The sequence below is a fragment of the Ahaetulla prasina genome, chromosome 16 (assembly GCF_028640845.1).
Source record: "Ahaetulla prasina isolate Xishuangbanna chromosome 16, ASM2864084v1, whole genome shotgun sequence".
In the NCBI taxonomy this organism is placed as follows: Eukaryota; Metazoa; Chordata; class Lepidosauria; order Squamata; family Colubridae; genus Ahaetulla; species Ahaetulla prasina.
In genome coordinates, this window is record NC_080554.1 from 13810963 (window position 1) to 14097867 (window position 286905).

Sequence of the window (286905 nt, forward strand, 5' to 3'; positions counted from 1 at the left end):
AATGTTCAAGTCTGTCAAGATCCTTCTGTAACTTGAGCCTATCTTCTGGAGTGTTGGCTATTCCTGCCAGCTTGGTGTCATCTGCAAAATTGATGAGTTCCCCATCTATCCCCTCGTCCAAGTCATTGATGAAGATGTTGAAGAGTACTGGGCCTAAAACAGAGCCTTGGGGTACTCCACTGCATACTTTCCTCCATGTGGATGTAGTTCCATTGAGGACTACACGTTGAGTGCGATTGGTCAGCCAGTTACGAATCCATCTGGTGGTGGTGCTGTCTAACCCACATTTTTCTACTTTATCTAGTAGTAGGTTATGGTCTCCTTTAGCAAATGCTTTACTGAAGTCCAAGTAAATTATATCGACAGCATTCCTCTGGTCTACTAATTTTGTCATTTTGTCAAAGAATGCGATAAGATTAGTCTGGCATGATCTGTTTTTGACAAACCCATGTTGGCTTTTGGTCATTACTTTGTTTGCTTCTAGGTGTTCGGTGATTCGTTGCTTGATTATCTTTTCCAGAATCTTCCCTGGTATTGAGGTCAGGCTGATAGGTCTGTAGTTTCCTGGATCTATTTTTTTTTCTTTTTTGGGGGACAAAGTAGACCAGAACCTATTTCTTGATAGAAAAATGTAGGATGTACAGCATCACCACCACATGGACTTGTACCTGGCCGAGTAACCACACTCAATGTGTAGTCCTCAGTAGAACTACATCGACACGGAGGGAAGCAGGCAGTCAGGAACTCCAAGGTTCTGTCTTAGGCCAAATACTTTTCAACATTTTCATAAATCATTTGGATGAAGGGAAACTCATCAAAATTGCGGATGACACTAAATTGGTGGGAATAGCTAACACTTAAGAAGACAAGACTCAAGATACAGAAAGATCTTGACAGACCTGGACACTTGAACGCCGTATCTCAACAAAATGAAATTCAGTGGTGAGAAAAGTAAGGTCCTAAACTTAGGCAGGAAACACCAAACGCACAGGTATAGAACAATGGAGTAAGGATCTGCGTCAACTATCTCCTCAGGAAAGCATGACTCTTAAAACAAGTAGTTATCAAAAGGAACTTCTACTGAGAGCAAGTGATTGCAGAATAATCAGGCGGAATCTGAAGTTCCCACGCAAAGCCTTAAGCTATTCTTCCCCATTCAAAACCCCACCCTGCCTTCACCAGTATCCAATCCACAAAGGTGTTTTGAGATTCTCCCCAAGGCACAGCAACCTTGGTGTCAGGCTAAAATGGACTGGAAGGAAGTCCATCATGTCCCCCAGATCAGGGGTCACCAACCTTTCAAACCTCAGGGACCACTAAATTTCTAATTTTAAATCCCGCGGACCACTAATATGAATTTTTTTAAAAGATAAATAGTATTTAGTGCAGTATAAAAAATGCAAATAATTTTTCGGTGGACCACCAAAATTTTCTCACAGACCACCAATGGTCCACGGACCACTGGTTGGTGACCACTGCCCCAGATAATCCCCCTCCCTAAATCCCACGTCAGAATGCAACCCTGATAGCCTTCTCCCCACCCCCAGGAGACCTGGTTAAATAATAGTAACTGGGAGAGGGATCTAGGAGTCTTAGTGGACAATCACTGAGGTATGAGCCAACAGTGTGCTGTGGCTTTCAAAGAAGCTAACACAGTCCTAAATGCATCAACAGAAGTATAGCATCAAGAACATGAGAAGGGATAATACCGCTTTATGCTGCATCAGTGAGGCCAAACTTGGAATATTGCATACAGTTTTGGTCACATTGATAAAAAAAGAAGCTAAGACCGTAGAAAATATACAGAGCAGAGCAACAAAGATGATAAAGGGTCTGAAAGCTAAATCTCATGATGAATGGTTGAGGGAGCTAGGTATGTCTAGCAGGTGGTATTCACCTGGTTTGCACCGATTCTCACGAACAGTTGGTAGAAATTTAGCCAAGGTCGCCGAACCGGTAGTGATGGCCGGCTGGCCATGCCCCTGAACCGGTCCACTGGTCACCACTCACCCCGCCCGCCATATTCGTCGCCGACATGTTCTTCGCACACGTGCATCCCATTGCCTTGCAAGTCCAATGGGATGCGTATAGATGTAGAACATGCTGACGGCAGCAGCTTTTTCCGCAACCTCCAGTACTGTTCGGTGGCCTGGGGTGAAGGGTGGCTTCTTTGCCAGCCGCTTTCCAGCAGCAGTGCCTGGCTGGGGGCCACCAAAAACTCTGGTCAGCTTGCCTTCTGGACTCTGGACCAGCCGCCCTGAAAGTTCAGCAGCCCAAACAAAGAGGTGGGGGGGGGAGGAAGCGGGGCTGCCGGGGCTGCTAAAGGAGGGGAAACGGGTGACTGGCGAAGGGAGGGGGGGGGGTAGATAGGTGGAAATTCCAAAAAAATTCCTACCTTTTCCTGTGGGCGTGGCTAGGTGGGGTCATGTGACTGAGTGGGTGTGGGCGTGAGTGACGTCAAGTTGGCTACCCCACTCAGTCACATGCCTCCCCATCTGGCCACGCCCACTGAACCAGTAGCGAAAATTTTGGAAATCCACCCCTGACATCTAACCTATCAAAGGAAAGATTGAAGGGCCATGATCGGGTTTCCCAATACTTGAGGGGCTATCACAGAGAATACGGCATGGACTATATTCTCCAAAGCACCTGAGGGCAGGATATGAAGTAATGGATGGAAGGTTTCAGTTTCCAAAACTGAAGAAGTTTCTTGAATGAGAAACAAAATGTCTTTAAGGAAAAAGCGAGAAAGTCCAGTTGCCTTTTGAAAAAGCACCTTTGGGTTAACAGACAGAAACTGATCTAAGAGAAGAAGTTCGTTCTATCCAGAACGAAGCCATTTTCTGACAACGCAAAGCATCAGTGGGCCAGTTTGCCTCTCCGAGTTGTTGCTGCTCCATCCCGGGAGGGCCAGGAAAAGCTCAGAGGGCTACGCGACCGGGCTGGCATCGGATCTGCTGCTTCAGCAGGGGGTGGGAGGCAGACCTGCCGGAGGGCCCTTCCAACTCTGCCCTTCTTTACTGGTTCGGAGCCGAGGCCTCGCGGGAGCCCTTTGGCTGCCTCGAGAAGCAGCTGGAGCGAGGCGTCCGCGGCGCTGCGTCCGTCGCAGTCTCGAAACGGGGGCGGGCAACGGCCCATCGGGCAGAGGCGGCGGCGGCGGCAGCTGAGCCAGCCACAGGCGAGCCGGGGCCGCCTCCGCAGCATCCCGCCCGCCCTCCCGGCCAATGAGCGAGCGGTCAAGCCGCCGCGCCCCCCGCCCCGCCCCCGCCCCCCCCCGCCCTCCCGGGGCCCTCGGCCCCTTGGCGGCTCCTGGGCTGCCTCTGCCCGCCCGGCGCTCCCCTCCGCCCCGGCCCGCCCCTGCTCCGGCCCGGCTGGGGCTTTCGGCGCGGGCTCCTCCTGCACGGCGGCTCCGGGCGCGTCTGAGCGGCGTCCGCGGGGCAGGCAGGTGGGCGCGGAGGAAAAGCTGCCCGAGGCGGCGGCGGCCTGAGCGGAGAGGTAAGAGAGCGGCGGGGAGCCGCTGGTGGCGCCCGAGGTCCGTCTGCTCTCGCGGGCGGCGGCGGGAGGCTGGTTCCCCGGCTGCGGGGCGCGTCAGAGGCGGCCACCTGCTCGAAGCCTGCAACGTGGCTCTGGCGCTTCCCGGGTTCTTGCCCCGCGGCCCCTTCGCGGAGGGCCTGGGAAAGCGCCCGGGAGGCTTCGGGGGGGGGGGGCTGGGCGGCATTCGGGACCCTGCGGGGCTGGCAGCTGGGGAGCCTTTCCGAGCCGCCAAGCGGAGCCGGAGCCGGAGCCGGAGCCGCACTTCTGCGGCTGAGCCGGAGCTGCTTGTCAAGACCCGCGGAGCCCAGGGTCCACGTTGCGGGGGTGGGGGGGCTGCCTCTATACCCTCCCCCCGCCCGAGCCAATCTGAGCCGTTTCTGCTGCTCCTCCTGCCCGTCTCGGGCTTTTCCCCTTTAGTGACAGACGGGCCGGAACGGGGCAGCAGAGAGTGGGGAAGGCTGCATCTGGCAAGGGTCCCTGCTCTGGTCCTCAGGTGGGGCCGCCCCTTCTCAGTTTAAGGAGGTTAAGCAGCTCTGCTCCCCAGAAGTCTGCAGGCAGATCCAGGGCTCCCCCTGCAGCCTCTTCCTTCCTTGGGCAGCCTTTTGCCTGGAAGGGGGAGCATCGGGCTGGGTAAAACCCCCATTCCTCGGGCTACTTTGTGAAGGCGAAGGGCGGCATAGCAGCATTTTGGCAGCTTCTCAGCAGCTGCACCCATGGTTATAATTGCCACCTGCAGCCCCGGGTGTGGGTGTGGGTATGTGTGCATCAACTCTTGGCTTCTTTAGAATAACTACAATTCTATGAAAAATCATTCAGGCCCTTCTAGATTTTTCTGAACTTAGATAATGTTCTTGGAGTTTCATGTGCAGAAAGAGAGATGAGAATCTGAATAAGCAGCTAGCAACAAACACAGAACATAGAATCGTAGGGCTGGAAGGGACCTTGGAGGTCTTCTAGTCCAACCCTTTACTCAAGGCAGGAGATTTTATATCATCTCGGTCAAGTCCAATTTCATGTTGAAAACCTCCAGTGACGGAGCACCCACAACTCCAGGAGGCCAGCTCTTCCACTGATTACTTGTCCTCACTGTCAGAACATTTCTCCTTACTTCTAGGTTGGATCTCATTTTAACAACCCTCCACCCAATGTCTACTGCCCCCTTGTGCTTTGGAGAATAAGTCAATCTCTGTGACAGTCCTTCAAGTACTGGAGGGCAGTTATCATACCCGCCCTCCCCAGTTCTTTTCAATAGGCCTGACATACTTAGCTCTTTCCACTGTTCATCATACGGCTTTCGCCTCAAGTCCTTATCATGTTGCTGTACTTCTCTGCGCACTTTCCAGGGTCTCAGCATCTTGTTTGTACTTTGGTGACCAGACGCGGAGGGAAAGGGGACCCTGATATCAACTGGGAGACTAATTTTGCAGCTAGTGGGAGATCAAAGGTGTTCCTGATGTGCCTAGGAGACCAATTTTTCATCCAAAAAATAGAGCAGAAAACTAGAGGTTCAGCTATACTAGATTAGTACTAATACAGATGAAATTGTAGAAAGGTGGATGTTGAAGAACTTAGGGGGAAAGTAACTATGTCATACTAGAATTCAACAATGGAGGCATAGGTAATTGAATAAAGTCAAACTAGTGTTTGAGCCTTCAAAGGCGTGATTTCAACATCCGAAGTGAGAGACTAGGAAAGATTCCACGGGTAGAAATCCTGAAGGGAGAAACAACTCAAGATGCTTGGGAGATGCTGAAAAATGAGATTATAAAAACCCTGGAGGTTTTTAAGAAGAAACTAGACTTAGTGCTCCTGGGGGCTGGGACCCAGAGCTGAGCAGGAACATAACAGGGCAACTTTGTCAGGCCGAGGCTGAGAGCTCCTATGTGGGGAAGAAGAAATCCCCTGGCAAAGACGGTGTCCAGCTCTCATGGGGGCAGCGTGGCTGCTTGGTTCCCCAGGGGTCTTCTTTGTCTCCTGGGTGCCTGGCGTGAATGTCCTCCTCTCTCTCCAGATGGCCATGGCCCACCTGAGGTGTCTGTGCCAAGCAGCAGCAGCGGCTCGACAGTTACCCCACTCTGGACGAAGGCTCCGGTTCTTCACTAGCGGTGCTGGCCTGACTACGGAGAAGAATGTCCCGTACCAGAAGACGCTGAAGGAAAAGGGCCTCTCCTCCCCTGAAGGGCCTACAAAGCCCCTTCCTGCCTCCGCAGATGTGGTGGTGGTGGGCGGGGGCAGCCTCGGATGCCAGACAATCTACCACCTTGCCAAGATGGGCATGACCAACGTGGTCTTGCTCGAAAGGGATCGTTTGACCTCAGGGACCACCTGGCATACCGCAGGTAAAGAAGGGAGCTGCTGGTGGGAGGGTCCTGTTTGGCCGATGGTGCTGGTGGCCATCGTGGTGTGTTCATCATCACTTGTGTATGTCAGGTGGGGGCCAGAATAGGCTTCTCTTCTCTCAGCAGCTCATCAGCTCCTCAAGTTTAAATGTTGTCCTTACGGCTATTAAACTGATGGTTCATCCGTGCAGCTGCTGCCTTTGATCTGGTACCTGTGTAAATGCAGCTTACAAAATTGCCAGGATAGGGAATGTCCATATCAGAAATAAGGACATGGATCCCCAGAGGGACTGCTCCCAGTCTTCTCAAAGAAAAAATTGAATAAAAACATTACTCCTTAAAAAAAACACTATTAAATAATATGAGATCCATTTCAACGGGACCTAGTTGTGTTATAAAATACAGTCTTTTCAAAAATGGATAAATTGTACATTTCTTAAACAGACCTTGATGTCCAGAGCAGTATTATACTTCAAATTTCTCTGTATTATTCCCTTTGCTATTCCCATGTCCTGCATAGGTAGAGATCTATTTATTTATTATTTATTTATTTATTTTATTAGATTTCTAGACCACCCTTCTCCCGAAGGACTCAGGGCGGTGTACAGCCAAGGTAAAAAGAAACAATGTACAATTAAAAAAAATAATTAAATTAAATAATTAAATTAAAAAAACTTATTATACAATTTGGCCGAAAATTAAAATAGTTAAAAAACTAAAAACCCCAGTTTAAAACTTAAATAAAATTTAAAATTCAAAATTTAGACAATTTAAGAAAGCCCCACGCGAACAAACAGATATGTTTTCAGTTCGCGGCGAAAGGTCCAAAGGTCAGGTATTTGGCGTAAACCAGGGGGAAGTTCATTCCAAAGAGTAGGAGCCCCCACAGAGAAGGATCTTCCCCTGGGGGCCGCCAGCTGACACTGCCTGGCGGACGGCACCCTGAGAAGTCCCTCTCTGTGTGAGCATACGGGTCGGTGGGAGGCATAAGGTAACAGCAGGCGGTCCCGTAAGTACCCAGGCCCCAAGCCATGGAGCGCTTTAAAGGTGGTAACCAAAACCTTGAAATGCACCCGGAAGGCAACAGGAAGCCAGTGCAGTCTGCACAGGAGAGGTGTTACATGGGAGCTACGTGAGACTCCCTCTATCACCCGCGCAGCTGCATTCTGGACCAACTGAAGCCTCCGGATGCATCTCAAGGAGAGCCCCATGTAGAGAGCATTGCAATAATCCAGGCGAGAGGTAACGAGAGCATGAATGACTGTGCATAGGGCATCCCGATCAAGGAAGGGGCGCAACTGGCGAACCAGGTGAACCTGGTGAAAGGCTCTCCTGGAGAAGGCCGCCAAATGGTCTTCAAACGACAGCCGTGCATCCAGGAGAACACCCAAGTTGCGCACTCCCTCCTTTGGGGCCAATAACTCGCCCCCAACAGTCAGCTGCGGCTGCAGCTGACTGTATCGGGGTGCCGGCATCCACAGCCACTCCGTCTTGGAGGGATTGAGCTTGAGCCTGTTTCTCCCCATCCAGACCCGTACGGCTTCCAAACACTGGGACAGCACTTCGACAGCTTCGTTGGGGTGGCCCGGGGTGGAAAAGTACAGCTGAGTATCATCAGCGTACAGCTGATATCTCACCCCGAAGCCACTGATGATCTCGCCCAACGGCTTCATATAGATGTTGAACAGGAGGGGCGAGAGAATCGACCCCTATGGCACCCCACAAGTAAGGTGCCTCGCGGTCGACCTCTGCCCCCCTGTCAACACCGTCTGCAACCGGTCGGAGAGATAGGAGGAGAACCACCGATAAACGGTGCCTCCCACTCCCAGCCCCCCCAACCGGCGCAGCAGGATACCATGGTCGATGGTATCAAAAGCCGCTGAGAGATCTAATAGGACCAGGGCAGAGAAATGACCCCTGTCTCTGGCCCTCCAGAGATCATCCACCAACGCGACCAAAGCTGTCTCCGTGCTATATCTGGGTTGGAAGCCGGACTGGAACGGGTCCAGATAGACAGTTTCATCCAGGTACTGGGGTAGCTGCCGTGCCAGAGCACTCTCTACAACCTTCGCAATAAAGCGAAGGTTGGAGACCGGACGGTAGTTACCTAGAATAGCTGGGTCCAGGGAAGGCTTCTTGAGGAGGGGTCTCACCACCTCCTCCTTCAAGGCGGCAGGGAAAACTCCCTCCAACAAAGAAGCATTGATAATCCCCTGGAGCCAGCCTCGTGTAACTTAGTCCAGAATGCGGCTGCGCGAGTAGTAACGGGACCCGCTCGTGGCTCCCACGTGGCTCCCACGTGACATCACTGCTCCGTAGTCTGCACTGGCTTCCTGTGGTTTTTCAGGTGCGCTTCAAGATTTTGGTTACCATCTTTAAAGCGCTCCATGGCTTAGGACCCGGGTACTTACGAGACCGCCTGCTGTTACCCTTTGCCTCCCACCAACCCGTACGCTCTCACAGAGAGGGTCTCCTCAGGGTGCCGTCCGCCAAACAGTGTCGGCTGGCGGCCCCCAGGAGTAGGGCCTTCTCTCTGGGGGCAGTGACACTCTGGAATGAACTTCCCCCTGGCCTGCGTCAAGTGCCCGATCTTCGGACCTTCCGTCATGAGCTTAAAACATATTTATTCATTCAAGTGGGACTGGCATAATAGCATTAAATTTTAATTGGGTTTTCTTAATATTTTAAAATTTAAAATTTAAATTTTTAACTATCAGTCTTTACAATTTGCTATGTTTTAAATGTTGTTTTAATTGTATATATTCTGTTTTTATTTTGGCTGTACACCGCCCTGAGTCCTTTGGGAGAAGGGCGGTATAAAAATTTAATAAATAAATAAATGAAATAAACTTCCCGGGAGGCCAGCACCAACCAGGAAGGACACGGGTCCAGTAAACATGTCGTGGTGTGCAGCCTCCCCAGCAACCTGTCCACGTCCTCGGGAGTCACAGGATCAAACTCATCCCAAACAATCTCCACAAGACGCGATTCCGCCCTCTCACCTGGATCATCCCAATTTCGGTCCAAGCCATCCCGGAGCTGAACGATTTTGTCGTATAGATAACCACTAAACTCCTCGGCACGGCCCTGCAACGGGTCATCCCGCACCTCCTGATGCAGGAGGGAGCGGGTCACCCGAAACAAGGCGGCCGGGCGGTTATCTGCCGATGCAATGAGGGTGGAAGCGTAGGAATGCTTCGCCTCCCTCATTGCCACTAGGTAGGTCCTAGAATAAGACCTAACTAGTGTTCGGTCAGCTTCGGAACGGCTGGACCTCCAAACACTCTCTAGGCGTCTTCTCCGGCGTTTCATTTCCCTCAGCCCCTCGGAGAACCAAGGGGCCAGCCGAGATCTATGCTGGGTCAGAGGCCGCAAGGGCACGACACGATCCAAAGTTCCAGCCGCGGCCCGTTCCCAGGCCGCAACTAGCTCTTCAGCTGTGCCGTTGGCCAGGTCCTCAGGAAACAGCCCAAGCTCCATCAGGAACCTCTCCGGGTCCATCAGGCGCCTGGGACGGAACCAACGCATTGGTTCCGTCTCCCTGCAGTGGTGGGTAGCGGTCCAAAAATCTAGGCGAAGGAGAAAATGATCTGACCATGACACCGGTTCTGTTTCTAACTTATCTAATTCCAGATCATTTAGCCACTGACCAGAGATATAAATTAAGTCCAGTGTACCTCCCCCTGTGTGCGTAGGGCCATCAATTACTTGAATCAGGTCCAAGGCCGTCATGGAAGCCTGGAACTCCCGAGCCATTGTCAATGACAAGCCCATCGATGGCAGGTTAAAGTCCCCCATGACTATAAGTCTGGGGGTCTCAACCGCCACCCCGGCGAGCACCTCCAACAACTCGGGTAGGGCTGTAGTCATGCAGCAAGGAGCCAGGTACATGATCAACAAGCCCAACTGATTCCGATGGCCCCACTTCACAAAGAGGGATTCACAACCGGCAATCTGAGGTACAGTGGCCTCCCTCGGCTCTAGACTTTCCCTAATAACAACCGCTACCCCCCCCCATCCCTACCTTGGGCTCTCGGTTGATGAAATGCTCGGAAACCTGGCGGGCATAACTCCACAAGGGGAACCCCCCCCTCCGGACCCAACCAGGTCTCCATAATGCCCATAAGGTCCGCGGCTTCCCCCTGAATAAGATCGCAGATCAGGGGGGCCTTATTGACCACGGACCGAGCATTACATAACATCAACCGGAGACCCAGGCTCTGAGGACCATGATCGCCTGGGGAACGGGTAAAGACTGAGGGGCTGGAGCACGTGATCGCTTTGAGACAGCAAGCACGTGCTCCCAACACTTGATATGGCCCCCCACTTCCGCCATATCTGCCTCTCCCACTTACCGTACAGATTGAACAATTCTCTACTCCTGGAACGAACCCGTCCCCCTCTGCCTTCGGACCAGATGGTGTAGTGCCGCGAACAAGCACGGGGGTAAGATCCCTCCCCGATGGGTTATTCCCCCCACCCGTCATATCCCTCCCCCCCTTAAAAGACCCCTCTTTAAAAACCTATTTAAAAAACCCCAAAAATTCTTCTTGGCCGCATGCCACCTCTCTGGGTCCCAAGACCCTTCGTTAAGGTAGGCTCTCGATAACCTAGAGGCCATTCCTGCGAGGCGGGGGAACCTCGCAGTCGTAATAGATCGGTGGACGAATATCTCATGAAAGAATAACAGTTTACGACAGCAAAAGTGGACATCCCAAGCCGGCATAGATGTTAAACGGCTTCTAGACCAACCGAGTTGTCTACTTCGCCCAAGTCCAGATGATCCCAAAGCCGGCCAAGTCCAAATGATCCAGGAGACAACCAAGGGATCTAAAACAAAGTCCACAATTTGGGGATATAAATCAAAATAATATTAGCATTTTTAACATGATAACGTCCAGGAATCTATTTATCTGTGAAATAATTTTATTCCAAAAAGAAACAGACAAAACCAAATCCTATTGGTTTAATGTATCTCCAGATTTCATACATCACCAACTAAGAAAATCTTTCAGATATGCATTTTTGGGGTTACAATAAAGCCCAAATAAAATCTTTTGATGCATTAATTTCAAGTCCAAACAAATTTAACAATGTTAAAGACAGTTCCATTATCAAAAATTACAATATTCATTATCCCATTCATTGTAAATGTCAGTAATTTCAACTTTAAACATACCGTTAAGTTTGTGGTGCAAACTAAGGTTCCAAACAATGTAACCATATGTCCATATTCTGCTTCTGTCCATATTGAATTATGAAACAGGGCTTGAATTTCTTATATTCCATTGTTGTGCAAAAGAGTCTATCGTTAGGGTTGTTCTAATCTCTTAGAATAATTATTGCAGAGTAACTGATTCAAAATCCTAGGGCTGGAAGGGACCTTGGAGGTCTTCTAGTCCAACCCCCTGCCCAAGGCAGGAGACCTCATGGCATCCAACACAAACGACTGTCCAATTTTTTCTTGAAAAACTCAAAGTGATGGAGCACCGACAACTCCGGGAAGCAAGCGTTCCCATTGATCCGTTGTTCTCACTGTCAGAAAATTTCTCCTTAATTCCAGGCTGCATCTCCCTCTGATGAGCTTCCACCCTCGGCTTCTTCTCCTGCCCTCGGGTGCTTTGGAGAATAATTCCTTCCTGTGACACCCCTCAAGTACTGGAAGACTTCTGTTAGTTGGACTAGACATCTCTTAGCTCCTGCAACTCTTCATCATAGGTTGTAGCCTCCAGCCCAGGAATCCTCTTTGTTGCTCTTTTCCCTTTTCTAGGGTTTCAGCATCTTTTCTGAATTGGAGTGGCCAGAACTAGATGCTGTATTCCAAGAGGAGCAATATCAGTTCTTGTGATCTTGAGGCTATCCCTGTGTGGAGGCTGCCTAGGACTGCATTGGCTTTTCTGGGAGCCTCAGCATAAGACTGAAGGACTTGTGAAGCATCTTTGGGACAGCGTAAGACTGGCTCCTACGCCCGTCATCGTCCTCTGGGGCAGGGCCTTCCAGGGTCTTCACAGACTCTACCACTTTTAGGATATCGTAATATTCAAGTACCACCAATCAAGGTGTCAAAAACATGATGTCCAAACAAAAAGGAAAAAAAAAGTGATAAAGTACAGGTACAACAGTTCGCTTAGTGAGTGTTAGACGTTACAGTGGCATTGAAAAAAGTGACTTATGATCATTTTTCACACCTATGACTGTTGCAGCATCCCCAGGGTTGCGTGATTTACATTTGGATGCCTGGCAACCCATTCATATTTATGATAGCAATAGCACTTAAAACTTATATGCCGCTTCACAGTGCTTCACCATGGAAGGAAGGAAGGAAGGAAGGAAGGGCAACAGCAATAGATCTTAGACTTATACACCACTTTACAGTGCTTTACAGCCCTCTCTAAGCCGTTTATAGAGCCAACCTCTTGGCCTCAACAATCTGGGTCCTCTTTTAATGACCTCGGAAGGATGGAAGGCAGTATTTCAGAATCATATGATCCCCTTTTGTGACCGTCTGGCAAGCAAAGTCGATGGGGAGACCAGATTCACTTTACAACCGTGTTACTAATTTAACAACTGCAGTAATTCACGTAACAAATGTGTCAAGAAAAGTTGTAAAATGGAACAAAACTCAATTAACTAATTTCTCACTTAGTAACATACATTTTGGGCTCAGTTGTGGTTGTAGGTTGAGGACTATTGCCACACCTTTAGTGGGAAGCTTCTCTGGCGTTCATCTTTGCCCTGTTCTACCCCCTTCTCTCCCTCTGCTCGTCTCAAAGAAAGCTGTCCCATTCTCTTTCCCTGCTGTCTTTTCTCTCTTGCTCCCTTTCCCCCCAAAACCTCCTCCTTTTATATTCTCTCCTCTCTCTCCCCTCCTCCAGCCAATCAGCTGGCATGCATCAATCCTGGGCGCTCAGCAGAGCCCCGTGTCAGGCCTGGAAGCCATACTGCCTTGGTGCCTTCAGGATCCAGGCCTGCCACAATCCTACCATGGGAAGTTGGGAGGGGGGATTGCATGAGTGAAGTAGAATTAGCCATAATAAAACTTTGCAGAGGAGTTCAAGGCCATGGTGTCCAACAGCTGTGCTGAGAAGAAAGTGGAGGTTGTCTTCTGTATGTGAAGGAACTGATTGGAGCAGTGGTGGACACGTGGGAGAAGTGGGCAAGGTCTTGAACTTTCTTTTGGGTGAGGAAAACCCGGAAGTTCTCAGATTCAGATTTTCCCAGATGTGCCAATATGACATCTCTAATACAAGTTAGCTTTCAGGAATTGCAAGCCTTGGACTTTGATTTCATTGGGGGTGTTATTTGGAACCCTGATACCCTGGCAACACTGCAGCTCCAGATGACTCTCCCACACCCCTGTTATACTTTTACACATTTTTTTACACTTTTTAAAAATGCTTTTCAATCCGTTGTACCCGTACCACCTGCCAGGTGCCAAAGTACCACCAGTGGTACATGTACCGCGGCTTGAAAAGCACTGCATTGGGACACCTAAATCCCTCTTATACTTGTGTTGAACCAAATATCTCTTGTTCTATTCCTGTGCATTTAGTTTTTTCTTACTTAACTGCAGAAGACCATACTTTTCTCACCAATGAACTGCATTTTATTGGATCGGTCCAATATCTAAGTCTTTTTGAATCTTGAGTCTGTATTCCGAAATGTTAGCCGTTGTCCCCAACTTGGTGTTGTCTGCAAATTTCATGAGTTCCTCTTCTATCCTGTAGTCTAAATCATTTACAACAATGTTGAAGAGCATTGTGCCTAAGACAGAAGCTTGGGTTATCTATCTCACTGTGTGCTTCCCTCCAGATGTTGAGGACTACAGATGGCATACTGGGTGCGGTTGGCCAGCCAGTTGCAAATGTATCTGGTAGTGAAGCTGTCTATCCCATATCTTACCAAGTAGCCAAGTAGGCTATGGTCTACTTTGTCAAATGTCTTACTAATATCCAAGTAAATTATTTTCACTGGTCCACTAATCACTTTGTCAAAGAAATGCAATAAGGTTTTCCTTGCATGATCAGTTTTTAACAAAGCCATGTTGGCTTCTACTAATAGCTTTGCTCATTTATAGGTGCTTACAATACGCTGCTTGATTATCTTTGGAAAAGATGATACAAAAAAGATGCTGAAGGTTTCCTCCTTTTTTGAATGGGAACCACATCAGCTCTTTTCCTGTCCTCTGGTAGTTCCTCAGTGTTACGGTTCAATGGTTCCAAGATCATGTCTGCCAGTGTCAGATCCTCTGTCATGTCCTGCCATTCTGTTGGAAGGGGAGGGAGCAAGGATGGCTTGCTGGCATTCTTTTCATGCTTTTGCTGCAACTGCTTAGGAATTAGGGAGGGGGGGGGTCTTTGGAAACGGAGCAGACTCTCTCCTAGCTAGTTCCAGCCTGGTTTCAAGGCCGTTAACGCCCTGAGTGAACCGTTATCTGCCCATCACCTCAGAGTTCTCAAAACAACCTTGTGGCATCACATTGGCTGTCAGTGGACTGTGGTCAGGGGCTTGGGGATGAAAGAATTGCTTTTATTATTCCTTTTATTATTAATTTTTTGGCATTATTTGCAAGTCTGAGTTCATTCCGAGCCTTAACTTTCCTGACTTTATCTTTCAGATTCTGGCTGGTCTTCTGCCTTAGTTATGTGTCCCCTCTTTCCACTTTTTTATACTTGTTCTTTTTGTCTTTCAGTTTATTGGAGAGTTCTTTATGCATCCATGCGGGATTCATCTGAGGTCTCTTGTTTTTCTTTTTCAGTGGTGTGGTAGACTGGGCTTTTACAATCTCATTTTTCAGAGTTTCCCATGTGTCTTGAGTCCCCTTTAAGTTTTCCATCCATGGATTTAAGATTTCCATCCATGGAATCCTTTGTAAAGTCATCTAAGTTTGTTGACATCAGCTCTCTTAAAATCTAGTTTGACTTTGTGTGATTACTTATGCCTACATTATACTGAATTCTAGTATATATATGGTCTCTCTCCACCAAATTCCCTGCAACTCTGTCCTTTCATCCCTATTAGTAAGAATTAGGCCCAGTATAGCATTCTTTTAGTTCCTTCCTCTACTTTTCAGATGACAAAGTTGTCAGCTAGGACACTCAAAAACCTGTTCAATCTCCCACTTGATGCAGAGCTGGTCTCCTAGTTGATGTCAGGGTTTCCTGCGTACCTCATTTAACTGCTTAGCAAGGAGTTCATCTATTTCCTCTGCTTGGTTGGGTGAACTGTACTACACCTATGGCAATGTCATTTTAGTTATTATTTTAGGCTTTGTCCATCCTTTCTAATAGAACATCTCAAACTATTTTTAAAATAGTATTTTTCATGAATATTCATGAGAGTCAGCATCAAACTCCAATCTATGTCTCAGGATGCCCCAAATATGCCTAGCTGTTCCTCAACTGGAAAATGAAAGACCATTTTTGTTATTTGGGTTTGTCAGGGCCTTAATGGGAATAAATAATAATTTTCTGGTAAGGCCCCTCAAAGTCAGTGCTTTCCTTCCACATAAATACAGTGTCAGGGTTTCAAGTAATAGATCCATAGCAAGCAAAACTCCAAGGCAGGTAGATTCCTCAAAAATAACTTTATTGGGAATATCCTATTGGCACATATCGGGTGAAAACCGACTCTGAAGTCTCCGGCGGTTTACACCCAATTAAAAGTAAAAGTTTTTCTACTTTCTCAAAACAATCAAGTCACATGGTCCAATCACAGAACGGGCTGGCAGCCAGGTAGCATCACTCTGCCTTCTTCCGACCAGGTGTGAGAATGTCCTTGGTTCCCAAGAGAAAATATGTTGTTTTGGCTATGGGTTGCCCCCTCTGTCGATTCCCCTCCTCCCTCCCTGTCCCTCAGCTCCAGTCTGGCAACACTGAAGCGATCAAAACTGGTTTCGGTCAGGTCAGCTTCAGGGCCGACATACAGCAGATCAAAGAAGTGTCCAGGCTTTCAGTCTGATTGTTCTGGGTGCCACCAGATCTGAAGGGAAGGATCCTCAGGTTAAGGGTGGGAATAACTAGTCCAAGAGGGTGGCAGACAAGTCAAACGAACAAACAATCCTGAGGGTGTTCTTGGCAGGGAGCCTTTTGCAAAGGTGGAAGTCAGAGAATGGATGTTGGGTATTTCATCCTTTGCAATTCTTTCTACCCGCTGCTGAATCCACCGCCCATTACTTGCTGTTCACTTGGAATTTATAGCACCTCACTGTATGTGTTGCGTTTTCAGCGTTTACATTTTTGGGTACTGTTTTTAAGTTAATACGTATAAACTTTTCACTGGGCCCATAAAGTGTATATCATTCCTCTAGGACAGGGGTCTCCAACCTTGGCAACTTTAAGCCTGGTGGACTGGGGAATTCTGGGAGTTGAAATCCACCAGGCTTAAAGTTGCCAAGGTTGGAGACCCCTGCTTTAGGACAACCACTTTATGGACTCAGTGAAAAGGTATTTTTGCTCTAGAGAGGGAGCAGTGCCTGGTTTGGCTCTTGGTCCCACTTCGTCTTTCCCAAATTCCTCCCTTAGTCCCTGGGAGCAATAAATGGAGGCAAAGGAATTTCAAGGAGATGCGTCTCTCTTGGGACCCCCTCAGAAAACCCTGTGGGCTTGTGGCCCAGTTGTGTCCTCATGGCCTTCCGTCCTTGCCTTCCCCAGGACTCTTGTGGCAGTTGCGCCCGAGTGATGTGGAGGTGGAGCTCTTGACTCACACCCGCAATGTGGTCAGCTGGCAGCTGGAGGAAGAGACGGGCCTTCACACGGGCTGGATCCAAAATGGAGGACTCTTCATTGCTTCCAACAAGCAGAGATTGGATGAGTACAAGAGGCTCATGTCAGTAAGTAGGAAGCCGCCAGCCTGCTCCTTGAGTGTCGGCATCATCTCTCTGGTCCTTTCTGGAGATCCTCCTCAACAGCCACCTCTTCCTTTTATGTTGGCCTTTCTTAAACGTTCTGAGCAGCTTTGGCCATCTGTCCCTTTGCTTCTTTCTGACTTTTTGCCGGCTCTTTGCTTTTTTCCCTTGTGTCCCTCTTAAAATAGGTTCCTGTGGGCAGATGGAGGTGCCCGTAGTTCAGGCCACCAATTCACCTCTGAATTCTGTGGAATGCATGTCTTCATGGGGATTTGGAGAAAGTGATAGGATTCAGATCTGCTTGGCTAACTTGGAGGGTCCCATTTCTGAACGCACACAGGCCCAGCAAGGGGGGAGGTAGGGCTGGTTTATATATCACAGGGACCAGAATGGTGCTTACAGAAAAGGAGCAGTGCGATTCCAATACGCATTTTTCCTAGTACGTATCAGTTTTACTAGGTAAAAAGTCCAGGAATCAACTCCACAGAAAGGCTGAAACTCAGTTGATGGGTTAACCAGTTTGTGATGGGCTTCCTCCCCTTCTTAAGGAGAAACTTCTTGACAGAACAATTCAGAACAATTCAAAGAGTGAACGGCTTCCCTCCAGAAGTTGTGGGTGCTCCATCACTGGAGGTTTTTAAGAAGAGATTGGACAGCCATTTGTGAGGAGGGGGTTGGACTGGAAGACCTCCACTGTCCCTTCCAACTCTGTCAAGTCGGCTATTTTTGAATAGTGTTGGGATGTTCTGGATTTAAAAAAAATTTGAGCCCCTTTTGTCTAGAAAAGGGTTCCCTGCGTGTCTCGTATTGAGGTCATCTTGCTTACTCCCTACAGTATGTCTGGCCACCAGATTCTGGATCCTTTTGCAGGAGCTGGCTGAGATGTTCCCAGAGCATCAGTGCTGACTCCTCGACAAATAGGCCCGTCTGATGTGCCACAGTCATTCTGCATCCAATTTCTCCAGCAGCAGGCACTCAGCATGGGCCAGGGTCCCATCCAGCTCATCCTTCATGGATGGATAGCCAGGCACGTTTGGAAGTTCCTACAGGAAGGAGACAATATACTGTAGCCTGCGATTCCAGAATGGCCTCATCCTCTGTGCCTCATGTGTCAAGCTTCTTTGCCTGCCAGGAAATCCCAGAGTTTGCTTCTGAGGAGTGTAGAGATTCATCCCCCCCCCCACACTCAGTTTCTCTTCTCTTTCTGGGAAAGGAGCTGTTGCCAGCTTGGTTGACCTGCTTGGCACCTCTTGCAGCCTGCAGCTCCCTTGCCAGTCTCAGCCAGGACTTGGAGCTCCTGCAGGCCCTCTCTGAGTCTGCTGGGAGATGGCAGCCCTAGAGAGGAAGGGATGCGGCCCCATTTCTACCAGGGCCTCCCCTGGCTGGGAAACTTTGCCTGCAGCCAGTAGTAGCCCATCCGACTGTGCACCACTGGAGCAGACTTTATCCTGAAGGGCTTTCAGGGTTGCCTGCCCTGTGCTGGGCAAGGCCTCTGTAGCTTTCCTGCCGTTTATGTGGGTCCTTTGATTATTCCTTTTGGAGGCTGCTCTGGAAATTAACAGAGTTAGAAGGGACCTTGTAGGTCATCTAGTCCAACCCCCCCACCCAAGCAGAGACCCTACACCATTTCTGACAGATGGCAGCCCAGTCTCTTCTTGAAAGCCTCTGGTGATGAAGCTCCCACAACTTCCAAAGGCAACTTCTGTTCTATGAGCTGATTGTTCTCACTGTCAGGAAATTTCTCCTTATTTCTAGGTTGAATCGCTCCTTCTTCAGTTTCCATCCATTCTTCCCTGTCTGGCCTTCAGGTGCTTTGGAAAATAGCTTGACCCCCTTCCTCCTCTCTGTGGCAGCCCTTCAAATATTGGAACAACATTTGAAATTATTGAAAACAATATTGGAAATTCTGGTTCTTCTTTTGCAGCTGGGCAAAGTTTTCGGCATTGAATCGCACGTCCTGTCTCCGGAGGAAACCAAGGAGCTCTACCCCTTGATGAATGTGGATGACCTCTATGGAACCCTCTACGTCCCGGAGGATGGCACAATGGATCCTGCTGGGACCTGCACCTGCCTCACTCGGGCAGCCAGCAACCGAGGGGCTCTGGTAGGGTCCTTGAGCCATTTGAAACGTTTAAGTGGCCTTAGAGAAAGAGTGGAGATAAAGCCATTTGCCTGATACCGATGAGATCATCTGAGTTCCTTAGAGAGAGATGATAGCAATAACAACAGCACTTAGACTTATATTCCGCTTCACAGTGCTCTACAGCCCTCTCTAAGTGGTTTGCAGAGTCAGCCTCTTGCCCCCAACAATCTGGGTCTTCATTTTACCCACCCCGGAAGGACGGAAGGCTGAGTCAAACTTGAGCCTGGTGAGATTCAAACTGCCAAACTGCAGGCAGCTGGCAGTCAGCAGAAGCAGCCTGCAGTACTGCAGTCTAACCACTGCGCCACCGTGGCTCTTATGTGAGAAGGTCCTCTTCTGCCCTTTTGCAACCCGACCTCATGGGGGGGACATCCCTGGGGCCCCCTCATCCACACCTAAACTATGAGCTCCTGCATGTGCAGCTTTTCTAGGAAATGCGAGAACCCTGAAGTGCTGACAGGGACCTAATTTGGCCAGCAAAGCATTTGGAGAAGCGGCAGAGGGCAACAATAACAGACAGCCTCTCCCTCCCCCCATTTTCTTCCATTTATTTAATTTATTTATTTATTTAATCAAATTTTTATACCGCCCTATCTCCCGAAGGACTCAGGGCGGTTTACAGCCTGATAAACTTGAACAAGAATAAATACAGGATAAAACAATATTTTAAAAACTTATTAAATTAGGCCAAATTAAAATTATAATTAAAACAGTAAAAACCCCATTTAAAACTAAAATCCTAGGCCAGTCCTGCGCAAATAAATAGATGTGTTTTCAGCTCGCGGCAAAAGGTTCGAAGGTCAGGAAGTTGGCGGAGTCCTGGGGGAAGTTCATTCCAGAGGGTGGGAGCCCCCACAGAGAAGGCCCTTCCCCTGGGTGTCGCCAGTCGACACTGCCTGACGGACGACACCCTAAGGAGTCCCTCTCTGTGAGAACGTACGGGTCGGTGGGAGGCAATTGGTGGCAGTAGGCGGTCCCGTAAGTAACCCGGCCCTATGCCATGGAGCACTTTAAAGATAGTAACCAAAACCTTGAAGCGCACCTGAAAGACCACAGGTAGCCAGTGCAGCCTGCGCAGGAGTGGTATCACATGGGAGCCACGAGCGGTTCCCTCTATCACCCGCGCAGCTGCATTCTGAACTAACTGGAGCTTCCGGATGCTCTTCAAGGGGAGCCCCATGTAGAGAGCATTGCAGTAATCCAAGCAAGAGGTCACGAGAGCATGAGTGACCGTGCATAGGGCATCCCGGTCAAGGAAGGGGCACAACTGGCGAATCAGGCGAACCTGATAAAAAGCTCTCCTGGAGACGGCCGTCAAATGATCTTCAAATGACAGCCGCCCATCCAGGAGAACGCCCAAGTTGCGCACCCTTTCCATCGGGGCCAATAACTCGCCCCCAACAGTCAGCCGCGGCTGCAGCTGACTGTACCGGGGTGCCGGCATCCACTGCCACTCCGTCTTGGAGGGATTGAGCTTGAATCTGTTTCTCCCCATCCAGACCCGTACGGCTTCCAGACACCGGGACAGCACTTCAATAGCTTCGTTGGGGTGGCCCGGGGTGCAGAAGTACAGCTGAGTGTCATCAGCGTACAGTTGGTACCTCACCCCAAAACCACTGATGATCTCACCCAGCGGCTTCATATAGATGTTGAACAGGAGAGGCGAGAGAATCGACCCTTGCAGCACCCCACAAGTGAGACACCTCGGGGTCGACCTCTGCCCCCCTGCCAATACCGTCTGCGACCGGTCAGAGAGATAGGAGGAGAACCACCGATAAACGGTGCCTCCCACTCCCACTCCCAAACCCTCCAACCGGTGCAGCAGGATACCATGGTCGATGGTATCAAAAACCGCTGAGAGGTCTAATAGGACCAAGGCAGAGGAATAACCCCTATCCCTGGCCCTCCAGAGATCATCAACCAACGCGACCAAAGCCGTCTCCGTGCTGTATCCGGGCCGAAAGCCGGACTGGAACGGGTGCAGATAGACAGTTTCATCCAGGTACCGGGGTAATTGACATGCCACCACACTCTCTACAACCTTTGCCACAAAGCGAAGGTTGGAGACCGGACGATAATGTCCTAAAATAGCTGGGTCCAGAGAAGGCTTCTTGAGGAGGGGTCTCACTTCCGCCTCTTTCAAGGCGGCAGGGACAACCCCTTCCAACAAAGAAGCATTGATAATCCCCCAGAGCCAGCTTCGTGTCACCTCCTGTGTGGCCAGCACCAACCAGGAGGGGCACGGGTCCAGCAAACATGTGGTGGCATTCAACCTTCCCAGCAACCTGTCCATGTCCTCAGGAGCTACAGGATCAAATCCATCCCAAACAGTCTCAACAAGACGGGTCTCCGACCTCTCACCTGGATCCACCCAATTTTGATCCAGACCATGAGTGATTTTATCGTATAGATAACCACTAAACTCCTCGGCATGCCCTTGTAACGGGTCATCCCGCACCCCCTGTTGAAGAAGAGAGCGGGTGACCCGAAACAGGGCGGCCGGGCGGTTATCTGCCGACGCAATGAGGGAGGAGACGTAAAAACGCCTCGCTTCCCTCAGTGCCACTAGGTAGATCCTACTATAAGACCTAACTAGTGTCCGATCAGCCTCCGAACGGCTGGATCTCCAGACACTCTCTAGGCGTCTTCTCCGGCGTTTCATCTCCCTCAGCTCCTCAGAAAACCAAGGAGCTGGTTGAGACCTACACCGGGTCAGAGGCCGCAAAGGCATGACACGGTCTAGAGCCCCAGCTGCGGCCAGTTCCCAAGCCGCGACTAGTTCTTCAGCCGTGCTGTGGGCAAGACCCTCAGGGAACGGCCCAAGCTCCGTCAGGAACCTCTCTAGGTCCATCAGGTGCCTGGGACGGAACCAACGCATTGGTCCCGTCTCCCTACGGTGTTGAGTGGCGGTCCGAAAGTCCAGATGAAGGAGAGAATGATCTGACCATGACAACGGCTCAGTAACTACATCTCCCAAAACCAGATCATTCGACCACTGTCCAGAGATAAAAATCAAATCCAGTGTGCCTCCCCCAATGTGGGTAGGGCCATCAACTACTTGTATCAGGTCCAAGGCCGTCATGGAGGCCATGAACTCCCGAGCCGTCGTCGATGACATGCCGGTAGATGACAGGTTAAAATCCCCCATGACCATAAGTCTAGGGATCTCAGCCGCCACCCCAGCAAGCACCTCCAACAGCTCGGGCAGGGCTGTTGTCACGCAGCAAGGAGCCAGGTACGTGACCAACAAGCCCAACTGACCTCTATGGCCCCACTTCACAAAGAGGGATTCACAACCGGCAATCTGAGGAACAGTGGTCTCCCTCGGTTCTAGACTCTCTTTTATAACAACCGCCACCCCCCCACCCCTACCTTGGGCCCTCGGTTGATGGAATGCTCGGAAACCCGGTGGGCACATTTCAACAAGGGGCACCCCCCCTTCCGTGCCCAACCAGGTTTCCGTAATGCCCATAAGGTCCTCGGAGCCCCCCTGTATAAGATCACAAATTAGGGGGGCTTTGTTAACCACGGACCGTGCATTGCACAACATCACCCAAAGGCCCAAGCTCTGAGGATCCTGACCATCTGGGGAACAGGAGAAGTCTGAGGAGTCGGGGCGCGTGATCTCTTTCAAACAGTGAGCATGCGCCCCAAAAATCGATACAACCCCCCACTTCCGCCATATCTGCCCCTCCCACTTACCGTATCAATAGCACCACCCTCACAAATAGGAACACAATCATCCCCCATTACCTTCGAACCTAGTAAAGAACCGCCCGAGCACACATAGGAACTGGCCCCCCACCCGCCGGGTTACCCCCGATACCCGCTCTTTCCCTCCCTCCCCGTAAAAGTTCCCTATCTAAAATACCCCACAAGTTCTTTTTAGCCGCATGCCACCTCTGTGGGTCCCAAAACCCGTCATTGAGGCCGGCCCTCGATAATGTGGAGGGCCATTCCTGCGAGGCAGGGGCACCTTGCAGGCGCAAGAGTTCACAAGAAGAGTAACGCATAATGCATAAAGATAGAAGTCGGCGATAAAAAAACTCCATCTCCAGATTGGCAAGAATATTCAAATACGATGGTTATCCAGATTAAGGACGGGCATAGGATGAAAACAGAAGGGACAGTCTAGATGGTAATCGGTCCAAAGCCCAGTCCAAAGATCATGGAACAGGGGGTGGGGGTGCTTCAGTCGCGAACAGTGTCCTCCTCTGTCCCCAAGCGAGTCTCCCATCTACTCCCAAATAGTCCAAAGAGGACCAATAACGGGACCATAAGAGTCCCAAAAGGCCGGGGAGAGGCTTAGATGACATTGCAACAATCGAGGGATGACTGGCCGAGAACAAGTCGGGAATACCTCTGTCGCCTCCCCGCAGTCCTCCAACATCCACCTCCAGGTATGGCCAGGAGATACCATCCAGGGAGTCACCTCCATCTCCACCACCATCACCCCCCTAGTAAATCCAAGCCATTCCGGGGGCCAGATCTCTCTCTCTCTCCAAGAGGCCAGGCCTGTCCAAAGGGCTGAGCCTCTCCGAGAGGCCAGAGGGTTTGAAGGACGCCAAGTTCGTAATCTGGCAGCAGGAGAAAGGCCGGAAAAGCCAAAACTTCGTGGCAGATGAAACATCTCCGCTAGAGTCCAAATCGTAGCAGAGAAAAGCCCAAGACACCGCAGTTAAGAAGCGGACCGAAGACCAGGCTGAGAAACTGGCCGGAAAAAAAGCTGACTCATCGCCCCACCTCCGCGCCTGAAAAAAACACGGCCGCCGCAGTCCGCTGCTCACTCTCCCGGCCCCGTTCTCAACAGCTGTGGGTACAAAAAGGTCCAGAGACCTCTCCCACGACTGCCGAAAAGATGATCAAACAGACCGGGGGGCGCAGGCGGCTAGGCGAACGGTCCAGGCGCCGCCATCCTTAGAGAGCCCCGAGATCGCCGAAGCCGAATCTTCAGCGTGGCGCCATCTTGCGCATGCGTAGAACTTGAAGCGTCGCTCTGACAGGCAGGGATTGTGCCAGGCACCCCTGAAGTGGAACAAGCAATGATGGCTCTTATTGCCCAGGGAAAAGAATTGAGTTTGGGGGTGGCAGGGGGGAGTTTCCTTGTTGCCCTTCCAGGTGAGTCACATGTTCTGCAAGGCCTGGCTTCTCAGACACCCTTCCCCCCCCCAAGTCCCCTCCACCTGTCTTTTGAATTGCTGCTTCTTGCCCCTTCTACATCTTTCTGGGAATATCTGCTTTTCCCCTGTAGAACGATACACCTCCCTTGATTGGTCCTTGACTTATGACCATAATTGAGTCTGGAAGTACAGTTGTAAATTCTGCTGGTCATTAAGCTGCTCACCATATGACCATGCCATGGTTTTGTGACCTTTGTGCTGTGGTTATTAAGCCAACAACAACCAAATGCTGTGGTTGTTAAGCCAACCCATAATAAGTGATTTTTGGTGGAAACACTAGTTTCCAGTAAAAAAACAAAAAAGTCACAAGTTGTGGTCAGGTGACCCTGTGAGCCACTCGCCAAGCACCCAAAATGCATTTATTTTATTTTATATATATATCTATTGTATACTGTGTTTTTATTGCTTGTAAGCCAACCAGAGTTGCTGTGAGCAAGTAAGGCGACTATATCCATTTTCTAAATAAATAAAATCATGTCACCGGAGGGGTAGGACAGACATCAGAACTTTGAAACCGGGTCATACTTGGGGTGGGGAGATCTCCATTGTAACTTCTAATGGTCACTGAGCAACCGGTCATAAGTCAAGGACCACCTGTAGCCATAGGAGTTATTGGAGGTTCCTGAGATTGTGAAGCCCTTTCTCTTACCTTTTAGCAGCAGGGATGCTCCTCAGTGCAGGAGGAGAACCTTGCCAGACTGTGGATGGTAAAACATCTGCAAGAGTCTGGTAGAGCCACAGAAGCCATGGGAAGGCCTTGGGAGCGTTTGTGAGCCGCCACAAATCCTGTGCCAGATATTTGAGGAAAACCCCAGATTCCCTCTGAACCATGCAGGGGTCATCCCAGAATCGGGATTACCTGGTTACTTGTTTTGAAATTGACTCCAGACCAGACAAGCAGGACCTGCTTAAGGCTTTTGTCCGGTTGTTTTTCTAGATCATTGAAAACTGTCCCGTGACTGGCATTGAAGTCAGGACAGATGACTTTGGGGTCCCACGGGTGGCAGCTGTGCTGACGAAACAAGGAGCCATCCAGACGTCCTGTGTGGTCAACTGCTGTGGTAAGGAAGGCACCCAGTTGGCTCCCGCGAAAGATGGGCTGGGACTCCTGTGGTCTGAATGCAGGTTTAGCCAGTTTAGAACTGCGATACGTTGGGTTCCGTGTCAGGAGAAGCAAAGCTGGCTTAAAGTCTGAAAGTTGCCAAGGTTGGAGAGCCCTGCTCTAGAGCCTGCCCCCCTGGATTTTGCAGCTGAAGCTTCCAGATACTCTCCCGTCTTCCAATATTTGAGGGGCTGCCACAGAGAAGAGGGCGTCAGCCTATTCTCCAAAGCACCTGAAGACAGGGCAAGAAGTAATGGATGGAGGATCATTTAAAAAAAGAGATTCAACATAGAACTCAAGAGAAATTTCCTAACAGTGAGAACAATTAATCAGTGGAAGGCCTTCCCTCCGGAAGTGGTGGGGGCTCCATCTCTGGAGGTTTTCAAGAGGAGATTGGACAGGGTGTCAATAAAGCAAACACAGTTGAGGATGCCAAGGGTAGTCCAAGGAGGGTTTTCATGGGTAATGGGAAGTGGCTCACCAGGCTAATGCAGCCTGTTATTAACACACAGCTGCCTGCAATTACAATTACTGCAGGTTCTAGTCCCACCAGGCCCAAGGTTGACTCAGCCTTCCATCCTTTATAAGGTAGGTAAAATGAGGACCCAGATTGTTGGGGGGGCAATAAGTTGACTTTGTATATAAATATACAAATAGGATGAGACTATTGCCTTACACAGTGTAAGCCGCCCTGAGTCTTCGGAGAAGAGCGGGATATAAATTCAAATAAAAATAAAATAAATAAATAAATAAAAATAATGGACATGGGCGGTCCATGATGTGACTGGCCAGGCAGTTGCAGCTTGTTTTTCTCCTCCAGCACTCCTTACCACCACCACCACCCCCGTTACCATGACAGCCATAGCAAGCAAAGTAGAAAATGCATAAATCAGGAGACAGAGCACTCAAAGCAATAAAACAATAAATTTGTAGAGAGCGGAGGCTGACATTCGGTTTGCAGTACCAACCAAGTCCCATCAGAGCAGCAGGAACTTTTGCTTATCCAGCTTCAGCATTGCCGATTTGCTTGCAAGCTTATGTGGGAGAGCTCGCTCCCCCTTTTCTAATCAGGCAAAGAACCCATTTTTTTCTCCAGACTTTTGTTTCTTATGCAAGAAATCCATCCAGAACTGAGGCTAACAGAGGCGTGTTTCTTGCATCTATACCCTTCTGTGCTGATCATTACTATGGAAACTAATCAAGAAGAGGAGCAACCTAGAACTAAGGCGAAATTTCCTGATGGTTAGAACAATTCATCAGTGCAACAACTTGCCTCCAGAGGTTGTGAATTCTCCAACACTGGAAGTTTTTACAAAGAGACTGGATAACTTTTTTTTTTTTTTTAATTGAAAGAGTTTTAAAAAAACAAAAACATTTTTCCCCCTTTTTTCCCCCTCCCTCCCAAAAACAAAACAAAACACCCCCCTCCCTCCCCCACCCCCCGGCTTCCCGGGTCAATCACAAGGTAAAGTCCAATCCAAATAACCACATCCAAAGCTTTTCGCCTCCCAACCCCTCCCATTACATAAAATAACTTTCTAATTATTCAAAGGCAATCTGATATTTCTTAATCTGATATCTGTTTTGTAGATAATCAATCCATTTTTCCATTCAATTAAATATCTTTCCTGCGTATTGTCTTTTAAAACGCTGAGATTTTAGCCATCTCAGCCAAATTAATAACTTTCAATATCCATTCTTCTATTGTAGGTATCTCTTCTTTCTTCCAGTATTGTCCAATCAACAGTCTTGCTGCTGTTATTAAGTTCAAAATCAATTTAGTCTCAATCCCTGTACAATCCATTATAATTCCCAAAAGGAAAAATTGTGGCAGGAACTTTATCTTCTTCTTCAGTACATTTTGAATAATCCACCAAATTCTTATCCAAAAGACCTTAATTTTCTTGCAAGTCCACCAAATATGAAAATATGTAGCATCATCACAATCACACCTCCAACATTTCGCTTGGATATTAGGATACATACATGATAATTTTTTGGGATCTAAATGCCATCTATAAAACATCTTATAAAAATTTTCCCTTAAATTCTGTGCTTGTGTAAACTTAACATTTCTAACCCAGATTTTCTCCCATGTTTCCAACATTATTGGTTCCTGAATATGCTGTGCCCATTTTATCATACAATCCTTTACCAAATCCTTTTCCAAATCTATTTCAAGCAACACATTATACAATCTCTTTATATGCTCCTGGGTCTGATTTCTAATTTGCTTTATTAAATTTTCCTCCCTTTGCATTATACCAATTTTTTGATCTTCTTTCCATCTAGCACTTATTTGCCCATATTGAAACCAAGTATAATTCCTCCCTTCTTCATTTTAATACCTGTAATGATTTTAATTGCAATCTACCTCCTTCAGCATACAAAAGTTCTTTATATGTAATCATTTCCTGTTTCTGTTCTATATTTATATTCTCTATTGCATGTCTAGGGCTCGCCCATATAGGAATCTTGTAATCTAATTTATAGGAATATTTATTCCAGACCATAAAGAGCACTTCTCAACACATGATTCTTAAAAGCCCTATCCACTTTTTCCATAAAATAAGTACGCATGCCATCCATATAACAAGTCATATCCTTCTATATTCAAAATTCTTTCCTCTGTTAAGTTAAACCAGTCACTTATTACTGAAAGGGTTACTGCTTCATAATATAGTTTAAAGTTAGGCATTCTTAAACCACCTCTTTCCCGTGAATCCTGTATTATTTTCATTTTAACCTCGCCTTTTACCCTGCCATATAAATTTATTAATCCCACTCTGCCAATCTTCCAAATTTTATCCTTTTTAATTATAGGTATCATCTGGAACAGAAACAAAATCTAGGTAACACATTCATTTTAATAGCCGCAATCCTTCCCAATAGGGATAACTGCAATTTCTTCCAGCCACTCATATCATTCTGAACTTTTGCCATAGCAAGTCATAATTATTCTTATAAAGTTTCTTGTTCGATGAGCTAATATAGACCCTAAATATTTAACCTTTTTACTACCTCAAATCCTGTCATTTCCTCTAGTTTTTGTTTCTGTTGTATAGACATATTTTTAATTATCACTTTTGTTTTATTCTGATTTATTTTAAATCCTGATACCTTTCCATATTTATCAATTACTTCCAACAAAATCTACTTGAATTTATAGGATTCGTTAACGTAACCACTACATCATCTGCAAAAGCTCTAACTTTGTACTCATATTGTCTAATCTTAATTCCTCTATTTTCATTAATTCTCGTATTTTATCTAATAATGGTTCCAGAGTCAAAACAAACAATAATGGTGATAAGGGACATCCCTGTCTTGTTCCTTCGCAATCTTAATAACTTCTGTCAAACTACCATTTACTATAATCTGTGCTGTTTGCTCTCCATAAATCGCTTTAATTATTCTAATAAAACAGTCTCCAAATTGCATTTTCTCTATTAATTTAAATAAAAAATCCCAATGCAATCGATCAAAGGCTTTCTCTGCATCCACCAAAAATAACTGCCGCTGAAGTATTCTTCTTTTCCAAATATTCCAATATATTAATAATCTGTCTAACATTATTCCTCATCTGCCTCCCTTTTATAAAACCAGATTGATCAGTATGAATTCTTTGTTGTAAAACTAACATTAATCTATTTGCTATTATTTTTACAAAAATCTTATAATCATTATTTAAAAGTGAAATCGGCCTATAGTTACCAGGTTTAGAGCAGTCTTGCTCCTCTTCGTATCAGTGAAATAAAAGATGTTTTCCATGACGGGGTATTCCCACCCTAATTGTATCTGATTAAATAATTCTTTAAGTGGGCCTAATATTTCATCCTGTGTTTTTATAATAAGTTGCTGTAAGACCATCTGTACCAGGGTTTTCCCATTTTAATTGTTTAATTGCCTCCACTATTTCTCCAGTAACTATCGGCCGGTTCAGCTCCTCCTCTGTTCTAATGTTAGAATATTCACCTTATAATCTTTCAAATAATCATAAATGTCCCTATCCAATATTTTGTCTTTTGCATATAGTGCAGTATAAAATTCTGAGAATGCCTTTTTAATTTTATCCTGTTGGTATATCTCTTTACCTTTATATTCTATTTTTTGTATGACACGTGCTTTCTGTTTCTTCCTTAAATTACATGCCAACCATCTCCCAGGTTTATTTGCATTACAAAAGGTATTATGTTTAGCATATTGTATATTCGTTGCCACCTGGTCTGCCATTAACATATTAAATTGACTCTGTAATATTTTTATAGCCTCTTTAAGTTTATGATCTTGTGGGTTTTGAATTAATAACTGTTGCTTCCTTTGAATTTCTTCTTCCAAATATCTACGCTGCCTTTGTTTATTATTCCTTTGCCTATTGTCCAAATAAAATCAATATCCTCTAATAAACGCTTTGCTCGCTTCCCACACAGTTCCTATAGGTGTCCCTTTGTACATATTAAAATCAAAAAATTCTTTTAACTGTTTCTTACAATAAGTTACATTATCCTCATATCTAAACAGATTTTCATTCAACCTCCATGTTCTACCACCTTTTTTCCCTTGTAATAATTCCATCCATACTGGGCTATGGTCAGTTAAACACCTCGGAAATATCTTCGTTTTCTTCACCCTAGAAAGCAAGTCATTAGAAATTAAAATAAAATCAATGCGTGAAAAAGATTGATGCCTATCAGAAAAAAGTAAAATCTCTCTCATCTGGATTCCGTAACCTCCATATATCTCTAAACTCAAAGTCTTCCATCATTTCAAAAAGGATTTTGGTAATTTTGCATGTATAGGTATCTTCTTGGAGGAGGTTCTCTTATCCTTCTTGTATCAATTACTCCATTCCAGTCTCCTAATAAAATAAACGAACTATAATCCCAGAGGGTCAACCTCTCATGTAACATTTTGTAAAACTTTTCTTGTTGCTGATTAGGTGCATAAATACCTATCAACAAAGTCTTTTGCATCTATCACCAGTTCAATAGCAATAAATCTTCCTTGAATATCTGCCTCAATTAGCTTAGCTGGTATATCCTTCCTGATATATACAACAATTCCATGCTTCTTTTCCAAAGCTGATGCAACAAAATGGTTACCCAATTTTGAATTAATTAAATATTTTTGGTCTGATAATTTTATATGTGTCTCTTGCAAACAAATCACATCATTTTAAATTGTTTCAAGTAGTGAAATATTTTCCTTCTTTTCTGAGCTGAATTCAAGCCATTAACATTCCATGACAAGATTCTATTTGCCATTACTGGCCTCCTGAAGCTTTGAAGCAGACAACGGAAGCTCCTCCTCCGGTATCTTCCGTCTAGCTCCTCCCACAGCTTCCATAATGGGATCCTGACTTTTACTTTGAGACTGTTGCTCTTCTTTACGCTTAAGGGCTCCTCTTGTCACCCTTTGCTCTTGTGGTTCCTCTAATACTGGCAGCAATAAAGGCTCTTGGGTCATCACGCCTTCTTGAGTCTCTTGAAGTTTTTCTATCACTTCTATTTCGACTTTCAAAACTGTAGAAAGAAAATCCTTTGCCTTTAAAACCGTGTCAATTCTATATCTCCTTCCTTGATAGAATAGTGTCAGTCCAACTGGCACCTCCCATCTGAATTGAATCTGATGTTTTTTAAGTTCTTGTGTAAAAAAAGCAAATTCCTTCCTGTCTCTTAACATCTTTGAAGGAATCTCTTTCAACACCTTCAACTCCTGTTCTCCAATTTTTAAAGTTGTCTGATATGAAACTTGCAGAATTTGATTTCTCATAGTCCTTTTCACAAAATAAACCACAATGTCCCGAGGAAGCTTTCTCTGTCTTGCAATCCAAGAATTAACTCTATATATTTTATCAATTTGGTAAGCTACCTCTTGCGGGTCCGCTTCAATAAATTCAGCCAATGCTTCTGATATAATTTTTCTTAAGTCTTCTCCACGCTCTTCTCGCATACCATCAATTCTGAGAGCTCCTTCGATAAGTTTATAATGTAATATCATAACCTGATCTTCATTTTGATCCACTTTTTTCTGGACACCTTTCATTTCATCTTCTAAATACTTATTTGACTGGGATATCTGTTGCATTTCCACTTCCAATCCTTCAATTTTTTTACTCAGTCCTTGAACTGCCATAAGAATATCTTCTCTTATTTTTGCATTAAAATTCTCCATCATCTCTTTTTGCCTATCTTCAGAAAGTTTTAATTGTTCTTTCAATATTTCCTCAAGACTTGGTTCAGATCCCTTCTTCCAGAAGGCTTTAAAGGTTTAGCTGCCATTCTGTCTTCAAAAGAATCAGGAATTCAAACTTAATAACTCTCCTTCCCTCCTTTCAGTATAAAAACTCCGCTTGTAACAATCCACAAGTCACTCTGCTTCATCGTACTAAAAATTTTTACTTTCACTTTTAGACGCCATTTTAAAAGTCAATTAATCAAAGACAAAGAAAGGTTTCAAATTTCAAAAAGGGAGTCGGTACTTGCCATGCTGATTCTGCATCAAAGATTGAACGCTTGTGAAATTCCCGTCTGCTTGGAATATCAATCAATTTAATAAGTCCTCTGGAGCAGAAGCGACATTCCTCTCCTTTTCCCTGATAAAAACAGGGGCGTGCTGAAGTTGGAAGGAGTGGAATTCGGTGGGGTCATAAATCCAGGAAAATTCGCTCTTGAGAGCAAACCCCCTGTCAGACCTGCCACTCTTCCACAATTCTGATAACCTCTTTCACCCAGAGATTATGCTAAGCTCAGTGAACAGTGATTTATTTTCTGTTTCACTGACTTTTACAATCTTCTAACACGGAGTGCTCTGTTTGAGCACCCAGCAGGAGGGTGACGTCACTGGAGCCTCCAGACTGGATAACTTTTTGTCTGAAGTGGTGGAGGGTTTCCTGCCTGAGCAGGGGGTTGGACTAGAAGACCTCCAAGGTCCCTTCTAACTCTGTTATTCTATTCTATTCTATTCTATTCTATTCTATTCTATTCTATTCTATTCTATTCTATTCTATTCTCCCATATCAATTTATGAAATTAAGTGCCAGTTACCCCTCACAATCCATATAGTTGGCAAGTAACTTTGGGTTGGCTACTGATCCTTGGAGAGAGAAATTCTTGAGCTTCTGCACCTCCGTGTGTCTTCTGGCCTTTTGGACAGGCTTTCTGGATGCTCTCCTAGGCATTCTTCTTCTTCTGGATTGTCCTTTGAATGCTCCTCTGAATTTTCTTCAGTTTCACTCAGCAGATCATAAATCCTTTTAAGGTTAAACTATTCCATTTGAGGTTTAACACTAACTTTACTCTGTATAGAAACCAAATGGCAACTATCTTCAATAGCCATTGGAGCTATTTAATCCATGCTAACCTTTACAGCCCCTTTAGCTACCAGTCAGATCCTTCATTGGTCTTCATCTTTTCCCCAAAATCAATTCTTTTTTTGCTGGAGATGGAGATCTGAAAATCTCCTATGAAAATCTAAACTTAACCCCCCATCTTTGAGCTCTTTATCAAAAAAAGTGAGAACCAACTCTTTCGTTTGGGTTTGCTGCATGGAAGGCTTGGTCCGTGAAGAACCAGGGAGAATCTGTGGTGGAGGCGGAATTGATCACGGTTGTCTTTAAATTTATACAAAATGAAACGGGACAGAAGGAAGCTTCACACCTGTTTGGTGACGATGGCAAGATGCCAAGAAGTTGTGAAGGACATAGAACAGAGCATAACAGGGTTGGAAGGGGCCCTGGAGGTCTTCTGCTTCACCTCCTGCTCAAGCAGGAGACCCCAGTCTAGACCATTCTGGGCAAATGGCTGTCCAGTCTCTTCTGGAAAACCTCCTCCTGTGATGGAGCACCAACCACTTGGAAAGACAAGCCATTCCACTGATTTCTGGTTCTCACTGACAGGACATTTCTCCTGAACAATCTTGCACCTTCTACTTCTTGTCCTGCTCTCAGGGACTTTGGAGAACAGGCCAATCCCCTTTTTTTTCGCTGACAGCCCTCAAATACGGGAATATTGCTATCATGTCACCTCTAGCACTTCCCTTGATTAGACCAGACGTATCCAGTTCCTGCAACCGTTCATTGTACGTTTAACCTCCAGTCTCCTAGTCATCTTTGTTCTTGTTCTCTACCCTCTTTCTACAGTCTTAGCATTTTTGTGTGTGTGCTGTGACCAGAACTGGACGCATTACTGTATTCCAAGTGTGGTTTTACTAGTGTTGTATAAGGTGTTACTCCACCTGGACATTTTTTCTTCTTCCCTGAGGCTTTTCAAGTGGAGCAACTCTTTTCTCAAGTGCCTTTACTTTCTCTTCCAATTGGGAGATGAGTTTGCACCTGCGGCAGGTGTAAAATCCTTATCTGTTCCCCTTGTTTACTGACTCGGTGTAGATGTGGCTCTCTTCAGCATCCATCCCTGAGTTCATGGCAAAGGAGACAAGGTGACAGGTTTGACCTCCCTCTTCTGTGCTCTCATCAGAATATGGACCAAAGTACTTTTCCCTAATCCAGCAGCAGCCATGTCTCAGGGTTCTGAGGGATGCCCTAATTAAATCATGAGCCTTGAACCAAGCTTCAAAAGGAATCCAGTGATTTATTAGGAGCTTCATGTTGGCAACGTTCCAAGTGAAAGTAACTCTGACCTCACGTAATTTACACCCCAGTCATGACCTTGTTTCCACCCTCCCCCCAGGGTGTGTCATCAATCACATTCGCCAATGAAGCAATTTTGTGGGCTATAGCGATCAGCCCCGTCCGGCCGCTGTGGGTAACCCTGCGAGACAGCCTTGAAAGAGATATGTCTGGAATGTACTTCTGTTTTTGGCTGCCATGCTGCTTCATCAGTTTCCCATCCCCCTTGCCTATAGCAGCTGAAGAGCAGGCCAGGGATGCTTTGCGAGTTGACATTATGAGCTTGCAAGGGTTACCTGGGCAGGTTCGTTCTGCTTTGGCTTCCCCTTCTCTGCTTCCTCTTCAAAGCCAAGCCGTCTCCTCCCCACAGGCCCTTCGGATGATGCAGTTGTTTTCCTTCTCCCACAGGTGTGTGGGCCCAAGCCCTGGGGGAAATGGCTGGCGTCCAGGTGCCCCTGGTGGCCATGCACCATGCCTATGTGGTGACAGAGAAGATCGAGGGAATCCAGGTCAGTCCTGGGGGTGGGGTGTCTCGAGGGAGTTTCTGTCCTGGTGGGGCAGATACAGATGGTAGTAGCAACAAGTGCTGTGAGCAATTCAGGTACTTCCCTTGATTCTAAGCATCTTTGCACAGTGGGAGAACACCCTCCCCCCTCTTGTCAGTTCAGAGGGTCTCCCCTCCTTCTCAGGGTAGGCTTGCCCCCCTCCCTGAACTATAAATGTGACTCCATGAGGCTTCCGGGTGGGCAATGTGGGGACTCGAATTTTCCTGTCTATTCATCTGGCTTCCTGTCTGCTTCCCACTATTTACTGGACAGGAAAAGTTTTCATACTTAACCTTGCTTGCAGGAATATTTTTTTTTTCAAATGTAAAGCATACCATAGCTTTAGCATTTACACGGAATTTTGGAAGCATAGAAAATCAGAAAGTTTTCCATCAAAATTCTGTGAAATAGAATTTTATTCTATGAATAAAAAATTCTATGAATAAAATTCTATGCAGTATTCCAGATGTGGTCTTATTAAGGCTTTATAAAGCACTACTAATTCTTCATGTGAACTTGACTCTACTGAAATGGTGTAGGGTCTCCTGCTTGAGCAGGGGGGTTGGACTAAAAGGCTCCAAGGTCCCTTCCAACTCTATTATTCTGTATTCTGAGAACCTTACATCTTTTTCTTCCGCGCCCTTTTGTCACCTGGGCTGTTTTCCTTTGGACACATGTCAGTTTGTTAGCATCAAGCCTAAAATGATGTGGTATGAGCAATACAGAAGACAGAGATGGAGGTTCTGCCACTAGAGGTCCCTCCAAGGCTGGTTAAGGATACCCACAAAAAGGCACGTGGTGATATGTGTTTGTGTGTGTGTGTGTGTGTGTGAGAAGAGTGGAGAAGGGAGCATTCCTGGCCCTGCAGAGCTTCTGCCTGTGGCCTCAGGGGATGGGCAGCACGTTGACCTGGGACTGGGAGAGCCAGATTCCCCCCCCCCCCTCTGTTTACCCTCCACTGGGGAAACTCTGCAAGGCCCCAGACTGGGAGGATTAGATGAAGGAGAGTTTCCTGTAATGAGGGCTGCGTGCAGTGAGATTTTACACTCGGGCAAGATAAACCCAATGCAGGAATTGGGTATGTACTCTAGTGAAAAGAAGGACTAGGGGTGACATGAGAGCAGTGTTCCAATATTTGAGGAGCTGCCAGAAAGCATCTGAAGGCAGGACAAAAAGCAATGGAGGGAAACTAATCAAGGAGAGAAGCAACCTGGAATTAAGGAGGATCTTACTGACAGTGAGGACAATTAATCAGTGGCACGGCTTGTCTCCAGAAGTTACGGGTGCTCCAACACTGGAGATTTTTAAAAAGAGATTGGATAACTGGTACAGGGTTTCCTGCTTGAGCAGTGGGTTGGACTAGAAGACCTTCAAGGTCCCTTCCAACTCTTGTTATTCAGTATTCTATTTTTCTTGTCCATTCTCATGCATTAGGTCTCACTTCCTGCCAGCAGTTTTAGGTAGATGCGCCCTAAAACATCCTCCTGGCAGCAGCCCCGGGGGACAAAATTTGGCACGATGGGCCTTCCTCATTACCCAAGGTTGCATGGCCAAGGCAGGACTCCTGGGCTCCTCGCTTGGGCCGCTGTTTAAACTTGCCAGACCTATTTTGGGAGATACATGGAAAAGCAATCATCTTGCCCAGTGCTGAAAAAAGGGAGACCCAGAAACAGGTTCTCACTTGAAGGTCAGGAATGGCAGCTTCCCCAGGCTGGCCCTTCAGGGCTCCCAGAGTCCCCAGTTAGAATCCTGGCAGCCACCCTGAGGAGAGAGGGGGGCTGGCCCAGCCCTGCTCGCTGGTCCTGGGGAGGGGAGCCTCTTGGGCCATAGGAACAACCCGTCTTTAGCAGGGGCTCCTTTGGAAGGCAACAGCGTTGGTGCTTGGGGAGAGGGGTCCCAGGACCCTTTGCCCTTCTTTCCCAGGGGGGAGGGCAGAGAGGAAGAAGCCTCAGTGGAGGCCACAGGATGGGAGACAGTGAAGGGATCCTCCGGGCGACCTGAGAGGTCTACAGCCAGCATGGGAACGCCCTGCCTTTGCCCCCCAGGCGCCCTTCACCTCTGGCTTCCCGGGTGTGAGGGGTGGGACAGGAGGGAGGGAAAATGCTGACCGGGGAGCCTTTCTGAGGCTGAGCACTGATTTTTCTCTGGGTATTTTTAGAACATGCCAAATGTTCGAGACCACGATGCCTCCGTGTATTTGCGTCTCCAAGGTGATGCCCTTTCTGTGGGTGGCTATGAGTCAAACCCCATCTTTTGTGAGGAGGTGAGTTGTGTTTTTAAGGAATCGCAAGGAGGAAGTGCTAACGCTGCAGAAGCTGGCTGGGGGGGGTCCGTGTTGGTGGGGCTGAGTGCTAAAGCAGGGGTTCAAAAGGAGGTTTCACTGCATGTACAAAAATCACAAAGACAGTAAATCTGATTTTGAAAGCTTTGGCAAGCAGGGGGAAGCTCCTGCGGAAGGAGAGGGTCTCATCTGGATACCCCTGGGTCCCCTTTGCCTCTCACCTCTGCTTTTTTATTTATTCATTTGCAGCATATAAAATTACAATGTAAGAATTAAAATTATATTCTTTTGGAGGGAGGCAAAAATAAGTAAGCCCTGTTAAAACTCCACTGAAAAGGCAAAGGGAGGGCTCTCAGGGGTCTAACCGGCCCCAAGCCAGGCCGCAGAGCCAGCCTTTCACTCCTTCACTGAAGGCCAAGGGGGCGCGGGGGGGGCGGGTATCCACCTCACCTCGGGGGAGGGAACATTCCACAGGACTGGGGGGGGAGGGGGGTTAACGGCAGAGAAGTCTCTCTTCCGGGACCTTCATAACATTCCCTTCCCTGCCTGACTGTGTGGGATGGGCTGATGTAATGGGAGGAAACTGGTTCCGTGGGTAGCCTGGCCCTGTTGGGCTTCATAACCAACACCTGGAATTGGACCCCCAAGCAGACTGACACCCAGTGCAACTCATGCAGCAGAGGTGTTACGGGTGCTGTTCTTTGGATGCCAAAAATTGCTCACCTGACCCCCCCTTTTTTTGCCAGCTGATGCTTCTGGGTACTTTTCAAGGGAAGCCCCAGGTAGAGCATGTAGCAGTAGTCCAAACAGGAGATGGCCAGAGCAGAAGTTACCGAAAAGAGAGCCTTCTTATGCAGGAAAGGACGTAACTGGCACGCAAGGCAGAGGCTTTGCTCCTCCACCTTCTCCTCTCCCCCAAAGCTTTGGAAGAGCTCAGGTTGGGGAACATGGACTGCATTGGGCCTGGGAACAGAGTAGCCAGAGCCCCGGCTATTGTGCATGTCACGGTGGTTCTCTGCGTGTTCCTGTCATGTGCCAGAAAGGACATGGGTTGCACAACAATAGCAATAGCCCTTAGAGTTATAAACCGCTTCACAATGCTTTCCAGCCCTCTCTTAAGTGGTTTAAAGAGTCAGTCTTTTGCCCCCAATAATCTGAGTCCTCATTTTACCGACCTCGGAAAGACAGAAGGCTGAGTCAACCTTGAGCCCGGTGAGATTCGAACTGCCAAATTGCAGGCAGCTGGCAGTCAGCAGAAGTAGCCTGCAGTATTGCCCTCTGACCACTGGGCCACCCTGGCTCAACCTACCTTTGCTTGCAGTCCTGGCTCACCTTTCCTGCCTCCCTTCCTTAAGGTGATGAGCGGCCTTGGCCCCTGGCCTGCCATTCAGTGACAATGAAGTGTGGTAACTTGGCACTGATTGAGAAGATGTAGGATGACTTGCACGAATATTAATGGTGAAGGGTTGATTTAATCACAGATGAACGGGCCACTTGCTTTATCGGACTGATCGGATGAGCCAGGTTTAATCAGGGAAGCAGAGGCTCAAGCGGCCTCTCCTCTCCTGTCTCTGGGCTGACGCCGGAGGGCAAAGGCTCCCTTTGAGGGCAAACTGACAAAGGCAGAGCAAGTGAGGAAATCTGCATTGGTCGCCTAAGAAGTGTTCTCTGTCCAGAGCCTTTTCCCAATCCAGGAAACACACCTCGAGTCCCAGGATCTGGGTCTCCAAAGAGTCTGGGAGAATGGTGGACATTCAGGATCCTAGGAAGAGCTGATATGGGGCCATACGAGGAATCCTACAGCATCCAGTTCTGGTCACCATGATACCACAAAATGCTGAGACCCTGGAGAGACTTGCTCAAGGAGAGCAAGAAAGATGATTAAGGGGGCTGGAGGCGAAATGATACGACGAATGGTTGAGGGAACTAGGCGTGTCTAGCATATTGAAGAGAAGGATTGGGGGGACATCATAACCGTCTTCCAATATTGAGGGGTTGTCACAGAGATGAGGAGGTTGACTTGTTCCCCAAAGCCCCTGAGGGTAGGACAAGAAGTAATGGGTGGGAGCTTCTTAAAGGAGATCCAACCTAGAACTAAGGAAAAATTTCTGACATTGAGAGCAATTAATCAATGGAACACTTTGCCTCTGAAAGTTGTGGGAGCTCCATCCCTGGAGGTTTTTAAGAAGAGGCTGGAGAGCCATTTGTCTGGGATAGTACAAGGACTCCTACCTTTGGCAGGGGGTTGGACTAGAAGACCTCCAAGGTCCCTTCCAGTAACATACCCATAACAAGTTCCAAGTAACATACCCTTAGCAAACAAAGCTCTGAGGCAGGTATATTCCTCAAAGAATAAGTTTATTGGATATGTCATATTGGCACAGGCTGGTGAAAAACAACTCTGATTATTCCCACAGTTTTCATCTAATTAAAAGTAAAAGTTTTTCACTTTCTCAAAACAATCAGTCATACGGTCCAATCAAGATACTGTCCAGTTGCTAGGTGACTCCAGTCCCCTCCTTCCGAGCACCTGCAGGAATGTCCTTGGTTCCCAGGAGAAATTATTTTGTTTTTACTACAACACCCCAACTATTCTGCCCCCTCCCCTGTCCCTCTTCTCCTCTTGTCAGCGCTGAAGTCTCAAAATGACCTCAGTCAGGCCACTTCAGGGTAGACATTGTGATTCTATTCCATCAGCAAAGTTCTTGGTGGGAACAGGTGGTCTCAATAAGGATGCTGAGTTCAGGCAGCAAGAAACAGTTTGGAAAAAAAAGTGTGTCTCAAAAGCCGGGAGGGAGCAGGGTGGAGTCTGATCTGTGATTTGCCACCGTGTCTATGGTGTCCGTCTTCTGGCAGCTGACATGTTGTAATCGGTGCCTAATGTCCGCAATGCATGTTTTGATCTTCCAGGTGTTGGACGATTTTGCTTTTGGTCTCTTCAATCTGGACTGGGATGTATTTACACAGCATATTGACGGTGCCATCAACCGAGTCCCAGCCCTGGAGCAAACTGGAATTAAATCAACTGTCTGTGGACCAGGTGAGGATCCCCAGACTTCATAAAAGTATCCACAATATTAAGAACTTCCTTGAAAGAGGAGGGGAAACATAGCAAACATCTCCTTCAATGTGATTTTTTTTTTTTTACTCTTCACAATCACATTTATGGCTGGGGGCTTTGGTAAACACAGGTTGTTTGGGTAAATCTTCACCGCCGACCGAGAGTTAGGGAATTAAGCTACACAGAAGGTTGGGCACTCTACCTTTCGGCTCAGTTTCCAATAGCCCACCTCTTAGGAAACCATCTACTTGCTAATGTTGCTGGTGGACTTTCAGTTCTCATCCATGTATCTCTACATTGGAAGAAGAGAGAATGAAAGAAGAGAAGGAAGCTCTCGGCTGTTAGCTACTGAGCTGCTTCTGTGTTGATCAGTGGGAAACCCAAGAATTGGCTGTCCAGCTAGCAACCTTCCTCTTGTCCTCCGGGCATTTGTTTTTGAAGTCCACTCGGCACCAGAGAGGCAGAGGCCCCGATACCTTTTTTTTTTGTTTTTGTTTACATTTATACCCCGCCCTTCTCCGAAGACTCAGGGCGGCTTACAGTGTATAAGGCAATAGTCTCATTCTATTTGTATATTTTTACAAAGTCAACTTATTGCCCCCCCAACAATCTGGGTCCTCATTTTACCTACCTTATAAAGGATGGAAGGCTGAGTCAACCTTGGGCCGGGCTCGAACCTGCAGTAATTGCAGGCTACTGTGTTCTTAATAACAGGCTTTACCAGCGTGAGCTAAACCGGCCCTTGAAGAAAGGAAGGACGGGCATAGGAGAAGCCCGGGGGAGACAAGGAGGAGCCCACTAGTGGGATGCTCCCCCCACCCCGTAGTGCTCCTTTTGCAGTCCTTGCATTTTCTGTGGGGCAACAGCTGAAACGGACATTAAGCAACCGAGTTGCAGGAACCCCCCAAGCCCAGGCATCCCAACTCAACCCAGCCAGGAGTGCGGGAGGGGTCTCAATGGCTCTCGCAGGCCCAGAAACTGCTGAGGCAAACCTTTTTCCTCACCAGCTGAACATCCTTAGCGGAGTTTGCTGCTTCTTCATTCATAATTCCACTTTATATGCTAAATGATGGGATCCAACCCACCATTCATCAGAAGAGGATGTCAGGAGGCCTGTGGTTGTTCGGTGATATTGGCTGAAAGAAATTCTCTCCAGGTCTCCAGTGAGAGCAATCTCTGCTCCTCTGGCTGGTAATTGAAGCAATTAACCTATTTTGTCAGCATGTTGATTGTTTTTGCTTCCCTCTTGTAAATCCCGCGGAGGGTCTCTTGAAGAGCCGAGGGCCTCAGCAGGAGATGCAGCTGATGGGATGAGGGATGTGGGGTTCGACAGGAGCCCTGAAAGATGGCTTGGTAAAAGGACGGGGGGGGGGGGGGGGAAGGAGAGGTGGGAATTGCCTCCCTGGATTCAGACTCGGCAGATTCCAGCACAGATCTGACGTTTGTCCTCAACTTACAACAGCACTCAAAGTTGCAACAGCACTGAAAAAAGTGATTTATGACTGTTTTTCACACTTTCGATGTTGCAGCATCCCCATAGTCACATGATCAAAATTCAGATAACAACAGCACTTAGACTTTATATACCGTTTTACTGTGCTTTACAGTCCTCTCTAAGCAGTTTACAGAGTCAGCATATTTCCCCCAACAATCTGGCTCCTCATTTTAGGTCCTGAACCTTCAGCTGGTCAGAATTGAACTCTTGGCTGTGGGCAGAGTTAGCCTGCAACACTGCATTCTAACCACTGGGAAGGAAGGAGGGAAGGAAGATAGCAATAGCCCTTAGACCTCTATATCGCTTCACAGGGCTTTCCAGCCCTCTCTAAGCAGTTTACAGAGTCAGCCTCTGGCCCCCAACAATTTGGGTCCTCATTTTACCCACCTAGGAAGGACAGAGGCTGAGTCGACCTTTAGCCGGTGAGAATCGAACTACTGGCAGTCGGCTGAATTAGCCTGCACTGCCCCACTGTGGCTCTTGTCATGTCTTGTCTTGGCTGTCACATTAGTTGCCTCATACCGTTCTTCAGATTGGTCCCTTGGGCATCAACCAGACGCTGGCATTGCCTTTACAAGAAGTGTCACTTTTTCATTGTCAGGTGTTGTCTTTTGCCCTGGTGCTTCTTCAGGGCAGGCCTCACGTCTGAGCTTCGGCCCAGCATGTTCCAAAGGTGCTATTTCAGGAGGCAACTGGACTTTCTTGTTTTTTTCCTTGAAGACGTTTCGCTTCTCATCCAAGAGGTTTCTTCAGCTCTGACAGGATAGTGGAGAATGGAAGGATTGTATATTCCTTGCAAACAGCTGGTCCTTTGCATCCTTTTAGAGGGTCCTTGAAGCACCTGGAGGATTACCTGTGTCCTCAGGGTCACCTGAGTGGGGCTCCTGGTTCCTGTAGTCTGCAATTTTTTCCCCCTGGAAATCCATTCCTACTCCCACCCAATTCCAAGGGTCTTCATCCCAAATTGCATAGCTCAAAGTCTGTAGAGATTCTCAGTCACCCAGGTCATGGTTCTCCCAAAAGTGCTTTTTCAGGAGGCAACTGGACTTTCTGGTTTTTTCTTTTGAAAAGGATGCAAATGTCTGCAAGGAATATAAATCCTTCCAGTCCCCAGTCAGAGCTGAAGAAGCTTCTTGGATGAAAAGGAAAACATCTTCAAAGAAAAAACAAGAAAGTCCAGTTGCCTCCTGAAAAAAAAGGCACCTTTGGGACAACCGGGACCTGGATGACGGAGGATCTCTACAGACTTTCAGCCCAGCCTGGTTGCTCTCAGAGGTCTCCGTTCACTGGGTTCTGCTGCCACCACCGCTCAAGTTTTGCCTGTCGACCTTTTGCCCAAGACTCCTCATTCCTCCTCTGGCAGAACTCAGGATGGTCTTCCTCAGCTGCTTCCAATGCTGTTCCCCAACCTCTCCTCCCGCTTGCCCAGTGGGGCCCAGAGCTCCCCTTTGGTCCAAGATCTACCACTTCACCAGTTCTCACCTGATGCTTCCTCCCTCACTGAAGACATCTGGCTGGTCTGAGTCAGTTTCTGTGCCATCGACTTCTTTCTGCATTGAGCCTTTCAGTTGGGCTCTCTTCTTACTTGAGGAATTCTGCACCCGACAATGGCACAGAAAACCGATGGGTCTGGGACAGGAACTGCATCTTTGTGGGCCTTTGCCTTCTGCCTTGCCAACTCTTATATTTGTACGATGATTTGCCATCATTATTTTTGTGGGAGAAGATATCTCAGTTCCTGTCACATATGCCAGAGGACAAACGGTCCAAGTTCTTCAGATGGAAGCATCTTGTTTTGCTAAGCAGGAACCAAAGATGGCTCCCTCCACAGCTGATTCATTGGTCTCTTGATATGCTCCATGCTAGTCTTGGCTGCATAGCTTGTGTGGGAGGCAAGATGGAGGCACCTGGATTCTGGTTGTGCAATACAGCTTGGACAATTACGCGCATGCAGGCAACATGTCAGTGTGCTATATGTGGTGATGCAGCGTGTAACTTGTTTACTACCACAAAGGCAACAACACATCTAACGCATAAAAGGAGCAGATGGACCAGAGCTGCTACAATAATAACTGGATCGGTGCAATAATATTATTGGGCCTCTTATATTTAACTCCTGATGGGCATTTATTGGAAAAATTAGTATTTTCCAGACTCTCTGGGAAGAAGGGCCAGAGATCAGGACCCTGGGATCTTGGAATAGTAATTGGGATTTAGAGGGCAAAAGGCCTGGGAATGTGAGCCTCTCAAAGGTCTGGACCGAGGGGCTGCTTTGAACGTTTTGAGCTGCCCAATCTGGCTCGGTCCCAGTTCATGCTTGTCTCAGCTATCATCCATCTTACAGGAAAGCTCTTCAAGGGCATGAAAAGACAGAAGAAATCTCTTAACTGCAGCAATAAGTCTAGCAATAAGTCTAAGCCAAGGCAGCCTTTGCCCGGTCATCCCTACTGGGCTTAGCCTGCCAGCAAAGAGCCATGCTGGTACAGTGGTTAGAGTGCAGTACTGCAGGCTACTTCTGCTGACTGCCGGCTGCCTGCAATTTGGCAGTTGGAATCTCACTGGGCTCAAGGTTGATTCAGCCTTCTGTCCTTCTGAAATGCGTCAAATGAGGACCCAGATTGTTGGGGGCAAGAGGCTGACTCTGCAAACCGCTTAGAGAGGGCTGTAAAGCACTGTGAAGCGGTATATAAGTCTAAATGCTATTGCTAGGTGGGAAGGGAGGGAAGGAGGGAGGCAGATGAAGGAAGGAAGGAGGGAGGAAGGGGGGAGGGAGGGAGGAAGGGAGGGAGGGCCATAGTGTCACAGTGGTTGGAATGCAGTATTGCAGGCTAATTCTGCTCACTGCCAGGAGTTTGATCCTAACTGGCTCAAGGTTGACTCAGCCTTCCATCCTTCCAAGGTGGATAAAATGAGGACCCAGATTGTTGGGGGCAAGAGGCTGACTCTGTAAACCAGTTAGAGAGGGCTGTAAGGCACTGCAAAGCGGTATATCAGTCTTGGTGCTGTTGCTATTACTGACTGGATCGTCACTGCCCGAGACGAGGGTCCTCGGTCACCTGGTGGGGATGAGGCCATCCTCTGGTTGTAGATCTCTATGGGTCACCAGGAGGAAGAAGAGGAACCATCACTTGGACCCGGCTCAAGCCAAATGGTATTCCTGGGGAGGGTCTCCCGCCTTGAGCTGTTCTGGAATTCTAGAAGGTTCTGAAGGGAGGTATGAAATCCACCCAAGTGAAGACCTTTCCCAGATCTCTGGAGACCTTCCTCTGCATCAGCCAGGAGCTTCCTCTCCTTCCTTTCCCTGGCAAAGTGGAGAAGCTGCTGAAGAAGAGGCAGAAAATCAGCCAGAGAGCAATTCATCAGGAGGCAGAAGAGGGTGGTCTTCTTCCCTGCCTAGAAGTCCCCGGCACTGGGCAGAAGGACGAGGCGGGGCAGTTTTCCCATGGTGGAAAGTGATCCCCCGGGGGAGGGAGGAGGGAAGCCCCCCCCCACTCGCCTGGGTTCATGCTCCGTCTCCCCGCTGTCTGCCTGCCTGCCTGCCTGCGTCTTCCAAGTTGCTGCTTTTGGTAACCTGACAGCTGCCCTTCCAGATGTCAACAAGGAGGAAGAAAGTCTCCTGCGCTGAACTGAGCTGAGCTTCAGCCAGAGAAGTTGAATGTAGTTAGAATATTTATAGCTCACCTTTTTTCATAGTTCAATCCCCAAACTAATACAAATAGACTTTACTGGCAGAAACTGAATCAGCTCTTTTAAGCCTCTTACTTTCCTCTATTAGTCATAATGAAATAAATATTAAGCTGAAGGGGAAAAATGCAAATCGGTACTTTCTTGGAATGTGTGGGTTAAGTAAGAAAAAGATGATGGTTTTGGAGACAGTTTTTAAAAATATGAACTTAACTCTGTCAAGTATTTTTCAGCTCAATTAGGGCAGGTTTTTGCCAAGGATTCTTGAGGAGACTTATTTTTTTTGAGCTCTAAAACGACTTTTCCTGAGGAAGAGGCAGAGACCAGGGTGAGGTCCAGGACATTTGGGGTAGATGAAGTGGCCACCAACTTTTATCGGCAACCCCCACGGTCAGCAGTGGGAGCTGCAGGTGGGCTGGTGTGTCTCTCTTTTCTGTCTCCCCCCTCTCTCCTATCTCCTCTCTCTCTCTCCCCCCTTCTTTTGCTCTCCTATCTCCCTCTCCTCTCCTTCCTCTCTGTCTTCTCTTTCCCTCCCTCTCTCCCTCCCTCCCTCTCTCTCCTCTCTCTGTTCTTTCTCTAACTTCTCTCTCTCTCCCCCGCTTCTCTCCTATCTCTCTCTCCTCTCCTTCTCTGTCTTCTTTCTCTTCTCCTTCCCTCCCTTCCTCTCCCTCCCCCTCTCTCTGTTTTCTCTCCTCTCTCTCCTCCTTCTCTTGCTCTCCTATCTCTCTCTCCTCTCCTTCCTCTCTGTCTTCTTTCTTTTCTCCTTCCCTTCCTCCCTCTCTCTCTGTGTTCTCTCTCTGTCCTCTCTCTCTTCTCTCTCTCACTCCTCTTTCTTCTTTCTCTAACTTCTCTCTCTCTCCTCTCCCTTTCCTCTCACTCCTCTCCTTTCTCTCTCTCTCTCTCTCTCTCTCACGCATACACACACACCTTCCCCCACTCCCTTTCCTCTTCTGCACTTCCTTTGTGCTCTGGTCTATGGTGATTCAAGCATGATCTTTCCACAGAGAAATCCATACTGTATGTGCTGTGTGTGTGTGTGTGTGAGAGAGAGAGAGAGTGTTTTTTTATTCCCAGGAATTAGAGAACTCTGCACTTCTTGACGTGGATCTGACTCTTGGTGAGCATACCATATCTAAACTTGCAGCATTAGTGCACAGGAGTAAAGCCAGAATTGCTACGCCACATTTAATCCTCCTCTCTCCCTCTCCCTCCCTCCCTCCCTCTCTCTCTCTCTCTCTCTCCTTCCCTGCCCCAGAATCCTTCACTGCAGATCATAAACCTCTCCTAGGGGAAGCTCCAGAAGTCCGTGGCTTTTTCCTGGGATGTGGCTTCAACAGTGCCGGTAAGGCGCAAGACCTAACAGCTTTCCCAGGCAGGATGGTTGGAGAAATCCGCACCTGCCTGGCTCTTGGCGTGGAAAGTGCTCAGCCCAAGTCCATAAGAAGAGGGGGGGTGGCCAGGGGATGCCCTTGGACCGAGCCATGGCCCAGGACACTCTGGTTGGGGAAAGAGTAGACGGAGACGGGAACAGTGTTTCAAAGGCTCCCCAAAAGCACAACCCCAACTTCATCCAGGGGAGTGCTGTTGAGTCCTAGTGAGGTGTGTGTATGTGTGTGTGTGTGGAGAAGAGGTGGAAGAGTGTTTTGCTCGTGGTTTTCACATCCTAGAAGAGGTGAGAGCACCATAAACACAGCAGCAGAAAAACACCCCAGTTAAATAAATGCTCTTGGCATAGTGAGCCACCCCACCCGCTCCACAGCCAGAGGCCAGAGCTGCTCCTGATGCAAAAATCTTGCCCACCCCAGCACCCTCACCCTGCCAGAGAATTTGGGAGAAACCCCCAACCCCCCCCCCTGCCATTTGCAGAGGCCTCGCTGTGCAGAAGCAGCATCTGCCCTTGACCGTTCGCTTTGCCTCTCCAAGTTGCTTCTACCATCATTGCTTCCCGCCCCACCCTCGGAGTGGGTGAAGGGCTGAGTTCAAGATGGGTTTTCCCGGACATTGAGGAGCAACTTTTGGTGTTTATCCACGGGAGTCTCCTCCGCATTCTTCAGCCCTTATTTGAGCTTCTGGTTAATTTTATCTCTCGCAGTTTCTAGTTCTTCAGATCGCCATGTAGCCTGGAGTGAATAGCTGCCTCCTGTAAAGGTCACATTTAAATAAATTTGCAAGCTGGAAGGGCCATTCCGAGCCAATAAGCGAGTGAGGACCCTGCAAGATTTGTCAGAAAATAGCTTTCTTCCACGTGCAGGAAAGTAGAAATCCGGTTGTCTATGGCAACCAGAGTTGTCCAGCAAAAGAAGCAGCCCTGATTTAACAGCAAAGAATCGGTAGATGGTGCATTTTATAAAGGAGCATCTTTGTGCCCTCTGACCTCTGCCCCCCCCCCCTTTCCACAGGAATGATGCTTGGAGGAGGCTGTGGGAAGGAACTGGCCCACTGGATTGTCCACGGACATCCGGAGAAGGACATGTTCAGCTATGACATTAGGTGAGCAGCAGCTCCTTGCTGTTCTCCTGCCAAGCCAATTCAGGATTGGTCCCTAATCCGGTGGAGAGGGGAAGGTGGGTGGATAAATGCTCTGCTGCACTGGGGGCCGGGAGGGCTGTTCCTTACGGTTTGGGTGCAGCCCCCCCCCCCAGCCCTTGAGTGGACCGCATCACTTCCGCTGCTGCCCCAGCAGCCGGTGGAAGGAAGCAGCGAACCCTGGATATGTGGGGTGGAGGGGGGCCCGGAGACAGGCACTTTAGCCACATGCCCAGTTGCAGAAATCCCAGGGTGTCGCCCTGAGGTGCTGCTTGCCTGTAATCTGCCCTTCTGAGCACGGGATCCGCTGTCTTCTGGGAGATTGGTTGGCAGGATGAACCCCAAGTGGCTTTTCCTCCGTTTCTTCTCAGAGACGCAATGCGCCAAGAGGGTGATGGGAGCTGAGCAAAATCCGGATCTGGTTTTCCAAAGGCCGCCAGATTTCACGGAGCAGCCCCAACCTTTCCAAAAGCATTGGGGATAAAGGAGAGAGCGGGATCCTGGCTTAGTGGGGTCTTCCTTGAACTTTCCCAGGTCCCTTTGTGGTGGTACCAAAAGCCATTTGTTCTTCCAGCTCAGCAGGGGCAGTTAATGGACATTAAGCCATTCAAATCTGTCCCTGTCAGATCACAGCCCTCTTCACTCTCCCTGATAAGCCCCCTCCTCCCCAGAGATCCAGCTGCCAGAGGCTCCTGCTGTTCTGTCCTCCCTCGCCTCCGTCCGAATGATGGCTTAATTAGCCGTCACTATCAGCTCTGGCAGCAGAATAGCCAGCGTCTGCCAAGAGCCTCCGTTATCTTCCACGACGCTGGTGAGTCACAAACTTCAGCTCTTAATCAGTGGATTTGCCTGTTACAAAGAGACACAGCAGCTCTGGCTGCCTTTATATCCTGTGGAGTGTGGCTCCATGGCTCAGCACTTCCTAGGCCTGCCCCACCCCTGCTTCTGTTGTTCCCTCCTCTACTGCCTACGAAACCAAGCCTGATTGCCGTCAGCTGGGTCTGCAGGCGTGGCCTGGGGTGGGGGGAAGAGTCAGGGGATGGAGGCCTCGTTATCTCTTCCACTTGGCCTGTTTCTGGCTCCTGGAGCTGAGCCAGGGAAGCCGGTGCTCCAGAGATAAGTCCTGATGGCCCTTCCCCCTCACTGTCCAAGTCACTTTCTGGCAGCAGGCCCAGCTCGGGGGGCGCAGACACAACACCTGCATCCTGGATCTATGGATGCCATTCTTGATCCCAAGGCATCTGTCTGGACTCCTTGTCCGCTGCTTCCCCTGGAGGGTCCCAGGCATTGGCTGTCCCAGGCGATGCCTCCTCCCCCCGCAACCGTGGTGTTGAGGTCCACCTCACTTTTCAGGAGGTTTCACCGCTTCCTCACGGGCAACAGCCGCTGGATCCGAGAGAGGAGCCATGAGTCCTACGCCAAGAACTACTCCATCGTGTTCCCCTACGACGAGCCACTGGCTGGGCGTAACTTGAGGAAGGACCCTCTGTATGAGGTGAGGCCAGAGCTGCTGGGTGCATTGCAGACATTTTGCCCCCCATCACATGCCTCAGGCAAAGATATAGTGGCCAGTTGGCCTGATATTGCTGCTAGCCACAGAGCCCTGAGGCACTCTTCCCATGCCCAGAGACACTCTTGTCCGGCAGCCCAGGCCCTTAGACCTCTTTTCCCCACTGGTCCTGGCAGTTGATCTGAAGATCCTGGGTTAATTGAAGCCAAGTGGCATTAGGGGGAAGGCTCTGTTCTTGGGGCGCCAGAGCAAAATGTGGGGCAGCAGAAGAACGAAGAGCTCTTCTGGAGAGGATCAGCTGAGCCACAGCAAGGAGACCCAGCCCTCCATAAGCATTTCTACCCCTAGGTTTTTGCAAAAGGGGGAAATCCCATTGCCAAGGCAACTGCCCCGGGTGCCCACCGCTTACTGTTTATGGGAGGTTGGCGGATGAACGACACGGCATTTGGGTCCCCTCCATGATGCCCGCCTGCATCCCAGTTCATTTTCTTTACCCCTTTGTTTCTCTTGCACATCCCTCAAATTTTGCAGAAACCGTGCCAGAGTTTGTTCCCCTCTGTCTATGGCTCAGTTCTGGGCAGAGGAATTGGGCATTTCTGCTTTTACCAGCCGAGGAGGGCCTTGCAGAGGGAGCCATTTTGCTTCGGTCTTTGGGAGACACCGATGCGGCCTCATCTTCCCCAGCCACACTCTAGGCACAGCCCTCGGGTTTCCCTGGGAATGAAGCAGCGAAGAGACGGGAGATGGCAAGGGGAGGGTATGGAGAGACCCACATGGCCCACCACCTGGTCCTTCTGCCGTGGCCTGAATCACCCAGGAGACCGTCTGTGTGGGCAGCCTTGGGTACGAGAGGCAGCCTGGCAGTTTCTCCGCAGAGAATCCTCCCCTGCAGACTGGGGGGACCAGTGGCTGAGGCCAAGGATGCCCCCACGAGGGCTGGAGGGATGGGGGAGCAGAGCCACCCCAAGTCCTAGAGAATCCTCCTTTGGGGAAGAAGTCCCTGGCTCTGTCTTGGGGCCAGACCTCCAACCGGCTGCAACCAAAGTGTGGGATGCAGCAAAGAATTGAACCCAGGGCCAGGGAGAGGTGCTGTTTGTGGGGCAGATGATGGAGGCTGGTCCCATAAGAGGCTTCGGGCGTGACTTTTCCCAGCTCCCTTCTCGGAGGAGTGTGGATGCTTCCCCAGGTGCTCACCCGCTTTCCTCTCTGCCCGCAGGAGCTGCTGCGTCAGGGCTGCGTCTTCCAGGAGCGACACGGGTGGGAGAGGCCAGGCTGGTTCAACCCAGAGGGCAAAGCGCCGGTAAGCCTCGGGCGAGTCTCTTGCAAGGCTGGGGAGGGGACCTGCTTTCCCTTCAGGATCATTCGAGGCCTCAGAAGCCTCCATTCAAGTCTCCCCTGGAATGGCTCAAGGATGGAGACGGCGGGGCTGCTCTGGCCAAGGAACAGGAGGCGGCTGCAGCAGCGGGGAGAACCGGATGCCTCTGGAAGGCAGGTGGTCCACCAAGATAGCTTCCCTGGGGGCCTGGCAAGGCCTCTTATCTGCTCAAGCCTTCTGGGGCAAGCAGCAGGGACGGTTGTCCTCTTCTCTACTGGACCTTGTTGGACCATTTTGGATGAACCCACCCAGCAGTTGGTAGCCCTTCTTCCTGTGTTTCCGCTGTGGTGTCTTATAAACCCAGAGGAAGAAAGGGCCACGACTCAGGGGTGAAATGCTCCCGGTTTGGACCGGATCGCCCGATCCTGTAGCGATGGCTGCGGGTGATTCGGAGAACCGGTAGCAAAAATCCCTCCCCCCCCCAATGCCCAGCTGAGCCGCACGATCGTCAGAGGGTTGTTTTTTTTTTTACTTTTAAAAGCATTTTTTCTTCGGCCGAAAAAACGTTTTTAAAAGTAAAAAAAAAGCCTCTGATGATCGTGCGGCTCAGCTGGGATCGTCAGAACCCTTTAAAAGCATTTTTTCTACAACCTCTTTGGCCGAAGAGGTTCTAGAAAAAATGCTTTTAAAGGGTTCTAGTGATCAGGCAACTCAGCTGGGATCATCAGAACCCTTTAAAAGCTTTTTTTCCTCTGGTGGTCCCAGCTCAGTTGCCTTATCATCCCAGGCTTTTAAAAGCATTTTTTTACAACCTCTTCAGCCAAACAGGTTGTAGAAAAAATGCTTTTAAAGGTAAAAAAAGAAAGTTGGCCACGCCCACCCAGTCACATTACACACACACCCCACCAAGCCACGCCCACAGAACCGGTAGTAACAAAGTTTACATTTCACCCCTGCCAGGGCTCCTCCAGTTGAAATGACCTTCCCTCATCTCAGCCTTAGCCAACTAATGGCACCTTAGCCAATCTCGGTACACCCGAGCTGAGCCAGGCCAGATTAGAACTTGGATGGGAGACCACGTGGAAATCCCAGGAGTGCAGTCTTGAGGGGAAGCTGTGTGGTCAGGCTAGATCCCACCCAGGGTGTCCTGGACATGGCCACCTGTCCACTCCAAGGGCACCAGCTCCTCCCTCCCTCCATGGCTCAGTCAGGCCAAGACCCCCCACTTGATTTCCCTACCCCCATCCACAGCTTTCAGCTCTGAGCACCCGTCTCCTCAGGGCTCTGCGGGCGGGAGGGGGGCTGAGGCCTGCTGTTCATGTGCCAATCCAGGTGCTGGACTACAACTATTACGGGGCTTATGGCCACCTGTCCTGTGAGGACGACGCCTACCGCCGGCTGCTCTCTAAGGAGTACACCTTCGACTTCCCTCCTCATCATAGCACTGTGAGTAGAAGGAGACCGAAGGGATTCACTCAGGGGATTCACCAGGTGGGCAAGGCAGACTCAAGGAGATGAAGGCCCTCCCTGCGCTGCCCCCCCTCCCCCCGCCCAAGATACCAGTCAGGGTCCCAGTTGGCTGCTGCCAAAGAGAGGGTCCTCTCGGGGAACCCGCCTTGCCCAGCTGTTTTCACCCTGGGCTGGACGTGGTTTCCTGTGGAGGCTCTGAACGGGAAACATTCTGCCAAAGGAGCTGGCTCTCAGGGAGGAGCTGCGGGTTCAGGGAGGGTTGCAAGAGCAGAGAAGCCTCGGGAGAGATTTTGGAAAGGAAACACAAAGAGGCCCCTCGCCCACCCTGCTGGTGTCTGCATTTTCAGATCAGGAAGGAATGCCTGAGCTGCCGAAATGCTCTCGCTGTCTTTGACATGTCTTACTTTGGCAAATTCTACCTGGTGGGTCCGGATGCCAGGAAGGCAGCTGACTGGCTCTTCACGGCTGATGTTCGCAAGCCCCCAGGTAGGTTCTCTTCCTCCTGGGATCCTGAACCCAGGCCTTGGGCTGAGTATTCCACGGAAGAGGCTCCTGGTTATTATCCTGGAAATCCACCTTGGGGCCACTCTCCGTGCAGGAGGCCAGACCCCCCCCCAACCCCCAGCCACTGTGCAGGACTCCAGCGCGAGTCTCCCCGACAGCTCTCTGTCTCCTTTGGCCTCTGCTTCAGCTCAGCCAGCCAGGAGATACCAGCCCCAGCAGGGCGCTTGAGCTGCCCATTTTCGAAGGGGCCCTGGACACAGACCAAGGATTGTTTGGGGCCAGCTCAGGGGTGAGATCCAGGTTCTGATAGGTTCTGGAGAACCGGCAAACACCACCTCTGGCTGGCCCCAGAGTGGGGAGGGAATGAGGATTTTGCAGTATCCTTCCCCCGCCACGCCCACCAAGCCACACTCACAGAACCGGTAGTAAAAAAATTGGATTTCACCACTGGGCCAGCTGGATCTGCAGTTTGACCCCTAAGGAATTGGCTCCTCCAGTCCTCCTGGGAAGGGGTGCAGACTCACCACCAAGTCCCAGATAAGGGGAGGGGGGGATTGGCAGCCTCTGCAAAACCTTTTCCAGTAGGAGGAAGGAGTGGCCAGGCTACTTCCGTGCTCTCAGGTGGACTTGGACCCAGCCTTTTCCGGTCCTAAGGTGACCCCTTCGCCATGGCACACATGGGCCCCACCCTCTTGGGTGACAGCTTTTCAAAATGGGCATCTTCACAGGTGTTTCCAACAGATTGGCACAGTTTTGAAAGAGGGCCGGTCTCTGCTGAACAGGCCAAAGGGTCGGGCATCTCCAGGGGGCTTCTAAATGGAGCCGGTGCGTCTGGCCTGCAGGAGGGGCCGGCTTTTTGCTTCTTCCTGGGAGGTGGGGAGGATGAGACGGCCTCCGAGCCTGGCGCCAGGGACCCGAGAGGCCAGATTGCTTGCCACCTAACTGTGCCTCCGATGGCACGCCTGGCCAAGAGGGCTAAATTTGATGGACCTCGAGATCGCCATGGTTGCTGCTGGCAGGAAGAGCAGGCAAGACTTTAATCCCGGCATGACAGACTTAAATGCTGCCTATCGGGTGACACCAACGCCAAGGACCTGGTGCTGTAAGGAAGTCGTTGGGGAAGGTTGCAGCCTGATGAGATGCCTGGAGGGATCCGGGCAGTTTCCTTCCCCTCCATCCCCAAAGGTTGATGTGGGCCTGATTCTCTTTCCCCAGGAACCACCGTTTACACCTGCATGCTGAACAAAGACGGGGGAGTGGAAAGTGATTTGACGGTTAGTCCGATCGACCCGGGGCCCCCAGACTCAGCCCTGGCACCTGACTTTGAAGGTGATGGACCCTCCCCATTTCCTCTGAATTGGAATGTATTTTCTGGGCCGACAGAGTTTGTAGAACAGATGTCCTGGGTTTCTTCCCCTGGTGAAGTTTCTGGGATGGGCCTCATCCTCAGGGTGTCTCCTCAGACAGGCAGCTCTGGAGGTGCTAAGGGGCCCTGCCCCGGCTCCTCTCTGGCCCAGATCAAGGAGGGTGGCTCCCTTTGTGCTTGGCGTCTCTGGGGCCAGAATCCTCCCTGGTCTGGTAGCCATTTCATTTACCTCCCCACAGACAGCCTCACCACCACATGCTCCATCTATACACACACCTAGAATAAGAAAAACAAAGTAGCAGGAAAGGAAAAAGTAATGAAGACAAACCACAGAATTACCGTTCTTCTTCAGCTGGGCAAAAAGGCCTTCTGCTATTTTGAGAGATCAACTCGTTGTGGACCTTTGAGTGGTTCAGTGGCCTAGAGTTGGAGCTCTCGCCTTACAATCAGGAGGCTGTGATTTCGATCCTCGATAGAGGCTGATATTTCTCTCTCTAGCCACATTGAGAATATCTCCATTACAAAAACTCCGCATTGGTGACAGGAAGGGCATCCGTCCAGTAAACACTCAGCTCCATTCAGTTGCCCCAACTCCATCCTGTAAAGGATTACAGGGTCATTAAATGACGAACAACAACTACAACAACAACTCGTTGTGGAACTTTGAAGCTGCTAAAAATGCTTTTGATGCGCTGAGCTTATGACGGAGCTTGGAGATGTGGAAGGGAATAGAGACCCTTTGCAGGAAGGGCAACAGAGTCTTGGGAAAGGAGGGAGCCTGGTGCTGCTCGGTGTGAGTTGAAGGACTCCAGAGAGGGGCTCCAACAGGCTCTCAAGATTCGGTTACAGTTTCTGCTGCCCCAAAGCGCTTTTGCAGGCTCCTAGGGACCCCTGACCTTGCCTACCTCACAGGGCTGACCATCCACAATCCTATGGGAAGTTCTTCCTGAGTATTGGAGGAGAGGATTGGAGGCTACAGCCCCAGGGCAGGAGGACAAGGGAGGACAAGGCAGGTTGGAAGAAGAAGGGAAGTTCTCTTATCCTTTTCCTGGAGCCCCCAGTTTGCCCTGACAGAGACTTCCAGCTGTTTTCTCTTTTTTTTTTTGCAGCATCTGCCTCGTCTGCTCCTAGCAGGTTCTGCAAGGTTTGAACCAGGGAATCTGACAATCTCCGCCTGAGATTGATGTGTCGAAGAAAGGGAGCTGATTAGCGCTCCAGAGCCAGATCCTGCCAAGCCATTATTTTGGGCGCAGGAGCTGCCAGCTCAGAGAGGCTTCCCCTTGACAGGCAATTAGAGCAGCGCCTATGTTTTTGGCTCCTGGAGGCCACCTGAGTTTTATTAGGGCCAATTATCGGGTGAAGCACAAGAGAAGAGATGCTGGCTGAGTTCCCTCCTTCCAGCATTTCTGGGGGTTGTGGGGGGGGGGCAGGTGAGAAGCAGCATTTGGGCCGTCAACTGATGCTGGCCAGGTGAGGAAGAGACGGAGAGGGCCAGGCCACGAACTGCCTTGAGGGCCCCGGCCTGTGTTTCCCCCTTGTGCCCCTGCTCAAACAGCTCCTCGAGGGAGGAGCCGCATAACATCTGGCTTCCATTTCTGGTTTTGTACGTATTGTCCTGTTTTGTGGCAACACCGAGTCACTTTGGGCTGATTGGAAAAGCTGAAGGGCTTGGAGTGGCTACTCAGTTATTTATTTTTCAATTCAATTGATATAACAATGGCACTTAGACTCCCTGGTCCCTACACTTAGACTTATATACTGCTTTACAGTGCTTTACAGCCCTCAGCAGTTTACAGAGTCAGCCTATTGCCCCCAAGAATCTGGATCCTTATTTACCGACCTCAGAAGGACGGAAGGCTGAGTCAACCTCGAGCCAGTCAGGATCAAACTCCTGGCAGTGAGCAGAATTAGGCTGCAATACTGCATTCCAACCAACACTATGGCCCTTCCTTCCTTCCGTCCGTCTGTCTTGATCCGGTGAGAATCGAACTGCTGGCAGTCAGCAGTTAGCTTGCAGTACTGCATTCTAAACCACTGCTACACCACAGCTGATGATGGATGGATGGATGGATGATAGACCAACAGACAGACATAGAGATAGATAAATACAGTAGCAATAGCAGACTTATATACTGCTTCACTATGCTTTACAGCCCCCTCTAAGCGGTTTATAGAATCGGCCTCTTGCCCCCAACCATCTGGGTCCTCATTTTACCCACCTCAGAAGGATGGAAGGCTGAGTCAACCTTGAACCTGCTGAGGTTCAAAGTGCCAAATTGCAGTCAGCTGGCAGTCAACAGGAGGAGCCTGCAGTACTGCACTCTAAGCACTGCACCACCGCAGTGGTGATATAGTCACCAAAGACAACTCTGGGTGGCGAACAAGAATCGGTAACATTACTAGATAGGAAAAAAAAAGTGAAAACTTTATAAATAGATATCACAAAAGCAAAAATGCAAACCCCAGGATAAAAAATGGCCCCTCAACAAGGTAGCCCCAGGCCTGACAACATAGCCAGAACCTGATATACCGAAAAAGAGCAGAGCCAGTCTGAGGAAAGGAGGTTCCATGTGGGGAGCAGCAGATCAAAGAAGGGCCCCGGCATCTGCAGCTCTAGTTTCTGGGTTTTCTTCAAGGGCAACCCCATGTAGAGTGCATTGCAGTAGTCCACTTTCTGGCAGGTGGAAGGTCAGCCAGATGCCATCTTGGTCAAAGGAAGGTGACCTTATAACACATTGTCATTAGATGCAAAATTTGGATTGTCTGGTCCCAGGAAAGGGTTGGTTTTGCTTTTGGCAGAGATTCAGCTCTGCTTCTGGGGTCTTGGGACACTTGGAGGCAGCAGAGGGTCTGCCAGCCCCCCCCCTCTAAAAGTGGGTAGCCAGGAGGCATTGTGGGCATCCAGGATTTAAGGATGTTGTGCAGTTGTCAGCAGAGCATCAGTTCACTTGTAAACTGTGAAGTCTCCTGAGTTGTGGGGATGAATTCAGCCAATCAATCAATCAATCAATCAGCAACAGAGCTGGAGCAGCAATGTGAACATCCTCTGCCTGCAGAGCTCTGGGAGCCCCCTTTCCCTTTGGCTAGCTGGCACTGCAACCCACAGCTTCATTTGCTGCTGCACTTGCCAATGGGACTTTCATCCTTTTTAGGGGATGGCTACTACCTGGCTATTGGGGGCGCTGCTGCCCAGTACAACTGGTCACACATTGGGACGGTGCTGCAAGAGAAGCACTTTCAGTGCCAGTTGATTGACCGGTCGGAAGAGCTGGGCATGATCAGCATTCAAGGCCCTGCCAGGTGAGTCTCGTGTTTGATCCAATGCAGAAGGGGTCACCTTTTTCCCCTGCAAGAGCTCAGTCTCTCGGTCGTAGCGTTCAATGGGGCTGAGGCCCAGGGGTGCCAAAGGGGCAGCCTTTCCTCCTCCTCCTCCTCCCTGCCCACCTGGCAGAGTGCCTAAGCTGGCCATGCCAGTATGAGCGTTGTTTGCTACAGAAGGGCACTGAAGGTAGCAGCTTCCTTCTTCTGCCAGTTGACCTCCAGTCCCTCCCAGATAGGCCCAGTTGTGGTGAGCAGAGAAGCTCCTTCTCAGTCCAGATTGGCTACTCCTGGTAGACTCTGCTTCCTGGCTTTGAAAGCTGCCCTTGGAGGGCTCCGCTTGGGTACCTTTGCTTGTCAATCTGGAGGGGATTTGCACAGCTGCCTCCCAGACCGTTGTGCAAATGCTCCTTGTGCAAAAGGGAAGAGCCGGTTGTGCTCACCAATTCACCAGGTTTGTGTCTTTGCAGGTGGGATGATGTTTGGGGCCAGTATCTGAGTCCCGGGAACACAAGCAGCAAATCCCCAGTTTCTCTTCCATTCTGTGCTGGCCTCTTCATAATATCAAATATTTTGCTTTCACAGCCATCTTAAACTTAAATGGAATGTCAACCTATCCCCAAGACAATCTTAGCTCACAGTCTATCCATGTTTTCATCTGGCACTGTTTGCTACACATTTATTAGAAGTGTGGGAGGCTTTGAAATGTAATGTGTGATTGTCAAATCAGCTTTGTCTTCCAATGCTCCCCCCCCCCCCACAACTAGATATTCTGGGTCTATTTTGACGGGTGTAGGTGTGGAAGAGGGAGAGCCGAGATTTTTAGACAACTGCTCAAAGCCGGAGAATTTCCTCCTAAGGTTAACCTCATGCAGGATCTGACAGCTGCCTCAGGAGGTCAATTTCATTTCTTTCTTTTTCTTTTTAAATAAGAAAGATGTTAGCCCCCTGGAAGTTAATAGATTGATCAAAGTTTGTAGCAATGCATCTATGAAGGCAGAACGGATACAATTTCAAAGGCAAATATTGGAAGACATTATGCAGTTGGGGCAGAGGTGAAATTCAATTTTTTTCCCTACCGGTTCTGTGGGCGTGGCAGGGGAAGGATACTGCAAAATCTCCATTCCCACCCCACTCTGGGACCAGCCAGAGTATTTGCCGGTTCTCCAAACTACTCAAAATTTCCGCTACCAGTTCTCCAGAACCTGTTAGAACCGGTTGGATTTCACCCCTGAGTTGGGGCGCATGATTTGTCCAGCTTAAAACTAAGGTTTCGGGATACAAAATCAGGACACAGAATATTCCGCTTTCAGACGCTTCTGCTTTCTGTCTGCAGTTGTTTCTGATAACTGTGCCCAGCCTGATATAAAATTTGTTAGCCATCTAACCTTCTACCAAACCTCAAGCAGGAGGAGAGAACCGAGCTCCCTATGCTTAAGGCTGTTGTGGGTCCAGGCAAAGAATCCCACTGCTGCCTTAGCCCAGATCTGAGGGCTGTGACTGGGGTCCAGGATGTGTGAATTGTCTGTGGCTGGCCGAGCCGAGCCGGCCTGACGCTTTGCGGGACTAAGGTGGGCGCAGGTGTTGGTGCAACGGCTGCTTTGGTGACTGGAGACTCTTGGTACGCTGGCCGAGGGGGGCCTCTGGCACGGGGCAGCTGCAATGCTCTTTCTTTCTGAGGGAGCTGCCGGACCTCCTTTGGAGGCTCGAGGCTGGCAGTGAGGAGTGGGGTTGTTCATTGGGTTCTTCTTCTTCTCTGTGTAGCCGGACCGCCCTACAGGAAGTTCTCGATGTGGACCTGAGCAACGAGGCCTTCCCATTCTCCACCCACCAGCTGGCCAAGGCTGCTGGCTGTACGGTAGGGCCTTCACCTGTCTTCCCAAGGCTGGGGCAGGGCCTGGGGAGGAGGAGATGCTTTCCTTGGGGCTCCTTCTGGGTGGGGGGAGCAGGACAGGAAAGGGGGTGAAAGCAAGAAAGTGCCATTTCTCTTTTCTATCCTCTGCTGGAGGATCAAGGATGCTGCAAAACCTGGGCTCCTTTTGCTGAACTTTGGCCTGTGAGGAGCGAGGGAAGGAGCCACCTTTGGTCCCAAAACAGGCAGGTCACGAGAGGAACCAAATAAGGGATGAGCTTCTCCTCTAGTAACAGGCACAGGTCCAGACTGCCATTAAGTCACACACTCCAAAGGAATAAAAACCAGAGTAAAATTACTGGTTGGCAGGAGCAGTGGAAAAGTACAGGGATAAGTATGTGTGTGTGTGTGTGTGTGTAAGTGTAATTCAATGCATGGTATTGGATGTTTCTGCCTAGTGCAGAAAAGGATGGGAAATGAACGAGGAGAACAAGGAGCAGAGCAGGGCCCAGGATGCTCTTACATTTAGCACCCCTGCAAGGGGACTCTGCCAGCAGGGCACAAGGGAAGGCAAGGGGCCCATCGGCCAGGGCAAATGGCTGGGGGGGGGGGGCAGCGGAGGAGGAAAGCTGGAGGAGAAGGAGGTGTGGCCTGAAGGTCCCATTCCGACCATCAAAAATGAAGGGGACTGAAAAGTCCAGTTGGGCAAGTCAGACTGTTCATTGAGTGGGGCAGAGCAGGTTAAGGGGAGAAATTCTCCGTGGGTGGTCTTTGGAAGAGCCGGATGAAACGGAGGGGGGGGGGAATCTTTGGGCAACTTTACATTGCCTGGAAGGCACTTCGGAAGGCTGGATTTTAAACATCACCGTCACTTTATGTTCAGCAACCGAAGCCCCTCCCTTTTCTGAAATAGCCCCTGTGTTTCCTGGGGGTCACCAAAGCAGGCTCCTCCATGGAGCTTTCAATGCACGGAGCCTCCTGGGAGCCACCGAGACTCCAGGGCCGGTGCTGGTAGAGGAATAGATGGAGGACCAGGCAAGTCGTGGCCAGTAGGCCCACCAGGCTGAGCTCTGCTGCTGGAGCGGCGCTTTGTGCTCACTGGCAGCATTCACAAGGACAGATTTAGTCGTATCGCACCAAACACAGCCCAGAATTACCATGTTTCCCTGAAAATAGGACATGTCCTGAAAATAAGGCCAAGCCTGATTCTTGGGGTGGGTGTAAATATAAGCCCTCCCCTGAAAATAAGCCCTAGTGATGGGGTGGGCGTGGCCAGCACTGGAGGCAGCCCTTCCCCTCCCCGGTCACTTCAACGGCGTCTCGGCCTCTTAATTGCATCAGCTGAGCCATTCAGGCTGCCATTCACAACTGATTTGCGGATGCCACTCCAGCAAATGTCGCACAGTAGTGGTTCTGGACTTGTACAGAAGGGCCCTTAAAAGGACATTTATGGGCCTGGGAAGGAGAGAGGGAGGCTGCAGAGAAGTGACTGCAAGGCCTTGAGTGACTCGGTACCAGAAGATGGGGCAGACCCACGGCATGGACCTCTGTTTGTGCCATTCCTGGACCAGGAGTGAGAGCAGCTGAGATTGTCAGGGCTTTGATGTTCTGCCTACAAATGGAGCCCTAAAGATGCCACCGAGGCTGGCAATAGGAGCTCCTGGCATCTAGGGACAGGGGGGACTCTTGACGAGCCCTGCCAGACTTTACCTCTGTTCCTTCAGAGGGAAGAACCTCCATGAGGGGTGGGGGGGGTCTCCGTTCAGGAAGCCCTCACCAACAAGGCCTCCATCTTGCCATGTTCAGTTTACTGGGTCTCATTGGCCCAACACAGCTTAGACAATAGTTCAGGTGAGGCAGAAGTCTTGTTCCTCCTGCATCAGCTGAAGGTTGGCAGGCGTCTCAGGTCTCCAGAGGCAGGGGAAATGGGGACTTGCACGGGGAGTGGGAGGGGGAGGGGTCTGTGAAACTTGCAAGTAATTTTGTCAGGAGCAAGCCTGATGGATTTCCTGGCCCGGCCCTCTTGTTAAAGCATGGCTCCAACATGGCATGGGTGGCCCCTGGTCGAAACAAGGTTTATTAACCCCTCATTGAAGGAGGAGGGTGATACTTGTCATGCTCAGAAAGATCTGACGTCAGCAGAGGGGACCAGTCAGGAAGGGGCTGCTTGGGGCCGGTTCCTTCCAGTCTCAGGATATGCTGGAGTTTCCGGAAGACTAAGGACTGACCCAAAATAAGTGATGCCGGGTGGGAGAGAAGCCCCCCTGAGAATTGCTGGAGGGGAGGGTCTATGGAAGGAGAGAAGCCCTTGGCCTGAGCTTTTCTAAGTTTGCTTTCCTGGGTGGGTGAAGTTCATGCAGCCCCTTCTCTGCCGGTGATCTGCAAGGCAAATGATTTTTCCCCCTCCCCACAAAAAGCCCTGGACAATGAGCACCAGAGCACCATTTATTTCTGCCAGAGGGGGGGAGGGGGGATGTTTAAAACAGGTTGGGAGAGTCCCATCCGTCTCTTACAGCTGAACTGGGCAATGATGCCAAAGACAAAAAGAGGGCAATTGTCATTCCACACACACACACACACACCGGTCCAGTGGTGGGATTCAAATAATTTAACAACCGGTTCTCTTCCCTAATGATTTCATCCAACAACCAGTTCACCAAACTGCTCAGAAAGTTAACAACCGGTTCTCCCGAAGTGGTGTGAACTGGCTGAATCCCACCACTGCCCTCGTCCCTTCAATCTTGGGTGTTACAGTTGGAGAATGGAGTTTGGTTTGGCTAAGCCAGGACCGACACAGCCAGGGTGAGGGGTGTCCCCTCGCTGGGTCACTTCTCAGAGCGCTCTGCCACCCTGTGAGCGCTGGGTTTGGCATTGGGGGTGAGAATAGATTTCTGTGAATAGATCTCAGGCCAGAGGTCTCTCAAAGCCTCCCATCCCTCCCCATGCAGAATCTTTGCTGATACTGTAGCCGGGAATGTGGGGGGCAGGGTATGGCCTGAAATGGAAAGGGGGGGGGGGTCACCATGGCCTGGAGACATCACAGTGGGGAGCAGGAATGGTTGAGAGTGGCTGAGAGGCTCCCCTCCCCCCATCCCAGTTGCTTCTCCTTGAAGAGGCTCCGGAGGCAGCTGGGGAGGGGAAGGAGGACAGGGGTCGAGGGTTTATTTTGGGATCCTGACAATGGAGGCAGGCCCGGCGACTGTCACCCTCCTGACAGCATTGACAAGAGAGCTGCGGGTGCGGAATGCCTTGCACAAGGAGCTGCTTTCAGCCTTCTCCAGGGAAAAAGGAGGGGGCCAGCACAGCCTAGAGCAAGGCTAGGCCGTGGCTGGGGCAGCTTCCAGAAGGGCCTTCCGAGCCCCAGCCACACCTCAACCTCTGGGGACGGCTGGCCTGAGGCCCCACTGCTGGAAGCCCCTGAATTAAGAAGCCAAACACTTCGCACAAACCAGGGGAGTCATTCTGAGCAGAGCTGAGCAGCTCTCTGCAAATGAGGAGGGGGCTCACAGTGAAGAAAGGGGGGGCCATTCCTTTGCTGTGGGTAAAGCTGGTTTCTGGAAGTGGTAGCAGGCCTTTTCCCGTCTCCAGGTGCGGGTCATGAGGCTGTCCTTCGTGGGCGAGATGGGCTGGGAGCTGCACGTGCCTCGGGAGCACTGCCTGAGAGTCTACCGGGCTGTCATGGAAGCCGGGGCCAAGCATGGCATTGCCAACGCCGGATACAGAGCCATCGACTCCCTCAGCATCGAGAAAGGTTTGGAGAAACACTCCCCCATGAGGGCATCCAAACACTCCCCCATTCATCAGCAGTGGGGCCCAGGCTGATGGGAAGATGAGGATTGTCTGCATCAGGTCTCCAGGAACCCCAGCCACCCACCCCACGTGCTTGGGCCACAGTCATGGTTCTCAGTCATCCAGGTCCTGCTTGGCTCAAAGGTGCTTTTTCCAAGAAGCAACTGGACTTTCTGGTTTTCCTTTGAAGATGTTTTGCTTCTGGTCCAAGAAGCTTCTTCAGTTCTGACTGGATGGGAAGAGGAGAGGACCGCTGGTTTGAAAGAGGGGCCAAAGAGGCCATCTATGTCACAATTGAACAGCCCTCTCTCAACAGAGGGGGAGGGGTACGACACCACCTCTCTCCAGTCTACAACACAATCCTTTTAATAGCTCCAAGGCGGCTCCACACCCATTCGCACCACTCGGGTGACCCTGAGGACACAGATAAGCCTCCAAACAGCCTCAATGACCCTCTGAAAGGATGCAGATGACCAACTGGCTGCAAGGAGTATAAATCCTTCCATTCCCCACCATCCAGTCAGAGCGAAAGAAGCTTCTTGGATGAGAAGTGAAACGTCTTCAAAGAAAAACAAGGAAGTCCAGCTGCCTCCTAAAAAAGCACCTTTGAGGCAGAGTCAGTTCTCTCCCACCTATCATGCAGCCATCCAGACCAGCCTCTCTAGATCTAGTGAGGGAATCGGAGAGGTGAAAATGAGCCCCTGCCCAGCTGCTTCCTTGGGTAGCCTTGCTCCCCGGAGATCTCTCTTCCAACCTCGGGGCTGGCAGGAAAAAGGTGCCAGGAGGGTAGGTTAGGCAGAAATGGGGAAAGCCAGCTCTCCCTTTATGGAGAGCTGACACAGCCAACCTCTTAAAGTTTTCATGTCTTCTTTTAAAAAGATACTTGCATTTTGAGACAATTTTTCAAGTTCTGCTTGCATTTCTCTCTCCTGCCTCTATATTTCCTAATTGGGCTCTCCTCACAGGCCTGAGTTCTGCTTCCTTGGGGTCCCTTAAGCTGTTTTAATAAATCCATTCCAACCGGACCCCAAATCCCAGCAGTCTGCAATTAGGCTAGCAATTAGCAATGCAAGAAAGGGGATAAAAACTGCCCGCATTGCTGATTTAATTTGTTGTCATGGTTTTGTTCCATTAATAGAGGAGAGAGCAAGGAGGTGCTTCAGGCAAGCTGTCTGGCCTCCTTTCACATCAGGGCCTGAATTGTGGATTCCTTCCTTCCTTCCTTCCTTCCTTCCTTCCTTCCTTCCTTCCTTCCTTCCTTCCTTCCTTCCTTCCTTCCTTCCTTCCTTCCTTCCTTCCTTCTGTCCTTCTGTCCTTCCTCCCTCCCTCCCTCCCTCCCTCCCTCGAGTTTCAGCATCACATATTATTTTCTATGAAGATGGGGGAAGTGGGGAGACAAGAATTCAGAGCCCCCAGCTCCATTTGCAAGGACCCCCTCCTTCTTTGACCCAGATTAAATCTTTTCTGCCTGCTGCTGGGGAGGAGGCCTAGGCACTTTGGTTGAGTCTTCTTTGCCCAGGGGCCTGGGTGGGGCAGGGGATGAGCTCTGTGGCTGGGGACTCCTGGGTAGTGCCACCCCCAGATTTGTTTCCTTTGAACTGTCCCCAAAAACATCTTGATGAGTCCTGACTTTTGCCTCAGGATTCCCAGAGGGGAGAGGGTATTTCGGATCCCTCTAGGAACAGTGTCAGCTGTCCAACTAGTGAACTTAAAACAAGGAGACATCTCGGGAGAATTGAATTCTCAAAAGTAAAACTTTATTGGATACACCATGTAGGTACTGAAGAAACAAAACCAGCTCTGGTTTCCCGGCACAAATGCTGGCCCAGTTAAACAATACCTTCCCTTTCTCCCCACCCCTGGGTGATCACATTGTCCAATTATGAGACATCCTCTTGTCATGGGAATAGTCCATCTCTTTCTCAAGCACCTGAAGTGGTGACCTTGATGGCTTCCATGCTCTCAGGATCTCTGCATACATTCTCCGCATTCCATTTCCCCTTTCCCTCCCCCCCCCCATTCATTGGCAAGTTGAAAAGCATTAAGGTTCGAAAGAAGCAAAGTGGTTCAATCTTGACATGCTGGCCCCTTGAAGGAAAAGGTCACTTGGAAAATATTAAGCATAATTAATTATTGTTATTTAGGTGGTCTCAGCCTTCACTAATCTCTTCGACCACTGAGGGTATTTTTAATGGAACCTTTTTACTAACCTGTCTGCACTAACCCTGTAAGCACCTACCTGCTCAGCATCAGTTGAGGGATATCCTTCCCATTGCACTGTGCAATGACATTGTATTGTAATTTCCCCTTAGAGTCCAATATCTTCTTTATCTCACAGTGCTCCCCCCTCCCCACCAACATGGGATTAGGAGGCTTCCCTTCAACTGGCCTTAACTTGGAGCCTTGGGTTTCAACAAGCTACAGTGGGACACTTGGTGGACTCGTTTGAGTTACAGCTACCTTAGATAACTGTAATTCTGTAATTCCACTGTAACTGGGTTTATAATTTGAACAACTGGGAGCAGACTTATGTTCTTGGGACCCAGTTTCTTACAAGGTTGGTTCAGCTTCAGGTATTTAGTAGGCAGATGTACTTTCTCCCAATCCTGAATTCCTTCTGCGGGGCTTTTCCAATCTGCCTGCCTCTTTTGTGATTCCTTCCTTCCTTCCTTCCTTCCTTCCTTCCTTCCTTCCTTCCTTCCTTCCTTCCTTCCTTCCTTCCTTCCTTCCTTCCTTCCTTCCTTCTGTCCTTCTGTCCTTCCTCCCTCCCTCCCTCCCTCCCTCCCTCGAGTTTCAGCATCACATATTATTTTCTATGAAGATGGGGGAAGTGGGGAGACAAGAATTCAGAGCCCCCAGCTCCATTTGCAAGGACCCCCTCCTTCTTTGACCCAGATTAAATCTTTTCTGCCTGCTGCTGGGGAGGAGGCCTAGGCACTTTGGTTGAGTCTTCTTTGCCCAGGGGCCTGGGTGGGGCAGGGGATGAGCTCTGTGGCTGGGGACTCCTGGGTAGTGCCACCCCCAGATTTGTTTCCTTTGAACTGTCCCCAAAAACATCTTGATGAGTCCTGACTTTTGCCTCAGGATTCCCAGAGGGGAGAGGGTATTTCGGATCCCTCTAGGAACAGTGTCAGCTGTCCAACTAGTGAACTTAAAACAAGGAGACATCTCGGGAGAATTGAATTCTCAAAAGTAAAACTTTATTGGATACACCATGTAGGTACTGAAGAAACAAAACCAGCTCTGGTTTCCCGGCACAAATGCTGGCCCAGTTAAACAATACCTTCCCTTTCTCCCCACCCCTGGGTGATCACATTGTCCAATTATGAGACATCCTCTTGTCATGGGAATAGTCCATCTCTTTCTCAAGCACCTGAAGTGGTGACCTTGATGGCTTCCATGCTCTCAGGATCTCTGCATACATTCTCCGCATTCCATTTCCTTTCCTCCCCATTCATTGGCAAGTTGAAAAGCATTAAGGTTCGAAGAAGCAAAGTGGTTCAATCTTGTCATGCTGGCCCCTTGAAGGAAAAGGTCACTTGGAAAATATTAAGCATAATTAATTATTGTTATTTAGGTGGTCTCAGCCTTCACTAATCTCTTCGACCACTGAGGGTATTTTTAATGGAACCTTTTTACTAACCTGTCTGCACTAACCCTGTAAGCACCTACCTGCTCAGCATCAGTTGAGGGATATCCTTCCCATTGCACTGTGCAATGACATTGTATTGTAATTTCCCCTTAGAGTCCAATATCTTCTTTATCTCACAGTGCTCCCCCCTCCCCACCAACATGGGATTAGGAGGCTTCCCTTCAACTGGCCTTAACTTGGAGCCTTGGGTTTCAACAAGCTACAGTGGGACACTTGGTGGACTCGTTTGAGTTACAGCTACCTTAGATAACTGTAATTCTGTAATTCCACTGTAACTGGGTTTATAATTTGAACAACTGGGAGCAGACTTATGTTCTTGGGACCCAGTTTCTTACAAGGTTGGTTCAGCTTCAGGTATTTAGTAGGCAGATGTACTTTCTCCCAATCCTGAATTCCTTCTGCGGGGCTTTTCCAATCTGCCTGCCTCTTTTGTGATTCCCTGGTTTTCTTCGGGCTTTCTGCAGATTTCCCCAAGCAGCTTTCAGGGTATCCATCCATTCAGCTAACATTACTGAGGGAGGAAATTGTGGCATTGGCACAAACTCAACCCTCACGGTCACTTTAAAGGGGGTGAATCCAGTGCTGCTATGCACCGTTATTATAAGCCACTTTTACAAAAGGTAGGAGCTCCGCCCAGTTGGTTTGCTGATAGTTACATAGCAGCGGAGGTATTGCTCCACTATTGCATTAGTTCATTCGTTCCTCCACCCCATTGGTACTCAGATGGAACCCCAAACTAAGCCCCTGAGCTTTATAAATTCCTGCCAAAACTTTGCTGTAAACTGCAACCCCACGGTCTGAATTGTTTTTTTTATTATTTACATTTATATCTCGCCCTTCTCCGAAGACTCAGGGCGGCTTACACTGTGTTAAGCAATAGTCTTCATCCATTTGTATATTATATACAAAGTCAACTTATTGCCCCCAACAATCTGGGTCCTCATTTTACCTACCTTATAAAGGAGGGAAGGCTGAGTCAACCTTGGGCCTGGTGGGACTTGAACCTGCAGTAATTGCAAGCAGCTGCTGTTAATAACAGACTGTCTTAGCAGTCTGAGCCACCAGAGGCCCTGGTGCACCTTGGGACTCCATGCAGCTGGTAAAGTGCTACCTGAAAATTTTGGCCAGACTCTGAGCTGAGGGAAGCTTCGGACACACAATGAAGCGTGCTTGATTGGAGAACAGGTCAACCGCAGTACAAATCAGAGTGCTCCCATTACTCTCGGGCAATTTCACTGAAATCCATGGCGATTTCCTCCCATGGGCTGCTTGGGTTGGCCAGCGGTTGTAGTGACCCAGGAGTCTTTCCTGACAATCGCTTCATGGATGTGCACACCAGGCAGCTGGTCACATATGTCTTTCTTCATCTTAGGCCTCCAGAACTGGGTTTTTTGCCAAGTGAAGAGTCTTTACAAACCCAAAGTGACCAGCTGGCTTCATGTTGTGGCTTCTTTGTAGGACCTGCGTCCTCTGGCTGGCCGGAACATACAGTTTGTCTCCCTTCCATGCCAGGCCCTCCCTCATCATCAGATCGGTTTTGTGGGTTTTGAACCGTTTGTCTTCCTTTTGTCAGCGTGCTGTCAGCTGGCTGAGGAGTGGCTAGCAGCCGCTGCCTCACTGAGACCTGTCCTGCCAGTTCCCAGGAGGGGATAATGGAGTTAACCATTTCCTCTCGGGTGCAAAAGCATTGGGGCATCAAAGAGAGGGCATCAGCAAGGAAATTGGGGCAGGTATCAAAGAGTGAAATTGAACCAATTAAAGTACTGAGCCTATCACCCTTGTTTAGGGGACAACTTCCTTGGGGTCCTTGAGGCTTTTAAGTTCTTCGAACAGAATATTACTGTCTTCTAGGAATTGCCTCCAAGTCAGAAGCACCCACCGAATGGCATATGCCTCTTTTTCCCACACTACCCAACACCTGTCAGTGTCGGTCAATTTCCGGGAAGTCTAGGTGCAGGGTTGCAGCATTTCTTTGGAGTAGGATGGCCCCCACTTCCACATCGCTAGCATTGGCTTGTATTTACAAACGGCTCCTCCAGGTTCAGGTGTCTAAGGGTTGGCTCTCCCACAAAAAGTTTGAGGGTCTTGAAAGCCCCTTGGCATTCCATAGTTGATTTGAGCAGCTGGCTCGATTTGGTTTCACTCCCCCTCCGCCTGTTTTTAATAGTTCAGTAACAGGCAGGACTATCTGTGCGAACGAGAGGATGAATTGGCAGTAGAAGCGATTCAATATTGACGCGGAGCCTCTTTTGGGCCCACCAGGTTATCGGCACTGGCACGCAGATCTACGCTCAGACGACAGTCCCCTGGAAGCCGGCCTGGCCTTCACCTGCAAGCTGAAGTCGGAGGTGGCTTTCCTGGGACGGGAGGCAGTTGAGGCCCAGAGAGGTGCTGGTCTTTTCCGTCGCCTGGCCTGTTTCACCATCGACGAGTGAGTAGTTGGTGGCAGGCATGGCCACCGCACCCCCAAGTCTGTCCAGGGCCCCTCGCTGGATAATCAATTTTGAAAATTTCAAAACTTGCCGCTCAGAGGCACCGGAACATTTATCTTTCATAATGGAATTTATTTAAAGTTTGCTGAGCTGCGGTATTTACCTTCTTCCTTTTTTTTTTTTGTAAACAAGTTTTATTAATTTTTTTTTCTTTTTTTCATGATACATATTTTATGAGCAGTGTTGACCGGGCCACATCTTATACATTTTTTATATATTAATCTTTTTAATCTATTCCAATCTTTCCATTTTTTCCATATTCATCTCTTTCATATAGTTCTTTATCAGGATTTAATCATTTTTCACAGCATTTACCTTCTGACAATGTTCACGGCTGACTCTGCAGTATGATTCCCAGTCCCTTCTAGGATCCTGGGGTTGGAAGCCCCTGTGGCAATGGGTCCCTTATGCTCCGATAGATGCCATCTGGTGTCCTCTTCTGGGACTTTTAAAAGTGCTGGAGAAGCTTGAGTGGACTCAGAGTAGAGCTACAGGCAGTAGTGGGATTTATATAATTTAGCAACCGGTTCTCTGCCCTAATGATTTCTTCCAACAACCAGTTCACCAAACTGCTCAGAAAGTTAACAACCGGTTCTCCCGAAGTGGTGCGAACTGGCTGAATCCCACCACTGGCTACAGGTAGTCCTTGACTTACAATCAGAGTTGGGAGTGGAATTTCTGCAGCTGAGGTTGTAAAGCAAGACATAAAAGACGTGACTGAATTGCTAGATAATGGCAATCTGGCATTCCCACGGCCACCGTGAAGCGAATTAGCTACCCCAAGCCGAGCCCCCCTCCCCCAACTTGAGCCTCAGTCAAGGGCTGCCTTGCCATCTCTGCACTCCAAAGAGACCCTTGCGCCCACTTCTGGCTTTGCAGCCCAGCTGACCTTGGCCATCTTCTTGCTCCTGCTGCTGACCGGGTGTGTCCAGCCTGGCTTCTGGGTGTTGTCAAAGCAGCCTATCGCCCAGAAGGGCCAGTCCAACTCAGGCAGTCGGCGCTAAATTCAGCCTGGCTCCGCAGGCTGACTTGTTCCTGCATTTACAGTGACTGTGATGTGGCGCAGCCTCTGCTTGGCCTCTCTTGAAGCAGCGGCTTCCTCTGTGTTGCAGGAAAGTTCCCCTCTTTGGCTTGGAGGCCATTTGGCGCAACAACCAGGTGGTGGGGCACATCCGAAGGGCGGACTTTGGCCACGCTATCAACAAAACGATTGCCTACGGCTACATCCGAGATCCTGAAGGAGGGCCGGTGAGTAGCAAGACCCTCATTTGGTTCCAGTGGGCCAGGCTGTGCAGGGGCCGTCCCCAAGGCTACTGTGGGTGCTGAGGGCTCCTTTCTTGATCCGGATTGGCGAAAATGAGCTGCTGAGGGAAAGAGGACGGGACCCTTTGCATTTCCTTTGCCTAGATCATGGCGCCATTGGCAGAGTCCAAACAGCCCCAAAGGGTGAATCCAGAGTTCTCCCAGAGAGCTTGGACTGGGCTCTGTCCAGGGTCCAATCCAGCAGGGCGGGTGGGGGCAGCAGGGCTCCCTCCCTTGACCCTCTGGGGGAGAGAGCAACAGCTGGTCTGTCTGTGCAAAGTACACCTGACCACCAGGCTGCCCCAAGGATAGTCCGTACATAGATGGACTGAGAAGAGAGCTTTGGGGTCAGCTCTTCACCTGCATTCTGCTTTTCGGGTAATCTCACTTTTAGATATGGTTTGGGCTGAGGTGGGTGTTTTAACCTAAGCCCATGTGGCTCTTTGGGTGTCCATCACTCTCCCTGGTCCCATCTGGAAGGAGAGCCGGCAGTAGGCAGATGGCAGCTTCAGGGGCTCAGACCCTCAGTGGGCTGGAAAGTGGGGCGCTTTCTCTCCCCCCCCCCCATCAGACTCCTGCAAGAGAAGGGAATAAAGGGCACACCTGCACTTGCTGAGCTCCTCCGGGCTCTCTTTGCATGCATAGAAACCCCTCAAAAGACCCTGAGCGGAAGGGCCCTGCTGTGTCCCAGGAGCCAGAAGAGCCACCTCTGAATCTAGGCATGGTGCCTCCCCCACCCCCTGCCTCGGCCTCCCCCCTGTTTGCAACTGGCTGCTCTCAAAGTGAGACCTCAAAAGCCCCCCACCCGTTGAGGCCGAATCCCTGCATTGATGTGCAGTCGAAAGATTTCCATGGGAGTTAAGGCAGCTTCGTGAGGCCCAGGTCCTGAATGCCCTGGCAGCTGCTCTGGAAGCTGCCACCCCCTCCCTTTGGTTTCCAAGGAGCAGCCTCCAACCTCCCCCCCCCCCGATTTCTGATACACCACAAAACTCACCCTGACAATGATCTGCCAGGAGGGGTCCTGCCCCCAGAGGCCTTTTCAAGTATCTGCTCAGGCGATGCTAAACCCCAGTTAAACTCTCATAAGTGGCATCGTGCTGGGGCCATTTCTTCAAAAGGCAGCACTTCCCCCCCCCCCCCGTCCTCCCCCCACAGTGCTTTTCTGGCTCCCCCAGAGAGCCCAGTGGGCCCAGCAGAGCACAAAGTCCACCCGATGGAGTTGTGTGTGTGGGTTGCCACTCGTACTAATTGCAGTCAGGGAACAATGAGGAGATGGGGGGGGGGCTTCAGGGAGGCTGCTGAATATTTATGGGGACTATTGGAGGAGGGAGACTCTGAGAGGAGAGGAGAGGAGGAGAACAGCCAGGCAGACTTTGGGGTGAGGAGAAGGGGAGGGGGGGTGTCCATGGCTCAGTCTTTGGGACCGGAAGAACTACGAGCAGCCCCCCTATTAGGAAAGAAGACAAAGCCCCCAAGCAAAGACCCTTCCTCTGAGCTGCCTCATCTTTTTGCCTCATACAGAAAATGTACCCTCTGCAATTGGAATAAATAACATGACATTACCTATCACAGCTCTTTTTAAAACAGATTTTTCTCGACATAAAAATATTAGAGTTTGTAAGAGACAGAATTTTGCTGGTAGGATCTTCCCCCCCCCCCCACTCCCTCCCCCATTGTTCCTGCAGAATGGGGAAATTCTCTATCTTTTCTCACAGGAGGAGCAAGAGTGATGGGCCAGGCTTTGCTTTGTTTCCCCTTCAGGTCTCCCTCGAGTTTATAAAAAACGGCGACTACATTTTGGAGAGGATGGGAGTTCCCTTTCCAGCCAAAGTCCACACCAAATCGCCTTTTGATCCAGAGAACAAGAGAGTCAAGGGGATCTACTGAAGATGGAGCCAGCGCACCGGAATAGGAGAGGACAGTTAAATGAAATGGAACCTGGGAAGTTCAAGGTAACGTTCGTGGCTCAATGGACTCCATGCCCACCTCAAGAAAAGTCCTGATGGGACTTTTGTGATGGGAAAAGGGTATTTCTTCTTTCGGACAGTAAGCCAGGAAGGCCGGCTGTGCGTCTCCAACATGCTCCCAAAGATGGAGAGTTTTTTTTAACCATCTTGAAGGCTGCCTCCCACATTGATTCCATAAACGGCCTGGCTTAGCTAGTATCCCATTCAGATTGTCCCCATTTTGGGCCACTTGGTCCTTCTGACATAATTATAATAAAAAGGACAATCGTATCACATTTTTAAAATTCAAACTGATTGTTAGCATCTAGCTTTAAATAAAATAAATATTTCCCAAAATAATGTCTTTTCTTTGCTATATTGTCCTAAGTGGAGCATAACTTAGCTTTTTTCAGAGTCCGTATTGGCACTTTCCTGAAGCATCTCATCAAAAGTAAGTTTTCTTTTCAGCCCAGCTCACTTGTCCACTTCATGGTAGGTTCCTTGACAAGAAGATGACACAGTTTGTTGTTCCCTCTTTGGGGCTGTTGGTATTTCCTGGGGTCTTCCTCCCTAGTGCCTGAACGGGCCAAGAGAAGGTCAGCCTCCACCTTCAAAACTTCTGACTGAAGCAGGATAGTTTTGCTGATCTGAACCTTTTCCAAAATCCACCCGTATCTTATTCCCTGCAAATGCTTCAGTAACTTTCCCTGACAAAGAGGGAAAGTAGAAGGTATTTTATGGGTCAGACCCACAAAACACAGCCAACAAAGTTTGCTTTTCTATTCTGATTCTTGCCCTTCCACCCTGCCTTGCATTTCGGGGTATGTGTGTCCTCTTTGGGCCCAGCTAATTCCAAGGGAAGACATGAGCCCATGAAGGCCAGTGGGGAAGCGGCCCACCTTGTGGAAACAGGAAACATTTGAGTTTCAGTTTTTCCCAGTCAAAAGACATTTAAATACGTTCTTCTTTTTAAAAAAAGAAGAGTTCAATTGGGAAAATTGATATGTCTAAAACAGGGGTGTCCAACGCAAGCCACTGGGGCCAGATCTGGCCCATGGGGCTGCCCTGGAAACTGTGGGGGGTGGGGGTGGGGAGAGAGGGGTCAGCTGGGGCCGCATGGGATAGGGAGCGGTTGGTGAAATCATCCGAAGGACGCAATTACTGGGAAGCCATCAGTTCTTCCATCTGCCCCTGTGAGTCACATCAATATCATTAATAAAGGCACCAAAGAGCAGAGGTTCCCAGGCTAATCTTTGCATTCATTTTGACGGACAACCCTAGATGAAACTTATGGACTGTTTTTGAGTCAGCTGTGCCTCTCTTTTAACGGGCAGGTCATCCAGCCTCATTTCTCTAGGTGGCAAAATTTTCAGTACTCCCTGCAAAATGGTAGCCAAATGGCACAGGAAGGAGGGATCCTCTGATGAGAACACTGAGGGCCCAAGAGACCCTCATCACACCTTTACACAGCATCCATGCATAAACGATTTAGATGAGCGGATAGAAGGGAAAGTCATCAAATTTGCAGATGACACCAAGCTGGCAGGAATAGCCAACACTCCGGAAGGTAGGCTTAAGATACAGAAGGATCTGGACAGACTTGAACACTGGGCCCTATCTAAAAATATGAAATTCAGTGATGAGAAAAGTAAGGCAAGAAAAACAAAATGTACAGGTATAGAATAGGGCCGTGATGGCGAACCTATGGCATGCATGCCCAAAGTGGCATGTGGAGCCATGTTGCCTGGCACATGTGACATCGCCCATTCATCTTTCGGGTTTCTGGCACGCATGCGCACGCGATGTTCAGCTGGCCTTTGTGGGTGTGGCAATGCCAGAAACCGGTATGAACGGAAGAGAAACGTCTCTTCGCTTGTGGCAAAGGGATGGAAAGCAAAGAAGAGGGAGAAAATAGGCGCTTGTGGCCCCTCATGTCTTGGTGCAATTCATCCGTTTGGTTTATGCTCACAGTGAAAGCCTTCATGCCCAGAGTCAGGGGAAAGGAATGATCTCCAGCCCTGCTTCTCCACCAAGCTTTGAGGGCCTTGTGAAAGCCGGACTTTGGAAGCCCAGAAGACATCCTGCTGGGAAGAGGCAGGCTGAAGAGCTCCGACCTGAACCAACCACATCATAGGGGTGACGTTTGGTCAGCTGAAGTGGCCTAAGAGAGATCTGAGGGGCAGAACCCTTTCCTTCTTTTGCTAACAGCCATTTTGGGGTGGGTAGGGTGGGGGGGGTTTCATCAACTTGGATTTGTTACTTGGGTTGGTCCATTAATTGCTCTCAATGATTTAGGAAGCAGGGCGGATGTGTTTGCTGGTAATAATAGCCTCCCAAGGAGCAGCTGGTTAGCTCACATGTATAAGAAGCTGGTTTCTAAGTTTTGCTGAAGGCACATGAGATAACAGCAAGCCTCTCCCCCCCCCTCCATTGGAAGGGGAGGAGAGAGAGAGCAAAGGCTGGGAAGGGGGCTTGGCTCCCAGCATCCCTCCTTTCTTTCTGCACAACCGAACTGTTTTCTCTCTTTTGCTTTCTCTGAGAAAAAGGCCTGCGGGGGAGGAGGGGGGTTGAGGCAAAGGCTTCCTGCTCCTCCCAACAGCTTTACTGAGCCTGATGCAAAATGACAGGTGAGGTGGGTCACCTAGACAGGTGGGGACAACACCTTCCTGTGGGGAGACAAATGGGCGGGTAGGTTCTTATTTATAGATGGTTTGTATTTATAGCTCACTTTTCCCCCATTGAGAACCAGCCTGGCATAATCATTGAAGGCCTCAGACCAGAAGCCAGCAGACCAGGGCTCGGGTCCCGCCTGAGGCCAGCTGGGGGTCCCTGGCCAGCCCCTTTCCCAGCCCTCGGAGAAGTAGTTTCCTAAGAAAACTCCAGGGATTGGTCCAGGCAGTTGCCAGGAGTCAACTCTTGACTCAAAGTCACCAACCAACAAACAAATAAGATGTCCTGCAAAGCTCCAGCTGACACAACCCTCCCCTGTCCATTTCCCCCCCCCCCACCAATACGCCACCCCCATGAAGTCATCAGGAAGGGGCCTGGGGTGGGGGTGGGGGTGGGGCAGACCAGGCCACCAACTCCTTGGGAAAGCAAGAACTTGGAACTCAAAATAAAGCTTTGCAGCCCCTCCCCTCTTTATGCCTCCGCCTGAGCTGCTTCCAAAACCGTTTTATTTATTTGCCTTATATAGACGGACGGCTCATTTATGTGGGGTCTTGATTATCTCATTTCTGAACTTAAAAGGGGCTTCAGTCTCTCTTGCCCCCCCCCCCAATCCTCTGTACCAGAGCTTGAACCGGGGTGCCCCCAGATCTGACGTCTTCACTACAGTGCTATTTGTCAAATAGCTCTGGAGAAGATGCTGTTTTTTGTGTGGTTCTTTCCTTCGCATCAGCAGGCATGTTCCACAACTGGGTGTGGAGAGGGAGGAGAAAGGCTGGCTGCCTGCATGTCTTCAGACACGTGTGTGTGTGTGTGTGCGTGTGTGCACATTGAGAGGCAATTATCACAATGTGAGCAGATGAGATTTTCTGCTGGAACACAAGTGAGATCTGGTGCTTGTGCAGAATCAGGCACCGCAGTGGCACTGCTGAACACTGGAACCCAGCCCCCCTCCCTCCCCTCCCCCAGGGAAGCCAGGCTGTCTGATATGCCGCTACACAAACCCTGGCTAGCCCAAACTTGCCGTTTATTTCAAAGTGGTTACTTCAGGACAGAGACTGGTGGCAGGAAGAAGAATCAGCGGTGGCAGAGCGAGAGTCATGGCTGGCCAGGGGCCTCTGGAGGGGGTCTAGGACAATTCGCCATGATCACCTTGCCATGGCCATCTTGACACAGGACAACTAACTGCAGGACAAGAGTTACATTAATATCAAAGAAATGCTGGAAGAGAATCATGAGCCACAGTGGCGCAGTGGTTAGAGTGCAGTACTGCAGGCTCCTTCTGCTGACTGCCAGCTGCCTGCAGTTTGGCAGTTTGAATCTCACTGGGCTCAAGGTTGACTCAACCTTCCGTCCTTCCAAGGTGGGTAAAATGAGGACCCAAAAATTGCTGGGGGCAAGAGGCTGACTCTGTAAACCCTTAGAGAGGGCTGGAAAACACTATAAAGTCTTACGTGCTAGTGCTAATTAAATAGAATTGTTAAATTGTCCCACAATGAGTTGTCTCGCAGTGAGTTGGCCATGGGGAGTTGTCCTGCACCAAGTTGCCCATGGGGAGTTGGCTGTGGCGAGTTTGCCACAATGAGTTTGTCGCAGCGAGTTGGCTGTGGCAAGTTGTCCCATTCTCTCTGGAGGGCGGAAGAAGGGTGATTCAAAGCCACCACTCTTACTAGGGGCCACATTTGAAAATTATTTCTCCACTTACAAAAAGTGCTTGCCAGTTATTCAGATGATTAAATAATGGACGTTGAACATCTGAAGAAACCTTCATCACTGCCTTTATTGGAATGTGATTCTGTAGCCAATTGTGAGGGGAAATCAAAGTATCTGAGGAACAGGGAAGGAGAAGATGGGCTGGCCACGGCTTCTGCAGGTGCGTGAAGGAATTCCAGCAAGCAGGAACTGGGAGAGGGGGGGCAAGAATATGCTCTTATCACAGAGCCACAGGTGGGAATGCCTGAGAACATCTTTCTGGAATGAGGAGGAGAGCATTCCTGAAGATGCCATCTGCCGCATCTGTGCTGGAAGAGGATGTAATTCCCACTCCGGCTAAGGTGCTGCAGGCTTCCCCAATGATTTCCAAGGCAGGACAGGTGAAATCCAGCGACTGCAGATCAGAGCCCTCCCTCGGTTGCCAGGGCTTCTGTCCAGCTGCTCAGAGAGAACAGCTGCTGGAAGGAGGGGTACTGTCCATGGCACCTCCTCTCCTCCCCAGACAAAACCTTTCAGATCTAAAGTACCAACAAAGCAGAACTAGGGAGGGACAAAAGAGGCCCAAGAGCAGCCTCCGTCTCACTGAGCCTTTGCTAATTTGACACGGGTGGGGCCCAGAGGTCTGTGGTCTTCGCAGTGAGCAGGAGCTGGCGTGGGCAATACTTGAGTGATTTTCGGTAAAGGCTGCTTCTCCCATTCGCCCTAGAGAGAAAATGGAGACTATAAGGGTCTGGAGTCGACACTATCAACCATCTACAAGGCCAGGTGGCAATATGCCCAACCTTCCTTGGAAAACACAGATGGAATAAACCAAGCATTGACTTATATAGCTGCAGGTTGGAAGCATCCCAGCCGCATCCCTGGAAGCCGGAGAATGTCTGCCGGGCACTGGCTGAGCTCTAGAGACCCAGCAACCCTTCCTCTCTCTGCACAGGTAGAGCTCCTGATGGACAATGCGCAGATGTTCCTGAGGAGAATCACACGCAAGGGAAAGGCATCTTGCAACCAGTCCAAAACAAGTGCTGTGGTGAGAGAAGGAAGGTCCTGCCCCTAGGCAGGAAACAAACCAAATGTACAGGTATAGAATAGGTGGTCCCTGTTAGTAACGATGAGAATCCTAGTAGACCCCCACTTCAGGATTAGCCAGAGTCTGCTGCATCTGCCAAAAAAGCCAACACAGCACTAGATTGCATTAAGAGAGAAGAGCATCAAGTTCATGTGAAGAGGATAGCATCGCTTTCTGCTGCATGAGTGAGACCACACTCAGAGTACTATGTCCAGAATACAACCAAGTTGAAAGGGACCTTGGAGGTCTTCCATTACAATGTCCTGCTCAAGCGGGAGACCCTAGATCTTTCTGGACAATCTCTTCTCAGAAATCTCCAGTGATGAAGCACCCACAACTTCTGAAGGCAAGTTGTTTCACCAATTAACAACAGTGTTCTCACTGTCAGGAAACTTCTCTTTAATTCTAGGCTGGATCTCTCTTTGATAAGTTGCTTCTTATCTTGCCATTAGGTGCCTGGAGACTAGTCTGTCCCACTCTTCTTTGGGGCAGCCGTCAAGTTGGCTATCACACCACCCCTACTTTTTCTCTTGGTTAGATTACCCCATAGACTAGTCCAGTCCAGGCTTGTCAATGCTGCTAGGGGTGTGATTGTCTCCTGAGTGGTTCCTTGGTTAGGGCACTGTTTTTTGCCTGTTTGGTGTCAGTCCCTGCTTATCTGGGTCTAGGCTGCTGGAGACCACTTGTTGTGATCTTTTTGTCTTCCTCTTAGCTTTTTGGTTGCCTCTTTTGAATGGTTTATATGTCTATAGATGGCTGATTTGTCTGAATGCCAAGCTTACAGGGATGGAATGGGGGTTTAGGCTCCCACCCTTGGCCATGCCTCCTTTTCCTCCCGCCTCCCGCCTCCGCCCATTTACAGCCAGCTTTCCCCCTCTGCTGGCCCTCCCCCAGTCATTTACCCTGACCAATGGGCCTCTGGCCCTCCGCCCTGCACCCTTCAGTCCGGCCCATTCGCCAAGACACCATTTGTCCTGGGCCTTTGGCCGCATGGGACAGTTAGCCGCCAGCCAATCAGATGGCAGGCGGAAGCCATGCTGCAAGATCACAGCGGCTGTGGGCCTATGGGGGGAGGTGGGGCAGCCAAACGGCAGAGGCACACAGCTACATGCACTTGTTAGGATAAGGAAGGAAGGGGAGTTTGCATCCCACTCCCAGCCCCGAGGAAGGCTGCAAGAAGCTCCCATCTCAAAGGCTGTAGCAGTTTTATTCTTAGCTTGGTCTAAGACAGTGATGGCTAACCTTTTCGCCGTTGCATGCCATAAGCGTGGGGAGTGGGGAGGGTCGTATATGCGCATGCCAAAACGGGCCCCGTGGAGACTCCTGGGAGGGGACGGGTGGCGAAAATTCACTGGCCGGTGCACACATGAGCACTGGAGCTGAGCTAGGGCATCGGCTCGCATGACCGCAGATATGGCTCTGCCTGCCACCTGTGGGACGTGTGCCATAGATTTGCCATCAGGGTTCTAGGATGTTCGCAAGTTCCCAGTGGAAACTATGGCTGACATGGATATAGCCGTAGTTCAGCTCCACACAAACACATCCTCTCTCACACCCAGTCAGGAACTTGACAAGAATTGTCAAGAGAGTGACAAGGATTCTAAAAACTCCAGATTTAAAGGATCCTCATTTCAATCTTCTGAATGTACTCCTTTCACCCTGAGCAGCCCCACCTCTCACAAGCTCCCAGTTTGTGGGCTTGGAGACTCCCACCTTGTGGGCACAGCAGGGGCAGTCAAGAGCCCATCAAAGCTCGGTTGAAAGAGTCCATCCAGGCTCCACGAGAGGCCAGATTCGGCCCCAAGCCGAGGGATCAGAAGAGCCCGCCAGCCAAGCTTGCCCAAGGACACCCCGAGTTTCCCCAGAGGTCCTTCCTACCGGAAACCGGACAGCTGAGGATTTATTGCAGTGCATGGAAATCGGAGCAGAGTCATAAAGGGCTCTCAGGACTTCCCTGCTGAACAGGTTCCAGGAGACGGAAGAAAACTGCCTTGTGACTGAGGCGTCTGGGCATGTGCAGATGTCTTCATCGTTGAATCTACCGGAGGAGAAATGCTGTGCATCAGGAATGGGAAAGTGGGGTGGAAAGGAAGAGTTCCAACAAACAAGAGCAAAGAATACAGGAGCATTTCAAGATGAGGGGGAGGAAGAGGAGGAAAGTATCAATGGAAAAATCCCATTTAATGGACACTAGGAAGACGGAGTCAACTAATTCCAGGGTTATCTATGGAGATTCTCATCCAAGTCATGGTTGTCCCAAAATTGCTTTTTCAAGGGGCAACTGAACTTTCTGGTTTTTGTTTGAAGACGTTTTGCTTCTCATCCAAGAAGCTTCTTCAGCTCTGACTGGACGGTGGGGAATGGAATCCAGGGATACGTTGCATCCTCATTTGTCTATAGGGAGTTTTCAAGTATAAAGTGGATATTGGACACCATCCTCTCACGATTCTTCCTCTGGCTGTTCATTCCAGTGCAATTGTTCATTTTCTTCTGGCGCCACTGGGCCACAGTCAGAAGCATTGGGACATGTGCCCCCCTCCCAGGCCCATGCCTGGCAAACCGAGAGGGGCAGAGGAAGCTGGGCTGCAGAAGAGGCCACCCACTCCTGGCCTCCCATAGACAGCCCGTCATACATCACATCTTCTGGGGCTTGAAGAGGGAGCCAGGCTGGTTGGGACCATGCAGAAGTTCTGCCCTCCTGTATCCTGCCCGGCTTCTCTTTTGTCACTCGCTATTATCACAGTAGCCGGGGGCACAGTGGTTAGAGTGCAGTGCTGCCTGCTGCCTGTCTGCAATTTGGCAGTTCGAATCACACCAGCTGAAGGTTGACTCAGCCTTCCGTCCTTCCGAGGTGGGTCAAATGAGGACCCAGATTGTTGGGGGCAAGAGGTTGACTCTGTAAAACTGCTTAGAGAGGGCTGGAAAGCACTGTGAAGTAGTATATAAGTCTTATTGCTATTGCTATTTACTAGTTTGCAATCAGCTCTGCTTTTAATGGTATGCATATTTGTATGATTATAGATCACCTCCTACCACCGGTAGTCTTCCAGTCACCCAGTTCAAAGTTATGAGACACCCCCACCCCCACAATGTTATTTACAATCTGGTCCTGGAGAGTGTGTGGCTCACACACACACTCCCCCACCCCCAGTCCCACAACTGTGTTTTGAGTATTTGACAACTGATTTGTATTTATGGATGTTTGCAGTGTCCTGTAATCAGGAAACTGTGAATTTTGGCATTTTTGGCTGGTTTCCGGTGTTTACTTCTAGTTTCTGGCAAAAAATGCAGGTTGGATAAAATGGATTTGTTTAACATTTGCTTAACAACCGCTTCAAAAAAAGTTTACGAAATCGGACTTAGTCTGTAATCTGTTTAACGATTGTCACAATTTACAACTGTAATACTGGGTTCAATTAAAAGTCACAAATCGAGGACTGCAGAATAACTCTCCACTGAATGTCCAGGAAAAAAGACATATGAAGGTGGGCCGTTTCCTCCCGCTTTTTGGCAGGTCTTCTTCCCTCTCTAGGCACCCGAATACATTTTCTAAAGCCTTGGGGGCCCCCGAGAACCAACAGCCTTTGCTCCAACGAGCCTCAGGATTTCCTGGAGAGCCTCTCTGCAGCGGGAGAGAACCAGCCAAGCAGGGAGGCTCTGCAGGCCAGCTGCCAGAAAGGCAAGGAGGGCCCCCAGCCTGTATGCAGCCCCCCTCCTAGCCCCGTTCCAGGCCAGCTACTCCTCGGGGCAGTCCTCACGCACTCCTCAGTCTGCGGTCAGAGAGACGTCCTGAGGAATCCCCCAACTTCCTTCTTTCCTTGGCAGCAAAGCCCTCGCCTTAAAAACACTTTTATCCCCTACCTGCGATGCCCGACTGCTGCTACTGTCCCTGCATCATGTTACCTGTCCAGGAGCTGAAAATAGCGGTGCAGGTATCCCGGGTCAATGGCACTTTTGCACAGCTCCAGCTCCGTCTGGGGGTAGTAATGGACGTAGTTCACACACATCTCTTCCATGATTCCAAATCCTCCCTGCAGAAAAGGGGAGTGAAGCTCCTCAGCATTTCACACACAGACACAGAAAGCAACACCCCCCCCCCACAAGCCCCAGCCCCCATTTCCCTCCTTGCCTCCATTTTGCCTGCTCGATTTTTCACCCACAGCCGGGAGTATGGGCGCAATGGACTGTGATCCGTTGATGCAAATTCCCTCCTTGGGAGCATAAGGATTTGTTTTCCTGTTTGGCCAGCAAGGGGGGAGGGAAACATTGGCCAACTGGACAACGGAAGCCCACTCCCAATCTCTGGCAGTGCCGCCTTCCTCTTGGCTTTAAGCTGCCAGGCTCCTTCCATGCATTCCCAGAAAAACCCCTGAGTTTGGCAGATGGCCTTTGGCCCTTCTGAGGGATCTCTGTGGCCTTGGACAAAAAGGCCTCCCTTCCTTCTGGCAAACTCCAGGGGCTGACTGGCTGCTGACCCTGCAACCTCCTTGGTCTGCTCTGCTGTGGTCAACAGGAGGGCAGGAGAGGAAATGAGGACGGCCGGGCGCAGAGGAGACCCCCGGGGGGCTCTTTTCCAGGCTCTCCTCAGCTTCCTTGGACTGCCAGTGCAATTTGAGATACTATTTCTGAATTCTGCTTTATGCCTGCATGTCCAGTTCCGGGCACCATATTATACAAATCATGAAATTAAGGTGACCCATCGGCCTCCTTTAGGGAGGACAGTCCTTCTTTTGTAAGTTCTGTCCGCTCTCGAAAAGTGTCCTCCTACATGTCCTCCTTTTCGATATTTGAAGACTAATCTGTAAATCTCCCTATTCGATCGATGCAGATCCGATCCATTGCGTGTGATGTGACGTATTTGTATTTGACATGACGATTGGTCAAGGCTCGGTATAGTGCGGCGAGACGCGATTATGAGATGCATGCACTCCGCACAGGAGAATTGTTTTGAGAGAGTGTGCCGCACGCAGGAATGTCCACACGCAAGTGGCTTTGTTTACTTTTTACCGAAACATGACATGGCAGACAAGCGCACATTAGCATATTCACTTCTTTCTCAGTGAATATTCAATCATACACAGGTGAGCACAATAATTCATGTTTTATTAATTCATTATTTATTTAATAATTTCCAAATATGTAAAATTTTATTTAGGAGTTTATTCCCTTATGTTATTGTTTCAGTTTTAATAATTAATTTTATTATTCATAATGAATGTGCTTGCATCATTCGTGGAGCTCTATATTTTAATTTTATTTTTAAATTTCATTTAGGGATGAAAAAATAAAAAAAGAGGAAAGGATATTCAACGATAAATTGAATAAGGAATTTCCATTCCTCATATCAAAGAAGGATAACATGTTTTTCTGCAATATTTGCAGTGGAGAATTTTGTACTGCAGTTGGAGGCAGAGCAGCTATTACGTAAAATGACCATTATTATTTAAATAATAATTAATAGGCACGTAAGCATAATTACAATGTAAAATGTTATTATTACAAATGTTTTTTATTATGCATTTATCATAGTATAGTGTATTCTGTATTATTGTTGCAATGAATAAAATGTTTCTTTTATTTATGATATTTTTTTTCTTCAATTTATTTGTGTCCTCCTCCTCATTGTAAAAAAGTTGGTCACCTTAATGACATGTAAGGGCCGGAAAGGATCCTGGAGATCATCTGTTCCAACCTCACCCTGCTGGGAAGGAGAGCCCATGGTAGAACAGCCCTTCTTCCAGAGGCCACCGGAACACCAGAAGGACTCAAACTAATTCATCTATGGCCACAGAAGGACAGTGAGAGGATGCCAATGCAATCCTAAATTGCATTAAAAGGGATACAATCAGGATCAAGGGAGGTGCTAATACCACTCTATAAAGCCTTAATAAGACCACACCTAGAGTACTGCATCCAGTTTTGGTCACCACACTATAAAAAAGATGTTGAAACTCTAGAAAGAATGCAGAGAAGCGCAACCAAGATGATGAGGGGACTGGAGGCTAAAACATAGGAAGAACAGTTGCAGGAAGAAGGCATGGCTAGTCTAGTGAGAAGGACCAGGGGAGACAGGATAGCATCTTCCAATATTTGAGGGGCTGACACAGAGAAGAAGGGGTCAAGCTATTCTTCAAAGCACCCGAAGCCCAGACAAGGAATAATGGATGGAAACAACAAGGAGAGATTCAACCTGGAAATAAGGAGAAATTTTCTGACAGTGAGAGCAAGCAACCGATGGAACAGAAGTTGCCTTTGGAAGTTGTGGGCCTTTGGGTGCTCTGGAGGCTGAAGGTTGGAAGACTCCCTAATAGGAAGGTCAGTTGGGGAGTGGGATGGGGTGGGGCTCCACTGGAGCAGATGACCATTCTTCTGAGCCCCTGCAGGTGAACTTAAATCCTTCCTTCAATCGCTGGTTTCTGACTTGAGTCTCAGGGCAGCAAAAGTAGCCCAGCACAAAATCCCAGCCCAACTCACCACTGTCGTCTCATTCCTGTCTTCTGTGTTGTACACACAGGTGGTTCTCAGCACATCACCCTACGACAGAAAGCAGGCTTTGCTCAGATCCAGGAGGTTCCCTGGGTCTAAGGGACACAGGGAACCGATTCTGTGCTGCCAGCTGTGTGTTGTGGCAGCTGCTGCTGCTAATGGAACTGCCCTTGTTGCTCTCTTCCAGGGGTGCCCAGTGGCCGAAGCTCTGCCCAAAGGTGGTTTTTTTCAAGAGGCAACTGGACTTTCTGCTATTTCTTTGAAGACATTTTGCTTCTTCAGCTCTGACTGGTTGATGGTGGGGAATAGAAGGATTTATGCTAATAAATCCTTCCGTTCTCATAAATGCATGGCTCAGCATAGGAGAACAAACCAAAAGACTAGATTCACCAGCCCATCTGCCTTTAAAACACAAAGACCACTTGTCAGCAAAGTCCATATTTTAGACAGAAAGGACGGCTGGTTTGAAAGAGGGGCGGAAGAGGCATCTCTGTCCAAACTGAACAGCCCTCCCTCAACAGAGGAGGAGGGATATGACACCATCTATCTCCAATCTACAACAGGGACCTTTCAGCAGTTCCAAGAAGGCTCCACACCCATTTGCACTTCTTGGGTGACCCTGAGGACACAGAGAAACCTCCAGGTGACTTTAAGAGGGGTATCATACTCAAGGCCTGCAGGCCAGATCTGGCCCACGGGGGCTGTCCTGGAAACTGTCAGCCTCCGCTTCTATATTGATTGCTTGCTACAGCTGCCATTGTAACGGGGGGGGGGGGAGGGGGGAGTTGCCTTGGTTATGGAGGAGCAGGGAAGCAATCTGGTGGAGATGTCTTGTAACAGGGAGTAAATTGGAGGAACTTTCCCTCAGCGTTTTCTCTGCAGCTGGGAGGCTTGCTGATAACCAGTCAAGGTCAACCGTCAGGCCATATCAGAAGGATGGGCCATACCAGTTTTTCTTTCTTGAATACTGAAAGGAGGCATTCCTGACAGAAACAGTGAAGGACCAGCCCATGGTGCCTCGGCTAGTGAAAACAGAGCTCACGAGGGCTGCTTGCAGCCACCCTCACAAGCTCTGTTTTAGCTGGCAGAGTGCTAGCAACACAATCTACTAGCAAAAGTGGCATTTGATCATGTGAGTGATGTCGAGATGGCCATGCCCACTCTGGCTCCCTGGATCAAGAACAATCCTGATGCAGCCCTCAATGAAATCAAGATTGAGACCCCTGCTCTAAGGATACAAATCAGTGGTGGGTTGCCCCCGGTTCAAACCGGTTCTATGGAACTGGTAGTAAAGCTGGCAGGAGGCTCCAGCCACTGACCCGAACGTCATCAAAAGTCTTCTGCGCATGCACAGAAGAGTGTGTGCGTGCACGAGTGGAGTGAGCCCGTGCGCACGGGCCCGATGCCAACCGGTAGTAAAGATAAGTAGAACCCACCCCTGATACAAATGACCAGCTGACTTCAAGGAGTATGAATCCTTCCATTCCCCAACATCCAGTTAGAGCTGAAGAAGCTTCTTGGATGAAAAGGAAAACATCTTCAAAGAAAAAACAGAAAGTCCAGTTGCCTCTTGAAAAAAGCACCTTTGGGACAACAACCCTGACCTGGAGGACTGAGAATCTCCATAGTCATCTGTCCTCCAGGGAAGAGCACACTGCTCACTGGACCTCAGAGCATCGAGGAAGGGCCGGCCTGCAAGAGGCGAGACCCTGTGCTTAGCGCACTCACCTCAACCTCCCACAAGGCCCAATGCACGGGGAGCTGGGGAGGAAGAGAGGGTGCCTGGCTGTTCCTTCCTGGCTCCTCTGACCAGACCCCACTTTCTCACAACTCTGCTCCCCTGCCTTTACCCCAGGGGGGAGGGGCTCATCCTGCCCAGGGAGAAAGGGGTGCCTCAGTTTCACGAGGAGAGCTCTGAAAGAGGATCCCATTCTGGTTCCTAGTTAGGTGATTCCGAGGATCCCCCCCCCTCCAGAACGGAGCAGTGCTTGCTTACCGGGTAGACGGAGACCTCCTTTTTCAGCATGCGGATCTCCTGAAGAAAGGGGGGGGGGGCAGGAAAGGTTGGGGGGGTGGGCACGATGGGAAAGAAGGGGCAGAGGGAGGGAAGGAAATAAGACACTGCTACCTTCAAATGTCCCCTTTGTTAATTCTCAATATATTCATCAGACCGATATCTCGATGCAATCCTAAAAGATACTTAGCATTTGACAAGCACCACCCAAAGAAGCTGTTCTCCAGAGGCAGGGCATTGGAGCCCCCCACTCCAAAGTCCTCCCCCTCATGAAAGCTCTGCTTCCTTGCTTTCTTTCACCAGAGGCCAGATCACGTTGGAGGCAGGGGCGCCAACAGGAGGCCATTCCACAACGCTGTCCCCCTCCCCTGGAAAAATGCTTCTGGCCACCAGACTGATGGATGCGTACAGTAAGTGCCACCCAGAGCCCTTGCAGAAAGGAGCCGTCACAGCTCCCAAATGCCCTCAAAAATCTGGGTCCTCATTTTACTGACCTCGGAAGGATGGAAGGCTGAGTCAACCTGGTGAGATTCAAATTGCCAAATTGCAGTCAGCAGAAGGAGCCTGCAGTACTGCACTCTAACCACCGCACCATTGTGGCTCGGCTGCAAAAATGGTCTTTGGCTTTTGATGTTCCTTTATAATTTTGGTTTATAACAGATATCAATTGCGGGAGGTGGTGGCTTCCCAAGCCTGATCTGGTTTCCACGGCTGTCCTGATACCATCTACCTTTCTTTCTGCAACTCTTTGCTGCCTGGCTTCCTAGCCTGCTCCCCTCCTTTCCACTTGTGCCCTCCTGCTTCTCGGCTCAGAAGCTGTTTGGAAGGATGAGGGACACATACACACACACACACCCTGCAGTGTAAGAGGAAAGAAGGAGGAAGTATATCAGCCCCTCCAGAAAAGCCACAAGACGGCTCAGCTACACAGCAGCAACCCCTGGTGCTGCCCCAGTCGTCCTTTGGCCTTGGGACCAAGAAAAGGCACCGTCCTGGGGCCGGAGGAAAGAGACAAGGGCACCTGGAGGGCAGATTCCCTGGGAGCTCTCTGGACAAAGGCCGGTCTGTCATGCTCACAGCCTCAGGGGCTTTTGCACAGCAGAATGGCTGCTTTCTCTTGCGGGGGGGGGGGTGGCTGGCCCTCCCACTGCTACTTTCTCTTCCGGCTGCAGCAGAGACACATCCGCCACCGAGAGGGAAGACCACAATGCTTTCCTGGGTCCCCCCACTCCCTGGGTTACCTGGAAGTGGGGGCTGTAGTGCCTGTCTCTGTTGACAATTTCCCAGTCTCTCCCTTCACGGGACAGTGTGGTCACCACGCTCCTCCCGGCCAGGTGGGTGTGGAGCTGAGAAGCAAAGATGTGAATCCCGGCAGGTGGCAAAGCCTGCAGAGAAGAGGAGGAGGAGGAGGAGGAGGAAGATGAAGGCAATCCTTTGCAGTGAGAACACTCCCCTGGGAGGGGACTGGGGGGGGGAGGACCCTTGAGGAATGGGCATTGCAAGTGAGGACCCTGCCTGGTGCCAGACCTAGTGGGCCCAGAGTGGGCTGCGGGAAAAGGCACAGGTCCCCCGCTTGCTTCTCATCAGCTGAATGCAATCCAGGATCAGAAATGAAGTTTCAGCTCTGCCCCCACCCCCATTTTTCAGCGGCTCCTCTGTGAAACGGCCGTGGCTTCCTAGGAGGCAGGTGGCTGAGGGAACTGATAGGCGAATGGAGCCCTGGACTTTTAGGGTAGCCATAAGCTGAGAATGGGGCACTCAAATGGGGCTCCTGCCAGGCTCTGCTATGGGTGGCAGAGGGGGGTCCCCCCTCAGATGTCCCCAGCTCCTCTGCAACTGGACAGGTCTGCTGGGGGGGGAAGGAGGTCACCGCTGCCTGTGTGGGTGGGAAGGGAGTGGGGGGGGTCTCCTCTCCTTGGTCTTTTTAACCCAATTCCTATATTGGGGAATTTGGACGCCATTCAAAATCAGTCTGACTGAGGAGCTGAAGAATGACAGGAAGAAGGGAGGGAAGGAGAAAGGGGAAGGAAGAAAGGAAGGAAAGGAAGGAAGGAAGGAAGGAAGGAAGGAAGGAAGGAAGGAAGGAAGGAAGGAAAGAAGGAAGGAAAGAAGGGAGGGAGGGAGGGTAGTCGCTGGAAGTGCTGCATGCCACATCTCCACCCCACCCCAAAGAGCAGCTTCTCCCCTTTAAAAGAAGGGAAGGGACGCCTCCCCCAGCCCAAGATCTGCAGGGTTAGGAAGGCAGCCTCACCAGCTGGGTGCACTTGTCCGAGCAGTAGCCGGTGAGGGAGAAATGGCTTTCGCCAGGGGGAATTGCCATCACAGGTGTGTAGACCAAGCCCAACTCCATGATCCCTGCGTCGTACTGTCGGAGGGAGGCCGTGTAATGGAGTCGAATCCCGGAGGAGTCGCGGCGGCCTGGCAAGAAGCAAAGGGGAGGGGGGTGCACAAAAACCTTTTCTGCTGAAGAATGGGCACCGCCTTCTGCCCAAGGAAGGCCCCAGAGAGTCCAGCGGGGTCAAGTTAAGTTTTGGGCATAATCCCAAGGTGCCCGACCCAGCCCATTGCTGACGCTCGGCAGGATGGCATGGACAGTCTCTTCGACGCTGCTGAAGACCCCCCTGGAAAGAAACGTTATACTCTACTTGCACAGTCACTCACGCTCTGGTTACGTCTCGGCTGGATTATTGCAATGCTCTCTACATGGGGCTGCCCTTGAGGTGCACCCGGAGGCTGCAGTTAGTCCAGAATGCAGCTGCGCGAGTGGTAATGGGAGCCGCCCGTGGCTCCCACATAACACCACTGCTCCGTAGTTTGCACTGGCTTCCTGTAGTCTTTCAGGTGCGCTTCAAGATCCTGGTTACCACCTTTAAAGCGCTCCATGGCTTAGGACCCGGGTACTTACGAGACCACCTGCTGTTACCTTATGCCTCCCATCGACCCGTACGCTCTCACAGAGAGGGCCTTCTCAGGGTGCCGTCCGCCAAACAATGTCGGCTGGCGGCCCCCAGGAGTAGGGCCTTTTCTGTGGGAGCACCAACACTCTGGAACGAACTCCCCCCGGCTTACGTCAACTGCCTGATCTTCGGACCTTCCGTCGTGAGTTTAAAACATATTTATTCACTCAAGCAGGACTGGCATAAATAGTTGATTTTAAATTGGGGTTTTAATAATATTTTAAATTTTTAATTGTTTTAATTATCGGCCGTATAGTAATATTTCATTTTAAATTCTTTTAATTGTATATATTCTGTGTTTTTATTCTGGCTGTACACCGCCCTGAGTCCTTCAGGAGAAGGGCGGTATAGAAATTTAATAAATAAATAAATAAATAAATAAATAAATAAATAAATAAATAAATAAATAAATAAATAAAGGATCCCAGCAATGCCACGCAACCTTGGCATCGGTGCTGTCAGACTCCCGTTTGCCATCTGCCTCTCATGGTATTTGGGGCTGGGAGAAGCTGTCTTGAGAAGAGATCCTGCCTTGCCTTTCCTGAATCTCCTGCTCTTGCCTGGGGCCTGGAAATCACAGCAGCCCTTTTGCCCTGGGAGCGTGGGAGGACTTTTAACTAGGAGGGCCCTGGCGGTGCCCATTGGCTGTTCCCATAGGCCAAACAATCTGCCCCTCCAGTCCTTTGGTGACTCCACTGCCCCATGGGAGTCCCCCAGCCCTTATCCCCACCGCGTGGGCCTTCCAGGGTGCAAGCAAGGCCAGTCCATTCTCTGAAGGACACCGAAGGCATCGCTTGAGGAAAGGGACTCTTTGTGTGCCTTCTCTGAGGATGGGATGGCCAGAGGGTCCTCCTGCCAACCTCTGGCCTGCTCTGACTTCTGGGCAAAGGGTCACCGTCCACGACCCCTGCCCAGAAAACAAAGATTGAATCCGGGTGTTTCTTTGGGTTGAAGGGAAATAGCTTCCCTCCTCCTTCAGGTGGTGCCCCCCATGAGAGAGCTGAGGGAAGCAGAATTGGGTTTCAGCAGGTTCTGACCAGTTCTGGAAAACCAGTAGTGGAAATTTTGAGTAGTTCGGAGAACCAGTAGTAAAAATTCTGACTGGCCCCGCCCCCATCTATTCTCTGCCTCCCAAATCCCAGCTGATCGGGAGGAAATGGGGATTTTACAGTATCCTTCCCCTGGAATGGGGTGGGAATGGAGATTTTACAGTATCCTTCCCATGGAGTGGGGTGGGAATGGAGATTTTGCAGTATCCTTCCCTGCCACACCCACCAAGCCACACCCACAGAACCAGTAGTAAAAAAATTTGAAACCCACCACTGGTGGGAAGGTAGGCACAGAGGTCTCCTTGAAGCCCCAAAAGCCTTCTTCAACCCATCCCAAGGTGAGTGTTAGAGATTGACAGCCTGAAGGTTTCACTCAGGACCGTTGTTTAAACGGGAAGAATAGTCAAACCTGATTGGTTGAAATCCCTGACAGCTCCCTATATAAGGGCAAGCTGTCAGAAAGGCAAGAGTTACCGAATAAAGAGCTGTTGTCTGAAGCCTGTCTAGTCTTCACTCACCCAACTTAACAGTGAGCGAGGTACAAGAAGTAGGAAGTCGAGGGAAAGCCCCACCCCCACCCCACCAGCAGGTCTTGTCCTGAAAGAGCAGCCGGGTTCAGCAACGAGACATCTAGCAGTCCCTCCAGGTGAGAGGAGGGAGGACCTGGGTCTGCTTCCAGGATGGGCCTTTGGCAGGGAGAGCTCCGCCAGGACCTCAAGTCCTCCTCACCATTGCTACCCGTAGATTAGATTAGATTAGATTAGATTGGATTGGATTGGATTGGATTGGATTAAGATTAGGATTAGATTAACAAGAGTTGGAAGGGACTTTGTAGGTCATCTAGTCTAGGGATCATCAATCTTTCAGACCTCAGGGACCACTAAATTCATAATCTTAAATCCCGTGGACCATTAAAATGATATTTTTAAAAAGATAAATAGTATTTAGTGCAATATAAAAATGCAAATAATTTTTCTATGGGCCATCAACATTTTCTCACGGACCACCAGTGATCCACAGACCACCAGTTAGTGACCATTGATCTAGTCCAACCCCATGCCCAAGTAGGAGACCCTACACCATTTCTGACGGATGGCAGTCCAGTCTCTTCTTCAAAGCTTCCAGTGATGAAGCTCCCATAACTTCTGAAGGCAGCTTCTTTTCCATGGGTTGATTGTTCTCACTGCCAGAAAATTCCTCCTTATTTCCATCCAACTGAATGGATGTTCAGTTTCCATCCATTATTCCTTGTCTGGCCTTTGGGCACCTTGGAAAACAGCTTGACCCCCTCCTCTCTGTGGCAGCCCCTCAAATACTGGAAGGCTGCTATCCTGTTTCCCCTGGTCCTTCTCTTCACTAGACTAGCCAGGCCTGGTTCCTGCAACCGTTCATTGCATGTTTTAGCTTCCAGTCCCCTAATCATCCTGGTTGCTCTTCTCTGCACTCTTTCTAGAGTCTCAGCCTCTTTTTTATAGTGTGGTGACCAAGGTGTGGTCTTACTAAGGCTTTATAGAGAGGTGGTGAGCGGAAGGTGAGTTCTGATGAAGCCGATGGAAGCTGACAGATCTGATCAGCAGCTCAGGCTTCTGGAGCCACATCGGTTTCTTTCATCTCCCACACAGGTGAGTGGCCCTACTCTTCCTCCAACCTAAATGGAGAGTTCAGATCACTTGGGCAGCAGCATCTTCCTGCCCAGATACTCTTTGGGTTTTCACCCCAGATTTACCCAGAACAGGAAAGGGTAAAAGGCCATCAACCAGTGGAATCAACTACCTTGCAATGCACTGCTTTGGCTTCATGGCAGGGGAGCAGGGAGCTTTAAGCTGCCCATGAACTGGGGGGGGGCAGAAATCACCTGGGAGCTCTCCCACCACTAGTCTCAGGAACAGCCAGCCGTGGGGAGACCTCATGGCACCCGATGGAGAAGGGTGCTATGGTCAAGCTGGCAAACCTTGATTTGGGGGCTGGAAAGGTGGGGGCTGCCATTGTCCCCTTCTACCGGCCACATTGCTGGTGGCCATCAGAGAAGCGCCATCTTCCCAGGAGGTCCTGGGGCTGCAGCCAGAGACAGCTCCTGGCCGGCTTCTTCTTCTTCTGAAGCCCACCTCCTGGCCTGCCCTTCAGCTGAGGCACATCAAGATCCAGGGGATCTTATGGATGGAAAGGAAGGACTGTAAGGCCCCCATTGGCCGGAACTGCTTGGCCTCCCAGCCCTGGGTGCGAAATAGCACAGCCCAGAAATAGCACAACTCTTGAAGAGCCAAGGAACAGCAGCTCTGAGTATGTAAATGCAGTTCCTCCTCGCTTCCTTTTTTAAAACCTGCCAGCTGTCAAAACAAGGCAGTGCAAACAGGGGGAAGTGTGCTGTGTTAGCTGGGGGGGGGGCTCCTTCCCAGGCCAGCGAAAGGCAGCAGGGATGGGGGAGTTTTCACAGGGGGTGGGGGGAGCAGGGCCCCTCTGGAGATCTTCAAAGCAACTGTGTGGCCCTTTCTCAGCTGCAAGCTGGCCGGATGCTGCTTTCGTTCACTTTGAGGGAGGCAAGACTGCAACTGGCTTAATTCAGGAAAGCCCAGGAGAGACCCTGGCAGGGGAAGAGGCAGCCTAAAATATGGATGGTGAGATGGCTGCCTTGTGCCTCCTGATCAAGGCCAGTCCTGAAAAAAGCCCCTGCAGGACCCTCTTCTCCTCCCTCCCTCCCCTCCGTTCTCTTTCTGATCCCCAAAGTCTCAGGATCAGACGCCAGTGGCCAGCCTAGGTCTGCTGGGCCTCACTCACCTTCGAATAGCAGGGGATTATGGTAGTGGACTTCCAGGCGCAAATATTTGGAGGAACCGGGACCCCCAAAGGCTAGCCCTGCGTCTTCAGGGTAGTAAAAGGCCTGGAAGGAAGAAAGAGGGATCCTTGGTGGAGGTGGCCCACTTCAGCAGCTCAAGCCAATCCTTCTCTGGAGACTGAAGGTCCCACAATATTTCTAGCCAGGCTTATAGCAAAGGTGGGAGGGGATAGTTTGCAACAGCACTTTGGGCTTCAACTACTACCCTGTCTTGGTGGGGAGCAAAAAACAATGAAAGACTCCTGGCAAGTCTATATAAGCCCCCCACCTCCACCCCTGAGCTGTTGCTTTATCATCTTGCTCAGAAGGGATTTCCAGAGATTCCTCAGGGAATCTGAGGAGCCCAGAAGAGGCTGCTTCAGAAGAGAGATCCAATGGATCCATTGCAGGAGCCTCCTGCCCTGAAAGCCAGCCAGGATGTTTTGAAATAGGACTCTGCCGGTGCTTGGGCCGCTCTCCGTTGCCCCAAATCCCAAGCCCGCAGAACCCTCACCCTTAAACAAGCGAGGAAGCAAAGCAATTTTCCAGAGACAAGGGGGCAAGCAGCTCACGTCTTCGTAATTCAAAATGTTGCCTGAGGTCAGGATGGCTGATTTGGGACAAAAACATCTCCTGAAGCACAGTCTGAGGACAGAGGATCCAGGGGGGCTTCCCACCTGGGTCTTTCTCCCCCCACAGTTCTTTATTAAGGCCCCTGAGGCTCACCTGTGCACCCATCGCCCAGGCAGCCAAGACGTGTCGACAGAAATTCAGGCGCTGCGGCTTCATCTTGGAATGGCAGGGGCCACTGTAGTGTGGGAAGGCTGGGAAGTGGGGGCTGCACTGGAAGACCTCCATGTGATGGACCAGGGCTTCGTTCCCGCCTGTGACCACCGGCTCATACTGAGGGAGGAAGGAGAGAGGTGGTGACACTCCAAGAGCTATGCATGAGCTATGGATGGGAGAAGCAAATTCTCCATTTCGTCTCTTTAAAGGCAGACAATTTGGGGTGGATAAAAATCCCCTTGCCAATTGGGAAGCCACACTGGAAAGACGGAAGCTCCTTGCTCTCGAAATGAATCAGGTGGAGTGTAAGCATTGCTCTCTCATTCTGAAAATTCACAAAAATGGAAAATGGTCTTACACTGTGATGAGGGGATTTTCAAAGTGAACCTCCCTCCCTCCAGCTGGATATGAAGAAATAGCACAGAGTTAGCCCTAACTCTTGAGTTCACACAACATGCCAGCTAGATTCTCAGAACCATGGTCAGAAATAAACCCAGGCCAATTCCTCCATTCCCATGGTGTGTGATGCCCAAACTAAAAAGGCCCAGTTCATGCAGGGGCAACGCTGAGTCCCAGCCAAGGGAGATGCCTCCCCCCTGCAGAGGCAGAAGACCCTTCTCCCCCTTCCTCTTCCTATTCCCAAGAGGCAGAAGAAATAGACGGACAAGCCAGGATCCACCTTACCTTCCTTTGCACAATGTGGAAGAATATTGGAGTAAGGCTAAAAATGATGACGATGATGATGATGATGGAGAAGGAGGAGGAGGAGGAGGAAGAAGAGGAGGAGAAGCAGAAGCAGAAGCAGAAGCAGAAAGCAGCTTTCAAGAAGAGACTGGACTGCCATCTGTCAGAAATGGTGTAGGGTCTCCTGCTTGGGTGGGTGGGGGCTGGACTAGATGACCTACAAGGCCCCTTCCAACTCTGTTAATCTGTAATCTGTAATGATGAGGTTTTACCCTGATGGAAGAAGTACTTCAACCAAAGCAGAAGTTCATTCCATTTGAAATGGGCTCCCATTCCCTCTAACAGCTGGATGATACCTTTGCTGAAAGCTGGAAAAAGGGGAAATGATATCATCATCGTATTTGGGGGACCTTACGATCTTGACCGATGCTAGCTGTACAGGAGAGATCAATGGGGATGGTTGCAATCCTTGTTAGTGGATAACTTGCACGAGATGGCCTGGATTCAGGAAGAATTGCAAAGCACATTGGGAGGACTTAAACCCGAATCGGTGAGAGAGGAAGAAAAGGGGTTGGTGGGGACCAGTCTTTCAACTCACCATGACAATATGATGCTTTTCAAAGCCGTCCGGAAGTTTGGTCATGTAACACCAGTATGTGGTCTCCTGGTGGGGAATGGTCACGTCTGGGACTCGGATCTCCATGGTCTTCAGGTCCCCAGGCAGTGGGGGAACCCTGATCTTGGGCTTCAGAAGTTGCACCCGCTGCAGCCCCTTCCGGAGCAGAGCAGAAACATTGATGGCTTGGAGGGATGGAGCTGGTTTCTCCAAAATGCCGTAAATGAGATGAACGGTTCCGTCCTGGAAGGGAAGTCACCAACCAAGGATAAGGCCGGGTGCCCAGTTTAAAGTGGACGCTTGGTTGCTGACTGGAAGAAGCTCAGAAAGAAAGCAGTGGGCACTGAGAAGGCTTCCTTGGGTTGGAGAAGATCAGACTCCCCCCAAGGCCGACGGAAGGGCTAATTTAAACAGGGAGCAGCATCCTCTGCAAGGATGAGCACAGCACTGAAAAGAATTCCCTGAAAAGGCTGCATCATAAAACAGGGAAGGCAAGATCATAACTGCCAATTAAGCCACACCAATCCATCGGTCTGCTTTTGGCCACAGAGCTCCATAAGGACGAATCTCTTGAACAAAAGATTTCAATTACTATTCTAATTGTACATTTGCCGTAGAATATCCTTATATTTGAGTCCAACTGTTTCTCTTAATGGAAATTAAAAATACTGAAGCCATCTGAGCACATAGAAATTACAACTTAAATTGTAAACTTTCAACAATGTTTTTAAAGTTAAAGAAAACGCTTAGCAGCCTCACTCTTCAGACTTTTCTAAAGTTTTAGGTCAGCTGGCCTTGAGATCTATTTCCGCAGTTTAGCTTGCTTGGTCTCAGCACGGACCGTTCTAATTTTGGCTGTTATGGGAACCCAGCCCCTTTGGTGCTTTGATGGCATAATGCGGGCTTGCTTATATATTTAATTATTTAATATTTCTTATTTTGATAATATTTATAACTTACTCAATCCTAAAGGATCCCCCCTCACTAAAAACCTCCATAGCAAAACCCAGTTCATCAGTCACTCAATCTGGGCTGCCTTGCTCTACCGATAGTCCTCACTTAGCAACTGACTCATTTAATGACTCTTCACTAAATGGTGATGAAGAACTAACCAGTTTTCACATTTGCGACCTGTATAGCAAAATCTGTATAGCAAAGGAAAGCTGAAGTAAAGGTCATCAGCACAGTTGTAATTTTGCTTAGCAACGTCTTTGGTTGTGTGAATTGTGGTTGCTAAACAAGGTGTTTTGTGAAATACCTCCAGAGCTGAGGCCATCCATATCTGGAAGTGTGGGAGTTATTCCTTAAAGAGGGACCACTACTTAAAAAAGATCTATTCCTTCTCCAAGCCCTGACAAGCCTGTGAGAAGGAAAAAATGTGGCAGGCCCTCTCTAAAATAGTTGAGCAAATTTGCCTGAACAATGCCACAAAATTCAGGATTGCAGCATTATTTCTCTCTGTTGTTTTTTTTTTTTGTTTACATTTATATCCCGCCCTTCTCCGAAGACTCAGGGCGGCTTACAGTGTGTAAGGCAATAGTCTCATTCTATTTGTATATTTACAAAGTCAACTTATTGCCCCCCCAACAATCTGGGTCCTCATTTTACCTACCTTATAAAGGATGGAAGGCTGAGTCAACCTTGGGCCGGGCCTGAACCTGCAGTAATTGCAGGCTACTGTGTTCTAATAACAGGCTTCTTAACAGCCTGAGCTATCCCGGCCCCCTTTTCACTTTCTCTCTTCCCAATATTATGAGATTTGGGCTGCTTTCAGCTGCCATGAGCCCTGTTAGATGGACATGAAGGGCCAGCTGCCTGGAAGGTCAACATACAAGAGACACCCATGTAAGCCATTCTGGGAAAACCAAGGAACTGTTTTCTTTTTAAAAAAAAAATAGGAAAAGGGAGTTTTAAAAGTAATATTCAACAATTCAGACTTGAAGTTTTGATTTCCATTTTCAAAACATAAAATTAGATTGTGCAAAACAAAGCATTTTCAGGATATTCTGCCTCCCTCCCTGTATTATTCTCTTCAGATTTGGGCAATTCTTTTTCAAAATTGTTTCTGAAGCAGAAGGTGACTAAAGATTCTACCTCAATCAGATAATCCTTTGGATCACAGGTGGCAAAGGGCCTCTTGAAGAGGAGGGAGAGCCCCCCGCCAATTCTCCGTGCTCCCAGGAGATGGTAGTTCTGCTGGGCGTCCATGTGCAGCTGTGTGTCTTGGTCACTCCAGGCATCCTACAGGTGAAGCAACAAGAAGGATTGCACTTCAGATGGCAGAGCTGGAGGGGGCATTGCGGCCCAGCTAAAGCATCCAGTCTTGGGTTTACACTTGAGCTAAAGAAAGCTTGGAGTCCCCTTCTTAAAAATTCCAAAATTAAGAATATAATCCCTGCTTTTGGCCCGGTGAGCCTGGTAGGCCAGTTTTTCTCTCTCCCCAGGCTCTAGGACCTCTCTAGGAGCTTAGAGGGCATGAAAATGGCCTTCCCCACCCCCCCAGAGGCCCTCCGGAGGCCAGAAATGGACCTTCTAGTCCCATCGGAAGTTGGCAAATGGGCCGTTGCCGGGCTTTGGAGAGCCTCTGGGGGAGGGTTCGCCCTCCCCAGGCTCCTCAAAAGGCTCTGGAGCCTGGGGAGAGCGAAAAACGGGCCTTCCCCACACCCCCAGGCCCTCCAGAGGCAGGAAACAGCCTATTTCCCTACTTCTGGTGGGTTCAAAAGGCCTGAAAATCAGCTGGCACAGGCTGGAGCTGAGCTCGCGTGCCCACCGATATGGCTCCACATGCCAGCTGTGGCATGTGTGCTGTAAGTTCGCCATCATGGAGTTAGAACTTTGCCTTCGGTCTGACCTAAGCGTAGTACATAAAATTATCTGCTACAATGTCCTACTTGTCAATGACTTCAACCACAGCTTCAACCACAACAATACATGAGCATAATAGATACAAACTTATGGTAAACCATTCCAAACTTGATTGCAGAAAATGCAACTTCAGTAACAGAGTGGTCAATGCCTGGAATGCACTATCTGACTCTGTGGTCTCATCCCCAAACCCCCAATACTTTAACCTTAGACTGTCTACTGTCGACCTCACCCCATTCCTAAGAGGTCTGTAAAAAAAAATGCCTACCTTTCCTGTCCTATTGTCCCTTTTTATTCGTATCCATTTCATGAATGTTTATACATAATCGTGTTTATACTTATATCTGTTATCTGATGCATGCTTGATGAAAATAAATAAATAAAAAATAAAAATTCATCAAGTAGAGTCAGGGACGAAAAGGCCAACAACCCACCACAGTTGCCTCACCAGAGCTCAGACCTGCCTGAACGGTCGCTAAGCACGCCCTGCTTGCAATCTGGAGCTTCTATGTGCCTCATGAAATAAGATGAAAGTCTCCAAGATGGGAAAATCTCTCTGCCGCTGCTGGTGTGACTCACCTGCCAGCCTTACCCCTCCCCACCTCTTTTTTGCTAATGACAGGTGTCACTCAGAAAGAGACACAAGGAGAGGCGAGGGAGCAAATGGTCAGAGATGCTTCTGCAAAAACTCTGCTGTGGCACTCATGTGGGCAAGACCCACATTGGTGGGTTACTCTTCACATAAAGAGGCTTAGGATTTAGGCATCGCTGGTAGGCATCTTCTTTTAGAAATGTTTCATATCTCAGTATTTGATTTTCCTGGAGTAAACATTCTCTTTTTCTTTTAAGAAACTCTGTTTCTGAAGCAGCCCCACTGATCGGGCCTCCTAGTCAGCATCTCAGATATAAGCCTCCTTGTTATGAGGCGCATCTACCACAGAATTTACACTCAATGACTTCACCAGGTTTAACAGATTAATAGAGTTGGAAGGGACTTGTAAGTCATCTAGTCCAACCCCCCACCCCCACCCCCAAGCAGGAGACCCTAAACCATTTCTGAGAGATGGCCGTCTCTTCTTGGAAGCTTCCAGGGATGAAGCTCTCACAACTTCCGAAGGCAATTTCTGTTCCATGGGTTGATTGCTCTCACTGTCAGAAAGTTTCTACTTATTTCCAGGTTGAATCTCTCCTTCTTCAGTTTCCATCCATTATTCCTTGTCTGCCCTTTGGGTGCTTTGGAAAATAGCTTGACACCCTCCCTCCTCACTGTGGAAGCCCCTCAAATATTGGAAGATGCTATCATGTCTCCCCTGGTCCTTCTCCTCACTAGACTAGTCATGCCTTCTTCCTGCAACCATTCTTCATATGTTTTAGCTTCCAGTCCCCTAATCATCTTTGTTGCTCTTCTCTGCACTCTTTCTAGAGTCTTATATGATCTTTTTTATAGTGTGGTGATCAAAACTGGATGCTAGTACTCCCTTGATCTTGATTGAATCCCTCTGTTAATGTTGTTTAGGATTGCATTGGCTTTTTTGGCTGCTGCCTCACACACTCTTATTTAACTGGTTGTCCACTAAGCCTCCAAGATCCCTCTCACAGTTCCTGCTATTAAGCCTGGTTTCACCCGGTCTGTATGTGAACTTTTGGTTTTTCTTGCCTAAGTGTAAGACTTTACTTTTCTCTACATTGAATTTCATTTGTCCCGCTACCTCTCTGAGCCTTTAAGTTAAGGGGAAGCCATTGAGTGAGCTCTTGTGGTAATGTGTGTGTGTGTGTCTGTGTCTGTGTGTTTGTGTGTACTATGATCTTTGAACCTGACATTTCTCCAGCCCATCATGCAATTTCTCTGCCCTTCTGAATTTGTTCCGGGTGGGGATTTTTGCTGGCTTGTAATCCCACCTTCCTAACCTTTGGATGTTGTCAGCGGCAAGACTGTAGCCTTGCCGACCTGCATGGCTGGTCAGAAAAAGCCCCTTTCAGTGGGGCAATTGGACCTCATCTTTGCCAGGGAAGCGCCCAGGCTCACAGATGCACAGATGCCCTGGGCATCTTTTATTCTGGGGTTCAGGGACAGGTGAGCCTGTAGGGGCATCTGGGAAACTCCCCCCCAAAAAAGGACTTTTCCGAAGCTTTTAGCTCTCCACAATGCATCCAAAATAATCTAGATAGAATAAGAGGCAGAGGAATCAAGAGGGCCAAATTCATGCTAAAAAAACCCCTAAGAATCTGGTTTCAGTTATGGTTTCAAAAAAATAAAAATTAGCTAAACCAAGCATAAAATAATGACAAATATTAACCTCAAGTACATTCAGTGCAGTTTTAATATTAGCTTGTTCAAAGACAGACTGTTCCTTGGCTCACGCCTTAAAAAAAGCAGAATTAGAGTCCTAGGATCCTAGGGATGGAAGGATCTTGAACCCCCTGCCCAAGATAGAAATCTTGATAGCATCCCAGGCAAATGGCTGCCTAATTTTTTCTTGAAAACCTCCAGTGATGGAGCACCCATCACAGCTGCAGAAGGCAAGCTGTTCCATTGATTAACTGTTTTGACTGTCAGGAAATTTCTTCTTACTTCTAGCTTGGATCTCTCTTAACAAGCTTCCACCCACTGCTTCTTTTCCTGCCCTCAGGAGCTTTGGAGACTAGGTTGTCCTGTGGCAACTCCTCAAAACACTGCTCTCCTGTCACCCCTGGTCCTTCTCTTCACTAGGCTAGATAGACCAATTCCTACAATCATTCTTCATATGTTTTAGTCCCCCTTTGTCGCTCTCCTCTGCACTCTTTCCAGAGTCTCAACAATTTTTTTGTACTGTGGCGACCAGAACTGGTTGCAGGATTCCATGTTTGGCCTTACAAGTCCAGTATAGACCTTCTCTTTGTTGATGCAGACCAGAACAGCATTGGCTTTTTGGCAGCTGCAGCACACTGCTGTCCCATGCTTAAATGGTTGTCCACTAAGACTCCTTGATCTGTCTCACAGTTACTACAGCTTTAACAGAGTTGGAAGGGACCCTGTAGGTCATTCAGTCCAACCCACCCACCTCCGTCCCAGCAGGAGACCCTACACCATCTCTGACAGATGGCAGTCCAGTCTCTTCTTGAAAGCCCCCAGTGATGAAGCTCCCACAACTTCCAAAGGCAATTTCTGTTCCATTGGTTGTTTGCTCTCACTGTCAGAAAATTTGTCCTTATTTCCAGGTTGAATCTCTCCTTCTTCAGTTTCCATTCCTTGTCTGGCCTTCCGGTGCCTTGGAAAATAGCTGAGCCAGGTACCTCCTATTCTATTTCATGCATCTGATTTTTCCTGCCCAAGTCCTGACCTTACTTTTCACATCACTGGACAGAGAGGGCCTTTTCTCTCATTTTTTTTAAATTATTTTTTTTAATTTATTTGTCACAACAGTATATATAAGCATAAGCATGAAATAACTATACGATATATAAGCATATATATAATCATAAGCATGTAATAACTATATGAAATTGGATACAATCAAAGGGAACATCAGGACAGGAACGGTAGGTACACTGGTGCTCTTATGCACGCCCCTTTACAGACCTCTTAGGAATGGGGTGAGGTCAATAGTAGATAGTCTTTGGTTAAAGCTTTGGGGATTTTGGGAAGAGACCACAGAGTCTGGTAGTGTCATGGTCCTTCTGAATCTTGATTATCTTCCAGAATGTTGGCTATTCCCTCCAGTTTGGTGTCATCTGCAGATTTGATGAGTTCTCCTTCTATCCCCTCATCTAGATCTAGACCAGGGGTGTCAAACTCATGTCGTCACGGAGGCATCATGTGACGTATTGGGACTTTCCCCCCCCTTTGCTAAAACAGGCATGGCCAGTGCCCGGGGGCCGGGAGTTTGACAGCCCTGATCGAGACCTTCTCAAAGCCTGTTTCCTGGTCTGGTCCCCATTCAGCTTCACTCAGTCAGTGACCAATGAAGAAACTAACCCCGGAGATATAGAAGCAAGGCTCCCTCTTCCGTGGACACTCTCCTTGGAACCCAAAAATGATTTCTTGTCAATATCAACAGAGATCCCAATACCAGAAGGAGACCCCCATCCCAAGTCTGAGTTTGGTATAGGAACTGCTTCCCTGCTTACCCACCGCAAAATAGAACTGGACCCCATCGCTCCATAGGACAGCCAGATCTGCCTCCTGAAAGCTTCCACGGTCTGACATGCCAAAGAGAAAGCCATATTTCAGCTCCTTGGCCATAATCCAGAAATGCACCTCTTCCAGGTGGTAGCTGATGTTCCAGGAGAGCTCCAGGAGGCCCTGAGGGTCCAGGGGCACCTTGTATGGGAAGCTCTCTCTTGGCTCCGTGCCTTGGAGGGCCACCACCAGAAGAACCAAGAAGACGGCGAGCAGGGAGAAGTACATGGATGCCGCTTCCCACACTCTGAGCACCAGGCAGGCATCTCCCTTCGGCCTCTTCCCGGAGCTTGGCATTCTGGCCAGTGAGAGTCATGGGGCCCTCAGCTCTTCTCATTTATAAAGAGACCCTCCTAGCAACTGGATCGGTAATTCCCCTTAATTACATTTGGTGGGTGGAAAATCAGATTGGGCCACTGAACAGCCCTGCTTGTGTCCTCCTCCTCCTCCTTCCCCCTCCCCCTGGGGCCCCTGGCGCTTGGCGCTTTCTGCTTCTCTCTAATTGCCTTTAATTGTTTGTGGACATCATCAATGGGAATTTAACTGGACTGGATGGGTTTTTTTTCTTTTTTAATGTCCTTTTAATGCTTTTTGAAAGGCTGGCCTGGAAGTTGATTTGTCTCCCAATCCTGTGTGTGCTTTGTCTCTCTTTCTCTGCTCCTTTCTTCCCTCCTCCAAAATGGAGCCAGAGATGAGACTTTGTGGGAACTGCTGAGTGGCCAGAAAGTCTCACCCTGGTGTACCAACAATGAATGGAGGCTGGGATTTCTCCCCAAAGGCCACTCCATGATTGCAGAGACCTGCCCTTATGCTAAGCCCTAATGCCCCAGAATTTGCAATTGCCCCTTGTAGAAAGTCAGCACCCTCCTAGAGAATGAAATATTTTGGGGAATATTAAAAAGGCAGGATAGAATATTTCCCCTAAAGGAGAATTGGGGGAGAGGAGGAATCTTAAGGGAGGCAGAAGCCAGACAGTCTCCCTGCTTCGAGCAGAAACTGAGGAAGCCAGTTTTTAGAAATGCAGATTTGGTCATCCATCCAGAAAGACTGGGTCAGACAGAAACTTCAGATAAGCAACAAGCCACAGATTGACAAGATTAGCTCAGACAAATTCCTAGGATTTGCATTTCCCCTTTTGCCTATAGAGCCAGCCATGACCCCTTCATAGGGATCCAGAAAGTATAAAACCCACCCACTCTCAACTCCATTTTGTCAGCTGACCCAGAACTGCACAATGTGTGTGTGTTGGTTCTGTTCACCAATGTAACAGAATCTTTCTTTCTAATCAGCCTCCATTTTATTCCCAGCTTGGAATTGGACCTGGATTTTTTTCTTCCAACGCCCTCTCCACTACAGGCAGGCGTGAAGGGCAGCAGGTGCAAAGTCTGTGGTGTCCATCCAGAAGCAAATTTCTCACTGCCTTCAACATTCAATTCCTTCTTGCACGATGTGCTGATCACACATCTGGAATACATGCATCTGGAGGGAGAACCTGCTCAGAGGAAAGGCAAGCGCCTAGGCCAGAGTTCAAAGGAGCAGCTTCATGACTTCAACTACACAAAAAGGGTCGTAGTAGCCGGAAGCATTCATTTCTGGCGGTGGGAGACTAGAGCGAGATCTTCTCTGGCTTCACCATCCCAACATGACCCTTTAGGCCACAGTGTCTCTTGGGGCCACCCAGCCCTGGGCATCTCTCCTTTCTGGGCCCTTGGAAGAGGGCTCAGCATGGAAGTTGACCTATTTGAAGTACCTCCATTCAAAACTTGTTGCCTGATAATTCACTGTTTTGTCCAGTTAGAGGCCACGACAAGAGTTTTAGTATTCTATCAATAAAATGCTCAAACAGTAGAGTTTTTGAATACAAATTATTTTGAACTGAAAATTCTTCTAGTAAGATCAAACCAAGAACAATATCTCAACAAAGAGGAAGAGTTGGTCACTATGGGTCCATTCCATTTATCAGTCTCAGCCCTAGGAAGAAGGCCAAACAGTTCTCAAAAGGTTGCAAAGAAAGCTGCAGGGCCAGGGGTCAAGCTTGCTTGAAGCCACCAAAGAACAGTGTCGACAATGACAACAACCCTAACCAAAGGTAACATCTAAGTTATGAGTATGATTTTACTGAGAAGTGCAATTGGTCATCAACTAAGTCCTTTTGAGTCATATTTTCTCCATCGCAAGGCTCCGCATTGTGGAGTAGCAATAGCTGAGGACTGTTTGGCTGGACTCCAGTGTTGCATGGGAAGATCTACAAGAAATATCATTTGCCTGTAAGCAAGAATTGGTAGGGCCACAAAATGGGCAAAGTGATAGAAAATAAAGGTGCTAAATATCAACTATCCCATGCAGTTCATGCAGCAAATAAAGACTCCTGAAACAGTTTTCTCTGGCCAAGAGTACAATTGACCGAGCTGACATGGATATAGAAGTAGCAAAGCCAATTTTAACGTTTTTGCGTGCAAAGAGCATAGTTAAATGTTCTGTCACCCTCCCATTGTCATTTTATTCCCTCCAATCAATTATGTTGAGTGTGTTTTGGGAACAGACTCTTCAACTAGTGGACTTTCCCAGCAGGTGATCTTGGCTCCGAGTCAGTGCTCTTGCATTTCATTACCCCCTCCCTTGCATTCGAACCCATTCCTTCCCCCACCTCTTGCTTCTTATTTGGCTGCGAGCAGGGCTCGCAAAGCAAGCCAAGCTTCAGCCATGACACTAAGGTACTTTGGGACTTCAGAATTCAAGCAGACAGTGCCTACCACATGGCACTTCAGATATAACAATTGTTAATAAGAAAAACAAAAAAGTCTGGTCAGTGGACGCAGAAGTACCTGAAGACAGCAGAAGAGAAAGAATTGAAGAAGATCACAAAATAAAAAGACCTGCAAATAGAAATAGAAAAACTGTGGCAGAAGCAAGCAAAGGTAGTACCGATAGTAATGGCTGCTTTGGGTTCAATCCCAAAACATCTGGAGTACCATTTGAGCACAATCAGCATTGACAAAACCACCATCAGTAAATTGCAAAAGGCAGCTTGATTTGGAACAGCTCACATCCTGCAACAACACCTTTAATACCCTCACACAACAACATCTGCCTCTCCCAAATCCTTGGGAGGGAAGGACTTGATAGGTGGACAAAATTGCCAAATCCAGTCTAAACATCTGGCTCACAGTTGAGAGCATCCTCATCCATTCTGGCTCTTAGCTCTCTTCAATCAGTTCTTAATAATATTTTAACTGTATATTGGTTTAATAGTTTAATCTTTTAACTATTTTTTTACTTGTTTTACAACCTGTAAGCCACCAGGAGTCACCTTGTATGGGAGATGAGTGGCATAAAAATAGAATAAATAAATAAACAAATAAATAAATGGCATTCCCTTTTAAACACTGTTTTATACAGTCTTACCTATTGAAACAGGAACTTTGCAAGTGACTTGGACTCTTCAGCTATGACTGATCAGGAGCCCAAGTCATGCCACCTATAGAAGAGAACATTTGTATTGTAAGTAGCACCATGTGGGGTCCTTGGTACTCTCTGTGTGTGGTGGCTTGGTGACCATCCAGGTCCTCATTTTACCCACCTTGGAAGGACGGAAGGCTGAGTCAACCTTGAGCCTGGTGAGATTCGAACTGCCAAACTGCAGGCAGCTGGCAGGCAGCAGTAGGAGCCTGCAGTACTGCACTCTAAACACTGCGCCACCCTGGCTCTAAATCTGTCTTATATGTTATGCAATGAAAGAATTTTCATCATGTCTTCTGACTGCCAGTTGATGCTTGTGGCTGCGTTCTGCCAGTCTTCTGTCTGTTTGTGCAATATAATGGTTGTTGAGTCCTTACATTGTATGTTATGTAGATGACTCCTGTTTTTCCTTCTGGGGTTGTTGGGTCTCTTGGGATTTTTTTGAAAGGCTTTAGTTGGCTTGTGGGCTGTGCTGATTCCATGTGGTTGGAGGAGTCCATTGGTGGCTTCTGAGATCTCCTTGATGTATGGCAGTGTGATTCTTTTTAGGGCTGGTGTTGGTTGTGCTGTATTGGGTTGAACGGTCAGGGACTTTTTGATAAAGTGGTGTGGATATCCATTTTGTTCGAATGTGTTGCATAGATGCTCTATTTCCTTTTTCTGCTGTTCTGGGTTGTTGCAGAGTGTTTGGGCTCGTCTGAAGCAACATTTCTGTTGCTAAATGAGACAGCTTTAAGTGAATTTTACTCCGTTTTATCACCTTTCTTGCCACAGTTAAGTGAATCTGATTTCCCTGTTGACTTTGCTGGTCAGAAGTTTGCAGAAGGTGGTCGCATGACCCCAGGACACTGTGACCGTCATGAATGTGAGCCAGCTGCCAAGCACCCATATTTTGACCGTGCAACAAGGAGGATGCGGAAACAGTTGTTAAGTGTGAAAAACGGTCATGTCACTTTTTCCTGTGCCACTGTCACTTTGAACGGGCACTAAACGAACTGTTGTAAATCAAGAACCACCTGAACTTTCTCAAGGTGGGGCATGGCCATCACTTCAGTGATTTTTAATTTGCAATGGATGCTTGAAAAGCAATACATTAAATGCAGTTGATATTGTAGAGGCTCCCAAACAGAAGTATTTTTTAAAATTTATTTGAGGCTTTTCAAAAAAATGTTTTACACAAATAAGTCCATGCCACTTTGCAGCATAGGATAAAATCCAAAAAGGAGGCGGATGAAATATGGAAACCCCACAGTTCTCAGCTGTGCCTCAGCCATGACAGATTAACAGAGTTGGAAGGGACTTTGTAGGTCATCTAGTCCAACCCCCTGCCTAAGCAAGAGACCCTGTATACCATTTCTGACAAACATCCAGTCTCTTCTTGAAGAGATGGCTCAAGTTATGGAGGATGTGAATAAAAAATATTATGTACTGCCAGAAAAGGGGAAAGGGAAGGCCAGAGAGAGCCTGGTGCCTCTGACCTGCGGCTGGTGCCTCTGTGCGTTGCATCTCAGCTCCCCACTCCCCCAGTGCTCTGAGTCAGGGTAGCTAACTTGATCAGCATCCCATAAATTGGATCAAGACAATCACAGGAGGAGATGGAGTTCGGTCTGGTGGTAAATGGCAGAAGCCTCCAGGCAAGGAGCTCACTTTGTTTACCTGGACAGCAGCCTGTCTTTTTCCTCGCCTCTCCATCTCTTCCTTCAATTTCAGTCAGATTGCAATGCCACCAGCCATCTCTCTGACGGTAGCTCTGAGGAGAACTGCCTGCTTTAATCCCTCATTTAATGCGTCAGCAACACTTCTGAAGATCAATTTTAAAAACCAAAGCAACCAATATTATAACGTAATATCTGAATAATGTAAATGTTTCTTTTACATTTTCAAGTGGTTGCTGATTTCCCTTCACCGAAATTATTCAAAATTATGATTTTGTTTCCCAGAAAAATTACACAATCCTTATTTATTAGTAAAAATTCGCATGTGGGAAGGGACTGTTGTGTGCGGGTGGTAACTGGGTTTTACTTTCAGCAGCTGGTTTTTTTAAAAACACCAGACGGGCCTTTTTTGCAATCTGGCTAAGGAGAACAGCAGATGAACAAAAGCTACCAAGTCTATTTCTGCCTCAGCTGTTGATGGGGAAAAAACCCTACCAGATACATCCTACAATTTCGGTCTAGTCCTTTCCAAAGATCATCCAGTAATAGCAACAAATGGAGACATTTATAAAAAGCAAGGAAGTTCTGTACTAGATGATCCAGGATTCCTCCTGATTCTAGTTTTATATTATTAGTGCACACCAGCACTTATGTGGCAATCACAACTCATAGCTTGACAAGAAAAGGATATGTTCAATTTTAAAACAACACTTTTTAAAGCAACAACAACAGGTTTATGCATGCTAACGCATGTTGTTGTTGTTTATGCATGCTAACGCTTTCTGTGGCAACAGCAATTTAACTATCGAGCAAATTCAGATTATTTTTTAACTAAGGAAGACAAAAAACAGCTTCAATGTGAATAGATTTGCTTGCAGCCATCAGAATAATAATAAAGAACACCGTCATTAACATTATCCAACCAATCCTGTACTTTTGAGGTCAATCCCAAAACAATATAATGGTCACTCAGTTTTATAACTCTTCTTTTGGGTTAGGCAATTAATTTATATGGCCACCCATCTCAGCAGTGACCCTGGGCAGCCAATCATAATTAAAAACAACATATTACCCCAAACAAATAGGGCTAGGTAAACAGCAAACAGCCTCAGTATGACCAATTGACTAATTGGTATGACCAATTCATGGACTCTAACTGACATTCAGACCCCTGTGGCCTGGAACACAGCCATGTCTCCAAGACTTTGAAAAGGTCCAGCAGAATTGGGATTGACCTGCTTGGTGGGGTGGGGAGAGGAGATGTTCTGGCCCAGGGCAAGTGGAAAGATAGAAAAAGGTAAGAGGCAGAGATGATTGGAAGAGTAGGAAGGCAAAATATTTGCTGAATACCATCCCGGACAAAGGTTGTCCAGTCTAAAACCTCCAGCGATGGAGCAGCCACAACTCCAAGGAAGCTCTTCCATTGATTGATTGTTCTCACTGTCGGGAAATTTCTCCTTACTTTTAGGTTGGATGTCTAACAAGCTTGTCAAGATTGAACCACTTTGCTTCTTTCAAACCTTAATGCTTTTCAACTTGCCAATGAATGGGGTGGGGAGGGAAGGGGGAAATGGAATGCGGAGAATGTATGCAGAGATCCTGAGAGCATGGAAGCCATCAAGGTCACCACTTCAGGTGCTTGAGAAAGAGATGGACTATTCCCATGACAAGAGGATGTCTCATAATTGGACAACGTGATCACCCAGGGTGGGGAGAAGGGGAAGGTATTGTTTAACTGGGCCAGCATTTGTGCCAAGAAAACTAGAGCTGGTTTTGTTTCTTCAGCAGCAACATAGTGTACCCAATAAAGTATTACTTTTGGGAATTCAATTCTCCTTCAAGTATTTCCTTGTTTTGGGTTCACTAATTGGACAGTTGACACTTCCACCCATTGGTTCTTGTGCTGCCCTCTGGTATTTTGGAGAACAAGTCAATCCTCTCTTCTCTGTGACAGGCCCTCAAATACTGGGAGACAGTTATCATGACTCCCCAGTCCTTCTCCTTGATGGGCTAGACATACCTAGCTCCCTCAGTCTCTTTCTCTAATATTACTACAGGATGATTCAAAAGTATAAGATCTATTTTTTTTCTTGTCCATCCACACAAATCCCTCTTGGCTTCTTGCTCCTCTAAGCTTCCTGCACTATCTCTTCTGCTTTTCATACAAGAATTTTCATACAATAAAGGATGACAGAATCAGAATAGAGCTGGAAGGGACCTTGGAGGTCTTCTAGCCCATCCCTCTGCTCAAGCAGAACCTATACTATTTCAGGCAAGTGGCTGTCTAGTCTCTCCTTAAAAGCCTCCAGTGATGGTCATCCACAATTTCTGAAGGCAACTTCTGTTCCACTGGTTAATTGGCCTCACTGTTAGGAAGTTTGCTTCTCTCTTTGATTAGTTTCCATCTGTTGCTTCTTGTCCTGGCCTCTGGTGCTTTGAAGAATAATTTGAACCCCTCTTCTTTATGGCAGCCCCTCAAATACTGGGACACAGCTACCATGTCACCCCTAATTCTTCTTTTCTTTAGACTAGCCGGACCCAAAACCTGCAGCCATTCTTCATATGATTTAGTCCATCCAGAAGACCAGTTAGATCTGTGGTTTACTTATAGATTCACCTTCAGGCACCTGCAAATGCGTTGTTCTAAAGTGTAGGCAATGTAAGAAATAATCCATCAGTAATAGTTTAATGTTAAACAGTGGGCTCCAAGTCTTAGTGGATGCACACACAAATGTCTCTGTCTCAACTTACCCTTAGGTGTAATAATAATAATTTATTATTAATAGGATAAAATGCCAAGTCCAGACTAACCATTCGGCTGATTGTCCCAAAGGTGCTTTTTCAGGAGGCAACTGGACTTTCTTGTTTTTTCTTTTGAAGACATTTTGCTTCTCATCCAAGAAGCTTCTTCAGCTCTGACAGGATAGTGGGGAATGGAAAGATTTATGCTCTTTGCAGACAGCTGGTCATTTGCATCCTTTAATTTAGAGGGTTGTTGAAGCACCTGGAGGTTTATCTGTGTCCTCAGGGTCACTTGAATGGTGCTAATGGTTCCCGTAGTCTGCAATTTTTCCTCTAGAAATCCATTCCTACTCATTCCAAGGGCGTTCATCCCAAATTGTATAGCTAGAAGTCTGTAGAGATTCTCAGTCATCCAGGTCATGGTTCTCCCAAAAGTGCTTTTTCAGGAGGCAACTGGACTTTCTGGTTTTTTCTTTTGAAATTACTATCTGCAAGGAATATCAATCCTTCCATTCCCCAGTATCCTGTCAGAGCTGAAGAAACTTCTGGGATGAGAAGCAAAACGTCTTCAAAGAAAACCCCAGAAAGTCCAGTTGCCTCCTGAAAAAGCACCTTTGGGACAACCAGGACCTGGAGGACCGAGAATCTCCGCATCCAGCTGATTGTATGACAAACCACAATTTATTAAACTTGTACTTGTCAACGATTCTGGGAGGCTTAAGTTGCGGCTCAGGTTACAAGAGGTCTCTTTACAAAGCCCCGGAGGAGAGTTGGAGAAGGAGAACCGAGGGTCCTCGGCGGTTGCCAGCACCTTTAAGAAGCCTAATTCTAGCAAGAGGAGCATCGCCCAGAGTCCCCATCCACACGCGCCAACACCGCTGCTGCCGCCCAGGGGAGAAGGCGAGCAGGCAGGGAAACGCCCTTCGCCCCGCTCGCCTTCGGCAGGCGCCGCCGGAGTCCGGGAGGGTGGCGGGGGGGCATCCGGGGCAGCGACCCACAAACAGCTGCTCTTGTGGGGACGGAGGCGCAAAGCCGGCCAGAGCGGGCTCGGGGCCCTGTTGGGGAGGCGCGGCTGACCGTCCCGGACCAGAGCCGGCCTTCCACCTTGCCCAGGGCGGCCCCTGCCGACGGAGCGCAGCCGGTCCCACAGCCAGAGAAGAGGCCCGCCGAAGCGGCCCCGCTGCCCGCAGCCCCTCGTCCCGGAGCCTCCATTAGCAGGCGGCGGCGGCGGCGGAGCGGGGCTGAGAGAAGCGGGGCGGCCTCGGCGCCGGCCGAGGGCAAGCGGGGCAAGGCTGCTGATGCCGCTCGGTCGGGACTCTCCCCGCGCCAGAAGCGGCACCTGCGGAGGCGTCCGGGCTCGCGCAGCTGAGGGGGCGGGTCCGGCGTGGCGGGGGGGTCAGAGGAGCGACGGCGCCCCCGCGGGGCCGCCTCGCGCGTGCGCGCCTCTTCCTCCTCTTCTTCCCCCCTCCTCCCCCCCGCTTGCTGAGAACGGCGGCGCGCATCCTTCGCTCCCGCCCGTCGGCAGCGTCCGAGCCCACCGCGTCGCTCTGCCCTTTAGCCGCGGCCGGAGGCGCCGTTGCTCGAGCGAGCCTCTCTTGCCGGCCGAGCCCAGCTCTCCCGGGCGGCAGGTGCGGGGGCGGCGCGGCTCCAGGCTCGGCCGCGACTGGCGGGCGGCTCTCCCGGGAAGGTCCCGGCGGCGGTGCAGCCAGCGGGAAAGCAGCTCCGTGCCGGCTGGCCGGTCGCCTCCCTCGCTCCCCGATGCGCCCCCGGCGGAAGCCCCGGCCAGCGGCGGTGCGCGCCTGAAGCAGACGGGCAGCTGCGCCGGCGAGTCCCGCTCCCTTCCAGGCGTCGGAGGTAAGAGATGGACGGCGGTGCCTCCGCTGCCCGCCCCCTGCCCGCCCGCCCGCCCGCCGGCTCCGGAAGCTCCCTTCCGCCGCCGTCTCCTCCTCGCGCGGCCTCGGCTCTGCCGCCGCAGCTCAGGCTCTGGCTCCGGCTCCGGCTCCGGCCGCGCGTGACGGAGGGGACGGCGGAGCTTTTCCCGGAGGAGCCGCGGCGGCGCTGCCGGTCGGCCAGGATGCGGGGCCCGCGCCACTGCCCGAAACGGGAGCCACCGAGGGACGGCCGGGCGCGGGGGGCAGAGAAGCAGGGAGCCGCTCGGGCGTTTGCAAGCCGGCGCAGCCCTTGAGAGCCGCTTCCCGGAGGGCGCCGGGGGGCGGAGGCGGTGCCCAGCCCGGCCTGGCCTGGCCTTTTCGGGCTGCGGGAGGGAAGGAAGGAAGGACGGAGGGCGGCCTCTACGGGCGCCGGGCAGAGCAGCTGAGAATTTGGGGTGGGAGGGATTCCGGAGCCCGCGCTTGGTCCGGAGCTGGGCAAAGAGCGGCCCGGCCCGTGGCTCAGGCCGAGGGGCAACCGCCAGGCTCGTCGGAGGGAGGCTGACCGCCGCTTCTCTGCCTGTGAGCAACTGAACCATCCGCAGCCGAGACGGGCGCCTGTCGGGGGAAGCGGGGAAAATGCTGCTTCCTCCCCGCGGCGCTTTCCGGGTCTTTTTTCCTCACGCCCTGAAGAGAAAGGCCGCCGAAAGGAAGGGTGCTGGAGGCATCTCAAACCACAGCCAGGCTCCCTGCCGGAATCCTCGGCCCCGGCCAAGGGGGAAGGTGGCTGGAAGCACTTTCCGGAAAGGCCGGAGATTTGCGGCCACAGGTGTGCGAGAGGAGTGGGCCTGGGGGGCTTTCAAGGGGAAGCTGACTGGTACCTGGAGGACAGGTGTGTGGAGGATCTTTGCTGGGCTGCAAGAGAGCAGGAAGGGTCCAGTTGCAAGAGGGGTCCGGTTGACCTTGGCTTGCCCCAGCAGGCTCTGCTCCTTCCTGGGGCTTGTCTTGGCCTCTCTGAAGCAGATGTGCTGGGGCCGCAGCACTCGGTGTGAGCCGGAAGCCCAAGACCTGGAGCCCTGGAGGACAGACAACTGCAGGGGCCCTGGGGGCTGAAAGGAGGGTGAAGGAAGCGGCAGGCCCTGTTTGTGGCCGGAAAGCCTTGTGCCTCAATCGTTGTGAGAGAAGGGCTTAGAGAGAGAGAGACACACACACACACACCCCGTTTGGGCAAGAGGGTCACCCTTGAGCTTTCTGTGGGGAACAGCACCATTGGTTCCTTGCAAGGTTTGCTTTTCCAGCTCCAGGAAAGGAGGGCAGATTCTCCACAGGGAGTCCAGAGACTGACCAGGCAGCTTTCCAGGACAGAGCAGGAGTGGGAATTGACCAGAGCTCACGGCCGGTTTGTGTGTGTGTGTGTGTGTGTATGGAAAGGTGAGCAACTTTATTTGCAGGGATGGAGAGAAGGGTGGGAGGCCAGAAAATGTTTTGATCGAACAACAACAGGGAGCCCAGCTCAGGGAAAGCAAGAGCCCTGCTTTGCTGTGGGGGTGGGGGGGGGGAGAGTCTCCCAAATGGATCCTTTCAGGGACTGGGGTGCCGCGAAGCACCCGATCATCTTCGATTCCGCATCTGCGTTTTGATGGCCGCCCACAAATCGTGGGCTGCGTGTTGGTGCCTGCTCTCCAGATGATGCCAAGTGTGGGGAGGAGGAGTGTGGCTGTGAGGTTCGGTTTTGTTTTGCTGTGCTTGTTACAGCTGCAGTTCCTCTTCTCTTTATTTATCCTGGAGATTTCGAGGTCCCTGAGAGGATCCTGCTTGCTGCACCTGGTCTGTTGGCGGGGGGGGGGGGGGAATACTTGAGCTTTTACTTCTGCTATCCTGTCAAGTGGGGATGAGCGGGGGGGGGGGCTGGCTGGACTGTCCACAGGCACCTAGTTTGGTTGCTAGTCCATTGTTTGGCCCCACAAATACGTCCTACCGTGCACTTTTTTAAATCAAAGAAACGAAGTAACAGATCGGTGACAGTACAATAAAGAACGTGTATATATTGCAGTGATTAAATTAAACATCACGGAAGTTGGAAAAAAGCATTCATGTAACATGCGTATAAAATCCCTTTGCCCCTTAAACTCAGGGAGACCTTTTTGAAGCATCTTTAGATCATAAACCAGGGGATTCTCCTCCAATTCACCCAGAAAGTAAGTCTTAGAAGCAGCAGCCAAGGTCACAGCTGGATAAACTCAGCCTTGTCATTTAGAAGGCTGAGTGGAGCATGTTTTGAACTCGTGCTTCTCTAGCACCCACTCTTCCATCCCAGAACTGTCCACCTCTGGTTTTGGGGTCCACCGCCATGCTGCAACCAGAGCCATGACCCAGGCCAGCCCAGCTGTGGCAAGATGGTAGTCAGTCCAGTGCATGTACAGCATTTCCACTATGTCATTGGAGCCAAACATGCAATATTTCAGGCTAAAATGCAAATTGTTGTTGCTAACCTATGGCTGATTTTCTGTTTTTTTCTATCTTCCAAGTTGGCTAACAACTACAAAAAGCATGAAACAATACAAAATTAAAGCAATGCACATTAATCTTCAAATTAGAATCCTTGTTAAAACAATTAGCCCTTAAGAGTTTGGTGAAAAAAGAAGTAGGTTACTGTGTTCCTAAAACCTGAGAGACACAAAGAGGCCCAAGAATCCCTCATGCCAGAATAGATTTCCTAAATGTGTGGGTATCTGTGGGCAGGGGAGGGTAGAGACCAAAGCACCGGTCCTTCTGGCTGAGGGGGCATTTTGGGCGGATGGAGTGGGTCTTTGGGGGAGGGGAGTGTTCTGCCAAGAGTCAGGTTCTGCATTTAGTGCTGCTTAAAAAGCAGAAATTTGTTTGCAGGGCTCATCTTGGTGCCAAGATTTCTTTGGTTAGCTGGCAGCCGAAGGAAAGGAGACCAGCCTTCGTTCCTTGCAGCAGCTTTGGAAAATTTGGTCTCTTTGATAATTTGGTTTTGCTCCCCAAAATGAAATCTCACAAATTCCTCCTTGTAGATAGAATATACTATCAAATGCGAGTGTGATGTATTTCAGAACTAAAATATTGACAGGCCTGTTCCAATCAAAATCTTCTTCTGATAATATTTTGAGTGTGTTTGAATATAACATTCAGATTACGGTCCCTGTGTTCCCTCCTCCATTGCTATCATTGCCATATTTCAGTTGTTTATGTTTCAGTAATGAAAACTGCTTTAATTGATTTGTGTTGGGGGGGGGGGGAAACGGAAATAAAGCAAACATATTTAATGTAATCCAAATGTCACATTCAAAGAATTTTTAAAAGTTGCTCTGGGTTTCAAATCAAAACGTTTTCTGAGTATTGGTTCCCCCCGTTTACTTGCCTCTTTCTCTGAGCAATGCTGGCTAAATCAGATCTCACGTTGGGGAGGAAAATGAAAAAAATAATAATAATAGAGGAGGCCATTCCCTCCACTTATCTAGTTCTCTTTGTGTCATTTGCAGCCCTCGGGGCTACTCGGTTTGAGCCCTCAGGGGAACCCACAGTCGGTTAAATATGAAATGAGAAAAACAATCAGAAAACAGAGAGCCAGATGATCAGTTAGAAAGAGAGGCACCCTCTGCTGGGACTGAGAAGAGCGGGCAGGGACATCTTCCCTGGGCACCCTGGATTCATGCAGAAGAGGTTGGGTTTGGGGGGAGAGTCCTGAAAACGAATTCCCGTGAAGGAATGGCCCCCTCCATTTTGGGCGGTCTTTGCGTGGGGAGTCCAGGGGCTGCTTTGCCACAATGGAGCAGATTTGTCATCCCGCTAACTTGCACATCATGCGGCTTCCCCAGTGCTTTGTGCAGGTTGTGCTGTAATAGTCTCTCAAGTCTATTGAGCCTTAGATGAGCATTACATTCCCCCCCCACACACACAATTTAGCTCTTTTTATTCTTTTCAACTTGGTGAGATAAGCTCACCAACATTCACGGGCTTCGGCATTGATCCTGCCAGGCAGCAGCCCAGATTGCGCAGGTATATCCGTAGGCTGCTATCTCCAAAGCGGTCATAGAGGTTGTGTCTTTCAAGACACACATTGTCACTGGCTACCTGGCCTTGGAGAAACCCAGTGCAGTGGGGAGACCTCCAGAATTGCCAACTTTGCCCGTGAGACTTCTGGGGAAACACTCCTAATCCAGACCTTGCCTTGGTCTCGTTTGTGATGGACTGTATTGTGTGTTTACTGTGTCAGTGCCAACCCTTAACCGTGCTGATAAACTTTCTTGAGCACCATCTGTTTCCAGACTGGCCTTTGGGCTCTTCCAATGTGGACCCATCACTGTTGCAGTTGAGAGCAGCATTACGGAGGGACCCTCAAGGGAGCTGGCTCTTGGCACTTTTTTGGCCCCTTCAAGTCAGTGTTGATTCCTGGGGACTGCCTGGACAAGTCACAGCAGTTTCCCTGGCAACCTTTTTTTGGAAGTGGCTTCCCTTGCTTTCTTCCTGGAAGTTCCTGGACCAAGGCACACACTGAGAAGTGCCTGGACCAAGGCACACAACTGGCTTTATGCCTAAGGAAGAACTAGAACTCGCACCCTTCTGGTTTCTAGCCTTCTGCCTTAACCCCATACCAAATCCGCCCCCCCCCCCCCATGATCTCTGCATATTGGGTACAAAATATTATATTTGAGCCTTGTAATTTGTGCTTCAAGTAAGTTCTCTTGACTGATTAGTTCTATGATTCGTTGGTTTTCTTGGCTATTCATGATATTCTCAGGGATTTTCTTTATCAGCAAAGTTTAAAAGCACCTGCATTCTCTCTTGCTTCTTTGAAGTCCAATTTTAGCTTCCAAAGAGCTTATTTTTTTTGTTTTATTGTGCAATGCACTTGAGTCAGTTTGGAAGTAGGAGGTGCCTAATTGAATAAATTTAAAAAATCTGAATATCTTTTCCAAAGTTACCCTATCAAGTCTTGGTCTGTGGCATATTTTTTGAGTGCTGCTCCTTTTGTTGCTGATAGGTATCTGATCTCCTCCATTGTTGCCCACTGAGTTGTTCTACAGATTTGCTGGCATAGTTTAGTTACCAATAAAAGAGAATATTTGTAGCTCAGGGAGGGTCCAAAGGAGGGGTTTTTGGTGCTCTCAGAGTTTGATTGTTTTCTTACAGACGTTTCATTACCAAAGTAGGCAACATCATCAATGCCAGTCACTGATGATGTTCACTAGTTTGGGTAATGAAATTCTGCAAGGAAACAATCAAACTCAGAGAGCAGCAAGGACCACCAGAGTTTATTTAGCACCTTTCTTGATTCTTCTGTTGCTCCTTGAATTCCTGTGAGCTTCTGTCTTCGTAATGACCAGAGTGTTTCTCTAACTTTGTCTTCTAAACTTTCTTGTAAACAGGGAAGATCCTCTGAGGAATCTTGGAGGTTGATATCTCCACTGGGCAGAATTTCATCTTCCAGCTTTGCTTGTCATTCTTTGAAGCAGTTTTCACCTGTAGGTTGGTGTCTTTTTAGTACACCAGTTTGAGGGGTGGAGCCTCCTACCGAGTTTGGAGAGCTTTGGGAAATTATCCTGGTTTGTATGCGTCAGTTTCCATCTTGGGTCTTGTTCTAAGATTGCTTCTTCAGGCTTCTAACAGTCTCTTAAATGCTTTGTTAAGCTTCCCTCCGTGTCCACTTCTTGATTTTATTCCACAGTTTTTCTGGTTCCTTAACAGGGAGGTTCAGGGCTTCAAAAGTAATTCCTCACTGGTAACATTTGTTCAAGATCAAATTGTGGACGTTGGTTAGCTTCACTTGGAACTGCACATACACGGTGGGTGATGTGGTCCAGAGGTAGCCTCTGGGCATGTCTTTGCTAATATAACTGAGCTCTTCCATCTCCGTGTCCCAATAATACGTGATTTCTGTGTGCTCCATCTGGTGAAGTCCACATCCGCAGGCTTCTTACGGCCTCCTTTTACACAGTCTCAGACTATGCTGAAAGATCTTTCCCCTTAAGAGGATTTTGTTTAGATTTTACAGATGTTATAATTGCTCCTGATTAGTAGGAGGTCATCTGTGACCAGTTTGGTCCGTATTGAGACTTTGTGTATGTCCCAGTCCCAACTCTCCAGCAGTTCACAGCCAAGACAAGAGAAAAACTTGATATACTGTAGAGTCACCGAGGGCCTAGAGTTCAAATAGCACTATTTTTATACTGCTCCACAGTGCTTTACAGCACTCCCTGGGGCAGTTTACAACGTTAGCATTATTTACATATTTCCCTCAATGATCTGGGTCCTCATTTTTCTGACCTCAGAAGGAAGGCAGGCTGAGTCAACCCCGAGCCCATCAGGACTGAACTTGTGGCTGTGGGCAGAGTTTGCCAGCAATACTGCATTCTAATCGCTGTGCCAGGATGGCAAATGAGGAAAAGGAGATTAAACCTATGCCTGATAAGTCTCAATAAAGACAAAAACTGGTCACATATCGCCTCCTCCTGGCCAGTAGCATTTACAACATAGAGGGTTTGTTTTTGTTTTTAATTTTTTTATAATTAAATGTTTACACTGCATGATTCCAAGTGACTCTGGGCAATTTTGCAATTTACAGAGAACACTAAAACAATTAAATGATAAAAGCAAAAGGCAAAAGGTGGTGAAAACCAGGAAACAACAATAAGCATCTTGCACTGTTCAGAAGAGCGGGTCTTTGTGCCCTTTCGAACGACGGGTGGGTGGGTGGGTGGGTGGGGGCTCATTCTAGTGGGCAGGCGGGGCTACCAGAGAGAAGGGTCACTGTTGGGCAACAGATAGATGGCATTACTTAATCAAAGGAGCCCAGAGTGCACCAATCCTGCCAGATTGAATTGGCCAGGAAGATACTACAGGGCACAAGCAGTCCCTCGGGTACCCAGACCCCATGCCATGAAGGACTTCACGGGTAATGACTGCCATGTTGAGTTGGGCTGGAAGAAATTTGGCAGCCAGCGCAGCTCATGGAGCAGAGACGAGCATCTTGCATTCTGGGCCGGCTGAGGTTTCTGGCTAACTCCGTGGGGAGCTCACTGCAGCAGTCAAGTCACAAGGTGGCCAGGAAAGACTTTTGGACATGAAGGAATGAAGGTAAAAATGAAAAATCATTCTCCTGCTTTATCTCTGTTTCCTTTATTGTGCAATCCAATTTAAATTAATTTTGTTTTGTTTTTCTAAAACTAAAACTAAAACAAAACAAAAAATAAAACAAACATTAGTGCCAACAACTTGTGGTGCGCCCAAAGCAAGCCCCCCCCCCCCGGGAGTGCCTGCTGGGCTTCCACCTCTGACTCAACGCCCAGGTGAGGTTTTCTTCCTTCCTGTTTCCAACTTCGGCCTTCTCAAGCAACTAGTGGCCCCTCCTCCCAGTACGTGGTCGGATGATTTCAGATTGAACCTGATGATAAAACTCTCGACCTCCTCCTGCTCTGCTTCCTCGGCTGGAACATAAATTTGGATCATTGTCCTATTAAAGGGCTGTCGGTGAAGTCTAATTGCTATTATCTGGTCAGTGATTGCATTGTGCTGTTTTTCCTCTGAAAGCAACGCTGCTCCTTTGATGGGCAGGTTTTCTTGCCCTGAATAATAAACCTGGTGATCTTCTGACTGAAAGTCCCACCTCAACTGGGCATCGGCACCCAGATCTTCAGAAGGCTTTCACGTAGCCATGTCAGAAATACCATTGACCTTTCTCAGTTGCATGTTTAGTGCCATCATCTGACAGTCTCTGGTCAATCAGTTGATAACATACGATGAATGGTTGTAGGAACTGGGCCTGGCTAGTCTAGTGAAGAGAAGGACCAGGGGAGACAGGATAGCAGCCTTCCAATATTTGAGGGGCTGCCACAGAGAGGAGAGGGGTCTATTTTCCAAAGCACCCGAAGGCCGGACAAGGAAGAATGGATGGAAACTGAACAAGGAGAGATTCAACCTGGAAATAAGGAGGAATTTCCTGAACAGTGAAAACAATCCACCCATGGAACAGAAGTTATCTTCGGAAGTTGTGGGAGCTTCATCACTGGAGACTTTCAAGAAGAGACTGGACTACCATTCGTCAGAAATGGTGTAGTAAGATCCAGTGGTGAAATCCAAATTTTTTTACTACTGGTTCTGTGGGCGTGGCTTGGTGGGTGTGGCAGGGGAAGGATCCTGCAAAATCTCCATTCCCTCCCCACTCCTGGGGGAAGGATATTGCAAAATCTCCATTCCCACCCCACTCTGGTGCCAGCCAGAGGTGGTATTTGCTGGTTCTCCGAACTACTCAAATTTTCTGCTACTGGTTTTCCAGAACCTGTCATAACTTGCTGGATTTCACCCCTGGTAGGGTTTCCTGCTTGGGCAGGGGGTTGGACTAGGTCCCTTCCAACTCTGATACCATCTTCTCTCCATGAGGTTCAGCATGAGCACGGCCACCTGCGCCCCATCTCTAAAAAAAGCCTCTGCCCCCAGCCCCGTCCTCCATGGCTACTGTTCCACCGAGGTGCCTGCTGGGTTCACTGGACACCTGGGATGACCTTCACCCCTTGGGGGGCCCTGCTGGGAGTCTGTTGCTCTTGGTGCCTCCTGCTGCTGTGTTCGTCCTTCTCTCTCTCTCTCTCTGTCACACACACACACACACACACACATACGTAAATTATTGCAGATAATGAAATATCTGCATTAATATAACTGAGCTCACAGAGCAGCAAGGACTACTCAGTTCTCCTCCTTTCCCCCCCTCCCGCTGCCAAGTTGGCTTCATCTGGTTTCTAGCATGAGGCCCTAAGCACTACATGGAGTTGGCTTTTTGGGCGAGGAAGAGGACCTGGATAGCAACAGAACAAGAATTTTTGTAGCTTGGATGTGGCAGTGCTGACGAGGCAGAGAGCAGGACGCTAGTCATGGAAAAGGAGTGAGGAGTCAGAAATTCTGGACTGTCTTCACATTGAAGAATGGAACAGAGGAAGGGTACCAGAAAGGAGCCCCCCTGCCCTCCCCTTCCTGGCCAGTAGAGGCAGGGTGTGTATTGCGTTTTGGAAACCCTTGGACTCGATTTGTCTTCTAAATCATGTTCACGTAGAAGGTAAGAGATGGTTGCGGAAGCTGCTGTGCATTACAGAGGAATTTTCCCACCTCCAATTTTGTTTGCAATGGTTTTGCCTGGGAAATTGGGTTGTGGATTAACGATGAATGCATACATTTGAACACCTTAATTTGGACATTTGTCTCTCTCTGCACAAGAAACCAAGAGAAATATGGCCATTAACATTGGTATCTAACATTGGTATCTAACAGCAACGGGGCATCCCAGGCCAGAAATGATCCCAATTCCCAATTCCCAATTCCCAATTCAGTCTGAGTTACAATTCTGTTGTTGATGTTCTCAAAGTTGCTCTTTGTTTTTATGTTTTTTTGTTCTTTTTTTATTTCTTTTTGTCACAACAGTATACACAAACAATTATCATAGATAAAACAACATATCTTGAAGAATATATATATATATATATATATATATATATATATATATATATATATATATATATATATATATATATATATATATATGTATAAAGTAAAAAATATGCATCAACTATATTAATTTGATATAATGAAGGGAACAATAGGACAGGAACGGTAGGCACTTTTGTGCTCTTATGCACACGCCTTATAGACTTATATACGTTAGTTTTTCTTTTAAATTTGCTTCAATTTCGTACTGATATTTGGCTGGCTGGTTTCTGCTCTTTTGCAAGAGCCAGTCGACCATCTGCAATTCTTCCTGCCTTCCTCCTTGGGACCAGATGGCCCAAGAGGGCAGCTGAGAAGGTGGGTTGCAGCGGGACTTTCTGCCAGCCGCAGAAGCAGGGCCCCCAGGCTGTTGAGAAGGGCCCTGGTGGACGCTGGTTGGTCACAGGGGGCAGCCACACTAGGAACTCGAAGGCTGTGAGGTTATCCTATTGGCTGGCACTGTGCTAATCTCCGTCCCCACCCCCCCAGCTGCTCTACTTTGCCAGTTTGTAAAACTGGGGGAAGAGGCTTTGCTGATCCAGCCACTTCTGAAAGTCATTTTAGGAAATCAGCACATACTAGAGGAGCATCTCGGAGACCTTGAACAGAAGGAAGGTGTATGGCATCTCAGCCCTGGAAGCTGGCTGGTCACCCTCCTCCTTCAGCATCGTCCCCAAGATCTCCGTCCCACCCCTCAGGGACTTTCTGTTTTGCTCTCATCCCTCTCTTGCTTAGGGACACAGGAACCAGCTTCCAGCATGCCCAAAGACCCCCTCCTCCCCCACTGTTTCATTCCTGATGCAGCTTCCTCCTCCATCCTCCCCTCCCCAGCTCTTCCTCTCAATTTCTTTCTTTCTTTCTTTCTTTTTGGTCTGGACACACCAAATGTAGAAGTGTTTAATATTACACATAGTATGTTATACGTTGCTAATCCGGGTTTAGCAGATTGTGTAAACTGAGGCTATGTGTTTGGGAAGCACAGAAAGCAGATTCTTTCAGCAACCAAACAGCATGTTGTAGGAATCCTTCCACTGGGCGGCCTGTATGAAACATTCCTGCCAGTATTAAAAATAGTGGATAGATTCCAGCTAAATTAAGCTAAATTGAGGGTACACCAACTGAAATTAACAGTTATGTCTTCTATCCCTATGTCTAAGTATGGCTGTATTATTATTATCCTTCTCATCTTTTCTACTTACTTTCTCCTAGTGGTATCTACGATTATATTACTTCGCTGTTTGTATGTACACTGAGAGCTTATGCACCAGAGAGCTTATGCACCTCATGTGTCCAATCACACTTTATTTATTTATTTATTTATTATTCACATTTTTATACCGCCCTTCTCCGAAGACTCAGGACGGTGTACAGCAAATAAAACAACAATAATACAAAAACCATTTAAAATACCATAACAAAAAAAAACTTATTAAACTGCTGTATACTTAAAACTATTAGATAAAAATACAAAGATATTGGCCAAATAAAGAATTCTATTCTATTCTATTCTATTCTATTCTATTCTATTCTATTCTATTCTATTCTATTCTATTCTATTCTATTCTATTCTATTCTATTCTAAATTCTTCATTCCATTCTCTCCTCCCTCCCCTCCCCTCCGCACTGGGCAGCTCCAGACTCTGGCTGTTCCCTGGGCAGCCTCCCTGGGTCCAGCCATTCCCACATATCTTTAGAGCTTCTGCGGTGAGATCTCCTTTGAGATTTTGTAACATAACTGATGACTTAAGATGGGGGGGGGACATCACCATCTCCCAATAAGCTTATCTGGCCCCCTCCCTTTTATCCTGCTTAGATCCTTTTGAACTAGCTTCCCTTTGAGGACAAGATCAAAGCAAACGAAGAGGTAAATTCTGGCTGTTACCTCCCCCATCTTCCTTTCCTTTGATTTTCTTCTGATGGAGACAAAAAACCTGCGTTTTGTTGCCTTTAGGTTATTTTTTCCCCCTGCAGGTTTTGTTACTTGCTGGAACTCCTCCCTGGAGGTAGCACCCCTTTTGCATTCCCATGTATGTCCCTTTGGTCAGTGGGGAACTCTCTCTACATACCCCCTGTTTCCTAAGTGACCCCCCCCCCGCCGGTCCCAATTTCTCTTACTGGTGGGTGGGTGGTCTTTGGAGAAGAAGCCAACCATTCTGCACTGCCTTTATCCTGCCTGTCGGATCCCAAGTAGCCCTTGCTGAAATTGTCCCTCCTGAAATCTACTGAGTGTTAATTTGTGGACCGGAAGTTGACACGGTCATTTCTTCCCAAAGTTTCCACTGCTTTGATCTTTACAGGCAACCTTTCTTGAATCTGGGAGAGCTGATCCCTGAGTTCTTCCTCAAACAAGGTAGGCATCTAACCAAATGTTGGGACTTGTAGTCCCGGTCGGTTGAGTTTTCCAGCAGGGGTCTGAGACTAGCCAGTCTCCCTAGGGCCATCTCTTCTCGGAGCTCAGGATATGCTTCTATTTTGATCAGTCTTCAGACGACCCACTTTCTGATTCCCTGGCCATCTTGGCCAGAGACCTTCTCTGGAGGTCTTCCCTCTAGACCTCCCTTCTGTCAGAACTGCCACCTGGTATTTGCCTTACACCTTTGCTTCACTGCCAAGAGCTACAGAGCGGAGGCAAGACGAATGGGTGCCAGCTGGAGACTCAACTTCAAGGACCACAGCTCCAAAGGAAGGTAGCCACATACCAAGGATGACTCTTTCAACAACATCTAGTTTGAATATGATGGGACAATCGAGGACTAACCGGAGGAGACGAGTGGGGAGAGGATCCTGGGAAAAGGGATTTATGCTTGGGAATTTGGCAAGCAAATTTTAGATCCGGCTTTGCCTTATTGTACTGCACTTCACCTTTATTAAAGACTCTTTTTCTCATAAATGGTGTTGTGACCCAGGTTCCTGGACCCGGACTCCTGGACTCGGATGATTCAGAAAGTGAGGGAGAAGACCTGGCCAGCCCTGCTTCTCTTGAGCCCTCTCCCTCCCTGGCACCCACTCAAAGGGAGGAGGAGGGGCCAGCAAAGCCTGATTCCCTGGAGCCTTCTTCTGATTTGGCAACGCCCCAAGAACAGTTTTGGAGTGATGCAAGACTGCACAGGTGTGACTGGCGCGTGCAGCAGAGGAAGCGTTGGGACAAAGCCAAGTCATAATTGTCATGCAGTGACATCTGCAGAGACTATAAATAGGAGGCGGGACTTCCTGGTTTTTTGTCTTGGACAAAGCAATGAATTTGCGCGGGCAAACTGTATCAATGGAGGGAAGAATATATTCGTGAGTAATTCTGGCCTTATCTGTAATTTCCTTGTTATCTCCAGAAACTTGGCAGGCCCGTGGGTAGACGTGGCCAGGACATTTATATATATGTAAATAAATCAGAAAAGGAGGCCTCTGACTGACTCTTTGCTGGGAGTATTGGGGGAAGGGAAACAGAACAAATGGAGTCGTAGATCGTTCTCACTTAAGGTTCAGGTCAAGGCAGTTATGACACCTCTGAACCTACCAAAAGTGCTTTTTCAGGACACAACTGGATTTTCTTGGTTTTTTCTTTTTGAAGATGTTTCGCTTCTCATCCAAGAAGCTTCTTCAACTAACAGGATAGTGGGGAATGGAAAGATTTATATTCCTCTATAGAGTTCTCTGAACCTGTTTCAGTTTATCTGCAGAGGCTCACTTGCACCTTTGTGTGCCAGTCACATTTGGTGAAAATGATTCGCACTGTGATCCCCATGTCATCTTTAGGTGGTTTCCTTTGAGGAGGGTCCAGCCTGGAGTAGCCAGGTGCAGTCGGAGGTGAAGGCTACCAGTTACCGTAAGCGGAAAGAGATACTGCAGCTTCTTTCTGAAGGCAGGAAAGGCACCGTGCAGTGTTTAAACCCAGCTAAGGAATTCTCCCTAAAAGCCTGAAATCATCAATCACGTTAATTGAGCAGCACTTCCTTAAACCAATCCAACCCATTTTTTTTAATCTCCTAAAATCACTGGCAGAAAAACATTTACTGTATTTTTCGGAGTATAAGACACTCCGGAGTATAAGATGCACCTTAGTTTGGGGGGAGAAAAATTAAAAAAAAATTATGCGAGAGAAGTTCTCCGTTTGAGAGGCTACATTCGGTGTGTAAGACGCACCCAAATTTTTACCCTCTTTTAGGGGGGGGGAAAGTGAAAAATACCGAAAAATACCGTATTTCCTATGAAACCAATCCATTTTTATCTGTTTGCTGCTCCTGTTGAACCTTATTTCAGCCAGGATGCCCTCTTCCATCTTAATTTTTCATTTCCACGAAGGTGTGTTTGCATGTGTCTGTCACCTTAAAATTATTTGTAAAAATAATAAAGGTGGGATACAAATAAAAATCTCTGGGGGGGGGAGAGTTAAAGTAGCTGCAACTGTGATTCTCTGGGGGCTTCCTTGTAGCAGGAGCCCAAACTAGCCTACCCAGGGTGGTGCAGTGGTTAGAATGCAGTACTGCAGGCTCCTGCTGCTGCCTGCCAGGTGCCTGCAATTTGGCAGTTCAAATCTCACCAGGCTCAAGGTTGGTTCCATCCTTCCAGGGTGGGTCAAATGAGAATCCAGATGTTGGGGGCAAGAGGCTGACTCTGTAAATTGCTTAGAGAGGGCTGTAAAGCACAGTGAAGCAGTATATAAGTCTAAGTGCTGTTGCTTTTGCTATCCCTCGGGTGGTGCCCGGCAGGAATTTCCTTCACACTGTATTATAGCCTGTCTCCCCCCCCCCACCGCACCACTGAGAAGCCCCTTCCTCTCCAAAGCGGTTGTGTTTCCCTTTCCCCCCCCCGCCCCGCCCATTTTCTTAGCAATTGCCTCGCCCACCAGTGGCAGGAGCGTATCTTCCTGTGCTGAGAAGGGAGCCTTTCTGTTTCAAATGTAACTTTCAAAATCATATCCGTCTGTTCACAATGGCAAGAAAGTGGTGGTCGATTCTGTTTGGAGCCATTGAAGGCTTTGGTTAGGGGCCACCTCCACCGGATGCTGAAAGGTGTCTCCCAAGAGCCCTGAAAATGGGTTCCTGACCCGATTCCTTTATGTCACGGAAGGCCTGGATGGGGAAGAGGAAGCGCACAGCTGGAGGAGACGCATCTAAATCTGAGATTCTGTGACTCAGCATTGGAAGGTCTGAAATTCTGGTCATGCTTGTCTTCCTTGGCATAGACGGCATAGCAGCAGAACAAACTGGAAATCTGATCCGGGATTTAGGAAAATAAAATAAGACAAAATAAAGGATCAGGAGAAGTGATAGTACCGCTCTATGCTATACTAGTGCGGCCACCCCTGGAACACTGCTAACAGTTCTCGTTTGCCACCATAGAAAAGATATACTGAGACTCTGGAAATAGTGCAGAGAGAAGGACAGCAAAGACAATCGGGGGACTGGAGGCTAAAGCATACGATGAATGGCTGACCAAATGAGACCGAAGAGGTCTTGAGTTCTGGGTGAGTTTACATGAAGCCCAGTCAAGAGTGAAGGGATCCCCCCTCGGTGGTCTTTCCTCAAGTCTCCATATACTCAGCTCCTTTGATTTTCTGAATAGGACTTGGCCTCTAGTCCCTGGTCATCTTCATTGAACTTCTCTGCATCTTTTCCATTATTTATTTATCCATTAGATTTTTATCCAGTCTTGGTTGCTTTACAGGTAACTCAGGGTGGCAAACATACCTAATGCTCCTTCCTCCTGTTTCCCCACAACCACACTATGAGTTGGGTTTGGCAGAGAGAGGAACTTGGCTCAGAGTCACCCAGCTACCCAAACTCTCCTGGTTTCTAGCCTGGGGTCTTCAACACTAGACCAATATCTCTGAAACCTGGAGCACAACTGGACAGATGACTGAAGGTAGAGTCCAAAACAGATTTGGAATTACCACGTGGGAAATGTTTTGTGAACTACTTTTCTGCTTTCCTTGCAGAAAGAGTATTGGATCACTTTGCGGTCAATACTGTACCTTTTTTTTTTAAAAAATAAACGAACGTTATTGCCAGTATTTTCCCCCCAAGCCTAGTATCTGTCATTCTATATACTACTACAACTCATGAACTTCAGCTAGACAAAATGGTGCATCGAAGTCAACCATTTTTGAACCAAAGTATCTCAAATGGGCTAATGTGTAGAATGTGCCCAAAATCCAGGATCCGTGTCTCATAAGGGAATGAAATTTGGGAAAGTTGTGGCTGCTTTGGTGCTGCTGGCTGCTGCTGTGTTGATATGTTACTTTTGCGGTCACGTGATCGTCATTTTCAAAGTTCTGTGACAGTTTCCCAGGCAGTCTTGCAATCCATCGCCCACTCTCCCACCCATTTTCAGTTATCTCCCACTTACCTGTCTAGGAAGGGAAGGGAGGAAGGAAAAAAGGAAGATTTCTGACAATTCCGGTCAGATTCCCACAAGGAAGCTGGCAGGAAGTTGGAAGTCATTCCTTCCCCCACTTTTTCGCTTGTCCTTCTGTTTCTCTGTTTAGGTAAGCAAGTATCTCTGAAGTGATGACCTAATGGGGCCCAGGTTGCCTATTTGTATACTGTGTATTGATTTTTGTTTCCTTTAAAAGAATCTATTGTCTTGGTTAAATTTCAGTCTGTTACTTTCAGGCTCCTTTTTCTATTTTTTCCCAACCTATCGAAATCATTTCAAATTTTATTTCTGTCATCTAGAGTGTTAGCTTGGTAAGCATTCCCTCTGCCTCTTCAATCAAATAATCCATGAAAACATTGACGAGTTCAACAATCAGTGAAAATTCCTTGGTAGCCTGGAGAACTCCACAGCGTTGAGGCAGGGAGGCTGGCCTGATGGCCGTGGTCCCATCTGGTTGCTAGGGGCCAGTTTTACAGAGTGTCACATCCAGTTATCTGTGGAGTAGTCTGGACAACATAGCTGTGCCGCTGCTCCTGCCCGGAGTTGCAGCTGATGCCACCTGAAGCCCTGGGGGTAACATTTCCAAGAGAGTCTCTTCATGGCCCTCCTGTGCCCTGCCCACCTCCCAGATCAGCCTGGCAAACATAATTAAATAATGGACCTGCTGGGGCTTATTACAGACTGATCTTGCATTAAGCAACAGCAACTGTATTTCGGATATGATTGGATAAATCAAACGGCCCATTTTTTGTTATTAAAAAAGAGGTGTGTGTTATTACAAGAGGTCAAATATTCAGAACGGGTGTAATTATTCCTTATTTGATTAGTAGCAAAATTTAAAAAAACTAATCATCCCAACTTACCTATTACCAATCTACCAAATGTGCCATTGGCAAGAAGTTCTCTTTGTGGTCCTGCTGCTCAGACTTCATTGGTGCCCTGTGGCAGAGGGGAATTCCGTGCCATGATGGGTTGAGTTCCTGCAAAAGCCCCCTCCTAAAATTCTTGTCTTAGAAATAGCAGCCCATGTTATTTTAAGTCCCTTCGACAACATCACCAAGTATTGTGGTCCCCAATAGGCAAAAGAAAGCTCAGGACCACATTGGACCACTGCAGAAGAGGCCTTTATCCTACAGTGGATAGATGATGGCTAGAAAGATAATGATGATGACGATGATGACGATGATGAAGTCCCTTCTCTAAAAAACTTTCCAGGGTTCTGTCTTGCCTTGGTCCTCCGAGTCCATGGAGGAAATGGTGATGTCTGCACAAGTTAGAGAAGAGCCCTTTGACTGCTTGGCAAAGTGAAAATGTTACATTTGTTATTTGGAGACAAAACACGATTCTCCCCAGGCTGTATAGGGGGTGGTGGGGCAAAACCTGCCCTGATGTGGGATAAGGTGCTGCTGGTTGCTGGCTCTCACAATGTGGTGATGGCACCAATTATGAAAGTATGTTATAGAAGTCCCTCTTAAGTGCCTGGTTAGATTAAATGGTTCACCGAATCGGTTGGCAGCTGGTGTCTGACTGATAAAATATAGTGACCTTCAGTCACATCTAGAGAGGGTGGGAATTGGCTGAGAAGACATAGCTGGAGGCATTAATAAAACATTGGTAAGCGGCTTCTGTTGAGTGCAAATGGGCTCCTTGGCAGCAGCGCGATACCTGGGTTATCTTCCAGAGCAGATGGAAGGTCATTGAAGGGATGTTCTAAAAGCATTAAGACTGGCTGGCAAATCAGCAATTTTTGGCATTCTATGTTGCCTTTCAGAACAAACTTGCCCAACTCTTCAGCTTCAGGTGAAAAGTTTGGGACAAAAAAATGACCTGCTTGCATACACAGGCTCCTAGCAAATAAAATTCTGTACAAAGAAAAATTATTCTGTGGGTTTTAAAAAAACAAAACCCAAAAAAGTCTGAACCTGGAGCAGGATGGAAATGAGCTGTGCAGAGTTTCTTTGGAGAAGGTGCTTGGCCCTACAGGGACATTAGGAGAATCTTCCAACCAGGATGGAGCCAGTGGCTCAGATACTGGGGGCTTCTCTTCTCCAGATACGTTGGGCAGCCTTCTGGGTGAAGGTGCTTTACATTGGCTTCCTGCACCAAGCAGGGGGTGAGCTATATGACCTCAAGGATTCTTGTAATTTGAATATTGTGGCAGAAGTTGCAAACAGTCTTCATTATTATACATGAAAATCCCAGAACAATTAGCCTTTCTAATGATGGGATAATTTTTATTTTGATTTATCAGGCCAGTCTTTAATTTCTGAGAAGATATCGCACAATCCACACCACAGTAGAAAACTTTAATTTATTGTTACATATATTGTTTAATGTTTTCTTTGGGGGGGATTAGAATATAGAATAATAGAGTTGAAAGGGACCTTGGAGGTCTTCTAGTCCAGCCCCACTGCTTGAGCAAGAGATCCTATACCATTCTGTCCAGACAAATGGCTGTCCGGTCTCTTCTTAAAAACCTCCAGCGATCTAGCCCCAACAGCCTCCGGAGGGAAGCCATTCCACTGATTGATTGTTCTCCCTACATAAGGAAATGTATCTTTAGTTCTAGACTGGATCTCTACTTTATTAGGTTCCCTCCATTGCTTCAGGTACTTTGGGGAATAATAGGTTGACCCCCCTCTTCTCTGTGACAGCCCCTCAAATATCACCCCTAGTCCTTCTCTTCATTAGACTAGAAATGCCCAGTTCCCAAAACGCTAATCATACGTTTTGGCCTCAAGTCCCCTTTGTTGCTCTTCTCTGCACTCTTTCTAGAGTCTCCACATTTTTGTACCATGGTGATCAGAACAAGATGCAGTCTTCCAATCATGGTCTTGCCAGTTCTAATGAAGGACTAACACTGCACATGATTAGGGCAGTATCCCTCTGTTGATGCAATGCAAAGACTGCATTGGTCTTTTAGTGGACAAGTGACTGTCCACTAAGACTCCCAGATCCTCTCACTGTTGAGCTAAGTACTACCTATTCTATACCTTTTCCTTGACAATGTGTTGTTGTTAGTTGCAGAGTCATGTCTGACCCATCGCGACCCCATGGACAACGTTCCTGTAGGCCTTCCTGTCCTCTGCCATCCTCTGGAGTCCATTTAAGCTCACGCCGACTGCTTCAGTGACTCCATCCAGCCACCTGGTTCTCTGTCATCCCATTCTTCTTTTGCCCTCAATCTTTCCCAGCATTAGGCTCTTCTCCTTTGAGTCCTTCCTTCTCATTAGGTGGCCAAAGTATTTGAGTTTCTTCTTCAGGATCTGGCCTTCTAGAGAGCAGTCAGGGTTGGTCTCCTCTAGGACTGATCGGTTGGATCGCCTTGCAGTCCAAAACATTAAAAGCAACTGACTAAAACCCAAAATACACTCATAAATAGGATTGGAAAGAGATAAGAATAAGAATTTACCTCAGCTAAACTTGATGCATGTTGGAATAATTGGGCTGCTGTGAGAAGGGCCCAGTTTTCATGGTGGTTCTGGAACCTGCTAAGCTCTCATTGGAAGTTCTGATGCATAATCATTGCTATGTAAGTATAAGGTAACCCTGGGGTCAGGACTGGAACTGTTTTGGGTCTTCTGCCTTTATCTGAGACAGGTGCCCTTGGCCCCCACCAAAAATCCCAGTTCTGAAAGCTGGTGCCAGGGGAGAAAACAAATCCAGAGTGAGATTTTTCGGGGGTAATTGACCTTGGAAGGGGATGTAATATAACAAATTTGACACCATTTACATTTTCTTCACTTGGTAATTTTAATAGCAATAGCAGTTATATACTGCTCCATGGTGCTTTACATAAATGCGAATTTTGTATGTAGAAAAAATAAATATCCTCCTACATTTATCACTACTTCAAATACCTAAAATTAGAATCAGGGGCACCAGAAAACGATTAAAACATCGTCAGGGAGAATCCGGGAGGAAGCTGTTTTATTGAAATGTCAGACATTTGGTCTGATTTGCTCTTTGTGGTTGAAGCAGGTGGTATCACCCTGCCTGGATCAGAAATGCTGAGGCCTCGGAGTGGAGGTTATGGATGACTGAGCCCAGAGAGGGATATAAGAAGATTGCCAAACCCTCAGACATCAGCCATTCAGTCAACCAGAATAGGGCTGGAAGAGACCTTGGAGGCCTTCTAGTCCAGCCCCCTGCTCAAGGAGGAGATCCTATAGCATTTCAGACAAGTGGCTGCCTCTAGTCTCTTCTTAAAAAAAACCCCAGTGATGAAGCACCCACAACTTCTGGTGGCAACTTCTGTTCCACTGCTTGATTGTCCTCACTGTTAGGAAGTTTCTCCTTAATTCCAGGTTGCTTCTCTCCTTGATTAGTTTCCCTCCATTGCTTCCTGTACTGCCCTCTGGTGCTTTGGAAAATAAGTTGACCGCCCCTCTTCTTTGTGGCAGCCCCTCAAATACTGGAAGACTGTTATCAGGTCCCCCCTGGTCCTCCTTTTCTCTAGACCAGCCAAACCCAAATCCTGCAACTCTTCTTCATAGATCCATTCCATTGTCCAGAATATCATCTAAGGAGGACAAGGGTTGAAACAAGTGACAGTTTGTCCAGGACACGCCTTGGCAGGCAGTTTGGCCTGAGGAGCTGAGGCAGACACTGACCAAGGCTCCAAGAGCCCCAAAATGCCATCCTGTGATGTCTGGCGGCCACGACTGTTATCCAAGTGCCTGTAGTCCCACAAATGCTTTTTCAGGAGGCAACTGGACTTTCTGGTTTTTCTTTGAAGACATTTTGCTTCTCATCAAAGAAGCTTCTTCAGCTCTGACTGGATGGTGGGGAATGGAAGGATTTATACTCCTTAAGGTAAACGTAAAGGTTCCCCTCGCACATATGTGCTAGTCGTTCCTGACTCTAGGGGGCGGTGCTCATCTCCGTTTCAAAGTCGAAGAGCCAGCGCTGTCCGAAGACGTCTCCGTGGTCATGTGGCCGGCATGACTAAACGCCAAAGGCGCACGGGATGCTGTTACCTTCCCACCAAAAATGGTCCCTATTTTTCTACTTGCATTTTTTACGTGCTTTCAAACTGCTAGGTTGGCAGAAGCTGGGACAAGTAATGGGAGCTCACCCCATTATGCGGCACTAGGGATTCGAACCGCTGAACTTCCAGCCTGTTGATCGACAAGCTCAGCGTCCTAGCCATTGAGCCACTGCGTCCCTGCGAAATACAGGTCATTTGCATTGTTTTAGAGGGTTGTTGAGGCCACGTGAAAATTTATCTGTGTCCTCAAGTCCTGTGTACTGGAGTAGTGCAAATGGGTGTGGAGCCTTCTTGGAACTATTGAAGGAACATAGACTGGAGATAGATGATGTCGTATCCTTCCCCCTCTGTTGACAACAAGCATCCTTACCACACACAGCTGGAAACAGGGATTCCTTTTCATGAAAGGCCAGCCTGCCTCGTGCAGGACCAGGCCTGCTCCTCTTGCTCTCAGATCTGTCAGGGCAGAAGTTGAACTCGGAGGAAACTGCTTCCTGCAGACTTGCTCCTCTGTGCTCCCACACGCAGCAGCAGCGTTATCCTCCACCTCCTGCTTTGCTGGGAGGGGGCACCAGACAGGAAAACACCAATGATTTCTGGGATTGGGAGAAGAATGGTGTGTTCTGCACACACATACACCCCATGTCGAGTTAGCCAGTGCAACTTGTTCCATCCTGACACAGCCACGCCCAGCAAGTGGCATCGAGCCGGCCACACACCCCGGCCATGCCCATCAAGTCATGCCCACCTAGTCACACAACCCGGCAGTGACTGTCCAGCCACCCCACTTGGCCGCTGTGAGTTGTCATAGTCTTACATGCAACTGGCCCTTTGTGGGCAACCACCGAGTACTCGTATCAAATGCTCTAACTGCCAAAGGCCACTGTAACCACATTGCCAAAAAAGGCATTAAGGGTTGTAAACCTCATCTTGCAAAGCTTCTCCGGTAATATTACACTACTAACCAGTGCATACAAAACATTTGCTACAGAGGTGGGTTTCAGCAGGTTCTGACCTGTTCTGAAGAACCGGTAGCGGAAATTTTGAGTAGTTCGGAGAACTGGTAGTAAAAATTCTGACTGGCCCCGCCCCCATCTATTCTCTGCCTCCCAGGTCCCAGCTGATCAGGAGGAAATGGCGATTTTTGCAGTTACCTTCCCCTGGAGAGGGGTGGGAATGGAGATTTTACAGTATCCTTCCCTGCCACACCCACCAAGCCACACCCAGAGAACCGGTAGTAAAATTTTTTGAAACCCACCATTGATTTGCTAGACCAATTCTCAAATACAGCTCATCTGTCTGGAACCCACCCTGCATATCAGACATTAATAGAATAGAATAGAATAGAATAGAATAGAATAGAATAGAATAGAATAGAATAGAATAGAAATTTTTTATTGGCCAAGTGTGATTGGACACACAAGGAATTTGTCTTGGTGCATATTCTCTCAGTGTGCATAAAAGAAAAGATACATTCATTCATTAACACATTAAGACTTTAATACAATTGAACAAGTTCAGAGATATTTCACAAGAAGAGTCCTCCACTCCTCTGCTCGCAACAAAATACCTTATGCCACCAGACTCCAAATTTTGGGCTTAGAAAATTTAGAACTACGCCACCTTCGGTATGACCTAAGCATAGCTCATAAAATCATCTGCTACAATGTCCTACCTGTCAATGACTACTTCAGCTTCAACCACAACAATACACGAGCACACAATAGATACAAAATTAAGGTAAACTGCACCAAACTCGATTGCAGAAAATATGACTTCAGCAACAGAGTGGTCAATGCCTGGAATGCACTACCTGACTCTGGTTTCATCCCAAAGCCCCCAAAATTTTAACCTTAGACTGGCTACTGTTGACCTCACCCCATTCCTAAGAGGTCTGTAAGGGGTGTGCATAAGAGCACCAGCGTGCCTACCGTTCCTGTCCTAATGTTCCCTTTAATTGTATTCATTTTATGTATTCAATTCATGCTTACACTTATCTATATTATCTAATACATACTCGACAAATAAAATAAAATAAAAATAAGTAAAATAAATAATGATGGCCCCCATTGGCCCCCAATGAAATTGAGTTTGACACCCCTGCAATAAAGGATGACAAGAGGGGGAGAAAACATGGGTGCCCATTTAGCTTCAAGAGCCAAAAGAAAATCCAGTGAGCGAATTTCCAGTGGAGTTGCACAATCGCTCTGGAAGCCTGCAGAGCCCCCAGTTAAGAGCCTGCGGTTTTTTTTTCTCCAAAAGTCTAGACAGGAAGTTCTGTTTTTGAACGTCTCCATGTGGAATGTCTCCTGTTCTGAATTCCCCTCCTTGGGCTTTAGAGAGTTTCAAGCTTCCAGATCTACAGAGTCAATGCAGGAAATGTTACTGTACATTTTCTTCCCCCATTTGCAGTGTGCGCTCTTGCTGTGCTAAATTGAAAAAAGACATTATTTCCCTCCCCCTGTTACCTTGGCTGGAGAGTCTTGTGAGGAGGAGAGGATGGCCTGGGTGATTGCGGAGTAAGAGAAGCTGTTCTTTTTTACACTGAAGGAATCCTTCCTCGCCCTTAGCAGAGCCCGAGCCTTGAACCTCATTTGGGGGTTCCTTCGGGGCTTCAGGCTAAACAAGCCCCAGCTGTTGTGTTTCGGCTGGAGAACACATGACCAGTAACCAGCAGTTGACTGGTTAACCGCCGATGCTATAGCCGGCGGGAGAATTAAGGAGCTGCTACTGGCTGAGCTGTTGACAGCTCCAATATAAAAGGGCTGTCAGTTTAGAGCTTGCTTGCTTGCTCACCTCAGTTAATTGTTTGTAGTTAATAAAAGAACTGTTAATGGTTCTCCTGCGTTGCCTCACTTCTTGCTGTTGTTTTGCGAATACAACACCAGCAACCCTCGGAGGGCGAGGCCTGCTGTCCCCGTATTCCTGAAGACAGGTCCTAGGCTGGAGAGCTCGGGAAGATTGGAACCACCACCTGAATTGGGACAATCAGTTCCTCTGTAAGAGCCCAGTGCGTACAGTTGGCAAAACTTCAGATACTTTGTGAGGTAACAACAACAACAACAACAACAACAACAACAACAACAACGAGTTGGAAGGGACCTTGGAGGTCTTCTAGTCCAACCTCCCTGCCCAGGAAATCCTACACCATTTCAGACAAATGGTTATCCAACATTTTCTTAAAAATTTCCAGTGTTGGAGCATTCACAACTTCTGCAGGCAAGTTGTTCCACTGATAGGTAGTGAAGCTGGGATGTAGTAACTGAATAGCTTTTGCTTTGATTGGACAGAACTCACTTCTTCGGATGCACAATGCAGTCAGAGATCTGCACCTCTTCTATTTCAACTTATTTTGCTCTCTGGGCTATAAATGTAAATAATAAAAAAAAATTGTATACCTCAAAGCTTCTGGGTGGGTGGATGCATATGAGACTCACGCTAGGTCATCTGCTACTCTTGTGTAATTGACCAAACAGGAATGTACCCAGTAGAGAGCCAATTTGCTGGCTCCTGGCTATAAACCAGGAGAAGGTGAGTTCTAGTCCTGTCTTAGGTGGTGGGTGACTTTGGACAGGTCTCTCTCACTTGGACTGATGAACAGACGCTTGGGCTGTAACAAGCTGGCAGTCCATTCCTGTTGTAGCCAATGGATTACTTGGTTGATCTGAAAAAGGTGGACTCTGTTAGAAAGAAAATAAAAATATTCCCAGATGAATTCTGTGCATGTGTGAAATGTGTTTCTTTGGTGAGAATAATCTCTGGCTCTGGAGAGAGAGAAAAAGTTGGTTGGAAATGTGATGTGGATTAGAGAGAAACCATGCTGACTCTGTAAACCACTTAGAGAGGGCTGTAAAGCATTGTGAAGCGGCATATAAGTCTAAGGGCTATTGCGCTCTCTCTCTCTCTCTCTCTCTCTCTCTCTCTCTCTCTCTCTCTCTCTCAGCAGTGGTTAGAATGCAGTATTGCAAACTAACTCTGCCGACTGCCAGCAGTTCGATTCTCACCAGCTCAAGGTTGACTCAGCCCTCCATCCTTCTGAGGTGGGTAAAAAGAGGATCCAGATTGTTGGGGGCAAGAGCTGACTCTGTAAACCGCTTAGAGAGGGCTGTAAAGCACTGAAGCGGTAGATAAGTGTAAGTGTTATTGCACTACTTTCCCCATCTTTTCAGCAGCATTTCAAGAAGTTGAGCATCACATGCAGTGTCTTACAGACATTGTTTTAAACCCTTGGCAGGCTCTCCCTGTGATTCGGAGGTTGATCTTGATCTGGACTCTGAATGTGGGCAGGGAGATCAGAGTTGTCATTGTGTCTGCTTATTGGTACATGAAACACATCAATAGCAAAGAGTGGAAAGAAGTTTGTGCAGCTCCTCTCCACCACACTAAGGGAATTTGGGGCCAAGTCATTGTGAAACTAGATCCCTGGCTGCATCTTGGATGAACGTCGTGAGTCTGGCAGGGTTGAATGCTCTCCCCGGTTCCAGCTTCTCAGCTTGGACAACAGGATGAAAAATAGTTGCAGTATCTAATCTTGCCTCAGTCAGATCATCTGCGAGGGACACACAGACCACGGCTCTTGCCAACTGGGCCTCAGACTTTGCTTCAATTGGCAGCATTTCGAAAGAGTCCTTTGGTTGACCTTCTTGCTGTGAAGTATTAATCAGAGGCTTGTTTGGGGCTCATTAATACATCCCCCCCCTTTTGTTCTTCAGGGTTGCTTTATTGGTTGCTCTGCTGAGAGTCAAATTGCTGCCTGCAGTTATCATCATCATTTAACGACCCCGTAATCCTTTGCGGGGTGGAGTCTGGGCAACTGAATGGAACTAGCCGAGCAATTAATGGCCAGATGCCCTTCCTGTCGCCAATGCAGAGTTTTGTTCAGCAGATATATTCTCATTGTGGCCAGAGAGAGAAATATCTGCCTCTACCTAGGATCGAACTCACAGCTTCCTGATTGTGAGGCAAGAGCTTTACCTCTAGCCACCGCACCACACTTGTTTGCTTTCTGGAGTGATCAGGCAACAATGAATGGTTTGACCGCAGGTCCTGAGCAAATGGCTTGGGCAGAGTTCAAAAGAAGCCAAGAACAGTCTTCATTTTAAGGAGAAGGATCTTTATACAGAATCCAATGCCCAACCCTTTCCCTGCTATTTGTGCTGCAAAGATCAGCAAGGCTTCTGTGATGCCCAGCAGCCTTTATTTGTGTAAAGGTTTAATGAACAGCTTTATTAAGTAGGTCACCAAACTTGGCCCTTTCTAGAGCCTTGAGCCTCAGATTTGGGCACCCACGGGGTAACTTCCACCTTGCTGGTGGAAATGCCCCCCCAGTCAGCTTGGCCAAGAGATCCAGGGAGGTATGTGAAACCTATCCAGTTTCTCAGCAATGGCAAATAATTCTTGGAAAGTTTAAAGTCTTGACTTTAGCTGTTAATTGACCCTGGCTCATCATCAACTTGGCATGATTTGGTCTAACAGAAGGCTGTTCAGAAATAGATCATTTATTTATAAGATTTTTTCAGGCTGCCCATCTCAGCATCAGCTTTATTTAAAATCAAAGCTAGAATATATTAAAGCAGAAGAAAAGAAAACCAAATGGGGAAAACAAGCACACTAATGTATATCGTTCAGTCCAGAGTCATGGATGCAGAGATGGGCTCCAGCCGGTTCGGATCTATTGTTAAATTTTTGTGCAGTTCGGAGAACCAGCTAATCACACCACTGGCTGCCCCTCCCAGTCACTCCTTATCTCACCTCGCCGGCCTTGGTCATGGCATAGCAGCTGTGGTGGGTTTCAAATTTTTTTACTACCGGTTCTGTGGGTGTGGGTTGGTGGGCGTGGCAGGGGAAGGATACTATAGAATTTCCATTCCCACCCCACTCCAGGGGAAGGTTATTCCCAAATCCCCATTTCCTCCCTATCATCTGGGACTCGGGAGGCAGAGAATAGATGGGGGTGGGACCAGTCAGAGGTGGTATTTACTCAAAATTTCTGCTCCAAATTACTCAAACTTTCCGCTACTGGTTCTCCAGAACTGGTCAGAACCTGCTGAATCCTACCTCTGCATAGCAGCTGCTGTTCCCTGGCTCCCTTGCCTCGACCGTGTGGCCCAGCTCACATGCCTGCCTTCGCCCCGGCCTCCCACGTGGCCCAGCTACCTGCCTGTCTGGTGACCCTTCCTGAACGGCCTGTTACAGGACCACCCTAGGACTCCCCCGGTCTGTCCCAGGCCAAAAGGGAGAGTCCCTGGGCCTGATCTGCCCTCCCCACCCCATTCCCCGTGGCTTTACTGCGCTTACTTTTCAAAGAGGCTGAGCCACGTGGCAGAGAAGCCAAAGTCTTCTACTCAGAAGCCCCTGAAGCTGTAAGAACGTGAGATGTAAAGGGAAACAGCTTTCCCCATCTGGCTTCGGCTTCTCTGCCATGGGGGCTTGCAGGCTTAGTTTGGGCCCAGTCTGCTTGCTGCTGGGTTCGAATGAGCCAGGGATTGGGGTGTGGCAGCCAATCAAGGAGGGCCTCGCAGTTCAGCATAAAGGCCACTGTCCGAACTTGGGTTCGAAAGGGATCACCGTCGGATGCCATGGGATGTAGGACTGCCAACTCTTCCCGCTTCCTAGCCCTGCTGTGGAATCGGCCCAGGTTCTTGCAAGCAATCACAGAAGGGAGTTTTCACACAAAGTGCCTGCAGGTTTGCGAGACCTTTCAGAAAACCGCTGAAACATTGGAAGTGAACTCCTGCCGTAGGTGGCCAAGCGGATGCAGGCTCTCTTAGGCCAGGGGTCTCAAGCTCGATTTCATCAGGGTTGTGTTTGACCTTGGGGGGGGGGGGCAGCTAAACATCACTCATGTCGGGACACCTGTGGTGGCCCAAGTGTTCTGCCAGCAAAAATGGGCTCCTGAGCTCCGTTTTCAGCTGCGACGGTCTCCTGCAACCCTCTGCCAGTGAAAACGGAGCCCGGGAGGGCCACATGTGGCCTTCCTGAGCTCTGTTTTCAGTGGCAGAGGCACTGTGGGCCGGTCCTTCACTGCTTCCAGGGCAGCCCCACGGGCCAGATCTAAGCACCCTGGGGGCCGGATGTGGCCCCTGGGCCTCAAGTTTGACATCCCTATCTTAGGCGGTTGCTGAAGTGCAATTTCAGTGATTGGAGGAGCAGTCTGGGGGCTGAAGGAGTATGCTGATGGCCACAGGCCTTCCACTTGCCACCCCTGCCCACCCCGATCCCCCCGTCCCGAAGGTCCCTTTGTCATGCTTCTTTCTGCTTTCCTTTCCAGGTGTTGATGGGGAAGAGGTCGGATGACCGCGGGGACTGTGGTCATCACCGGCGGAATATTAGCAACTGTCATATTACTGTGCATTATAGCTGTTCTCTGCTACTGCAGGCTACAGGTACATTTTGCTTCACAACATGAGTTTTTAAAAATTATTTATTATTACACTTCTGTGCCTGGGATGGGGAGGAGCTGTTGTGTTACAAGCGTGCTGTTGTTTTTCTTGGGATTTGGGGGATACCTGCTTTTATTTGGCCAGGATTTTGCATGGCCAGAATCCAGACTAGGTTTGTGTAGGAATTCACAGAGAATGGTGTGTGTGTGAGAGAAAGTGGGGGTTGGGGTGGGTGGGGAGGGGGTGGCTGAGGAATGTGATTTCATACGTGTTTATTATATCATAAGATTTGATTCACCAGTTTGCTCTTTCGCCGTGGAAGCGTCTGCACGTGTGCTCTGCCAGAGGAGCGAAGGCTTCCCTTGCCAGCTGCCAAAAAAATCTTGCACCATTGCCAAAAGCCGAGATTTTGACGGTGAGAGTGTGCTTTGGAGAACTTCTGGCAGTCTAAGGAATGTGAAAATTGGCATCTGCTGCTGCCACTCACAGCCAAATGACCACATCAGAAAAAAATCAAATCCTTTCTGTACGGAGCATCATTCTCAAGTCACCTCCGTGCTGCCTCTTATTTCATTTCATTTTAGGCAGGTGGGGAAGCTGCTGAAGAGCTTGTGCAAGGCAGACTCTTCTCTTCCAATGGCGCCTGTACAAGGGGCTCCCTTCAGAACAGGGGTCTCCAAACCTGGGCAACTTTAAACCTGGCGGAATTCTGGGAGTTGAAGTCCACCAGGCTTAAAGTTGCCCAGGTTGGAGACCCCTGCTTTAGAAGACTCTCTGGTGAGCCAGATCAGTTGGGGGAGGTTTCCTTTTATCACTAAAATTATGCAGCCACAGAACTGCTTCTCAGACTACTCAAAAGGGAAGTTCCTTAGGCTGGTAAATGCGAAGGAGGAAGGACAGTTGCAAAATCCTTGACCTTGGAGGGCAGACTTGGAAACGGAAGACAAACTGGTCAGCCTTGGTAGTTATTCAGACTGCATTTTATGGGCAAAACAGTTTTCCAGAATAATCTGGAGCTAAGAAGGCCCAATACGTCACCCTCAAAGGGCTTGTTGCATTAACCCAAAGGTGCTTTTTCAAGGAGGCAACTGGACTTTCTTTTTTTTTCTTTTTGAAGACATTTCGCTTCTCATCCAAGAAGCTTCTTCCGCTCTGACAGGATAGTGGGGAATGGAAGGATTTATATTCCTTGCAAATAGCGTATAAAAAGAATATAAAACCTTCCATTCTCCATTATTTGTCAGAGCTGAAGAAGCTTCTTGGATGAGAAGTAAAATATCTTCAAAAGAAAAACAGGAAAGTCCAGTTGCCTCCTGAACAAGCACCTTCGGGACAACCAGGACCTGGAATACTGAGAATCTCTACAGACTTCTAGCTATACAATTGAATGGTGTGGGAATAGGAATGGATTTCCAGAGAAAAAATTGCAGACTACAGGAAACATTTGCACCACTCAGGTGACCCTGAAGGCACAGATAAACCTCCAAGTGCTTCAAGGACTCTGTAAAAGGATGCAAAGGACCAGCTGTCTGTAAGGAATATGGATCCTTCCATTCCCCACCATCCAGTCAGAGCTGAAGAAGCTTCTTGGATGAGAAGTGAAACGTCTTCAAAAAGAAAAAAAACAAAGTCCAGTTGCCTCCTGAAAAAGCACCTTTGGGACAACCATGACCTGGATGACAGAGAATCTCTACAGACCATGGCATTTGTTGTTTTATGGCAAGATTATTGCTTTCAGAAGTTGTAGGTGCTCCATCATTGGAGGTTTTCAAGAAGAGACTTCACAGCCATTTGTTCAGTATGTTGTAGGGTCTCCAGATTGAGCAGGGGTTGGACTAGAAGACCTCCAAGGTCCCTTCCAACCCTTTTATTCTATGTCAGAGTCTCACAACCTTTCATAAAGTAGTCTCTGAGCACGGGCCAATTCTAAAGGGGGAAAATCAGGAATGAAGCTGCAGGAGACAAAAACTTCAAAACAATAAGAAAAAAACCCCAGAAAGCAAATGTTTAGCACTAAAGGAAACTCATTGACCTGCTGTGCATAATGCAGAAGTTTACCAAGGGATTTTTTTTTCGGGGGTGGGGTGGGGTGGGGTGGGAAGCAATGGATCAATTGCAGGGAAGTCGAAATATCCGAGGGCAGAAGAACTGGGCACCTAACAGGAAACACAAAAAAGCAAATGTTCCAAGTTGGAACATTCCCAGGGAGGATTCTTGGGGTTCATTTGTTTATATTCCTCAGTTGCTCATTCATTTCCTATCCTCAAAAGCTAGAAAAGTGGCCAAGGCTATATTAAATGACAGTAAAATGCCTGGAACATTCTGGGACCGCCCAATTACAGCCTCGGTGTATCCACAGTGCAGGACCTGATGCATTTGCGTGATGCTTGCATTTATTCCTGTACAGATAAACTAAGCAGGTTGAGATTCTCAGGGCTAGGAAACCCACCAGCATGGCCAGTGGAGGGGAGGGGAACACCAGCAACATCACCTGCATTCAAAGAGGGTCCCTCTCAAGATGTACAGGTAGTCTGTAGAATCAGCACGGCAAGTACCGACTCCCTTTTTGAAATTTGAAACCTTTCTTTGTCTTTGATTAATTGACTTTTAAAATGGCGTCTAAAAGTGAAAGTAAAATTTTTTAGTACGATGAAGCAGCGTTACTTGTGGATTGTTACAAACGGAGTTTTTTTTATACTGAAAGGAGGGAAGGAGAGTTATTAAGTTTGAATTCCTGATTCTTTTGAAGACAGAATGGCAGCTAAACCTTTAAAGCCTTCTGGAAGAAGGGGATCTGAACCAAGTCTTGAGGAAATATTGAAAGAACAATTAAAACTTTCTGAAGATAGGCAAAAAGAGATGATGGAGAATTTTAATGCAAAAATAAGAGAAGATATTCTTATGGCAGTTCAAGGACTGAGTAAAAAAATTGAAGGATTGGAAGTGGAAATGCAACAGATCTCTCAGTCAAATAAGTATTTAGAAGATGAAATGAAAGGTGTTCAGAAAAAAGTGGATCAAAATGAAGATCAGGTTGTGATATTACAATATAAACTTATGGAAGGAGCTCTTAGAATTGTGGTATGCGAGAAGAGCGTGAGAAGACTTAAGAAAAATTATATCAGAAGCATTGGCTGAATTTATTGAAGCGGACCTCAAGATGTAGCTTACCAAATTGATAAAATATATAGAGTTAATTCTTGGATTGCAAGACAGAGAAAGCTTCCTCGGGACATTGTGGTTTATTTTGTGAAAAGGACTATGAGAAATCAAATTCTGCAAGTTTCATATCAGACAACTTTAAAAATTGGAGAACAGGAGTTGAAGGTGTTGAAAGAGATTCCTTCAAAGATGTTAAGAGACAGGAAGCAATTTGCTTTTTACACAAGAACTTAAAAAACATCAGATTCAATTCAGATGGGAGGTGCCAGTTGGACTGACACTATTCTATCAAGGAAGGAGATATAGAATTGACACGGTTTTAAAGGCAAAGGATTTTCTTTCTACAGTTTTGAAAGTCGAAATAGAAGTGATAGAAAAACTTCAAGAGACTCAAGAAGGCGTGGTGACCCAAGAGCCTTTATTGCTGCCAGTATTAGAGGAACCACAAGAGCAAAGGGTGACAAGAGGAGCCCTTAAGCGTAAAGAAGAGCAACAGTCTCAAAGTAAAAGTCAGGATCCCATTATGGAAGCTGTGGGAGGAGCTAGACGGAAGATACCGGAGGAGGAGCGTCTGCTTCAAAGCTTCAGGAGGCCAGTAATGGCAAATAGAATCTTGTCATGGAATGTTAATGGCTTGAATTCAGCTCAGAAAAGAAGGAAAATATTTCACTACTTGAAACAATTTAAAAATGATGTGATTTGTTTGCAAGAGACACATATAAAATTATCAGACCAAAAATATTTAATTAATTCAAAATTGGGTAACCATTTTGTTGCATCAGCTTTGGAAAAGAAGCATGGAATTGTTGTATATATCAGAAGGATTTACCAGCTAAGCTTAATTGAGGCAGATATTCAAGGAAGATTTATTGCTATTGAACTGGTGATAGATGCAAAAAGACTTTGTTGATAGGTATTTATGCACCTAATCAGCAACAAGAAAAGTTTTACAAAATGTTACATGAGAGGTTGACCTCTGGGATTATAGTTCGTTTATTTTATTAGGAGACTGGAATGGAGTAATTGATACAAGAAAGAGAACTTCCTCCAAGAAGATACCTATACATGCAAAATTACCAAAATCTTTTTTTGAAATGATGGAAGACTTTGAGTTTAGAGATATATGGAGGTTACGGAATCCAGATGAGAGAGATTTTACTTTTTTCTGATAGGCATCAATCTTTTTCACGCATTGATTTTATTTTAATTTCTAATGACTTGCTTTCTAGGGTGAAGAAAACGAAGATATTTTCGAGGTGTTTAACTGACCATAGCCCAGTATGGATGGAATTATTACAAGGGAAAAAAGGTGGTAGAACATGGAGGTTGAATGAAAATCTGTTTAGATATGAGGATAATGTAACTTATTGTAAGAAACAGTTAAAAGAATTTTTTGATTTTAATATGTACAAAGGGACACCTATAGGAACTGTGTGGGAAGCGAGCAAAGCGTTTATTAGAGGATATTGATTTTATTTGGACAACAGGCAAAGGAATAATAAACAAAAGCAGCGTAGATATTTGGAAGAAGAAATTCAAAGGAAGCAACAGTTATTAATTCAAAACCCACAAGATCATAAACTTAAAGAGGCTATAAAAATATTACAGAGTCAATTTAATATGTTAATGGCAGACCAGGTGGCAACGAATATACAATATGCTAAACATAATACTTTTTGTAATGCAAATAAACCTGGGAGATGGTTGGCATATAATTTAAGGAAGAAACAGAAAGCACGTGTCATACAAAAAATAGAATATAAAGGTAAAGAGACATATCAACAGGATAAAATTAAAAAGGCATTCTCAGAATTTTATACTGCACTATATGCAAAAGACAAAATATTGGATAGGGATATTTATGATTATTTGAAAGATTATAAGGTGAATATTCTAACATTAGAACAGAGGGAGGAGCTGAACCGGCCGATAGCTACTGGAGAAATAGTGGAGGCAATTAAACAATTAAAAATGGGGAAAACCCCTGGTACAGATGGTCTTACAGCAACTTATTATAAAAAAACACAGGATGAAATATTAGGCCCACTTAAAGAATTATTTAATCAGATACAATTAGAGTGGAATACCCCGGTCATGGAAAACATCTTTTATTTCACTGATACCGAAAGAGGAGCAAGACTGCTCTAAACCTGGTAACTATAGGCCGATTTCACTTTTAAATAATGATTATAAGATTTTTGTAAAAATAATAGCAAATAGATTAATGTTAGTTTTACAACAAAGAATTCATACTGATCAATCTGGTTTTATAAAAGGGAGGCAGATGAGGAATAATGTTAGACAGATTATTAATATATTGGAATATTTGGAAAAGAAGAATACTTCAGCGGCACTTATTTTTTTGGATGCAGAGAAAGCCTTTGATCGATTGCATTGGGATTTTTTATTTAAATTAATAGAGAAAATGCAATTTGGAGACTGTTTTATTAGAATAATTAAAGCGATTTATGGAGAGCAAACAGCACAGATTATAGTAAATGGTAGTTTGACAGAAGTTATTAAGATTGCGAAAGGAACAAGACAGGGATGTCCCTTATCACCATTATTGTTTGTTTTGACTCTGGAACCATTATTAGATAAAATACGAGAATTAATGAAAATAGATGCAATAAAGATTAGACAATATGAGTACAAAGTTAGAGCTTTTGCAGATGATGTAGTGGTTACGTTAATGAATCCTATAAATTCAAGTAGATTTTTGTTGGAAGTAATTGATAAATATGGAAAGGTATCAGGATTTAAAATAAATCAGAAAAAACAAAAGTGATAATTAAAAATATGTCTATACAACAGAAACAAAAACTAGAGGAAATGACAGGATTTGAGGTAGTAAAAAGGTTAAATATTTAGGGTCTATATTAGCTCATCGAACAAGAAACTTTATAAGAATAATTATGACTTGCTATGGCAAAAGTTCAGAATGATATGAATGGCTGGAAGAAATTGCAGTTATCCCTATTGGGAAGGATTGCTATTAAAATGAATGTGTTACCTAGATTTTTGTTTCTGTTCCAGATGATACCTATAATTAAAAAGGATAAAAATTTGGAAGATTGCCAGAGTGGGATTAATAAATTTATATGGCAGGGATAAAAGGCGAGGGTTAAAATGACAATAATACAGGATTCACGGGAAAGAGGTGGTTTAAGAATGCCTAATTTTAAACTATATTATGAAGCAGTAACCTCTCAGTAATAAGTGACTGGTTTAACTTAACAGAGGAAAGAATTTTGAATATAGAAGGTTATGACTTGTTATATGGATGGCATGCGATTTATTTTATGGAAAAAGTGGATAGGGCTTTTAAGAATCATGTGTTGAGAAGTGCTCTTTATGGTCTGGAATAAATATTCCTATAAATTAGATTATAAGATTCCTATATGGGCGAGCCCTAGACATGCAATAGAGAATATAAATATAGAACAGAAACAGGAAATGATTACATATAAAGAACTTTTGTATGCTGAAGGAGGTAGATTGCAATTAAAATCATTACAGGGATTAAATGAAGAAGGAGGAATTATACTTGGTTTCAATATGGGCAAATAAGTGCTAGATGGAAAGAAGATCAAAAATTGGTATAATGCAAAGGAGGAAAATTTAATAAAGCAAATTAGAAATCAGACCCAGGAGCATATAAAGAGATTGTATAATGTGTTGCTTGAAATAGATTCGGAAAAGGATTTGGTAAAGGATTGTATGATAAAATGGGCACAGAATATTCAGGAACCAATAATGTTGGAAACATGGGAGAAAATTTGGGTTAGAAATGTTAAGTTTACACAAGCACAGAATTTAAGGGAAAATTTTTATAAGATGTTTTATAGATGGCATTTAGATCCCAAAAAATTATCATGTATGTATCCTAATATCCAAGCGAAATGTTGGAGGTGTGATTGTGATGATGCTACATATTTTCATATTTGGTGGACTTGCAAGAAAATTAAGGTCTTTTGGATAAGAATTTGGTGGATTATTCAAAATGTACTGAAGAAGAAGATAAAGTTCCTGCCACAATTTTTCCTTTTGGGAATTATAATGGATTGTACAGGATTGAGACTAAACTGATTTTGAACTTAATAACAGCAGCAAGACTGTTGATTGGACAATACTGGAAGAAGAAGAGATACCTACAATAGAAGAATGGATATTGAAAGTTATTAACTTGGCTGAGATGGCTAAAATCTCAGCGCTTTTAAAAGACAATACGCAGGAAAGATATTTAATTGAATGGAAAAATGGATTGATTATCTACAAAACAGATATCAGATTAAGAAATATCAGATTGCCTTTGAATAATTAGAAAGTTATTTTATGTAATGGGGAGGGGGTTGGGAGACGAAAAGCTTTGGATGTGGTTATTTGGATTGGACTTTACCTTGTGATTGACCCGGGAAGCCGGGGGTGGGGGAGGGAGGGGGATGTTTTGTTTTTTTTTGTTTTTTTGGGAGGGAGGGGGAAAAAAGGGGGAAAATGTTTTTGTTTTTTTTAAAACTCTTTCAATAAAAAAAAAAAAAAAAAGATGTACAGGTAGTCGATTGAGCCCAACATTTCTGCTGCTAAATGAGACAGTTATTAAGTGAGTTTTGCCCCATTTTATTACCTTTCTTGCCACACAACTGTTAAATGAACCTGGCTGCTTACTTTGCTCATCAGAAGGTCACAAAAGCTGATCACATGACCCCAAGATACGGCAACCGTCATAAATATGAGTCAGTTGCAAAGTGCCTGAATTTTGATCACGTGACCCGGGGGATGCTGCAACAGTCTTACGTGTGGAAAGTGGTCATCAGTTACATTTTTTTTAGTGCCATTGTATCTTTGAATGGTCACTAAATGAACTATTGTAAATTGAGGACTACATGGCTCTCCAATCTGGCTGCAGTGGTTGGATGACCTTGGGGGGCCTGTTACCCACTGTGGGTCACCAGCTCAGTGGCCCAGGCCAGCCGGAGCTCATAGGGAAGAGGAGGCTGGGGCAGAAGCCAGGCAGGCAGACGCTGCTCACCCAAGGCTCTGGGGGAGCCCAAGGCAGCTGTGCCAGAGGGAGGGCCAGGGAGCCCCACTCCCGACAGCAAAAGCTTTGGGGCTTTTGCGGGAGACCCTGAGCCTCATTTGAGAGGTTGACCTGTTGGGTTGAAAGGAGGGCCACAACAGCAATAGCAGTAGCACTTAGACTTATATTTACAGCCCCTCTCTAAGCAGTTTGCAGAGTCAGCCTCTTGCCCCCCACAATCTGGGTCCTCATTTGACCCACCTCGGAAGGATGGAAGGCTGAGTCAACCTTCAGCCTGGTGGGACTCGAACTGCCAAACTGGCAGTCAGCAGAAATAGCCTGCAGTACTGCACTCTAACCACTGCGCAACTGCGGCTCATAAGATGATGTTCAGTTGAAAAAAAAAAGTTTAAAAATTGCTTGTTTAATTACTAAAGGCAATTAGATGGAAAGCTGGCTGGCTAACAGTAAATAATGAAAGAATGTGGTTAATTGACAGCATAATCCCATGAAAAATTCCTAAAAACTCATGGTAGACTGACTGAATTAGCCTATTTTGTGGTTTTTGCAAAACACAGCGAAACTTAAAATCTTTGTGCATCAAATAATGGCTCCTAACGACATTTAAACTTTGGCAAGAAAAGCTCCCCTAGCTATGACCCCCAGTGGCCATTGTGCCTCCTCCTGATTCCCGGGATAATAAAAGGCCTCAAGACACCTGAAAAGACTATGCAGGGCGATCATCCCTCCACTGCTGGCTGCAGAGCAGAATGCCCAGGAAGGTGCTGGAAATGAATACTTTGACTTGAACACAGGGTCCTCTCCCACAAATGCAGTTGAGTGGTGACAGATATAAGGTCCTTCACTTAGGCACTGAAAATCAAATGCAGGGCACAGAATAGGCAGTACCAGACTCAACAGTAGTAACTGAGAGGGAGATCTAGGAGTCTAGTGTTGGCTCTGCGCATGCGCGAGAATGGTAGCTGCTTAGAGGAGCCCGAATCGGCGGTGGCAGCTTTCCCTGAAATGGAGACTTCAGGCTGACTCACCAGGCTTCTCCGGTCCCTCGGCGGGTGGTTCGATCTGTCTGGCTGCCGCTGGAGAGGTTTGTGGCCTCTCGGACATGCGACAGCCGAGAACGGGCCGAGGGGCGGAGTGGCGGTCCGGAAGGGGGCGGCCATCTTGGAGGAAGCGAGGACGCGAGGGAGGCGAGGGAGGCGAGGGAGGCCTGCTGTTTGTTGCAGGCTTCGGCCTCGGCTCCGGCCTTGCCTTGCCCAGCGGAGCGGAGCGGCCCTGCTTTGCCCAGCGGAGCGGAGCCTTGCCCAGCGGAGCCCTGCCTAGCGGCCCAGCGGCGATCCCGGCGATCCTGGCCAAATTCCAGCGGCGTGAGATCGTCGGTGGTCTCGGCCTGGCTCCGACGGCTTCGGGATGTGGATTCGGCCTGATTTCAATTGGCGCAAATCCTGGCCCGTTTTTCTGCCTGTCGGTGGACCTGCTGGCTCCTTTGGCGCCAGTTCCATCGGCGCCAGTTCCATCGGCGCTGGTTGCACCCGGCGAGGCTGTGTGGACTGCGAGGCGCCTGTCCAACGGCGCCCTGTATTTGGCAGCCCCACCGAGGATGGGTGGGGTGAGGCCTCGGTGGGAGAGGAGGCCGGAACCGTGGCTGAGGTTTGTCCCCTCTTTTGGCCTGTTTTGTCGCATCTTTTCATCGCGTGTCATCGAATGGCCCCTGGTGGCCTGGCTTGCTCCATCGTATTTCCCTTTGTGGCCTTTATGGCCTGGCTTGCTCCATTGTATTACCCCCACCCCCACCCCGGACCATGGGTCATCTAAACTGGGCGGTCATGCATGTCCATCTGCGGGATGGAGTGGATTGGACTGGATTGGACTAGCTCGGACTGGTCTATGGACTCGGGCAGACCGATAGCCACTTCTACCTGATTAAGACCTATTGTAGAACTGCTTCCCATAGGCACACTATGGAGACTGTCGGCCTGTCTGTTCCTGTTTTGTCATCGCTATCCGGTTCCTGCTTCATTTGTCCTTTTACCAACTGGACTCCCGCTGGAAGATTCACCATTTCTATTACTCTGGGATTTTACCATCTTAGCATCCCTCGCCGATTCGCACTTTCCTATGCGCTACACTGCACGTGAACTCTTGCGCCTGCGAGGTGCCCCCGCCTCGCAGGAATGGCCCATATCGCTACCAAGGGCCGGCCTCAATGACGGGTCTTGGGACCCACAGAGGTGGCATGCGAGAAGAAAGAGCCTTTGGGGGTTTTTAGACAGGGCATTTTTAAGGGGTGGAGGGTAGGGCGGGTGGTGGGGGTAGCCCGGCGGGAGGGAAACCAGTTCCAGCGCATGCTCGTGGCGATTATCAAATGGATTCGGAGGTTATGGGGGGGGAGGGTGTTCCTCTGTGTGAGGGTGAGTCTATTGGCACGGTAAGTGGGAGGGGCAGATATGGCGGAAGGGGGGGATCGTATCGACATAGGGGGTCACGCGTTCGATGTATGCAGGCGATCGGGTGCCCGATCCCCAAACTTTACCTGCCTCCCGGAGGGTCAGCACCCCCAGAGCCTGGGCCTTCGTCTGATGTTATGCAACGCACGGTCCGTGGCCAATAAGGCCCCCCTAATACATGATCTAATTCAGGGGGGTGCCGCGGATATTATAGGCGTTACGGAGACCTGGTTGGGCACTGAAGGGGGCGTGCCCCTGGTCGAGATGTGCCCACCGGGTTTCCGTGCATTCCATCAGCCGAGGCCCAGGGTAGGGGTGGAGGTGGCGGTTGCTATCAAAGAGAGTCTAGAGCCGAGGGAGACCACTGTACCTCAGATTGCCGGGTGTGAATCCTCTTGTGAGGTGGGGTCATAGATGTCAGATGGGCTTGCTGGTCGCGTACCTGGCTCCTTGCTGCGTGACAGCTGCCCTGCCCGAGCTCCTAGAGGTGCTTGCCGGGGTGGCGGTGGAGACCCCCAGACTTTTAGTCATGGGGGACTTTAACCTGCCATCTGCCGGCTCGTCATCGACGGTAGCTCGGGAGTTCTTGGCTTCCATGACGGCCTTGGACCTGACTCAAGTAGTGGATGGCCCCACTCACATCGGGGGTGGCACTCTGGACCTGATTTTTGTCTCTGGTCAGTGGTTGAGAGATCTGGACTTAAAGGAAATAGTCATTGAACCTTTGTCATGGTCAGATCACTCTCTCCTTCGCCTGGACTTCCTGACTGCTACCCAACACCGCAGGGAGACGGAACCATTACGTTGGTACCGTCCCAGGCGCCTGATGGACCCAGAGAGGTTCCGGACGGAGCTTGGGCCATTTCCTGAGGGTCTGGCTCACGGCACAGCAGAGGAACTAGCTGCAGCCTGGGAACGGGCTGCGGCCGGGGCTTTAGACCGTGTCGTGCCTTTGCGGCCTCTGACCCGGCGTAGGTCCCAACCGGCTCCTTGGTTCTCCGAGGAGCTGAGGGGGATGAAACGCCGGAGAAGACGCCTAGAGAGTTCCTGGAGGTCCAGCCGTTCAGAGGCTGATCGGACACTAGTTAGATCCTATACTAGGGCCTACCTAGTGGCACTGAGGGAAGCGAGGCGTTGCTACGCCTCCTCCCTCATTGCGTCGGCAGATAACCGCCCAGCTGCCCTGTTTCGGGTGACCCGCTCCCTCCTTCACCAGGGGGAGCGGGATGACCCGTTGCAGGGACGTGCTGAGGAGTTTAACGGTTATCTATACGATAAAATCGTTCAGCTGAAGGACGGTCTGGACCAAAATTGTGGCGATTCGGACGGGACGTCTGAGGGGGGGCTTGGTGGTGGTGTTTGGGATGGGTTTGGCCCTGTGACTCCGAGGACATGGACAGGTTGCTGGGTAGATTGAATGCCACCACGTGTTTACTGGACCCGTGCCTCCTGGCTGGTGCTGGCCACTCAGGAGGTGACACGAGGCTGGCTCAGGGATTACGAGCTTCCTTGTTGGAGGGAGTCTTTCCGGCCGCCTTGAAAGAGGCGGTGGTGAGGCCCTCCTCAAGAAGCCTTCCTGACCCGCTGTTTTAGGTAATTATCGTCGGTCTCCAACCCGCCGCGGCGAAGGTTGTAGAGAGTATGGTGGCATATCAGTTCCCCTGCACCTGGAGGAAACTGTCTATCTGGACCTGCTCCAGTCCGGCTTCCGCCCGGTTACAGCACTGAGACGGCTTTGGTCGCGTTGGTGGATGATCTCTGGAGGGCCAGGGATAGGGGTTATTCCTCTGCCCTGGTCCTATTAGACCTCTCAGCGGCTTCGATACCATCAACCATGGTATCCTGCTGCGCCGGTTGGGGGATTGGGAGTGGAGGCACCGCTTATCGGTGGTTCTCTCCTATCTCTCCGACCGGTCGCAGACGGTATTGACGGGACAGAGGTCACCCGGCGCCTCACTTGTGGGTGCCGCAGGGTCATTCTCGCCTTCTGTTCAACATCTATATGAAGCCGCTGGGTGAGATCATCAGTGGCTTCGTGTGAGGTACCAGCTGTACGCTGATGACACCCAGCTGTACTTTTCCACACCGGCCACCCCAATGAAGCCATCAAGTGCTGTCCCGGTGTTTGGAAGCCGACGGGTCTGGATGGGGAGGAACAGGCTCAAGCTCAATCCTCCAAGACGGAGTGGCTGTGGATGCCGGCATCCCGCACAGTCAGCTAAGTCCGCGGCTGACTGTCGGGAGCGAGTCATTGGCCCCGATGGAGAGGGTGCGCAACTTGGGCGTTCTCCTGGATGAACGGCTGTCTTTTGAAGACCATTTGACGGCCGTCTCCAGGAGAGCTTTCCACCAGGTTCGCCTGGTGCGCCAGTTGCGCCCCTTTCTAGACCGGGATGCCTTGTGCACAGTCACTCACGCCCTTGTGACGTCTCGTCTGGACTACTGCAATGCTCTCTACATGGGGCTCCTTGAAGGGCATCCGAGGCTGCAGTTGGTCCAGAATGCAGCTGGCAGGATAGAGGGAGCCCCTCGTGGCTCCCAAGTGACACCTATCCTGCGCCGGCTGCACTGGCTACCTGTGGCCTTCCGGGTGCGCTTCAAGGTGTTGGTGAATGTCTTTAAAGCGCTCCATGGCATTGGGCCGGGATACTTACGGGACCGCCTGCTGCTACCGAATACCTCTCACCGACCCGTGCGCTCTCACAGAGAGGGGCTCCTCAGGGTGCCATCGGCGCGACAGTGTCGTCTGGCGACACCCAGGGGAAGGGCCTTCTCTGTGGGGGCTCCCGCCCTCTGGAACGAACTCCCCCCAGGACTCCGTCAACTTCCGGACCTCCGAACCTTTCGCCGCGAGCTTAAAACCTACTTATTCATCTGCGCTGGACTGGGTTAGTGTTTTAATGGGTTTTAATGGGTTTTAGTTCTAAATTTTAATTCTGGCCAATTTTAATAAGTTTTTTAACTGTATTTTAATTTGTATTTATAGTATTGTATTTTTACTTGGCTGTGAACCGCCCTGAGTCCTTCGGGAGAAGGGCGGTATACAAATTTAAATAATAAATAAATAAATAAATAAAATAGTGGACAATCATTTAAATATAAGCCAGCTGTTTTGACCTGGCTTCCAAACACGAGAAAACCTCTGTAGTTAAATCAATGATTCCTTTATTATTATTTGCCAGCAGCCCCAGCAAAATGTCTCTCTCTCTCTCACAGCAGGCTAACAAGTCTTTCTGGCAGGGAGATGAACAGTTGTCTGCCACACCTATTCATCTCCGCCCCCTGCCTTTTATCCCCAGAGCTAGGGTGGGGCTTCGCTAGCAGCGGTGGCTTTTCCTTCCCAAGGACTGGCCCATAGATGTCCACTGCTCTCCTCTCCTCTGCCTTCTGTGCATCCGTGCATCAGGCACTGGACCCAGCTGTTCCCCCTCTTCCTCATCAGCCACCTCCAGACCTGGGGGCTGTTGACTCTCCATCTGAGGGCTGATGGATGGCCCAGGCTCCGCCTCTGTCTCTCTCTCTCTGACAGCTCCATTCCCTCTTCCCCCTGGGAGCTCTGAAGTTGCCTTGATGCTGGCCCTGACTCCCATGCTGCCTCTTCATCTGATTGGGCTGCTGGAGGGGCCAGCGGCTGACAGGCCACAACACCAACAGTGTGTTGCCCCAAAAGCCAACCCAATCCTAAGCTTCATTAACAGGGGTATCAAGATTATGTGGAGTGTTAGTACTGCTTTATGCTGCACCAGTCAGGCCAAACCTGGAATACTGCATCCAGTTTTCATCATCATGATAGAAAAAATATGTTGAGACTCTAGAAAGGGTGCAGAGAAGAGCAGCCAAGATGTTAAAGGCTAAAATGTATGAAGAATGGTTGAAGAAACTAGGTTTGCCTAGTCTAACAAAGAAAAGGACTAGAGGGGACATGATAGCAGACTTCCAACACAGAGGGACAGTTGCAGGAAAGAGGGAGTCGATTTATTTCCCCAAACACCAGAGGGCAGGACAAGAAGCAACAAGGAAAATTTTCCTATCAGTGAATAAAAATTAATCAGTGGAACAGCTGGTCTCCCGGAATTGTGGGTGCTGCCTTGCTGGAGGCTTTCAAAGAAAGATTGGACAACTATTTGTCCAGGATGCAATAAGGACAAAAGGGCAGACTGGGAATACAAGTTAAAATAAGCAAGAGAAAATAATAAGAGAACTCTACTCCAGATGAGTTCAAATAACCAGGTCCTGAGGGATTACATCCTAGAGCTGGCAGACGTGATCTCGGAACCACTGAACCATATCTTCCCAAAGATCCTGGAACACCAGGGAACTACCAGAGGACTGGAAAAGAGCTGATGTGGTTTCCATCTTCAAAAAAGGGAAAACAACAGAGCCAGGAAACTACAGATCAATCAATCAATCAATCAATTAATCAGCCTGACATTAATATCTGGAAAGATCCTAGAAAAGATAATTTAAAAAAAAACCCCGGATCTGCGAACACCTAGAGGCAAGGAAAGAAGCCAAAGTCGGTTTGTCAAAAACAAATCATGCCAAGCAAATCTTATTTCATTCTTTGACAAAGTGTGTAGTAGATATAGTAGACTTGGACTTCAGTAAGGCATTTGACCAAGTAGACCACAGCCTACTTCTTGGTAAGCTAGAAACATGTGGGATAGACAGCATCACCACCATTATTGGATTCGTAACTGGTTGACAAACTGCATTTCACTGTGTACACCCTTAAGGGAACTACATCTTCATGGAGAGAAGTAAGCAATGGGGTACCCCAAGATTCTGTTTTAGGCCCAGTACTCTTTAATACTTCATAAAAGATTTAGAAGGAGAATGCATAAAATGTGAAGACAACACCAAGTTGGCAGGAATCACCCACACTCCAGAAGACAGGCTCCCTTTGCAATTCCACGTTTACTCTGCTCTTTTCAAAAAAAGAGATGTTTTATAGATGGCACTTAGATCCCAAAAAATTATCATGTATGTATCCTGATATCCAAGCAAAATGTTGGAGGTGTGACTGTGATGACGCTACATATTTTCATATTTGGTGGACTTGCAAGAAAATTAAGGCCTTTTGGATAAGAATTTGGTGGATTATTCAAAATGTCCTGAAGAAGAAGATAAAGTTCCTGCCGCAATTTTTCCTTTTGGGAATTATAACGGATTGTACAGGGATTGAGACTAAATTGATTCTGAATTTAATAACAGCAGCAAGGCTGTTGATTGGACAATATTGGAAGAAAAAAGAGTTACCTACAATAGAAGAATGGATATTGAAAGTCATTAATTTGGCTGAGATGGCTAAAATCTCAGCTTTTTTGAAAGACAATACGCAAGAAAGATACTTAAATGAATGGAAAAAATGGATTGATTATTTACAAAACAGATATCAGATTAAGAGATATCAGATTGCCTTTGAATAATTAGGAAGTATTTATGTAATGGGGGGGGGGGTTGGGAAATGAAAAGATTTGGATGAGGTTAATTGGATTAGAAGGGAAAATTTTACTCTATGTTTGGTTTATGTATAACAATACCTTGTGATTGACCCGGGAAGCCGAGGGGGGGAAGGGAGTGGGGAAGGGGGTTTTGTGAGGGGGGGGGGAAAGGGGGAAAATGTTTTTGTTTGTTAAAACTTTTTCAATAAAAAAAAAGGCTCTTTATTTAATTTGTTGGGAGCATATCATTTGTTCTCTGTTTTCTAATGTGCTGTGATTCTTTAAACTAGAGTCTCTGTCATGGTGTCAGTTTGTTGTGTGTTGTGTGAGAGTGACAGTGATGATGGATTCCTACAAACCAAGCCAGAGTCTGCTGATCCAAGTTGAGCACGCCAAGTTCACGCAAGGTAGAAACCCCGGTGGGCAAATGCCGGTGGCCGAGTTGCCTGTTGCAGCAAGGCCAGTCCAAGCCGGCTGCCTTCACCGTGTGTGAACCAGCTCCCTGGGAAGGGCTTTCTTGTGAGGGTTGTAGAGGTTGGCCTGGGGAAGGAATGGCGGCCCACGCAAATTGTTTCTCTCTTCCAGTATTATTGTTGCAAGAAGGATGAGTCGGAAGAGGATGGCGACGAGCCCGACTTCCCTGCGGATTCACACATTCCCCCCCTGCACTGCAATCGTAACGTGGCTCTGACCAACGGCCCTTCCTTGTACCGCTCCCCCTACAAGAAGCCCTCCCAGTCCCGGACTGGCTGCCCCAGCTGCTCCCAGTATGAGCCTCCAACGTTCTTCCTACAGGAGCCCGAAGAGGAAGTCCGCAACGGGGGCGACCTGGTCAACTACAAGGCCATCAGCCAAGAAGACCTGGAGCTGCCCATCGGCCTGAGCGGTGGCCTCCAGGCCCTCAACCCCAACCGGCTCTCCGCCATGCGCGAAGCCTTCTCCCGCAGCCGCAGCATCAGCACGGATGTCTGACCGGTCTGGCCGAAGAGGCCTCGGCCCCCCTCGGCTCGCAGGCTCGGCTAAAGGCTGAAGGTAACTTCTGCTTCCCAGCCTCTTCCTCTCTCGTCTTGTATGAATTGGGCCGGGAGCACGGCTCTCTTGGTAGAGAGAATCCGTTTTCTAACTCCGGTCAAAGGAGCTCCCCCTTTCTTCCTGTAGGTGAGGTTTTTGATACAGGACATCCTTTTGTATGAATATGCAAACTGGTTTGCCACTCTTCAGCCTGCACAAGGTGCGGCCTCTGCTTTCCCCGATGGGTGGGGGTGGGGGTGGGGGTGGGAACTGAGCCAGGGCCAGATGTTTTTGCAAATTGCTCAATGCGAATCCACCTATTTTCCCCTCTTCCCTGTCCCCGCCATACATTCAGTCTACTCTACTCTATGAAAGCCTTGCACCTGCCCCCCCGTCCCCCCCCAGGGAGGCCCTCCCTTCCCCTGGTTGCTCTCAGAGCTACTTTGAATGACAGAAGAAACATGCTAGGAATGTGGCCAGGACTGTCCAGCTGAGCTCTCAGCTTTAGTTTGGTCCTGGCCTGTTTGTTGTTGCTCGGTGAGGGTGGAGGGCTGCCGAGGACCATGAAGATGTTCGGTTGGCATCTGTTGTGGGGCAGGACTTTCCCATGTTTGAACAGTGGCGTTGCCCGCTGCAGGACTTCCTCTATCTCACCTGCAATGAAACGCATCCGTGGTTTTGCCAGTCAAACCAGAGGTGACTCTGCTGTGCTCTGGGCTTTTTTTTTCTTCATCGCCTGTCCCAGCTTCCCTTCTGAGTGTCCAGGAGGCAGGCGCAGAGGGACGGTGGGCACAAGGCCCTTCTGTGGGCACAGGGGCGTTCCTTTTCTTTGGGACAGAAAGGCTGCAGCTTGGAGCTCCCGGCAGTAAAATTTAGTGCAGCGACATTCTCAATGGCAGCCTGTCAGAGAAGGCAGCTTCCTTCAACCTGCCTCCAGGAAAGTGGGGTTCTGGCTATATGGGATGTCAGCAGGGAGATGAGACTTAAAAGACAGCAGGACCGACTGCCTTCAGAGGCCACCTAGAGGTAAAGAAGGCTGGTCCACACCACTGCTCCACCAGGCCTTGGGTCTGGAGGCAGCAGTGGGATGGAGACTGCCCCACAGAGGAAAAAGGATTCCCCAGCTGGGTCAGGTAGCTTGTAAAACTGGCACTCACAAGTTAGGTGCTGGGGACGATGGGAATCTGACCAGTTTGAGTTCAACCTATTCCAACTCCTCTGGAGCGGGCACAGGGCATGAGAGCCCAAGAGGCCAAGGGCATCTGACAAGGAGCAGAGATGGGGGCCAGTTCAGAGACCAATCAGTCGCATCACTGATCCAGCTGGGCTTTTTCCATCTAATTTGAAATTAATGTTCATGTCTTGCTTTGGCTGCATCAATAAAATGCATTCATGTTCGTCTTCAGTGATCTGTAACTAGTTGCTGCTTCCACAAAACTATTTTGTACAATTCCTAAAATTTGTATTGGTTTCAGTGGCACTCTTAAAAATGCTACGATTTGTTGCTTATAAGTATGGCTATTTATTTTTCCCCTTTATATATCTTTGAAATAAATTCAAACTATTTCATGAATTTTCATTTACCTTTACTTGTGATAACCATGTACAGGACTTCTGGATTCCGAAAATAAAATTAAAAAAAAAAACTTACCTTGACTTGTTACCAAATGAAGTGTTTCTTTCACGGTATTTAAGAAAATGATTTAACACCTTTAAGAAAAGGGGGGGAGGAGAGGGCTCCATCTGTTTTATGGCCCACAAGCATGGAGGGGGCAAAAGGGGAAGCCCTTTAAAATGGGGGCACCAAGTTCTCCTCTTCAAATTCCTGCCTCTCCCCCCAACCCTCTTTGGAATGTGGCCTTGAGATGCCACGCCTGCCTTGTCTTAATGCCTTATTTTACTGCACCAAAGTCCATGCCTTTTTTTCTTTTTTTCCTTGCTCTCTCCTACTGTCCACTTCCCTTTTTCCTTTCCTAATATTCCCTATTGTATTCTTTTTGTATGACATATTATAAATTAATAAAACTATAGAAAATAAAAAGGGAAAAAATAATGTAAAAAAAAGATGCCACATCTGCTAAGCTGGAGCCCCTTCCTGTGGTATCTCCTCCAGACGGCTCTCTTCTCTTCCTTCTGAATCGAACTGAATACTCTATTTGGCCAAGTGTGATTACACACACAAGCTTTCAGTGTGCATGCAAAACTAGAGTAATAATCATAATGATGATACCAATAAGGGGGTAGTAAAGAAGGAATAATAACAACAACAACAACAATAAACAATAACAACAACAACAATAATATGTTTCCCCAAAAATAAGCCCTCCCTGAAAATATTTAAACACATGCACAGCCGGTCCCCGCCATTTCCTCTGGTTGGGGTTAGGGAGACAGAGCTGGAAATCAGGTAAGACGGCAAGAGGAGCCCCGACTTGCTCCACACGCCCCAAAATAATAAGACCTCCCCCAAAATAAGGCCAAGGACTTATTTCAGGGTTCAAAAAGATATAAGACAGGGTCTTGTTTTTTTGGGAAACACGGTAATAATAATATAGAACATAAAGTGGACAAAGTTTTGAAACTGAGATGGTGAAAATCTTGTAGGACTTTCAAATACAGAAAGATCATCATTTATAATAATAATAATAACAGAGTTGGAAGGGACCTTGGAGGTCTTCTAGGCCAACCCCCTGCCCAGGCAGGAAACGTACACCATTTCAGACAAATGGTTATCCAACATTTTTTTAAAAATTTCCAGTGTTGAAGCATTCACAACTTCTGCAGGCAAGTCGTTCTCACTGTCAGGAAATTTCTCCTTAGTTCTAGGTTGCTTCTCTCCTTGATTAGTTTCCACCCGTTGCTTCTTGTTCTACCCTCAGGTGCTTTGGAGAATAGTTTGACTCCCTCTTCTTTGTGGCAACCCCTGAGATATTGGAACACTGCTATCATGTCTCCCCTAGTCCTTCTTTTCATTAAACTAGGCATACCCAGTTCCTGCAACCGTTCTTCATGTTTTAGCCTCCAGTCCCCTAATCCTCTTTGTTGCTCTTCTCTGCACTCTTTCTAGAGTCTCAGCATCTTTTTTACATCGTGGCAACCAAAACTGAATGCAGTATTCCAAGTGTGGCCTTACCAAGGGATTATAAAGTGGTATAATAATGGTGTGTTCCAAAAAAAATTTGGAACACAACATGCCAGATATCACAGTTGTTGAGGGCCAAAGCGTACAATTTATTGATATCGCTGTACCAGGAGACACCGGAGTTGAAGAAAAAGAACTTCAGCCATTAGCACAAGTCAATGGTATTTGTGACACGTTTTTAAATGTCCAGTTGACTGAGTTTCATGTTTACTGAATTAAAGGAATAATAATAAACAACATCCAGATTTGCCTATCCCAGGTCTCTGGTAAGGATTCAATAGGTAGACAAAAAGGCCAAGCCCAGCCTGAACATCTGGCTGACACTGCGATGATCAATAATAATAATAGTAATAACATAATGGGTAAATATACATAGAGATTTGACAGCTCTGTAAGAATTAGATGTTCAGCAGAATGATGTCATAGGAGAAACAACTGTCCCTGTGTCTACTTGTTTTGGCATGCAGTGCCCTACAGCACCGTCCTGAGGGTAGGAGTTGAATGAGTTTATATTCAGGATATGTGGGGTCTGTAGATATTTTCTCAGCCCTCCTTCTGACCCATGCAGTACACAGGTCCTCAATGGAAGGCAGGTTGGTTGCAATTGTTTTTCTGCAGTTCTAACTATCCATTGGAGTCTATACCTGTCCTGTTTGGTTGCTGTACCAAACCAAAGAGTTATAGAAATACAAGTGAGACTCAACAACTCCTCTGTAGAGTTGTATCAACAGCTCTTGGGGCCGTCTGAACTTCCTGAGTTGACGCAGGAAGAACATTCCTTGTTTCTTTTTAATGATGGCTCTAATGTTAGGTGTCCATTTCCAGTCCTGGGAGATTATAGAACCCAAAAACTTGAAGGACTCTACTGCTGATATGGTGCTGTCGAATATAATCAGAGGTGGTAGAATAGTTTCCATTTGCCAAAACAAATGGAAAAAAACTTACAGGGATTGAGTTGTCACCATAAATATCAGAAACCTTATTTAAAGTACACTTACAAGTACCATTCAACAGTAAAAAGGATAAAATTTATTATTTTGTAAACAAATACGTTAAAAAACAGTCCAGGGCCCTTTTGAGTTATAAAGTGCAGCTATGTTTTCCTTATCCTATACAATATGCTGGCATTATGTACTTAAGAGTTTGATTACAAAATAAAACATTTCTGCCAGATGTGCACTACTTACATGTTATATTTAGTGGACCTTACTACCTGCCCTTCATTAATTTATATCTACTACTGAGTGAGAATAAAGACAAAGTGCCTAAGCCTGGAATGACAGGGAGCTTCTGCCTTTAGTGATTTGATTGCCATTTTAGTATCTAAAGCTGGTGCAAATGTCATTTCCATCAATTCCCACCAAAATGGACGCGAGTCCTCAAATATTCTTCATTGCAACATGTGGGGCAATTATTAACTGCAGGACTGGAGAGAAGGGTCCAGCATATCTTTTATTTGGGGTGTATCTCACTTAAAGCCCCACCTAGCTTTGAGGGGACCATGAGACAGACTCTTAAGGCAGAGAGGTGGAAGGAAAGAGCCAAGGTGGAGGTGGGGGGGCATTCTGACTTGAACCCAGTCCTGCAATGGGTGACGTGCTAGTAACAGGAAAACAAAGCCAGCCTGGCAAACTCTAAACGGATGCAGCGGAGACAGACGTGAGGGACAGTGGGGAGGAGCAGCTAGATGGTCACGGACAAAATCACTTGCGGGAGGAGAGTCAAGTACAGGTAGATGAAAGGTTTGCTCAGTGAATTAAAAGAAAAATCCAGAATTCTGCAGGTGACGTTGGTGGTCAAGTGGGGGTCCCCTTCGCGGCTGGAGGAAAAGAGAAGCGAGAACCACAAGGTGATGCCTGATGGCGCTAAGCTCTGGTTGGTCCTCCTCGGGTATAGGACGCCGTTGCTGCCCTTTAGGAGCGGGGTACGCGGCAGGATCGGCAGCAGGCCTTGCTGTAGTACCAGTGGCCACAGAGGTTCACCTTAATCGCCAGAGCGCAGTTGGTCCCCGCCTGGTCCTGGCAACTGTCGTCTGTGGGAGGGCCACAAGGTCAGGGAGGTCATCTGAGGCAAGAGGGAGAGCCACGTTGGGCCCCAGTGCCAGCCTCCACCTTCTCTGCCCAAGTGCTGAGCAGCATCAACGATGCCTCAGCAAGGGATGTGGGGTGGCCCCCCTTCCGGCTCTCGGTCACCCGCACAGAATCAACCCCACCGTTTTCTTTTGAACGTGGTCTTTGGGGGCGGGGCGGGGCGGGGCAAAGAACTGGGCTTCTCTGAACCTTTGATCTGCACCAACACAGGGTCTGACAAAATGGTGCAAACAAAATAGTTACATTAAAATAACATTCCTTGAGGGGAAGGTGCATTTTCTTTCTGAAAAAAAAGAAATGCTCATAGGCGACCCTCTTATCGAAGTTGCCCAAAGAATTCCAAGTTCCACGGAGGATCCAGGTGTTCCCGCTTCCTCCAGCTGAGGTGGGTGTTGGTCTCTTTCTGCTCCTGGCTGAGTCTGCTCCCTTTCAGCTGCTACCCCCTCAGGGTAGAAGGAGGATGTCCTCCCTCCCCTCAGATTTAGCCCCCCCCTCAAAACCCCTCTCCACTGCAAATGGCCAGGAAGTCCTTCGGGGTGGGGGGGGAGGTGGCCAAGGGAAGAACTTCTGGGTCGTCTTCTGGAGAGGGAGACTCGTCAGATGGTTCACGCGGAAGGTCATGGTGTGGTCAGATCAGGATAAGGACCAGGACAGAGACAGAAACCGGGTTTCCCAGCGCTGGGGCTCCAACACTGCCGGGCATGGCTCACTCGTGGCACTTAAGCTATTCCCCCCACCCCCCACCCCCGGGGTCTGCCAGGCATCCCAGCTAACCTGGTGGCTCTGTTGGGCAAGGGTGAAGGTCACAGGTCTGCTTCGCAACTGGCTTCAGGAGTGGGTCACATCCACGGACAAGATCCTTCCCTTGGTAACACTTGACATCCCGCATCCGCACGCCAATTCCACAAGTTTTTGTGCACTGGGAGGTAGGAACAAAAGCTCTTTTGGCAAACTTAAGACAACCAGAACCATTCAAAGGGAGCTCCAGCCTTTCAGAAAAGCCAGCAGACGACGGGGAGGAGGGGGAGGAGGAAACTAATAGTTTTGCAGCTGTTTTAAATACACCGCAGGTGAGCCAACATCACCTCACCTGAGTTCCTGGCTGCAGTCGATGGGCTACTGCTGCTTTCAAATTGGTGCAATGTCCTAATGCAGGAAGCCCAGGAGACAATCTCCCCCCCAAGCCCCACTCCCAAGCCCATCCAAACCAGCTGGGGGAGGGGAATTGCACCTCCACATTTCCCCCTTGGGAATTTCATTTATTTTATGGGTTGGGAATCTAAGAAATGTGTTCTTGACTCAGCACCCCACAGCTTTCTCCTCTGTGCTGGGGATGGTGGGGGTGACAGCTGTGCGTGCCGACAGGGACTCTCTGCCCCTTTGCTCTGCCTATTTATAGCAAGGCCTGCCCTGCTTTCACAGGAGCATCTGTGGCAGAGGAGGCTCCGGGGGAGAGGGATGTGCTGCTGGGGACATCTCTGCTGCCCAGAAACCCCACTGGCTCTGGGCAGCCTGGCAAGACCGGCAGGAGCTCCAGTCAGTGACCAATGAGCCACCATGGCTGACAGACCCACGCGAGCCTCTTGCAGTCTGGCGCATCAGGCATAATTGGAACCAACTGTACTTTCTTGGAAGCCCCGGAGACGCAGGATCTGTTGAGCAGGGAGAGGACATGAGGTTCCGGGCAGGCAACCAGCCAGGGGTTCATTAGTCTCGGAACGTGACGGGCATTAATTGGGGGGGGAGGGGTGGTTCTTAAATTTCCTTGGCCGCTGAAAAGCCCCCTGCTTAGCTCTGCCCTGCGTGGGACAGGCTGGCAGAGCCCCAAAGAGGAGTCCTGTTCCAAGCAAGCACGGTTCGCTGGCTGGCTGGGTGGGGAGAGGACTAGAATCAGTTGGCTGGTTCAGCATGGCAGGTCGATCGGAGCCACCTTTTCCTGGAAGTTCCTGTTTTGGCTTCACAAATTGAAGTACCGCAGGCCAGGTTGGCCCTCCTTCAGCCAAAGAGTCACAACCTCCAGGATGCTGGGGCCATTCTTACCTCACATTAAGCCTGTTGCACAACCCGTGGGCCCCGGGGGTATTTTCACAATCCTCCTCCTGGAAATTAGAGTTGCCAGAACCAGAAGTCCCCTGGCCCTCACCTCAGACCAAGGGGTGGTGTACCACTTGAAGCAGGGGCGCTCAAAGCAGGTGGCTTCCTCGGCCTCCTTCTTGGTGGCATCGCACGTGGCAGGGGGTCGGGTTTTGATCTTCCCACTGACAATCTCCAGGCAGAGGACTGTCCGCTTCTTCAACCCTCGGCCGCAGGTGGCGTTGCACTGCCAGAAGAAGGAAGGATCCAGAGCTGGTCTGGGCAGCTGTAAACCCGCAGAACCCTCCCCAGGGACCCCTTACCCGTTCCCAGTCTTGGGCCAGCCAGCTGGCGGGGCAGTTCTTCTCCCCACAGGGATGGATGGCGAGGGGCTTGGCTTCGGGGTTGCACTGGGACTCCGGCACCACGCGCCCATCGCTGCTCTTGCAGTAGACCTGGCGGATCATTCGGCCTGGCCCGCAGCCCCCACTGCACTGCAAGGGAGAGAGAAGGGCAGGCACATATCTAGACTCGTGTCTGTCATGGCCTCCTCAGAGCCCGGTTTGGAGGAGGAGGAGGAGTTGAAACTGGGACTGTCTGACTCCTTGGGCCGAGCCCCTAGCCTTCGCGTTGTCTCTGCAGCTTCAATGGCTCACACCACTTCTTCGGAAGGAGAATACCGAGTCTCAATAAGTCCCTTGGTAATATCCTCCCCCTTTATCGAGTCACTGACTGCCATCGAATTAGAACCTGGGGCCAAGTTACCAAAACACAGAATGTACTTCATGACTCCTGTGGAAATGACCGAGTTGAGGAAGTACGTTGAAGCCAACTTAACCAGAGGATTCATCGAGACTGCAAAATCTAAAGTGGCAGCCCTCATCTTGTTTAAAGAGAAGAAAGATGGGGGGTTGAGGTTATGTGTTGATTTTCGAAACATCAATGCTGTTTGCATACAAAACACCTATCCCCTACCCCTAACGAAAGACTTGCTGAATCACTTATCAAAAGGCAAAATCTTCACCAAGCTAGATCTAAGGGAAGGAAGCCTATTATCGAGTCTGCATAAAGGAGGGAGACGAATGGAAAATGGCGTTTAACTGCCTGCTGGGCAGCTTCCAATTCTGCGTGACGCCCCTGTAGTGTTCATGTAACTGATCAATGAGGTGTTGCATGAGCACCTGTATAAGGGAGTCCTTGTTTACCTGAATGACATATTTATATTCAGGGAGAATATGGAAGAAAACATCAAACTAGTCAGACAAGTACTCAAAAAACTCCTAGCAGCCAAACTTTATGCGAAGCTATCAAAATGCGAGTTCCATAAAGAGTCCCTGGACTACCTGAGCTACCAGGTGTCTATCAAGGAATCGAAATGGACCCAGGAAAAGTGAAGGCGATGCTAGACTGGCAACCCCCACAAACACGTAAGCAACTTCAAGGCTTCCTGGGGTTTGCAAATTTTTACAGACAATTCATCCCTTCCTTGGCAGAGGTTGCGCTCCCTTTGATGGAATTACTAAAAATCTCCGACCAAGCCAAAGCCTAGCCAGCCCCTCGCTTGGACAATGGACTGTCAGAAATCCTTTGAACACTTAAAACGGTGGTTTGTGGCAGAGCCGATCCTCCAACATCCTAACCCTTCATAGTCCAAACCGATGCCAGGAACGTAGTGGTCGCAGCTGTCCTACTGCAAAGGAACGCTTAAAAGGAACTAATGCCTTGTGTGTATGTGTCCCAAAAGCTAATGGACACAGAACGCAGGTGGGCGGTTTGGGAGAAGGACGCTTTTGCGATGCCATGTGCTCTGGAGACATTTCCTAGATGGGGTTAAGGAGCCTTTCGAGGTATGAATTGATCATAAAAACCTTGAGGCACTAAAGACCCCTTGGAAACTATCCCCCAAAGAAGTTCGCTGGGCTCAGTATTTTAAATGCTTTAATTTCAAGCTAAAATACATCCTGGGGGGTAGAAACCTACTGGCCTATGCGTTGTCCAGGAAGCCCCAGTCTGACAGCTGACAAGAAGAGGTAGTAGATGCCACGATCTCGGAGGCTCAGCCAGCTGCCCAAGCACACACTAAGGCACAAACCAGACTCCATTCCAACCTCCCCAAAGACAAGTTGACAGCAGAGTTAAAAGCTGCACTATCAGACAGATGAAAGAAAACCAACCAGACTTAATGTTGCAGGAGGGACTGGCTTGGAAAGGGAGTAAGATTTATGTGCCCCACTCCATGAGACTCCTAGTGCTGAAACATAGCCATGACTCCCGAGTAGGAGGCCACTTTGGGTTCTTAAAAACCCTCCATTTGGTTAAAAGGCAGTTCTGGTGGCCAAAGATGACTATGTTAGAAGCTGCGCTACCTGTGCCACCATGAAATCTCAACTGGGGAAACCCCCTGGTCTTCTCCAGCAAGTGGCAGAACCTATGCAACCTTGGAAGGAGATCGCAATGGACTTTATCATCAAACTGCCAGAAAACAGAGGAAACATGGTCATTTGGACAGTCATTGATTTGTTCTCCAAACAAGCACACTTCACTGCCTGTAACGGGCTACCCTTTGTCAGAAGCTAAATGGATTAAAAGTTGGGATCTCAGGCTGATAAGACTAGTGAAACAATTTCACGATAAGTTCCCTGACAAACCAAAGGGTCCTCCGGGAGTGGGGAGAAGAGGTTAAGTGGTTTATGAACAATGTCTTAACTCTCTTCTTTTGTGTTTCGTTCATTTTATTTTCCAGAGTGGTTTTTCCATGGGGGGGGAGGGGGGAGAAACAGGACGTTTGTCAGCTTTGGAAGCCATATTAGCACCAGAGGTTTCCACACTGCCAACTCCATGCGCCTGGGAAAGTAGGAGGGGGGATTTGAGGGAGGGTGAATATAGTTCGACATTCTTCCCTTCAGTCAAGAGGTCAGGGTGTTTCTGCATCTGGAGGAGGAGTGGTTGCAGGGATGGCTCAGGTTGGGACGGACAGTGATTAGGCCATGTGACAGACTGATGGGTGCAGGGACTGGATTTGGGCTTTTGGCTTACTGAGGGAAAACCCAGAACTCTCAGACTCAGGTTTTCCCAGATGTTCCAGTTTACCTACTCTAATAAATGGAACTTTGAGAAATGTTTACCTTGGAGTTTTTAATTGGAGTTGGAGACTTTCTGGAACGCTGACACCTTTCTGACACCAGGAACTGGTTTCGGGAAACAAATTGTCTTCTGTGTGTGTATTGTTTCACACGCAACCTAAATCCCGTGCATGTGCAAATGAAGCTTCAGCCACTCGCCTGCTGCTTGCACAGCCCAGTTCTTAACACGCCATGGACGGGTACTGGTCCCCAGCCCAAAGGTCGGAGACCCCTGACCTAAGAGAAGTGCTACCCAGGCAGCTGCATGCAACACATTGAAGTGGCAGGGATGAGTCTTAAAATCCTAGTGCTGGAAGGAACCCTTGAGGCCATCCAGTTCACCCCTCGGGGCAAAAATCCAGAGAGGCATCCTTAAGAATAACTGCTTGATCACGGACTGGGAAGGAGAGTTACCACCCCCCCCTTCCATTAGCTGCCTTCTTGGCTTCACTGGCAACCCTGCACCCTGCTAGGAATCTGCTTTCCTGCGGGAAGGAACGCCAGTGTTTCAAAAGGGACACTATAAAAAGTCCAAAATCGGGAGGTTTGAAGCCCTCAAAGTTATTTTGAGGCACAGAGAGTGCCTGGCCCCAGAGCCAAAATTCAGGTGATCTTATTTTGGGGAAGAAACCACAAACAAATCGGATATTAGATTAACCGCCCCCACCCTCCTGCTCTGACTCACACCGGGCTCTCCCTTGGAGCTCCTGCAAACACCCCAGACTCCCTCTCTCCTGGTCAGCAAGTTCCTCCTCTGCCCCAAAAGACTTACCGGTCCCCAGTCAGAGACCGTCCACTGCCGGTCACAGGGCGGCCCGGTGCAGTTCTTATCAGCCTCGGGCTTGGTGCTGGTGTCGCACAGCCTCTCTTCTTCGGAACAGCGGATGTCTCGGCTCACCATACTCCTCTCCCCACACCTGGCGGTGCACTGCAGGGGGAAGGGTAGGGACAGTCAGCCTTGGCAGCCCCTGGATTCATGGTGGATGGTAGACCAGAGAGGCTTGATCCTCTGCCCTGAAGGAGAAGCGCAAAAAAGCAGCAAGTCCCCCAGAAATTGAACCACAAGATGGATTTTTGCCATTTGGGTAATGGTCTCTGTTCCTGAGGGGGGGAAGTGCCTCGAATGTTCCTTCCACAAAGGACAGGAGAGAGAGAAGGGCTGAACACAACAGCCAGAGGGATCTGCTGGTTAGCGTTATCCCTCATCATTGTCTTTTAATGACCCCGTAATCCCTTGCGGGCTGGAGTCTGGGCAACTGAATGGAGCTAGCAGAATGTTTTAATGGTTGGATGCCCTTCCGGTCACCAATGCGGAGTTTTGTTCAGCAGATATAATCTCATCATGTCCAGAGAGAGAAATATCTGCCTCTACCTAGGATCAAACTCACAACCTTCTGATTGTGAGGTGAGAGCTCCACCTCTAGGCTACCCCAGCACTCACAGGGCTAGTGTTAGCCCTGCCTAGAGTAAATCTAGGACTCTTTGGGAAACCCTCAACCCAGGAAGACCCACTTAGAGGCATCCTGTGAGCCACGGCCAGCATAGCAGAGCAAAAGGTTGTTTAGCCGCCTGTATTCGAAAACACATGAAGGAACAGCTGTTGGAAAAGACTCTTGGAAATTGGCCACTGCTCCCGCCAACTCCCCCATAAACAGTGGTGGGTTGCTACCGGTTCTCACCGGTTCGGGAGAACCGGTAGTAAAAATATTTAATAGTTCACATAGTTCACATAGTAAAAGATGGCTGGCCACGCCCCCGAACCGGTCGCTGGTCGCTCGCCCTGGCCGCCATGTTCATTGCCATCCCACCCCCACCTCTGCCGCCACCACTGCTGCCCCGCCGCCCCCACCGCTGATGCTGCCCCGCCGCCTCCAGGCATCTTCAAACTTGCCTCCATTAAGACTTGTGGACCAATCAACTCCCAGAGCTTTGCTGGCTGAGGAACTCTGGGAGTTGAAGTCTACAAGTCTTAAAGGAGCCACCCACCCACCCCGCCTCCCTTGCTCTTTCTCTGCCTCGCTCGCTTGCTGCTCAGCCGGAGGTCGCTTGCTATGCCGAAGCCGACGTGAAGGGCAAGCGCGCCGTCATGAGGTGACGCTCGAGCAGGGGCTGCCCTTCCGAAGGATCAGGGGTTTCCAGGGATGGAACTGATCTGGGAGGCACACACAGTGCTGCTCCCCTTCGCTCAAACAGCCGGCCAGGGCAGGGCGGGGCGGGCGTTGGGCTGCGGGGCTGGCTCCAAGGGCGGCTGGCTCCGAGGGCATCCCTGCCTCTTGCCCCGCCGGGAGGGGGGCGAGCGAGAGGCTCCAGGAGCTCCTGGAGGCCGTAGGAGCAGAGCCAAGCCGGTGGCCCATTGGGATGTGGCAGACTCTGGCCCTGGGCTTGGCCTTCTTCCCGGCTCTCTTCGCCACTTCCATCCACAGCCTGTAGTGGCTGGCACCGGAATGGAGCCTCAAAGACCGGATCCTTCTCAGCGGCAGGTACCGGCTGGCACCGGTCCCTGAGGGGAGGGAGGGAGGAAGGCGGGCAGCATCCCGGAGGAAGGCAGCGGGAGACCCCCCCAGCCCACCTCTCCTCCCCCGACCCGGATCTGCTCAGGAAACCGGGGAAGGGAGCGGTGCAAAAGGAGCCAGTGGGGGCGGCGGGCGCAGCTGAGAGAAGCCCCAACTCCGAGAGTGCTTTCGCGGGGATAGAACCTCTTGCTTGCGCAAGAAAAGCTGAGTTGCAGAAGGGTTGGGGGGGGCGAGGGGCTGGGGGCTGGGGAAGAGAGCCCCCCTCCCGCTCCTTCCCGAGGGGTGTGATCTTGGGGGTGGGGTGGGCTTTCTCCCCCGCCCTGCACATGGGGGGCGCCAGGTTGGGGAAGCTACTGCTTACCCCAAGTCCTGATGTGCCAAAGGACTGCAGGCTTTCGGCTTGCCATGGCCAAGATTCGCTCCTTCTGCACGGAGAGAGGGAGGGAGAAAGAGAGAGAGAGAGAAAGAAAGAGAGAAAGAGGGAGGGAGAGAAAGAAAGAGGGAGGGAGGGAGCAAGAGAAAGAAAGAAAGAAAGAAAGAGAAAGAAAGAAAGAAAGAAAGAAAGAAAGAGGGAGAGAGAGAGAGAGGGAAAGAAAGAGGGAGAGAGAGAGGGAAAGAAGGAGGGAGAGAGAAAGAGAGAGAGAAAGAAGGAGGGAGGAAGAGAGAGAAAGAAAGGAGGGAGGGTGAGAAAGAGAAAGAGGGAGGGAGAGAGTGGAAGAGAAAGAAAGAGAAAGAGGGAGGGAGGAAGAGAGAGAAATAAATATAGAAAGGATGGAGGGTGAGAAAGAGAAAGAGGGAGGGAGAGAGGAAGGAAGGAGAGAGAGAGAGAGAAAGAGAGGGAGAAAGAAAGAGGGAAAGAAAGAAAAAGGGGAAGGAAGGAAGGCAGGAAGAAAGAAAGGAGGGAGGGAGGGAGGGAGGGAGAGAAAGAAAGAGGGAGAGAGAGAGGGGGAAGGAAGGAGGGAGGGAGAGAGAAGGAAGGAGAGAGAGAGAAAGAAAGAGAGAAAGAGGGAGGGAGGAAGAGAGAGAAAGAAAGAAAGGAGGGAAGGTGAGAAAGAAAGGGAGGGAGGGAGAGAGGGAAGGAAGGAGGGAGAGAGAGAGAGAGAGAAAGAGAAAGAGGGAGGGAGGAAGAGAGAGAAAGAAAGAAAGGATGGAGGGTGAGAAAGAGAAAGAGGGAGGGAGAGAGGGAAGGAAGGAGGGAGAGAGAGAGAGAGAGAGAAAGAGAGGGAGAAAGAAAGAGGGAAAGAAAGAAAAAGGGGAAGGAAGGAAGGAAGGCAGGAAGAAAGAAAGAAGGGAGGGAGGGAGGGAGAGAAAGAAAGAGGGAGAGAGAGAGGGGGAAGGAAGGAGGGAGGGAGAGAGAAAGAAGGAAGGGAGAGAGAGAAAGAAAGAAAGAGAGAAAGGGAGGAAGAGAGGAAGAGAGAGAAAGAAAGAAAGGAGGGAGGGTGAGAAAGAGAAAGAGGGAGGGAGAGAGGGAAGGAAGGAGGGAGAGAGAGAGAGAGAGAAAGGGAGAGAAAGAAAGAAAGAAAGAAAAGGGGAAGGAAGGCAGGAAGAAAGAAAGGAGGGAGGGAGGGAGGGAGGAGAGAAAGAAGAGAGAGAGAGGGAAGGAAGGAGGAGGGAGAGAGAAAGAAGGGAGAGAGAAAGAGAAAGAAAGAAAGGGAGGAAGAGGAAGAGAGAGAAAGAAAGAAAGGAGGAGGTGAGAAGAGAAAGGAGGAGAGAGAGAAGGAAGGAGGAGAGAGAGTGTGGAAGAGAAAGAAGAGAAAGAGGAGGGAGGAAGAGAGAGAAATAAATATAGAAAGGATGGAGGGTGAGAAAGAGAAAGAGGGAGGGAGAAAGAAAGAAAGAAAGGGGGAGAGAGAGGGAAGGAAGGAGGGAGAGAGAGAGAGAGAGAGAAAGAGAGAGAGAAAGAGAGGGAGAAAGAAAGAGGGAAAGAAAGAAAAAGGGGAAGGAAGGAAGGAAGGAAGGAAGGAAGGAAGGAAGAAAGAAAGAAAGAGGAAGGGAGTGAGAGAAAAGAGAGAGAGAGAAGAGGAAGGAAGGACCACAAACCCTGGCTTCAGAAGACGCTTTGAAACAGGACAGCAATCTGGGGCTGGAAGGGACCTTAGAGGGCATCTAGTCCAACCCCCTGCTCCAGCAGAAAACCTTCTATTGTCTGGATTATTTTGGTGCCTCTAACAGAGAGGAAAATTGCCAGAAAGGAGAAGGAGTTTACTAGGACAAGGCTGCCATGCAGAGGGAGGCAGAGATAGTCCTTGTCTTATGACCAGAATTGAGTCCAAAATTTTGTTGCTAAGCAAGAGTGTTGTTAAGTGAGTTTCACCATATTTTACTCAATCCATGATCTCTATGTGCAAGTTAGGGAAGAACATCTGAAGGTGTGTGTAATGTTCTAAATGTACAGAAGTTATAGTGAAATGTGTGGCAGAAAGTGGACTCTGGGTGTGTTTTTCCAAATGTAGTAAGTGAGGTTGAATGTGTTTTAGTTTTAGAAGAGGGGTGTGTGTCTGCGTGTACATACAATATATATATAGTAGATAATGTATCTTTTTGTGTGCCCATACACGCTGTACTATGTGATATGTAGTTACACATATGGCATATATACATAGGATTTAATAGTATATTTTGGATGTTCAGTAGTAGTAAATAAATAGACAGGGAAATTGACGTCAGTGACATCAACCTTTGACGTGAGTGACATCAAGTTGGCCACACCCACCCAGTCACATGATTACCCAGCTACGCCCACCCAGTCACATGACCACCAAACCACGCCTACCCAGTCACATGACCAAGTCACGCCCACCATCATATGACCATCAAGCCACACCCACAAAATAAGCCACGCCCACAGAACCGGTAGTAAAAAAATGTAGACGCCACCCCTGCCCACAAGGCTTGCCCCCACGGCTAGGTGATCCACAGGGCTTGCTGGGATCAAAGCACAGAGACCCCTTGGCCAGAATTTACCTCAGACCACTCAGACATTTCCCACTGTGGCCCACAAGCTGGGTTCTTGCAGACTTTCCTCTCTTCTGGCCGAGCGATGTCCGCCGATTCGCACAGGTTGCTGTAGACGGAGCTGTCCAGGCCAGGTGAGAGCATCTTCCAGCAACGGACAATCCGGAACTGGTGGCCTTCTCCGCAGGTCCTGGAACACTCGCTCCAGCTGCTGGTCTCCCACCTGTCCATCATAAGGTGGTGTTTCAGGATGAGGACAGCCAGCCCGGGCTCTTCAGGGCTGACCAGCTTTGGTTTTGCTATTCTTCATCTCCCAAAAGGAATGGCGGTATTTTGGCCCATTTAAGTGAGGTTGGCTCAAAACGACATTTAGATCAAAAGCTGTTTTTAAAACACACGTAGGGCCTTTAAAGCATGCTGGCGGCATTCAGATTTGCCTACTTCTGCTGCAAAGTGCACAGATTTGGTTATGAGTTGCCAAAGCTGCCTTTTGACCAGACTCCAATCACAAACCCCCTCAGTGCCCAATCCAGCACAATACCACTGAAAAAGAAAAACGGGAAATCCAAGAAGAAACCAGCATGGTTGCACAAAGATCTCTCTGATAAACTGAAAGCCAAAAAGGATAAATACAAACAATGGGATGTGGGACATATAACTGTGTGAATATCAACAGATAGCCCAAATCTGGTCAAGAAAGCCAAGAATGACCAAAGACGGTTTTGGTCACAAAAAAAGACTTTGGAAAAAGTGCAAAGAGCAGCTTAGATAAGTAAAGGCCTGGAGATATATGAAGAACGGTTGGGATGGCATTTTATTTTTCTAATTACCTTTGCTTTGCAGTCAGGGATTGTGATAATCAACCAATCTCCCTCCCTCCGTGTCATGGTTGTGCTGCAGCTGTCCAACCCCGGAGCCTCCACTGACCCTCCAGAGGGAGAATCTCTTGCCTTCATGCAGGAAATTCTATCCTAGCTCCCAACCTGGCTGTGTCTCCTCCCTGAGACCTGCCTCTATTGCCAAGAGATCCCCATAAAAAGCTTCTGCCCTCATCCACCGTTCCTGCCAGTGGCCCATCTCTGGATGCTCACGAGGGCGAGAGGCACAAAGCCTGGCACTGCAGCAGTCCTCTTACTGTTCACCCTGGCAATATTCTAAGCAGAGAAAGAGGACTCACTCCTGGGCATGAAAGCTGCCCAGCTGCCCCTCTGGGCTTTGGTTCCCCAAGCAGCGAAGAAGACAAACCTGGGTTGGCATTCTCTCCCCGCACAGAACTCATGGATGGGCTCAGGCCGCGTGGCTGCATCACAGAAAGGGTCCTCCACCTCCGTGCCATCGTAGCGGATGCACATGGCATAGGTGGACATCACTCCTGCATTCAGAAACGTCAAAGTAATCAGTCCTTCACTGCCACGACTGTTGGTCTGCACAGATGTAATCCAGAAGCCTCCCCCCCCCCCATCACCACTATGCCTTCTGAACCATAACATCGGTAAAAGTCGAGGCACCTCCTGTCTCGTTTTATCGCCTTGCATGAATTACACTCGGCCCCTCTAATCCCTGCAAAGCAGAGATGGAATCTGAGCTCATTCACCAAGACGAGATAGTGGGAAAGAGAGTGTTCATTTGTTCACATGAGGGGGGCGGGGCGGGGCGGGGCGGGGCGAAATATTGCTTTTCAAGACAGCCAGTCTGCCTAGTGGTTAGGGCATCAAGCTACAAACCGGGAGACCCACCTTGGGCACTGGGGGGACCTTGGGCCAGCCCCTCACCTCTGCCCCAGGTAGAAGCAGGAACTGGCAAACCACCCCTGAAAACCATGCCAGCAGGACCGGTCCAGCCAGTTGTCAGGGTCCAAAAGCGACTTGAAGATCCCCTCTCCCCCACATCATTTGTCCAGGCATTCACAAGAAATCTTCCTGGGATGGGGAGCATAGAAGACATAGGAAAGATCTGGGGAAATTTAGAGGCATGGCCTGTGCAACGAGGAAACATTTTTCCTTTAATATCTGTTATGGGAATTTTGGGGGACAAGACCACCTTTTTTTGATACTTTTGGCAATTTCATCCAAGAAAATAAGAGAAAGGAAAATCGCATCGGTATTTTAAACCAAAAACTCCAACAATAAAATCTATTATTATTATATTCAATTCACTCCACCTCCGGCAATTCTTTAAAAAGATAACCTAACATGATTGAAGAGTGAATAATAGTACTGATCAACTCTAAATGCCTTTTCCTTACAGAGAATCTTTTCAAGAAATGACCCAGGAATTCATTCATTAAAAATGAGCATGTTACAAAATGACTGAAATAATGAGCATATATTCTGTCCAGCACTTATGGAAATTCCTGGCGTTTGTCTCCATCTGCTTATCTCCAACTGGAAGCAGGCTTCCTATAATCTTCTCCACTGTCCTTACCACTCTCTGTATGGACTATCTGAGGCATTGCTACCACCAAACCAAATAGGGATGCAATTTGTTAAAACACTCTCAATAGTGCCTCTGTAAAAAGTGGCCAAGACAGAAGGAGAAAGAGGTACTCTCTTCAACTGACGCAGGAAATGCAAAGTCTGTGTGCTTTTAAATCGCGGTTGCAGGGAAAGAAAAGTCAGAAAGAGAGGGCCTTGCTTCCTGCTCCTGAGACATCTGGTAGTTCCCGGACAACAGGCTGGGTCTCAGTCTGACTCAGGTGGGCTGTTCTTAAGGACAGGAAACAGGAATTCTTCATTGATAACAATTCTGAGGTTGAGTTTGTATTCCGAGCAAATTTATTCACCATTACTGGTCTGCAGAAATTCACAGTCCTCCATTCTGTCTGAAAACAATGTAAATCTAACATCTCTTAAGAGAGTTGGTTAAAAACTTTCAAGCTGCTGAAACCTGAGAAAATATTGCCTCTACGCATGACTCAAGTACTGCACCTTGTATAGTTGTATAGTGAATTACTTCTGATCAAGTGGTTGTGTTGGATCCATTTCCAGCATGCAGACTATTCTGGGTCACTGGTCTGCATAAGGCTTTTAGTAGAAAAACACGATTGTATATAAGCACTTGGGTCTTTTATGCCTGACTTTGGGTATGCTTCCTATGTCTCCTATTTGGTATTTGAGTTTGTCTTCCTTCCCCCCTTTCCTCATTTTAGAGGGTTTTGCTTGGAATTAGCTCCTGGAGATCCTCCCCCCTCAATTTTAGTTTAAAGCCCTCCTGATATGTTGACCCAGTCATATTCCAAAAACATTCTTCCCAGTCTTTGTGAGGTATAGCCCATCCCTTGCCAAAAGCCCATCATGGAGGTAGTACAGATCATGGTCCAGGCATCTGAAGGTTTTTTTGGCAACAGCAACCCTAAAATTTAGCCAGTGGCTAACTTCTAGAATCCTTTGTTCTCTTACCGGATGTTGACCTTTTGTTGGCAGTACAGATAAAAAAAACCACTTGTGCCCCTATGTCTTTGATTTTCTTGCCTAGCTGCTGATAATCACTCAATATTGTTTTCAAGTCCTTCTTCGTGTCATTTGTCTCTACATACAGTAGAAAGGGGTAATAGTAAGTGGGTTTTATTATCTTGGTTAGGTTCTCAGCCACATCTTTGCTTTTTGGGTATGTGTGGAGATATGAGCGCATCCCTCCTTGGGCAATAGGACTACAAGAGCTTTTCCCTGCCTTTGTCCTGTGCAGAAGTGGCTGCTTCCATGCTTGGATTCTGCCATGGCGTATTGGCTCTCCTTGAAAGCCTGCGTAACTAAAGCCGCAGGATGGACTGCGGGCCCCTTGGTGGGGAAAGGCTAGCCGGGCCTGCTTCTCTTCCCAAGCAGACCGGCCGAGCATTCCCCCTGCAAGCTCTTTGGGGAGCTGCTCACCTGTGGTGCAAGTGGAACTGCAGGGCTCATGGGAGGAGAGCTTCCACCGGTACATGTCGGCTGGGCTCATATTCTGGCCCTTCCGGAAGAGCTTCAGCCGGTTCCTAAAGATCAAAAAGCCCCAATGAAGTTTTTCTGGCACAGCCAATTTTAGAGAGAAAAAGGTTTGGGTCCCAAAGTTTGCATTTTGGAAATATATTTTCATATGGTTGTGCTTTAAAAAATAGTGTTTTGCATTGTTTGCTTGTAATAAAACATACCTGTCCTGTTCCCCAAGCAGAATCCCCAGCCCGGTTATTGGCAGAGCTTCCACTGTCTAGAAATAGAGAGAATGGGATAAAAATACCCACAAGCAGAAACAGTTCCATTTATACACACACACACACACACACACCTGTAAGCTGCTTTGTCTATTAGATGCCTAAAACAGCTGATTTCATGCTGTGATGCCACTTCACATAATGACTCCTTTATGGTCTATCCCCTTAATAATACTTGCTCCCTTCCAGTTGGATGGGTGTAATCCTCTTGGTCCAGGCCAGCTCTCTTATCATTAGAAATAACAGAATAACAGAGCTGGAAGGAACTCTGGAGGTCATCTAGTCCAATCCCCTGCACAAGCAAGAGACCTTCTATCAATTCAGGCAGATGGCTGTCCAGGCTCTTCTTGACAACTTCCAGTGATGGAGCACCCACAACTTCTGAAGTTCTGAACAGAGCAGAGGGAGGAGTCCCCGTCTCAGATGGGGCTGTATGTCCCAAAGTGGAGACCACCTCCCAGAAGGTATATTGCTGAGAGCTGGAGGAGGGTCTTTTCTAACCATTCAACCATTTCTGAGAAAGAACTTTCAGCTGAGAAAAGTGCTCATCTTATGGTGAATTCAATTCTGTCCAGTCCCTGAATAAAAATTGGTCATTACACCAAGTGGCTTCATGTCATGAAATGACTTGCCTGTCATGGGAAGTTCTGCTTAAAGGCTCCAGGAGAGGTAGTAGAAGTAGTAGTAGTAGTAGTAGTAGTAGTAGTAGGAGGAGGAGGAGGAGGAGGAGGAGGAATGAAAGGAGAAGATGAGAAGGAGGAGGAGGAGGTGGAGGAATGCACCAGAAGACAAGACCAATGCAACAGCCCTGGTGCCTTCAGGGTGTACCTCCTTCCCCTTTCCTTCGTTTAAGGCCCCTCTCACTTCACTGGCAGAATACCCGAGATGTGGGGAGGGCTAAGCGTCTAGCTGACTAAACACCAGTGGGGCTTCTCTTCCAATGGTCTCTTTCGCCTTTGGAGAAGGTCGTCAATTTCTGGTCAGGTTGCTGTAGCATTCTATCAGTGAGGGGTCTTTGGTGCTCTCTGTCTTGCACTGATGATGTTGCCTAGTCAGGGTCATGAAACGTCTGCAAGAAAACAAGCAAGCTGGGAGAGCCCCAAGGAGCCTTCACGTCAACCTTGAGCTACAAACGGTCTATCAGTCACTGTTGCTTAACAGTGTGGATACAGGCACAACACCCTCACTTTACAAGTGTAACTCCAGCCAGTGGTGAACTTGTTGGTACTTTCTAGTGGAATGGACCAGATGCTCCTCCTGCAACCCTGTTCCTCCCTCCTCTGAAAGTTCTGCTCCAAAGGGATGCAAACATCTGGTTGAAAGGCCAGTGCCGGCCGCTATCTGAGTGATGATACGCAAGGGTTCTAAAGGACAGGAAGCAAACTGGAATAATCTGAAGAAACCCAAGCCTTCCTTTTGACTAGCAAAGCCACAGTAAATATACATAGATGTATATTTGCAGGAGTAAGACAAGGGTATTAAGAAAATATACACAATATGCAGAATGTTATACAATCTGCAAAAGAGTGTGCATGTCCACCTGTGTGCTTGTAGGTCTCTGTGCGTTATAGTTCTGCTTCGTATTCTTTGTTTTAAGAAAAATAATACCGTATGTAGACAGACAGCACAAACTGTGATGTTTTGTGATGATGTAGATTTTTTGGATGTGTGTGTGTGTATAACATGTGTGCCAGATTGTCCACCACCGCCACCCCGGCTGATGAGTGGGTCATCAAGGGTCTGGAGTCCAAGGGTCCTTGTCAGGGCAAGAGGCCCTGGACCTTTTCCACAACCGTTGCTCACAGATACCCGCAGAACTGCTTCGCTGCTTGAAAATGGGCCCAGGATGGAGTGTCTCTGATTTGGCAAATCAGGGCTGCTCACATTTCTTGACAGCAGAAGCTCTGGAATAATCCCTTTCCCTTCCACAATGGGACTGAAGGGTCCTTTCTTACACTCCCCCCCAATTCCCTCCCCCAGCCACTTTAAAAGTTGCAACCGTGTTGGATTCCTCCTTTCAGTCTTGCTTTTTAGGCTTAAATAGCTCGGTTGTAATCCCATGCGTATCTGCCTGGGAGTAAGCAGTGGTGGGATTCAAGTAATTTAACAACCGTTTCTCTGCCCTAATGATTTCTTCCAACAACCAGTTTGCCAAACTGCTCAGAAAGTTAACAACCGGTTCTCCCAAAGTGGTGCGAACTAGTTGAATCCCACCACTGGGAGTAAGTCATATGGAACCCTGAGATCTACATCAGGGTAAACATGGACACAATTATTCTGCCTGAGGTTTTTCATATCTGAGTCAAAAACATTCCAGAAGATTCCCCCAAAATCTTCAAACTAAAAACTGCCTGAGCATAAACCCTGGCAAGCTCCATTTGATGAACTAAAAGCGCAATTAGGATTATACAGTCAGCTTTTCCAGTCTGCAACCTGATCAATGGTAAAACAATCAAATTTTAGCTACTGAAAGACCAGTGAAACAAACACATCCTTGCACAATGTAGAGTAATTCCTAGAAGGGGACATTCCCCCCCCCCCCCAAAATTTCATTAGTTATCTGCAGAGTTAAACCACTGGGTGAGCTCATCCGCCAGCACAAGCTTAAGTACTGTCCGTATGCTGGAGATGACCAGTTAGGCATCTGTATTCCTGGCCAACCAAGTGATGCTATTGAGATCCTTTCTTGGTGCCTAGAGGAGGACCCAACCCTAGCAAGACCAAGTGGCTTTGGGTTTTAAGGCCCTATAGATCTAGAGTTCTCGATTCATTCTTGATCCAGTCAGAGCTTGGGGGTCCTCCTGGACTCATGACTCCTGTTCAAAGAACAGGTGAGAGTGGTGGGCAGGAGGGCTCTTGTTGTGCATCAATCGCAACCTTTAGCAGGAGCACTTAGAGTTATATACTGCTCCACAGTGTTTTTCGCCAGTCTCTGAGCAGTTTAGAAATGTCAGCCTATTGCCCCCAACAGTCTGGCTTCTCATTTTACAGACCTCGGAAGGATGGAAGGCCGAGTTAACCCTGAGTCCGTCAGGATCGAACTCATGGCACTGGGCAGTTTGCCTACAATACTGGTAGGGGTTCTTACAGCCTTTCCTGAATTGGGAGGACTTACTCAGGGTGACTCAAGTCTTGGTCACCCCTCTCCCCCAAATGGATTCCTGCAATGTGCTTCCTCGAAGACCAACTTGGAACCCCAGCTGGTCCAAAACGGTGTGGACAGTTGTGGATACAACTCACATGAGCTATGCTGCTTCCAGTGGGCTTCTGGGTGCAATTAAGATGCTGGTTGCTACCCGAAGCCCTTCAGGGCCCAGGGCAGGATTATTGTCAGGAGTCTCTCCTCTTCTCTGCATTCACCTTCTTCAGATACCTGACTATTGGCACTTGCTTCCTGGAGCATCAGCAACTGAGGGGAGAAAGTCTTTCAGGACCAGTGAGAAAAGGGTGACAGGCAATGCCAGAGGCTCATTCAAGAAAAGCAACAAGGAAAAAGAACAAAAAAAGAAGACATGTCAGTGCAAGGCTGGACAGAAAAGATGTGGTGGGAGAGGGAAGGCAGTAATGACAGCCTGCACAAAACTCTTGGAGAGAAGTCAGTCCAGTGTTAGACATGCTGCTCTTGACAGTTTTTCCTGGCAACTGCGAGTGCCTGGAATTGTTGAGCTGGGCCACAAGGATCATCCAGCTTAATCCTCTGCAAAAGTCAACAGTCAAGTCATCCTCACCAAGTGTCTGTGGAGATGGAGAACCCAGAATTGCTATCCATAGATTGAATATCTGCAAGGTTTGGTTGTTTGACCCCATTAGTTCCAGGGACCCTCCGTCATCTACAGTGTTCTCTTACCAGGTTTTTTTTTTGGCTTATTTTAATTTTTATTTCTAGACTGTCTTTTACAGTTATGTTTTTAGTAGGTTGGGCTATATTATCTCCTATATTATTACCTCCATCAAAACCACATTCTTGTGTCATATTTGGACTTGGCAAGATAAACTAGGAGTCATAAGGTATCTGACAAACAGTGGAAAACTGCTTTTAAGAGCTGTGGTGGCGCAGTGGTTAGAGTGCAATACTGCAAGCTACTTCTGCTGCATGCTGGCTGCCTGCAATTTGGCAGTTCAAACCTCACCAGGCTCAAGGTTGACTTGGCCTTCCGTTCTTCCGAGATCAGTAAAATGAGGACCCAGATTGTTGGGGGCAATAAGCTGATTCTGTAAACTGCTTAGAAAGGGCTGTAAAGCACTGTGAAGCGGTGTACAAGTCTAAGGGTTATTGCTATTGCTATTTAATTGCCCCTTAGGGTGTTTTCAATTCAGGGTCCTCCCCTTTTAGGTACAAGGGCCCCCCATGGTTTTCTTGTATCTGATAAACAAGGTGCTGCATGAACACCTGTACAAGGGCATGTTGGTCTATCTGAATGACATATTGAGCTATATGGAAACTATGGCAGAGCATGTGATACTAGTTTAGAGTGGTACTCAAAAAACGTAGAGCTGCTATACTTTCAAAGTGCGCGTTCCAGCAGAGCAAAATTGACTATTTGGGTTACCGCATTTCCCATGAGGGGATAAAGTTGGACCCCAAGAAAGTTAAGGTGGTGCTGGAGTGGGCCTGTCCCATACCAAAAGGCAACTGCAAACTTTTTGGGATTTGCCAATTGATCCTGTCATTCACCTAGATCACCCTCCCCATCACCAATCTACTAAAGACGAAGGGGAGGGGAAACCCAAATCAAGTCCCCCTGAAGTGGACAATAAGGCAGATTTCAAAAAACTTGAACATTGTTTGCTGCCAAGTCTGTGCTAAAACACCCAGACTGTAATGCCCCATTTATCATTCAGGCAGACCCCAGCGGTATGGTGGTGGGGCAGTCCTTCTCAAAAGAACAGCCAGCAGCTGTGTGCATACATCTCCATGAAGCTAACTGATACTGAACAGAGGAGAAGGAGGCTTATGTAGTGTACTGGGTGCTCTTAATGTGGAGGCACTTCCTGGAAGGGAGCAAGGCCTCTGTTAGGTGTGGACTGATCACAAGAATCTAGAAGCCCTAAAAACGTCCCGGCAGCTTTCACCCAAGCAAGTCTGGTAGGCTCAGTACGTTAATTGGTTTAATTTCACCCTCTGCTACCTCCTGGAGTGGTGGTGGGAATTTTTTAGTTGATGCCCTTTCCAGGATGCTCCAATACAGCAGCTCCAAACAGGAAATAGTGAGACCAGTTATTCCATCTTGTCAGCTCACAGTTCTGGTCATCACCCGAGCGCAGGCAAAAGCAGAAGCCAGGTAGGAGAAGGCATAGCGAACACCCTAAAAATGGCATTAGAGGTTCCAGGACCAAAAGAAGTAATGCACAATGCAAGGAGGTTTGGTTTGGTAGGGGCAAAGAAAGCAAGCCAAAGATTACTGGTTCTGGAGAAAAGCCATGACTCAAAAATATTTTGGCTTTGTAAAAGTGCTACACCTGATTAAGTGCCAATTCTGGTGGCCGTCACTTTAAAAAGACAGTCAAAGTTAGGTGGCTATCTGCCCGGTTTGTGCTTTGGCCAAACAGCAGCAAGGAAAGCCTGTGGCGGAGCCCAATGCCCCTTGGAAGGAAATTTCTATGAACTTTATAGTGGAGTTCTCAGAAAGTTCTGGAAACACTGTAATTTGGGCGATTACTGATTTGTTCTCCAAAGAAGCGCATTTTGTGCCCAGCCAAAAAATCCTGTCTTCTTGCACCTTAGCTAATCTGTTCATTCACCACATTTATAGACTACAGGGCACTCTATCGAATAATTTCTGACTGCGGAGTGCAATTTACCTCCAAATTTTGCCAGGAATTTTCAAAGCTTCTTGGGACATCCCAAGGGCTCAGTTCCAGTCATCATCCTCAAATAAATGGATCGTGCGAACATACTAGAAATGGGGCGCTAGAACAGTACCTGAGTTGCTACATAAATTACCAACAGGACAATTCAACAGACCTCTTGCCGTTTGCTGAGGTGGCCTATAATAACTCAGTATTATTATAGCAGCACTGGATTCACCCCTTTCAAAAATGGCCACAGGACAAGACTTTGCACCCATGCCTGAGCTGCCCTGACCACCTCCCACATCATGTCCTTCAGGGATTGGGTTGCCCAGCTACGAGACACATGGCCTATTGTCAGGAAATCATTGCAGGAAGCAAGAGAGGTTTATAAAGAACAGGCAGACAAAAAACGAACAAAGCCCAAAGACTTTAAAATAAGAGATGGGTCTATCGGTCAACCAAATACCTACAATCCAGGCAGCCTTCTAAAAAACTGGGCATCAAGTACGTTGGCCCCTTTCCCCATCAAGAGAATCCTCAGTCCGGTCACAGTTGAACTCAAACTGCCGAAGGCCCTTAGGCTCATTCACCCAGTTTTCCACTGTAGCCTTCTGAAACCAGAAACTCAATCCCTGCTACGCCCAATCCGGCCATCACCACCACCTGAACCCTTCATGATCGAGGGGGACAACATTTTGAAATGAAGAACATTTTAGACTCTCATAGAAACCGAGGAAAACTTCAGTATTTGGTAGCATGGAAGGACTTCCCTCCTTCAGAAACTGAATGGATGGACCTTAAACACATGAAAGCAGCCAAGCTTCTCAAACAGTTCCATAACCAGTATCCCAATAAACTGAAATAGTACCCTACTCTAACTGTATTTCTACCTTGTTTCTCTTTCATGTTGTGTCTTTCCATTTATTTATTTATTTTTTAATTTCATTTTGTCACAACAGTATATACAATCATCAATATAAACAAGAACCCATCATGAGAGAAAAAAGTATATGTAAGTAAAAGTATAAGTAAAAGTATGCATATAATACTATAATGAAGGGAACAATAGGACAGGAACGGTAGGCACTTTTGTGCTCTTATGCACGCCTTTTGCAGGACTAGCATCCCTGTCAAGGGGAGGAAGCCTTTCCAAACCATCAGCTTCGGTTTGGCAACTTGCTGGCGCCAAGGCAGAAGGAGTGGGGAACAAATGGGCACTTTGCTGGGCACCCTTAGGGAAGGAAATTGGGAGGGGAGAATTGACAGCTGAGGAAGAACAGAGCCGCTCATGCTGGAGCACTGGCATCTTCAAGGCCGTTTGCCCTGACTGTGGAAATTCACCAGCCCAAACACCTCCAAGTTTCCCATAACATCACCGTGATGGTGAATTGGCTACACACGGATGGACGGGGTGGGGGGAGGGAAAGCCAGGGGTTTTAGTTCTGCATTGGTGCACAAGAATTTTAGATTCCGCTTGACTCTCCTGCAATCAGCATTCCTTAGTAAAAATGCCTTTTCACTTCAAAGGGCATTGAGAATTTTACTTCCCTAAGAGATCAGGCTGGGCAGGAGCGGCTATATCAGAATAAGACCGAAGACTTGAAATCTATTTTTGTGGGGGTTACATTGGCTGCCATCAGGGATCCGGTCTCTATTCAAGGTGGTTTTTAAATTTCTGATCCCTTGTACGGCTTGCAGGATCATCTATCTACACAATTGAGCAGAGGGGATATGCTCAATTTATTGCTCTGAGTGCCCACTCTAAAAAAAAACAAAAACCAGAGAACCCCCTCAAGTAGCAGCCTCCCACAAATAATTCACAATGCTCAGTCTTATGCGATATTTCTCAAATAATTACATTAGTTGTAAAGTATTTAAGAGCCGCGGTGGCACAGTGGTTAGAGTGCAGCACTGCAGGCTACTTCAGCTGACTGCGAGCTGCAGTTTGGCAGTTCGAGTCTCACCAGGCTCAAGGTTGACTCTGCCTTCCATCCTTCCAAGGTGGGTAAAATGAGGAGCCAGATTGTTGGGGGCAAGAGGCTGACTCTGTAAACTGCTTAGAGGGAGCTGTAAAGCACTGTAAAGCAGTATATAAGTCTAAGGGCTATTGCTATTGCTATTTGAGTTAAAAAAGAGATTTGTTTCTAGATTGTTAGATAGGCAAACAGATGAGCGTCTTCGATGTAGGAGTTTCATGTTTCATGTCCTTTAGGCATGAAAGCCTACTGGGTGACTATGGGGCAGGCACTGAATCACGAACTAATGCAAGGTCTATGTGAGTTCACAGAATATGTTACACCACCAACAAAACCAACAAAACAAAAGTAACCAAGCTAAGCAAGTTTTAGGAATGAAGACACTAGTCTTATAATGTATGTCTGAATTCGATCTGGCATAAGGAGGTCACTGAAGACACCACACCCTCTGTGGTTTGGGTTACAGAGCGGTGGTATAAAGCAGACCATTTAATTTGCTGCTGAGGTCATAGGACAGCTGCACACAAGCCAGAGGAGGCCATGTTCCTGCACCAGAGACCGCCAGTGGCTGAGCTCCGTGATACACTGAGCCACAAAAGGCTCCCCTCCTTTCTCAATTTCTGAAGAAGACGACAGGAGGACTCAAGAAGGCAGATGTGAACTTGGAATGAATGACAGCAGCCCTTTCAAAGTCAAGAGCTGCATTCTGGGTTGGGTTGAAAAATTACTGATAATCATCTCCCAATTTCAAACCAGCATCCGTGTAGCCACATTTTGTGCCACGTTTGGATTATTCTGTCTATTTTTTGTGTTCTGTGCCCTCAGGGTCTGTCTCGGTTGCAGTGCAGGCTGCCCCAGGCGCCCACTTGCCTCTCAGCCCAGCAATTCCTCCAGGGATCTCTGCACCTCACCAAAGTGCGCAATTTGTGAGCAAGCAGTGAGATGCTGAGCAAAGATTGACTACAGCTGTGCATATTCAGCAGAGAGAAAGTTGTTCTGGAAACAAGGGTGTCTTACGAAGAAGCAATTCCAGCATCTGGCTTGTGAATTGAGGCACTTGGGATCCAGTTATTTACGCCAGCTTGTTGATTTACTATGACCTTGTCTCTCCTTTGATTTGGCATGTAAATCTTTGGCTTGACTTTGGACTGCTGGACTTGGAAATTCGCCTGGCCTAGCTAAGTCTCATCTACGATTAATCCCTGCCAGCCTTGCTGTTGGGGTTTGCAGAGCAAGTCTTCCCCTTAATACTCCAAATGCCTTAGGAACGTGTCCATCTTCTGAAGGAGTCAGGATGCAAAACCCAGATTCTGGTTCAGGCTCAGGTTATCTGGGACTGAAAGAGCTTCAATTCCAAATGACTCCAGAACCCCCACTCAAAAGAACCCACCTGCTCTCTTTTCTCTAGGTTCTGTTCCAGCATAAAACCAGAAAGATCGTAATAGCAGTGTATCTTTCTTTCTCTTTATTCGAAGAAAGTTTTGATATTAAAGAACCTGATTGTAATACATTTTTTCAATAAAGGGGTCCTTAGTGCTCTCTGAGCTTGGTTATTTTCTTGCATTTTTCATTTACTTTCAAAATTACCATAATTACCAAAAGGAAGTCGATCCTAAATTTAAGATGGTCTTCTTCAAACAAAGAAAGGGAAAAACAAAATGTAAGAATCCTGTGCAACATTCAGTTTTCCAAACTTGTTAACCAATGGTTGCCAATTCTGCCTTAGACCAAATTAACTGCCTATAAAATTAAGGCATTCCATATGTAAATTTAATTTCCCAACAATATCTACACATATAGGTTATCATTTCATACACAAATTGCACACACTCAAACCTACGTACATCTCCTTCCTTGTGGGAACAGAACAGGAAAGAAGAGGGAAGGGTTAGCGCTCCAAGAAGGGGAGGAAAAAGAAAAGGAGAAATAAAACGAAATGAAGGCAGGGTAGAAGAGAAATTACGTAAAGTTCAAAGATTTTTGTGCGGGGCTCAGCAAGCATCAGCCCAATAGCTCTTCCTGCCAGATCACCATGTTTAGAACTTTTGAGGTCTCGTGGTCCTTTCCCGTCTTCCAGGAGAAAAGGAGTACATACTCCGTACGTATTAAAATAGAAGGGAAACAAGTCTGTCCTAGGTCAAACCTCCCAGGTAAGATAGACCAGGAACACGACCAGATGAGACAATTCTACTTTTTGTAAAGCTATATTTAGAATCATGCAAGTCCATCAGTTGTGTGTGTGTGTGTGTGTGTGCTTCTTTCTCTGATCATTAGACCACTTGGGGCTCCTGCCTTGCTTGTCTGATCGTTTCCTCCTTCTTCCTTCCTTCAAGGCCATTCTCACATACCATGACTTCTGCCTCTCTGGAGGGAAGGATGTTCTGAGGACAGAAAAGGTCTTCACTTAGAAGAGTGAGTTTCTATTGAGGCAAATGGGCAACAACTTCCTCCTTTTACACATGGTTATTTTGGAAGGCAGCTGACCTTTTTTGGTTGAAATAACAGTGTCCGTCCAACTTACTGTACAGGCCTTCATCTTGAAATGCATTAGAAGCAACATCAGAGCAAAATTTCACTTCCCAAGTCCTTACCTTGTCTTCTGGGTTCTGTTCCCCTGGGCACCGGCAGAAGAAATAGTAGCATTGGAAAGCTGGATCTCTGAAGATGTGTTGCTGCCTTCCTCGTGGGCCAACTCCATAAAAGTGCCATTAGCATCATAAGCCAGCAGCTCATCACTGTCATCATAGTCAACATAAAGATGGTCTATTTCAGGCCCAAAGGTGTTGATGGGGTTCACAGGATTAAAAATACTGTTCAGGGTCTTGTTCCAGATGGATTCTTTCGAATCTGATATCTTATCCCCAAAGCTGTGGATGATTGCATTTTCTGAAAGAAACTCTTGGGAAGGGAGAAGGGAGTCCAGTTCGCTTCCATTATTTCCTTCCGCCTTATAATTGGTTTTAGTTGTGTTTGATTCTGGAATGAAAAGGCAAGGGGAGGTGGGAAATCAAAGGTAACTGAAGTGAACAATTGGCCAAATTCAAAAAATTAATGGAAAATGTCAATTGATATATATATATATATATATATAAACCCTTGATAATCTAGAGTTACTTGGCCCAGAGAATCTGGAGTTGTGGACATGGCCCAATTTGACCCAGTTACTTCAATGTGACTCACCCAGATTTGGAAGAAAATTTAACAACAGAGGGCTCTGTTTCTTGCACAGTATGGGAACAACACAAACAGCAGAAATGTTTTCATTTAAACTCTGGATTGTTCTAAGGGGGATAATAAAGCATGCCAAAATTCATGGAAATGCATGCATGTTCTCACCTTTGAAAAAGGGGCCCATAATTTGCCCCAGCCAAGAATGTGATTGTTGTTTGCTATATAATAGTAGCCATCAGGATGGAAAACATGCTTGTGAAATATTGCACAAGGAGATTGATGAAATGGGTAAAGGATCAGCTTTCCTCCCCACCCCCAAAGAATACTGTGTCCCTTCCTGAATGAGACAACAAAGATTCTTCTGGGATGGGGTGATATATAAGGACTTTGGAGGGTCTCACAAGCTACGGAGGCCCTCGGTAATGGCCACTTGAGTGTGAGAAGAGAAAGGTAATGTTATGTGGCGGCTTTTGGCGGTAGCGACGGCGGTGGCGGTCATCAAGATGGCGGTGGTGGTGATGTCCTCCCCGAGGAGCCCCTCGCAGTCCCCGGAGCCCTACGAAGTCCTAGGAAGCCCCATGGAGTCCTATGGAACCCTATGGATATCAGGGGCCCCCATGGACTCCGCCTGGAACTTGTTATCTGGGGGCTATTATCATCTGTTACTATCTGGGCTGTTATTATCTGGGCTGCAGCCTTCGTTCTCCCCCCCCCCCCCGCCCATGGGGTCGACAGGGGTTTCCTTTTTTGGAGCCCCTTGGAGCCTGTTGGAGGCCACCTGGAGCCCCCTGGAGATATGAGTGGTTGGTTTGGGTGGAGATATGGCTGCTGCGAGGGTGGTGTGACGTCTTTGATGACGGCGGCGTTCTACAGCGATGGCAGCGGTGGCATCGGCTGCGACGCTTTTTCCTCTTGCGGGACTACTTCGACGCCGCTGGACATTGCTGACCCTTAACATCAGGTCCCACCTTGGACTAACTTTTTTCCATCTGCTCCTAGCCGGAGATTTATCACCTGGACTGGACGGGAGGGGATCGCCTGCCATTTCTCCGGAATATGCATGTACTCGCCAGCGACTCTTCTTGGTCTGCGAGACTCCCCCCTCTCGCAGAAATGGCCCCCTACTCTATCGAGGGCCTACCTCGATGACGGATTTTGGAATCCCGAGAGAAGAGACTTAGGAATTTTTTAACTTCTTCTTTTAATGGGCTTTTAAAGGGGGGGAAGGTCAAGATGGGTTGTGGGGGAAACCCATCGGAGATTCGGCTGGGCCCTGCAAGAGCTCGCGGTACGGAGGTTATAGGTTCGGGGGCTAAGGACGAGGCTGGGGCTCGACCCTGTGAGGGTTATTCCATCGGCACAGTAACTAGGAGGGGCAGATATGGCGGAAGTGGGGACCCATATCATGTTCAGGGAGTGCGTGCTCGTTGTTTGTGAGCGGTCGCGCGCTCCGGTCCCTCGGACTCTTCCCATACCCCAGGTAGCTGGACTCCTCAGAGCCTGAATCTTCGGCTGATGTTGTGTAATGCCAGGTCCGTGGTGAATAAAGCCCCCCTCATTTGTGATCTTATACAGGAGAGGGGTGCGGACCTGTTGGGCATTTCGGAGACCTGGTTGGGCATGGAGGGGGGGTGTTCCCCCTGGTTGAAATGTGCCCACCGGGCTTCCATGCATTTCATCAGCCGAGGGCCCAAGGTAGGGGTGGGGGGGTGGCGGTTATTATTAAGGAAGGTCTGGAACCGAGGGAGGTCACTGTCCCGCAGATAGCCTGATGTGAATCTCTCTTTGTGAAGTGGGGTCAGGGGCTGCAGGTGGGCTTGCTGGTCACGTACCTGGCTCCTTGCTGCATGTCAGCAGCCCTGCCCGAGCTGCTGGAGGTGATAGCCGGGACGGCGGTTGAGACCCCCAGACTTATGGTTATGGGGGATTTCAACTTGCCGTCGGTCGGTGAGTCATCAGCGGCAGCTCGGGAGTTCATGGCTTCCATGACAGCCTTGGACCTGACCCAGTTAGTTAATGGTCCCACTCACAATGGGGGAAACACGCTGGATCTGTTTTTTGTCTCTGGGCAGTGGCTGAATGATCTAGAATTAGAGGATTTAGTCATCAACCCCCTGTCATGGTCAGATCATTCACTCCTTCGACTCGACTTCAGAACCGCCAACCCCCACCGCAGGGAGACGGAACCGACGGAATTGATTTGTTGGTTCCGTCCCAGGCGCCTGATGGACCCGGAGAGGTTTCTGATGGAGTTTGGGCCACTTCCTGAGGCGGAAGAACTAGTCGTTGCCTGGGAAAGGGCGGCGGCGGGGGTTCTGGACCGAGTCATGCCTTTGCGGCCTCTGACCCAGCACCGATCTCGACCAGCTCCTTGGTACTCCGAGGAGCTGAGAGAGATGAAGCACCGGAAAAGACGCTTAGAGAGTGATTGGAGGGCCAGTCATTCTGAATCTGATCGGACACTAGTTAGGTCTCATATTCAGACCTATCTAGTGGCGATAAGAGTGGAAAACGTGAGTATTTTTCCACTCTTATTGCATCGGCAGATAACCGCCCAGCCGCTCTGTTTAGAGTGACCTGCTCCCTACTACATCAGGAAGCGCGGGAGGACATCTTGCAGGAACGTGCTGAGGACTTTGGTCAATATCTGCACGATAAAATTGCTCAGATTCGGGATGGGCTGGACTCTGATGGGGTAGATTCAGGTGGGATGATGGAGGCTGGTCTTGATGAGGTTATCTGGGATGAGTTTGATTCTGTGGCTCCCGAGGACATGGACATGATACTGGGGAGGTTGAATGTGACCACATGTTTGCTGGACCCGTGTCCCTCCTGGTTGGTACTGGCCACACAGGAGGTTACACGAGGCTGGCTACAGGGAATTGTTAACGCTTCTTTGATGAAGGGTGTCTTCCCGTCTGCCTTGAAAGAGGCGGTGGCGAGGCCCCTTCTCAAGAAGCCTTCCCTGGATCCAGCTATTTTATCGAACTATCATCCTGTCTCCAACCTTCGTTTTGTGGTGAAGGTTGTCGAGAGTGTGGTGGCATGACAGCTTCCCAGGTACCTGGATGAAACTATCTATCTAGACCCGTTCCAGTCCGGTTTCCGACCTGGGTATAGCACGGAGATGGCCTTGGTCGCATTGGTGGATGATCTCTGGAGGGCTCAGGATAGAGGTTGTTCCTCTGCCCTGGTCCTATTAGATCTCTCAGCAGCTTTTGATACCATCGACCATGGTATCCTGCTGCGACGGCTGGAGGGACTGGGAGTGGGGGGCACCGTTTTTCGGTGGTTCTCCTCCTATCTCTCTGACCGGATGCAGAAGGTGTTGGCAGGGGAGCAGAGATCGGCCGCGAGGCGCCTCACGTGTGGGGTGCCACAGGGGTCAGTTCTCTCACCTCTCCTGTTTAACATCTATATGAAGCCGCTGGGTGAGATCATCTGTGGTTTTGGGGTGCAATATCATCAGTACGCTGATGATACTCAGCTGTACATTTCCACCCCTGACCACCCCAGCGAGACCGTTGAAGTGATGTCCCGGTGTCTGGAGGCCGTGCGGGTCTGGATGGGGAGGAACAGGCTTCAACTCAATCCCTCCAAGACTGAGTGGCTGTGGATGCCGGCATCCCGGTACAGCCAGCTAGTTCCATCGCTGACTGTTGAAGCCGAGTCATTGGCCCCTATGGAGAGGGTTCGCAACTTGGGCGTTCTCCTGGATGTTCGGCTGTCGTTAGAAGAACATATGACGGCCGTCGCCAGGGGAGCTTTTTATCTGATACACCAGTTGCGTCCCTTCATAGACCGGGATTCCCTATGCACGGTCACTCATGCCCTTGTCACTTCCCGCCTGGACTACTGTAACGCTCTCTACATGGGGCTCCCCTTGAAGAGCACCCGGAGGCTCCAACTGGTCCAGAATGCGGCTGCGCGGGTAATAGAGGGAGCTACTTGTGGCTCCCATATAACACCTCTCCTGCTCCAGTGACGTCACCCTCCTGCTGGGTGCTCTAACAGAGCACTCCGTGTTAGAAGATTGTAAAAGTCAGTGAAACAGAAAATAAATCACTGTTCACTGAGCTTAGCATAATCTCTGGGTGAAAGAGGTTATCAGAATTGTGGAAGAGTGGCAGGTCTGACAGGGGGTTTGCTCTCAAGAGCGAATTTTCCTGGATTTATGACCATTGATTTTATTTTTAATTTCTAATGACTTGCTTTCTAGGGTGAAGAAAACGAAGATATTTCCGAGGTGTTTAACTGACCATAGCCCAGTATGGATGGAATTATTACAAGGGAAAAAAGGTGGTAGAACATGGAGGTTGAATGAAAATCTGTTTAGATATGAGGATAATGTAACTTATTGTAAGAAACAGTTAAAAGAATTTTTTGATTTTAATATGTACAAAGGGACACCTATAGGAACTGTGTGGGAAGCGAGCAAAGCGTTTATTAGAGGGATATTGATTTACTTGGACAACAGGCAAAGGAATAATAAACAAAGGCAGTGTAGATATTTGGAAGAAGAAATTCAAAGGAAGCAACAGTTATTAATTCAAAACCCACAAGATCATAAACTTAAGGAGGCTATAAAAATATTACAGAGTCAATTTAATATGTTAATGGCAGACCAGGTGGCAACGAATATACAATATGCTAAACATAATACCTTTTGTAATGCAAATAAACCTGGGAGATGGTTGGCATATAATTTAAGGAAGAAACAGAAAGCACGTGTCATACAAAAAATAGAATATAACGGTAAAGAGATATACCAACAGGATAAAATTAAAAAGGCATTCTCAGAATTTTATACTGCACTATATGCAAAAGACAAAATATTGGATAGGGACATTTATGATTATTTGAAAGATTATAAGGTGAATATTCTAACATTAGAACAGAGGGAGGAGCTGAACCGGCCGATAGCTACTGGAGAAATAGTGGAGGCAATTAAACAATTAAAAATGGGGAAAACAGATGGTCTTACAGCAACTTATTATAAAAAAACACAGGATGAAATATTAGGCCCACTTAAAGAATTATTTAATCAGATACAATTAGGAGTGGGAATACCCCCGTCATGGAAAACATCTTTTATTTCACTGATACCGAAAGAGGAGCAAGACTGCTCTAAACCTGGTAACTATAGGCCAATTTCACTTTTAAATAATGATTATAAGATTTTTGTAAAAATAATAGCAAATAGATTAATGTTAGTTTTACAACAAAGAATTCATACTGATCAATCTGGTAAGGATTGCGGCTATTAAAATGAATGTGTTACCTAGATTTTTGTTTCTGTTCCAGATGATACCTATAATTAAAAAGGATAAAAATTTGGAAGATTGGCAGAGTGGGATTAATAAATTTATATGGCAGGGTAAAAAGGCGAGGGTTAAAATGAAAATAATACAGGATTCACGGGAAAGAGGTGGTTTAAGAATGCCTAACTTTAAACTATATTATGAAGCAGTAACCCTTTCAGTAATAAGTGACTGGTTTAACTTAACAGAGGAAAGAATTTTGAATATAGAAGGTTATGACTTGTTATATGGATGGCATGCGTACTTATTTTATGGAAAAAAAGTGGATAGGGCTTTTAAGAATCATGTGTTGAGAAGTGCTCTTTATGGTCTGGAATAAATATTCCTATAAATTAGATTACAAGATTCCTATATGGGCGAGCCCTAGACATGCAATAAAGAATATAAATATAGAACAGAAACAGGAAATGATTACATATAAAGAACTTTTGTATGCTGAAGGAGGTAGATTGCAATTAAAATCATTACAGGTATTAAATGAAGAAGGGAGGAATTATACTTGGTTTCAATATGGGCAAATAAGTGCTAGATGGAAAGAAGATCAAAAAATTGGTATAATGCAAAGCGAGGAAAATTTAATAAAGCAAATTAGAAATCAGACCCAGGAGCATATAAAGAGATTGTATAATGTGTTGCTTGAAATAGATTCGGAAAAGGATTTGGTAAAGGATTGTATGATAAAATGGGCACAGAATATTCAGGAACCAATAATGTTGGAAACATGGGAGAAAATCTGGGTTAGAAATGTTAAGTTTACAGAAGCACAGAATTTAAGGGAAAATTTTTATAAGATGTTTTATAGATGGCATTTAGATCCCAAAAAATTATCATGTATGTATCCTAATATCCAAGCGAAATGTTGGAGGTGTGATTGTGATGATGCTACATATTTTCATATTTGGTGGACCTGCAAGAAAATTAAGGTCTTTTGGATAAGAATTTGGTGGATTATTCAAAATGTACTGAAGAAGAAGATAAAGTTCCTGCCACAATTTTTCCTTTTGGGAATTATAATGGATTGTACAGGGATTGAGACTAAATTGATTTTGAACTTAATAACAGCAGCAAGACTGTTGATTGGACAATACTGGAAGAAGAAGAGATACCTACAATAGAAGAATGGATATTGAAAGTTATTAATTTGGCTGAGATGGCTAAAATCTCAGCGTTTTTAAAAGACAATACGCAGGAAAGATATTTAATTGAATGGAAAAAATGGATTGATTATCTACAAAATAGATATCAGATTAAGAAATATCAGATTGCCTTTGAATAATTAGAAAGTTATTTTATGTAATGGGGAGGGGGTTGGGAGACGAAAAGCTTTGGATGTGGTTATTTGGATTGGAAGGGAAAATTTTATTCTATGTTTGGTTTATGTATAACTTTACCTTGTGATTGACCCGGAAGCCGGGGGTGGGGAGGAGGGGTGTTTTTTTTTGTTTGGGGAGGGGGGGGGAAAAAAGGGGGAAAAATGTTTTTGTTTTTTTAAAACTCTTTCAATAAAAAAATAAAAAAAACACCTCTCCTGCGCAAGCTGCACTGGTTGCCGGTGGTCTTCCGGGTACAATTCAAGGTGTTGGTTACCACCTTTAAAGCGCTCCATGGCATAGGACCGGGCTATTTACGGGACCGCCTGCTGCCACCGATAGCCTCCCACCAACTTGTGTGCTCACACAGGGAGGGTCTCCTCAGGGGGAAATGTCGGGTGTTTGGCCCCCAGGGGGAAAGCCTTCTCTGTGAGAGCACCCACCCTCTGGAATGAGCTTCCTCTGGGGTTACGATTACTCCCCGACCTCCGGACCTTCCGCCTGAACTCAAGACCTTTCTGTTTTACCGTGCAGGGCTGGCCTAATACACTGCTGTTTTTAATTGGGGTTTTTATTATTTTTCTATTATAGTTTTTTAAATGGGGTAGCAAAATTGAATAAGATTTTATAAATGTTTTTTAATTCTATTTATAAAATTGTTTTTATGTTGGCTGTAAACCGCCCTTTGGGAGAAGGGCGGTATAAAAATCAAATAAATAAATAAATAAATAAATAAATAAATAAATAAATGTGGCCCAAGGATTCCAGAGAGCTGCCCAGTATATGGGAGAGAAGCAGGGGGGAAAGTGGAAGGCAGGAGCTGAAGGGGGCACTTTGTTCCAAAGGAAGAGGTCAGACAGAAGAGAAGGAAGCAAAAACATATGGACTACAAATCTTGGTCAGGGCAAAGCAATAGATGCAATCTACATAGACTTCTGTAAAGCTGTCGACTCAGTAGTACACGATAAACTTCTCCTAAAACTAAAATCCTACGGCATCTCAGGACCCCTCCACAATTGGATAACAGCTTTCCTATCAAACAGACAACAAATGGTCAAAATTGGCAATGCTCTATCAAATCCTGTTCCTGTCAATAGCGGGGTTCCCCAAGGCAGCGTTCTTGGACCAACACTCTTCATATTATACATTAATGATCTCTGTGACCATATTACAAGTAATTGTGTTCTCTTTGCTGACATTGTCAAACTATTTAACACCACCAACAATACAGCTATCCTCCAAAAAGACCTTGACTTTGTATCTGAATGGTCTAAAACTTGACAACTCCAAATCTCAACCAGCAAATGCTCAGTCTTACATATTAGAAAAAAGAACCTAAACACTAAGTACAAGCTGATGGACATTACCTTACTGATGACCCCCACCCTGTTAAAGATCTTGGAGTTTTCATATCAAATGATCTAAGTGTCAAAGCCCACTATAACTACATCACAAAAAAGGCCTTAAAAGTTGTAAACTTAATCTTGTGTAGCTTCTTCTCCAAAAACACTACACTACTAACCAGAGCATATAAAACATTTGCTAGACCAATTCTTGAATACAGCTTGACTGTTTGGAACCCATACCACATTTCTGACATCAATACAATTGAGCGTATCCAGAAATATTTTACAAGAAGAGTTCTCTACTCCTCTGAATAAAACAAAATACCTCATGCCACCAGACTTGAAATCCTGGGTTTACAAAACTTAGAACTACGCCGGCTTCGACATGACCTGAGTTTAACTCATAAAATCATCTATTACAATGTCCTTCCTGTCAAAAACTACTTCAGCTTCAATTACAACAATACACGAGCACACAATAGATTTAAGCTTAATGTTAGCCGCTCCAATCTTGATTGCAGAAAATATGACTTCAGTAACAGAGTTGTTAATGCTTGGAATGCAATACCTGACTCTGTGGTCTCTTCCCAAAATCTCCAAAGCTTCAACCAAAAACTGTCTACTATTGACCTCACCCCATTCCTAAGAGGTCTGTAAGGGGCGTGCATAAGAGCACCAACGTGCCTACCGTTCCTGTCCTATTGTTTCCTTTCGTTATATCCAATTAATATAGTTATTACATACTCATACTTATATATATGCTTATATACTGTATAGTTATTTCATGCTTATGCTTATATATACTGTGTGACAAAATAAAAAAATAAAATAAATAAAAATAAGTATGGTGTTACATGTGAAGAAAATGCACTGAGATCAGGAATCTGAGAGCACCTGGGCAGGAATAGAAGGCAGGGGAACATATTCTTGGGGTAGAGTTAGAGATTGCCAAACGAGGCAGATGATCTGGAGAAAGTCCTCCTGGATTAATTTCCAAATGTTTGTGGAAAGGAGACACAGTAATAACAGGCAAATTCAACTACTTGGATGTCTGTTGGAAAACCAACTCGGCTAAAATGGCCGGGGCCCAAAGTATTTTTCCGTGGCCTTGCCAGCTTTCACTTAGTAGGAGGCTGATGGAAAACAAGGAGACTGGATTGCAACCCCTGTGAAAGTAGAAGGATTCTTGCAAGGAAGTGATTCTCTTTTCTTAGGGTCCTAGAGAAAGCAGAACTGCTCATACCTCCCCCCAGATTCAGGAGATACCAATTTCAACAAGCTTTAAAAAGTACTAAGCAGCATCCCAAGGGCTGCCAGAACTGTAGAGGCCTGAACGGGGTGCAGGAGGCTTTGCCAAGACTGAGTGGCACAGGAAACCTTCCATCTTTGGTTCAGGATGGTATGCCATTTCCAGTGGTGCATCAGGTGTGCCTGTTCCTGGCCCGGAGAGGGGGGGGAGGGTCTGCTCCTGATCACTCATGCTGTCGTCCCCTCTCACTTGGATTACTCTACATGGGCTGCAGGTCCTGCTCCTGCTCCTAACTACATTAGCTTCCGGCAGTGGTGAAATCCACCCTGGTTTGCCACTGGTTCGCTGCCCACGCATGTGCAATGTCTGCCAAATGCACGCTGTGCATGTGCATGCACAGTGTGCATGCCAAAATTGCACTGCATGCACATACGCAGTGCACAGCAAACGCATGCTGCACGTGTGCACATGCGCAGTATGTGCCAAATGTGCGCTTTGCATGGAAAAAGGAGGTTTGGGAAGGTAAGTAGAACAGCGAGGGGGGGGGGGACAGCTGTGCCGCACAATTTAGATTCACTAGAGAGCTAGTGAATTTAAATCGCAGAGCACAGCTGATCATTGGAAATACTGGTTCGAATGAACCAGTAGCTTTTTTTTTACTACGGGTTCAACTGAACCAGTAGCTTTTATCACCACTGGTTCGCCTGGACCGGTGCAAACCGGCAGCATTTCACCGCTGACTTCCAGTGTGTTTGCGGGTACAATTCATGGTTCTGGTTGTCAACTTTAAAGCTTTTTCATAGCTTAGGCCTGGACGGTCCCTCTTCTATTGCTTCTACCCATCCTGTCTGCTCTAGTAGGAGAGGCATATCCTGGGCATCATCAGCAAGTGTCAGCTGGCAGGGCCCAGAAGGAGGCTCTCTTCTGCCAGGACCGCTGCCCTTTAGAATATCATCCCATTGTCTCAAATGGTCTAGGATCTCCTGTTTGATCAGGGGGTTTGAACAGAAGACCTGCAAGATCCCTTCCAAGTCTGTTATTCTGACACCAGACTAGATCTGACCCTGCTGGTCCTTCAAAATATCACTGAAATGTAGTTTTGTGCCCAGATGTGGGGCTCTGGGTGTATGAAAGAGCCCACTTCTTGCCTTTGTGATGGTCATGTCCAAGATGCTTCACTTGCCACATGATTTTATTTTCTGTTACGTATTTTATCTATTTTACTTTAAGCCATCTAAAGAGGCCTATGTGAGATTAACAGATTAACAGTTGAAAGGGACCTTGTAAATCATCTAGCCCAAGCAGGAAACCCTATTCCACTTCTGACAGATGGCAGTCCTGTCTCTTCTTGAAAGACTCCAGTGATGAACCTCCCACAACTTCTGAAGGCAACTTCTGTTCTCACTGTCGGGAAATTCCTCCTTATTTCCAGGTTGAATCTCTCCTTGTTCAGTTTCCATTCCTTGTCTGGCCTTCGGGTGCCTTGGAAAACAGCTTGACCCCCTCCTCTCTGTGGCAGCCCCTCAAATATTGGAAGACTGCTATCCTGTCTCCCCTGGTCCTTCTCTTCACTAGACTAGCCATGCCCGGTTCCTGCAACTGTTCATTGCATGTTTTAGCCTCCAGTCCCCTAATCAAATCAAATAACCAGATAGAAAATTAACACAATTATCAATGAGAGTACATCAAAACCTCTGTTGTTCTGAAATATTAAATGGTATATTGCAAGGCTATGTTTTATGTGCACTTCAACATATTTATAATGATGAGGGCTTAGAAAACAAGATTATATTTGCAGATGTCACAAATGAAGGAACAACAAAAACACTTTAAAAGATAGCTCAAAATTCAAGAGGGTCTTGATAAAGTGAAAAGGTGGATCATGTCATCCCTAATCCCTCAACCGTTCATTATATAGTTAGGCTCCAGATCTCTTACCATCTTGAAGATTATCAGGGAAAATTATGAGGAAGCAGATTTCAATTGGAGGTAGGAGGAATTTCTGAGTGATAAGAGACATTCAATGGAACATAGTCAGGAGAGGTGAAGTCCCTGTTGCTTCAATTCATTTTGGCAGATATTATTGAAGATGCTTTAGAAATGGATCCTGTACTGGGGAGTGGAGGGAGCTCCTAATTGCCAAGGTCCCTTCCATTGCATTCTATGGTTCCATCTTTATATAGTGTAGTCTTATTTCATTTTTAATTCGATAACTTTCTTAATAGACGATGGGAATGATTTTCATAGATCTGGACTTCACCAAAGCGTTTAGTAGGGTATGCTGTGAGAGGGATCTCGGACTCCAGTGGACAACCATTAAATATGAGCTAGCAGTGTGCTGCAACTGCCAAAAATCCCAATCATGAGAAGTTACAGTACTGCTTTATACTGCACTGGTGAGCCAAACTTGGAATTCTGCATCCAGTTTTGGTCACCATGATACAAAAAAGATGTTGAGAGTCTAGAAAGAGTACAGAGAAGAGCAACAAAGATAATTAGGGAGCCTAATCTAACCTAGGCTAAAACTTATGATGAATGGTTGCATATGTCCAGTCTAGTAAAGAAAAGGCCTATAGGTGACATGACAGAATCTTCCAATATTTGTGGAATCAATGGAACGGCTCGCCTTCAGATGTTGTTGGGGCGACATCACTGGACGTTCTGAAGAAGAGATTGGACAGCCATTTGTCCAGAATGGTATAAATTCTCCTGACTGAGCAGACGGTTGGCTTAGAAGACCTCCAAGGTCCCTTCTGACTCTGGTTATGATGTCATGTTGATTAGCAAGCGAATTAAATGGGATCTGGATGGCACGATAATTGAATGGATGGCTCAAGAACTGTAGTGTCTTATCAATTGTTTCTCATCAAACTGGGCAGGGGCATCCAGCAAGGTGCCCCAGGGCTCAGGGCTACTTGTCAAGCATTAAGCTTTGGATAAGGAGGTGGAGGGAATACTTGTCAGATATATAAATTGAATGACTGGGTTAATACTGGAGAAGACAGAACAGAACTCAAAACAATTTGGATAGCTTAGAGCAGTGTTTCATGCTAGTTGGGAAATTCCGGAAGCCCACACACAAAATGGCCATAACTGAGAAACACTAGCTTCGAGAAATGAATTGAAAGCAACAGAACAATGTTAAATGTTCCTCACCTGAAAACAGAAGTCAAACCCTTGGCTTCTAATGAAAACCTTGGAACAGTAATGGATAGCAAAATGAATTGCAAGCTGTGCAATATGGTGGCAAGGCAGGCAAATCTACTTTTGGCCACCTCAATCCAGACCGTTTCCAAAGCTCTGAGAGTCCCTGTTCCTTTGTCCAAGTGAAGGTTGGACAGGCATTTGTGTGGGATGCTGTAATTTGGATTCCCTTCTCAAGGGCCCTCCAGCTTGAGGGCTCCCGGAAGTTTATGCCCACGGAAATAAAAAGGGCAGCCTGAAGGTCTTGCTGGAAGCAGGTCTTTCTAGCAAGAGCTTCAGCGGCCACCAGGCAGGACCTTGACAAGGAGAAGCCTGCCCTCGGCTGTGGGTTACTCACCTGTGGAGGGCTTGCTCGGGAGGGCAGGGCCATACTCAAGAGGGGTCCTGGGGTAAACTTCATTGGTCTGCTGCATCGTGCTCAGCTTCAGTTTGTCCCCTCGCTCTTGCCAGCCAAAGAGCAGCTTCTCCAGGGGGCCCTTTTCCTGGGAGAGGGTGGCCAGCAGGCTGGCGTTGAGCTGAGCGAGCTCCCAAAGGAATCCTCCTTCGAACTCCATTTTTTCTTCGCTATCTGATTCCGAGAAGCCGTAGTAAATTGGTGGCAGCTTTTTCAAATAAGGTCTTGTCTGCAGGATGTATTCATATGTGATTGATGGGTTTTTACCATTTTGGTTCCAAACCTGGAGGAAACGGGGGGGGGGGGGGAATGCCACACCCTTGTTATATAAAGCGAGGGAGGGGACACACCTCTTAACAAGGCAGAAGCTCAAAGGCCCCAATTCTGCCAAGCGGAGGAAGACACAGACCCAAAAGCTAGTCATCTCTGGGGGACGCAGGGTAATAACAAGCTTGTCAGGGAGAATGTCCACACTGCAATGGCTCCCCACCCTTGAGGGGACCTGGGCAGCCCCGTCGGGTGAACCTGTTGTCAGCGTTCCAGAAAACCCCCTCCTGCAGAAAAGACTCCAAAGCAAACATTTTTTCAAAGTTCTTTTACTAGCATAGGTAACCTTGCACAACTGGGGAAACTCCGAATCTGGGAGATCTGGGTCTTCCCCCCAGTGAAACACACTCCAAAACCACCACCCCCTGACCCCTCTGCCGATCACGTGCTCCAATCGCCAACTGTCCCATCTCGAGACATCACTCCGGCCACTCCTTCTCCAGATGCAGGCTCGGCCTGACCTTGACTGGCAGGAAGAAAGTTATTATGTCTAATGGCCCCTTCTACCAAATCCCTCCCTCCTACTTTCCCACACATTGGAAAGTGGCAGCGCGGAAGCCTCCGGCCTAGGATGGCTTCCAGAGCTGACACCTGTCTTGTCCTCGGCTCTTTCACAAAGTCCACTGGGCACAAGGAGAATCGCAAACATAGAACTGGAGGACCAAGGAAAGGTGGGCTATTAATTCTCTGCACACTTTCCAGAATCCTGAGGTACATCCTAGGGGTACCTTAGGGGCGACTGAAGGCTGCCCCTCCTCAAGGCAAGATCTGTTAAAGGCTTTTGGGTTGATTGTTTAGTTTGGTCCAGGTTTATATGTCACCACTGTCCTACTCACTGTGAGTGGCTAACAGCCACAGAGTAAAACCAGACCAAGCAATAAATTATAGTAATTAATACCCCACCCTTCCTTGGTCTAAAGGTTTATCCCAGGCTCTGAAGGAATAACAAAAGGGGAGGGATCCAGATCCCAAGGCAGGCTGTTCCACAGGAGGGAGGCCTTTCAAAGACAGCCCAATGGAAAGTTGACACCCTTCCCCTTATGAATTGTGACCCTCAGTTTCCTTAGCAAGGGTGACATGAGTCATAACTACCTAGCTGTGCCAGACTGTCCTCCCGATAGTTTCCACCCATTCTGCCAGATTCAGTAGCAAAAGCATGTTTTGGGTCTCCTCAGCCAACAAGGGTGACTTGGTGAGTCCTAGGAGCCATGCCTTCCCCATGGAACAGCCTCCCTCTGAAGAGACCTATGGCCCCATCTATGCTGCCCAGTTCTGGTCCCCACAATTCAACGATGACTCTGGAATATTTGCAGAGAAGTTCAGGAATGATAGTGAGGGGCTTGTAGATTGAATCCTGTAAAAGTTTCTTTAGAGCTAAAGGGAGACATGATAACAATCTTCTGATGCCTCACGTAACCTCCGAGGGAAGAGGAGGCAGATTTCTTCTGTGGAATGCAGGAGAGTAGGAGAAGAATCGGTCTGTGGAAGCTTTACAGATCCAAACTCAAATTAAGGAGAAATTTCCTGACTGTGAAAGCTATTTTTTATTTATTATTATTTATTAATCAAACGTTTATACCGCACCATCTCCCGCAGGACTCAGGGCGATTCACAGCCATATTAAAATACAATATAATAAATAACAATATAAAACCCAATTAAAGCTAAATATTAGAATAGCCAAATCACTAAAACGGTAAAAGTTTTGGTGACCATCTTTAAAGCGCTCCATGGCATAGGGCCGGGCTATTTACGGGACCGCCTACTGCTACCGAATACCTCTCACCGACCCGTGCGCTCTCACAGACAGGGACTCCTCAGGGTGCCGTCAGCTAGGCAGTGCCGTCTGGCGACACCCAGGGGAAGGGCCTTCTCTGTGGGGGCTCCCACCCTCTGGAACGAACTTCCCCCAGGACTCCGTCAACTTCCGGACCTCCGAACCTTTCGTCGCGAGCTTAAAACACACTTATTCATTTGCGCAGAACTGGATTAGTTTTTAAATTTATATTGGTTTTAAATGGGTTTTTATTATTTATATTGCTTTTTAATTCGGCTTTGTAGAATAAGTTTTTTAAATGTGGTTTTAGTGTGTATGTCTTTTACTTGCCTGTGAACCGCCCTGAGTCCCTCGGGAGATAGGGCGGTATATAAATGTGATTAATAAATAAATAAATAAATAAATAAAGACCGGTTAAAAACCCATTTAAAATTTAACTAAAATATTTTATTCTTAGGCTAGTCCAGCTCGCTGAAATAATAAAGTCTTCAGTTCACGTTTGAAGGCCTGGAGGTCGGGGAGTTATCGTAACCCCGGAGGAAGCTCGTTCCACAAGGCCGATGCTGCCACAGAGAAGGCCCTCCCCCTGGGGGTTGCCAACCTATATTGTTTGGTCGACGGCACCCTGAGGAGGCCCGCTCTGTGGGAGCGCACGGGTCGTTGGGAGGCAATCGGCGGCAGAAGGCGGTCTCGTAGATATCCCGGTCTTAAGCCATGGAGCGCTTTAAAGATGGTGACCAAAACCTTGAATTGCACCCGGAAGGCCACCGGCAGCCAGTGTAGGCCGCGCAGGATGGGTGTTATGTGGGAGCAACGCGGTGCTCCCTCTATCACCCGAGTGGCCGCATTCTGGACTAGCTGGAGCCTCCTGGTGCTCTTCAAGGGGAGCCCCAACAGCAGAACAGCTTTCCTCCTAAAGCTGCCATCACTGGAGGTTGGAAGCAAAACTTGGATCCCTGTTTGTCTGGAATGGTTGGAGGATTCCCATCCAGGGTAGGATGTTTGGGCTAGAAGGCCTCCAGAGTATCTTCCGACTTTATGATTCTACAATGCATTTTCTATGTTCACATACTGGTAACAAGACGGGCAACATTCATGCACTGAAAAGTATTCATATGTTCCAAGAAACAAAACTTACCATGATGTTTAAACCCTGGTTGGTAGGCCCTTGTGCGACAATATATTCTATGCCGGTCTCAAAAATGTCCATGGGTCTCCTGTATTTGAAGACGGTCCCTGCAATATTGAAGTTTTGGGGGATGTCTACTCTGTAATCCCCATTGAAGAAGTAAGAGCCACCTTCATCTGCAATGGCTGCAAAATTCAAACGAGAGGCCGTGATTTGTACGGTAGGAGTTATTGAAATGACATCTTCCTTCTTTTCTGCCCTGGTCTCAGACCCTGCGATGCTATTCTGTGGAACAGCCACTGGTCAGGCCTGAATGAAATAACACCCCAACTACCCAGCCCATTGTGGGAATCTGCATCATGACCAGGGAATTGTGATCAGTGTTAACAAGAGGAAGTTGGGAGGCAGGTTATTTTTTTGAGGAGAAAAGAGAAAAAGCCACAGAAACAAGAAAAATGTCAAGCAAGCAAGCAAGATAAATTTGGAGATCTTGTGATCATGAAGCCAGGATAGGCTGTAGATTTAGGTTACAAAATGAAAATACTTTGCTTCCTAAGAAGAACGCAAGAAATAAATGTTTTATTGGTTATTGCCCCAGGTCAGGGATGAAATGCTCCCGGTTCGGACCGGATTGCCCGATCCGGTAGGGATGGTGGCAGTTCATTCGGAGAACCGGTAGCAAAAATCCCTGCCTGCCCCCCATGCCCAGCTGAGCCACGCGATCATCAGAGTTTTGGGTTTTTTTACTTTTAAAAGCATTTTTTCTTCGGCTGAGAAAATGCTTTTAAAGGTTAAAAAAAAGCCTCTGATGATCGTTTGGGTGAGCTGGGATCGTCAGAACCCTTTAAAAGCATTTTTTCTACAACCTCTTTGGCCGAAGAGATTGTAAAAAAATGCTTTTAAAAGGTTCTGGCGATTAGGCAGCTGGGATTGTCAGAACCCTTTAAAAGCTTTTAAAAGGCTCCTCTGGCGATCTCAGCTGAGTTGCCTGATCAACAAATTTTCCATTTCATCCCTGTCCCAGATATAATACAAACCCAAAACATCAGCAGATTTCTTCCGTTCCACTATCTGGATATCTGTTGCTCCAGCAGGAATGTGAGTCACCAAAGAGTATCCTGCAGAACAGCGCATGGATGAGTAAAAAGCAAATCACCAGGGCTGGCTAGACTCGCCAAAAGGAGGGGATGGGACCCTCCCACTGCTTGGCCTCCCTACCCAAGGCTGAACTTGCTCAGGGCCAAGGCCGTCCCCAAGGTCCCCTCCTGCCTTACCAAGCGGAGCATTTCCCTTCCGGTAGCTCCCAGTTACGTGAGTGCAGCTGCTGCCGTTCCCTCGGCAGACCCCGCATTTATCCAGAGCGTGGGGGGAGAACAGAACCCCATCGCATCCGATGGGCTAGAAGCAGCAGAAGAAAGAGCGCCTTGAGAGGCAGCCGGAGCAGCTACAAGATTTCTGCGGGCAAGAGGGTACCAAAATGCTTAACAACCTCACATTTTCCAGACACGCACACCCCTCGGAATGAAGAGGATTTGCAGGAGGTGCCATCCCGGGCCAAGACCATCAGCTGCCTCTGCCCGTCGGTGGTGGTGCAGTGGAGATCACAGGGCTTGCTGGAGATGTGAACATAGTCATCTGAAGGGAGAAGAGGAGATGCTAAATGGAAATGCTAAATAGTCAGGGCAATTACCAATACAATTTTAAAAAAAACCTCAGACAGTGTTATAAAACCTTTGAAGTCTGATACATGGAAAATGTACGTAGGAGGAGTTTGCTGTCAATCCTGTCAGCCTTGCCAGGCGGACCAGACAAGAAACAGCCAGATGAGCTCATTCTAGTTTATTTTAAAGCTACATAAACAGAATCACGAATGCCTGAAAGTACAATTCTCCTGCTGTCTCCTTTATAGTTTGAGCAACTAAGGGAGGGTCTCTTCTGACCCTTTGGCCTCTCCAGCTGCAGGCTATGTGGTCTGTTTTCTAGGCAGCCTCTCTTCACCCCGTCTCCCAAGGTCTTTCCCACAAGGTTTTTACAGATCTTGAGAGTCGTGACAAGGTCCTCAGGGCTGTGGCCTCAGTCACCTATGTGCCGGACCCTTGCCCCCCCTCCCCCCCAGTTGGTCAAGGCCTGCCAGGAGGATCGTCTAGATGGGTCCAAATGGCGGTTAATGTCCTTTTGAGGAAGGCGTGGTTGTGACTGCCTTGAAGGTTGGGAAGATTTTACCTTGTCCTCAAAAACCACTTTTGGAGCTGACTATATTGGATAGCTTCCATTAAGTCCCCACTATTTCCTGTCCAGGATTAGGGTGAGGATGAGAGTGGTTAGCTTTCAACTCCATGAAGCCCTCAATGAGGTGGATTATCTGGGGCCCCTGCAGTTGGGATTCAGCCCAGGCTACCATTTAAGACTGCCTTCATTGCCCTTGGGAATGAGCTCTGGAGGGCTTGGGTGATCCCAGGATCCTGGCCTTCTGGGTGTCAACACTGAATCAAACCTGGCAGAAGCCATTTTGTGCTGCTTCATAGTTGCCATGCACTATGGGGGGAGGATGAGGGGGGAATAGCTAGACCGTCTCATAGACAAAATAAAGAGCTCTCCCGTGGGAACCAAGGTCATCCCAACAGGTGGCAGTAGGAGGAGGCAGGAGTGGTTGAGGGAGCCTGCCAATTGCTTTGATTGGACAATGTGACCTGTGACACCTGGGGTGGGAAACATTTGCTCTTTTAATTACATGGTAACCGTGGGAAACTTTTAGAGTTGGTTTTCACTGGCTGTGCCAATATGATGTGTCCAATAAACATGTTCTCTGAGGAACATTCCTGCCCTGGAGTTCTGATTTCTTTGGATGCGTTACTCAGAATGCTGACACCTTTCAGAACCATTCTTGACCAGCTGTGAGGTCAGGCCCTGCTTTGCAAGGGTTCTCCGCCTTTCGGGGCGGGGGGAGGAGGAGGTCCAGCCAGGGCTGGTATATGGTAGAGGTCTAGTCCTGGGCTGCTGCAGGGCTGGGTCTCTTGCTGCTCCTTTTCAAGGTAGCAATGATGACTGATGCCTCAGCACAGACGCATCCCATGCGTTGACTTGACCTGTTCCTGGACTCGGAGGCCTTCTTCATGGACTCTCACATGTCACTTCTTGGATGGACTGTTACAATTTGTTCCCCCAGGGCTGCCCTTGAAGACCTCCCAGAAATTACGACTAGTCCAGAATGTGGCAGCTGGTGCAGTGCTGGGCACCCCTTGGTTTGCCCATGTGGCATCACTGCTGTGTGAGATTCTTTCCAGGTGCAATTCATGGTGTTGGTTATCAGTGAATGGCACAGAGGCAGCTGATTTGCAGGCCCCCTGCAGACCTCCCTGAAGATAATGGCCATTCCTCCAGATTGGATGGAGTGGGCCATCTCCACTCCCTTCCCTTAAACATTCCCATCTAGGGTCTCTATTCTCCTTAGCCACCATTACCCAAAGTGGAGACTCTTCCCCTGGAGAACAGGCAGGGCCCGCCCACTTCAGCTTCCTGAAAGCGCCTTTCCCACCAGATGCTGGAGCCAGCCAGGGCTTGCAAAGGAGAATGGAGGGAGATGTGAAATCAGGTGCCCGTTTCATCTTACTATTTTGCTGTTGTTGTGAGCTAGCCGGTGGTATTTTACAAAATGGGTAGCTACATAAATCTTTAAAATAAATAAACAAGATGACAAAACACATGGCATCTTGCATCTTAGAGCAGGAAAGAGCCTCATTCATTTTAAACCTTCAACATCGCTTTGTGCTGCGAAGACCAAAGACCGCCACTTGCTTACCTGGATACAAAGGTTTCCAGTGGAAGGTGCGCCCGTTGTAAACCCTGGAGTTGAAGGAGGAGCATTGCTCCTCCCGGAAGCTCCTTCCACTTGGAGGACACTGCTGGAAGGAAGAGAAGCCGGGTGAGGCCCTGATGGCTCCTGCCCTGATGGCTCCTCACGCTGCCCACCTGCCTTCAAAATCAAGCTTGGGCATCACAATTAAAGGGGGGATACACAATATTTCTCAGCTTGTGTGTTCTGCGGCTTCACAGAATCCATATCTTCCCGTAGGAAGCCAAGCAAAATCTCTAAATAGAGAGGTGTTAGTACAGGTAAACTTTGACATATGATAAATGACCATTCATTTAACAACCAAAGTTACAACAGAGGAGAAAATAGTGACTATCATTTCCACCACCTTCAACTTGGCGCCTTGCTGGCATTCTGCCATCAATCGGGGAAGTGGGGAGGGGACAACAAATGGGCAATAAAGATGTATGCCTTTATGGAGGGGAATTGGGAGGAGGGAATAGATATGTGAGAAAGAACAGAGCTGTTTGGAATCCGGTTCGTGCTAGCACTGGCATCTTCAAGGCCATCTACTGGGAGAGTGGAATTTCACCAGCACAAACACCTCAGAGTTTCTCAAAACAGTGGTGCCGGATTGGCTACACATGGGGACTAGGGGAAATGGGTTTAGTTCTGTATAAGCACATGGAAATTTCAGATTCCGCTTGACTTTACTGCAATCAGCGTCTCTTAGTAGAAGTGCCTTTTCACTTCAACCAAATGGAGTTGAGAGTTTCACTTTCCTGAGGGATCAGACTGAAGCAGCATTGCGGGATCACATGATCTCCATCTGTGACCTTCCCGGCGGTCTCCTAACAGGCAAAGTCAATGGGGGAAGCCAGATTCGCTTAATAACCACATGACTGGCTTAACAACTGTGGCAACTTGCTTAACAGCAGCAAAAAAGTCATAAAATTAGATATGACCCACTTAAGGACTGCATCGCTTAATGACAGACATTCCGGCCCCAATGGTTGTCCTAAGTTGAGGACTGACTTTACTCTCACTGATGGAACTTTTGCCGGCCAAGTTTCTTCTCGTTCCAGGCAAATCCCACTTGAGGCTTCCTCACCCCCAACTCTCTTACCTGCACTTCACACAGCTGGTATCTTTTGGACATCCCATTGCAGGTTTTATTAAGAAATCCTGTCACCAGCCTCCTTCTAAATACAAAAGGACAGATGGTATGATTTTCAATTTTCATTAAACCATTTTAAATAAAAAAGGACAGCATGGGAGCTCATCTCCCATTTTTATCACTTCTAGCAGTTACGTTATTTCAGGACTAAAAACACATTCCTGTTAAAGTGTTTTTCAGTCTAATTTCTGGTTAGAGAAGATGTCTTATTTTAATCCTGCAAGTACGGCCCCAGTGAGTTGGAGCTTCCTCTGTATAAGACTCTCAGGATTTAAGGGACTCAGGGTCCTGCAGAGAAGCCCCCAGCCCTCTCATTCTTAAATAGCCAAGATGCAGCACTGTTATCTAAATTGCTGTATTCAGGAAGAAACACCACAAATGTATTAATAACTACAACAGAGGCCAAATTAACGTTTCCTTTTTAGAATTTTCTTCTTCTGCAGCCCATAAATGGAAAAAGAGCCTGCTCCTTTTTATGTGTTTAACTTTATTTCCCACCTAACTCTCAAAGGCTCACCACTAAGAGCATTGGTCTACCTCTGCTTTGGTTTACTGCAACAGGTCAAAAAGAGAGAAAAAGATGAGAAGGACGATGGAAATCAGGCAGGGATGAAAAACCCAGCCCACATGATCCAAAGGGGGCTTCCGTTCACCCCTAAGCCTGAGACAGGGGGAGACCCGGGGCTCCCAAAAGTCAGCAGGGCACTGGGCCATGTTCCAGAGGGAGGCCCTGCCCCACAGACAGGCTCTCAACCGGAGGAGGCCGGGGCACACCAACCCTGCCAGGCTGAATCAGCTGGAGACAGGCCGTCCTACGGGAGACAGGCCGTCCCTCAAGGAACCTGTTGTGACCCAGGTTCCTGGACCCGGACTCCTGGACTCGGATGATTCAGAAAGTGAGGGAGAAGACCTGGCAAGCCCTGCTTCTCTTGAGCCCTTTCCCTCCCTGGCACCCACTCAAAGGGAGGAGGAGGGGCCGGCAAGGCCTGATTCTCTGGAGCCTTCTTCTGATTTGGCAACGCCCCAAGAACAGTTTTGGAGTGATGCAAGACTGCGCAGACGTGACCGGCGCGCGCAGCAGAAGCAGTGTTGGGATAAAGCCAAGTCATAATTGTCATGCAGTGACATCTGCAGAGACTATAAATAGGAGGCGGGACTTCCTGGTTTTTTGTCTTGGACAAAGCAATGAATTTGCGCGGGCAAACTGTATCAATGGAGGGAAGAATATATTCGTGAGTAACTCTGGCCTTATCTATAATTTCCTCGTTATCTCCAGAAACTTGGCAGGCCCGTGGGTAGACATGGCCAGGATATATATCTATGTAAATAAAAGGAGAAAAGGAGGCCTCTGACTGACTCTTTGCTGGGAGTATTGGGGGAGGGAAACAGAACAGAACCAGGCCAGGTAGAAATATAGGCTACACCTGTATCTACCTACTGAGACCAGCACCTAACGAACTCAGAAGGATGCCGTGGGGGATGAGATCCTCAATCCCATATGAAACTGGATTTAAATGGGTTGAGGTCATTTGTGCAGCGAGCCTTCTGGTGGGCTCTTCCTCCAAGCACTGACTAGGATGGGAGGGTTGAGCGGTAATGATGTTTTGGCCTGGTGCCTTTTGGGGGGGGGGGGCGAGGATATGTTTTTAACTAAGTTTTATGTTATGAGCTGGCTAGAGTCACTGTATGAGATAGGTGACCATACAAGTCCCATAAATAAAATAAAAACCTAAAATAATGAAAATAAAATACTTCAACCAGGATCTCAAATCTGGGATGGCAAGTTTCTGAGAGGCCCAGTCAGGCTTTGGTGAGACACGCCAGGTTTTTATTTATTTATTTATTTATCAAATTTATATACCGCCCTATCTCCCGAAGGACTCAGGGCGGTGTACAGGCATTTAAAACACATAAATACAATGTAAGAAATATAAAAACAGTTAAAAAACTTATTCTAAACGCCTATTAATTTAAAATTAAAAATATAAAATAAAAGCCAATTTAAAAACCAGTAATTTAAAATTTAAAATTTAGCTCAGCCCTGCACAATTAAATAAATGTGTTTTAAGCCCGCGGCGGAAGGTCCGGAGGTCCGAAAGCTGACGAAGACCGGGGGGTAGTTCATTCCAGAGGTTTGCACCCTCATTCATGAGAAGACTGCTTAGAGAGGTCTGTAAAGCACTGCAAAGCGGTATATAAACCTAAGTGGTATTGCTGATGATCAGCTCATGGGCACAAGCAGTCTTGCTCCATTCCTATCTGGCATTGTGGGAGCAGAAGCCAAGGGCTGGAAAGGATGACAATTTTCAGGCAGTAGACCTGGTCGCCATTTCCTGGTTAAGCCAAAGCCTGACCTTTTGGCAATGGTTTCTGGCAATGGTTTCCCTAAACCTAAACCAAGCGATTCACTATCATTAATCATTTAGCTTTATCTGAAAATCTCATCTGTTTGCTTGCTCTCATTAGCATGGCCTGAGTTTTTGATTTGGTCCTCTCCTTTTCCTATTTCTCTTTACTTGCCCATTCTGGCTGTGGGGCAGGCTGCCCGTGACCAGAACCTATTTGTGCAGCCAGCAGTTTTAGAGGGCATGACCACCCAGATGGTTGGTGGGGTGGACCCAAGGCAATTGGTTCCAATACTTGAGGGGCTGCCACAGAGAGGAGGGGGTCAAGCTGTTTTCCAAGGTACCTGAAGGCCAGACAAGAAACAATGGTTGGAAACTGAACAAGGAGAAATTCAACCTGGAAATAAGGAGAAATTTCCTGACAGTGAGAACAATTCAGCCATGGAACAGAAGTTGCCTTTGGAAGTTGTGGGAGCTTCATCCCTGGAAGCTTTCAAGAAGAGACTGGACTGCCATCTGTCAGAAATGGTGTAGGGTCTCCTGCCTGGGGGGAGGGTTTGGGCTAGATGACCTACAAGGTCCCTTCCAACTCTGTTATTCTGTTAAAAAACTGACTTGGACAATAGCAAAGACCCCCCGCAGCATCATTCCAGCTGCTTCTGCATGCAAAGATGCTCTGAACCCCAAAACGCACATTCAGGAAGAGACTGCAACGTAGCTAGAGTGAGCCACGATAGATGGACGAAGCCATCAAGGTTACCTCTGTTGCAGGCAGTGTCTTTCTTGGAAGCGGATTCCTCCACCACACGTCCGAGTGCAGGCGGCCCACTTGGTCCACTCTCCCCACCAGTAGGCCGTGACATCAGCTTTTTCTTCTAGGCTGTTGGAAGCTGGCACGTTCTCCTGTTTGCCATCAGGAAGCAAAGAAAAAAAGGCACGGTTGAGGATACAGATACTTGAAATATATAACAAAAATATATCGAAAAGGAGGAATCTTCAGGAAACAGGGATTCAGGTTAGACTCGGTGACTCCTACATCACGGCTAACTTGCACTAACTGCAAACTGCAGTTGGCTAACTGCAAAATTTTCCAATCAAGTTGCTGCTGGGGAATTTCGGGAGTTCTTCTTAAAGTCCAGACTTCTTAAAGTTGCCAAGATTGAGAAAAGTCTATTAGATATATTGTTCTTTAAGATTGATTAATCTCTGTTCTAAGGATTTTGGAATTTCATAAATTTATCCAGTAACACTGGTTGTAAGAACTTGCTTGTGAATTCAGTGTCTATGGAGATTCTCAGTCCTCCAGGTCTTGGTTGTCCGAAAGGTGCTTTTTTCAAGAGGCAACTGGACTTTCTGGTTTTCCTTTGAAGACGTTTCGCTTCTCATCTAAGAAGCTTCTCCAGCTCTGGCTGGATGATGGGGAATGGAAGGATTTATACTCCTTGCAGATAGCTGGTCATTTGCATTCTGTTGTGAATTCAGTATTCGATATAAATATTTCTTCATTCCTAGAAATGTATGATCATTTTAAAATAAAATATATTTATAAATATGAGTTCTTGGAAAAATTATAACCAAATATTAGATATAATTTATAATGAGTATGCAGTGCCACTCCCGGGTAAGGTCCCTCACATTTGCTGACATTCTAGAAGCCTGGTTTTATTTCAGTGAGACTTTGGCCCCGATAGGTTGGGTTACTCGTTTTTTTCCTTATTGCCTGCGATAATCCCCCTTTCATTCCATCATCACCAAACAGATTGGAAGATCAGCTTTTTTTAAAAAAAAAACTGCTTACAAGAGAAGAAAGTCAGATGCCCTCATGGCTTGTTTCTCTACCTTATGTACACCGAGAGCGTATACACCAAAGATAAATCCTTGAGTAAATCACACTTGGCCAATAAAGAATTCTATTCTGTTCTGTTCTGTTCTGTTCTGTTCTCTTCTGTTCTGTTCTAGTCTAGTTTAGTCTAGTCCAGTCCAGTCCAGTCCAGTCCAGTAGTCAAGCATTCTTGATTAAAATGTAGCATAACTGTGAGAATGTATGAGAATATAGGGCCAATTTGGCCTAGTGGTGAAGGCACCAAGTAGAAACCAGGACACAGTGAGTTCTAGTCCCACCTTGGGCATCAAAGTTGGCTGGGTGACTTTGGACCAGGCACTCTTGTCTCACCCCAACCTACCACACAGGGTGGTTGTTGTGGGAAAACAGAAGGAAGGTTTTGTTTTATAAAAATAGTAAAGTCAGGATAAAAAGACATCTACAAAAAATGGAGTAGCATCCATAACATTCAGTTTTTATACCCATTACTAGATTATGGCTTTATGTGCAGAATCCCGGGAATTTAGAATCTCCTCTTAAAAGAGTTCTTCAATACTAACTAGTCACCAAGCGGTTGTTCCCAGAATCTCCTGATAGAGGAATAAGTGTTATTCAAGCTTCCAAATGTGTGGGCAACGTCTTCTTAAGCAGCTCTTGCTGTGATTTTCTGTGTGAATCTCCAGACTTTGGAAGTGAAATTCTCAACTCTGCAGAGTGCCTTGGCTCCCTGAAATCCAGTCTCCCAGGACTCCACTTACAAGGCTGCGTAAATTGTGAAAGCAGATAAACAACTCCTCTGAGGCAACGGCCTCTGTCCTCTGTTAACCGGGAGCCCTGGGACTACCAAGGAGGGGAGGCAGGAGCCTCTGCAGGCTCCAGATGGTTGATGGCTGAGTTAAATTGTTCTTGGAAGGGCTGGATTGCAACCTGGCCTGAGACAACCCAAGGGAAGAACTGAACTGACGCGTTTGCAAACCACAATCTTGACATGTATTATAAATATTACGTCAACACCCAAAGTAAGTTGTTTTATCCTCCCCAGCTCTTGTAACTCTGAAATATTTGTTTGTTCCCAAGTATATTCTAAAGAAGAAGTTCATCCAGATAAAGACATTCAGAAATGTTTATTATATTTGCAGGAAAGCCAAAGACGGGCTTAAAGTGTCAATTCTTTGTTTATTTGGATTTCGTGCAATGGAAATCTGTTCCTTGGGCCTTCTGTCTTGCAGAATGAATGTTACAGGTCTTAGAAGGGCCTTTGTGCTCTGCTAGGGATGGAAGACTCAGAGGCAGGAGGACAGGGCCTCCTTCAGCATTTCTTTACCCTTCTGCTTTCTCCTCTGTTAGATTCGGGCAATAAAGAGGCAGGAGACCAGTGAGTGACAACAGCTCTTTAGTTTATAGTGAACCCAGCAACCAACACTCGGAAAAACCCTTCTTTATATACAGTTTAGTCGGAGGCTTCAGCCAATCAGCAACGTGCTATTTCCCGCTCAATTTTCCCTCCAAAACTTTTAAAGATACATTACACTCCTTCCCTCCCAGAAAACATTGTACCCATATTTAAATGAAATTAGCATCTTATTTCTCTACGTAGTCACGCAAGTAGACTGGGCGTCTCCTAACTCTTTCGGACCTGCGCAATTCATTCTCTGGGAGTGAGTCGAGCTGGCCGGAGGGACTGTTTGTTCCTCTCAGCTCCTCCTCTAGGCCATCCGGCCCTGGATTATTGGCAGAGTCGTCCCTGCTGTCTTCAGGAGGAACCGGTTGGTGTCGCTGGACCTCATCGAACTCAGATAAGTCCCGCGTTTGCCCCGGGTTTGAGTCAGCTGTGGATTCAAACATTTGGTAGTCAGGGCCTGTTTCGTCTGTTTCTGATTTACTGGTTATTCGTTTCCTTATTTGGTCTATGTGGCGCTTCCATACCCGGCCATCCTCTATCTCTACTAGATACGATTTTGGCCCGGTTATCTCTAGGATTTTCCCTTTTAACCAAGTAGGGCCCTCGCTGTAGTTGTGTGCCCACACTGGGTCGCCCACTGTCATCTCTCTTGTTTTACCGTGTGCCCCCTTGTAACCGTCTGGGGTGTAGTTTGGGTTTAGTCGGTCTAGCGGGCACCTAAGCTTCCTACCCATCAATAGCTCCGCCGGGCTGCGGCCAGTTGTTACACAGGGGGTTCTGTGTTGGACTGCTAGGAAGGTATCGATTTTTGTTTGCCAATCGCCTGGCCTGATTCTGGACAATGCTTCCTTTGCGCCCGGAAGGAAACGTCCTGCAAGTCCGTTCGCCGCAGGGTGGAAAGGCGCCGAGAGGACATGTCGGATGCCCTCCTCCGCCAAGTACCCCTCAAACTGGGTCGCCGTGAATTGCGGGCCGTTGTCGGAGACTAAAGTGTCGGGCAACCCGTGGGTTACAAATAGGTGCCGTAGGACTGAAATTACGGCCTCGGCTGTCATGGATCTCATAAGAATGATTTCCAGCCATTTGGAGTAGGCATCGACTACTACCAGGAAGGTTTGGCCGTGGAAGAGGCCGGCAAAGTCGATGTGAATCCTAGACCATGGGCCCTGGGGTCTCTCCCACTCTCGAATTGGGGCCGTTGGGGGTAGTGGTCTGGACTCCTGGCAGGCCTGGCATTTCCCTACCCTGTCACTAATTTCCGTGTCCATCAAGGGCCACCACACATAGCTCCTCGCTAAACCCTTCATTCTCACGATCCCTGGGTGGCCCTCATGCAGGAGTTCCAATACCTTTTTCCGTAATTTCTCCGGGATCACCACTCTATCCCCCCATAGCAGACACCCCCCTTGAGCTGAGAGCTCCCCACGTTTCTTTACAAATTCTTTAAAATGCTCGCCCCGCGCAGCGGGCCATCCTCTTTGCACCCAACCAATTACAGTCCTTATTGTAATGTCCTTGTAAGAAGCCCGAGCCACCTCCCTGGATGTGACTGGGCCAGAGTCCAAAGAGTCAATTAGCAGGACGGGTGTCCCCAGAGTGGGGTCTTCGATAGTCTCTGGTAACGGGCATCTGCTCAGGGCGTCCGCATGCCCTAACTCCTTTCCTGGCCGGTGCAGTAATTTGTAAGAATATGCCGCTAGGAAGATAGTCCATCGGGTCAGTCTGGGCGACAGTGCCACGGGCGTTGGGCGGTCGCCTGCCAACAGGCCTAGTAGGGGTCTATGGTCCGTGATTATTTCGAAATCACAACCAAATACATATTCATGGAATTTCTTTACCCCGGAGACTATAGCCAAGGCTTCCCTATCTAGCTGGCTATAGTTCCTTTCAGCCGATGACATTGTTCGGGAGTAATATGCTATAGGGGCTTCTGTGCCATTTGGCAACCTGTGGCTGAGCACAGCCCCCACCCCGTAGGGAGATGCATCACAAACTAACACTAATGGCAACGTGCCATTGTATTGAATAAGGAGGCTATCGCTAGATAGGAGGTTTTTCACCCCTTCGAATGCCCTGGCTTCCGCCTTCCCCCAAGACCACACAGCTGTCTTTGCTAGTAATTTGTGTAGCGGTTCGGCTATTGTTGCCTTTTTTTTTTAAAAATACGTAGAAGTTGACCAGACCTAAGAATGCCTGTAACTCCGTTTTGTTTTGGGGAGCTGGGGCCTTCCTGATGGCCCGTACCTTGCTCTCAGTGGGGTGGATCCCTTCCCTGTCTATCCGGTAGCCCAGGAATTCCACGGATCCTACCCCGATCTGGCATTTGTTCAGTTTAACTTTGAGTCCGGCGGACCGGAAAATGCCCAAAACTTTTCTCAGTCTTATCCCTAATTCCTCTAGATTCTCAGCGGATACCAATACATCGTCGAAGTATGGTACCACCCCGGGTAGTCCCTGCAATAGCCGCTCCATTAGGTTCTGAAATAACCCTGGAGCCACACTAACCCCAAACTGTAACCGGGTGCATTTAAAGGCACCCCTGTGCGTGACAATTGTCTGCGCTTGGCCGTGCTGCTATCTACAGGTAACTGTTGATAGGCTTGGGCCAAGTCTAGCTTGGCAAAAACCTGCCCTTGCCCCAACGAGTGCAGTAAGTGTTGTACTACTGGAACGGGGTAAGCACTCTTTTGCAATGCTTTGTTAAGCGTTGCCTTGTAGTCAGCGCAAATCCGGACCGACCCGTCCAGTTTGACTGGGGTGACTATAGGTGTCTCCCACGCATGGTCAACTGGCACTAGTATTCCCTGGTTTACTAGTTTGTCCAGTTCCCGGTCAATCTTGGGCTTTAGGGCTTAATGGGACCCTCCTAGCCTTTAACCGGATAGGGGCAACTTGTGGGTCTAGGTTAAAGGAGATAGGGGTCCCCTCGTACTTGCCCAGGCAGTCTTTGAAGACGTCCTCGAACTCCTTCATTAGTTCGTCTTTTAGGTCGACTTCGTTTCGGAAGACTCCGGTCACTCCCATGCCCAATGCTCGGAACCAGTCCAGTCCCAACAAGCTCGGCAAGGTTCCATTAACTATGGTGATGGGCAGGGTTTTCTTGTATTGTCCATACTTGACGTGGACGGACGTTACCCCTCGAACAGGGATGCGATTCCCTTGGTAGTCCTGTACCTTTAGCTTCTGTGGTTGCAGCTTGCACTTCGCGATGGCGGGTAAGTCTTTCACGAGAGTGTCCCAGGACATGATTGTGATCGATGAGCCGGTGTCCACTTCCATTCGGCACGGCACCCCCTCAATGTGTGTTTTAGTGAAAATCTTTTTTTCTAGGCGCGTTGATGCGTGACCCACTCTCACGGCAGTCTGATTCAACTTCGCGCCTTTTTTGAATTGACCAATCACGGGCCGCTTCGCCGTTCCCGCGCTCTGATTGGTCGGTTTGAATTTTTGGCGGGAAGGTTGGGGCGCTCGACAGGCCTGCGCTATGTGCCCCTTCCTTTCGCACCGCCGACAAGTCGCATCCTTAAACTTGCAGTGTTGTCGCTGGTGTTGCCCTCCGCAACTCGCGCATTCGCCCCGGTCTTCTCTCTCCGGCCTCCCGGTGTGGAAGACTTCTTCCTCTTCCTCACCTTCCGACTCGGCCTGGACTTCCTCATTGTGGACCGGGGTTGTTTTCGCTCCAGCCCCTGGCGCGATCGGCTTTTGCAGGGTTTCTGCCGCTTGGGTGGACATCTCGTGAGCCCTGGCTTCGTCCAAGGCGATTGCCAGCGTTAGGTTGCTTCTAGACAGCAGCCGCCGTCGCAAACGGATGTCCCTGACCCCACAAATGAGCTGGTCGAGCAATGCGTCTTCCAAGTCTCGATACTCACAATGGTTCGCGGCTTTTCTCAGCGCCGCCATGTACACACTGATCGACTCGCCCTCTCTCTGTACCCGCTGCCTCAACTCGAACCGTTGGACGAACTTTGAGGGCGTCGGTGCGTAGTGTGCCCGAAGTGCCGTTTGCAGTGTTTGCCACGGTACCGACTGTACCGGCGTTGGCTCCGAAAGCGACTCTGCGGTGTCGAAAACCTCTGGACCGCAGTGGCTTAGGAAATACGCTCGCTTCCTGTTGTCTGAGACTCCTTGGAGTTCGTTCGCCTCGAGGAAACACTCGAAACGAGCCATGTATGACCCCCATTTCTCCTTGGCTGGGTCGAATGGTGCTGGCGGTGTGTAGCTGGACATCGCTGCTTTCCGCCCCTTATTTTGCTGGGTTCGATAATTCCTGGTTAGTTCAGCTCTTTCCTGGCGCTCTTTTGCCTCGATATCCCACCTTCATCGCCAATGTTAGATTCGGGCAATAAAGAGGCAGGAGACCAGTGAGTGACAACAGCTCTTTAGTTTATAGTGAACCCAGCAACCAACACTCGGAAAAACCCTTCTTTATATACAGTTTAGTCGGAGGCTTCAGCCAATCAGCAACGTGCTATTTCCCGCTCAATTTTCCCTCCAAAACTTTTAAAGATACATTACATCCTCAATAAAAACTTTCTCAATAAACTCAAAACTTTCTCAATAAACTCAAAAAACTCAATAAAAACTTTCTCCTACAATAGTGGTGTTTGACTGGTGTTTGACTTCGCTGTTTTATAGGTTTTCTTCTTTGTCCTTTACCATTTCTTTCATCTTTTACATGCGCTTTCCCTGAATTATTTGTTGTTTTTTACATGATGAAAGAGACTTTTAAAATTGATTTTGGCATTGGTTGCAATTTCTGAGCCTTAGCTTCCTGACTTCATCCTTACAGATTCAGGCTATTTGTTGGTATTCTGTTTTAGTTATATGTGTCCCTCTTTCTGTTTTTTATACTTGACTTTTTTGGTCTTTCAGTTGATCAGAGTGTTCTTTATACAATCCTGCTGGTTTCATCTTGAGGCTCTTGTTTTTCTTCTCAGTACTATTGTGTGAGACTGGGCTTTTATAATCTCATTTTTCAATTTCCCAAGTGTTTATTATTATTATTATTATTATTATTATTATTATTATTATTATTATTATTATTATTATTATTATTATTATTTATTAGATTTCTATACCGCCCTTCTCCCGAAGGACTCAGGGCGGTTTACAGCCAGATAAAACATAGACAATATACAATTAAGAACAAAATTAAAAAACTTATTATACAGTCGGCCGAAATTATAAAAACATTTAAAATCTAAAAACCATTAAAATTCATCTAGAAATGTAGAAATTTAAAAAATTTAACAAAAAACTTAGGCCAGCCCCGCGCGAGTAAATAAATACGTTTTCAACTCGCGGCGAAAGGTCCGAAGATCAGGTATTTGGCGCAAGCCAGGGGGAAGTTCGTTCCAGAGGGTAGGAGCCCCCACAGAGTTTTGAGTTGTTTGCCCCTTTAAGACTTCCATCCATGGAATCCTCCTCCTCCTTCTTTTTTTTTTTTTTTGGTATATGTTTTATTTAGTTTTTCTTTAACAACTAACATTTTTTTGTGGACACTGTAATGACTGGGTTAACATATTTTTCACATAGTGGTCACAGTAGTAATACAATTGCATATACAGAATTTTTATCTTTCAACTTCTAATCTTAACATGCTCATAATAATTACAAGATTTTTTAATGTATCAATCTATATCGTATTATTTTCCCAATTTATCACTCAGTGTTCCACCATATTTTCAATATCTCAACTTTCTATAAACACCAATAAAACCAGTTATCAATAAGATTTAATCAGTCCCAAGATTATATCTCTAAGTCCTCTTGAAAACTATATTTTCCAATATATTTTAACATCGTATTAATCATAATAATACCTTTAGATATACCTAATCCTAGTCTTCCACCTCCCAATCTTAATATATCTGTATTTATAATAAGAGGAGATCAACCCTGACTGCTCTTTAGAAGGCCAGATCCTGAAAATGAAACTCAAATACTTTGGCCACCTAATGAGAAGGAAGGACTCAAAGAGAGAAGAGCCTAATGCTGGGAAAGATTGAGGGCAAAAGAAGAAGGGGACGACAGAGAACGAGGTGGCTGGATGGAGTCACTGAAGCAGTAGGTGTGACCTTAAATGGGCTCCAGGGGATGGTAAAGGACAGGAAGGCCTGGAGGAATGTTGTCCATGGGGTTGCGATGGGTCAGACACGACTTCACAACAACAATAATTTATAATAAATTCTATTATATGTCTATATATATATACTATGTTTCCAGTTTAAACTTTCCACTTGTTTCTAGTATTAACTATATTGCAAAATATTATAGCTCTATCCATCATCTCGCAGCCTTTTTAGAATTTCATCATATATTGATTTTTTGGTGATTCATTTATATTACTCTCTTGGAATCCTATATATCTTTCTAGCATTTTTACACAGACTGATTGTTCCCTCTGTCTTACCTTTTATCTCCTTCTGCTGCATCTTTTGAATATCCATCCATAACTCCTTCATTATTTTTGAAAGATCTTCCCTTTTTTCTCCATTCTGTTATAAGCTCTTAAGAGATTGTCTATTTGATTTTTAGTATTTATTATTGCTGTCTTTTCAATATTTTTATCTACTTTTAACTTATTTTTATCTTTTTGTACTTTATTTTGCTTTGTTCCCTCCACTGCTCCTTCTAATTTCTCAGCTGTCTTCTGTGTGTTATATTCATCTTGTCCCGCCATTCTGGAGAGCCTTCTACTTTCACATATTTATTTTTAAATATTTCCATGACCTTCTTCTTCGTCGTTATTTCTAACGTTTCTTCATAAAACTTTATCGTCTCCTGCTGGGTCATTTTGTAACAAGTTGATATACCTCTAATATATCAATTGTTAATGAATCACTTATTAATAAGATTTGGTCAATCCCAAAGTTATTCCTCAAAGTCCCCTTAATTTCTATAAGTTCGTGCTTTCCGGTTTTTATCATTTCCAATTTACACTTTCCTAATTGTCCAGATTTTAAAGTCTTATCTTTTCTTTCTCTCTCTCCCCTTTCTTTCGCTTTTGCAGGCTATTTCTGCCGTCTGCAATTTGGTAGTTCAATCCTTTGCTCTCCGTAAGGTTTGTCTCCTGGACTTTAATTTGTGTCAAAGCTGGGTGAATGAAGATATAAAAAAGGTTGCTTTTCCCACTTGTATTCCTTTTCCTTCCCAGATGTAGATGAAAGTGTGAAGCAGCCCTACCCACAACAGTGGGGCTCCTTTGACCAGTCGCAGCTCCCAGGCCCATTATTGGAAAGCTGAAAATGGGAGAGCAAAGTACAGACAAGGGCCGTGTGGAATACTTTTCAATTATTCAGACTCTGGGACAACTGAGAATGCAGCAAAGTTCAATCATTGAAAATTAACAAATAAACCTTTCTCAAGAAATACAGAACAGAGGCTTCTGGTGGCACCACCTTCTTCACTGGGTGCCTAATTAAGGCGCTCCGCACTGAACATTGTAAAAGCCAGTGAAACAGTGAAGAACAACTGTTTGCCCGCTTCAATTTCCCTCCCTGGGAGAAAGGGAGAGGATAGAGCAGTGGGGGAGTGGTAGATCTCCCCAGGGGCTTTGTTTTGTTAAGCAGAGCCCTGGAGGGTTGAGTCCCATAAAAAACCCTGCCAAGCTCCGATCTTCAGCGTGCTCCTGCAAAAAGCAGGAAAAGAAGAAAGTTTCCATCTCTGCTTAATTGTTTTTTCTTTGTGGATTTCTATATGCAGACGGAACAAGCACGAATGAACAACTACTGGATTGCAAGTATTTCTGATTTCCTGACTTCTACCTTTTAAAAAGAGAAACTTTTTCCCCCCCCCCTTGCTTTAACTGACTGTTTAAAATGGCGTCTGAGAGAAAGTGAATTGAATCGAAAGTGGAAACAGGTTGTGTAACTAAGAAGCTAAGAAATGTTACTTGTGGATTGTAATGAACTGAGCTCTCCTATACTCAAAGGGGAAAAGAGAAGTTTTTAAACTTAAATTTTGTGACTTTTAAAATTGAAATGGCTACTAAACCACCTAAGACTGCTGGCAGAAGGGATCTGAAGTAGCTCTGGAAGATTTGATTAAAGAGCAAGGAAAGAAGAGAGCTTTAAGGAGATTATGGAAAAAATTACGGTCAATAATGAAAAAATTACGGATAATAATGAAAATATAAGAGAAGAAATAAAAGAAAATAATAAAAAGATAAGAGAAGATATTTTGATGGCTTTTCAAGGTTTGGCAAATAAACTGGAGGAGTTGGAGGAGGAGGTGCAAGAAATAGTCCAGTCAAACCAGCAATTAGAAAATAAGACGGGAGGGATGCAAATAAAACTGGACAAAAATGAAGATCAAGTGTGGTGATGCAGTATAGAATGATGGAAGGAGCTCTGAGAATTAGGGGATTAAACGAAGAAAAAGGTGAAGATTTGAAAAAAAAATTATCAGAAGCCCTGGCTGAATTTATTGAACTTGATCCACAAGAGGTTGCCTATCAAATTGATAAAATTTACAGAGTTAATTCTTGGATTGCTAGGCAGAAGAAACTTCCTGGAGACATTGTGGTTTACTTTTTGAAAAGAACAGTGAGAAATCAGATTTTGCAAGTTGCATATCAGAAAAATTTGAGAATAGCAGAACAGGAGCTGAAGGTTTTGAAAGAGATTCCTCCCAAGATGTTAAGACATAGGAAGGACTGTATATTTTTTACACAAGAACTGAAAAAGTACCAGATTCAATTTAGATGGGAAGTTCCAGTTGGTTGACAGTGTATTATCAAGGAAGAAGATATCATATCGATACTGTTCTTAAGTCCAAAGATTTTCTTTCTACTGTGCTGAAAGTTGAAATAGAAGTAATAGAACAAAGAATTCAGGAGACCTAATTGGGTGTGGAAGCTGAGGTGACCCCAGTGATGTTTATTTATTTATTTATTTAATTTATATACCGCCCTTCTCCCGAAGGACTCAGGGCGGTTTACAGCCAAATAAAAAACAGATTCCACAAAAATTAAAAAACATCTTTAAAAACCTAATTTAATTAGGCCGAGGATAGACTAAAACTATAATAAAACCCATATTAAAACGACATTAAACCAGCCCTGTGCGATAAAACAAAAAGGTCTTTAGCTCGCGTCGAAAGGTCCGGAGGTCAGGGAGTTGACGTATCCCCGGAGGCGGCTCATTCCAGAGGGCAGGAGCCCCCACAGAGAAGGCCCTCTCCCTGGGGGTTGCCAGTTGACATTGTTTGACTGACGGCATCCTGAGGAGACCCTCCCTATGGGAGCACATGGGTTGATGGGAGGCTATTGGTAGCAGCAGGCGGTCCCGTAAATAACCTGGTCCTATGCCATGGAGCGCTTTAAAGGTGGTAACCAACACCTTGAATTGTACCCAGAAGACCACCAGAAGCCAGTGCAGCTTGCGCAGGAGAGGTGTCACATGGGAGCCTCGAGATACTCCCTCTATTACCCGCGCAGCCGCATTCTGGACCAGTTGGAGCCTCCGGGTGCTCTTCAAGGGGAGCCCCATGTAGAGAGCATTACAGTAGTCCAGGCGGGAAATGACGAGGGCATGAGTGACCATGCATAGGGAAACCCGGTCTAGGAAGGGATGCAACTGGCGTATCAGGCGAACCTGATAAAAAGCTCACCTGGCGACAGCCATCATATGCTCTTCTAAGGACAGCCGTACATCCAGGAGGATGCCTAAATTGCGAACCCTCTCCACGGGGGCCAATGACTCGCCCCCAACAGTCAGCGATGGAGTCAGCTGGCTGTACCAGGATGCCGGCATCCTCAGCCACTCAGTCTTGGAAGGGTTGCGTCGAAGCCTGTTCTTCCCCATCCAGACCCGCATGGCCTCCAAACACCGGGACATTACTTTAACAGCCTCGTTGGGGTGGTTAGGGGTGGAAATGTACAGCTGAGTATCATCAGCGTACAGATGACATCGCACCCCAAAGCCACGGATGATCTCACCTAGTGGCTTCATGAAGATGTTGAACAGAAGAGGCGAGAGAACCGACCCCTGTGGCACCCCAAACATGAGGCGCCTCACGGCCGATCTCTTCCCTCCTGCCAACACCGTCTGCAACCAATCAGAAAGATAGGAGGAGAACCACCGGAAAACGGTGCCCCCCACTCCTAAACTCTCCAGCCGTCGCAGCAAGATACCATGGTCGATGGTATCAAAAGCCGCTGAGAGGTCTAATAGGACCAGGGCAGAGGAACAGCCCATGTCCCGAGCCCTCCAGAGATCATCTACCAACGCGACCAATGCCATCTCCGTGCTGTACCCAGGTCGGAAGCGGACTGGGATGGGTCTAGATAGACAGTTTCATCCAGGTACTGGGGGAGCTGTCGCGCCACCACACTCTCAACAACCTTCGCCACAAAACGAAGGTTGGAGACGGGATGATAGTTCGCTAACACAGCCGGATCCAGGGAGGGCTTCTTGAGGAGGGGCCTCACCACCGCCTCTTTCAAGGCGGTAGGGAAGACACCCTCCGTCAAAGAAGCGTTGACAATTCCCTGAAGCCAGCCTCGTGTAACCTCCTGGGTGGCCAGTACCAGCCAGGAGGGACACGGGTCCAATAAACATGTGGTTGCATTCAGCCTCCCCAGTATCCTGTCCATGTCCTCGGGAGTCACAGTATCAAACTCTTCCCAGATAACATCCTCAAGACCTACCTCCGTCATCCCGCCCGAATCTACCCAATCCGAGTCCAGACCATCCCGGATCTGAGCGATTTTATCGTGCAGATATTGTCCAAAATCCTCAGCACGCCCTTGCAAGGGGTCCTCCCGCGCTCCCTGATGGAGGAGGGAGCGGGTTACCCTAAACAGGGCGGCTGGGCGGTTATCTGCCGATGCAATAAGAGTGGAAAAATACTCACGTTTTGCCACTCTTATCGCCACTAGATAGGTCTGAATATGAGACCTAACTAGTGTTCGATCAGATTCAGAACGGCTGGCCCTCCAATCACTCTCTAGGCGTCTTTTCCGGCGCTTCATCTCTCTCAGCTCCTCAGAATACCAAGGAGCCAGTCGAGATCGGCGCCGGGTCAGAGGCCGCAAAGGCACGACGCGGTCCAAAGCCCCTGACGCCGCCCTTTCCCAGGCAGCCACTAGTTCTTCAGACGAGCCGTGGATCCCGAGGAAATGGATCCGTCAGAATCCAAGCTCCGTCAGAAACCTCTCCGGGTCCATCAGGTGCCTGGGACGGAACCAACAAATCGGCCCTGTCTCCCTGCGGTGTGGGTTGGCGGTTCGAAAGTCGAGTCGAAGGAGCGAATGATCTGACCATGACAGGGGTTCGATGACTAAATCCCCTAATTCTAGATCAGTCAACCACAGTCCAGAGACAAAAATCAGATCCAGAGTGTTTCCCCCAATGTGAGTGGGACCATTAACTAACTGGGTCAGGTCCAAGGCTGTCATGGAAGCCATGAACTCCTGAGCCGCCGCTGATGTTTCACTGACCAACGGCAGGTTGAAATCCCCCATAACCATAAGTCTGGGGGTATCAACCGCCATCCCGGCTATCACATCCAGCAGCTCGGGCAGGGCTGCTGTCACACAGCAAGGAGCCAGGTACGTAATCAGCAAGCCGATCTGCATCCCCTAACTCCACTTCACAAAAAGGGACTCACATCGGGGAGGCTCCAGTGACGTCACCCTCCTGCTGGGTGCTCAAACAGAGCACTCCGTGTTAGAAGATTGTAAAAGTCAGTGAAACAGAAAATAAATCACTGTTCACTGAGCTTAGCATAATCTCTGGGTGAAAGAGATTATCAGAATTGTGGAAGAGTGGCAGGTCTGACAGGGGGTTTGCTCTTAAGAGCGAATTTTCCTGGATTTATGACCCCACCGAATTCCACTCCTTCCAACTTCAGCACGCCTGTTTTTATCAGGAAAAGGAGAGGAATGTTGCTTCTGCTCTAGAGAACTTATTAAATTGATTGATATTCCAAGCAGACGGAATTTCACAAGCGTCGAACTTTGATGTAGAATCAGCACGGCAAGTACCGACTCCCTTTTTGAAATTTGAAACCTTTCTTTGTCTTTGATTAATTGACTTTTAAAATGGCGTCTAAAAGTGAAAGTAAAATTTTTTAGTACGATGAAGCAGCGTTACTTGTGGATTGTTACAAATGGAGTTTTTTTTATACTGAAAGGAGGGAAGGAGAGTTATTAAGTTTGAATTCCTGATTCTTTTGAAGACAGAATGGCAGCTAAACCTTTAAAGCCTTCAGGAAGGACGGGATCTGAACCAAGTCTTGAGGAAATATTGAAAGAACAATTAAAACTTTCTGAAGATAGGCAAAAAGAGATGATGGAGAATTTTAATGCAAAAATAAGAGAAGATATTCTTATGGCAGTTCAAGGACTGAGTAAAAAAATTGAAGGATTGGAAGTGGAAATGCAACAGATCTCTCAGTCAAATAAGTATTTAGAAGATGAAATGAAAGGTGTTCAGAAAAAAGTGGATCAAAATGAAGATCAGGTTGTGATATTACAATATAAACTTATGGAAGGAGCTCTTAGAATTCGTGGTATGCGAGAAGAGCGTGGAGAAGACTTAAGAAAAATTATATCAGAAGCATTGGCTGAATTTATTGAAGCGGACCCCCAAGAGGTAGCTTACCAAATTGATAAAATATATAGAGTTAATTCTTGGATTGCAAGACAGAGAAAGCTTCCTCGGGACATTGTGGTTTATTTTGTGAAAAGGACTATGAGAAATCAAATTCTGCAAGTTTCATATCAGACAACTTTAAAAATTGGAGAACAGGAGTTGAAGGTGTTGAAAGAGATTCCTTCAAAGATGTTAAGAGACAGGAAGCAATTTGCTTTTTTTACACAAGAACTTAAAAAACATCAGATTCAATTCAGATGGGAGGTGCCAGTTGGACTGACACTATTCCATCAAGGAAGGAGATATAGAATTGACACGGTTTTAAAGGCAAAGGATTTTCTTTCTACAGTTTTGAAAGTCGAAATAGAAGTGATAGAAAACCTTCAAGAGACTCAAGAAGGCGTGGTGACCCAAGAGCCTTTATTGCTGCCAGTATTAGAGGAACCACAAGAGCAAAGGGTGACAAGAGGAGCCCTTAAGCGTAAAGAAGAGCAACAGTCTCAAAGTAAAAGTCAGGATCCCATTATGGAAGCTGTGGGAGGAGCTAGACGGAAGATACCGGAGGAGGAGCTTCCGTTGTCTGCTTCAAAGCTTCAGGAGGCCAGTAATGGCAAATAGAATCTTGTCATGGAATGTTAATGGCTTGAATTCAGCTCAGAAAAGAAGGAAAATATTTCACTACTTGAAACAATTTATAAATGATGTGATTTGTTTGCAAGAGACACATATAAAATTATCAGACCAAAAATATTTAGTTAATTCAAAATTGGGTAACCATTTTGTTGCATCAGCTTTGGAAAAGAAGCATGGAATTGTTGTATATATCAGGAAGGATATACCAGCTAAGCTAATTGAGGCAGATATTCAAGGAAGATTTATTGCTATTGAACTGGTGATAGATGCAAAAAAGACTTTGTTGATAGGTATTTACGCACCTAATCAGCAACAAGAAAAGTTTTACAAAATGTTACATGAGAGGTTGACCCTCTGGGATTATAGTTCGTTTATTTTATTAGGAGACTGGAATGGAGTAATTGATACAAGAAGGGATAAGAGAACTTCCTCCAAGAAGATACCTATACATGCAAAATTACCAAAATCTTTTTTTGAAATGATGGAAGACTTTGAGTTTAGAGATATATGGAGGTTACGGAATCCAGATGAGAGAGATTTTACTTTTTTTTCTGATAGGCATCAATCTTTTTCACGCATTGATTTTATTTTAATTTCTAATGACTTGCTTTCTAGGGTGAAGAAATCGAAGATATTTTCGAGGTGTTTAACTGACCATAGCCCAGTATGGATGGAATTATTACAAGGGAAAAAAGGTGGTAGAACATGGAGGTTGAATGAAAATCTGTTTAGATATGAGGATAATGTAACTTATTGTAAGAAACAGTTAAAAGAATTTTTTGATTTTAATATGTACAAAGGGACACCTATAGGAACTGTGTGGGAAGCGAGCAAAGCGTTTATTAGTGGGATATTGATTTATTTGGACAACAGGCAAAGGAATAATAAACAAAAGCAGCGTAGATATTTGGAAGAAGAAATTCAAAGGAAGCAACAGTTATTAATTCAAAACCCACAAGATCATAAACTTAAAGAGGCTATAAAAATATTACAGAGTTAATTTAATATGTTAATGGCAGACCAGGTGGCAACGAATATACAATATGCTAAACATAATACTTTTTGTAATGCAAATAAACCTGGGAGATGGTTGGCATATAATTTAAGGAAGAAACAGAAAGCACGTGTCATACAAAAAATAGAATATAAAGGTAAAGAGACATATCAACAGGATAAAATTAAAAAGGCATTCTCAGAATTTTATACTGCACTATATGCAAAAGACAAAATATTGGATAGGGATATTTATGATTATTTGAAAGATTATAAGGTGAATATTCTAACATTAGAACAGAGGGAGGAGCTGAACCGGCCGATAGCTACTGGAGAAATAGTGGAGGCAATTAAACAATTAAAAATGGGGAAAACCCCTGGTACAGATGGTCTTACAGCAACTTATTATAAAAAAACACAGGATGAAATATTAGGCCCACTTAAAGAATTATTTAATCAGATACAATTAGGAGTGGGAATACCCCCGTCATGGAAAACATCTTTTATTTCACTGATACCGAAAGAGGAGCAAGACTGCTCTAAACCTGGTAACTATAGGCCGATTTCACTTTTAAATAATGATTATAAGATTTTTGTAAAAATAATAGCAAATAGATTAATGTTAGTTTTACAACAAAGAATTCATACTGATCAATCTGGTTTTATAAAAGGGAGGCAGATGAGGAATAATGTTAGACAGATTATTAATATATTGGAATATTTGGAAAGAAGAATACTTCAGCGGCACTTATTTTTTTGGATGCAGAGAAAGCCTTTGATCGATTGCATTGGGATTTTTTATTTAAATTAATAGAGAAAATGCAATTTGGAGACTGTTTTATTAGAATAATTAAAGCGATTTATGGAGAGCAAACAGCACAGATTATAGTAAATGGTAGTTTGACAGAAGTTATTAAGATTGCGAAAGGAACAAGACAGGGATGTCCCTTATCACCATTATTGTTTGTTTTGACTCTGGAACCATTATTAGATAAAATACGAGAATTAATGAAAATAGAGGAATTAAGATTAGACAATATGAGTACAAAGTTAGAGCTTTTGCAGATGATGTAGTGGTTACGTTAATGAATCCTATAAATTCAAGTAGATTTTGTTGGAAGTAATTGATAAATATGGAAAGGTATCAGGATTTAAAATAAATCAGAAAAAACAAAAGTGATAATTAAAAATATGTCTATACAACAGAAACAAAAACTAGAGGAAATGACAGGATTTGAGGTAGTAAAAAGGTTAAATATTTAGGGTCTATATTAGCTCATCGAACAAGAAACTTTATAAGAATAATTATGACTTGCTATGGCAAAAGTTCAGAATGATATGAATGGCTGGAAGAAATTGCAGTTATCCCTATTGGGAAGGATTACGGCTATTAAAATGAATGTGTTACCTAGATTTTGTTTCTGTTCCAGATGATACCTATAATTAAAAAGGATAAAAATTTGGAAGATTGGCAGAGTGGGATTAATAAATTTATATGGCAGGGTAAAAGGCGAGGTTAAAATGAAAATAATACAGGATTCACGGAAAGAGGTGGTTTAAGAATGCCTAATTTTAAACTATATTATGAAGCAGTAACCCTCTCAGTAATAAGTGACTGGTTTAACTTAACAGAGGAAAGAATTTTGAATATAGAAGGTTATGACTTGTTATATGGATGGCATGGGTACTTATTTTATGGAAAAAGTGGATAGGGCTTTTAAGAATCATGTGTTGAGAAGTGCTCTTTATGGTCTGGAATAAATATTCCTATAAATTAGATTATAAGATTCCTATAGTGGCGAGCCCTAGACATGCAATAGAGAATATAAATATAGAACAGAAACAGGAAATGATTACATATAAAGAACTTTTGTATGCTGAAGGAGGTAGATTGCAATTAAAATCATTACAGGTATTAAATGAAGAAGGGAGGAATTATACTTGGTTTCAATATGGGCAAATAAGTGCTAGATGGAAAGAAGATCAAAAATTGGTATAATGCAAAGGAGGAAAATTTAATAAAGCAAATTAGAAATCAGACCCACGAGCATATAAAGAGATTGTATAATGTGTTGCTTGAAATAGATTCCGAAAAGGATTTGGTAAAGGATTGTATGATAAAATGGGCACAGAATATTCAGGAACCAATAATGTTGGAAACATGGGAGAAAATTTGGGTTAGAAATGTTAAGTTTACACAAGCACAGAATTTAAGGAAAATTTTATAAGATGTTTTATAGATGGCATTTAGATCCCAAAAAATTATCATGTATGTATCCTAATATCCAAGCGAAATGTTGGAGGTGTGATTGTGATGATGCTACATATTTTCATATTTGGTGGACTTGCAAGAAAATTAAGGTCTTTTGGATAAGAATTTGGTGGATTATTCAAAATGTACTGAAGAAGAAGATAAAGTTCCTGCCACAATTTTTCCTTTTGGGAATTATAATGGATTGTACAGGGATTGAGACTAAACTGATTTTGAACTTAATAACAGCAGCAAGACTGCTGATTGGACAATACTGGAAGAAAGAAGAGATACCTACAATAGAAGAATGGATATTGAAAGTTATTAACTTGGCTGAGATGGCTAAAATCTCAGCGTTTTTAAAAGACAATACGCAGGAAAGATATTTAATTGAATGGAAAGAATGGATTGATTATCTACAAAACAGATGTCAGATTAAGAAATATCAGATTGCCTTTGAATAATTAGAATGTTATTGTATGTAATGGGGAGGGGGTTGGGAGACGAAAAGCTTTGGATGTGGTTATTTGGATTGGACTTTACCTTGTGATTGACCCGGGAAGCCGGGGTGGGGAGGAGGATGTTTTGTTTTTTTTGGGAGGGAGGGGGAAAAAAGGGGGAAAATGTTTTTGTTTTTTTTAAAACTCTTTCAATAAAAAAAAAAAAAAAAAAAAAAGGGACTCACATCCGGTTATCTGTGGTACAGTGACCTCCCTCGGTTCCAGACCTTCGTTACTAATAACCGCCACCCCCCACCCCTACCCTGGGCCCTCGGCTGGTGAAATGCACGGAAGCCCGGTGGGCACATTTCAACAAGGGGTACCCCCCCCTTCTGTGCCCAACCAGGTCTCCGAAATGCCCAACAGGTCCGCACCCCCCTCTTGTATAAGATCGAAAATAAGGGGGGCTTTATTTACCACGGACCTGGCATTACATAACATCAGCCGAAGGTACAGGCTCTGGGGATTCAAGCCACTTGGGGAACAAGGAAGAACAGGGGGACTGGAGTGCGTGATCGCTCGCAAACAGCGAGTGCGCACTCCCCGAACATGATACGGACCCCTGCTTCTGCCATATCTGCCCCTCCCATTCACCGTGCAGATGGAATAGCCCTCATAGAGTCGAGCTCCAGCCTCCTCCTCCGCCTCTGAACCTATAGCAACTATACCCCGAGCCTTCGCAGGGTCCAGCCATAGCCCTAATGGGTTTTCCCCAGAACCCATCCTAACCCTCCCTCCCCTTAAAAACCCTTCAAAAAACAATTTTAAAAAAACCCTAAGTCCCTTCTTTGCAACATGTCACTTCTCGGGATTCCAAATTCCATCATCGAGGTAGGCCCTCGATAAAGTGGAGGGCCACATCTGTGAGAGGGGGGAGTCTTGCAGACCAAGAAGTTCCGCTGGCGAATACATCAGATTTCGAAGAATGGCGGGTAATTTTATCCCGGCCAGTCCAGATGGTAACATAGCAGGTCTCCGGCTGGGAACAGGATTAGATGACAATAGGTCCAAGGTGAAGAATGGTGTCACAGGATGGCAGGTCATCTGGGGTGGGCACCCTCTCAGGCAAAGATGGAATACTGCCAATGATGATTCTACCAACCACTCTGAGTGTAGGGCCAGCAATGCTAGTCGGTGACTAATCAATTCCCTCGTCATAGTCGCCCGCATCGGTCGCCGCTGCCAGACACCAAAAAACACTGCCGTCGCCACCGCTGCCACGACAGCCACAACCACTCGACCACTGAGAGGGCTCCAGGGGAGGGAAAACGTCACTGCCGTCGTGAGAAGATGCCATCGCCGTGTCAGGCCTGGAAACCATACTAGACTTTAGGGTTCCAGACGCTGCCACATTTTTCCCCTGAGGGGAAGAAGGGGGGTTGAGGGGTATGGTAACATTCTTCAAGCGGTCAAGGTCGGATGGTGTTCACATCTGCAGGAAGAGTGGCGAGAAGATATTCGAATGAACTGGGAGAACGTGGGACCATGTGACCAGCAAAGGGTCAGGGGGGTGGGACTCTTGGGGTTTGTATAACTGGGAAAAGAATCCGGAAGTTCAGTTTTGGAATTTCACTCATCGTGTGCCAGTTTCCTCATGCTAGTAAAGAACTGTGAAAGACAATGGCTTCTGAGTTTTTTTTATGCAGAAGAGGTTTTTCTGGAACCTTGACACGCCGCTGAGAAACGCTGCCGCTGCCGTCACCACAGCCATCGCCCAGTCCAGCCGCTCAGGCCTCCAGGAGGGCTCCAAGGAGGAAGAGGCTGCCGCTGCCAAAAAACCCCATCACCACCACGGTGGCCACAATCGCAGCGGTCACAACTGCCCCAAACCTCCAAGATGGCTTCGTGGGGGGAAACGCCAATGCCGCCGCCACCGCAGAAAACACCGCCGGCGGCGGAAACGCCGCCGCCACTGCCACCACCCAGTCAGGCCGATGGAGCCGCCGCTCGCCTCCGACCTCGTTTCAGCCAGCCTTGCTCTTCCAGGGGATGAAACCCCACCTCAGGATGGCAAAATGTTTCCCTAGCCGGGCCAAGGGCCGAAGATATTCAAATCGGTCTCCACTGCTAGGACCGGCCGAGAGAAGGCCGCCATTCCTCTCTCCACTAATTCATTACAGTGCCATCTTGAGCATGTGCAGAATGGGTCTTTTTTTAGATGTTACCATCTAAAGAACAACCACAAGAACAAAGAGTGACGAGGGGAGCCATCAAGCTTAAAGAAAAGGAGCAACAAACTCAGAGTAAAGGTCAGGACTCTGCTACAGAAGCGGTGGGAGGAGCAAGGCCGAAGATACGGGAGGAGGATCTTCAGCTGATTGTTCAAAAGCTTCAAGAGGCCAGTAATGGCAAATAAAATTCTGACTTAGAATGTTAATGGCTTGAATTCAGCTCAGAAGAGAAGAAAAATATTTCATTATTTGAAACAATTTAGAAATGATGTGATTTGCCTACAAGAAACACATATTAAATCATCAGATCAAAAATACTTAATAAACTCAAAATTAGGTAAACATTTTGCTGCCTCAGCCTTGGATAAGAAAAATGGTTTAGTGGTATATTTGAGAAAAGATATACCAGCCAAGTTAATAGAGGCAGATACTCACGGAAGATATATTGCCATTGAACTTACAATAGAAACAAAAAAGACCCTTTTGTTTGGTATATATGCACCCAATCAGCAACAAGAAAATTTTTATAGAATGTTGTATGACAAGTTGATTCTATGGGATTATAAATCGTGTATTATATTAGGAGTTTGGAATGGAGTATTAGATACACGAAAGGACAAGAAAATTTCTACTAAGAAGATACCTGCACATGCAAAGCTGCCTAAATCCTTTTTTGAGATAGAAGATTTTGAGTTGAGAGATGTATGGAGACTGCGGAATTTGGAGGAAAGAGACTATACTTTTTTCTCTGATAGGCATCAATCCTTCTCACGTATTGATTTTATTTTAATTTCTAATGATTTGCTTTCTAGGGTGAAGAAAACTAAGATATTTCCAAGATGTTTGTCTGATCATAGTCCTGTTTGGATGGAATTGCAATATGGAAAAGAAGCTAGAAGAACATGGAGATTAAATGAAAATTTGTTTAGATATCAGGATAATGTAAAATCAATATAAAAAGCAGATGAAAGAATTTTTTGATTATAATTTGAATAAGGAAACATCGATAGAAATGGTTTGGGACGCCAGTAAAGCTTTTATGAGAGGTGTATTAATGTATATTAATAATAGACAGAGAAATAAGCAACAAAGACAGCGTAGGTATCTAGAAGAGGAAATTTATAAGAAGCAACAATTATTAATACATAACCCGCATGATCAAAAACTTAAAGATGCAATAAAGTTATTACAGAGTCAATTTAATATGATAATGGCTGATCAGGTGGCAACAAATATACAATATGCCAAACATAATACAATACTTTTTGTAATGCAAATAGACCTGGTAGTGGTTAGCATACACCTTAAGGAAAAAACAAAAACAACGCACTATAGAAAAAATAGAATATAAAGGTAAAGAGAGATATCAACAGGACAAAATTAAAAAAGCTTTTTTTGAATATTACACAAATTTATACCTTAAAGATAATATATTGAATAGGGATATTGATAATTATTTGAAGGAATATAAGGTTAAAAATTTAACTTTAGAACAAAAGGATGAACTTAACCGGCCTATAACTTCTGAAGAAATTATTTTGGTAATTAAACAATTAAAAATGGGGAAAACTCCTGGTACGGATGGACTTACAGTTAGTTATTATAGGAATTTACAGGATTTATTTATTTATTTATTTATTTATTTTATTCAATTTTTATACCGCCCTTCTCCCGAAGGACTCAGGGTGGTGTACAGCCAAGTAAAAAGTCACAATATCAACATTAAAAGAAATTAAAACAAACATATTATAAAGTGGCCAGATTTAAAACAAATTAAAATATTAAAATATAAATAACCCAATAAAATTTAGGCCAGTCCCGCTTGAATAAATAAGTGCGTTTTCAGCTCACGGCGAGATGTTAGGTCCACTTAAGGAATTATTTAATCAGATACAATTAGGAGGGGGAATTCCCTCCTCATGGAGAACTTTTTTTATTTCATTGATACCAAAAGAGGAACAGGATTGTTCTAAACCTGGGAATTATAGGCCAATTTCACTTTTAAATAATGATTATAAGATTTTTGTTAAAATAATAGCTAACAGATTAATGTTAATTTTGCATCGAAGAATTCATACTGATCAATCTGGATTTATAAAAGGGAGACAGATGAGGAATAATGTTAGGCAGATTGTTAATTTATTGGAGTATTTAGAAAAGAAAATTTTTATTCCAGCAGCATTTATTTTTCTCGATGTAGAGAAAGCTTTTGATCGATTGCATTGGGATTTTTTATTTAAATTAATAGAAAAGATGCAATTTGGAGATGGTTTTGTAAGAATAATTAGGGCAATTTATGGAGAGCAAACAGCTCAGATTATAATTAATGGTAGCTTAACAGAACCTTTTTAAGATTGCGAAAGGAACAAGACAGGGATGTCCTTTATCACCATTACTGTTTATTTTAACACTAGAGCCATTATTGGATAAAATACAAGAAGTAAAGGAGATAGAGGGAATTAAAGTTAGACAATATGAATATAAACTGAGAGCTTTTGCAGATGACTTGGTGATTACTTTAACAAACACTATAAATTTAAGTATATCTCTGTTGGAAATAATTGATCAATATGGGAAGGTTTCAGGGTTTAAGGTAAATCAGAATAAGACAAAAGTGATAATAAAAAATATGGCCAGACAACAGAAAGAAAAATTAGAGGAAATAACAGGATTTCAAATTGTAAAAAAGGTTAAATATTTAGGGGTTTATATTACATCGTCAAATGTGAAAGTGTATAAGAATAACTATGAGGTTTTATGGCAAAAAGTTCAGGAGTTGATTGTTTGGAAAAAATTGCAATTATCGTTGTTGGGGAGAATAGCTGCTATTAAAATGAATGTTTTACCTAGATTTTTATTCCTCTTTCAGATGATACCAATAATTAAGAAATAAGAATCTGGAGGAATGGCAGACGGGAATTAATAAATTTATATGGGAAGGTAAAAAAGCTAGGGTTAAAATGAAAATAATTCAAGATTCTCGGGAAAGGGGAGGTTTAAAAATGCCCAATTTTAAATTATACTATGAAGCAGCTGCTCTCTCTGCAATAAGTGATTGGTTTAATTTAACGGAGGAAAGAATCCTGAATATAGAAGGTTATGACTTGCTATATGGATGGCATGCATATTTAATTTAAAAACCATGTGTTAAGAACTGCTCTTTTGCATGTTTGGAAAAAATACTCTTAGAAACTAAATTATAAGGTTCCTATGTGGGCAAGTCCTAGACATACAATAGAGAATATAAATATAGAACAGAATCAGGAAATGATTACATATAAAGATCTTTTGTATACTGAAAGAGGTAATTTGCAATTAAAATCTTTGCACGTATTAAAAGAAGAAGGGAAAAATTATACTTGGTTTCAATATGAGCAACTACGTGCTAGATGGAAGGAAGATCAGAAAATTGGTATAGTGCAGAATGAGGAAAATTTGGTAAAGCAAATTAGAAATCAGTCTCAGGAGCATATAAAGAGATTGTATAATGTGTTACTTGAAATAGATTCTGAAAGGGACTTGGTAAAGGACTGTATGATAAAGTGGGCACAAAATTTTCAGGAGCCAATATTATTGGAAACTTGGGGAAAAATTTGGGTTAGAAATGTTAAATTTACGCAGGCACAGAATTTAAGGGAAAATTTTTATAAAATGTTTTATAGATGCATTTGAATATAGATGAAACTATCGTGTATGTATCCAGATATGCAAGCAAAATGTTGGAGATGTAATTGTGATGATGCTACATATTTTCATATTTGGTGGACTTGTAAGGATATTAAGGCGTTTTGGATAAAAATTTGGTGGATTTTACAAAATGTTCTGAAAAAGAAGATAAAGTTCCTGCCGCAATTTTTTCTGCTGGGAATTATTATGGACTGTACAGTAATTGAGACTAAATTGATTTTAAATCTAATAACAGCAGCAAGATTACTGATAGGACAGTATTGGAAGAAAAAAGAAGTACCTACAATAGAAGAATGGATATTGAAAGTTGCCAATTTGGATGAGATGGTGAAAATCTCAGCCTTTTTGAAAGACAATATGCAAGAAAGACATTTAAAGGAATGGAAAAAATGGATTGACTATATTCAAAGTAGATATCAGATTAAGAGTTATCAGACTGCTTTTGAATAATTAGGATGTATTATTTTTTATTGTTTTGGGGGGAAGTTAGGAATTGATGAGAATTGTAGGAGTATAACTGAGTTGGGAGGGAAAATTTTTTTTAGCATATGTTTGTTTTATTTTTAACTATACCTTGTGTTTGTTCTGGGAAGTGGGGGGGGGAGGTTTGAAGGGAGGGGGGAGGGGGTGGGGGGAAAGGGGGGGAAATTTTTATAAAACTTTTTCAATAGAACAAAAAGAAAGAAATACAGAACAAAAAAGGAGGCGGAAAGAACTGTGCATGAAAGACAAACGAAAGAGAACTTGTGCAAGAAATCACTGAGGAGAAAATGTTCACCTGTGAGAATGTCAGAGCAGCGTTCACCATGTACAACGCAAGCACAAGAGCCCTCTTGAGGTGGGAACAGCCATGAGGAACTTGGTGGTCCCAGCTGCGTTTGATTCTCCTCATCCTAATAAAGGAAGTAGCAAAACCTGATCATTATAGAACAGGGGTGTCAAAATCAAGGCCTGGGGGCCAAATCTGGCCTCTGGGATGCTTAGATCTGGCCCACAGGGCCACCCTGGAAACAGCAAAGGACTGGCCAGCTGTGACTCTGTCAGTGAAAATAGAGCTTGGCCCTAAGAGCTCCGTTTTCGTGGCAGAGGGTTGCAGGAAGCCATCGCTGCCGAAAACGGAGCTCAGGAGCCCATTTTCACTGGCAGTGAGCTCAGGCCACACTCTTCTTCCTCTTCCTTTTGCTAGTAGGCAAGACTGAAATAAGGTTTCACTGGACTGCTACTTATTTTTTTATTGGTTATTCTAACTCATTTTTCATGGCAGAAAAATTTTATGTTAGTGCTATTAGTCACCCCAAAGATGATTTGTAACAGGAAATGGGACAGAAATGTTAATACATAAAAATGTGGTGAGCTATATCTTACCAAAGCTCCTGCCCTGGGAAATGCTCTGCCCCACCTTGGGATCCGCAGGCTCTCCCCACCCTTCCGGAAAGTGGTAAAGGGCTGGCTTTTATCCCAAATGTGGGAAGGGGGCGAATCTGGGGGTTGGAGAAGTTGCATTGGGAGGGCTGCTGGTGATGTCACTTTTTTCCATTTTGGGTTTTACTGCTTTCATTTTTACCTTTTGTATGATATTGTTTTATCGTGTGGTTGTAAGCTGTCTAGAGTTTTGGTTTTAGGATGGGTGGGTCATGTAAATATTGTAAATTAATATTTTTTTAAAAAGGTATGATGTGTAGTGTAATGAACAAAGCTACGCGAAGGTTTCCGAAGAGGCATTCTACAAAGCGCCCTTCCTTAAAGATCCCAAAGGTGATTTTTCAAGAGGCAACTGGACTTTCTGGTTTTCCTTGGAAGACATTTCACTTCTTATCCAAGAAGCTTCTTCAGCTCTGACTGGATGGTGGGAAATGGAAGGATTTATACTCTTTGCAGACAGCTGATCATTTGCATTCTTTTAACGGGTTGTTAAGGTCACCTGGAGATTTATCTGTGTCATCAGGGTCACCTGAGTGGTGCAAATAGGTGTGGATTCCTTCTTGGAACCACTAAAAGGATGCAAAAAAAGCACCTTTGGGACAACCATAACCTGGTTGACTGAGAATCTCCATAGACCTTCCTTAAAGGGTTCCCCAAAGGTTTCGACCAGCAGCTTTCACAGGTGCACAAACAGCTGCGCTCACCTGGACAACTAGGGAAAGTCAAGATGCTTCCGGAGCATTTCTTTTCAATGCTCCATGCAGCCCTAGTGGCCAATGTAGATAGAGTAAAATAATATTCTCAACCAAGATTAAAACATAATTTTTTTGTGATGCTAATGGACCTCTGATTTTGTCCACTCAACACTCCCTTCCACTCCACTCTGGGACATCTAATAGAATGCTCTTCTGGACAATGAAAACTGTACTGGCTGACTAGTGGACATAGCATTGGCTTGGCAAACAGTTTACTCTCCATTTGTTAAGTACTTTAACAAGACTAACTCCCAAATCCTTTCCAGAGACACTTAACTAAAACTGAATCAGCTGTGCTGAACATTATCGGCTTACTTTTGTATAAATATACTCTTTAAAAGGAGCACAGCTCAACATGCTCCCATACATCGACCTCCTCTTCTGCAGCCCAAAATCAAGGATTTACTGGTGTGTCTCTTCCTCTTGCGCCACTGCGCCCCCCCCCCCCCCGCTGCTGCTTCTGGCTGCCAAGAGACTGAACTTCCTCAAACTCTGCTCATCTCTGGCTGTCGCCACCAGCAGCAAAAAGACTCTACACATTCCAAATTGTGCAAATTTGGTCTGTAGTCTGGACTGGCTGCCAGCAAAGAACCTGGGGCGATGTGACCTCCACGGCCAGCCATAGGGAGGAGATTTGCCTGCGTCTGTCCTGGAGGAGCTCTTGAGCCAGGGAAAAGCAACACCCCATCATCGGCCTTTCTTCTCCCAGGAGGCCTGACTGGCGGTGGGCGGTGGGCGATCCCAGTGGAGCTTTCTCCATTTAAAGGAGCAGCCTCCGAGTCCTGCTGAAACTCTTCTACTGAAGGGGTTCAGGACAACATTCTGAAATTGGGCCAATTCATATTCTGCCCCCCCCCTCCAGCCACCATAGATCTGAGGCAGCACCTTGTTCCCCACACAGAGGTTTGCCTAGCAAGGTGGGCCAGGAGGTGGGGGCAAAAGGCATGGGGTAGGAGGGGATTCAAGGGCCTTCTCAGAAAAGCCACCCCCCCATAAATACTTTGAAGGAATCCCAAAGGTGCTTTTTCAGGAGGCAACTGGACTTCCTTGTTTCTTTGAAGACATTTCTCACCCAAGAAGCTTCTTCAACTCTGAATGGATGGTGGGGAATGGAAGGATTTATATTCCTTGCAGATAGATAGCTGGTCATTTGCATCCTTTTAAATTTAGAGGGTGGTTGAAGCACTAACTGTGTCCTCAGGGTCAGCGGAGTGGTGCAAATGGTTCCTGTAGTCTGCAACCTTTTTCCTCTGGAAATCCATTCCTACTCCCACCCCATTCCAAGGATGTTCATCCCAAATTGTGTAGCTAATTGTGGTTTAGCTAATTGCTATAGCTATATAATTCGGGATGAACACCCTTGGAATGGGGTGGGAGTACGAATGGATTTCCAAGGAAAATAAAAAAAATATTGCAGACTGCAGGAACATCTTGTGCAGACTTAACACAGGTGCTGGGTTTTTTTTAGGGGAGAATAAAAAACTTTTACTTAGTTAATTACACCTTACAGGCAAGTCCCCCAATTCGATATCTTTAAAAATGGCTATTTGAGTTGAGACCTGAACGCTCCTACCCAGTGAAAAGGGACGCCCGAGAGGCGAGCAACCCACTTGTCACCGATGAACACCAACTCAACCCCGCCAGCACAGCCGTGGGATCCTGGGTTCGAGTCATCCTCGGCCGCACAGCGGAGCTCTTAGCCAACCTGCAGCCTCACACGGCGCTGTGGCCGTAACCGCCGCCTCGGGCGTGAGGAGCGAAGGGGGGCTGGGTACCCCTCAACTGCCGGGCGCCGTGGTGCCCTCGAGCCGGAGCCCCCTTCCTCAGCCCGAGCGGCGGATGGCCGGGCAGCGTCTGCACGGGAAGGGGGGAGATGCCAACCAGCCCGCGGGTTACGTAACCGCCGCCTCCGCAAGCCCCGGGCCGGGCCAGACGGCGCCCCGCCAGCCAGCGGGGAGGCGCCCCCTCGGAGCCCCTTCCCACCCCGTCGCCTTTGCACGCCGGCCCCGGGCGAGAGAGCGACCGAGCCAGCCTACCTCGGGGAGGGCGTCCCGCCAGCCGCCTCAGCGAGATTCAGCGCCGGGCTTGTCCGCGGCTGCCCGTCTGTCTGCGGAGGCCGGCAGCGGCGGGAGGAGGAGGAGGAAGCCCAGACGCCGCCTCGCCCCCCTCGCGCCTCTCCTCCGACTTCAAAGGCGGCCGCGGGGCGTCCAGCCAGGAGGAGCGACGTTGTTAGTGCCGGCGGGGAGACGGGCGAGGCGCCCCCGTTTCCTCCAGCGCTGGTCCGCCCTCCCGCCGGCCCAGCTGCGTCCCCGCCAAGGCCGAGGGAGGAAACGTCCGAGCGGGGCCCGAGCAAGGCAAACCGCTGCCGCCCCGTCGGCACCTGCAGGGGCTTCGGAACGGAGCGCATCTTCCCCGCTGCCCGCCTGGGCCGTCCGGGCAGGGATGGGGCTCCGGTGCGGAGCTTCCGGCTGCCCGCAGCGCCCGGCGCGAGAGAGCCGGCATGGGGAGGGCGGAGGGTTCGGGACTTCCACCGGGATTCCCGTGTGCGGAGCCAGCGGCCCGTCGACGGGGGAGAGAGGAGGAGGAGGAGGAGGAGGAGGAGGGCTGGTTTGGATGCCCCTTCCTGTCCAGGACCCTTTCCGGCTGGGGTCTCCAGCGACCCTTTCCCAAGTCCCATCCAGACAGACGGTGCCAAAGCGGCGCGATCTGGGCCCGAGCAGGTGAGCTACAACTTCTCGGGGCTGCCTTGTGTGCGGTGGAGTCGGGCATCTACAACCGTGTTGGCTTTTTTGGACAGCTGGATCATCTTTAAACGATTGTCCACTAGGACTCCAAGAGCCCTCTTGTAGTTACTACTGGTTCCCACCTGTTCTGTAGTAACAATATAACAATATAACAACAGAGTTGGAAGGGACCTTGGAGGCCTTCTAGTCCAACCCCCTGCCCAGGCAGGAAACCCTACACCATCTCAGTCAGATGGTTATCCAACATTTTCTTAAAAATTTCCAGTGTTGGAGCATTCACAACTTCTGAAGGCAAGTCGTTCCACTTATTAATTGTTCGAACTGTCAGGAAATTTCTCCTTAGTTCTAAGTTGCTTCTTTCCTTGATCAGTTTCCACCCATTGCTTCTTGATCTACCCTCAGGTGCTTTGGAGAACAGCCCGACTCCCTCTTCTTTGTGGCAACCCCTGAGATATTGGAACACTGCTATCATGTCTCCTCTAGTCCTTCTTTTTATTAAACTAGACATACCCAGTTCCTGCAACCGTTCTTCATATGTTTTAGCCTCCAGTCCCCTAATCATCTTTGTTGCTCTTCTCTGCACTCTTTCTAGAGTCTCAGCATCTTTTTTACATCGTGGCGACCAAAACTGGATGCAATATTCCAAGTGTGGCCTTACCAAGGCATTATAAAGTGGCACTAACACTTTTATTTATTTTTTATTTATTTAATCGTATTTATATACCGCCCTATCTCCCGAAGGACTCAGGGCGGTTCACAGGCACTTAAAAAACACAAAACACATAAATACAATATAAAACAATTAAAAAACTTATTCTATAAGCCCGTTAAATTAAAATATAAAAATAAAAGCCAATTAAAACCCATAAATTTAAAATCTAGCTCAGTCCTGCACAATTAAATAAGTATGTTTTAAGCCCGCGGCGGAAGGTCCGAAGGTCCGGAAGCTGACGAAGTCCGGGGGGTAGTTCGTTCCAGAGGGTGGGAGCCCCCACAGAGAAGGCCCTTCCCCTGGGCGCCGCCAGACGACATTGCCTCGCTGACGGCACCCTGAGGAGACCCTCTCTATGAGAGCGCACGGGTCGGTGAGAGGTATTCGGTAGCAGTAGGCGGTCCCGTAAATAACCCGGCCCAATGCCATGGAGCGCTTTAAAGGTGGTCACCAAAACCTTGAAGCGCACCCGGAAGGCCACAGGTAGCCAGTGCAGTCTGCGCAGGATGGGTGTTATGCGGGAGCCACGAGGGGCTCCATCTATCACCCACGCAGCCGCATTCTGGACTAACTGTAGCCTCCGGATGCCCTTCAAGGGGAGCCCCATGTAGAGAGCGTTGCAGTAATCCAGGCGAGACGTCACGAGTGCGTGAGTGACCGTGCATAGGGCATCCCGGTCACATGATCTTGATTCTATCCCTCTGTTTATGCAGCCCAGAACTGTGTTGGCTTTTTTAGCAGCTGCTGCACACTGCTGGCTCATATCTAAATGGTTATCCACTAGGACTCCAAGATCCCTCTCACAGGTACTACTATTGAGCAAGGTACCACATATACGGTACCGGTGCATTTTGTTTTTTTGGCCTAAATGTAGAATCTTACTTTTTTCACTGTTGAATTTCATTTTGTTACATAGCGCCCAATGTTCAAGTCTGTCAAAATCTTTCTGTAACTTGCGCCTATCTTCTGGAGTGTTGGCTATTCCTGCCAGCTTGGTGTCATCGGCAAATTTGATGAGTTCCCCATCTATCCCCTGGTCCAAGTCATTGATGAAGATGTTGAAGAGTACTGGGCCTAAAACAGAGCCTTGGGGTACTCCACTGCATACTTCCCTCCATGTGGATGTAGTTCCGTTGAGGACTACACATTGAGTGCGGTTGGTCAGCCGGTTACGAATCCCTCTGGTGGTGGTGCTGTCTAACCCACATTTTTCTACTTTATCTAGTAGTAGTTTATCTATAGATACTTTATCTAGTATCTAGTATGCAATTGGTTTTTCTTGCCTAAATGTAGAACCTTACACTTACCTAAGTGTAAGACCTCACTTTTCTCACCATTGAATTGTATTTTGTTGGATAGGGCGCAGTGTTCCAAGTCTGCCAGGAACTTCTGGGTATTGAATCTAAAGTGTTGGCTATTCCCCCCAGCTTGGTATTATCTGCAAATTTGGTGAGTTCCCCCTTTATTCCCTCATTTAAATCATTTATGAAGATATTGACCCTCTTTTAGGTAGTCTGTTCGCACAGACACTCAAATTTGAACTGTTGGCCTCCTTGGTGACTGGGAGACATAATCAGAGCACGAATCGACTCCCAAAGGCTTTCTGAAAAAGTAAGCTTTTGCAACTGTAGGAAGTCCATCCCCCCTTAAAATATTCTTTATTCTTAATATTAAAAAGAGGCAGGATAGAATGTCTCCCACAAAGAAGAAATGGGGAAAAATCTTAACAGAAGCAGAAAGCAGCCCCAGTTTTCCTGCCATAGGAAAACAGCCTCAAGCAGAAGGCTGTTGGAGGCACTGGTCTTTTTGGAATGAAGATTTTGGATCCCTTCCGAAAGACTGGGCCAATCCATTCCTAAGCAAAGCGACTCCAAATAAGAAACACAATTAGGCAAGCCAGAACTAAGATTAGCTCAGACACCTAAGATTTGCATTTCCCCTTTTGCCTCTAGAGCCAGCCATGACCCCTACATGACCCATAGGAATCTGACAACAGCCCTTTAAATATTAAAGGACACATTCTTACACAGAAACAGGTGTCTCAAAGCCCTAAAGAATGTATAAAAGAACCTGTCTCAACCCCATTTTGTCAGCCACCCTAGAAGCATCCTGCTGTCACTGAAGTTTCTGGCCTCCAAATAAACAGAGTCCTTCTTTCCTATAGCCAGTCTCCATTTTATTTCTAGCGTCTTTCTTCCGGCTTGGAACCGGACTGGATTTTTCTTCCAACACTAGCCTTTGGAAGGCCATGACAGTGGCAGGGGGCAAGCTCTCCCAAAGAAAGGAATACCTGCATCTACAGCAAGGGCTCCCTGGTCCCTGGATTCAGTGGGCTGAATCCTCCTAGGCTTTTAGAGACTCAGGCCCTGAACCACACCTGGCTTTACAGTGGTGACTGGTTCCCTGGACTACATTTGGAAAAAGACCAGTGACCAAGACAAGGCTCACGGCAATGGCACGACACTGACATGCCTAAGGCTGCCTACTCAAACCCCCTGTGGCACTTGGGGCGAGCAAAGGTTCCCAGGGCCTCCTTGAGAGCAGCTCGCAGACGATAGGTGATAGTCCTCAAGTTGCAAGATGACATGGCTGTGTCAGGTGCCACCTTCCATGCATCCTGTTCCAGAAACATCTGCAAGGAGCTGGGCAAAGGCCTTCACAGCCCCAGCTTGCCCCTGGCCTTCCAGCAGGAGTGGCAAGTCTGGAAGAACTTGTTCCCTCTTGGGGGGCGGGTGGGGGGATGCTGCTTCAGGGAGGAAGATCCACACCCTGTTTGAGAACCACCAGACCATCCCAAAGGATTCTGCATGATCGGCATGGCCATGCGTCCAGCATCCAGCCAGAAGACCTTCTCTGTCTCTCAGAATCCAGACCGATCCAGGACCAGATAATCAGCTCTTTCTGACTCTCCCAGGTCCTGCTGCCTCCACAGCCTTGGCCCAGAGGGGAGACTGGAGATGGGCCAGTAGTGGCCCATTAAGAGTAGATCCCAGGATAGGGCAACCCAGCAATTACGGGCAGCTGCTTGAGCCTTGCCTGTCACCTGTTCCCCTTTCTTGCCCCCTCTGACTCCCTCAATCTGCACGGGCGAGAGTTGATTTCACAAAGAAACCTGTTCAGTGGAGCCTGAGATTCGCAGGCTAAAAGCAAGATCGATCAATCAGAACAGAGCTGGAAGGGACCTTGAAGGTCTTCTAGTCCAACCCCCTGCTCAAGCAGGAAGCCCTAGACAAGTGGCTGTCCAAGTCTCTCGTTAAAATCTTCCAATGATGAAGCATTCCCAACTTCTGAGGGCCAGTGGTTCCACTGGGGAATTGTCCTCATCGTTCTCTTTGTCCAGTGTATCATGAGAAATCAGAGAAACTCTCTTCTCTCTAGAAAATTGGGAATGGATGGAGGAGGCCACAATTTGCCTGGTGATTTCAGAGAAACGGCCTGCGAAATAAAAGGGGTTCTCCTGCCAGGTCCCTGCTGGCGCTCCAGGGGCCACAGCGGGTCAGAGACTGGCCGGCCTTGTCTGGACTGAAGAGCTAAGCAGGGTTGGCCCTGATTAATGTTTGAATGGGATCCACCAGGAAATGTAAAAGAAAAAAAAGTTCTGGAAGAACTAAATGACAAACCACCCCTGTATTCCTGCCAATTCAAATACAGGAGGCCGTCCGTGTCCTCCTTAGGAATCCAGCTGGACTTGAAAAGAATTTTGCCTTTGTCTTTCCCTTTTTTTGCAAACCATCCACAACTTTCAGCAGATGTTCCTGATGTTCATTTTCATGCACACATTTTCCATGGGGGGCATAACTGGATATAGTCACTTTTTCATGGGATCCTTTAACTTAATGGTCAGGAAAAAGCTTTCTGTCTGAGGGAGCATCCGTAAACTGTCAAAAGATGCAAAGAACAGGAGGAACTTATGGGGAAATCACACAAGGAAAATGTTGGACAACAACTGCAATTAAGCAACTGTACCACACAGGAATATTATCCCATTAGCCAGCTGCAAGGAGTCTCCTGCCAAGACTCAGCTTCCTCTGCACTTCGCAGGTATCGCTCCCATCTTTTCTTCTAATTGGGACTGTTCTGTTCCCCCCCCCACACAACCACAACCAAGAAGACACGTGAGCTGACTATAAAGGTAAAGGTAAAGGTTCCCCTCGCACATACGTGCTAGTCGTTGCCGACTCTAGGGGGCGGTGCTCATCTCCGTTTCAAAGCCGAAGAGCCAGCACTGTCCAAAGACGTCTCCGTGGTCATGTGGCAGGCATGACTCAACGCCAAAGGCGCAGGGAACACTGTTACCTTCCCACCAAAGGTGGTCCCTATTTTTTCTACTTGCATTTTTATGTGCTTTCGAAACTGCTAGGTTGGCAGAAGCTGGGACAAGTAACGGGAGCTCACCCCGTTACACGGCAGCACCAGGGATTTGAACCGCCGAGCTGCCGACCTTTTGATCGACAAGCTCAACGTCCTAGCCCCTGAGCCACTGCGTCCCTTTAAGCTGACTATAACTGCCAGCAATTTATCCCTACGACAGATATCAGTTCTGGCAACGAACCTGTGATTGCCTGCCAAGTTCTCTTATCTCCTCAGAAGCCAGCGTAACTGCAATTCGTTGCTGGAGCAACAAAAGTTCAGAAATAAACAGAAATCCAGAAGCCAAATTCTTAGTCTCGAAATATTGCAGCCAAAGTTTCCAAGGGTCAGTTTTTTTCCATCACAAGAAGCTATAGAGCAGCTCCTCCTGCTTTTTTACCCTGTGGGGTATGGCTCGTGACTCAGCACTCTCTAGGCCTGCCCCACCCCTTCTTTTGTTGTTCCTGCCTCTCCTTTCTGCAATGCCTGGGATCTAACCAGGACTGATTGTCAGCAGCTGGGTCTTGAGGCGTTGCCTGGGAGGGGGAAGGTGTGGGAGAAAGAGGCCTCATCATCTCCTCCACCTGGCCTGCCTCTGGAATCTGGAGCGGAGCCAAAGAGGAAGGTCCTGCAGAGGGAAGCCCTGTTGGCTCTTCCCCCTCACTCTCTGAGGCACTCTCTGCCAAGAGGCCAGGCTCGGGAGCTGAAGACACATAGGGACCCAGGGGTCTGGGGCTTCTTTTGGCATTTGCATGCTCTTCCTTCATGGCTGTCAGTGCCATGGGCCATCTGCGCTGAGGCAGACTCCCACATAGCAATTTCTGGGAAGATGCCACCCTTGGGAAAGGCTCAGAAGAGGCCAGGCCCCAAAGCTAGAACAACAGGAGGTCATTCTTCCAAGCTGAGTTTTCTAGACCATGCCACACTTACAGGCTGAGGACTCGCCTATCTGCTTCTATCGTATACTCTGAGAGCTAGGCTATATTGAGAATAGCCTCATGGCTAATATAGACTCATAGCTATATTGAGAACAGCCTCACGGCAAGACAGGCAGCAAATAAATTTAACAATTACTACTACTATTAATCTTCTCATCGTTCCCATCACCCATCTCCTCCCACTTATGACTGTATAACTGTAACTTTGTTGCTTGAATCCTTACGATTTATATTGATTGTTTCCTGATTGCTTATTTGTACCCTATGACTATCATTAAGTACCTTATGATTCTTGGTGAACGTACCTGTCAGTCTCCACTCCAATCCTCACATCCTTTTGTACACTTTATATTCAGTAGTTAGATTGCAATGGGGTTTTTATGTGTAATGTAAATAGCTCATGGATTCAGGTTAAGTGGAGAGGGCCCTTTAAGAGTGTCGTCTGACATGAGATCAAGGGGAGGGGAGATTGATGGTTTGTAATCAGCAAGAATGTTAGAGCCTGGGCTTTTCAACGGACATTGCATTCCTGAGATGATTTACAGCCAGAGACCGGGCGGAAGAAGATTACCACGGGGCCCCGAGAAGGAGCTGGCATTGGACCAGACCTGCCTGACCTCTTGGGGGAGGAGGGACAACGAAGGGATATGGAATGTTAGCCATATTTTGTCTCAGATCCAACTTTATACTGCTGCAGTCCGGATGTGTTTAGTAAAGTACTTTTCTTTATTTACAAATGAAGTCAAGGTGTATTCTTTCCTAAATATAATCAGAGGCAGCCTGACAGTACCTTTTATGTACACTGAGAACATATGCACCAAGACAAATTTCTTGTGTGCCTAATCACACTTGGCCAATAAAAATTCAATTCAATTCTATTCTATTCTATTCTATTCTATTCTATTCTATTCTATTCTATTCTACTACTACTAAGAAGAACTGTTACCCAACATGGATCCTCCAAGGAAAGGTCCTGTCTAGGTGTGGACAAGGGCAAGTCTTAGACTTAGGCTTCCAAAAAGCCTTTGATGATTTATCCAAAACTTTCCCAGAAGTTTAACAGCCTTCTGGTGTAGGATCTCTTGCTTGGGTTGGACTAGATGTTTCGCTTCTCATCCAAAAAGCTTCTTCAGCTCTGACAGATTCATTCCCCACTATCCTGTCAGAGCTGAAGAAGCTTCTTGGATGAGAAGCGATAAGTCTTTAAAAAAAAACCAAGAAAGTCCAGTTGCCTCCTGAAAAAGCATCTTTGGGGCAACCAGAACCTGGATGACTGAGAATCTCTATAGATAACTGGTAGGTTAGATGGGCCTGGAGTCCAATCCAGCAAGGGCTGGCTTATCTTCTTCTGCTAATATGAGATACATATGGGAGGGAGGGGTGGAAAGTATGCTCTGTGGATGAATTTGTTTCTGCTTCAAGAAGCAACTGAGGTAGCAAATCTACCTTCTGGGATTTCTTGCTTTTGTTTTTCTGGAAGAACTTTCAGTCCTAACATCGATGAAACTGCTATGAAGTCTTTTCTTTTTATTATGGGCATGGATTGATGAATCGTGCTTTAAACCTACCTTGTGTTGATTTCAAGAGATTAGTAGAGTTGGAAGGGACCTTGTAGGTCATCTAGTCCAACCCCTCTGCCTAAGCAGGAGACTCTGCACCATTTCTGATAGAGCTGTTTGCGGCCCTCCTGAGCTCTGTTTTTGCTGGCAGAGACACTGGGCCAGTCCTTCACTGTTTCCAGGGCGGCCTCATGGGCCAGATCTAAGAACGCTACTGTCAGGCTGCCTCTGATTATATTTAGGAAAGAATACACCTTAACTTCATTTGGAAATAAAGAAAAGTACTTTTACTAAATACATCCAGACAACAGCAGTGTAAAGTTGGATCTGAGACAAAATATGGCTAACATTCCATATCCCCTCATTAGTCCCTCCTCCCCACAAGAGGTCAGGCAGGGCTGGTCCAATGCCAGCTCCCTCTCGCCCCCCGTGGTAATCTTCTTTCACAGATCTTTGGTTGTTTATCTTCTCAGGAATGCAGTCTCCGTTGGAAAGCCCGCGTGTCTAACGTTCATGCTGATTTCAAACCGTTACTCCCCCCTCCCTTTGTTCTTATGTCAGACGACACTCTTAAAGGGCCCTCTTCTCTTAACCTGAATAGGATAGTAATACATCTTAAGTCCATGAGCTATTTTACATTACACATAAAAACCATTGCAATCTAACTACTGAATATAAGTTGTACAAAAGGATGTGAGGATTGGAGTGGAGGCTGACATTCGGCCCTCCTGCAACAAGGACGTTAGTCCTGAAAAAGAAAAGAGAAAAGTTAGGGTTTGTCAGTATATTTTCTATAGAATTGTGCTATCTTATCTGAAGCTATCTTATCCTTGTTCACCCATTCGGCTTGGGACAAAGGGAACTGCTTCCAAGCAATAAGATATTGGATTTTATTTCTATGTTTTCTGGAATCTAAGATTTCTTTTACTTCAAAATGTTGTTCGCCCTCTATGAGAATTGGTATAGGAGGGGGTGTATGGTTCGCATGGAAAGGAGACGTGTGTTCTGGTTTCAGTAAGCTCACATGGAAAATGGGGTGAATTCTTCTAAGTGTTTTTGGCAATTCTAGTTGTACAGTCATGGGGTTGATGATTTTCACTATGGGGAAAGGTCCCACTTACTTAGGTCCCAGTTTTTTAGATTTTTGAGTGGTTTGTAAATATTTGGTGGAGAGATTTATTTATTTATTTCGATTTTTATACCGCCCTTCTCCCGGAGGACTCAGGGCGGTGTACAGCCAAGTAAAAATTCAATATATAAACATTAAAAAGAAGTTAAAAAGAAATATTATAATGTGGCTGAAATTTTAAAACCATTTAAAATCTTAAAACATAAATACCCCAATAAAATTTCAATCCAGTCCCGCTTGAATAAATAGGTGCGTTTTCAGCTCACGCCGAAAGGTCCGAAGATCAGGCAATTGACGTAAACCGGGGGGAAGTTCATTCCAGAGCGTAGGAGCTCCAACAGAGAAGGCCCTTCCCCTGGGGGCCGCCAGCCGACATTGCTTGGCGGACGGCACCCTGAGAAGGCCCTCTCTGTGTGAGCGTACGGGTCGGTGGGAGGCACAAGGTAACAGCAGGCGGTCCCATAAGTACCCGGGTCCTAAGCCATGGAGCGCTTTAAAGGTGGTAACCAAAATCTTGAAGCGCACCCAAAAGACCACAGGAATCCAGTGCAAGCTGCGCAGGATTGGTGTTACATGGGAGCAACGAGTTGCCCCCACTATTACCCGCGCAGCTGCATTCTGGACTAGCTGCAGCCTCCGGGTGCACTTCAAGGGCAGCCCCATGTAGAGAGCATTGCAATAGTCCAAGCGGGAAGTGACAAGGGCATGAGTGACCGTGCATAAGGCATCCCGGTCAAGAAAGGGGCGCAACTGGCACACCAAGCGCACTTAATGGAAGGCCCTCTTGGAGACGGCCGCCAAATGATCGTCAAACGACAGTCGCCCATCCAAGAGGACACCCAAGTTGCGCACCCTCTCTGTTGGGGCCAATAACTCGCCCCCCACAGCCAGCTGCGGCTGCAGCTGACTGTACCGGGGTGCCGGCATCCACAGCCACTCCGTCTTGGAGGGATTGAGCCTGAGTCTGTTTCTCCCCATCCAGACCCGTACAGCTTCCAGACACCGGGACAGCACTTCGACAGCTTCGTTGGGGTGGTTCGGGGTGGAAAAGTACAGCTGAGTATCATCAGCGTACAGATAATAACTCACCCCGAAACCACTGATGACCTCACCCAGCGGCTTCATGTAGATGTTGAACAGGAGGGGCGAGAGAATCGACCCCTGAGGCACCCAACAAGTAAGGTGCCTCGCGGTCGACCTCTGCCCCCCTGTCAACACCGTCTGCGACCGGTCGGAGAGATAGGAGGAGAACCACCGATAAACGGTGCCTCCCACTCCCAACCCCTCCAACCGGTGCAGCAAGATACCATGGTTGATGGTATCAAACGCCGCTGAGAGATCTAATAGGACCAGGGCAGAGGAACAACCCCTATCCCTGGCCCTCCAGAGGTCATCCACCAACGCGACCAAAGCTGTCTCCATACTGTGACCGGCCCGGAAGCTGGACTGGAACGGGTCTAGATAGACAGCTTCATCCAGGTACCGGGGAACCTTATCTCCAACTTGGTACTTGTTCTCAGGGGATCTTTTTTTATCAGCTTGTTTTTTGTGTGCACAGTGGGCATCATCAATCGCTTTGCGAGTCATTTTCCATGTGCTTTGTATTTGATCTATCTATTCTGACAAGGATGAAACCGTGGTTTTTTCCTTTGGAAGTTCCAAGATGGGAACAAAGTCTTGGCCTGAAGTTACTTTAAAAGGAGTAAATCCCGTGCTACTATGAATTGAGTTATTGTAGGCTACTTCTGCAAAAGGTAGTAGGTCCGCCCAATTGTCTTGTTGATAGTTAATGTAACAACGTAGATATTGTTCTAGTACTGAGTTCGAGCGTTCACAACTTCCATTAGTCTGGGGACGATGGGAGGAGCTTAATCCTTGGGCGGAGCCAATCAGTCGCAAAAACTCTTTCCAAAACTGAGAAGTGAATTGAACTCCTCGATCTGAGATGATGCGTTCAGGAACTCCATGGAGTCTATAAATGTGTTGCACAAACAACTGTGCCAGAGTCTTTGAAGAAGGTATTTTGGAACATCGGATAAAGTGGACTTGTTTGGAGAACAGGTCTGTAACTATCCAGATTACTGTATTGCCTGCACTTTCGGGTAGCTCCACTATGAAATCCATGGATATTTCCTTCCTCTGCGCAGCCTCACTTGGCCAATAGGTGGCGTACGCCCTCCATCTGACACAGCTGCCTCTGGGAAGGGGATTTCTGGTTCTGGTTCTTCCAAAATCTCTACACATTGGGAATCTCCCCCAGTTGCTCCCTTGGCAGTTCCTTCATCCTCTTCTCCCTACCCCCTGGAGGACCGAATAGGGGATTCATACCTTTGGCGAGGTGCTTGCCTTACTTTCACCTCTCGGTAAAGACGCAATATCTCGTCCAACTGGAGCCTGTCTCTGATCCAATCAGAAAATCTGGCTTTCCCCTTTCTCCTTTTAGTCACGCCAGAGGGAAGCTCTTCAGAATCTGGCTGCCACATTTTTTCTTCCAGCTGCAATTGCTCCAGTTCAGGGTTAAAACTAACAGAAGAAATACCTCCGGGCGGCTCCTCCAGTTCAGCAGCTGGCTGGCTTCCCATCAAAGTTTTCATTTTGACCCCTGCGGTATTTAGGTTTAAATCCTGGTTGGTCGACATGGGGTCAGATCCAACTTAATGTCAGGCTGCCTCTGATTATATTTAGGAAAGAATACATCTTAACTTCATTTGGAAATAAAGAAAAGTACTTTTACTAAATACATCCAGACAACGGCAGTGTAAAGTTGGATCTGAGACAGAATATGGCTAACATTCCATATCCCCTCATTAGTCCCTCCTCCCCACAAGAGGTCAGGCAGGGCTGGTCCAATGCCAGCTCCCTCTGCCCCCCCCCCCCCCCCCCCGTGGTAATCTTCTTCCGCAGGACTCTGGCTGTTTATCTTCTCAGGAATGCAGTCTCCGTTGGAAAGCCCGCGCTTCTAAGGTTCATGCTGATTTCAAACCGTTACTCCCCCCTCCCTTTGTTCTTATGTCAGACGACACTCTTAAAGGGCCCTCTTCTCTTAACCTGAATAGGATAGTAATACATCTTAAGTCCATGAGCTATTTTATATTACACATAAAAACCATTGCAATCTAACTACTGAATATAAATTGTACAAAAGGATGTGAGGATTGGAGTGGAGTCTGATGGCTACTTAGATGGATCCAGCTTCCCGGGCCTTGAGTTTGACATCCCTGCCCTGTACATTTCAGACCAATGGTTGTCCAATCTCCTTTTGAAAGCCTCCAGTGATTGAGCATTCACAATTTCTGAAGACTAGACATTCCATTGGTTGCTTTCTTTGGTTGTTGGTTCCATTTATTGGAAAATATCAATCATTTTCAGTTTTCAATGTTTTCAATTTTTATTGGAGTCATTTGGGACCAGAGGACAAAGACAACCTTGGTGAATATTCATGTTTATGACTGCAATTCTTGCCCACAAAGGTTTGTTTGTTTAATTTTATTTGCTGCCCATCTCACAAGGTGACTCTGGGCAGCTCACAATACAAAGATGTATTTTATCTCCTTCATTTAAGAGTATCTGCTATGATATCTTAAAAAACCTGTGGATATTTTTGAATAGGTTTTTATTTTTTGTTCTGAAATACATTCTTCAATGTTTCTTTGTTCTTTAATTTTTGCACTGATGTTATTTGATAGTTTTGCCTTTTTTCCTCCATTAAATTCCACGTCAATATTTGAATTTTTTAAAATTTATTTTTGTCATAACAGTGTATATAAGCATTAACATGAAATAACTATATAATATATAAGCATATATATGAGCATAAGTATGTAATAACTGTATTAATTGAATATAATGAAGAGGAACATTAGGACAGGGAATGGTAGGCACGTTTGTGCTCTTATGCACGCCCCTTATAGACCCCTTAGGAATGGGGTGAGGTCAATAGTAGACAGTTTTTGGTTAAAGCTTTGTGGATTTTGAGAAGAGACCACAGAGTCAGGTAATGTGTTCCAAGCATTAAGGACTCTGTTACAGAAGTCATATTTTCTGCAATCAAGATTGAAGCGGTTAACATTAAGTTTAAATCTATTGTTTGCTCTTGTATTTCATCCTGACAATCAGACCCTGTAGAAGTCTGATTGATTTCTGTCTGAAGCCTTGAGGGGACAAATTAGCTAGTTTCAGTCTCATTGAAAGATCACCTCCATTAAGTGTGGAAAAGGTTATGTGAATGTTCCCCATACTAATTTCTCACTCCTGGTTGATCTTTGTGTGCAAAAGTCTGATTGGGTATTGATCTAGATGTCAACTAGCCAGGTTCTGAGTCTTCTGTGTGTCTTTGCTGGCATCTAGTGGCTGTCTAGTCACTGAAGTAAAGACAAGGACAGGGAAAACAGAATTCTTCAAAATGAAAAAGGTCTTCTGCAGTCACGACAGAAGACTAAGGCTTAAAATGAGGCTTGTCAGATGTTACATCTTTTCTATCCTGCTCTATGGAGTGGAGAGACTAGAAATGGCATACTTCACTTAATCCTGCAGGGAAAGATTGAACGCAAATGAGGTCCAGGCAGAAGAAGAAAATCATCGCTTTAAAATCTAAGGGACTGGTGTGGACAAAACTCAGCAGCACTTTTTTGTGTCACTGTTGATAAAAGTAGGATCGCCAACATGATCACCAACGTCGGATGACGGATATGGCACAAGAAGTAGAAGTTGCTGTCTAGAACTTGTAGCTCAAGGATGCTCACGCTAATTCCCGTCCACCCCTAAGATTAGGGGAGGGCTCTAGTCTAACTGGAGTCCTGGAGTTCTTTGAGAATTGTTTGGTCAAGCACTGTCTCTTTTCTAAAACGCTATGTTAGAATGAAGGTTTGCAACCCTGCATACTGGGGTTCTTGGCCACCTGCCTTCCCTAGATGACCAATTTTTAAGCACCTAATTCACATTGATTGATAGAGCTTTAAAGTTGGGGGCAATAAGTTGACTTTGTATATAATACACAAATGGATGAAGACTATTGCTTGACATAGTGTAAGCCACCCTGAGTCTTCGGAGAAGGGCAGGATATAAATGCAAATTTAAAAAAAAGTCTGTAGAGATTCTCAGTCATCAAGGTTAAGGTTGTCCCAAAGGTGCTTTTTCAGGAGGCAACTTCCCTTCCATTCCCCACTATCCTGTCAGAGCTGAAGAAGCTCCTTGGATGAGAGTGAAATATCTTCAAAGAAAAACTGGAAAGTTCAGTTGCCTCCTGAAAAAGCACTTCTTGTCTAGCAGCCGGTGGAAGGGTTTTAGCAACTGTCGCCTTCTGTGGCAGAAAAATACTGTAAAAGTTTAACAGACTGAGAAAATCCTGGAGTTCTGTCTGATTCTTGGGCTTCCTAATGGCTTTAACTTTGTTTTGGGCCAGGTGTATTCCTGAGCCGTCAATTAAATATCCCAAAAATTCAACTTGTAGCATGGCTATTTGGCATTTCTCTTTTTTAACTGTAAGTCCGGCTTCTTGGAACCGCCTCAAGGTTTCTTTTAGTCGATGGATTAGTTCTTCTTTGTTTTCCCTGGACATGAGGACATCATCAAAGTAAGGCACTACCTCTGGAATGCCCTGTAGGACGCATTCCATTATGCTTTGGAAAAGCCCTGGTGCCACACTCACCCCAAATTGTAACTGGCAGCATTTAAATGCCCCTCGGTGTGTTACAATAGTCTGTGATTCTGCAGTGGCGTTTTCCCCCAGCAGTTGCTGATAGGCTTGTGCTAAATCAAGTTTTGCTGATATTTTGCCTTTCCCTAACGAGTGCAGTAAATGACCGGTACTGGGTAGGCACTGTGTTGCAAAGCCTTATTTATGGTACATTTATTGTCCGCACAGATGTGGATTGACCCATCTGGTTTAACTGGGGTGACTATCGGGGTCTCCCATCTAGCATGATCAGCCAGCTCCAGAATCTCCTGAGCAATTAGTTTGTCTAATTGACTGTCTATTTTGGGACAGAGAGCAAAAGGGACCCTTCTTGGCTTCATTCGGATGGGGGCTACATTAGGGTCTAGGTTGAAAGAGATGGGTTTCCCCATGTACTTGCCCAAGTTTCCATCGAAGACGTCCACAAATTCCTTCATTAGGTCCTCAATGCTGTCATCTTGGACTGTGTGGATGCTGGCCACTCCTAAACCCAGAGAGTCGAATCACTCCAGTCCCAGCAGGCTTGGCAGGTCATTGTCCACTAAGGTCAGCTGCAGCTGTCTGACAAACTTTTTGAAATTGACTTGGAAGGATCCACTCCCTATGACGGGGACGCGGTTCCCTTGATAGTCTTTTAAAATCATTTTCTGCAGCTTTAGTTGTTTCTTTTCCAGTGCCAGAATTGCCTTCTTTATGGTCTTCCAGGACACAATGGTCAGGTATGACCCCGTGTCCACCTCCATATCACATGGGGACCCCACGATGTGGACCGTGATATGGAATTTTTTTGAGTTGTGTGCACCGGAATGTCCTATGGTTGTTTGGTGCATTTCTCTGATGTCTGCAGCTCGGGTTTCTCTGCAGTTGTTCTTTGGGATTTGTGCTTTTCTTTTTTCTTTTTTTCAAAAAAGTTTTATTTTGACATTCTTATCCAATAACATATCCAATAACATATTTAATGTACCATCATATACAATTAATCGGGTCTGCCCGGTCACCACCCCCTTCCTTTTCCTTTTACTCTCCTTCTCTACCTTCTTCTACTTTCCATAACCATCCTCCCCCTCTCTTATCTACATCCTCCTCTTCCTCCCTACTCCTTTCTTCTCCTCTTCCCTCTTCCTTCCTTTTCCTCCTCCTCCTCTTCTCTTTCCTCCTTCTCTCTTCTACTCCTTCTTTCCCTTCATTCTAAAGTAGTAGCCAGGCAGGTCCGATCTTACATTAATTATACATCTTCAATCATCTTTGTACATTAACTATCAATCCATTTTCTGCCCCCTCCCCCCCCCCCTCCCCTTCCTCCCCCCCCCCCAGGACTTCCGAGAACCGAGTACAAGGTATAAAACTAACAACAAAAATTAAAATCTAGCACAAATCATAATCCATAGTCATTCCTTAAAACCTCCACTCCCCTTCCAAAGACAAAGAAGATACTTTTCTTCCACTCCATTATATATCAGACCATTCCACTCCTAGAGTTCTCAGAAGTTTCCGATTGAGTTAGTATTTATTCTTGAATAAAGTACATAGTTTTTAATATCCAACCTTCATCAATCAATATCAAAACAACGTTCCATCTTCCAATATTCACCAAGGGTTCTTCTAAAATGTCTTTCTTCCCTTAGCAGTCTCTCAAAAATAGTTCATATTTCCAGCTTAGTTTCTTTAATTTTTCTGTCCAACCTTCAGGGGTAAGCAATAGTCCATCTTTTCACATCTTTAACATTTATATATACAACAAATAATATTACAAATATCCAAAGTGTCAATTGTAGTAATTAAAATCTTCACTTTACCTTACTTATATCAAATAACATTGTTAAAATTACACCTATAACTTATCCAAAATATATCTATTTTATTTTCTAAATTCAAATTAATTTGAACTTCATCTATTTTCCTTTGCAAATCTAAATTAATTTTGTTAAGTTCATTCAATCTTTCTTCTGTCTGTGTACTAGATAACAATAATGGAGTAATTGATTCCTTTAATTTTTTCATCTCCTTACTCTGCTCTTCCACCAAATCTTTAAAATCCAGTATTTCTTTCTCCATTTCATTAAATTTTTGATCTATTTCTGAAAGATGAGCCTCCATAAGCTCCTGTAAAAAATTCCTTAGACTTTCTTTAATATCCTCTCTCAATTTCCGTACCTGAAGTGAAGATATTTCCAATATTCTAGAAGTGGTTAAATCTCTTTGCTTAAAAGCCATTTTTAAACTAAGTAATATCAAGAAGAAGAGAAAAAAAAAAGGGGGGGGGAATAAAAAGAAAAAAAAACCCAATAAATTTTTCTTCTTAAACACTGTAAGAAAAAGATAATAAAAAAAAAAGAATAGATTTTTTTAAAAAAAGAATTCCATTTAGAAAAAAAAATATCTTGTTATTTTCTTCTTAGAGGTTCCACGCCAGCAATTGTAATCAGCATTTCCTTAGCTTTCACTTTCAAAACACAAAACGCCATCTTTCTTCATCTCCACTCTTCAAATAACTTCTCTGTCAGGGAGTTAAAATCATCTTACAAACGAATGCCAGCCCTCCTGCTTTCGATTCTTTCCGTGTTAACAATTTATCAGTAATCCTCTTCAGTCACGGAGATGGACGCTGCGTTTTGCTCTGCTTTTGCAGAGGCGTTCTGGATTCTGGAGCTTTTTTTGAACTATAGAAGGAGCATTCCCATCAAACCACCAGAAATCATTCTGGGGCTTTTCTTGGGGGCTCTACTTCAGTTCAAATGCTCATCTCCCCCTCCTTGCCCGAGAGCAGAGATTTACGAGCTGTTGACAGCAGATTAACCTGTCTAAACAGCTCTCACAGAATCACAAAGAACGGGCGGACTGAGATTGTCCGCCATTTAGCGCAGCGGCGCCACCCGGAAGCCGATTTGTGCTTTTCTGAATCCTGTGTGTCTTTCTGACTGCCTCGCAGGCTGCCATTGCTGGTACATGGCAGGCAGGTTGGCTCATCAAGCTTTTGCAATGTGTCTTTTTCTCTTGCATCTTTGGCAAATTGCATCCAGGAATCGGCAGCTCGCTCTGGGATGATTTTCCCCGCACCCGGCACAAAACGGCGATCTGTCTTGCATCTCTGAATTCCCTTTCTTCCTTTGGGATCATAGGTGATGGATTTCATCGTCTTCATCTGTGGAGTCTTCAGGCTCCCAGCTCTCCTGATGCACGGTAGCTGCTCTTTGTGATACATTTATGTTTCCTGTTTTTTGGATGGCCGCTGTTTTATTGGTTGCTTCAATTGCTCTGGCTTCCTCTAAGGCTGCTTTAAATGTGAGATTAGGCTTGGATAGCAGCCTTCTCTGACATTGGAGGTCTCTCAGTCCAAATACAAGTCTATCTAGCATGGCTTCTTCTATATTACTGAATTCGCAACGAGCTGCAGTTTTTTGTAGAGCTGTGACCTACTGATTGATTGTCTCACCTCATTCTTGCTTCCTGTGGTAAAAGCCATGTTTGTATACCATCGGTGAGGGTATGGGTGCATAATGCGTTCTAAGCGATTCCTGGCGTGTCGGCTACTGTACTGTCTGTAAAACTTCTCAGCCAGCTGACCGACAGTGCCCTCTTTTAAAGGGACCTGTCAGGCAGCCCAACCACTGACATCGCTTTAATTTCCCACTGCTTGAATGGACCAAGGAGCGCCAGGTATGCTAATGTCTCTTCCGAGACCGGACCTGAGTGAAGCCTTTGCTCCAGGCTTCACTCCCTATTTACATATTTAACAGCTTCATTTAAATATTTAAAATATTTTATTTAAAAATATTCAAATATTTAAAAACCATTTGATGAAGGGGGGGAACATTTAACGTGCAGATGCACTGATCTAATTGTTCTGTAAATCATTTTTTCAGCTGGACGGGGACACTACTGGACAGCAGTATATGTGAAAAGGTTTTAAGTGTCTTTTTTAATTTTTTTTATTTCTTTTTGTCACAACAGTATACACAAACAATTGTCATAGATAAAAACAACATAATTTGAAGAAAATATATGTATAAAAAAAATATGCATCAACTATATCAATTTGATATGATGAAGGGAACAATAGGACAGGAACGGTAGGCACTTTTGTGCTCTTATGCACGCCCCTTAAATTGTGATCTTGGTGGATCACAAGCCAAACGGTGTGATGCAACTGCGAAATCAAAAAAATCAACAAAGCAGTAACAAAGCAATCCGAGGCTGCATTAAGAGAAGCATAATATCAGGATCAGGTGAGATTGTCATTGCTCTGAATGTGGTCAGACTGCAGTTTGTCAGTTGTGCTCTGGGAACAATTGAGCAAGCAAGACGGATGGAAGTCTTAAGAGGAAGAATTAGACATGTTAGGGTGGACCACAAGGAGATGCAGTTGTGACCATTATGTGTCTGAGGAACTGTGCCCCAGAAGCCAGGGCAGTTTACAGTTGTTCCAGTACACAAAACATCGGATTTAAATCATAACAAAGTGGATTTGGTGTGAGGGTTTGGAGCTGCCAGTGAAGACAGGGCCAGCACCTGACATGCCCCAAGAATCTCCTCTCTCTGGACTGTCCTTTTTCGAACTCAACAACAGAAGGAACAGGCTTCCTTTCGTTTATTCCGCTCTCCTGGGTTAAGGAGAGTCCCAGAATCATCCCTCAAGACCCTCCAATAAGATCAACAGCCTGCAAGCACTTTTAGAAGCTGTGCTTCAAAACAGCTGGTGAGCTGACGTTGGGGGTGGGTGGCCCTGAAATTTCATCATTGTTGGGTAAAACAGCCATTTTGGAATTTATTTTTCAAACAGACAATAAGCTGTGCCTTCATTTCTTAATCATTTCATGAGACTATTATCTCTATTAGCTAAAAGAGGCTCTCTTTAGTTACAGCTTATGACTCCTTTTTGAAGCTCTGAATTCCATTTCTGAGACCTCTTTATTGTTAAACAACAAGAAAGAGGGTTGCTGGAGGCAGCTAAAATAAGGAAGCACGGAGTATTTTTTCTTTTGAAATATAAGGATAAAAGTTGTGGTTTTAATTTACTACTTTTAAAATAATCTCTAGTCCTGTATTGTGTTCTTCTGGTGGTTGATATTTCCCGATTTTCATGAACTTTAATTGGGTAGAAAAAGGGAAAAACAAACAAACAAATAAATAAATAAGATTTTTGTCCACTAGAGGGAGCTACAAAGATGTTTAACTCTGACCTGGAGTCTGTCATCAAGGAAATTTTTGAAAAGTCCAGACAGAAAATCATTTTAGATTGCCGGGTGTGAATCCCTCTTTGTGAGGTGGGGTCATAGGTGTCAGATGGGCTTGCTGGTCGCGTACCTGGCTCCTTGCTGCGTGACAGCCGCCCTACCCGAGCTTCTGGAGGTGCTTGCCGGGGTGGCAGTGGAGACCCCCAGACTTTTAATCATGGGGGACTTTAACTTGCCATCTGCCGGCTCGTCATCGACAGTAGCTCGGGAGTTCATGGCCTCCATGACGGCCCTGGACCTGACTCAAGTAGTGGATGGCCCTACTCACATCGGGGGAGGCGCACTGGACCTGATTTTCATCTCTGGTCAGTGGTTGAAGGATCTGGACTTGAGAGATATAGTCACAGAACCTTTGTCATGGTCAGATCACTCTCTCCTTCGCCTGGACTTTCTGACCGCTACCCAACACCGCAGGGAGACGGAACCACTACGTTGGTACCGTCCCAGGCGCCTGATGGACCCAGAGAGGTTTCGGACGGAGCTTGGGCCATTCCCTGAGGGTCTGGCTCACGGCACGGCAGAGGAACTAGCCGCAGCCTGGGAACGGGCTGCGGCTGGGGCGTTAGACCGTGTCGTGCCTCTGCGGCCTCTGACCCGGCGCAGATCCCAACCGGCTCCTAGGTTCTCCGAGGAGCTGAGGGGGATGAAACGCCGGAGAAGACGCCTAGAGAGTTCTTGGAGGTCCAGCCGTTCAGAGGACCTACCTAGTGGCCTATACTAGGACCTACCTAGTGGCACTGAGGGAAGCGAGGCGTTGCTACGCCTCCTCCCTCATTGCGTCGGCAGATAACCGCCCAGCTGCCCTGTTTCGGGTGACCCGCTCCCTCCTTCACCAGGGGGAGCGGGATGACCCGTTGCAGGGACGTGCTGAGGAGTTTAACGGTTATCTATACGATAAAATCGTTCAGCTTCGGGACGGTCTGGACCAAAATTGTGGCGATTCGGACGGGGCGTCTGAGGGCGGTCTTGGTGATATTGTCTGGGATGAGTTTGACCCTGTGGCTCCCGAGGACATGGACAGGTTGCTGGGTAGATTGAATGCCACCACGTGTTTACTGGACCCGTGCCCCTCCTGGCTGGTGCTGGCCACTCAGGAGGTGACACGAGGCTGGCTCCAGGGGATTACGAGCTTCTTTGTTGGAGGGAGTCTTCCGCCGCCTTGAAAGAGGCGGTGGTGAGGCCCTCCTCAAGAAGCCTTCCTGGACCCGCTGTTTTAGGTAATTATCGTCGTCTCCAACCCGCCCGGCGAAGGTTGTAGAGAGTATGGTGGCATATCAGTTTCCCCTGCACCTGGAGGAAACTGTCTATCTAGACCTGCTCCAGTCCGGCTTCCGGCCCGGTTACAGCACTGAGACGGCTTTGGTCGCGTTGGTGGATGATCTCTGGAGGGCCAGGGATAGGGGTTGTTCCTCTGCCCTGGTCCTATTAGACCTCTCAGCGGCTTTCGATACCATCCACCATGGTATCCTGCTGCCCCGGTTGGAGGATTGGGAGTGGAGGCACCGCTTATCGGTGGTTCTCCTCCCATCTCTCCGACCGGTCGCAGACGGTGTTGACGGGCAGAGGTCACCCGCGCGCCTCACTTGTGGGGTGCCGCAGGGCCGATTCTCTCGCCTTCTGTTCAACATCTATATGAAGCCGCTGGGTGAGATCATCAGTGGCTTCGGTGTGAGGTACCAGCTGTACGCTGATGACACCCAGCTGTACTTTTCCACACCGGGCCACCCCAATGAAGCTATCGAAGTGCTGTCCCAGTGTTTGGAGGCCGTACGGGTCTGGATGGGGAGAAACAGGCTCAAGCTCAATCCCTCCAAGACGGAGTGGCTGTGGATGCCGGCATCCCGGTACAGTCAGCTGAGTCCACGGCTGACTGTTGGGAGCGAGTCATTGGCCCCGATGGAGAGGGTGCGCAACTTGGGCGTTCTCCTGGATGAACGGCTGTCTTTTGAGGACCACCTGACGGCCGTCTCCAGGAGAGCTTTCCACCAGGTTCGCCTGGTGCGCCAGTTGCGCCCCTTTCTAGACCGGGATGCCTTGTGCACAGTCACTCACGCCCTTGTGACGTCTCGTCTGGATTACTGCAATGCTCTCTACATGGGGCTCCCCTTGAGGGGCATCCGGAGGCTACAGTTAGTCCAAAATGCAGCTGCGCGGGTGATAGAGGGAGCCCCTCGTGGCTCCCGTGTGACACCTATCCTGCGCAGGCTGCACTGGCTACCTGTGGCCTTCCGGGTGCGCTTCAAGGTGTTGGTGAACGTCTTCAAAGCGCTCCATGGCATTGGGCCGGGCTATTTACGGGACCGCCTGCTGTTACCGAATACCTCTCACCGACCCGTGCGCTCTCACAGAGAGGGACTCCTCAGGGTGCCGTCGGCGCGACAGTGTCGTCTGGCGACGCCCAGGGGAAGGGCCTTCTCTGTGGGGGCTCCCGCCCTCTGGGACGAACTCCCCCCAGGACTCCGTCAACTTCCGGGCCTCCGAACCTTTCGTCGCGAGCTTAAAACTCACTTATTCATCTGCGCTGGACTGGGTTAGTTTTAAATTTATGGGTTTTTAATGGGTTTTTACCCTAAATTTTTTAATCTTGGCCAATTTAATAAGTTTTTTAATTGTATTTTAATTGTATTTATACTGTATCATTGTGTATTTTTACCTGGCTGTGAACCGCCCTGAGTCCTTCGGGAGAAGGGCGGTATAAAAATTTAAATAATAAATAAATAAAATAAATAAATTTTATACCATAAATTTATTTATTTATTTATTTTTATTTTATTTATTTTATTTTGTCACAACATCATATAAAAAGGATTATATAGTATATAAGCATATATATGAGTAAATATTAGGAGGTATAAGCATCAATATATATATAGGAAGAAGAAAAGAAAAGAAAGAAAAAAAGAAAAAAAAGAAAAAAACAATAGGACAGGAACGGTAGGCACTTTTGTGCGCTTATGCATGCCCCTTATGGTCCTCTTAGGAATGGGGTGAGGTCAATAGTAGAAAGTTTTTGGTTGAAGCTTTTAGGATTGTGGGAAGAGACCACAGAGTCAGGTAAAGTATTCCAAGCACTGATTATTCTGTTACAGAAGTCATATTTTCTGCAATCTAGATTAAAGCGGTTGACATTAAGTTTAAATCTGTTGGTTGCTCTTGTATTGTTGCAATTAAAGCTGAAGTAGTCTTTAACAGGAAGGACATTACAATAGATGATTCTGTGAGTTAAACTTAGGTCTTGTCGAAGGCGACGGAGTTCCAAGTTTTCTAAGCCTAGGATTTCAAGTCTGATGGGATAAGGTATTTTGTTGCTTTCAGAGGAGTGAAAAACTCTTCTTGTAAAATATTTCTGGACACGTTCAATTGTATTGATGTCAGAGATGTGGTGAGGGTTCCAAACAGGCGAGCTGTATTCTAGAATTGGTCTAGCAAATGTTTTATATGCTCTGGTTAGTAGTGTGGTGTTTTTGGAAAAGAAGCTACGCAGGATTAGGTTTACAACTCTTAGGGCCTTTTTTGCTATGTAGTTTGTAATGTATCTTTAAAAGTTTTGGCGGGAATTAGCACGTTGCTGATTGGTTGAGGCCACCGGCCGAACTGTATATAAAGAGAGGTTTGCCCCAGTACTGGTTGCTGGGTTCACTGTATATTAAAGAGCGGTTGTCACTACCCTGGTCTCCTGCCTCGTTATTGCCCAAACTTAACACTGGCGACGAAGGTGGGATCCCGAGGCTAAAAGCACCAGGAAAGAGCGGAACGCACGACAAGGACCGAACCCAGCAAATTCAGGGCGGAAACGCAGCGATGGCCAGCTACACACCGCCCGCGCCGTTTGACCCATCCAAGGAGAAATGGGGAACATACATGACCCGTTTCGAGAGCTTCCTCGAGGCGAACGAACTGCAAGGAGTTCCAGACAACAGAAAAAGGGCATATTTCCTGAGCCACTGCGGTCCCGAGGTCATCGACATCGCAGAAGCCCTGGCAGAGCCAACGCCGGTACAATCGGTATCGTGGCAAACTCTGCAGAACCTATTGAAGAACCATTTCGCGCCAACACCGTCCAAATACGTGCAACGTTTTGAATTTGGAGAGCGCAGACAGCAAGAGGGCGAGTCCATCAGCGAATACATGGCCGCCCTAAGGAAAGCCTCTAAATATTGTGGGTACCGAGATTTGGATGAGGAACTGTTGGAGCAACTCATCCGTGGGGTCAGGGACATTTGTTTGCGGAGGCGGCTGCTATCCAAGAGCAACCTAATGCTGGCAAACGCTCTGGACGAAGCCAGAGCTCATGAGATGTCCACCCAAGCAGCGGAAACCCTACAAAAGCCGCTCACACCAATGGCGAGCGCGAAATCAACTCCGGTCCACAACGAAGAAATCCAGACCGAATCAGACGGCGAGGATGAGGAAGGAGTTTTCCACACCGGGAGACTGAGAAGAGAAGACCGGGATGACTGCGGAAGTTGCGGAGGGCAACACCAGCGTCAACAATGCAAGTTCAAGGACGCTACATGTCGGCGGTGCGAGAAGAAGGGGCACCTGGCTCAAGTCTGTCGAGCACCCCAACCTTCCCGCCGAAAATTCAAACCAACCAATCAGAGCGCGGGATCGGCAAGGCGACCTGTGATTGGTCAAAACAAAAAGGGCGCGAAGTCAAATCGAACGACCGTGATAGTGGGTCGTGCAGCGACCCGCGTAGAGAAGAAAATCTTCACAAAACCGAAAATCGAAGGAGTGCCGTGCCGACTGGAGGTGGACACAGGGTCAGCGATCACAATCATGTCCGGGGACACCCATACTGTTAATTGACTCTCTGGACTCTGGCCCAATCACGTCTAAGGAGGTGGCTCGGGCTTCATACCGGGACATTACTTTGAGAACTGTAATTGGTTGGGTTCAAAGAGGGTGGCCCGCTGCGCCGGGCGAGCGTTTCAAAGAATTTGTTAAGAAAAGCGGGGAATTATCAGTACAAGGGGGTTGCCTGCTCTGGGGAGATAGGGTGGTTGTTCCTGAGAAACTGAGGGGAAAAGTTCTGGGACTTCTGCACGAAGGTCACCCTGGGATCGTGAGAATGAAGGGTTTAGCTAGGAGCTATGTGTGGTGGCCCCTAATGGACAAAGAGATTAGCGACAAGGTTGGCAGATGCCAAGTGTGCCAGGAGTCCAGACCACTACCACCTACGGCCCCAATCCGGGAGTGGGAGAAACCCCAAGGCCCATGGTCCCGTATACATATAGACTTCGCCGGCCCCTTCCACGGCCAAACGTTTCTAATAGTGGTGGATGCATTCTCCAAATGGTTGGAGATCATCCTAATGAAATCCACAACCGCTGAAGCTGTCATTTCAGCACTAAGGCACCTTTTCGCAACACACGGGTTGCCGGACACTCTAGTGTCAGACAATGGGCCACAGTTCACTGCGACACTTTTTGAGGGGTACTTGGCCGAAGAGGGCATCCGACATGCCCTCTCGGCGCCTTTCCACCCTGCGACGAACGGCCTTGCTGAACGTTTCGTCCGGAGCGAAGAGGCATTGTCCAGAAGTGGCCCAGGCGATTGGCAATCACAAATTGATGCATTCCTAACGGTACAACACAGAACCCCTTGTGTGGCCACTGGCCGCAGCCCAGCAGAACTACTGATGGGACGAAAACTAAGATGCCCATTAGACCGTTTAAACCCGAATTACACGCCAGACCGGTACAAAACAACACCAGGCAAAACAAGAGAACTGGCCATAGGAAGCTATGTATGGGCACACAATTACGGTGATGGCCCAAACTGGCTAAAGGGAACAATCATAGACACCACGGGCCCCAAGTCGTACCTCGTGGAGATAGAGGACGGCCGGGTGTGGAGACGCCACATAGATCAGCTAAGAAATAGAATTAACACTAGACCAGAGATAGATGTGACGGGCCCTGACTACTCATTGATTGAACCCGCAGCTGACTCAAGCCGAGAAAAAACGGGGGACTTATCTGGCTCAGACAAGGTCCAGCGACACCATCCGGTCCTTCCTGAGGACAGCGGGCACGACTCGGCAAGTAATCCAAGGCCGGATGGCCCGGAGGAGGAGCTGAGAGGAACGAGCAGTCCCTCCCGTCAGCTCGACTCACTCCCAGATAATGAACTGCGCAGGTCCGGGAGAGTTAGGAAACGCCCAGCGTACCTGCGCGACTACGTAGAGAAATAATATGCTAAATGTATGCAAATATGAGTAAAGTGTTTTCTGGGAGGGAAGGAGTGTAATGTATCTTTAAAAGTTTTGGCGGGAATTAGCACGTTGCTGATTGGTTGAGGCCACCGGCCGAACTGTATATAAAGAGAGGTTTGCCCCAGTACTGGTTGCTGGGTTCACTGTATATTAAAGAGCTGTTGTCACTACCCTGGTCTCCTGCCTCGTTATTGCCCAAACTTAACATAGTTACAGTGGGCTTTGACACTTAGATCATTTGACATGAAAACTCCAAGGTCTTTAACGGGGTGGGGGTCATCTGTAAGGTAATGTCCATCAAGTATGTACTTAGTGTTTGGGTTCTTTTTTCCAATATGTAAGACTGAGCATTTGCTGGTTGAGATCTGGAGTTGCCAAGTTTTAGACCAAGTGGTTAGATGATCAAGGTCTTTTTGGATGATAGATGCATTGTCTGTGGTGTTAAATAGTTTGACATCGTCAGCAAAGAGAACACAATTACTTGCGATATGGTCACAAAGATCATTAATGTATAGTATGAAGAGTGTTGGTCCAAGGACGCTGCCTTGAGGAACGCCACTCTTGACAGGAACAGGATTTGAAAGAGCATTGCCAATTTTGACCACTTGTTGTCTGTTGGACAGAAATGCAGATATCCATTTGTGAAGGGGTCCTGAAATGCCATAGGATTTTAGTTTTAGGAGAAGTTTATCGTGTACTACTGAGTCAAAAGCTTTGCAGAAGTCTATGTAGATTGCATCTACTGTTTTGCCTTGATCGAGATTAGTAGTCCATATGTTTTTACAGTGAAGAAGTTGTAAGTTGCATGATAATCTTTTCCTGAAACCAAATTGTTTATTGGAGAATAGGTTGTTAGTTTCTAAGTGTGAGGTAATGGATTGGTTGATGATTGATTCCATGACTTTGCAGTTGACGCAGCACAGAGAGATCGGTCTGTAATTTTCTACTAAGCTGGGGTCTCCTTTTTTGAAGATAGGGTTGACTGTGGCTAGTGACCAAAGTTTGGGAAGGGAACTGGTTGTGAAAGCTTTGTCAAAGATTATGCTTAGGGGTTCTGCTATATTAGTGGAAAGTTTTTTTAAGAAGTATGCGCATAGTCCATCAGGTCCAATTGATAGTTATGAAGAGCTTTTTCAACGTTTTCTTCTGTGAAATCTATATGGGTTAAGTCATCATATTCAATGCTAGTGCGTTTATGGAATGTTGGATATGTGTTATTGCTGTTAACAAAAACTGAGCCAAAGAAACTATTGAAGAGGTTAGCTTTAACTGTTTCGTCATTGCATTCTTTGTTGTTAGAATCTTTTAGTGGTGGGATGGATCTTGAGTCTTTAAGTTTATTGTTCACAAAATTATAAAAGGCACGATTGGAATTTGTGCGCAAAAGGTTCTCTTCTTGCTTGGTGTGATAATTTGTGCATTCAGTTTTTATTTGGTTGCATATATTTTTGTAGCGGATTTTGAAATTTGCTACACAGCCTTTTTTGTTTCTTTTCCAGAGGGATTTTTTTTTTGATTGAAGCTTTTTTATTGATATGGGTAGTTTGCTTTTCCTGGTCATGGTGGTCATTTGTGGTACATATAGTTTAATGACTTTATTGATTTCAAGTAGGAAAACTCTATAGTGGTCTTCAGCGGTTGTGCAGGTTGCAAATAGATTTTGCCAGTCCAGTAATGAAAGATCGTTGTTTATAAGATCGTAGTTGGCTTTTTTGAAGTTGTAGCTGGGGATACTATTGTTATTACGATTTAAGTATGGACGTATATTGAGACAAAAATCAATCATGCAGTGGTCACTGTTGGAAAAAGGTTCTTTAATTTGTAGCCCATAAATTGAGTTGGAGTTGTTGCAGAAGATAAGATCAAGGCAGTTGTTGAGTCTAGTGTTGTTAGTTACAAGTTGTTCAAGACCTAGGTTTGTAACAGCGTTGTATAGTGTAGTATGGATTGGATCGGTTGTACATTCATTAGTTATCCAGTTTATGAGAGGTAGATTTAGGTCACCCAGGAAGATGAGAGGATATGGGCAAGAGGTAGCCCATGTTAACAGTGAGGTTAACATGTTTGCATGGGTAATGTCATAGTCAGAGGCTCTGTAGCATAGTAAGAATCGAAGAGTAGTGTTGAGGGATAGGTCGCATACAATAGTTTCAGGAAGAGAAAGTTTTTGTGCAACCTGGATATTTTTTAGATTCAGTGACTTTTTGTAAAAGATAGCCACTCCACCACCTCTTCGGTTTTCACGATCTGATCGATAAACTTGATATTCTTTGTTTGATATAATGGAGTCAGGAAGGGATGAGTTCAGCCATGTTTCACAAACAAAAATAATATCTAATGTACCACTGTTTAACAAGAGGATAAATTTAGGTAATTTGTTAACAATGCTTCTTGCATTTATCAATTTGCATTTGAGATCTGTAGTAATTGGTGTTGTAGAGGTAAGGGGCGTGCATACCTAGTTGGATGTTTGTAGGTTGGGGGTTGTGCACAATAGGTGGTTGAATAGATGGTTGGATAGGTGGTTGGATGTTTTGTATTGAGATGTTTGGTTGAATGGTTGGTTGGGTGATTTAGGGTCCAAAGATACTAATTATACAGAGGATATTAAAAAAAAAAAAGACACAATTATCGTAAGCGTAGAAAATTATCAACCCACTGTGTCAACTCTACAAATGCTGGACAATACAAATAACTTAACTGTACCTTTAGAATATAAAACTGACATCAGCTTTTATTATGATGATGTTTGAATATAACCCTTCCAGTCCAATTGAAATGTGCCAAGTAAATTTAATAACTCTTAAGAGATGAAGTTTGGAACTTTTTCCTTATGGATGTTAACAAGGTCGAGAATTTTTTGAGAAAAAAAGATAAGACATCTTAGAGAAGAAAATTTTATTCTCCGAGGATTTGTTCCAGGTTAATCTACAACATCTAACAGAACAACTTTGGGACATTTTTTTTTCATGTATATAAATAAGCCTGATAATTTCTTGAAGAAAAGAGACTTGATAGTCACTTCTGAGAAGAAACAGATTTCATTCTGTGAAGGCAGGCTGGAGGGAGTGACTTAAATTGAATGACAATTAGGATGGATTTTTATAAGTTTGATATATGTATTGAAAGAAAGCTTTAAGGTAGTTTTGTATGCATAGAATGCGTTTTTAAAGGCCTGTCTTTTTATGTAATGCTGAATAATTCCTAAAGTTTGTAAAATACTATTGACTAAATTTGAAAATAAGAGAAGAAAAATATTTACTCCATGAGGATAAACTCAAGGGAGATTTGAATTCATGAGCTAATTGGAGTTAACTGAACTTATATTGGTGTGATATCTACAACTGAATGAAAGCTCTAATATAGTTTTGTGTTTTGGGTTCTGGGTTTAAAATGAAGGGTTCCCCCCCCCCCACTTTATATATAATACTTGAGTATTTTTTAAAGTTAGTAAAATATCCAAATTAGAAAAAGTGTTTTCTCCCTTTAGGGTTAAAAAAATTTGAAACAATATAAAGCGGTGATGGTGAACCTCTGGCACGCGGGCCAGAAGTGGTACACAGAGCCCTCTCGGGGGGCATGCGCACCATTGCCAACTGCTCTTCTGGTTTCCAGCGTGCACACACACGTCAGCCAGCTGGTCTTCACGCACACCAGAGCACCAGAAACCTGAAGAACAGCTGGCCGGTGTGCATATCTATTAGACTAGATATTAGGGAAACACCTGACTATGCATTGCTAGCCATGGCTGTGCACCAACCAGCTGGTCTTTGGGTTTCCGGTGCTCCAGTGTGCGTACATGTGTTCCAGTTTGGGCACTCGGTGCCAAAAGGTTCGCCATCGCTGATATAGAGGATTCCCTTAATATGAATTATTTTTTTAAAAAAAGTTTTTTTATTTCCATTTTCCAACATCATATTTATGTACAATCTGTTATCCATCATTAATCATTAATTTTTTATTTATTGCTGATTCGGGCTTGCCCAACTGCCACTTCCTTTCTTCACAACCTCATTCTACCTTCTACTACTTTCCCCTTCCTTCATCTTCACTTTACTACTCCTTCTCCTCCTTCTCCACTCCTCCCTTCTTCCACCCTTTCTAACCTTCTTATTCCTATCCTCCTTCTCACCTCTTTCCTACCTACTTTCTTCCCTCCTTCTACTCCACTCTCCCTTTCCTTCTGAAATGGCAGTCGAGCAGCCCCAATTTCATTTCAGATTTTAATTTCATATCTTCAATCATTACTGTACATTGATAACCAATCCATGTATCATTTCCCCCCCTCCCCCCTCCCCCCTCCCCCCTTCACCCCCCAGACTTCCCAGAGCAAATACCGGGTATTATCACCAACAATCACAAGCTAAGTATATATTAAATATACATAAACTCCCACCCCTCTCTAAAACTTTAAATCCCCTTACAATAAAAATAAAGAGATAAGAAAGAATTTAAAAAAAGGAACAATACAAATACAATCTTCCCTTCATAGATTATTTCTTCTTGCAGTCCATTTTTAAAATTAGTCCATCTTCTCAAATTCAAATTTTCTCCACTTGTATATTTCTTCAAATTTCATAAGTCCATAAGTTACATCCAAAATATAACAATAAACAATTAACATCATTACATCCACATTATCTACATTCATAAATTTTACTTTCCATCCTTCAAAATTAAATAGTATCATCCCATAGATTTATACCTTACAAATAACAAATAACAAAAATCCTATAATTTATATCCTAAACAGATCAATTCTAAAAATTAACCATAATCATCATATTCACATCTTAAACATTCCTCCCCTCTCCTATTCTATTTTCCATCATCTCCAAACCAATTAACTTAGCATCTAACAACAAAGGATTCCCACTCTCTAAAACATTAGTGTAAAAATCTCTTGCTTTCATAACTGTACTAAGAAAATACTTTCTACCTTTAAAATTCACTGACAAACCCATTGGAACTTCCCATCTAAAATATATCTGATGTTTCTTAAACTCATCCACTAAAAAAGCAAATTCTCTTCTCTTTCTTAACATTCTCTTTCTTAACATTTTAGGAGGAATTTCCTTCATCATTTTTATATCTTGTCCAAATATTTGAAATTTGTTTTTATAAAAGGCTTGCAAGATTTCATACCTAACCTTTTTAGTTGTAAAATAAATAACCACATCCCTTGGTAATCTATTTTGTCTTGCCCACCAAGAATTAACACGATAAATTCTTTCAATATTAATCTCAAAGTCTTCTGGCTACACACCCTTTATCTGAGCAAAAGCTTGCGTTCAAATCTCTTTTAAATTTTCCTCCCTACCTTCCTTCAACCCCCTCACCCTTATAGCACATTCCATTAATCTATATTGTAATATTACTCTTTCTTCATCTGCCCTATCTACCTTAGCCTGTATATCTTCTATCTTATTATCTAAATTCCAGTTATTTTGATTCTTTTGAATTTCCTCTATTTTCCTTTGCAACTCTAAATTAACTTTATTAAGTTCTTCCAAACTATCCTCCATCTGAATAAAAGACCTTAATATTTGCGAAATTGCATCCTTTACCATTTTCATTCCCCTCTTCTGCTCTTCCACCACTTCCTTAAAATCCGACATCTCTTTCTCTATTTCATCAAATTTTTGATCTATTTCTGAAAGATGAGCCTCCAGAAACTCCTTTAAAAAATTCCTTAATTCCTTTTTGATTTCTTCTTTTAATTTTTGTATCTGAACTGAAAAAGTTTCAAAGTTTTTAGTGGCTTTTGGTACTATTTGCTTAAAAGCCATTTTTAAAATGTATAACCTACCCAGTAACCAAAAAAAAAAAAAAAAAAAAGGACAAAAAGGGGTTGAAAAGATTCAAAAGGCTTTTCTTCTAAATCACTATAATCCCAAAGAAGAAGAAAAAATATAAATCATAAAATTCTCATTTCTTCCATCTAGTCAGTATCTTCTTGTATACCTCCTGGTTCCACACTGGCTGTTAATAAGCATTTCCTTAACTTTCGTTTCCAATACACAAATCGCCATTTGCTTGCATTCCACAAAACGCCATTTGCTTTCTTCTCTCCTGTCTTCGCAACAAATGTATCCTCTATTAGGGGCTTACAGTCTTCTTGCAAACAAATGCTAGAACTCCAGTTTCTGCTCTATTTGCGTTATAATCCATCACAAATCCATTTCTGACCTTCGGACCTTCCGCCGTGAGCTGAAGACATATTTATTTATCCGCGCAGGACTGGCATAGAATTTTAGACACTTTTATTCGGTTTTAATCTGATTTAGTGGGTTTTATTGTTTTAAATATATTTTTAATCTGGGCCATATTTAATAAGTTTTTTAATTACTGTTTTTATCTTGTATTTATTCACTGTTGTTTTATCTGGCTGTGAACCGCCCTGAGTCCTTCAGGAGAAGGGCGGTATAAAAATCTAATTAAATAAATAAATAAATAAATAAATAAATAAATAAATAATTTCTGCCGCGGAGATTGGATGCTACATTTTTTTCTGCCAAAAGGCAGATGCCCTCCGGGTCCGGAGCTTCTTTCAGGCTTTAGAAGGAGCGCTCCCCTCAAGCCTCCAGAAACTTTTCTGGGGCTTCTCCGGGGGGCTCAACTTCAGCCCGAATGCTCATCTCTCCCTCTTCGCCCAAGAGAGAGATTTTCAAGCGGCCAGTCAGCTGATTTACGCTGTCCTGGCGGCTCTATGGACTCACGGGGTTAACGGTCTAAAAAAGACCGCCATCAACGAAGCAGAGCCAACCGGAAGTCCCTTAATATGAATTATGATAAAGATTAATGAGTTAACGGAAGTGAGACTTTCGGGATTGCCTTCACACGGATGCGGTGCAAGAGATCAGAAGCTCCACTTCTTTTGCCCGATTTTTCATGCTTGGAAGCCGGTAACGGTAAAGCTGAACCTTGAAGAGAACAGTGATGGAAGGGGGATAGCTCAGAGGTGGCAGGGAGAAGGGCAATCCCTCACCACGGAGGGTGGAACCCAGGGGTGAAATGCTCCCGGATCGGACCAGCTCGCGTGATCCGGTAGCAATGGCGGCTGCTGGTTCGGAGGACCGGTAGCAAAAATCCCTGGCCCTGCCCCCCCCTGCCTCTGCTGAGCCCTACCATCTGCAGAGGTTTTTTTTTTTACTTTTAAAAGCTGGTTTTGCTTCAGCCGAAACATGCCTTTAAAAGTAAAAAAAAGCCTTTGAGGATCCCGCCCCTCAGCTGAGATTGGCAGAGACTTTAAACTTTAAAAAAAATTAAAGTCTCCTCTGGCGATCTCACCTGAGTTCCTCATCAGCAGAACCTTACTTGTACTCTTACTTGTAGAAAACATGTTTTCTACAAGTAAGAGTAGAGATTCTAAGGCACTTACCTGATTACTGATGAAAGCATTGTTCTTTTTCCAGCCCGAAAGCAGTTTCAGTTTCAGCCAGACAGAATCAATCGCTTAGCTAATCTATTTCCTTGGTGATCAACTGGCTGGCTTTGCTGGCTGAGGAACTCTGGGATTTGAAGTCCACAATAAAATAAAATAAAATAATAAAATAAAATATTTGTGCAGCTTTCTGAGATTTGGTGTGTTTCTGTAGTGTTTCACTCTAACTACACAAACACACAAAATCTCAGAAAGCTGTATGTGGCATTTTTTTTTAATTGAAAAAGTTTTAACAAACAAAAATATTTTTCCCCCTTTCCCCCCCTCCCCCCTTCAAAACCCCCTTCCCCCCTCCCTCCCCCCCCCCGGCTTCCCGGGTCAATCACAAGGTATTGTTATACATGAACCAAACATAGAGTAAAATTTTCCCTTCTAATCCAATTAACCTCATCCGAGTCTTTTCATTTCCTAACCTCCCCCATTACATTCTAAAATAATACATCCTAATTATTCAAAGGCAGTCTGATATCTCTTAATCTGATATCTGTTTTGTAAATAATCAATCCATTTTTTCCATTCAATTAAATATCTTTCCTGCGTATTGTCTTTCAAAAAGGCTGAGATTTTAGCCATCTCAGCCAAGTTAGTAACTTTCAATATCCATTCTTCTATTGTAGATAATTCTTTTTTTCCAATATTGTCTAATCAGCAGCCTTGCTGCTGTTATTAAGTTCAAAATCAATTTAATCTCAGTCACTGTACAATCCGTTATAATTCCCAACAGGAAAAATTGCGGCAGGAACTTTATCTTCTTCTTCAAGACATTTTGAATAATCCACCAAATTCTTATCCAAAAGGCCTTAATTTTCTTGCAAGTCCACCAAATATGAAAATATGTAGCGTCATCACAGTCACATCTCCAACATTTCGCTTGGATATCAGGGTACATACATGATAATTTTTTGGGATCTAAGTGCCATCTATAAAACATCTTATAAAAATTTCCCCTTAAATTCTGTGCTTGTATAAACTTAACATTTCTAACCCAGATTTTCTCCCATGTTACCAACATTATTGGTTCCTGAATATTTTGTGCCCGTTTTATCATACAATCCTTTACCAAATCCTTTTCCGAATCTATTTCAAGCAACACATTATACAATCTCTTTATATGCTCCTGGGTCTGATTTCTAATTTGCTTTATTAAGTTTTCCTCCCTTTGCATTATACCAATTTTTTGATCTTCTTTCCATCTAGCAGTTAGTTGCCTATATTGAAACCAAGTATATTTCCTCCCTTCTTCATTTAATACCTGTAAAGATTTTAATTGCAAGCTACCTCCTTCAGCATATAAAAATTATTTATAAGTAATCGTTTCCTGATTCTGTTTTATATTTATATTCTCTATTGCATGTCTGGGGCTTGCCCATATAGGAATCTTATAGTCTAATTTATAGGAATATTTTTTCCAGACACGCAAAAGAGCACTTCTCAACACATGACTCATAAAAGCCCTATCCACTTTTTTTTCATAAAATAAATACGCATGCCATCCATAAAGTAAGTCATAACCTTCTATATTCAGAATTCTTTCCTCCGTTAAATTAAACCAGTCACTTATTACTGAAAGGGCTACTGCTTCATAATATAGTTTAAAATTAGGCATTTTAAGGCCTCCTCTTTCCCGTGAGTCCTGAATTATTTTCATTTTAACACTCGCCTTTTTACCTTGCCATATAAATTTATTAATCCCGATCTGCCATTCCTCCAAATTTTTATCTTTCTTGATTATTGGTATCATCTGGAACAGAAACAAAAATCTAGGTAACACATTCATTTTAATAGCCGCTATCTCCCCAATAGCGATAGCTGCAGTTTTTTCCAGGCGTTCATGTCTTTCTGAACTTTTTGCCATAGCAACTCATAATTATTCTTATAAAGTTTCCTGTTTGATGAGCTAATATAAACCCCTAAATATTTAACTTTTTTTACCACCTCAAATCCTGTTATCTCCTCTAATTTTTGTTTCTGTTGTTTAGACATATTTTTGATTATCACTTTTGTTTTATTCTGATTTATTTTAAATCCTGATACATGTATGTGGCATTTTGTGTGTGTGTGTGTGTGTCAGTTGTGTGTGTGTAAAGTGTGAAAGTTGGTTTCTGAGCTTTTTGTGGCTGTGTGAAGTGTGAAGTGCAGCTGCTTTTACATTGTGTGTGTGTCAGTTGTGTTGTGTTGTGTTGTGTGTGTGTAAAGTGTGAAAGTTGGTTTTTGGTACCTCATTGTTTTGTATACCTTATTTATTATTTTTATTATTTATTGTTATTGGCCACGCCCACCCAGTCATCTGACCACCAAGCCACGCCCACCAATTAAGCCACGCCCACAGAACCAGTAGGGAAATTTTTTTAGATGTTACCCCTGGTGGAACCCCCCTGAATCCGGCATGAAAGAGACAGGCTGCCAAAGCCAGGTCCAGAGACGTGACGGCCTGAACGTATAATGAGGAAGCAGAACAGTGAGAAGCAACAAGAAGCATCGATGAAAGGAGTTTTATAAGAGGTGAAATATCTCAACTCTTTCAGTGAAATTGTGGAGATGGCAGACAAGGAATAGAGTGAGTCTCCAAAGGGTAAAAAGCGGTGCCTTAGCGGTAGGAGCAGAAGGAAGACAGATTGAGAGTGAAAATGTCAAAGGAACGATGTTGAGAGGGATTCTATTGCTGAGAAGATCAAACAGAAAGTTGGAACTGAGTGTCCGGCTGCCTCTGATTATATTTAGGAAAGAATACACCTTGACTTCATTTGAAAATAAAGAAAAGTACTTTTACTAAATACATCCGGACAACAGCAGTGTAAAGTTGGATCTGAGACAGAATATGGCTAACATCCCATATCCCCTCGTTAGTAACTCCTCCCCACAAAAGGTCAGGCAGGGCTGGTCCAATGCCAGCTCCTTCTCGCCCCCCGTGGTAATCTTCTTCCGAAGGTCCCCAGCAGTTCTTATCTCAGGAATGCAGTCTTCGTTGGAAAGCCGGCGGGTCTGCCGTTTATGCTGATTCAAACATTTGCTGCCCCCTCCCCTCCTTTTATTTCAGACGACACTCTTAAAGGGCCCTCTTCTGTTAATCTGAATAGGATAGTATACATCTTAGGTTCATGGCTATTTTACATTAACATATTGACACAGCAATCTAACTACTGACTACAAATTGCACACATATAACACAAATAGAGGGAAGCTTGGAGTGGAGGCTAACACTGAGACTCAGATTGTGTAAAGTGTTAAAGGTATGCAGAGGTGGAAAACGATTGGAGACAGAGGAAAGGAAAGAATCACTTTTGGAGACAGAGATGGAGGAAGTGTAGCAAAGGGACAGTGACTGGGTAAATTGGAGGAAGCTGCCATTTTCAAGTTTGGAGAACAGGGTAAAAAAAAGGAGGAAGATCTATAGACAGGAAGGAACTTGATATTTACGACTCAATATAAAAAAATAATATTAATACTTAATATAGTTATATATTTCTATCTTTTTGTGATTTATTTTTCTTTTTTCTTTTTAATACTTATTGGCTCTTCTCATCTTTTCCTTTCTTTTAGATATTGTTTATTAAGTTAAATTCTCTGATAATAGGAAATATATTAATTTTTCTCTTATTATTATTATTAGATTTGGAAATAATTGTGGACTGAGATTTCTGATTAAATAAACGTTGATAATTAATAGGAAACACAGAACGGTGTTATACAGTAATTAACTGGAAACAGAAAATTGATTGTTATAATTAGTTGGATTAAGATGATTAACTATGTTGTAATTGAATTTGTATTATAATAAGTTTAAGAAGAAAGACTAGAGATAGAAAGAGATATAGGCATAGACTGGAGTAGTAAATTAGACATATATGGTGTTGTGGAACAGTCTCCTAAAAATTTAAATGTCAAATACACCTGCTGTCACAAAAACAGTAAAAAAGACAATCTCCATGATAGCCTCACCTGCAGGTCAGAAATTAATAACAGATATGCCAGCTACTGAAAAATGAGGATCAGTATCAACCATGAAAAACATGCAAACCTCACTAAACATGATTCAAGAGGTCATGAATAATAACCATGAAGAAATGAAAGGGGATTTGTGAGGTGATGAGCAAAATGAGCAAAAAATAAAAGTAGTAGAGGCAAGAGTAGAAAGATTTGAAAAGGAATTGGAAGCAGTGGAGGAGAGATGGATAGCAGTGAATAAGGAGTTGAAAGAGTCAGTAATACATCTTGAGTTAGAAAGATCCTCCCACTACTTAAGATTTCAAAACATAGTTGAAAATAAAGAAGAGGATCTTTATAAACTTATGGTGGAATTGCTAGAAGAACCCCTGCATATGGATAACTGGAATTATGGAATAACATTGACATTGACGAAGTATACCGAGTATACACGAATTACGCGAAAAGAGACAGATTACCACGTGAAATGTTAGGTTCACAAAGAAGTTGGTACGTGATGAAATTTACAGAAAGACCTCTAGTAAGTAAGACCAAATGACTTATAAGGGAAAAGAAATTACAATACTTAAACAATTGCCAAAAAGAATTCATGATCAATGTAGAAATTACCAATTTCTCTCTTCCAAACTGATTAAACATATAATAATGTTTCAATGGTTAATACCAGAAGGTATGCTGATAACCTGGGAAGATAAAATATAAGAGTGGATACAGTAGAGAAGGCACAGGAATTTTTTGAACAATGTTTTGGGGAAGAATTAGACAGCAGAGAGGAGATAGAAACAAAAAGTCAAGAAGAACAACAGATAGAAGAAAACGAATCGGCTGGACACTCAAGACAGGTTAGATAAGGAAAGTCAAGACAGAGAAGTGGTAAGAACAAGGCAGCAAAGAGAAGTAAAATTAAACAAGGAAACAAGAGGGACAAGGAAATAAATAAATGGAGGATGAGGTGAACTTAGTATCAATTAACGTACATGGATTGAATGCACTGATAAAACAAAGACAAATAATTACCAAACTTCAAACTCCAAGGAAAATTGGCAAAATTAGAATCTAAATTACAGAAAGAACCTCAAAATGAAGAAACTAAAGTAGAAAAAGAATTAATTAAACATAAATTACAACTACTAACCCAAGAAGAAGTAGCAGAAAAAATCAGAGCAGTTAAACAAAATTATTTTGAAAATGCTAACAAGCCCGGAAGATGGTTGGCCCATAAATTAAAAAAAAGAAAGGAAAAGAAATTAATAAAACAACTAGAGGATGAGGATGGGATGCTGTACTTCCAGAAAGAAAAAAAGAAAAGTATAGCAGTAAATTATTTTCAAGCATTATATAGTCAAGAAAAAATTGAAGGGAAATATTTTCAAAGATACCTCCAAAAAGGAATCTTCCCAGATTACCAGATTTAATGAAAGAAGCATTAAATAAGGAAACAAGAAGACTGGAGATACAAAGAGCAATTCAAAAGCAAAGAAATAATAAGACTCCAGGCCCAGATGGAATCCCAGCTGAATTCTATAAAACATTTCAAGAATCATTAGAACAATTATTATTAGAAATATACAATGAAGTATTGGAAAAGGCCAAAAGCTCACCCTGAAAAACAGATAGCTGTGGTATTTTTGGATGTGCAAAAAGCTTTTTTTTTTATTGAAAAAGTTTTAACAAACAAAAACATTTTCCCCCCTTCCCCCCCCTCACAAAACCCCCTTCCCCACTCCCTTCCCCCCCTCGGCTTCCCGGGTCAATCACAAGGTATTGTTATACATAAACCAAACATAGAGTAAAAATTTTCCCTTCTAATCCAATTAACCTCATCCAAATCTTTTCATTTCCCAACCCCCCCATTACATAAAATAATACTTCCTAATTATTCAAAGGCAATCTGATATTTCTTAATCTGATATCTGTTTTGTAAATAATCAATCCATTTTTTTCCATTCAATTAAATATCTTTCCTGCGTATTGTCTTTCAAAAAAGCTGAGATTTTAGCCATCTCAGCCAAATTAGTAACTTTCAATATCCATTCTTCTATTGTAGGTAACTCTTTTTTCTTCCAATATTGTCCAATCAACAGCCTTGCTGCTGTTATTAAATTCAGAATCAATTTAGTCTCAATCGTTGTACAATTCGTTATAATTCCCAAAAGGAAAAATTGCGGGAGGAACTTTATCTTCTTCTTCAGGACATTTTGAATAATCCACCAAATTCTTATCCAAAAGGCCTTAATTTTCTTGCAAGTCCACCAAATATGAAAATATGTAGCGTCATCACAGTCACACCTCCAACATTTTGCTTGGATATCAGGATACATACATGATAATGTTTTGGGATCTAAGTGCCATCTATAAAACATCTTATAAAAATTTCCCCTTAAATTCTGTGCTTGTGTAAACTTAACATTTCTAACCCAGATTTTCTCCCATGTTTCCAACATTATTGGTTCCTGAATATTCTGTGCCCATTATATCATACAGTCCTTTACCAAATCCTTTTCCGAATCTATTTCAAGCAACACATTATACAATCTCTTTATATGCTCCTGGGTCTGATTTCTAATTTGCTTTATTAAGTTTTCCTCCCTTTGCATTATACCAATTTTTTGATCTTTCCATCTAGCACTTAGTTGCCCATATTGAAACCAAGTATAATTCCTCCCTTCTTCATTTAATACCTATAATGATTTTAATTGCAAGCTACCTCCTTCAGCATACAAAAGTTCTTTATAAGTAATCATTTCCTGTTTCTGTTCTATATTTATATTCTCTAATGCATGTCTAGGGCTCGCCCATATAGGAATCTTATAGTCTAGTTTATAAGAATATTTTTTCCAGACACGCAAAAGAGCACTTCTCAACACATGATTCTTAAAAGCCCTATCCACTTTTTTTTCATAAAATAAATACGCATGCCATCCATATAACAAGTCATAACCTTCTATATTCAAAATTCTTTCCTCCGTTAAATTAAACCAGTCACTTATTACTGAAAGGGCTACTGCTTCATAATATAGTTTAAAATTAGGCATTTTAAGGCCTCCTCTTTCCCGTGAGTCCTGAATTATTTTCATTTTAACACTCGCCTTTTTACCTTGCCATATAAATTTATTAATCCCGATCTGCCATTCCTCCAAATTTTTATCTTTCTTGATTATTGGTATCATCTGGAACAGAAACAAAAATCTAGGTAACACATTCATTTTGATAGCCGCAATCCTCCCCAATAGCGATAACTGCAATTTTTTCCAGATACTCATATCATTCTGAACTTTTTGCCATAGCAAGTCATAATTATTCTTATAAAGTTTCTTGTTCGATGAACTAATATAAACCCCTAAGTATTTAACCTTTTTTACCACCTCAAATCCCGTTATTTCCTCTAGTTTTTTTTTTCTGTTGTATAGACATATTTTTGATTATCACTTTTGTTTTATTCTGATTTATTTTAAATCCTGATACCTTTCCATATTTATCAATTGTTTCCAACAAAAATCTACTTGAATTTATAGGATTTGTTAAAGTAACCACTACGTCATCTGCAAAAGCTCTAACTTTGTACTCATATTGTCTAATTTTAATTCCCTCTATTTTCATTAACTCTCATATTTTATCCAATAATGGTTCCAGAGTCAAAACAAACAATAATGGCGATAAAGGACATCCCTGTCTCGTTCCTTTCGCAATCTTAATAACTTCTGTCAGACTACCATTTATTATAATCTGAGCTGTTTGCTCTCCATAAATCGCTTTAATTATTCTAACAAAACAATCTCCAAATTGCATTTTCTCTATTAATTTAAATAAAAAATCCCAATCCAATCGATCAAAGGCCTTCTCCGCATCCAATAAGTGCTGCTGAAGTATTCTTCTTTTCCAAATATTCCAATATATTAATAATCTGTCTAACATTATTCCTCATCTGCCTCCCTTTTATAAAACCAGATTGATCAGTATGAATTCTTTGTTGTAAAACTAACATTAATCTATTTGCTATTATTTTAACAAAAATCTTATAATCATTATTTAAAAGTGAGATCGGCCTGTAATTACCGGGTTTAGAGCAATCTTGCTCCTCTTTTGGTATCAGTGAAATAAAAGATGTTTTCCATGATGGGGGTATTTCCCCTCCTAGTTGTATCTGATTAAATAATTCTTTAAGTGGGCCTAGTATTTCATCTTCTTCTGATGATGATTCCTTCTTCTGCGCATGCGCGTTATGGCGGCGTTTTGAAACTCACGGAGATGGTGGCTGGAAAATCCTTGGGCCGTGATGCCGTTCTGCCGCTTGCCTAGCTGCCTGCACTCTGGCCCCGGTTTTATGATCTTCCCGGCCACCGAGAGTGAGGTCTTTGCCATTGAACTGGCTAGCAAGAGGGTTTCTGAGCAAACGGCAGCCATGTTTAATGAGACGCCTGCATGATTCAGCTGTTTTTTTCGCTTTTGTAATGGATACCAACAAAGGATACCAACGAAGGCTGAGGAGCACCCCGAACACCGACGGAGGGCATCGAAGGTGGTATGCTGGATACCGGGTGTTTTGGGTTGCTGTAAACTGTGTTTGCTGGGAAACTATTAACATCCCTCCCTTCATGGACTGGAACATCGCTTTCTCCCCACTGCTGACTTTTGCCATGGCCTGCCAAAATACCACAATTGCCATCAGCGGTTTACCTCTCTTTGAGTTGCTCTTCCCATCAGTGACGGAGAGGTGGCTTGGCCTAGACAATTTTAACAGCGGCATAGCGACACGCTGGGACCATATTGGGCCCAGAGGTTTAATCTGCCGGCTTAGTGGTGGAGGCATGACTGATCTGGTGTCCACTATCGTACTGATTACACGATTGTTGTCCCGTGAATGGTGCGTAGAAATTCGAAAGACCTTTTATCTGTGGTCCCATGGACTCACGGACTAGGACCCACATGGTTGACCATCAATGTCAGATTTATCGACGGTAACATCTCTGACGGCTAGGATGGACATTTTACTGAATGGACTATTTCTCCATGAGATATTCATTTGCGAACTTACTCTGAGGTTCCTCTCAAGGAATGGCCTCAAGCTATCGAGGGCTTTTTAACGAATCTTGGGACCCAGAGAGGTGGCATCCCAAGAAGAATCTGTGGGGTTTTAAATAGATTTTAAATAAGGGTTTTTAAGGGGGAGGGATTTGACTGGGGGGAGAACCAGTGGGAGGGATCCAGCCCCTGTGCTAGTTCACATACTCCATCTTGTCTGAAGGCAGGGGAGGACGTTCCAGGTTTAGAGGGTTGTTCGATCTGTACGTGTGGGAGAGGCAGATATGGCGGAGGGGCGTACGAGTTGTGGGAGCACGTGTTCGATGTCTGAGAGCGATCATGTGCCCGCCCCTCAGTCCCTACCTGCCTTGGCCATGATCCTCAGAGCTTGATCTTGGCTGATGTTATGTAATGCCCGGTCTGGTTAAATAAGCCCTGATTTGCGATCTTATTCAGAGTCCATGGACATTATGGGCATTACGGAGACCTGGTTGGGCCCAGAGGGGGGTCCCCCGTTGAGATGTGCCTCCAGGTTTCCGAGCATTTCATCAGCCGAGGCCAAGGTAGTGGCTGGGGTTGTTATTAAGGAAGATCTAGAGGGACCACTGTTCCTCAGATTGCCGGCTGTGAATCCCTCTGTGGTGGGGCCATAGGAATCAGCTGGGCTTGGTGATCGCACCTGGCTCCTTGCTGCGTGACCACAGCCCTGCCTGAGCTGTTGGAGGTACTTGCTGCTGTGGCGGTTGAGACCCCAGACTTATAGTCATGGGGATTTCAACCTGCCATCAGTTGGCTTGTCATCGACCAGCTCGGGAGTTCCAGGCTTCCATGACGGCCTTGGACCTGATTCGAGTAAATGATGGCCCACGCACATGGGGAGGCACGCTGGATCTGATTTATATCTCTGGACAGTGGTTAAATGATCTGGTGTTAGATGATTTAGTAACAGAACCAATGTCATGGTCGGATCATTTTCTCCTTCGCCTAGACTTCAACCGCCATTCACCATCGCAGGGAGATGGAACCTATACGTGGTTCCGCCCCAGGCGCCTGATGGACCCTGAGAGGTTCCTGACGGAGCTTGGGCCATTCCTGAGGATCTGGCCCACGCACGCTGAGGAACTGGTCGTGGCCTGGGAACAGGGCGCCGGGCCTGAATGTGTCGCGCCTTTGCTTCTGACCCGCGAGATCTCGTCCGGCCCTTGGTTCTCCGAGGCTGAGGGAGATGAAACGCCGGAGAAGACGCCTAGAGAGCACCTGGAGGTCCAGTCGTCGAGCTGATCGGACACTAGTTAGGTCCTATTCTAGGACCTACCTAGTGGCAATGAGGAAGCGGCGTTCCTCGCCTCCACCCTCATTGCGCCGGCAGATAACCGCCCGGCCGCCCTGTTTGGGTGACCCGCCTCCCACATCAGGAGGTGCGGATGACCCTTGCAGGGACGAGCCGAGGAGTTTAGTGGTTATCTATACGATAAAATCGCTCAGCTGAGGGACGGTCTGGACCAATTGGGATGATCCAAGCGAGGGAGAGGAGGCACGCCTTGTTGAGCCCATCTGGGATGAGTTTGACCCTGTGGCTCCCGAGGACGTGGACAGGTTGTTGGGAGGCTTCAGCACGACATGTTTACTGGACCCGTGCCCTTCCTGGCTGGTACTGGCCACTCAGGAGGTGACACGAGGCTGGCTCCAGAGGATTATCAACGCTTCTTTGTTGGAAGGGTTTTCCTGCCGCCTTGAAAGAGGCGGTGGTGAGACCTCCCAAGAAGCCCTCCTGGACCCAGCTATTTTGGGTAATTATCGTCCAGTCTCCAACCTTTGCTTTGTGCGAAGGTTGTAGAGATATGCGACAGCTACCCCAATACCTGTATGAAGATGTCTATCTAGACCCGTTCCAGTCCGGCTTCGACCGGATACAGCACGGAGACAGCTTTGGTCGCATTGGTGGATGATCTCTGGAGGGCCAGGGACAGGGGTTATTCCTCTGCCCTGGTCCTATTAGACCTCTCAGCGGCTGATACCATCGACCATGGTATCTTGCTGCGCCGGTTGGGGATTGGGAGTGGGAGGCACCGTATATCGGTGGTTCTCCTCCTATCTCTCCGACCGTCGCAGACGGTGTTGACAGGGGGCAGAGGTCGACCGCGAGGTGCCTCACTTGTGGGGTCCCACAGGGGTCGATTCTCTCGCCCTGCTGTTCAACATCTACATGAAGCCGTTGGGTGAGATCATCAGTGGTTTGGGTGAGATACCAGCAGTATGCTGATGACACCCAGCTGTTTTTTCCACCCCGGCCACCCCAATGAAGTTGTTGAAGTGCTGTCCCGGTGTTTGGAAGCCGACGGGTCTGGATGGGGAGAAACAGGCTCAAGCTTAATCCTCCAAGACGGAGTGGCTGTGGATGCCGGCATCCCGATTCAGTCAGCTGCAGCCGCTGCTGGCTGTTGAGGCGAATTACTGGCCCCAAAGGATAG

At 46.8% G+C, this 286905-nt stretch overlaps 4 protein-coding genes across 13 annotated transcripts; 2 read left to right on the forward strand and 2 right to left on the reverse strand.

Moving 5' to 3' along the window:
* Positions 1 to 3301: 3301 nt before the first annotated feature.
* Positions 3302 to 82908, forward strand: SARDH (sarcosine dehydrogenase). 6 transcript variants are annotated; one of them, XR_009152309.1, is made up of 23 exons: positions 3542 to 4978; positions 5546 to 5873; positions 16526 to 16704; positions 18644 to 18823; positions 24980 to 25103; positions 34179 to 34279; positions 36474 to 36578; positions 39507 to 39636; positions 46092 to 46178; positions 47236 to 47326; positions 48716 to 48857; positions 50089 to 50172; positions 51520 to 51633; positions 52005 to 52143; positions 53377 to 53490; positions 56680 to 56827; positions 58610 to 58703; positions 62286 to 62448; positions 68401 to 68569; positions 69743 to 69878; positions 71694 to 71884; positions 82153 to 82405; positions 82599 to 82908. XR_009152309.1 is itself a non-coding variant. In XM_058159445.1 (21 exons), exons 2-21 carry the CDS (start codon positions 5546 to 5548, stop codon positions 71817 to 71819), a joined length of 2754 nt encoding a protein of 917 aa, XP_058015428.1. In that variant the 5' UTR covers positions 3302 to 3495; the 3' UTR covers positions 71820 to 72903. The 6 variants fall into 6 exon arrangements, 4 of the variants coding, with proteins under 4 accessions (XP_058015428.1, XP_058015427.1, XP_058015429.1 ...); XR_009152308.1 differs by having other exon boundaries at positions 82153 to 82908; XM_058159445.1 differs by lacking the exons at positions 3542 to 4978; positions 82153 to 82405; positions 82599 to 82908 and adding an exon at positions 3302 to 3495 and having other exon boundaries at positions 71694 to 72903.
* Positions 76074 to 102049, reverse strand: DBH (dopamine beta-hydroxylase). The gene is made up of 12 exons (XM_058159581.1): positions 101705 to 102049; positions 96823 to 96969; positions 94711 to 94971; positions 93369 to 93545; positions 92606 to 92708; positions 88076 to 88242; positions 87066 to 87209; positions 85807 to 85845; positions 83799 to 83858; positions 81228 to 81355; positions 79203 to 79362; positions 76074 to 76960 (listed from the first exon to the last, which is right to left on the reverse strand). Exons 1-12 carry the CDS (start codon positions 102047 to 102049, stop codon positions 76838 to 76840), a joined length of 1854 nt encoding a protein of 617 aa, XP_058015564.1. The 3' UTR covers positions 76074 to 76837.
* A 9057-nt stretch (positions 102050 to 111106) lies between these two features.
* Positions 111107 to 158578, forward strand: FAM163B (family with sequence similarity 163 member B). Its single transcript, XM_058159422.1, has 3 exons — positions 111107 to 111462; positions 139607 to 139721; positions 156392 to 158578. The coding sequence occupies exons 2-3, from the start codon at positions 139629 to 139631 to the stop codon at positions 156776 to 156778; spliced, it is 480 nt and encodes a 159-aa protein (XP_058015405.1). The 5' UTR covers positions 111107 to 111462; positions 139607 to 139628; the 3' UTR covers positions 156779 to 158578.
* Positions 158579 to 160973: 2395 nt separating this feature from the next.
* ADAMTSL2 (ADAMTS like 2) lies at positions 160974 to 242007 on the reverse strand. 5 transcript variants are annotated; one of them, XM_058159319.1, is made up of 20 exons: positions 241500 to 242007; positions 238065 to 238179; positions 211989 to 212131; positions 208833 to 208908; positions 207695 to 207797; positions 205385 to 205530; positions 205170 to 205293; positions 204933 to 205013; positions 203905 to 204080; positions 200606 to 200945; positions 187259 to 187643; positions 176579 to 176682; positions 173958 to 174084; positions 172722 to 172935; positions 168017 to 168172; positions 164446 to 164616; positions 164193 to 164369; positions 162824 to 162968; positions 161942 to 161991; positions 160974 to 161778 (listed from the first exon to the last, which is right to left on the reverse strand). In XM_058159319.1, exons 1-20 carry the CDS (start codon positions 241868 to 241870, stop codon positions 161716 to 161718), a joined length of 3267 nt encoding a protein of 1088 aa, XP_058015302.1. In that variant the 5' UTR covers positions 241871 to 242007; the 3' UTR covers positions 160974 to 161715. The 5 variants fall into 5 exon arrangements, with proteins under 5 accessions (XP_058015302.1, XP_058015300.1, XP_058015304.1 ...); XM_058159317.1 differs by having other exon boundaries at positions 161942 to 162023; XM_058159321.1 differs by lacking the exon at positions 161942 to 161991.
* Positions 242008 to 286905: the final 44898 nt, after the last annotated feature.

Coding starts and splice junctions, on each gene's coding strand:
- DBH (XM_058159581.1), bottom strand. CDS start 102,049: ATGCCAAGCTCCGGGAAGAGGCCGAAGGGAGATGCCTGCCTGGTGCTC. Junction 96,970..101,704: donor GGGTCCAGTTCTATTTTGCG/GTGGGTAAGCAG, acceptor CTTCACCTGTAG/GATGCCTGGAGTGACCAAGA. Junction 81,356..83,798: donor ACAGGAATGAGACGACAGTG/GTGAGTTGGGCT, acceptor CCTTTTCTGCAG/GGAGGATTTGGAATCATGGA.
- ADAMTSL2 (XM_058159317.1), bottom strand. CDS start 241,870: ATGCGCTCCGTTCCGAAGCCCCTGCAGGTGCCGACGGGGCGGCAGCGG. Junction 207,798..208,832: donor ACCAGCTGTGTGAAGTGCAG/GTAAGAGAGTTG, acceptor TCTTCCTTCCAG/CAGTGTCCTCCAAGTGGAAG. Junction 164,617..168,016: donor CGGTCTCTGACTGGGGACCG/GTAAGTCTTTTG, acceptor TCTCCCTTGCAG/TGCAGTGGGGGCTGCGGGCC.
- SARDH (XM_058159444.1), top strand. CDS start 4,847: ATGTTGCTGTACTTCTCTGCGCACTTTCCAGGGTCTCAGCATCTTGTT. Junction 4,979..5,545: donor CAGCTAGTGGGAGATCAAAG/GTGTTCCTGATG, acceptor CTCTCTCTCCAG/ATGGCCATGGCCCACCTGAG. Junction 58,704..62,285: donor CCAAGGCTGCTGGCTGTACG/GTAGGGCCTTCA, acceptor TCCCGTCTCCAG/GTGCGGGTCATGAGGCTGTC.
- FAM163B (XM_058159422.1), top strand. CDS start 139,629: ATGACCGCGGGGACTGTGGTCATCACCGGCGGAATATTAGCAACTGTC. Junction 139,722..156,391: donor TCTGCTACTGCAGGCTACAG/GTACATTTTGCT, acceptor TCTCTCTTCCAG/TATTATTGTTGCAAGAAGGA.